Genomic DNA, 235,567 nt, shown 5'->3' with positions numbered 1-235,567 from the left:
ATGCCAATGCAGCTGAGGCCCCGTCCAAAGACCTGCCACTGCATGCCCGTTGTACGTGGCCCCCCATCCCGTGGCAGAGGCATCTGTGGAGACCACAGCGTGCCTGGACACTTGTTCCAGGGGTACTCCGGCCCGCAGGAACGAAGGGTCCGACCACCGGACAAGGGTGCGACGGCAGCTCGGTGTCACGGGGACACGGAGCGTGCCGCACTGCCACGCCCATCTCGGGACCCGGCCGCGGAGCCAGTGTTGAAGCGGTCTCATATGAAGCAATCCGAGCGGCGTGACCGCGGCTGCAGATGCCATATGCCCCAGGAGCCTCTGAAAATCTTTCAGTGGAACCGCTGTCCTGCGCTTGAGCGAACTCAGGCAGTTCAACACCGACTGGACGCGCGCCTCGGTGAGACGCGCAGTCCGTGCAACCGAGTCTAGCTCGAGACCGAGATAAGAGATCCTCTGCCCGGGGGCGAGTTTGCTCTTGTCCCAGTTGACCCGAAGACCCAACCGGCTGAGGTGAGCTAAAACCATGTCCCTGTGTTCGCACAACTGCTCTCGCGAGCTGGCCAGGATCAGCCAGTCGTCGAGATAGTTGAGAATACGAACGCCCTGTTCCTTGAGGGGAACAATGGCCGCCTCCGCAACCTTCGTAAAGACGCGGGGTGACAGGGCCAGCCCGAAGGGTAGGACTTTGTACTGATATGCCCGACCCTCGAACGCAAACCGGAGGAAGGGTCTGTGTCGAGGCAGAATCGAGACATGAAAGTACGCGTCCTTCAGGTCTATTGCTGCAAACCAATCCCGGGGACGGACGCATTCGAAAATGCGTTTCTGCGTGAGCATCTTGAACGGCATCTTGTGAAGATACCGGTTCAGGACGCGCAGATCCAGGATTAGCCGTAGCCCACCACCCTTCTTTGGTACAATGAAGTAGGGGCTGTAGAACCCCGACTTCATATCGGCTGGAGGGACCGGCTCGATTGCATCCTTCGCCAGGAGGACAGCAATCTCCGCCCGGAGAACAGGTGCACTGTCCAACGACACCTGAGTGAAGTGGACACCCCTGAAAACCGGGGGACGCCGGGCGAACTGAATCGCATAGCCGAGTCTGATAGTGCGAATGAGCCAGCGGGACGGGCTGGGAAGCGTGCTCCACGCCTCCAGACTCCGAGCCAGCGGGACCAAAGGCACCACAGACGCACCGGGGGTGGGGCAGCAAGGCAGAGAGGGACCCGACTCGGACGGCATGGGAGCGGCCCGGAGTGAGGTCGGACTCTGCGAGGCAGCAGTGCGAATGGGAGACGGCGCACGGGACGCGGTCTGCGCCACCACACTGTCGCCTACTGGCGAAATGGGAGGGGGTTGCGAGTGGCGAGGCGGGGCCTGGCACACTGGCAAACGCGCCCTCTTGTGACCTGGAGTTTGAGGAAACTGCTCTTTTTGTGGCAAAGTGGGTACCGCTGGACTCCGGAGAGCCAGTGGCGGTAGATGGACAGACGCCACAAAATCCCCCCGGCCCTCCTCCGGGGGTGGGAGAGCAGATGGAATACTCTCCCGAAGGGCAGGAACCTTCCGCTCCAGGTCGCCCGTCTCAGGGCCGAGTTTTCCCCGACCGCTTGCCACCTGGCTGGGCACCACGTCCGCGACCGGCACCCTGCTGTTTGGCTGGTGTAGGCTGCTGCTTTGCCGACTTAGCAGGGGCGGAGGAAGACGCAGGCGGGCGCCCTCGGCGACGAGCGGGCTGAGGCTGAGCCACGGGCGGCTGGGTGGAGGCAGCAGCGGACCGCCGTGGCATGACATGTCTGATAGCCTCAGCCTGCTTCTGTGCAGCGGAGAACTGTTGGGCACAGCTCTCCACCGCGTCGCCGAAAAGGCCGACCGGAGACACGGGGGAATCCAGGAACCGATGTTTGTCGGTCTCCCTCATGTCTGCCAAGGTCAGCCAGAGGTGGCGTTGCTGGACTACCAGAGTAGACATCGCCTGGCCAACAGAACGCGCTGTCACCCTCGTTGCCCGGAGGGCAAGGTCAGTGGCAGCGCGCAGCTCCCCAAGCAGCTGTTGGTCAGGACCTTCCTGGGGCATCTGCGACAGCGCTTTTGCCTGATAGACCTGCAAAAGGGCCATCGCGTGCAGGGCAGAGGCAGCCTGCCCACAGGCACTGTAAGCTTTCTCAGTCAGACCGGCTGAGAATTCACAGGCCTGGGACGGGAGACGCGGCTCACCGCGCCCGCCAGCGGCCGTTGGACACAACTGCATCGCAACAGACCGCTCGACTGGCGGGAGCTTCGCGTACCCCCTGGCTTCCCCGCCGTCCAGGGAGGTGAAGGCGGACGAGGGACCAGGCCCTGTACGAGCCCCATACGGAGCTTGCCAAGACCTGGTCACCTCATCGTGTACTTCCGGGAAGAAAGGCATTGGGGCGGGACGCTGGATTTGACCAGCGCGACCCCCCCCAAGTACCAATCGTCCAACCGAGATGGGCCGGGACAGGGTGGAGGGTTCCACTCAAGCCCGACGCACAAGGCGGCCCGGGAGAGCACAGCCGTGAGCTCGGGATCCGACTCGGGCCACGCTACCGTCCCGGGCGGCAGCGCGTCCGGATCTTCCTCCCCCGAGGACTCAGGCTCACCTTCCGATGCAGCAGTCGACATCCGATCCGCCGCCGGCACACCAAAGGTAACGGCTGGACAGTCCGTAGAGGGCCCAGCGGAAACCAACGGTGGCACGATGGGTTGCGGTGCTGATGAGGCGGCAGGGGCCCGAGGAGCGTTTCCGCTCGGCGGGGAAGCCCTGACCGTAAGCCTCAGGTCACCCTTCCTATACACCGCCGAACCGTCATTCCGGCCCGGGCCGGAAAAAACGGTCGAACGGGGCACAGGGGAGGGGGCCCCCGCTTCCTGAGACTTCAGGAAGGAGAGTCTCGACCTCAGCACCGCGATAGTCATGTTCCCGCAATGGGAACATGAACCATTCACAAAAGCTGCTTCAGCGTGCTGAATGCCCAAACACGAGATGCAACGATTGTGCCCATCAGCAGGGACCAGGGAACGACCGCACCCATTAACGCACAGACGAAATGACATACTGTCAGGGTTCGTCTGTAAAGCTCTTTTAGAAGGGGAAAACAGTCAACTCGCTCGTGCCGAAGCACACAGGGAGTGACGCGATGTGCCAGGTACACCACTCCCTGGACACACCGAGGAACCGGCCCAAATCGCAACACACACACTTTCACTCTAGGCGTGTGCTGTGAAAACAGCAGTTGAGAGCTATAGCTCGGATCCTCGGGAGCTCGCGACCTCGCTGTAGCACCGTTACACCGGCACACACGGCTTGCTGTGAATCCTCTTCGAGGCAGTTTAGTTCACACAAACAGTCTTCTTAAACAGGACACCACTGAATGGCTCCGAAGCGAAAGACAGAGTGCGATTGCATCTGCTTCCTATTTATATACATCTGTCGGGGGCGGTGCGCATTATGCAAATATCGCACGCCAATTCCATTGGCTTGTTTTAGTTTACACGAAGCTGATAGGGCTCTCTAAGCGATATCCCAATTCGTCGGTCACTACTGACGTACGTCGAACGTGACCGACTGAAAGGGAACTGAAGATAAATTTAATGATGGGATGAGAGAAATTTAGAGATTTAAAGAAATGCGGGCCCGTGCAACAGATTATGTATGCAAAGGCCAGGGCATCCCATAAAGGTATCCATAATGAGATTTTGAAGTCGACCAAAATAGAACATGATAATAATAGATTAAAATCACAGTAGATTAGGTTTATTTTTAAATTATTTATTTAACATTATAAACATTATTGTTCGAATAAAGCTTAATGCAGTTTTAGAGGATGCTACAAAATTCTTCACATGTAAAATAGTCTAAATAAAAAGTACACAAATGCTTAATGGACCTGTCCTTTAATTGAAACAAACCTAAAACAAGCAAGCTCAGCTTTTACATAGTCTGACTTCATCTCCTCCTGTATAATTAAATATGAGGAGATGTTATGTGGTGTGACAGCACTGGTGCTTGTGGCAGTCTCAAATCAGAAACCTCCTAACAAGTTTACCTAACCTACTTTACAATCCACACTCAACTTTATTTCTTATTTTACAACAGTCAGAATTAATCTTGAGTCCTTTCCGCTTTTAAGATCTAATTATCATTAAATGGTCTAGTTGTATTTGGCTGTGTTTGTAGGGTAAGATGTGGAAACAATGTGCAAAATTAAATTATAATTTAGCATGTGCAGGATGATGACGCAAGTGTTAAGGGACACAAATAGAAATGTTTGTTACTTCAGTTGTCATAGCACCACTAGCTAAACTTTTACGGAGTGTATATCATTTGTGTGTGCGTGTGTGTGTGTGTGTGTGTGTGTGTGTGTGTGTGTGTTATTAACAGTCATAAATATAACATAGGCCTACTAAATGAACTATTATATTTAAAATTGTGTTTTGACAATTAAGTTGAATAATTGAACAACTGATGATCGACAAAGCAGAAGCCCAGTAAAAGTGATTTATTTGAAAGGTAAATTTATTCTATAACTAATTCTATGATATGCAGGAATATATATGCATATTTATTTGCCCATATGTTAATTGAAGATATATCTTGAGCAGCACTGTGAATTCAAATTGATTCATTTCATACAGTTATCCTATATATTTTAATGAATAGTGAAGATGTCTGAAATGTACATCTAATTTAAAAATGACTTGTAAAATGGCATTTGGTGCCTTTTGTCCCAATTTCTTTCCCCCAACTTTTGAGGTTAATTGATCGAATTTTGTGTCTCTGGACAATAGTGATCTGTGAAATGACATTCAGATGAAATTACAAAATTGAGAAGAACAGCCATTCATTAAATGTGTTGAGTATCTCTGGTCAAACAGGGGGGGAAAGTAAGGCATTGCTTGCCAACAGATGGCAGCATATCCTACTGTAATGACATTGGATGGAAATGACGTTCATCTTTATGACCAATTTTACTTTTGAAAGAGCGTTGCTATAGGCTACCTAAAACATGGTAAAAATAAATTAAAAAAAGTTCACTGTGTTAAAACTACACTGCAACTCTCTCAGGAGTTAAAATTAATTTTCTGCTCTCATTCCTGTCCTTGATGTGTTCTGGTGTGGTTAATCACTTAATCTTAAATTAATGTTCATTTATAATGTAATGTCTACAAGATTGGCTTTAAGGGTCTCAGGTCTGCATTTATCAGGAAAACAACAACTAATTTATGTCCATTTATTCTGATTATTTATAAAAGTGTTTTTGGTGGTTAAACAATATTTTGTTGAAACTTCACATCATGTATAAATCAGCGTGTTACTTACTATTAATCGCCAAGGTAACATGATAGCTAAAAAGGACCCAGTGTTACCTGCTAAAAGTAGCATGCTCATTTAATCTGAAGGGACATCATGTCAGTTTGTATTAACACAGACACACTTTCAAAACAACTGTGCTTTGTCTTTATCTATATAAAATGTTCTGGGCTGCATTGTTCATTATGAAAAATGAAATGCTACAGTGCAACTTATTTAAAAAATGCATTTCATTTAAAGTGAAATCAAGAAAGCTACTCTTTTTTTTTTCTTTCTTCATCTCTTCTCTTTGAGTTGATAAAGGGTCAGAGTCACTAAAGCTCCTCTCTTTTTTCTCTGTTTTTTTCCCTTGCCTTCTGCCCTCCAATCTCTGGAGCTTCAACTCCAATTTTCTGGACACTAATATTCTTTCTCATATGATGAAAGGTGAAAGAGTGAAAGAGTAAAAGAGAGGGAGAAAGATATGGAAACCTTGATAGTGTGCCCAAGAGGGTCTTCTGATGGGTTAAGGGTAATTTAATATAAATCTGTGCCTGGAATACTTCCTATCACATCTGTCTCTCTATCTCTCTCTTATATGCTTAACTTCTGCTTTTTCTTTTTTGTAATATTACATTTACGTGGATATAATCTTTTGCAAACATTCCATATTAATAATTACATTTATAAAATGGTCTTCAAATACATAATCAAATTAACAATTAAATCTTATAATAGTCTATATAATAAAATGTTTTTGTGAGAGCAGGATTCTCAAGACTAGATTTAGCACAAATAAAAATCATTTGTATCCATGATGTGTAGAATGTGTAGAAACTTCATTTAATTGAACAGGTTCTAAAGGGTTCAAACGAAACCACATTTTCAAATCAAAGGAAATTATGATAATTTTTCAATATCTCCAGTGAGAACTTCCAATCACATCTATTTTGTAACCTCTAATGATGCATTTATGACCAAAGGCTATGTTTAAATAAATTATACTTCTATTCAGCCGAATGCAAGATTTCCATGTCTGTAGGCTATATGCCAGTAAGGAAAAGACTTCTTATTCCAAGAAGAAGAGGAGAAAACAATGTGTTTATTGTTTTGCTAAGTTAAAACGGTCTCATTTTCATACAATAAAAGTTAGTTTGTGTGCTCTTGAGTCAAACTGACAGTGCATGAGGCTTGTCTATTTTCCCCAACTGCTCTCTGCTTTCGTCTGATGCTGAGAGACAGTTGTGCAAAGCTTGTGGATGTCGTGAGAAGGAGAGAAGAGGGAGAGGTCACATACCGGTGTCTGCCACCGATGGGGTTTTGGGGACTGTCAGATTCAATGCCTTGCTCTCTCATTCATAGTCCTGTGTGAGAACAAACGTCTGCCGGGGCACCAGTGTGTGATGAATCTGTTTGCAATTCATGCGGCTGCAAAGCACAGTACACTGTAAAACCTTATGTGCTCCAAGGGCCAATTCAATTTTTTCAGCCTTTAACATCAAGCATAATAAAGTGTTCAAATGGATTTGAATGATAATCATTTTGTACTATTTATTGAATAGAGAATGCATTGGATGCCTTATATTGCAAATACACTCACACTCCAGAAAAATTTATCTATAAGCCATTGATAGGATTATGTGCCCCTGACAAAACAATACCATTTAGCATTAAAGTAAAACAACATACATTCTTAAGAAAATTTCATGGTGGGGTCAATGTATGCACGATATGGCCTCGAGCCCCATATCATGCCTACTGGCCCCAATACATAATATGTATTTTAACTGATGGACAGTTAAGCATTATAATTTAATGTATAATAGATGCTGTTTGTTAATTTTACTTGGCAAACTTGCTATGAATTGTTACCATAGCATTTCATTTGTTGACTAGTTCTCAATATAGATACAGAGTAGGTTTTAAATTATCATCTGTTTAAAAATAGCAGTTGAATTGAACACACACTGGCACACATTTAGGCACAATTCTATATGAAAGTAGATTTTAGCTGAAAAGTTTAAGTTTTTTTGTCATAAACTGATATCATAGTCAAAATCTTGTTTTATTTTTCATAATTTTATATAATTCATTTAATCGAATTTTTGTTTAGCCATCTTCTGTGTATTAAAGGGATAGTTCATCCAAAAATGAAAATTATCCCATGATTTACTTACCCTCAAGCCATTAGGTGTATATGACTATCTTCTTTCAGACGAACACAATTGGAGATATATTTAAAAATATATTTAGTCCTCCAAGGTTTATAATGTTTGTGAATGGGGGGGGGGGGGGGCGCATTTTGAAGCCAAAAATAATGCATCCATCCATAAAAAAGGTAATCCATACGATGCTAGGGGGCTAATAAAGGCCTTCTGAAGCAAAGCGATGTGTTTTTGTAAGAAAAATATATTTTAACTTTAAACTTTATATATTCGAATAACTAGCTTCCGGCGGATGACCGTATGCAGAATGCACAAGTCGACTTGCGCCAAATGATTAATTCTCTAAGCTTAGACGCCTTTGGCGGTTCAAACAAATAGGGCTGCAACTAATTTAAGCTCCTCTTATATCGAAATCCTCTGACATGTCGCTTTAAAAACGATCGTTTTAGACTTATAATCCATGACCGGTGATTTGTTTTGCTCTATCCTCTACGCCTCCGCGTTCGTCATTACGTTGGCGTCAGGTCAAAGTACTCTTCCGCTGCAAATTTACTTGCACATTCTGTGTACGGTCGTCCGCCGGAAGCTAGTTTTTTCAACTTATAAAGTTTTAAATATGGATATTTTTCTTACTAAAACGTTTCAGAAGACCTTTATTAACCCCCTGGAGCCCTATGGATTACTTTTTTAATGGATTGATACATTATTTTTGTCTTCAAAATACGGCACCCCATTCACAACCATTGTAAACCTTGGAGGACTAATGGTATTTTTTAAATATATCTCAGACTGTGTTCGTCTGAAAGAAGATAGTCATATACACCTAGGATGGCTTGAAAGTGAGTAAATCATGGGATAATTTTCATTTTGGGGTGAACTAACCCTTTAAAGGCCGTCAATTTACTTGCAATTTCACTATAAAAGCATAAATATCGTGGGATATTTATTTTATTTTTTTTACTTGAGATATTATTTTATATTCTAGAAAAGGTTTTCTTCTTAAATCAGTATCTAAACAACAGGTCCCCATGTGGCAACTCATTACAGATCGAGTCAGCGTGTTTTAACGCACTGTATCTTTTTCCCTGGGCAATAAGACTGAAAATATTTTGTAGTCAAGACTTCAATGAGTTTATACAGAACCTGACTTCCAAAAATGACCCTGAAAAATATTCACTGAAGTAGAAAGTGTGACAGCTAATCCCGATCTGCGCTTTCCTAATAGTAACAGCCTTTGACTTCAAGGACATTCCCTCGTGAATAACATGGATTTAAGTGCTTTGCTCATATGGCACATTAGCGACAGGAATCATGAATTAAACCACTAAAAACATCGACCTTCCGATTATTGGTTAACGTCTTTAACCTCTAAAATAAATTAAAGAGAGGAATATAATAGCTACTTTAGATTTAGTGCACCTATCAAACACTTGATGATGCGCTCGGGCTGCAAACTCATATTTATAAATCCTAACTGAACCAAATAATGATCCATGAAGAACATTTCCCAATAAGAGGTGTTTAAATCTCCCCTCGGATTCAATACTTTAAAAGCAGATTTTACAAGCATCATATCGTGCTTGCAGCATATTATCCACAGCAAGTGAAATTATTTCTGCGGATAGCACGTGTCCAGATGGCGTCTTTACGCATAATGTAGGAGCGCGCGCAATTCCGTAAATTGTTTATGTATTGTAATGCATAGTGATTACACTTGGCTGAGATTGATTAACCAAAGAGGGGAAAACAGTTAAAGAGTCACCGTTTATAAAGACAGCATGCTGGTTATAGACAGAATGATCTTGCATTGCGGTCAGTGAATGTGTTTGAGAAATTAAAAGCAAATGGGAGCGATAGAGAGAAAGAGAGAGAGAGTGAGAGGGGGCGCGCGCAAGTGTTACCCACCTAAGCACATAGCTCGGATGCCTGACAGACTAAAGTTTCGTCGGCTTGTGTGAATAAGGACAACTTCCCATTAAAGGAATGATGCAGAATCAAAGACATTTTGGAATTCTACACCTTGGATTTTTTATATGGACGTCGTTTTGTATTAAAGGTAGGTGCTTCTGTACTTCAAGCTTAAGTAATTCTCGTAACATAAAATTTACTTAAATTTGTAGTCGTAAAAGTGAACTCCGGCGAAGGTGAATCATAGCCAGATGAGTTGCTTTTACTTGTTTTAAAGTGTAACTTATAGCTTGAATGCGTAAAGTATGACAAAATAATGACTCGACTTAATGAATTAGAGCTAGGAGGGATAATTTCACTGTATAAAAATATGAGCATTTATGGTTGATTGTATGTACTGCTTGAGTGTCTGTGTGCGATTTGCCTTGCAGCACCTCGACCTCTTAATACCCCGTAACATCTGGCATGCTCGCACTGACGCATGAACACTGACAAAAATACAGCAAAACATCCTTAGATCCGCTCGCCAATACGCCGATGTGAGACGCGAGCAACCATAATGTAGCAAGGACAAAAAGGATTTATAACCTATAATTTCAGGGTAGGCGCGCGCATCAAGTGCATCTGTATGCTCGACTTCCTTTTGATACTTTTAATTAACGCTTTGCACAATAAATCTTTTATGCGCGAGTGATATTATGCCATAGTGGCATTTAATATTGATTAACTCACGTTTCAGACAAAAAAATGGCTAGTTGGTTCGTATATTCAATTGCTGACACAGAAAATTGTTCCTAAAGAAACCAAAGCATCAACTTTTGTGTGTAAACACAGAAAACCAAACTGATAATATCCCATTGCTGTTGGACTGTATATGAGCACTTTTGGAACACCATTCAGCCAAACAAATTGTAGGAACGGAACTGTATAATCCACCTTTCTCACACATTAGCACTGGAACTGCTCCTCTGAATAATAACCTGTCAAATAACATAGGCCTACAGAACTTGGTTTGTGTCATGATGACTTTTTGGGTAACACATTCCGTTCCTGAGACATGAAAGAGGCCTCTCGGTGCCCTTTATTTCCCTTAAAGCCAGAACGTGATTAAAACTCTTTGATTGATTTTGTCTGGACATTCAGTGTGTGTGTGGGTTTTACTTCTAACCATTTAAGGTCTGGGGCTCCCCCTAAAACTGTTTTCAGAGGTCACTCTCACCCAATGACCTAAGTATTTCAGCAAAATTACTTCAATTTATGACTCTAGTCAGCTCTGTGCCAATTATGGTAATATTGCAAGGCTGAGTTTGCAGATTTCTTTAAAAGGTATAACAGTTGCAGACAAGAGCTGCTGGATTCCTGTACCACTGATGTCTTTCCTTAAAATAATAATAAAATTGTGGGGAGGTGCCTTTGCGTGTATTTAATCTTCAAATTATTTTTAGAAAAACGGACCCCTAAGCTCAGTGGGGCTTAAGTAGTGTACAAATGCGAGAACCAATGCTTTAAAAGCAGGAATTAGTGACATTTTACTGTTTTGTTGTTAACGAAATTGGTATTTTCCTTGGAAAAAATTGGTATTTGGTATTTTCCTTGGTGAAATCATTTAACCAACATTTGGACAATACTCACTTCACACTCCCAGCTATCATGGAGGGTTAGACCTGTAAGACCTTAATATCCCATAGACCAGCAGCTTACACTATTTGGCTGAGAGAAAATGGTCAGCATGCAGATTAGAGAGAGATGGCAGTCACATGTTTTACAACTGCAACATGTAGTGGTGATGACTGGCCTGTGTGAGCCAGGCCTCATCATCATGTCAGTAACATACCCCACTGATTAAAATCATGGCAAAAATGCATTAAACCTTCCTTTTGCTATCATGCTTATGGGAAGCTCTTCCAATAGATGTTGGAACATAGACACAGTGGTTTGCTTTGATTCAAATGCAAGTGCTGTAAGTGTTCCAATTCATTGCAATGGGGTTCAGGTCTGAGCTTGAACACCAAACCCAGTACACTATTTCTACATTAACCTCACTTTGTTAACTGGGTCATTGTATATCACACTTTCATGTTTAATAGGTTTTTTAAACTTAAAGGGAGACGTCACCAAAAAAGTTGGAGAACAACTGCTTTAAAAACAGTTCACTAAAGGTTCTTTGAAGAACCTAAAATGAGTCATCATGCAATCATTTAAGATATTTCTCTTCATATAGAACCTTTCTGGCATAAAGAGTTCTTTAAAATTAATTAAAGAACCCTAAGGTTCCATATAGAACAAGAGCATCTGACATGGCATTAAGATTTGTCATCATAGAAATGACTGGAATACTGTAGCTAAACCTGTTAATTAGCTCGTTTTTAGCCATATACAGTAGTTCACACACCTAACCATAGGCTATTTAAGGTTGCCAGACAACATAACTTGGTACATTAATGTAGAATTAACTAACACGCAGTCACAGGTGTGCATATATCGGCAGTGGTTTCGTGCATGGTGTATCCAATCAGAATGTAGACTCAGATTAAAATTCTGTTATGTGAGTTACAATTAGCCTAAACAAAGCTGTGGTAAAGGTGCCTCTAAATTAGTTCTAAATTAAATTAGTTCTCCAGAGTATATACCACACACAATCTGGGCCTTCTAATGCACATTGCATCACGAAGAAAAAAAAACAAACAAACATGTAAAACCGGTTCTGTTGTATAAAAATTCCATTAGTCAGAATGCAAAGATTAGTATGCACTTATGCACTTATAGCACTTATGAGGAAGAACTAGTAGCTGGACTAACAAAGGTTTTCAAAAGTTATTCTGCTTTTTTTTTTTTTTCTTTTTTTTTTTGAGACAGTCAGTAGCAAGTACAAAACTGCGTATACTAGGACTGCCCAATTTTGTTCATCTAGATCTATAAAGATCCCCAGATGCAATCATTTAAGACATTTCTCTTTAGAACCTGTTTGGCATTCAACTATAGTGGTATATTAAAGGAAAAGATTTGGCAAAGGCATTTTGTACCTCTTTGTGCTTATATAGTGACATTTCTGTATGCAATCATCATTTAATGCAAGCAGAAATTGGCAGCCAGTAGAGTGAGACAAAGAGAACTTTTTCATGCTTAGATCTACCTAAAACATTTTAGAGTGAAATATGAGGGTTAAAAAACACATTTATTCTCTTTTCACATATACATATACTGTACTGTACACATACAGAAACTATACTTTCAGAAAGACATACTCCTCACTGCTTAATTTCCTTCTAAAAAAAAGTAACATCTAATATCTATTGCAAAATACTAATTACAGTTTATTACTTAAATTTACTATTTTAGAAATATATTTAGAATAAATCCAATCAATAGAGAAGTAATTTAATTATTACAAAATGTAACTTTGATATCATGGTGTTCATTTACAACAAACATGTTTACAACAAAATTGTGTTACTTGTCATATGATTATGTAACACACATTACTTTTTTAAATATTTTACAGATTAGGCCTGGGATTCAATTATACTATAATGATATATATAGCTATAATTACAATTATAAAAAAAATTATAATTAAAAAAAAAATCCATCCATTCAACAGAGGCATCAGTATCAGTATTTGGTATTAGTGATACTGGCCTTCATTCATAGTACTTAGTATAATGATAAACAAGCATTTAATATATCAGATGTTTTTTTTTTGTTTTTTCTTTTTTTTCACATTTAGAGATTCAATGTGAAAATAGATTTATATGATTAGCATAAAAACAATTGTTTTTTTTTATTTTTATTTTTTTTAGGTATTTGCAGATCAGAGATTATGTTAGGTAGCATTTGCCTTGTCTCAGTTTGATGAACTTTTAGGGCTTGGATATGGGGTCAGTCACTTGATATCTTTACTCATCTTTACTCAACTTAACTCATTATTATCCAAAACTTCACCTTCTACTCAAAATATATCTCAAAATATAAGATTACAATGGGAGCATGAAGTCGGGGAGGAGATCAGTGACGAACTCTGGGTCAATGCACTAGAGAACATTCATACATGCTCTGTTAACTCCAGGCACTGCCTTATTCAATTTAAGATTACTCTTCAACTTCATTACGCTAAAACAAAACTACACAGAATTTTTCCAGATGTTTCCCCAATATGTGATAAATGTCAGACTGAGGAAGCCACACTCTTAAATAGTTATGCTCTTTGTCGTAAGTTAATCCCATTTTGGACTAATAGATTTCAAATTCTCTCTGATATGTTACATGTTGATCCACTTACGGTGTTATTTGGAGCTTCAGATAAACTCATTCCAAAAATCTCAACAACAGTTGTTGTCTTATGGCCTTAATACTGCAAAGAAATGAATACTAAAGTTTTGGAAATCACTAAAGTCCCCTCTGTTAAATTATGGCTGGAAGAAATGGTAAAATTATTACTGGTTAAAAAAAGAAAAGAAAAAAAAAAAGCTTATTTTTGTTAAATAAACTGGATCAGTATGATAAGATTCGGTTTCCCCTTCTCCATTTTTTGATAGTGTGGTTTGAATGTGTATAAATGATTATCCCTTTAGTAGTGTGATTTAAGTCCCTATAGGGTGGGGAGGGTGGAGAGTGTGTGTTTTTATTCTTGTTCTTTTGTTTTATCAGTTGACAGCCCTACTTTTAACACATTACCCTAGATGTGACATGTAGATGTCCTCATAGATGATTAATAAAAACAATGATTTGTAGGAAAAGTGATATTTGTAGGAAAAGTTGATGTAAAGTTTATAAAGTTAATATTTTACACTAAATATTGTGTGACCTTATTTAGGCTCTAGAAAGCAGAGAACATTAGAATAAGGGATTAGTCACTTTCCAAGGTTAGTCCCTTCACCCCTATTCTCTCTCCCTCTGCCCCCTTTAGCCCACTGCCATTACTGAATGAATTTATTGGGAAAGTGTGCTTTGTTTAGCCCTGTCCCCCCTCTATATCTTGTTTTTCATCAGAGAAAGAGTGGTGTGATAGCCATTCAGCTTTTAAAGCCAGGCGTTCATCACTAATCTGGACTATATCACAATCCTACAGAGAGTGAGCTGACCCATTTATTCCACAGGGATTTTCTCTTTCTCTCTGTTTTCCTCACTCACTTTTTTTTCCAAACACATGAGGTGCAACTTGATGTGTTATTAGACCGGATGATTTGATGTTTGAGTCAAAGAATATCTTGTTCCTGATCAGGCTTCCATATAAAAGTATTTGCTCTTTATCAGCAGTGGAGAAGAAGTGTAATAAAATGGGTCATTTTTCACATACAAGTGTACCAGAAGATTAAGGCGAATTTACAGCATTTCTGATTCTGATCTAACTTGTGCTGCCATAATCATACTTACATTAATCCCCATAAAAGGCCTGGACTATGAGTAAGCAAACACTCATACATACATGCAAAGAACATCTGCATCTGATGCTTTCCAGCAGAAGATGTAATCAGAGAAAGAAGAGCTTGAGAAATTAAAAAAAGGGAAAACACCATCTGTCTTTTTCTATTTCTTCTCTCTTATAGTGTCCTTTCTGTCTCTCAGACTTACATGCATCCTTCTCTTTCCCTCTAATACAGTGGTTCATCTATAGTCTTTGCACATATCCAATTTTCACCGAGCTGTTTACGTTCACTTAAGCCATAACCGACTGTATTTACGTGAGATACTCCACATGATGTGCATTTTGACAACTGTGTCTGTATTTGACCATTCTATGACTATTCTCATATGACAGAAGTCTACTACTCACTTTTATAATCACCTAACAATAAAGACAATTTAGGAAAGAAGAAATATGGGACAAAACATGATTTTTTCATAATAAGTAGGGACACTCCCGGGAAAAACGGGACGTCTGGTCCCCCTAGCAAAGACAGTTGTTGAAGATAAGCTGAGACTGCATCAACCCTGAAGGACTTGAGACCGTTGGATTGAATCTGTATCCAGACTATAAAACCTGATGTATGTGTGTGGAGAGGACCATCCTGCTGCAGCACAAATATCTTGCAAGGGTCAGCCTTAGAGAGAGCTTTGGAAGATGCAACACTCCTAGAGGTGGGCCCTAGCCCCTAGAGGTAAAGCCATTCAGGGGCCAGACCCAACTACCTTGGTTGAGAGAACAAAACCTATGAGCCAGTACCCCTCAGGGGCCAGAACCAAAGTTTACAGATCCCAGGCTTGGGGTGATAGATCGTCTTTTGCACACTCTTTGATCTCTCTAAACTTAAATCTCCCATGAAATATTGTCTAGGAAAAATATCAGGTCCGAGAACCACACTCGGGCCAGCCAGAATTAAGCCACTAGGTGAAGATGGACTCTGTAACCCTTGCTAGAACTTTGAGGATCAGAGCTATCAGAGGAAAGGTGTACAGATGTAGCCTCTGCCATGTCTGTACCAAGGCATCCAGCCCCAGAGGAGCTGGATGTGTGAGGGCAAACCAGAGGGGACTTGTAGGTCATCTCCTCAGAGGCAAACAGGTTCACTTCTGCTCGGCCGTACCTCTGCTATGGACTCCACCATTTGTGGATGAAATCACCATTCTCTGGGCCTCAGCCCCTGCCTCGACAGGATATCTGCTCCCAAGTTTTCATGCCCTGGAATCTAAACTGCTCTCAACGACTTGAATCTCTCCTCTGCCCAGAGCAGGATCTGGTGTGCCTGCTTGAAAATTGGGTGGGAAAGCAGACCACCCTGATGATTTATGTAAGAGACTACTGATGCATTGTCTGTGCAGACCAATACATGATAGCCACTTAGGTGTGGGAGGAAGTGCTTCAAAGGTAGAAAGACTGCCCTCATTTCCAGGAAATTTATGTGCCAATGAAGATAAAGGTCTCCCCAAAGCACACTGGCTGGGCGGCCATCGAGAACCTCACCCCATACCATGAGGGAGGCGTCCATTGTTAAAGTCTTGGGGTTAAAGTCTTCCAGAAACATGGCTCCTTCCAAAGTCGTAGAGCATATAGCCTGTGGCACATGACTCTTACAGCCCTGGAGGGATGATTCAGAGGATGGAATTCTCTGCTTTTGAGCCAGAACTGGAAGTTCTGGTCTTATGTGGAGAAGGCCTATTGGAATGATGTTGGCCGCTGCCGCCATGAGACCTACAAGTCTCTGAACCTGTAAGACTGAAAGCTCTTGAGTGACCTAGCCAGATATCTTTCATAGCAGTTAGAATCTATTCTACACATGCAGGAGACAGACGTACCTGCACACAACTCCCAGAAAAGTGGTCCTCTGAACTGGAGAAAGCACGCCCCAGCTCGTCTCAAGCTCCTCTTTAACTCAAACTGCAATCCACATGCCCAAAACCTGCCGCGCTGCCTCAGCAAACATGGGATTCGAATAACAGGATGCAGATGTCTGACTGTCTTCATTCAATAATTTTGCTGATTTTCACAGATACATGCTCAACAAACATGCGGCTTCTGAAGACACAGAAGCTGATGACATGCAATTCAGGCGTGTATTTATGGTCTCTGTGACATGCTACGTTATGTCACAATGTCCAAATGTTCGGCCAATCAAAGATTGGCATGTATAGACAAGTGCTTCAGACATCAGCTCATGCGAAGCGTACCCATAGCGTCAAAATATGACACGGGTTTGAGTTCCACTCGAAAGTGAACTCTACAGTATTTTAGCACAAATTAATTTCTAAAGAGAGAGTCAAACATGTAAACATTACTTTACACCCCCTCATCCTCAAAAAACATTAAAAAACCTTTGCAAAGTAAAAAAAAAAAAACAATTAGAATATATTATTTACAAAACATCATCATACATGTGTGTGCCTCTTAAATATATAAGTAAACAAACACTGCTAATAAATCATTTATATTATATTTAATAATTGTTATTATTATTATTATTAAATAATATATTTTTGCTGTTGTTTCAGTAAGACTAATACATTATTGTTACAATAATAATGATTCAGTTTGATTTTTAAAGGGATAGTTCACTCAAAAATGAAAATTCTGTTATCATTTATTCACCCTCAAGTTGATCCAATCCTGTATACATTTCTTTGTTCTGCTGTACACAAAGTAATATATTTGGAAGAATGTTTGTAAGCAAGCAGAATTTTCATTTTTTGGTGAACTATCCCTTTAAGGACATTTTTGTTTAGTTGTGTACAATAAACAGTTGCCACATACTGTGTCACCACTTGAAGTCCCATGTTAAATCCTAAAGCAAAACCAGTCAAGACCACTGCACTAACACATTCTCTCACTATACTTAGTTCTCTTTTTTTCTTCCATTTCTTTTCACTTTATGTCCAGCTTTCTCTTTTTCCAGTCTCTATGTCACAAAGCGTCCATTGAGCTCCCTTCTCTATTATGTTTCAGCATTTGCATGAAGTTCAAAAAATCACCCATCACACCATCACTGCCAGGTTTAGACTCTCTGTAATCTTGCTGATCTCATAGCCACCCATCTCCCTCTGGAGTCTCCTTGATTGTTGTTAGGGGTTCAGCACTGTATGAGGTGTGAGGAAAAGTTCAGTGAGTACTTGTTTCCTAGGCAGGCTAAAGTGGCATATACTTGTTCCAGTCTGTTTAAATATATAATATCACTCTGGCCTACATTGTGTTTCACAGCATCTGTTTCTCAGCTTATTTATTTACCCACTTCCCTTGTGATTTGTGTTCGTAATTAATGGTCTTTTGTCTACTTCTTTTTTATACCTAATGGTCTTTTATGTAAGATTCATAATTATTTTCTAGGAACATTATTAGCATCTAATGCACACATTATGGAAGCAATGTGAAAATACAGATAGATAGATAGATAGATAGATAGATAGATAGATAGATAGATAGATAGATAGATAGATAGATAGATAGATAGATAGATAGATAGGCCTTCTTTTTTATCCATTTCATTGCCATATTTATCTTCTAAACATCATGTGCTTACAAAGTTAATAAAATGGGTTTGTTACCCCGGGGTAATAGGGAGTTAATCAATGACGACACATACATGGTAATGAGAGTGTGCTGACCAGTGGGGAAAAGGGTTTAAATAAGTAATGAAATTTAACGAACATGACTTAAAGACTTTTATGTGCCATAGATGTGACCAGGATAGAGTTGGTCTGAAACACAGCAGCCACAATATCTCTTTCTTGGAATCCATCATTAGACAGTCTTCCCCATGCCTGAAATATGCATTTGAATCACATTCACAGATACTGCATCTGCCCTTAGGCTGAGATGGGCCTGAGGTCCAAACACATTCCATTAGGATGAATTAGGGTAATCTGGAACACCTAAGCTCTGATGTGTACATTTCACAACCAAGTCTACAGTTTGTTAACACTAGACTCATTAGAGATGCCAAATGCCTCACATTCATTATAAATGAGAATAGACAGCTGCAGTCAGGGGAGGAGTGCAGGAAGAGCAGTCAAATCAAACAAATCTCACTTCTCATGTGGACCAGCAATCTACATAAACTAAGGCAAATATTGCTTTCATTTTATTTCTGGCCAATTAAGTGGATAGAACAAGTAGTCCAGCATATTTTCACCAGAATTTTTCTTTGTGCTAATAAAAACCTAGTTTCAGAAATATCATTTTAAATCATACATTCTATACAGAGATTAATCTCAGAGTGTTTGTTGTGTTCACTTATTTGCACAGATAAAAAAAAAATACATTACACACACAAACAGAGTTAACAAGATAATATTTTAGACCAAACAAAACATCACGGTGGTCTAAGCCAATGATTGCTGGGATGTGATGTCAGTACGTTTTTATTTGCTTTTAGTCATGCTTTTAGTTTGTGCAGTTGTAGAAAAGCAACTGGGACGTCTGGCTCTGAAAGAGTATTTTGGCACATGTCATATGAAGTCAGACAGCTTTTCTAACTGGCATACATTATGATGGTGATCACCAGTGGTCCATCTGTGCAGACTGTTAATTTCAAATCCTAGCAGGTTTTTCATGTGATCTCAATCATATTTTGGCTATTCTATTCCATTTTGTGAAAAAGAAGTGTGCTTCATTGTATATTGAATCACAAATTTTTGTCTTAGTTTCATTTTCATGGACTTTTAGTTTGTATTTCCTCTGTTGCCTGTTTCATGTGTTTCCTTTGTCCTAGTTTCCCACCATTATCTGTTGTCATGGTGATTCATTTAATGAGTAGTCAAGCACAGCTGTCTTCATTTAGTTCCTTATCTCTTTGTATTTAAGTCACTCAATTTGCTTCAGTTGTTGTCCAGTATTGTTCATGTTAAGTTTGATGCATGCTGTAAAGAAAAAAAGAAAAAAAAAGATGGAATATGCAGCCTTGTTTACTGCATCAGCCCGGGAAGGCTTTTGTTACGGGATTATTATTTGCATTTCAGCCAGCTTGCCCAACGAATGACTTTTAACCATTTCACACATAAGTTTAAAATATTCTGGCTGAGCCCCCGGTGTGAGTTTTTCAAGGCGACCGTTATTTAGAACATATCACATTATTGTTTCAATGGTGACGCGTCATTGCTTGTTACGTTACACACCGCAGCCAAAATAGCGTTGTATGACTGATGATCTGCTTTTATTAAATTTTTCCTTTTTTATTCGAAATATTCACAAATGTGTTAACTAAAGCATGAAAGATCTGATATTCCGACTTACAGATATGTGCAAGTGGATGTGTTTTGCTGTTTAAACACCTTAATAACGATCGCATTAGTTGAGCTATAGGCCTATGCGTGATGGGCGCCGCCATGTTAGTTTGCGCCATGCACAGAGAATCGGATCTGTTGGATTTACATCACGTGAATTCATCCACTTCTCCCGAAGTACATGAAAGTAAGTGAGCCGGTGAACTGGGAGAAGAATAGAGTAAACTTTAAGGTTACACAGTGTGTATCTGATATGAACAAAATGTGTTGTCTAATTATTATGGAATGGATTGTTATTGCCGCTTCCATAGACATCAGTGTATATTTTACAAACTCTAAATGAATTGATTTTTTTTTTTAGTACTTGTATGTATTTAAATGTCTGAAACCTAAAATAAACATTATGTGTTTGAAAACACTGCATATTTGTGATATATGAAAAGTGCTGCGCGCGTCTGTCTCTGGTTTAGCGCCAGCCAAAGCTCGCATGCACATTTGAATTTGACAGTTGATCACGTGATGCACTGAATGTTCTAATCACACCGGTATGATCGTATGCTCCAGGGACCAGCCAAGACTGATCGCACCAGTGTGATCATATGCGTCAAAGGGTTAATGATGAGATGCTGAAATCCCTGTACTGGATAGGAGCCCTCCCAGACATCAAAGAAGACACATGGAGGGAGGCCATCCTCAGATGTCTAGAGAGTGTCTATCCCCAGATAACAACACCCTCAATGCCACAGAGCCCAGCCAGCCTTCACCCCACACAACGGATATGACGCCAGAGCCCACCGCAGATGGGGAGTTTATGCCTGCCGCAATGAAAGAGTCTGTGAGGAGGACAGCGCAGACCATTGCCTCAGAGCCTGAACCCCAAAGTGAGTCTGACCAGGTGTGTGAGCCGGCAACAACCGTACCAGTGGGAGTTTTGGTGGGGCTGGACACTGAGGACTGGCTTATTGATTGGGAAACGGAGGTAGTGCTCCCCACCCAGCCCCGCCCTGTATCTCCTGTGCCTTCATTGCCGCTGGTCCTGCCCAGCATTAAGCCTTTTTCATCACCCTGTACTGTCTCTTCTTCTCCCCTGTGTGGGTAAGCCTTAGGTCTTATGGTTGCCAGCTTCACCCAAACATGTGGTTCCCCCAGCTCAGCCTCTGGCCACTGATCCCATCACTCCACCTCTGCCCGTCGACCTTTCGGCTCCGCATTGGCTCCTCCCTCCTTCGGCTCTACCAGAGACCCCTCAGCCATGCAGCTCCACTTTGGTCAGCCGTCACCCTACCTGCGCCATGGACCTATGAGCCATCCACTGTGCTCAGTCTCTCCACTGCTTCAGCTCCACCTCAGTCCTTGGGCACTCTGGCAACAGCTCGGACGCTCTTCGCTGCGGCTCCACCTCAGCCGTTGGTTAACCCCTGGATGTCGCCTGCCAAGTCACCATCATGACTCCTCCCTCCATTGACTCTGCTGTGGGCTATCGTCCTGGCTGCGCTCTGAGTCACCACCATCTGGCCACTCCTCCCATTATCTCCTCCATGGCTGTTGCCACCATCTTCTCTTCCTTGGTCCCTTCTACTTGTGCTATCACACATTTAGTTGTTTGGTCTTAGTTTAATTTTCATAGCTTTTAGTTTGTATTTCCTCAGTCACCAGTTTCCTTTGTTCAATAATATTGATAAAATAAAAGGCCACTCTCATAGAGAGCACACTTCCACAACTGTCTTATCACACTTAAATACATTTCTAAAGTGCACTTTGAAAAAATGTCAAATTTAAAGTTTTACTTTTAAAGGACTCATTAATCATTAAGTTGTAATGTTTTGTCATGCTTTAAATAAGTACATTTATTTTGATGTTTTGACTAACAAACTAAACATGCACATGCAAAGTACTTGATTAAGATATTAAAATATTAAAGGTGCCCTAGAATTAAAAATTTAAATATTAAAGGTGCCCTAGAATTAAAAAATTGAATTTATATTGGCATAGTTGAATAGCAAGAGTTCAGTACATGGAAATGACATACAGTGAGTCTCAAACTCCATTGTTTCCTCCTCCTTGTGTAAATCTCATTTGTTTAAAAGACCTCCGAAGAACAGGCGAATCTCAACATAACACCGACTGTTACGTAACAGTCAGGGTGTACGCCCCCAATATTTGCATATGCCAGCTCATGTTCAAAGCATTAAACAAGGGCAGGACGTCTGGATGTGCACAGCTGAATCATCAGACTAGGTAAGCAAGCAAGAACAATAGCGAAAAATGGCAGATGGAGCGATAATAACTGACATGATCCATGATAACATGATATTTTTAGTGATATTTGTAAACTGTCTTTCTAAATGTTTCGTTAGCATGTTGCTAGTACTGATAAATGTGGTTAAAGTTACCATCGTTTCTTACTGTATTCACGGAGATCAGAGTCATGTCACTATTTACATTATTAAACACTTGCAGTCTGTATAATTCATAAACACAACTTCATTCTTTATAAATCTCTCCAACAGTGCAGCCTCAAATTCATTCAGAATCAAATGTAAACATCCAAATAAATACAATACTCACATAATCTGACGCATGCATGTATGCATGACGAACACTTTGTAAAGATCCATTTTGAGGGTTATATTAGCTGTGTGAACTTTGTTTATGCACTGTTTAAGGCAAGCGCGAGCTCCGTGGGCGGGGGCTGCAACATGAATCGGCACATTTCTAATTATGCCCCAAAATAGGCAGTTAAAAAAATGAATTAAAAAAAATCTATGGGGTATTTTGAGCTGAAACTTCAGACATATTCAGGGGACACCTTAGACTTATATTACATCTTGTAAAAAAACGTTCGATGGCACCTTCAATATTTTTTTAATACAAAATATTTTACATGTACTAAATTGCAACTTCATTATTACAAATGAGTATTTACAAACATTTAAATGCATGACATACAAGTTTCAATACAGAAAAGTATTTTAGCTTACCATAAGTCCTTGTCATCAGTAAGCTTTAGCCGTATTTCAAAGACAATACAAGTAATTATGAAATTACATTCAAAGATGTACTTAAGTCAGTGAAAAAGCACTCTAAAGTTCAGCTAATTAAATATCAATTTTACATTACATTACATTAATTATTTTTGTTTAAATAATTGACAAATATCAATGGAATCTTTCTCTGTCTATGAGTTGGATGACAACATAGTAAATTGCAAAAATAACAAGTGCAAAAAAATGGCCCATATTACTCTGATTATGTAAGAGAACAAAGGGAATCTATCATTTTCTCTCTGTAGGGACCTCGTTAAGAGTGTCAGTCATTCTCGTCATGGGCTGTAATCCTTTAGTGTCATAGTGTTAAATCCTCTGTTGCTTCCTCTATTGTCGGTGCTCCATGCTGTGTTTGGTGTATGCGTGCGTGACACTATTGCCGAACCAGTCCTTTAGAAAGTAAACTTTCAAAGCAACTTTCAAATAGGATTTATAGGCAGACCGTTTTCAAGCCCAGCCTGTATCCTGCTGCTTGGTATGTCATGTATCCAGCAGCTATCACTGTTCTGTGTGGGTTAATTGAGACAAAAAAAGCAAGAGATTGAAGTCCCATTCTTTAAATGCCGATTCATTGTAATGCATGCCTGACATTTCCCTTAATGGAAAAGATTTCAATAAAACGCCAGTGTGTGCAGCAGAGGTATGGCTATGACTCCTGCAAAATAATTTCTGCTAGTATCAGCTGTTAGAAATGCCAGGGGAAAGGAACACCATATTGAATCAAGAAAAAAAAAATCTTAAATGGTATAGTGGTAATTAAGACCATGTGTGCTCTTATTGAAATTGAATTGTGTCCTAAAGTAGCAGATATCTATACCAACCAACTTCCTACAGTATGTTAAACTTATCTGCCCATTTAGTAAGTTTAACTTTCAGGTAGCTTTCAGTTTGAATTCCAAGAGCATTTGGGTAGTAGTAGTAGTAGTCAGCAATAAACTTACCATGCACACTGAAATTAAACATGAAGTGGACATTGACATTACTTTGCATTAGAAAAAATGCCACATACAATATAATAAAGACCAAGTGTTTAGAGAGGTGTCTTATCTAATTGATAACCCACATGGAAAGAACCTATATGTGGATATATGCGCATATATGAAACCTATATGCAGTGTATATGTACATATATGCTGCATATATGCACATATATGATAATATATATGCTGCATATATGCACATATATACTGCATATATGCTATATATATGCTGCATATATGCGCATATATACTGCATATATGCTATATATATGCTGCATATATGCGCATATATACTGCATATATGCTATATATATGCTGCATATATGCGTATATATACTGCATATATGTGTATATATGCCACATATAGGCAAAATTGAGGTGCATATATGTGCATATACAGGAAATATAGGTCTCCTGTATTGCTTCTTCATATCCATATATATGCCCTATACATACAAGATATGTCTTCTATATAGCTAATGGCAGGATCTGGTCATTTTGTAGCTCATATCTCATTTTTGACTGTCATACATGATGCCTAGCTCATATTTTCTATTATCAAGGCAAAAACTAAGAATTAACGAAAAAAATTATGCAAGAACTTATGTATGTGCGAATGTAGCAGTTATGTATTTAGACAATTATTTTGTGATTCCACTTGCCATGACCATATTTGGGGTTTCCTGCCGCCATGCTGACTTGGGGTGTTGACGCACTTTGCTGCTTCCCAGTCTGCATGAGACATCACAGCGGTAGGTCGCACAAAGTTTTTGCGGTGATTCAATTAAGGCCATGTTTCATGTAACAGCTGAATTCACATGATATATTTGTATGATTGTAATCCAAAACCCCTCTGTGATGTACATTCAGATGTTTCGTTGATTATTTTTCTTTACTTAAGTTACTTTTAATATCTCTCTTTCTCAGCGTTGTGCGTTGCTGCCGCATGCTGTTTGTATGCTGCACAAGTCCTCATATATTGCCATTTGTGTTATGCAGAATAAAGTGAGGACCTGATGGCAAGATTTTTCGCAGTCTGTCTTTGATTACGACACAACGCAGAAAACACACCGCTACACGAACACGTGAAATTGGTCCCACATGGAAAAAACCTATATAAACATATATGTTTCAATATAGGTTTGATATAGGTTTTTAATATATGTGACATATATAAAATTGGCCGTTTTCCTATATTATGTGTACATATATGTACATATATGTGTATATATATATATATATATATATATATATATATATATATATATATATGTGTGTGTACATATATGTGTGCATATATGTGTACATATATGTGTACATATATGTGTGCATATATGTACATATATGTACATATAATATAGGAAAACGGCCAATTTTATATATGTCACATATATGTGAAACCTATATCAAAACCTATATTGAAACATATATGTTTATATAGGTTTTTTCCATGTGGGAAGAGTCAGCTTTAAATACTATACTTTCTTAAATGAACTAGTCATTGATTTGACAGATTATCTTTTTGGACAAAATAGTACACATTTGTTTCAGTTGAATTAATAAAGAAAAGGAATACATTTTCAATAACAACAGTGATGTTTTAGGTCTACCCAGAGATCAAAGGCAACACATGCTTGTTGGTTTGACACTGATGTGATGCATATCTTGCATCTAAATCCTGAGTGTTTGCATCAGTGCATTCATTCAAAACTTGATTCATGTTGAACAGGTTTTATGTGAGCTGCATATAGTTTGCTCTGTCACTCTCCCTATCTGTCACAGTTACAATCTCACGCACAGATACACAGAACATACGCTCTTCTTAATTTCCTCATATGCATTATGAGTCAGGAGAGTGTGAATGATGCCTCTCGCTTAGAATGTGAATGGGTTCCTTTGATTTATGAAGGAATTTCTGCTTATATAACAGCATAACTACAGAATCTAAACATAGACATCATCACAGTTGTTCCAAGAAAATTCAATTACGCACATTGCATTATCCTGGACTGCTAATATTATGTCACTCATTAGTTTGTTGAAATTTTCCGTTTCATCTCTCCATCTCATCGTGTTTTTACATTTGAGCAAATCCCATTTGTACACATCAGGGGGCTTCTTTGGAAGCAGTGTGTCAGTTATGAATATTTTATACTGCTGATATGCTGCAGTTTTACATATTCTTTTCTTCTTTCAGACTGTCCCCTCCATGTGTTATCCACAGGACAACAGCAATGTCTATCAGGAGTTAGTCTCTGAGTTACTGAGTCACCTATCAGAGCATGTGGAAATCAAATCTGTCTGACGATTAATTAAAAATTTAACTCCAAACCATCTCTTGTGCATTCCATCTTGATGAAATCGTTCACAAAAGTCTGTCAATACCTACACTTGGTTCAAACCATTATGCAGCAAAAAGGGAGAATTGTAATGGCTGGAGCCCAGAATAACTGGAGCCCAAAATGTGTTGTTTGTCACTTTTGTTGATGGACTTTTCAACTGTATCTTCCATCTTTGTTTTACACCCAGGGTTGGATTCCACAGCATTAGACCTTTATTGCCATTTGCTGTTGTCTTGTCCTTTTCCTTTTGAGCTCAAAACCATTAGGAAGTAATCATTTAATCATGTGAAGCCAGACTACAGGATGCACCATGAGATAAAATTTAAAGCTTTTATTTTACCATGCCATTACCATCAAGTTTCGAGAAAGGATCATAAAAATGGTCCACAGGACTTGTGTGCAATATATACATTTTTTGCAGTCATGCGATAGCTTGGTGTGAAGAACAGTCCAAAGTTAATTTTATTATTCACTGATATTCTTGCTTTCCGTTGAGCAGTTAACCGCTGCAGATCCGCTTTTTGAACAAAGACCAGGTTCAGACCAGGTTTATGAATTGGATCAAATAATTTTTTGAAAAGAAATACCTTGCTACTCACAAACTCTCAGAAACACATATCATATGGACCATCTTTATTATACTTTAAAGTCACCATAAAATCAAAATGGACAATTCATTTTTTTTATTGCCGTATTTATTATGAAAGATTTATTTGTGCACATCATTCAAAGATCCAACGATCCAATCAATTAACGATGGGCAAAGTCAAGTCCCGCCCTACATTTTTTCTTGTTCAAGAAGCTGTTTCACAACTGTTTCATGTGTTCATGCTTTCTTTGCTTCCTTTTCAAAGTTGTAATTGCAACTGCATGGAAACACCAGTAAATTCCTCAAAATTTCTTTTGTGTTTATTGATTTTAAACTACATGAGGGCCAATAAAATATGACAGTATTCTAATACGTCTTTCTTTCTTTCTATAGACTCGTTACAAGGGGAATATCAGCGAAAGTTGTATAAGGAATTGATGGACAACTATAACAGACTGGAAAGGCCTGTGCTCAATGATTCCTCACCAATAGTGGTGGAGCTTGGACTCACGCTGCTTCAAATCATAGACGTGGTGAGTGTCTGCATCTGCTTCTCTTTTATGTGATCTTCCTTTCATGAGGCTGGTTTGCATCAAACTGCATATTCCACTTCCCACTGTTTTCAAAGGTGATTTGCAGTTGGATCTATCTTTTTACAACTGCATCCATTGATTTAAATTTGAAAGATAAGACTGTATATGGAGTATGATGAAGGTCACTGTGCTAGGTTTTGGCATCAACATCAAATTAAAAAGTGTGAGACTTTTTTTGAAAGCTTGAACTGAAATAGTGTAAAGGATGTACCTATGAAGAACAAACAAAAGGCTGTTTAAAAAGAAACTACTATAAAATCCCAGAATAAACAATATTCACTCTCATTAACAGTTTGTTTCAAATTCTTCTATTATAGTATCTGTAGGTCCACCTAAGTACATTTTTCCATTATACCATATACTGGGGTTGTCTTAGGTCAAAAATGGTCTTTGATGGTAACTTACATATGGTGGAACATACATGGTGCCTATGTGGTAACCATAGCAATTATGTTGATAATTTGTTAACTGACTTCATAGATCCACTAAAAATCACCTTAAGAACAGTTAGATCTTTATCATAATTTATGTGCATATGTCACTTGGTTTATCTAATGCAATGAAATGTATATATTTTTAATTTGTGGCTTAAATGTTTTTATCATCTACTGTAAACATCAAGAGACTACTGAATTTTTTGCTACAAAGTGCTATGGAAAGTCCAAACACCCTAACAATTAACACCCTTTTTATAGTGCTAGTTTTAATATTTTGACCTGCTTGGACCCATGAGTTGACCATTTCATTTGGGGACTGTGCTGTTAATGAAAATGTTTGTTTTCTGCTCCTTAGCAGATGTTGTTTTCCTTTCACCAGGCTGCTAATAATTTAAATAATTTCTTTGTATACCAAGTCCCAGTGCTCAGTACAGTACTAAACCCTTTAATTTAAGAAAATCCCTATTGTTATAAATGTAAGGGTATTAAAACTAGGGTTTTCTTAACTTAAGTGGTTTGTTGGAACCAACAACAGATTTTTTTCTTTCTAATTTTTAGAAAACAATACAGCTATTACACAGTAGGAAATAATAATAAAAATGAAAAACAAGATCCATAATTAACTTTTTTCTGTAGATTTGCGTCACATATAATCATGACTGATCATTATTAACATTTTCGATCCTGACACTTTGGGATACTAGTACATCCATAGTAGTAGTAATTTGTATGATACGTAGAGTAATTTACACTAATTAAATTGACACAAACCAAAACATTTATTAAATATCTTATGTTTGGCAATTTAAAACAAACTGGAGGCTATTCTAAGTCTGACACATTTTCCTTTTTCATTTTTTCCTTTTTCATTTTCACATGCCAGATGAATATATATGTTGATGTTTCATCACAGCGGGAGTCCCTGAGCATGAAAAGATCCACATTAAACATTAATAAGATAACTTTTTGGCTCAGTAGCTGTTGCACTTGACAGTGCATAAATATCAATCACATAAATATGTGGGCAATAAATAAGGTGGGCGAAATAAATGGATAATGTCTCAGGGTTATAACCCAATTCCCTGAGATGTGAACGAGATGCTGTCACTGAATTGACGCTTTGGGAACGCCTTTAGCGTGAGCCAGTTTCTGAATCACATGTAATACACGCCGATGTCATTGTCCACGGACAAAGTCAGGTGACACTACATAGAGCGTGACTAAGTCTATAAAAGACACATGCACAAGCCCGTCACAAGATTCATTTGTCTGAAGAAGCCTTGCAGGCGTACTTGAAGTATGGCAATGTGAGGCAACGTCTTGTTCCCATCTCAGGGAACTGGGTTACATACGTAACCATGAGATGTTGATGCTCATCACTGATGCTATTGGAACACAATACCCACACCACCATACTGAGAGGATGCCTGCACCACAGGTTGTGAAAAGTATACACAAGCACAAAACTATAAATGCAGGAGTGACTCAACCTGAAAGGACTAGAGAGTTGTGTGTAGGCTTTTTTTTTTTTTTTTTTTTTTTTTTTTACTTTTCAACTATTGGAATCTCTGAAGTGTGTAAAGCCCTTAAATCTTTAGGTGTTTCAAAATCGGCAGGTCCTGATGAATTGGAATCTTACTTTTTAAAGCTAGCAGCTGATTTTATTGCCCCACCTCTGACTCATATTTTTAACCTTTCTCTTGTCTTAAATGAAATTACACTTATATGGAAATCAGCCTTTGTTCTTCCCCAGTTTAAAGGTGGAGATCCTACACAGCCAAATAATTACCAGCCCAATTCCAAGCTGTCTGTCCAGGCCAAAGTTCTCAAGACATTTGTCAACAATCAGTTGAAGGACTTTCTTTCTGTTAATAATGCCTGATTTTCAATCTGGTTTTTAGAAAACAACATAGCACAACTACGGCAGCCTTAAAAGTACTAAATAATCTTATTGAATCTAATCTGTTGAGAACAATAAATAATGTGCAGCCTTATTCATTGATCTATCCAAAACATTTTATACTGTTGATCATACCTTACTGATATAACGACTCAATTGGTTGGTTTAATAACTATCTCTCAAACAGATCTCAATGCGTACAGGCAGAAGGTTTTAGCTCTTGCTCACTTAATGTATCTAGAGGTGAGTCACAGGGGTCAGTCCTAGGCCACTCCTATTTACTATATAAATAATATTGATCAAAATGTTCATAATACTAATTTTTACTACGCTGATGATACAGTTATATATAGTTCAGCATCCACACCCAATCTGGCTCTCGCTCAGTTTCAGCTTGCTTTTAATATTGTTCAGCATAACTTATTTGAACTAAAACTAAAACTAAAACTGAACTTTAAATGCTGATAAAACAAAATTTATGTTGTTTTCTAAATCAAAATCAATCCCTCATAATCTTCTTTCTATTACTACTTCTCAAGGTTTGGAGATTGAGCTTGTGTCTCAGTATAGGTATCTCGGGATTTTAATTGATGATGCTCTCTCCTTTGGCCCTCATGTTCAGCAACTGGTGGAAAGATTGAAAGTGAAATTGGGTTTCTATTTTAGAATTAAATCTTGCCTTTCCTTCGAGTCTAAAAAGAGACTTGTTGCCACCACTTTTATGTCTGTACTAGACTAGGTGATGTTATATATATGCACACATATATACAATGTTTGTTTACATGCTTTAGATACTGTTTATCATGGTGCACTGAGGTTCATAACAAATATTATAACCTTCACTCATCATTGTGAGTTGTATGGTAGAATGGGCCCTGATGCCTAGATGCAAAGTGACACTGTGCGCCTCTTAGCCGAGAGATACCATATCCAAAAACAGTGAGATGTGGTCTGCTTGGTAGCAACAGAACTTTGGTTGTGCTCCTCCAAAGCAGACAAAGAATTGATAGGATTTACGCCACTGGCCTGGTGGACATAAATCCTAAGGGCTTGGACAACAGCAGGATGAAATTATTATGAAGGCACCCTTGGGACGTAATCTGGCCAAGGGTGCAATATCACCTTGACCAGGCCAGGGGCAAAATCCAGACAGGAAGAGGCATCTGAGAGGGAAAATTAAGAGAACCTATTAAGAGAAGTAATTGCTACAAACAGAGCTACCTTAAGAGTCAGAAGCTTCTCTGAGGCTGACTATAAAAGTTCAAATGGAGCTTCTGACAACCCTTCTAACAGAATAGAGAGCTCTCATGGGGGAACCCGCAGTCTGTAGATAGGCCTAAGCCATCTAGCACCGAGCAAGAAACAGGGTTAAGATGGCACTGTTCACACCAAGATGAGAAGAGATGCCATTTAGGAGAATGACTTTGAGCAACTCCTCATTAGATTTCAGATACGAGGGCTTCCTATCAGCCGCACCAGACTTGTAACCCTCCTATGCATCTAGCTCCTCGAAGCTAGACACCCCAGATGGCAGGTTTTTGTCTAGACCGGAAGATATAATAGAGAGAGCTTCCAAGTCCAGTGCGGAACATTCAGAGTCTGGGCCTGTCTCAGGCTCTTCTAACAGCTCCATCTGCGAGCCCCATGATCTGAGTCGCTTTGGCCTGGCCCAAACCATGAGGTGCAGAGACAAACTCTCCTTTGTCATCAAAGATGGGGTGACGGGAGCAGAGCATCCTCACTGTACACCACATTCCAAATTATTATGCAAGTAACATATCAGTAAGATTTCAATACAATAAACATTCAGATTTTAGTTTTTCTAAGAAAATGTTTGTTTGTTTATTTACCCATGTCTACCCTACTTAGAGGTTGTTCCACATTATTAAGCAAGTCACAGTTCTCATGCAATATGGGGAGGAAGAAAGATCTTTCTGAAGATGAAAAGCATGAAATGGTGCAATGTTGTTCAAAAGGCATGAAAACAACTAATATTGTGTGAAAATCGAATTATCATAAGATTTGTGAGTGATTTAGAGCACAGCAGAACTCGATCAGATAAAGGCTTATTAAAGAAAGTTTCTGTCAAAAAAATTTATTGTATTAAAAGGGAAGCTATAAAAAAAACGCTCCATGCAGACTGGCAGTTGTGCGTAAAGATGCATTTCAGCCACTCCAAACCAACTCCAAGCTCACAAAGAGAAACATTTACAGTGGGTGTAGAAATACATTACTCATTTTTAAATAGTTTTAATCACTGACTAATGCCGTAATACAATCGATGGTCTAAATGGATGGATTTCTGGGTGGTTGGTGAATGGCCACCACGTTCCAATAAGACATGCAAGGAGCTAGCGGGTGATGATTTGGGCTGGAATATTGGGAAGTGAGATGGAAGGTCCCTTTAGGGTCTATGGGGGTATTAAAATGATTTTTGCAAGATATGTGGAGCTCATAACTGGCCATTTTCAGCTATGGTATAAAAAGGAGGATAGTGCCTTCTGAAATACAATGCACTATGCACTATCCCATGCTGCAAAAAACACCACAGCAATAAAACTGTTTGAAAATGTATTTCTACACCCACTGTAAATGTTTTTCTTTGTGAGGTTTGGTTAGTGGTGGCTAAAATGCATCTTTACACAAAACTGCCAACCTGCATGGAGAGCTTCTTGAGACTCCAGAGACACCAGATTCTTCACATACCTGTTTGCTGCTCAACACTGGCTTTTTTTATAGCTGCCCTTTTAATACAGTTAATTTTTTTTGACAGGAACTTTCATTAATAAGCCTTTATCTGACTGAGGTCTGCTGTGCTCTAAATCACTCACACCAATCCATATATTTATATATAAAAAAGACACGTATTATGGTGAAAAACAGCAATTGAATGGGAGTTGAGCATGCCCAGGCAGCTCTCGAGGGATCTGTCTGTGTGCACTGTAAAAAAAACTCACTCTCAGGACACTGTGTTCCAGTGTTCCCCACGGATCGGGTCCCGCTTCTGCTGAGGCAGAGCGGAGGCTCCATTCGTGGGGTTCACAAATGGATCTGACAGAGGGGTTAGAGACGGGCACCGCCCTTTCTCTGCCCTTACCTGCCAGGTTCAGTGCCGTCTCCCAGGTGGAAGCATGCTCTGCGGTTTCTCCCCCTGGGTTGAGGTACCGGTATTTCACATGTCCAGCTCTGAGGAGGTGGATATTGTGATATCGATCTGAGGACTCGCCACCTCACACACATATCGTGTTTCAAAATCACACGTTTATAACAAATCAATAGTGAACAGCAGTTTGAATCGCGTTTCCCCCTGTGCTACACTATAAAGCAAGTGGGGATACACACAGTTTATGTGTTGTTTGCTGGGAGTGGAGCATGCAGTTTTCATTAAAGAATATATTTAGCTCGGATCTCGCGTTGGCGTGGCAGCGCGTAGATTAAGTCTGCGCATAGATCACGTGTCCGTAGTTTTATATATATATATGTATTTATATTTGGATGGAACTGAGCAGACGGGAGTTTCCCTGTCTTTCTTTCCCTAAAATACCTTGCGAATTATTACGAGCTATAATTCTTTTTTGTATTCTAAATATATTCAGCCTGTTCAAAAAAAAAAAAATAATCTGGCTGCATTTAATTTGAGGATTAAATGAAATATTGAATACATTAAATTCTGAGGAATTTAAAAGAAAATAAAGGAGACCGTTCTGCCAACCCTGCCACCTCGTGTGCTTCAGGGCGCAGTGGTTTCCAGTGTTCCTCCAAGAAAGAGGAGGATTGTAGAGATTCAGATGTTCCCTACAGGCTCGCCGTTTCAGGGCACTGGTCTGACCGTTCATCCAAAGAAAGTGTCGTCACCCGTGCTCTCCCGCAGAAAGCTTCGGGACAGGGACAGGCGACACAGCTGAAGTCTTTGTGGGGTAACACAGATCTGCAGACTGTAATTATCACCAAGAAGGCTTCGAAGAGGTCCTGATGCCAATGGCGAGGGATATTGGAGGGCAGCCCCCTCCAGAGAGGGTCAGGTATTAAAAAATAGGTATAAAATTTTCTGGCAGAATGGAAACTTCTCCCAAATATTTCAAAATGGGTGCTGCTCACAATAGAAAAGGGTTACAAATTCGGGTCTCGCCCGCCCCAGTTTAATGGGGTCCTTCCCACAGTGGTGACCCCCGAGCAGTCTCTGGTAATGGAACAGGAGGTTATGACGCTCTTGCAAAAAGGAGCTATAGAAGGGGTTCTTCTCCCAGCAAGCTGTCAGGGTTTTACAACCAGTGCTTCTTTGTTCCAAAGAAGGATGGAGGGTTATCCCACAGATCAGGTCCGAGGACTGGTTTGTTGCGATAGACCTGAAAGATGCTTACTTTCATGTATCCATCCATCCTCAACACAGGAAGTTCCTCAGGTTTGCTTTCGGGGGCAAAGCTTACCTGTACAGGGTTCTTCCCTTTGGCCTTATCACCCCGCACATTTACGAAGTGCGTGGATGCAGCTCTGGCTCCACTGAGACTCCAGGGCATCCGCGTACTGAACTATATCGACAACTGGTTGATTATAGCTCAAACAGAACATCTGGCAGTTCAATATCGAGATGTTGTTCTGTCACACATGAAGAGGCTTGTGGCTCAATACCAAGAAAAGTGTGCTGGTTCCGGCTCAAATTACCAACTACTTTGGGAGTTTGGGACTCCACCACGATGCAGGCACATCTATCTCCTGCTTGTGTGAGTTCCATTCTCAATGCCGTGAATGGGGTGAAACTAGGCCAGTCATTCACTGTAAAACTGTTTCAAAGACTGTTGGGTCTCATAGCAGCTGCGTCCAACAGGATACCTTTTGGCCTGCTGCACATGAGACCCTTGCAGTGGTGGCTTAGGACCAAGGGGTTTTCTCCGAGGGGAAATCCTTTTCGCATGATCAAAGTCATGCGGCGATGCCTTCATGCTCTGGTCGTGTGGAAAAAGCCTTGGTTCCTGTCCCAAGTACCTGTGTTGGTGGTTCCTTGTCGTCGCGTAATGCTAACGAAGGATGCTTCCCTCACGGGCTGGGGGGCAATCATGAGTGGTCGCTCAGCTCAGGATCTCTGGGAGGACCATCAGAGTTCCTGGCACTTGTCACATCCGGGTCTTTATACACGCCCACTAGCGTCTGATTGGTTCTCGGGATGTCGCGTGGATACGATGACTGGCATAGACGTCATCCAATCAATCACAGGACCTGTAAATTAAGAGAGGGAGAAAACACTACGGGAAGTAACAATTGAACTGAAATCTTACTGATATGTCACTTGCATAATAATTTGGAACGTGTTGTAAATGCTTTGGAGAGAGGACAGTCAGCTCCTTCGAGAGCTGACCTAGTGTGCTCTGCTCCCAAACACAAAACACAAAACTTGGTCCTTTATCCCTGGGAATAGAGCGTGGACAAGGTGGAACACATCTCGTAAACTTCTTGTTCATTTTTATCCAAACTCCATGCTGAAGGCGCTCCCGTAGCATCAACACAATGACACAGCACTGATGTTCCCTCGAAAGGGAACAATAAATTGATATCAAAGGATTTTTTAGGACATGGGGTACATTTTGTCTTCAGAACTATTTTAGCCTTTGGCCAATGCGCTGCATTTCCAATATACAGTCCTGCATGATACTCCCTTTGATTTGGTAGGGCCCAAATACCCATATGGTGAATCCAGCTCTCTTGGCATATATAACCTAAACTGTGTACAACGTTACTAAAAATACATACTGTACTCTGCACTTTAGATTTTCCCCTAAAGGATTAATGATCTGCTGATTTGTAAGGCCATGGAAGGCATAAAACATCACCCTTACATTTACAAGAGTCTAAAACTTAACAGCATGCAATTTAGCTTTCTCATCCTGGAAGATGAGTGCAACATGTTTGCATGGCAGATTATCCTGTAAAATGGCTTATGACCATTAAATGTATATGTGCGGAGGAATTGTCAGATTTAAAGTGCATAATTTCTATGAACATACTGTAGAGGCACCAAAAAGAATTGCAAAAAGAATTGTTTTCAAACAGGTTTTGCTGACAGTATTTTACAAATTTTCTTTGAATTTTGATATTGCTTTTAATATTTAACCTCTTCCTTTATGCAAACAATAAAAACTTAAAAAAAAAAAAAAAAAAAAAAAAAAAAAAAAAAAATAAGAAACTAAAAGTATGCATGCCTGACTGTCCTATTTCCACTGTCCCAAAGGACCTGTCACCTGGCTGAAATCTATCTCCATTCACCCATCTCACAGTGTGAATTATGAAATATCTGTTTATCCTGTGTGTTAAATCATGGCTGCCGTGGCGTGGCTCTTGCACGGCCCCAGATGGCGAGAGGCCCAAAGGCTATGACTGGGATGCTGTGAAACCGTGAACGCATGAGTTGTTCGCAATCAGCTCAAGGGGGGCTGGGGGTGGCAGCTGCCACACCATTCTACATCACCGCAGTGCCGGGAGGGTTATGAGTGTGAGGATAGGTGGACTGTGAGAAACAAAAGCTGAAAAATACTTGGCATTGAAAAGGCCTCTGTTTGATTTGTAATGCAGTGTGTCCATTATATTACAGCATGGCATAGAATTTTGTGATTATGTGCAATAAAAACTTTACACAAACAGAATCAGAAGTGGCTTAAATAGAAACGGTTTGTAGTTTTAGGAGACAATATAGTAGTTTGGAATTAATGTTGCCTGATGGGAGATTGGAACTCTAGTTAATGATCTAGAATCTAGAGTTCAAATGCAGACAGTGTTGACCAGTGAACTACTGAGCTATTGTACCCTACAATTTTAATGCTGCAGTCTGTAACATTTTTGGTTAAAAATTATCCAAAATCAATATGAGCAAGTACATAACCAGCCAGTGTCCAAAACTATCTCCTTACCATAGCCTGATTCACAACAGTAAGCTTGTAATAATGTTTTATAATAAAATCGGTACTGTTGGGTTTCCGTGGGAAATTCGAGCATGCAGCCGTTCATCTTTGCGTCATTACATCACATCTGTTTACATGAAGGAGTCCCAGCTAGTAGGCTATATGGCATGTGAGGATGCTTCTGGAAGTGGAACATTTATAGCCTTTTCTCACAGCAGCTGGAATAATTTAACTTACCATTTTGATGGCGGATTGTCATCCAGAAAGTTTCAAGTGACAATCATCAGTGACAACTGGAGATTCTCTCGTAGTCAAAAGCAAAAGACTTCAGACTGCAGAGTGGCTACAGAAATTGAAATCTACAGGTAATGCTAACACACACTAAATACACATAGTCACGCAATGCTGATGTTGCTAACATTAACTATTTGAGAACAAAGTATAACAATAATAATAATTTGCAGGGTTTGATGTGATCCGAGCTAAGTGATCGTTACATTTAATCACCATTTTCAGCGCAATTGTAATGCTTTTTTTCTCAGTTGGTCAGAACAAAAGTGGCAGACATGTTACTTGTTCAGATGACATTTTCTGGGGTTTTGTTTTTTTTGGCATAAAATCGAAGTACAGTATCCACACTGATATGGTGACTGACAGCGAACATTAGATTCATCCGCAGCCGTGCCGATGCACAACCCAAGTAAAGATAATTCTGCAAATAACTGCAATTGCAGGTTTCAAACAGAGATGGTGACAAAGAGGCAAAACTTATGGACTGCAGCTTTAGGGTTGTATTTTTTACCACAGAAAATTATTTTGACTAGTCCTTAATCTTTTTAAAAAAGGAAAACTGTTTTTATGGTAAGACACTAACAATCAAAGTGCGTGGGGTCAAGCAATAAACTAAAAAAAAAAACAAAAAAACACATTTTTAACAATTAAAAATTATACATGTTAGCATGAGTCTGAGTGAATTGATAACTGCCTAATATCATGACCACATAATGCCACAATAATACACTCACCAGAAATAGGAAACCACTGTGTTGTTTACTTTACAAACGGGAGTCAGTAACACATATCCATAATCCTGCTAGAGTAGTGTTCCCACCTCCAAAATTATGATTTTAGGCAAATGTACAACTCAAATAATAAACAGCTTTTTACTGAATAATTAATGTAAGTGTTCGCATTTCTGCTTTTAAATCTCCTGGAGCACTGGCCCAGTTTACTTACGTTGTAAGAACATTACTGTTCAGCACTGTCTAAAAAAAAAAAAAAAAAGGACATATTTAGATAATTTTCTATGGTAATCAACACGCAACATGATAATGCTTTAGTTGTTTTTAACCTGAAACATTCCTTTAAAAGAGGTCTGGTGGAAGTCAAACACCATGTATTAGATTTGACCCCTTGAGTATGTGTATACATGTCCTCTTAATGGTTCAGCAAACACCTAAAGTGAATTCAGAAAATGCAAACAGCAGTGTTAGAGGGAAGGTTCATTTCAGGGTAGGAAACTCTCACACTCACCGCCTGGCCAAAGAACCAGTAACCCCTCTATGACCTCCTCCATCCTTCTGTCCTCCAGTCTCCATGCTGCACAGGCCTCTCTCACTCACCGTCTGCCGTCCTCAAACCACAAGACAGCCAGAACCACTCTTTCTGTCTCTCTCTCTCTCTCTCTCTTTTTTGCATGAGAACCTGCACTCATGGAAAGACCAAAGCATTCTGTAAACCCTCCACTCCAGTTTTTCCATTTACCACTCTAAGCTCGTTCCCTGAAAAATGGTGAAAGAAACCCTGCTCTGAGTTTGCTCTATCCACCATATATTTAACCTAAGTGTTACATTTTTATGTGCATGGATTCTGGTGTCAGCCACTTCCAGTTACTCTCTTTACAAAAACAGTCCAACAATGAATTTTTTGCCTGCGAAATTTCACTAAAATTCAGCTAATGTGATCGAACATTTAGTATATAAAAGTTTTTGTTTAATTTTGTGTGTTTTGTTTTCTTTGTGTGTGTTTTGTTTTCTTTTGTTACTTTTTGTAAAAGGGGGATAAAATGGTGGGATCAGGAAATTACCTAAGCAGAACAAGATTTCAGGGTCACCTGCACACAAGTGCTATCGCGTATGATGCCAGAGCATGTGCACAGCCCAGTAGGCTACACCTCTGACAAAAACACATGGGGAATTCTAGCTGACATCTAATTGTATCATGGACCGCTAACGCGTTAAGCTCATGATTGGTACAATCTTGGAATGAGCGAGAACACTCAAAAATGTCCAAAATGCTCCTCGCTCCAGGCAAAAATCATACACGCTTTACTCACATACTCTGGGTGTACAGAGAATGAGAGAGTCAGAGAAAGATAGACAGAGGGTGTAGAGAGATATGGCCTAGAATAGTAGCTTCAATTCTCCATAGTTCTGGCTCCATTGTTCACTTCCCGCTCATATTGTGTGCATATTGTTAGTCACATCCTCTTTTTATCAACTCAAAAGACACTCATTATTATATTCTCCATTTAAAGAGCCTCCAGATTTATGGATAATCTCCTGTCATCTGCAATGTATGTTCATTCCACAGCTTTTCCATATGAAAGATTCAATTTATCAGTTCACAGAGCGAAAACGCTCATGCACCTCCTTATCTTTACGATCACAATAGTCAGTCACTGCTCATTAGCACAGGCAGGTTTTCATGTGTTTCATTTCCTAAGTATTGTAGAAGTGTTCATTCACAGAATTGTGTTAGACAGTCGCATTATCCAAAACTCATAATTGGTTATTGACTGTGATGAAGTTTCATGAAGCCTGAACAGGTTGATAAGTGAGTCATGATGTTACTCTACAACTATTTACAAAATCAGCACTAAATAAGCAGCTTATGAACTCATGATGAACTCATCTTAAATATGCTGACTTTTTGGAGATGTAGACATAAAAGTAATTCAAACAATTTACAGTATGCTTACTGTAAACAGTGTTGGGGGTAACTCATTACAAGTAACTTGAGTTACGTAAACAGATTACTTTTTCAAGTAACTAGTAAAATAATGCATTACTTTTTCAATTTACAACAAAATATCTAAGTTACTTTTTCACATTTATTGACTGACAGCTCTCCTGTCCCCATGTTGAGAGAAATAAAGTGCAGAGATGTTATGTGCACTGTGTGAACATGATGGTTATTGTAGTTCTAGACTAAATGTGAACATGCATTTACTCATCTCACTTACACGAAAGCAATCAGTATTCCTCAAAATTAATAAAAACAGTAAAATGGAATTTTAGATTTTTACGCAAACATGTAATAATTAACTATATTAAATTACACAAATATAGGCCTACTTTATGTATTTAATCTCACTTTATTAACCAATGTCTTTGCTAATGACCTTCAATGATCTAATTCAACCATACTAATAAGCAAAAATTACTTTAGATTACATTTAGAAATAAAAGTGTTGAACTTCCTTTTACTGTATCCTATTCTTCTTTAATCCAGAATGGCGAAATCATAAAAATTTCCCATTTACCTTGAAGTACAAAATTGCACAAAAGTGCAAAAGTAATGATTACACATTTTTTTAATGGCGATCCACTCTTTAGGAGCATTGTTGCCACATACTGTACTGGATAGCAAACTATATTTCTCGCATGGGTGATGTGCCTTAAGTTTAAAATCTGTATGGATGTTTCATACTGTATAATGGCAGTGAATAGCGACCAGCATCAAGCTTGTTAAAAAAGACACAAAAGTATCACAGAATGATCCCATGCAACACATGCTTTATATTACAAGTGTTCTGGGGGAATAGGATAGGGTTTGGTATAAAACAAACTGAAATTCAGTCTGTTATATGAAAATCCTGACCTTGGCTTTCGCGAGACTCTATTAGCACTGTAGTTCACTCTGACTTGCCAAGAAAAAAAAAAAAAACACACAAGCTGTGAGAAATCAAGATTAAAATAATTTAGACAGTATTGTATTGCATTGTTTTAGACACAAGCAAAATTATGTGATGTTCATGCAGTATAGGCAGCTCCCTTATGCTGTGTTCATGCTTCAGTGAGATACTGGAATAGAACTGCAATTTTATGATTACTGCCATATCTATGCAGAAAAAAAGATGTTTGGAAAAACTTAGCTGTGAAGGTCTAATCCATAAATGCAGTAATATTGCATATGCTGTTCCTGTTTTTTGTTTGTTTGTTTGTTTGTTTTTTTTTGTTTTTTTTTTTGCTGCACATGTTCAGTGACCATCTAATATGTATATATGTATGCTTACAAAAATGGCAAGACTGGCTGAAAATTGGCAGTTAAAATCTGGTTGGCTACAGTCTAAAAGTCATTGTGTACAGGTTTACCAGTTTGCCAGGAAACACATTGCTATTTAAAATGTATTGGCAGCTACAATGAACTTTAAGTTTCAAATCCATTAATCATTGGATTTTAAGGTTTATGAGGATGGTGGAATCAATTTTTTGAAAGATATTGAGGGTTTTGTCTGAGGCACTTAATAGAAAGTAAATTAGATTTTCACAGCAGGACTGTTTTCCACTTTATGTCTGTGAAATTATGGATAACTATGAATTATCTGATCGAAACATCACACATTTTCAAGAACTTCCCTACGCCATTCTGATAGCATAGCACATCAAACTGCATTTTTTGTAAAACATTTATATAGAGAGAAATTACTTTAAGTCAGTTAACAGTTCCTCTGGACACTCATAATCATCCACAGCTCATTTCAAATTTGATGCCTGCTACAGGTCTCAAAATAGTTGGGATGGGGGGATGTTTACCATGGTGTAGTATCTCCTCTTCTTTTCAAAACAGTTTGAAGATGTCTGGGCATCGAAGTTATGAGTTTCTGGAGTTTTGGTGTTAGAATTTGGTCCCATTCTTGCCTGATATAGGTTTCCAGCTGCTGAAGAGTTGTTGTCTTTTGTTTAATGATGCACCAAATGTTCTCTATAGGTGAAAGATCTGGACTGCAGGCAGGCCAATTCAGACTCTTCTATGATGAAGCCATGCTGTTGTAATAGCTGCAGTATGTGGTTTTGCATTGTGCTGCTGAAATACACAAGGTCTTCCCTGAAATAGACGTCATCTGGAGCTGAGCATATGTTGCTCTAAATCCTTAATATACCTTTCAGCATTCATAGTGCCTTCCAAAACATGCAAGCTAGCCATACTGTATGCACTTATGCACCCCCATACCATCAGAGATGCTGGCTTTTGAACTGAACGCTGATAACACGCTGGAAGGTCTCCCTCCTCTTTAGCCCAGAGGACTCGGTGTCCGTGATTTCCAACAAGAATGTCAAATTTGGACTCGTTTGACCATAGAACACTTTTCGGTAACACTTTACTTGAAGGGGTGTGCATAAGACTGACATGACACCTTCATAATCTTGACATGACACGTGTCATGAATATGAAGGAGGTTTTATGCATGTTTATGACAACTGTCATTAAGTGTCATTCACTCAATTATGTCATTTTTAATGCAAAGATGACATTGTTTGAGATGTCTTTGTTACGACAACTTGACATATACCAACACATCATTATTTTGGTAACACTTCAGTATAGGGAACACATATATAAACGATTAACTATGACTTTTCCCTCAATAAACTCTTAATTTACTGCTTATTATAGTTAATTGTTAGGTTTAGGTATTGGGTAGGATTAAGAATGTAGAATAAGATCATGCAGAATAAGGCATTAATATGTGCTTAATAATTATTAATAAATAGTCAATATTCTAGTAATATGCATGCTAATAGTAATGAGAAACTAGTTAAAAGACCCTAAAATAAAGTGTTACCATTATTTTATAACAGTGTCATCTTTTTTACGAAATTTGAAATTGTCTATTATCTGACCTTCTGTTGGAGGAAACTAAAAAAAAACAACAACAACAAAAAACAAACATGAAATGAAAAATAGTCATGATGCTGTTACAATTTTTTTTGTCAGAGTATTGTCACTTAATGACATTTTAATGACAAGTTCAATTTGTACCACTGTACTTGAGCTCAAGATACATATTTATGACACTATTATAATGGCCTCATGACAGCCAATGTCAAAACCAACGACATGACAGTTTAATGTAATGTTAACCCATAAAGCTAAATAATGTCAAGTTGTCATGACAAAGACACTGACAGGTTATGATGTGTTGGTTTATGTCAAGTTGTCATAACTCGGACATCTCAAACAATGTCATCTTTGCATTAAAAATGACATAATTGAGTGAATGACACTTAATGACAGTTGTCATAAACATTCATAAAACCTCCTTCATATTCATGACGTGTCATGTCATGATTATGAAGGTGTCATGTCAGTCTTATGCACACCCCTTCAAGTAAAGTGTTACCCACTTTTCCACTTTGAAATAGTACATTTTAAATTAGCCTTGGCCCACAGGACACGAAGGGACCATGTTCACATGGCTTCCTTTTTGCATGATAGAGATTTAGTTGGCATCTGCAGATGGCATGGCGGATTGTGTTTACCAATAGTGGTTTCTGGAAGTATTCCTGGGCCTATTTAGTAATGTCATTGACACAATCATGCTGATGAGTGATGCAGTGTCGTCTGAGGGCCCGAAGACCACGGGCAACCAATAAAGGTCTTCGGCCTTGTCCCTTACGCACAGAGATTTCTCCAGTTTCTCTGAACCTTTTGATGATGTTATGCACTGTAGATGATGAGATTTGCAAAGCCTTTGCAATTTGATGTTTAGGAACATTGTTTTTAAAGTATTCCACAATCTTTTTACGCACTCTTTCACAGCTCTGCCCATCTTTACTTCTGAGAGACTCTGCCTCTCTAAGACATCCCTTTTATAGCTAATCATGTTACAGACCTGGGGCCGTATTCACAAAACATCTTGAGGCTAAAAGTAGCTCCTAACTTGCCGATTTAGGAGAAAATCTTAAAAATAATGGGCGTGTCAGTCCTAATTTTAGGAGTCCTAAATGTTTGCTCTAAGAATATTTCACAAAGGATTTTAGCGCTAAAACTAGCTCCTAAGTCTTTGAAAGTTTAGGAGTATGTTAAGAGGACTCCTGAGTCACTAAGACCAAATCACAAACAATCCTAATCCACCCAAAGACACTGTACACCATTGAGGCAATAGTGATAGATCCTTAGGTGCTGAACTTTTTCTTCATAAATGCAATACATTTTGATTTATAGATTAGAATCTACAATGAGATGCCAAAAATAAATCTTTAACAAATAAATATATATTGTCCGATTACCTGTGGCAGTGGTTTTCATGAGTTCACATTTACAAATGATTGAATAGAATAATAATATATATATATATAAGCATATTTGGTATACTGTCCAAAGGGACAGAGGGCTCCGAGCTTGAAATTTACCCCAAACCCAAAGTTCTCCCCATATCCCCAGCCGAGAGTGAGGGATGGCATGGCGAGGGATGCAGAAAACTGTCGAAGTAACTATAGGCGTCTGTGTATATATTCCTCCTCTTGAGCTGATTAGATAGACCGTTTGAATGTGTTCCTCCCAAACTTTGTTTATAAAGCATAATTTGTCGCTTTTGCATTCTCTTGAGATGCAGACATCCAAGAGGCGGTCCACAATTAACTGTATATACTAGTTTAATTAGTGACACTTAGCCTACATTTTAAAACCTTTATTTGAATATGACATTTTTATTAAAAAATATTTATTTTAATAGGGCAACATTTGTATTTTAAAAGTTTTATTTTAATATGGAAACATGACACCTCATTCTACAATATTTCTATGATTAAATCACTGACTCCTCCCTCATCAGCCAATCACTGTGTGTATACTCCATAGCAACGAGGTCAACCCCGCCCTTACTCTTAGCTTAAGACTTCTGTTTATTCCTTAGTAAAAGTTTGTGAATTGGTTTTAAGAAAAATCTTAGCTAAGAACTTTTACTGCTATTTAGGAGAACTCATAGTGGTAAGATAAAATGTTTTGTGAATACGGCCCCTGATATCAATTAACTTTAGTTGCTAGGTGTTCTCCCAGCTGAATCTTTTCAAAATTTCTTGCTTTTTCATCCATTTGTTGCCCCCGTGCCAACTTTTTTGAGACCTGTAGCAGGCTATTATATTGTGAATAAAATATTGGCTCATGTGATTTTAAGGTCTTTTAGTTTTCATTTTTAGTTTAGTTTAGTTTTTTATTTCCGGAATTCGGGTTGTATATTCAGTTATTATAACTGATATTCAAAACTTTTAAGGATTTAAAGGTAAACTTTAATTATAATAAGGATTAATTGTAACAAAAACAAAACCTTTGTTGTCAGTTTAATTTAATTTGAGAATCCTGTTAGTATTTATAGTGTGTCACTAGTTAAATGTCTGGCTCTGTGAGACAAGAGCCATACAGATAAAATTTTGGTCAGGATTGCGCTGGCACTCTTATTACTTTCTTCCCCCTGTCTGACATTGATTGCATGTCACAAGCCCTCAGTTTATCCTTTAGACAACACGTTACATTCACTTTCTTCTGCAGAAGCAGAAAACAACAGGGACTTTAATGTGACAAAGGAACAGACAGAAGGAAGGAAAAAAAGAAGAAACAGAAGAACAAGATAAAAAAAAGTAAATGATATATACTCAGCAGAGAAAAACAAAACAAAAGATCAAACAGGCAACTGATGTGTCATGTTAACGGTTTGAAATTTAAGGTTGTACCTCTCTCTCTCTCTCTCTCTCTCTCTCTCAATTTCAGGTTTTGACACATATGGAGAATATACTGTATAGAGAAATGACTAACCTTGTGGTGGGAACCTCATATCAAGATGGCTTAACAAAGAGACTTTTACTCGCTGAACCCAAGAGTGAGAGGCATTCTTTCAAGTGACAGAGTTTCAGCAGACAGGCCAAGAATAGTAATTTAATAATAAAGAAAAAGAAGGGCAAAACAACAAAGCGTTGTTCTCAAGAGTGAGAATTTGTCTCATACTCATTGACATCATGAACAAAAATAGTAGTAATTCATGACATTTAGTGGCCCTAAAATCAAGGCATTCTTAAAAATAATTAAAAAAAAATGCAACAAAGGGTAAATATATCAATATATCAAATATTTTTCTACTTTAAAGTGGGAATATACTGCTGACAAGATGGGCTTTTAATAAAACTTGTCTGTATATGTGGGAGAGACAAGTAGTACAAAACACTGAAATTTGTGCTACATGATGAAAGAAAACGTCTCCGGTTACGTATGTAACCATGGTTTCCTGAGAAGAGGGAACGAGACTCTGCGCTGACTGCGCTACGGGGAACGTCCTCCGTGACCCGTGCTCGAAATGCCAAAAATCACCACACTCCAATCCTATTGGCCGGCGACAGCCCATCACGTCAAACGGCGCGGACCGTGACGTATAAAGGGAGCGCCTGGGGAAACAGCCGACATCTTTTTGTCTTTGAGCGACTGTAGCAGGCATCCCGCAGCATGGCATGAAAGCGCAGAGTCTCGTTCCCTGTTCTCTGGGAACCATGGTTACATACGTAACCTGAGACGTTCCCTTTCGAAAGGGAACTTCTACTCTGCGCTGACTGCGCTACGGGGAACGATATACCCACGCCGCCATGCTAGAGGAGAATGCCAGTCCAAATGTCTGGACACACATCCGGCAGTTCCAGGGAAAAACCGGGGGCAGAACTCCAAGGCTGTCAGTGACAGCATTCCCTACGGCCAACAGCTCAAGCTGAGCCTAAAAGAGGCCTTCCGAAAAAATCCTACCAAGGCTGCTCGAGCATCTGGAACCAGCAGCCCGAGAGAAGGTGGTCCCTTTAAGGGAATGTGGCCAAGGAACCAAAGGAACCTCGGCCAGTCACTCGGGGGGAAAATCCAACCCGCTGCCACCAAGGAGGCCTAGCCAGATCCAGCGAAGCTAAATCTGGCCTAGCCAACCTTGTCTGATATACAGAATCTCCAAGCGCAAACTCCAAAGAGGAGAGCAGGAAAGAGCGACTGCAAAGGCAGTAATCAACTCAAACCCACATGCAGAGATGGGCATCCTGGAGAGCGGAACTCAGCTAAACGCTATGGACCCTCATATGAGGGGAGTACAACCACTCATCCAAGGATCTACTCAGCCGTTAACAAGGTGCTGAGGAGGCTGTGTGCTAAAGACCCCTGACCCAGGGGAGCACAAACCAGCCTGGGGGCCAGTCCAACGGGAGACTTCATAGAAGTCTACAACCAAACCAGCTTAGGGAGCTAAGCACAATTACGCAGTTAACCCCGAAGGGAAGTACAAAGCTCAACCTAACAGACAGACCGTAAAGCGGGCACATAGTCATGGAGGCCGGGAAAAGGGGCCTGCAACATAACCAGAGTTCACCAGAGAACTGAATGCAGACGGCGGTAGCCCAGGATGGCCTGTAGGGCCACACCCTATTGCATATCAAGGTGGAGCAAACACCAAGACATAACAGCTGCAAGTGCCCACGAGACAGCCCGTCCAACACAAACCAACGAGCAGTGCACTCGGTGAAGTACCTTTCTACTCTTTAAGCAAGAGGAGTACAACATACGCCATAATGCGCTAAGGAAAGGCCCCATGGGCCTATAATCCCAGCAGGCACGTGGCATCAGCTCGTGGCAGTGTTATCAGAGTTCAGGCTGAACAGACCGACTACACAGGAGGTCATAGTCAACCCGAGACCCGGCCAGCCGGCGAAACCATCCCCTTTTGCTGTCGAAGGTCAGCACGCTTCACAGGAGGCCTTTACGGCCTACCCGTCACACGCGACATCAGCCAGCGGCTACTAACGTTCTAGGAGCAAAAATAGAACCCGTTAATTAGACGGAAAATATTTTAGCTCGACTAGAGCTAAAGGGAATAAACGCACAAAATACTCAGTAAAAACATATTTTACTCTCAGCGAGAGGAGTATCAAACTAAACTCCGACATGCTAGCAAAGGAAGGCCTGAAAGCGGCCTGTAACCTTAAAAGCGCGCGGCGATAGCTAGTTATTCAATCATGGAATAATGCCCGTACACGACTAGCGTAGCTGGGCCAACAGGAAGCTATAAGAGAAGCCTAGTGAGGCCTGCTGCTTAAAGAACCATGTGGCACCAGCCCGTGGTCATGACAGGGCCCTAGCTACAAGGAAGGGCCAGTATAACCTAAAATGACAAATTTAAGGGAACTAGCTACACAACCTGAGCCTAGGCATACACATTCCAGCAGGCAATGTAAATCATGCTAAACAGCGTGAGCGTAACCAGCATCGTAGACCAACAGCGCTGTATCCAAACAAGCTGCATACAGAGAGGCTAAAAATAGCCAACAATCAATCAGCAATGAACCCCAGATGCTGTGGTGCAAACGACCGGGAGAGGTCGGGTAAACAAAAATTCCCTACACTCATCCTGAGTGTGCGATCCAACAGGTGATGCACTCAGTGAAACACAAACCCAAACCGGGGAGTACAAAAAAAACACTGTATTCAAAAATAGAGGCCGGATAAAGCCTGCTATCATAGAGAACAGGTGTAACCTGTGGCAGCACAAGCACGCTCACATAACATGCCTGCATAAACATATGAAAGGGAAATATGGGCAAAAAAAAAAAAACGGCCAGCAACTTCCTCAGAAGGAGGCCAGAACTAGGAACTATACAACCACAGGGGGATAGTTATGACAGGGGGGTGTAAACAAACATACACCTAACCTAGTTCTAGCCTAGCCGCTAGCTAAGGACTGTATGTAGACAAAGCTACACTCGGGCTACAAATTCCCAAACACACGGAGAAAGCAGCGCGAGCGACAGCATTAGGTGGCCGAAGAACCGGCCAACACATAACTGACAATAGCGAAAGCTAGTTCTAGCTATACATAGTATCAGCCAAGAAACTACACCAACGCTAAACAACAAAGCGGCCATAAAGGGCCTGCCTGTAACAGTCAGCCTAACATACAGTTATTCGCCCAAATAACCCCATAAAAACATGAACAGATGACAACTATATGCACGGAAAGCTATACAGGCAAAGCAAGGTCTATATTGAGAAAGAAAAATGGACCTGGCTTAGCTCCTGCGGCTTGTAGAACGCAGATTCTTCCCTGATTCGTCACACGGAGGGGAAAATCCAAAGTCCCAAAGCCCAAAAGCACTTTCAGTATCAAGCCAGATGGCGGGCCGTCAGAAATATATTCATCATAGGCCCACAACATCAGCCCGACTGTAAAGCCCGCAGCATATAGATGTCACAAAACGCTACCGGGAGGCGAAGGAAGAGCGAGGGCGAGAGAAAGCCCTCGCGAGAGAGGGGATCGATTACCGGCGCTGCTGGCGCCACTCCTCGATCACCTCCCTCAGATCTTGCTTCTTCCTTCTAGCGTCTCGCCGTCTCTGCGACTTACTCTGAGGAGGAGGAGGCGCACGAGTGGCGACACTTTCCCTCTGGGCCTGCCTCTGAGCCTCGGCTCGAGACGGCCCAGGACCTCCCGGCTGTCTGGGCCCAGAGCTGGATCTGAGCGGGATGCAAGATCTATACGCCGCGGAGCACATCTTCGCCTCCCTGAACTTCTCAACCACCGCCTGCACGGAGGTGCCAAAAAGTTCAGTGGGCGAAACCAGGGCATCGAGGAGAAACTGTTTCTCTTTCTCCCCGATGTCCGCACAGTTGAGCCACAGATGGCGCTCAGTGGCCACCATGCCGGCCATAGATCGACCGATCGAGGCGGCAGTCTGTTTGGTGGCCCTCAGAGCGAGATCCGTGGTCCGACGCAACTCTGCGACCGCCTCAGCGGAAAGACCTTGACCCTGATCAAAATCCATAAGCAGATCAGCCTGGTACGCCAGAAGCACTGACATAGTGTGCAACGCAGCACCAGCCTGACCTGCAGCGGCGTAAGCCCTGCCATTCAAACGTGACGTCACCTTCAACGCTTTGGATGGCAGGGCCGGAGCTTTTAGTGTCTGTGCACTCCCTGTAGCGAGTTCGCAAACGTCTCTTCTACAGGAGGCATCGACACGTACCCACGCTGGCCCAATCCCTCAACATCAGCGAAGTCAGCTCGCTGATGTTGATGCTGATGGATTCGGGCCGAGTACGGGTTCTTCCATGCCTTCTCGATCTCAGCATGAAGATCGGGAAGGAATGGAAGGCTCGCTGGAGTTGCCAGGTTATGGGCAGAGAGAAAATGATCGTCTAACCTGCTGCGAGCGGATTCCCTCCTCACGCGCTCCCAGGGCAGCTGCAGTCTGCTCGAGGCGCGTTCCATAACCTCCAACAACTCCGAAAACGCCGCGCAGGGAGGCCTAGCGGGAGCCACGGGCTCGCCCGCTTCTTCCACCACGGCCATCTCCTGCTCTCCGGGGCCTTGGGCCAAGAGAGCACTCGCTCCTGTGTCTGAGGATGTTAAGGATAAAACATCGTCGTCATCCGCCAGAAGCGCGTCCTCGTCAGTCGCTTCAGCCTGAGAAAGATTGACACCCCTCTCAAATTCTTCAGCGAGCTCCACCTGCGAGCCCCATGGTTTCAATCGCCGCTGAGCCTCAGCACGAGCGGGGCCGGAACCACCAGGCAGCGGTGGTGGCACCTCTCCCCTCGAGAAGAGGGCCAAACGAGAACGGAGCGTTCTCATAGGAAAACGCTCACAGTTAGCACAGGCAGCACCCTCGAGTACTGTCCGTTCGTGCTCCTCGCCCAGACAGAAAACGCACAAGTTGTGTGTGTCCTCCGGTGTCAGAAACCTGGGACAAGGATCAGCACACTTCCTGAGCGATTTAGCAGACATATTTCTCTTTTGGCAGAGTGATAAAGGCACGAGCAAAAGCAGTCGCGAAAAGACAAAAAGATGTCGGCTGATTCCCCAGGCGCTCCCTTTATACGTCACGGTTCGCGCCGTTTGACGTGATAGGCTGTCGCCGGCTAATAGGATTGGAGTGTGGTGATTTTTGGCATTTCGAGCACGGGTCACGTAGGACGTTCCCCGTAGCGCAGTCAGCGCAGAGTAGAAGTTCCCCTTTCGAAAGGGAACAGAGTGGCGTTCCCTTTTGCTAAAAATTTCAACTCCCATAATGCACTTATGATTGTGGCACCGATGCTCTATTGATCCGACTGTGTGTGGGCAGTAATACAAGTTCAATCTGTAGTTTTAACAAAAGCTTTAACAAAAGTATATGCCACTTTTTCTGACAAATAAACAGGGATATCCATGGAAGCTTTTATTTCCGCCACAGAAAATAAGGTAATTGCGAATTTTTATCTCACAATTCTGACTTTAATTCTCACATTGAGAGTTTATATCTCACAATTCAACCTTTTTTTTTTTTTTTTTTTTCTCAGAATTGCTAGTTTATATTGTGCAATTCTGACTTTATTTCTTGCAATTGCAAGTTTATTTTTCACAGTTCTGGCTTTATTTCTCGCAATATCACATTTATAACTCAATTCTGAGAAAAAAGTCCAAAAAGCAATCTTCCCTTTGTTATCTTCTGGGGTTCCTGAACCACAATTCCAACCACCTTTTTTAAAAACATCTTTGAGGTTTCAGTTATCCTATTTTAATAACCATCTCTGTTCATGCTGGAATGTCCTAGGAACTGAATGGCTAATGCACCCACTCTGTAGTTGCCAAAAGAGACATCTTTGCGCATTAAACAGGAAGCTCATTGACAGAGGCTGGAGACAAAAAGCAAAGACGGGTTCCTCTTCAGCATGAGCAATCATTGGTGCCTTAAGGGAAAGATTTGAACTGAAATTTAAGATCAACTGCAACAAAACTGTTTATGTCAACTCTAAACTGACCTCCTGAATGTAATAGTTAATAGTTGTGGAATACTGGCCCCATCAAGGCTATATATATATATATATATATATATATATATATATATATATATATATATATATAAATTATGCATATCAGCATGGGTCTTCACACTTAGAATATTTAATTTATTTTGTGACATTTGTAAAAATCATATAATGCAATTTTCTCTACATCACATTATAGAAAACAGAAAAATCAAATTCCTCATTCATACCATTAAGAGCAAGTGATTTCGGTTTATCGATCCAAAATGCTGCTCGTTTCAATAATTCTTTATTTATATCACCACCTCTTTATGATCCTAAATCGTCCTCTATCCCTATACATTCCAATTGTTTGATGTTATGTCACAGCTTGTTGAAATGTCTTGCGACTGACGAAGTAAAATTTTGATGTCTAATGCTTGATTTATGTTCATTAAGCCGTAATTTCAATTGTCGTGATGATTTTCCGATATATATCTTTTGACAAGTACACTTTAAATTAACATATAGATCACATTGCAAGTGGTACAGGTGATACAAGATTTAATTTTGAAGCATTTGCTTGTCATTGGACATATAAATCAATTACATTTTATCAAGTTCTGGCATGTGACACACCTTCTACACCTTCTACTTCTCTACTTCGAATGATTCTCATTATATGTTAATATTCAATTTACTGATAATTTTATTTGTTTATGTTTGGATTTACTTGTGCACAAGAGGTCACTTCTATCTAATTTGTTAATCTTTTCTAATGCACTATTTAACCAATTTTCTGGATACCCTCTGGATTGAAAACATTGGACAAGTAATTTGGTTTGTTCATCAAATTCATCTGTAGTACTACGGTTACGTTTTAGCCTACACAATCGACTAAATGGTAAATTATGTAAAAAATGTAATTGTGCGCACAATTTACTATTTTGTTCCCTCGATTTACTAAATCGTGCGCAAGTTTTAGTAAATTGAGGGAACGAATTGTGTGCACGATTTGGCCTACTATTTTTTTTCCTGCATGTCATGTCCTGGGCTCCGTATAAAAGAGATCTTTTTTTGTTTGTTTTCCAAATCTTATTTATTCTCTATCTTTGATGTTGTGTATAAACTGTGTTTACACTTCATTTGGAACTGTCTGAAGCTGATGCTCTCTGTGCTTATCGGTCAGTTACTTATAGCTGAAGCCAGGAACAAGAATATCTAAGGGTAAAAACATGACAAATTGATGACACTGTAGATCATCCCTGGTCCAAATTGAATGAAATGTGAGGAAATCAGAGCGGACACTTCTCTGAATGAAACAAACATCTTTGATCATTCAAAGCTGAATGTTCTTGAGCTAACATAAACACACAGATCGATGTATGTTGAAGTGAAGCTTTAAATCCCAAGAGGTTTACTATGAGATCTGTATTGTAATGGTGATTGTCATTGTGAAACTGCTTTAAGGTTTGATTGCTCCTATTCATTGAGTGTCATAGCTGGTCTCTTTTGGCCTTATCTCAAACGCTGCAAAAGGCTGCTTTTGTGTGTGAGAGAAAGAGAGAGCTAGAGAGCGAATAGTACACAGAGGCCAAAAAAGGAACAAAATCTTTGTTCATAAAAAGGGTTGGGATTATAGAAGCAGAAAGGAGATTTGTTAAATTTGAAGTAATCCTTCATTTATGTCCTCATTTGATACTGAATCTCTTTTTCTCTCCTTTTTCCCTGCCCCAGGATGAAAAAAATCAGGTATTAATAACCAACGCCTGGCTACAGCTGGTGAGTTTCTACTTAGTTTCCTTTTCTACTCATGCATTGTGAATGTATGTGTAAGTGTGTGTATTCGAAAGTCTATTTAAAGGGATAGTTCACCCAAAAATGAAAATTCTGTAATCATTTACTCCCCCTCAAGTTGTTCCAAACCTGTATAAATTTCTTTGTTCTGCTGTACACAAAAGAAGATTTTTGGAAGAATGATTGTACCCAAGCAGAACAAATTGAGGGTGAGTAAATGATGACAGAATTTTCATTTTTGGGTGAACTATCCCTTTAAGGAAATTAAGTTTATTTGGTGGCCATTTTGGTAATGTCCCAGGCAACCACCTCTGCCTACATTTTTGCAAAGAACTTATACATGCAATGCAGTTCATTGCAGTTTCCAGCTGAAATCAACACTACTGGCAGTAAAACAACAACAACAACATTTATTCCTTTTTACACAAATTATGATCATATGGGCACTTGTTTTCGCATGTTCCTTGCACAATAAGACTTCAAAAACATGCACTTTATCATATTGCATGACTACACATATTTGACACACACTGCATACATGTTGCCATTTGCATTAAATAATGAGCTCCATACGGTATGTACTTTTCTGACATAGTAAACTTGCTCAGTAGCTCACCTGGTACAGCATTGCACTTGGGTAAAGGCCCCGATATACTTCAAATGAAATCAAAGAACAAAATCAGGCCAAAACAAAGTTCGTTTTGTGTTCTTTTTTGAAGTTCGAAACGTTTTGTCAATGCGAACTTTCAGGAAAAGTTCGTTCCAGCTGCAAAATACCTTCGTACTACCATTGGTCCGTGACGATTATGTAATAGGAGGTGTGCGCCAAGGCTCCACCTTTATTCGTGTGGAACTAATCTCTGACTCATTTCGTCCGTAGTTTGTTGAGGTAAGATCTCTGCGGGTGAAAACATAGTACAAACGTTGAAGTTCATGAAGTTGTGCTTCTGATGAAATGAGGCACTGACACTATTTTGATACTGTAAAGCTGCTTGCTTTTAAGCAATCTGTTGAATAGAGTGCTATATAAATAAATGTGACTGGAGTGCTAATTTGCAGAGCTCATGCTAACATACCAATGTTGTTATGATTCAGACACTTTTCTTATGCTTTCTATAAAAATGCTTGCAGTTTTCTCATTTTTGTTGCATTTATTATGTTACTGAGAAGAAATCACGCAGCATCTATTTACATATTCATGTAACCGTTGCTCTCCGCAATGTGGGCGGCGTCAGATGTTCAATTACAGTATATTGCTGGTCACGCATTTCGAACTTAGTTTTACTCCTAAACGAAGAATGAAAAAGAACTTCGTTTGAAGTATATCGGGGCCTTAAGAGTCCTATAAAACGGTGGTTCCCAACCCTGGTTCTGGAGTACCCCAACTCTGCACATTTTGTATCTCTCTCTAATCAAACATACCTGATTCAACTCATCAGCTCATTAGTAGAGACATCAAGACCTGAAATGGTTGTGCCAAATTAGAGAGACATCCAAAATGTGTACTGTTGGGGGTACTCCAGAACAAAGGTTGAGAACCACAGTCTCTATACTCAATAAAGAGCTTAAAGACTTGTATAAACAAGCTAAAATGGCATGGTTGTTTCAACAAATGCATTTTTTTCTCACATTATTTACAAATGTGATTTAACATTCCCGAACTGCCAACATTCAGCAATCAAGTTGCCAGATTCATGTTTATCTGTTTCATGGAAATTTGTGCCATGAAACATGCAAGAAGCAATATCCTTTTGCAGAAATGTCACCACAGGCATGTTCTTTTCAACGAGTCTGGGTTGATACAAATCTGATCACATTATAATAAATATCATTGCTTTTATAGCTCAAATCATGCTAAAAAACTGTATTTTACTGTATTTTACTTTACAATTCACATGTGCCTTCTAGAGTAAGTTAACTCTATGAAAGGAAATCCTCTCATTCCTACAGCCATCATAAATTGAACGTTATGATTTCTCTCCTTCATTCACTTCAAAGTAGTTAATCTCCTCTTCCTTATACTGTCACGCCATCATTTTTGAAAGTCTAATAGCAATTTGGCTTGTTTTAAACATGACGGTCCCCGTACTCCTGTCCTGCTCAGTTATGCAGCTCAGTGGCACATCTTCCTCAAGTGCTCATTGTTCAGACATCACCCTGGAAAGCAAAAACAACAGCAGAATTATTTGAAATTTAAATAGGTTGTTCCAGTCACATGGCTCGCAGGTGATGCTAACAAAAGTTTCAGACCTCAGAGCAACAAGATAACGACATTTCAATGGCTTCTAGGTTTAATGTCTCATCCCTTGGTCACATTAGGCAGATTTACAACTAAAATAACAGCTTGGATTGGAGCAGGAGCAGGTCTATGTCTAGGAGCTTGACTTATAATGGCTTTTCTAACTTGATAACATTAAGCTGTTTGCATTTGAAACGATCTGTTCAAGGCTGCCATCCTCTGGTGAACTCCTTCAGACTTCATTTTTTTTATGTAGCATATATTTTGTGTCACTTTAAACAATACAATGGAATTCTAAGCAAAATTTAGAAGGAGAATGTATAAAATTATATATTTCATAGCCTATCATATTATAGCTTATAACATATTTTATTATATTGCAACAGCTGCATACACCAACTACATGTTTATTCATTTCACTGCAGGATTTAAATGAACATCATAAAAAGAATATGAACATTGCCATGAGGATGATAAACTGTTTTCAGCACCCAAGACTGCTTTAAGAGGAGCAATGATGTCAGAATTTGAATAGTGCAGGTCTGCATTCAAACCTCATCAGGATATTATTTACTTGAGTGAAAGCTTCCATGCTGATAAACATTACAAACCAAATTAATTGCAAAACTGCCCAGGCCCACTAAAACTGCAGAATGTAAGCATATTTAATATATTTGGTGAACACATAATCAGCTTAAGCAGGAAAGTGTGAAATTTCATGAAAGTCATGTTTGTAAATGTGTATATACTCACAAATGGCACCAATTGGCTGGTGCCAACAGTGAGTTTTAGTTGTTAAAAGGTGTTTCTATGTGTCTGAAACATTTCTCAGTTCTAATTCACCTTTATTGACCTCATCAGCCATAATGCATGAGTTTCGCCAACTGAGCACTTAACCATGAAATTAAGCTGGATAAGAAATTTTCCACAAAGGAGCTGCTCTGATTATGAACCCAACATTCAGACCAGTTGCTTTCCAAAGTACTAAGTTGGCTTAGAGACAGACCTTGCACAGATGATCACCCAGAGATTGACTTATGGGTTAGTTCACCCAAAACTGAAGAAAAAAAATGGTCATCAAATACTCATCCTCATGTCGTTACAAACCTGTAAAACCTTCATTCATCTTCAAAACACAAATGAAGATATTTTAAATGAAATCTGAGAGATTTCTGTCCCTCCATAGACAGCTACGCAACTGATATTTTGATGCTTCAAAATGTTCATAAAGAGATCATAAAAATCCATATGAATTGAGTGGTTTAGTCTAAATTTTGAGACACGATCACTTTATATGATGAACATATTGAATTAAGTTTTTTATTATATATAAACATTGATCATCGGAAATAAACAGAGGCTGAACCGTACTTGCTTATCGTGTCTCTTCAGAAAATTTGAACTAAACAGCTCAATTCATATGGATAAATTTTATGATCTTTTTGAATCGTCAAAGTGGTAGTTGCATGGAATGTCAATGGAGGGACAGAAATCTATTGAATTTCAGTAAAATAACTTAATTTGTGTTTCAAAGATGAACGAAAGCATTACAGGTTTGGAACGACATGAGGGTGAGTAAATGTCGACAGAATTTTCATTTTTGGGTGAACTAATAGCTTTAAAAAGATTCTTTGTCATTGTAATGTATACTGTAAAAAAAATCTGTAGTTTTTACAAAATAATTTTGGCAGCTGTGGTTGCCAGAATAATTTTGTAAAAAATACAGAAAAACTGTAAACACATTTACAGAACAAACTGTAAATTTTACAGCATAAAACTGTAATTTAAGAAAATTTGAATGTAAACCAACAAATTCAACAATGCACACTACTACTAAAATCTGTTTTGTACCTTTAACATATACTGACAGCCACCATAATAATGCAGGTTGTAAAAGAGAAAGCCACATGAAGAATCAGAGTTCATCACAAGTAGCTTTTCCACTAGCTGAAGTACATACTATTATAAAGAAGGTGCACACAAACGCAAAACACCATCATGGTAACCCACAATACTTAAATAATGCAATAAACATTCATTAAACAACAGAAGATGTAACATAAAACCCTAATGAACATAACTGATAACAAAAAACTATTAAGAAACATGATTATTTAAACAAAACACTTTCAAATGTGGAGTGTCACACAGGAAATTGTGTGAACATCAGTTTACAGATTTTGACTGTATATAACACATTGATTTTGTCTTTATTACTTATAAAATCCTAAAATTTACAGCATTTTACTGTGAAAATTGCATGAATGTCTGGTTAGAGCTTTTACAGTTTTTACCTGTATATAATACGGGAACTTACTGTTAACCTATTTACAATTTTTTTCTGTAGCATTTTTACAGTATTTTACCGTTAAAATCACATTCATTTTTTACAGTGTATGGCCTACAGATAGACATCACATATTAAATGTAGCATGAGATAAAGGCTGAAAGAGAGGTGAGAGACCAGGGATGGTTGTAATTGGGATGGTGGTTTTTGGTCCTAGATCAAGTGTGCCAAACTCAGCTCCTGCAGGCCACAGTCCTGCAGAGTTTAGTTTCAAACCTGTTCCAACATACCTACCTGTAGTTTTCAAATAATCCTGAAGGACTTGGTTAGTTTGATCAGGTGTGTTTAATTAGAGGTGAAGCTAAACTCTGCAGAACTGTGGCCCTCCAGGGAGTTTTGCACCCCTAAGATCTCTCCAATTTTAGCATAAAGTAGCTACATCTGTCTTCTACAAACCTCAGCTTTAATAATTCATATATTAAATCCCTGCTTTAATATGTCATTATAAAGCAGACTTCAAGAATTGATTTTAAATGAGATCAATTGTTACAACCTATTCTAACAAGCATTATTAACTCTCTGTTTATATATTATTCCTAATGTCTAGTCATAAAAAAAAAAAAAAAAAAAATTTTTTAAAGTAATTAAATCAAAAAGGGAAAATAATATATATTTGGGGTTGTCCAAAAATATAGTTTTTCTAGGAGTATTAAATCTCTTTCCATTCACTTAATATGTTACATTGTGGGCTGTTATTCTGTTCTGGTAGCATGATTAGAAATAGTAAATCATCAAAAGGAACTTAAAAGGCTTCTTCATAAGTACAGTATAAAATGAATTAAAAAAATAAAAGAATAAAAATATATGACATAATTTATAAATAATTATAATATAGAAAAATGTGTTCATTATTATATTTAAATATACAAATATTTTAAATTATTCAAACATTTTAAAACAGGACATTTAAAATAAAAATATCAGCACAAATCATACAAATATATAAATATAAAATTGGTTCAACATTTACTTTCTCATCTCATCTTTTTTGGTTCTAAATTCTTTAGTGCTGCTTAAAAAGCATGAAACTGCACGTGACATTGGGAACAAAGTGGATCTGTTCTTTTCTTGGACATGGAGAAATAGTATGTTAAAAGTATGTGTTCATATGTGCATGATCCTATCATGATGTCAGTGCCGAGCAAGCCATTGTGTCCGCAGAGAGAGACAGCGCCTCAGGGAATACGCTCACTAAAGCACACTGGGACATCTGAGCCACAGAGAGATGTGTGGGACAGAAACTCCTCTTTCCTCCTGACTGATCTGATGTGATCAGTGAGGATGAAACAAACATCATTTTCTCCGTTGTTTGAACTGAATTAATTGTGCATCAGTGAACACACACAAGTTATCCGAAATAGTTGAAAGGTTGTATTATAATGACGGCAATCTGTGAACCTAAAGAGTGGCAATACAAGAGGTAAAGAGGGACAAATAAAAAAGAGAGAGGGATAGTTCACCCAAAAATTATTGCATCATTTAGTCACCCTCATGTCGCTTCAAACCCATATATCTTTTATCTTCAGAACCCAAATGAAGACATTTTTAATATTCTTTCAGTATTCTGTTTTAAACATGCATGCTTGTCATGTCAGAACAAACCTGATTGGTTCTCACCAATTAAACACATTTGCCCTTCTGTTGATAATATTTGATGTGCTCTACAGTATGTTTATTGATCAGTGTTTAAATAGATAATCATATGGATTACTTTTATGATGTCTTCACTTTTTGAAGGTTGACATTGTTGATTTTGTAGACTTTCAATGGAGAATATTAAAAATATCTTCATTTGTGTTTCGAAGAAGAACAAAAGTCTTATGGGTTTGGAATGACATGAGGATGAGTAAATGATTTATTTTTTATTTTTGGGTGAACTGTTCCTTTAATGATAAAATCTATAGCCGCTTTTCCACTTTCGGGCCAGTTTGAGCCAGGGCTAACTACACACTGGGTGGGGCCAATAAGCTCGGACATCGAGCCAGCTGATTCTAAAGATTTCTTTGGACATGTCAATCACAGTGCTGATTTCCTACATAATGCTACAACAATACTAACCCCTAATGCCCGGTTCAGACTACAGAATTGTCGTAGGGTGTTGTGGGGATTCGTAAATGACATTGGGCATCGAGACGCAAGATTCAATCATTTCAGCTCACGTAGTGTGTCATAGTGGGCGACAGCCGATGCCGCGTCTGTAATGCTTCACGACGTCACGACAGAAAGACTAGCATGTTTAGTTTTTTCGGTCATCTATGACCGAACGTGTAGTCTGACATATTTCTTGTCCACCACATGACAAGATTTTAGGAGTCAAAATTATATAGTCTGACACAGTGACTATCGTAACCGACAAAAACATAATTTAGTCTGAACCCAGTATTACCCTACCCTACACCCCACATTACATTTGGCCATCCTTAACTCCCCAACTGGACCTCACCGGACAACAGAACCTTTTTAGTTGCACTGCCCCCTCCTACTCTGCGAATCGCGAGTTCTTGGATGCCCCTGTCATTTAGAACAAAATGATACAATCAAACATTCCCATACGCCGCGCTGAGACAGCTCGCAGAGGATTCCCGCTTATATTTCGTGAGGGGTGGGGACCCAGAGCTTCAAACTCAGGCGAATGAGAGGTTTCCTCTGCCCCATTCGTATGCCATCGACTGGCCACGAGCTCCGGGACTTAAGGAGCATTCGCCCCTAAAAGATGAAAGTTTGATCAGCTATATCTCGATAATAAATAAAAATGTATTCATACAAATATGTATTCATTTGCATACAGGCATATTTATTTATATGGCATGTTTTATAACTGTATTCAACATGTCTAAATTTTATGTAAGATCCGTTCATCTTTCAGCCAGAAACAGTGTTTAATTTTCAAACTTTTATTTTGAAATGTAAGTCAACATTTGGTGGAAGCGAAAGTCTTTGCACATGAAGACTTCACCTCCTTTTTGAGATACCGCCCATTTTTGGAGTTTACGCCCCATTTTGGAGTTCTCCAGTCTGCGGCTATATCTACTTGGTCGAAAGGCCAAAATCAAGCTGTGTTTCCACTAGTCTCGCATAGCCAGACCTTCAAACTGAAGGCAGAAGGCAGAAGGTCTGGACTCCATAGCAACTTTCATTGGCCAAAGACCACCCAAGAGGACGTCTGAATGACACATAAAGCAAACAAACACAGTTAGTTTTGTTCAGCATCATGTTTAGGTGCGTGAAAATGTCAATGTCCCCACAATAACAATTCATTCAAGAACCTTGTGCAAGTTTACTGCAACAATGGCACTTCACATACTTTTGAAAATCCAGCATTTAGTTGATGCTAATAAGCGCTAATTGTTACAGTTGTAAACATCACAGCTTTCTTCTTCCATAAGAGAAGGTTTGGCGTCATGACAACTTTGTTTCCAGGAGGACTGTTAAAGAATGGGACACACACATCTCCCGGAAATCAGATGATGACCTTGAAACCCCATTTTGTATGCCATACATGCATCACACATTCAGCCAACGGTCTGTGGGCGTGATGTCTGAGGCTGAGACTATGTTTCCTCAGTTCTACTATCCACACAGCGCTACCCTAAAACCCGCCCTTAACATGCCTACATAGAACAATGTTACACAACCCCATTCATAGCCTTTAAAATTTATTTGAAACTAACATATGCTTGCGATGCCCTTTCATTTCAATTTCAACCTTTTTGTTTTTATTTCCTTTAGTTATTGCAAAATGTAATTTTGAAAGTTCAATAAAAAAAAAAAGCATGGGTCTAGCTGACTGAAAGCTAGATCACAAAATGAACATGGCTGAAACGGACGTTTGGTCTTTACTTAAAGACTTAAGACTCCAAAATATTATAGTGACAGTAATTTATTGATTTATGTCAAAAGAGCATATCAATCTGAATCAAACATTTATCATTATCTCTCATAAAAAGAGTAAACACACAAAGTTATTCAGCCTGCTTCCATTTATTTGTGATCACAGGAATGCACAAAACAACTCCATTAAGGCTTTTAAGTCAAAAGGGTTACATATTTACAAAAATATCGATAAAATAGCATATGTTTACATCACATCTCTTTAGAAAAAATGAGCATTGGATGTTTGAGCGAATTCTCCCATCTCACTATACTGTTAATCCTTTCAACCAGAGCAACAGAAGGAGCTCATGGACAGAAAACAGGAGTTATGTGATTAATATGAGTTAACCAGTGTGTATGCAATTATGACATATGCCGATCCAGAAATCCGGTATCAACAAAGGCACAGGGAAAAAACAGATTAAGCATGACACCAAATTAAATACAATTAAAATCATACATGATTTGTCTAAGTTCTTCAAGCAGTCTCTGGTATTTTCTATAATTATATGTGTATTTATTATCACAATGGTTAGCATAAGTAGCCTTTAGCATCACATATAAATCTATTTCTGCCTCATATAGTGATCAGAATTGATCAAACCTAGTGGATCAAATCTTCAGCCTAGTTATTTAAATGTCTTGTGTGCCTTTTGCCTTTAAAGGTGCCCAAGAACGTTCTTTCACAAGATGTAATATAAGTCTAAGGTGTCTCCTGAATGTGTCTGTGAAGTTTCAGCTCAAAATACCCCATAGATTTTTTTTAATAAATTTTTTTAACTGCCTATTTTGGGGCATCATTAACAATGCACTGATTTACACTCGGCGCCGCCCCCTTAAATCGCGTGCTCCCTGCCACACCAGCTGTCGACTATATTACAGCGCATTTACAAAGTTCACACAGCTAATATAACCCTCAAATGGATCTTTACAAGATGTTCATCATGCATGCTGCATGCATGCTTCGAATTATGTGAGTAAAGTATTTATTTGGATATTAAAGTTTTATTCTGAGTGAATTTGAGGCTGTCCTCCGTGGCTAACGGCTAATGCTACACTGTTGGAGAGATTTATAAAGAATGAAGTTGTGTTTATGCATTATACAGACTGCAAGTGTTTAAAAAATGAAAATAGCGACGGCTCTTGTCTCCGTGAATACAGTAAGAAACGATGGTAACTTTAACCTCATTTAACAGTACATTAGCAACATGCTAACGAAACTTTTAGAAAGACAATTTACAAATATCACTAAAAATATCATGCTATCATGGATTATGTCAGTTATTATTGCTCCATCTGCCATTTTTCGCTGTTGTTCTTGCTTACCTAGTCTGATGATTCGGCTGTGTGCAGCTCCAGACGTTAACTGGCTGTCCTTGTCTAATGCCTTTTATAATGTTGGGAACATCATGGGCTGGCATTATGCAAATATTGGGGCGTACACCCCGACTGTTACGTAACAGTCGGTGTTATGTTGAGATTCGCCTGTTCTTCGGAGGTCGTTTAAACAAATGAGATTTATACAAGAAGGAGGAAACAATGGAGTTTGAGACTCACTGTATGTCTTTTCCATGTACTGAACTCTTGTTATTTAACTATGCCAAAGTAAATTCAATTTTTGAATCAAGGGCACCTTTAACAATAGTCTTTTCTTCTCTATATTAATGTATATACAAGTGAAATGGCTTCTTAAACAAGAAAAAATTAGGATGGGACTTTATTTTTCCCATCTGGAGTAAACGCATCAGAGAAGAAAAGAGATGTCGCTGCAAGTGGGAGGGGAATATTCCATATATTGCACTGAAATTTTCCATTTGATTTAATGGTGACTTTAATAACATAGTAGTGTGCTTTCTGTTGCTTTTAAGAAAGGCAGTGTGCTGCTTAATAAAGCTTTAAAAAAAATTATATTACTCTAAATCCACTGTGGCACCACATATTAACCTACCCTATAAAACAGCAGAGAGGCAACCTCATGCTAGAGAAAATATAGCCAAGGGTCTACACCTCCTGAAGAGGGATCAGGTGGAGTTTATGCACAAAGAAGTGAGATGCCAACGCACATTACTCATACTAAAAAAGTCGACGCACAATGACCTAATTTAACTTTAATTATTGGCATTTAAGTGTTTTTCAGAGACTGTTAAGCACATTATATCACATTCAACTTATAGTATATGTGCCTTTGTTCTGTGTTGTATGTTCTCTCTTCATTTCCCAGTGGTAAATGTACATGTGTGTACCCTTGGCAGACCTCAGCTGTGTGACTATGTTATCGTGTTTACTGGCTGTGTGTATAATTTGTTTGTCTCTTTTGCCATCAAGCATTTTAATGTTACTGAATCTGATGTATGTTTTGTGCATTCAGGCATGGACTGATATCTATTTGAGCTGGAACCCTGATAACTACCCTGGTGTTCAGACCCTGCGTTTCCCATCCAATCAGATATGGACACCAGATATTTTGCTTTATAACAGGTAATGTATACAGTCACATTTATATTTATATTATTGTGTTTGCTTTTAGCCTACAATACTGTGTTTCTTCTTAAACATGCTTCATAAGCTGCATTAGCCTAACAAAGAAATAAGCCACAAGAGGCTGTTGAGTGATTTTATCATCTACACACACATGCAGCGCATGCAAAAAGTGGCTTATTGCTTTTATAAGACAGCAGCAACAGCAATATGATCTTAGACACCAATCACTTAAGTGGTTAGAATAAAATCCAATAGGCCAGAATAAACTATTTTCATTGCCAAGAAACATACTGGATACATGTATATTGGATGTGATCAAAAATGTTCAAAAATAGTGGTGTAAGCATTTGGGGAGCAAAGACTTGGCTCATGAATATTCATTAGAGTATGCACAAACAATCTAACACCTTTTAGATCAAGTAGGCAAATCCAGTCAAATGCATTTTTGACTACTTCTGGAAGTGGTTGAAGGTGGACAAGCTCAAAACATTTTACACCCAGTTTTAATTCTTAATACCAGGGCCTTAGATTTCAGTTCGATCAATCAATACACATGAAGTGACTAAGAGTAAATTTGTACCTCTGCGTGTGTTGAATGATGGCCGACGGGGACAGAGACTGTTTAATAATACAGGAGCTCTGATCTAACTCCAACAGGAGAAAGCCAATAAAACAAATTTAGTGGAAACAGAAGTGTATCAAGCTTGTAGATACAACATTTTAATGTGCCTCATAACTATATGGATATGGTGCTGTTTTTTTATGGTAAGTAGTCATTAAGTAGCATAAACTTTCTTGATGCCATCTGTTCCATCTGAATGAAAGTCTGAACTGATCTGTGATGCACTTCTATAACATCATACTTCAGTCTTGATGCTCTTACAACTTAGACGGAATTGAAACCTCAGGCAAACACATCGTAAATAGGCATTAGGGGACACCAGAGGCAATTTGAAGGAAAAAAAAAAAAAAAAATATATATATATATATATATATATATATATATATATATATATATTTCCCTTCATAATGCACAAACTACTACAAATCCACCTGCCAACAACAGCAGACCCATTAAAATGTTTATACTGAGAAAGGCTTGATCATAATATTAAAATAATGAATAATTTAATACAAGAATAAAAGGATTCAATACTTAGAGATAAAATAGCTCTACGTAATAGCTACAAGTACATGCCTGACAAAGTGAAATAATCTGATTTCTCAGGCAGAGAGATAACTAAGCATGTGCTGAATAAGTGTTAGAAGCCTACATTTAATTTTACATGTCAGTAGTATAATAAATGAAAGTCATAGTGGCACACAAATTGTGTGGAGGACCATTCTAAAACATTTAGACAATTTCTAGCAATTGCTTTTGTTCACTAATTTTGTTTATTGCTACTTTCAACGACTGTGATGGTCTGGTCTGCCAAATATTCATTTAGAAGGGTGTTAACAGGTTCAAGTTTTAAACTCCAGAGGGGTTGATCTAACATTGCCTTCATTGTGCCATTGAGCAAGAATAAAAAGTGTCATTTAATTTAGAAAATGGTGCCAACTGTTTAATTTGGAGATGAAAGCAATGAAAACAATGATACTGATTAAATCTGAATAGAGAAGCAAATTATCAACAGGTTATGGCAAAAGAAAAGCCATCTACCTCTTGAACACTTAAATTCCCATTGTGCAATAATAATAATATTTTAACATATCCTACCTCTTTCTTATTAACATTACCCTACACACACACATGCACACACACTCTATATATAATAGCTTCTGTCACCAAGACAAGAAAAATCCTTGTGTGTTTAAGCATAATTGGCAATAAATCTCATTCTGAGTCTGACTGTTCAATCTTAACAATGTAAAAAAATAGCTTATTTGCTTTTATCATATCTCATCTTTAATCCAACATATGTGGCTTTTTCTAATAAATCCCACAATCTTCTCTTCTTGGAAAGCAGATGTTCAGAAGTTCACAGCAAACATACACCTCGAATTAAATACCACCAGTAAAAGAAAAGAGAAGAACACAGACAGAGAAGTTAGTGACTTGAGAATCGAATTACACACATCATTAAGCTGCTTATCCATAGATCATCAACTCCTGATGATGGCAATGTCATTCTTCTGAAAAGAAATGAACAGAGATTCGGAGATTCAGTTCAAACATTTTTTTTTACACAGTAAGTGCATTGTATCAAATTATTAATTTAAATGTTACTACATAGAAGCTAAAGTGGGACCCAGAACAGATGGCGACTCTACAATATGTGCAGATGTACACTATATACTACATACATAACATATTAATGTATTATGCCTAGTAGTCCAGTCTAAACACCCTCTCACTTCATACTTATTGCCCCCTCATCTGTAATGTAAAACACGCTGTGAGTTTGTGCATTGGCCGTGCTTGTGTGCACTGAGAGAGGACAGATGCAGTGTTATGTATTATTTAAACAGTGCTTGGAGGTCAGCTTCACTTTCCCTACCACCACCCTCTCTTCATATAATGGACTGCACTGATTACAAGACTTCCACCCCCCATTTCTTTCTTTTCTGTTCTTCGTTACAGTCCTTTGTGGTATTCAGCAGGAATGCATGTTTACTTCAAATTTATCATTGTTCAGTGTTGCCATTCATGTTCCCCCTAATGTCTCTATTGATGACCATTTTTTATTTGTATTAATACATTTATTTATTTAAATAATAAGTATTTCATTGTATTATAGTAGGTTTTTGTTTGTTTGTTTTTGTTTTTAACCAGGGCCTCATTTTGTTTTAATGAGTCTTTCACATCACAGGACAGTCAGTAAAGGGCTTGGGACTGTGTGGTAATGGCATTGGGTCTTAATAAAGAGATTTGCAATAGCCTTATATACATTGCTTTCCTTGAGATCATCTGTTTACATAGCTGTTTTATTAGAGTATGCCTGTGAAATAATCTGGGTTTATTATATTTGGATTGAGTGCAACAATAATTAAAATGAGCCTTCATTTTGTTGCAGAACTGCAACTACTATATTGTGTGCCAGATTTTTTTGTGCAACACTTATTTATAGAGCAGATTGCAGCTGGATGATTTTATTAGTGACACAATTACTGGGCTTGAAAGACAATGTAATAATAAAAAAAAAAAACTTGGTGCTTCACTAAAAACCTTTCTCTTGCTTGTATCCTTGAAAGTAGTTAAAGAAACAGGGTTAAATTCATTCAGAATTTTGCAGATTTTCAATCAAAACACCAAAAACTGATGAATGAGATGCATAATAAGCATCTTTTGTGTTAATTGGATATCCAACTAGATTAGTAAGTTAAATGGCAAGTTTACCAAAGCCTTTTGTTTGGATGAATGAAAAACTATATTTGACTCTGAACATCCTTAATAAATGTGTCACACAACAGCAGAAATACTGGAGAAATTGTGGCAAGGTGCTTTACAACATCTGCCGTTCACAAGAAAACATCTCAGGTTGAAAATGCAAACTGGTTCCCTGAGAAGGGGAACAAGATCTTGTTGACACTATGGGGAATGGCAGCGTGATCAATGTCTGAGCATGTGTAAACAAACAGCAATAATCACTGGTAGACAGCAGTCTATGATGTCATACACGGAGCGTCCAAGAAGTAAAAACGGGCACCTGAGTTACATCATCAATTCTTTTGTCTGAAGGAGACATGCAGGCATGTCCTGAAGCAACGAGATGGAGCATCTCATTTGTCTTCTCAGGGAACTGGGTTGCATTTTCAACTTGAGACCTTCTCTTTTAAAGTGGAACTTCAATGCTGCATCTTGGTGTTGACGCTATGGGGAACGCAATACCTACTACAGTCAGAAGAGCATGTCAACACCCAAGGGCAAAGCCTATGTGACTTGTGCAAGAGATGCACAGTGGTTCTGCTCCCCAAGCCAGTATCCACAAGTGTTTAGGGAATAACCCCTAAAACTTTTGACTTCAGATGAGGAAAGTCCAGGTTTAAACAGCCTAATCCTGGCACCAGACAGTTCTTAGGCTGAAACCCCGGAAGCAAGGCTATAAGGGGAATACACAACAAAGCCTCAGCTATGTTATGCTAAGCCTGAGACACTCATATGGAGCAGTCTACCAAGGGAGCATACTAGCAGCCAGTACCCCCAAGCTGAGGTTACTAAAAAAGGTGGCAGGCGAGGAGTGGACAGCAATAGCTATATAGCTTTGCCAATAGCTACAACCTTAGTATCGACACCATCAAAGTAAGAATATATATCCCAACCACAAACAAATCATAAAAGAGGGAGGCAACAAGTGGCGCATATGTAAAGGGAAGCGTATGTCCCTACTTCAAATGCAGCACTAGTTGGGGATAGAGGTAAATGGAATAACAGGATGCTGCACGGACTGCCCATAATAACTCCATCTACCTATATCGACCCTAAGGAGGTATGTGTGTAAAAGGGAAGCTTTTAGCACTACTTAAATTCTGAATAATCAGAGAGGGTGGAAGCCCAACAATGGTTGGGGAGGGAGATAAATGGAACAGAGAGACTGCAGACTGCCCAAAACAGTTTAATTTGACTAATTAATCTGACTGGAAGGAAGCCATTAGTCCTAATTGACACTCCAGTATACTGGAGAGGGCGGTAAAAGAGGTGCATGGAATACTAGCGGTCTGCCCATAACAACCCTCAACACCAGGCTTCATTAATAATAGCTCTCATCCCAAGGGGATAAAGTCCCTATTTTGAACCCCAACCATAGCTGGGGAGGGAGGTAAATGAAATAGAGGGATGCAATGCGGACTGCCCACCATAATTCCTTCAACCTATTATTGACCCTAAGTGGGTACTTATTTACAGGGGAGCTTTCAGCCTTGCTTAGAACTCTGATCCAAAACTTAGAGCACAGACCTACTTAAAACCCAACTACAGTTGGGGAGGGAGGCAAATGAAAAGAGGGATGCTGTGCAGAATCATTCATCTGCCTTGCCTCAACCATGAAGAAATAAATATGCAGAGGGAAGCTTTTAGCCCTTTTTAAACTCTGAGACAAATAGGAGAGGGCAATATAAGAGGAGCATGGGATGCGTACCATACTGCCCATAATGACTCTCATTACCAAGCAACCCTGACCAAAGGGTAACGTACACCCTACTTTAAACCTCAATACTGGTTGGGGACGGAGGTAAATGGAATAGAGGGACACTTGCAAACTGCCCAACAAAATTCCATTTACCCTGCATCAACCCTAAAGTGTCTTTGTCTAGAGGGAAGCTGGAGTGGACAGTAAAGAGAAGCATGGCATGCATGGCATTCCACGCAACACATAAAGGCGTTCCTTTACCATAGCTTGGTGCCCACTGTCGACTGATAGCAACCCATCCAGAGCATTATCCTACTTGACCCTTTCTCATAAGGGAGGATAAAGAGAGAGGATTACGATCATCCCCATTAGCTCTACCCTGGGAAAAGCCTCCAGAAATTTAAGCAAAATAGCTGACCTGGGCTATTCTGGGTTATGAAAAAGTCTCTGCATCGCATGAAGTAATATCAGTTCGCTATAAAAGAGACAGAGAAAGCAGTCAGCTATGATCCTCTCTTTTCCTTATTTTTTTCACCAAAAAAAGAAAGAACAACCTGCTTTGTTCCTTTTTCCACATTTTTTTTACTCCCAGTCGACTGTAGAAGTACTGAAGGGAGATATAAAAAAAAGGATATTCCTCCTATAATCTGAGATCAGTAATGATCAAGCCTCTAGTAAACATGAAGAACGCAATTGCAATCAAAGAGAACTCTTTCTACAAGCGCTAGTGTTAGAAGTATTCCCCGTGGACCACATTGGATCATGGGTCAGATTGCGACATACACCACTTGCATAATCAGTCCAAGACAGAGCCAGTGGGACAGAGGGTGATGTTATGATCGCTATTCAGTCATACTTTTCTGAACGCCTCCTAGCAATCACCATCCAGAAGTCTTGCCTCCTTCTTTTTGCAGTCTTTTGCTTCTGTCCCCTACTCTCAATGGAGGTGCTGAAGAGTCCAGTGGGCAAGATAGGAGCTTCAAGGAGGAAAGATTTCTTCTTCCTGATCCTCAACAGGTTTAGCCACAGGTGTCTCTCCATAACCGGCATCGAACAACCGATGGCCACAGTTGTCTTTTTGGTGGCCCAGAGAGCCAGATCTGTGGCCACGAGCGACCTTCAGTTTCTCATGTGACCCAGTCAGACTTAACCTTGGCATCCAACAATTTCCTGTGCAGGGCTGACAGAAGGAGTAAACTCAGTCATAACACTATAATTTTTTTCCAATTACATCTAGTTCCTCAGAGAGAAATGTTGTCTAGCTCCTCAGAACTAGACTGTGCCAGCAGCATGCTTTCTGCTGGATCAGAAAAATCAGCAGAGCAGGCTTCTAAATTCAACAGATCGCTCAAACTGGCTTGAGAAACCTGGGAATTTGACATGCCTTTCCCGAACTCCTCCGCCAGTTCAAACTGAATGGAGCCACCACACTCCCTCAGCAGCAGCAGGGCGCGATCCGCGGGGTGCAGACATTTGTCCCTCTCCCCTCATAAAAAGAGAGAAGCCTGAGCAGAGGTTTCTTAGAGTAAACTTATCAAGAGCTGAACTCGCATGCTACACTTCGAAGCAGATGACGTAGAGCTCACGTGAGTCCTCGGGTATGAGATAATGCCTACACGGAGGAACACACTGTCTGAAACTCTTGCTGCTCTCCATTGTTTACTTCATCTGCTTGCAAACAAATGGCTCCTGAATACAAAAAGCTAATGTTGTGTAACTCAGACGTCCTTTTAAACTCTTAGGTGTTTCACCAGTGATTATTGCCTTTTGGTTACACATGCTCAGGCATTGGTCATGCTAATGTGTCAACACCAAGACACAGCGTCAAAGGTCCACTCTGAAAAGGAACTGTTTGACTTGACTCAAGGGGCATGAAGTTTGTTGAAGAAAGGAAATGTATCGACTATTTAGACCTTCTTAGTACACTAATCCAAAGGTCTTCAACCCTGCTCCTGGGGATGCACTGTCCTTCAGAGTTTAACTCCAATCCTAAACAAACACCTCTGAACCATCTTATCAAGCTCTTCAAGAATGCTTGAAAATCACAAGCTGAAGCAGGTTGAATATAAACTTTGCAGGGCAATGGGCCTCCAGGAGTAGCATGTCTATTACTATGCTGGTCTAGGTTGGTCCCATGTGCTCTGAAAACAGTTTATTTCCACCATATTAATAATACCACTCTAACAATAATGCCATATTCTCTACAATAATTTGATTTTAATTTAGCACATTTGTCATGGATAATTAGAATTGCAACTAAATGTGCCTGTATGATACAGAGAAAGGGGAGCTGTGTTTTGTGTCAGTGACTGACAGCAGTAATTGCCTTCTCTATGGCCTGGCTTCATAAATCTGCATTATGCAAATTTCTTATGTCATGGCTTGACAGGTGTCACCTCTTCCCAAAACTGTATTTTAACAATTTACTTGCTGTTTAAGGAAATGATGTAAAGAGCTACATCATCCAAATTCTGCCAGATCACGCATACCTTAAAATATCGCTCATGGCCACTTATATCACTCAGCCAATTTACAATAATCCTCTTGGCAGAAGACGTTAGCTAAAACATCATGCCACTTTAAGATGAATATATTAAGAGAAAACGCAAAAAAAGATGCTGACTTTGCTGACTGACTCTGAGGAAGAGTCAAAAGAGGATAAACCTCTAAAGACAAGGCAGGATGCATTTAGATGATGTGGGGTGCATTAAACTGGAGAAATCTGTGCCAATTAAGCAATATAAAGTAAATGTGCAGCACAGAAGCTTATGCACACGTGTGATTGATTCTGCAATTTTTGTTTTAGAATAGATTGGAATACTTAAAGTAACTTGGATGAATCTGATTGTTTAATATGTGTCAGTATTATTTCACAGGAGAACAATGCAAAGTTTTAGCAGGAAGATTGATGGAGAATGCTTCTGTGCATAATGGAAAGTTGTCAACTTCACCTTATCACAGTGAGGCAAGAGGATATGGTCAAAGAGATGCTTTTTTTCTCAGCTTAACAATGAACCATCTGTTGTCTACTTCAACACTAAAACGGAATATATATGACGTCAGCTACTAACTCATCAAACAAAAGAGCAACGGAAGTCTCAATAGTCTATTCTTCCCTATCGTGACGTATATCCGAGTGTATCAGCTTCCAAACAAGAAAAAAAAATGAAGGGTGGGACTTGATTTTGTCCATTGAAAATTGATTGGATCGTTGTGGTTTGCTATTGCTGTGACAGGTTGTCCCGTCCTCACAACAATGAACACATCATTAGAGAACAGAAGAGGGGTAAGGGAAGTTATTTTGAAGTTATTAAGATTATGAGGGCAATTTTAAGAAATAATGATATGCATGGATAAATAATTTATAGTAAATACTGCATTCTATAAAAAAAAAAAAAAAAAAAATTGGCCATTTTGATTTCATTGTGACTTTAACACTGCTCTTAAATCAATAATTTAGGGATTTGTGGATTCTATTTCAGTTTTTAGACTACTATACTGTATATTGAATAAATGCAATACAAATTAATTGTTATATTAGCAATATCACACGAGTAATCTCACTGTGATTACCTCCGGCCGTGTTGATATACAGCCATATCGCACGGCTATGAGTGTGATATTGCTCATATAACTTGTACAGGTATGTAATGCATATTTTATGTTAAGCAAAAGCATCATTGTGAGCTTGACAGGTGATTTGTATGGCAAAGTGATATTTTACAGTCTAGTTCTCAAGCTAATTTCTGTCAAAATAGTTATTCTGTCATAATGTGAGTTTTTTTTTAACCATCTACTCCTGTCTCATGCTGTTAACTAGACAGCCTCCTTTCAGTTTGGCAATCTGCCAAACCACTATAAAAAAGGACAGCTTTCTGAGAAATGGAAAGGATTAGGGACATTATTACATTGGCAATGTTGTTGAAAGGTCATCCTTGATATCCGACAATCTCATGGGTATGGAACTTTGTATGGGATTTTGTCCTCTCTTAACTTTGAAAAGAAGACTTTTAAGACAAGTTTTAAGACTGAAAGGAATGTCATATAAGAGCATAATATCCCAAAAGGGCAAGTGTCTTGCATCTTGTTTTATGTTACATAATGGTATTTGTGTTTTAACTCAAAGCCAAATATTTAAAGAGTGTGCCGAATAAGTAAAAGACTGAAAAAAATGCCCCCCCCAAAAAATGACTGCTAATCTAAAACTAAAACTATGAAAAATCATTCATCGTTAATTGAAATGAAGCTTAAATAAAATGAGATAAATAAAAATTAGATAAAAAACTTAAGTTTAAGTTGAAGTAATAAAATTACTAAAACTGTAATAGATATAAATTAAAGCTAAACAGAAACATTAATATAAAAACTAATAAAAATGACAGAAGCACATAACAACATTATTAAAACTTTAACTAAAATTAAAATGAAAACTGAAAATATAACAATATTATATATTTCAATGCTGACTTTTCCATTTTCAGCCAGACCGATGCTGGCATATGCTGGCTTTAAAGTGGCTATATGATGTAATGGCACATAGTGCTCACATTTTCGGTAACACTTTATTTTGATGGTGCACTTTAGACATTCTGTTGACTATAAGTAATGTTGCAGCTACATGTCAATTAACTCTCATTAGAGTTTTAATAGAGTATTAGTAGAATGTCTGCTTACAATTTATTGTGATGATCCCCAACAAGCATTCTACTGACTATAAGTAACTTTGCAAGTACAAGTCAACTTATTCTACTTACCCTGTATTCTTACCCTAACCCTATCACTAACAGTCTAATACTCAAGTAATACTCTGAGAGTTAGTTGACATGTAGGTGCAATGTTACTTAGAGTCAACAGAATGTCTAAAGGGGACCATCAAAATAAAGTGTAACCACATTTTCATATAAATGTATAACATGCATAACACACGGCATGCATATTTTAGCATTTTTGCTTCAACGTGCATAGTACCTAAAGTCAGAGTACATACACACACATACACACACACACACACACACCATGCACATTTATGTGTTCACACATTACACCCCCACATCAATTAAAGGTCAGGACATGGTCTATAATTAACCTTGACATGTTTAGAGCCATATTTTGTACCTCCTACATACTAATAAGTCTTAAATGTCACTGAGGATTTATGACATTATTTTATAAAGGTATTATCAAATGCTTCTGTCCCTGCTGAGATTTTACCTGAATTTCATTTCTTAATCATATTGCTAATGGTGCTTTGGTATGTATGATTAATTATGAATAGGTTTTTGAATAATACAACTGTTGGATTGCCTCCTAGTAACCACAATGTCAATTGAATTGGACATTTTAATCTAAGGAATATTATTCTTCTGGGACTGGGAGGTAGGAGAAGCAGAAAAGGAAAAGGACACATATATTATTCTAGAGCTACTGGCATAGAAATTATTTTAAGCTGCATAATGACCCATCGCATAGTATGAAGACAATAACTGGCATTTGATTGTTTAACCTGTGTGTCAGTTTATGCAGATTACAGGGCAGCTAACATTTCAGAAGGAATTCCAATTCCAGGAATGCAGTTGCAAAATATTTTGATTGAAGTTTATTCTGTTTTTTTTTTCTTTTCTTGCACTCTTCTCTGCAGTGCTGATGAGAGGTTTGATGCCACCTTCCATACGAATGTCTTGGTCAATGCATCAGGTGCCTGTCAGTACATACCACCAGGTATGAATTATCCTTGCCACTTTTAATTATTCAACCATACAGATGAGGTCTTAGACATCTTAGACCTTGTTTTAGACTGACAGATTTTAGTAAGGGATGCACAGGCCGATATTAGATTTTTAAAAAATTATTATTTTTATAATATTATATTAATATGTATTCATATTTATATATACTATTAATATTTTTATAATTTATAATATATTTAAAATATTTGTATATTTTCTGTTTTCATTTTAATTTTAGTTAAAGTTTTAGCAATTTTGTTGTGTTTTTTTTTTTTTTTGGTGTTTTTTTTTTTTTAAATGTCTATACCATTTTTATTACATTTTAGTTTTTGGTTTTAGTTTATTTAGTTGTAGTTATATCAGTACTTCAACTTAAAACTTAATGAAAATGAGAAATTTTGCCTTGGCATCTAATTTAAAATATACATGTGTTTATTCAAACGAAGTAGTGTAGAAATTTTACTATATCTGTTTACTACATTTTTCGGCTAACATGAAAATAATTATTGGCTTATTGTATTGGCTAATTTTAATATCAGAATTTTAACCCTAATTTTGCTAAATTACTCAAAATATAAAGAAGAAAAATTGGTTCATCATTTTTGTTCTATGTGTGTTCTACGCTTGTTCTATATGTTTGGCTACAGTTAGTTTTGCAGGTTTAACAAGTGTAATATATAGTTAAGATAATTTCATAATGTATACAATTACACTCCAACATGACTTTCTTTATTGTTATAATTGATTTTGTTTATATGCAGCAGTGTGTATGTTTGTGTGTAACCACGCAGGTATTCTGAAGAGTACATGTTACATAGATGTGCGCTGGTTCCCATTCGATATACAGAAATGTGACCTCAAGTTTGGCTCCTGGACTCATAACGGATGGTTGCTGGACCTACAGATGCAGGCAGTGGACATCTCTACATACATCCCCAATGGAGAGTGGGATTTAGTGGGTAAGAGTCCCTGGAAATTTGTAAATTTCATATTTCAATATTTTAACAGGTTTTTTTCGAATAATACCTTTCATGCAGTGTGTAATATTGCTGTCTGAAGTTTTAAAGATCAAAGTGCACAGCAAATAAAGGTATTGTCTCCTGCTGAAGCAAGTTGTCAGCAATTCAAGTCTCTCTTCCTTTTTCATACATACATAACAATGTAACAAATTTGCATAATGGCAGCCTATGGTCTTCATGACTGTAGCCCTGTTCCAAATGTACAAACCTGATTCCAAAAAAGTTGGGACACTGTACAAATTGTGAATAAAAACAGAATGCAATGATGTGGAAGTTTCAAATTTCAATATTTTATTCAGAATACAACATAGATGACATATCAAATGTTTAAACTGAGAAAATGTATCATTTTAAGGGAAAAATAAGTTGATTTTAAATTTCATGGCATCAACACATCTCAAAAAAGTTGGGACAAGGCCATGTTTACCACTGTGTGGCATCCCCTCTTCTTTTTATAACAGTCTGCAAACGTCTGGGGACTGAGGAGACAAGTTGCTCAAGTTTAGGTATAGGAATGTTGTCCCATTCTTGTCTAATACAGGCTTCTAGTTGCTCAACTGACTTAGGTCTTCTTTGTCACATCTTCCTCTTTATGATGCACCAATTGTTTTCTATGGGTGAAAGATCTGGACTGCAGGCTGGCCATTTCAGTACCCGGATCCTTCTTCTACGCAGCCATGATGTTGTAATTGATGCAGTATGTGGTCTGGCATTGTCATGTTGGAAAATGCAAGGTCTTCCCTGAAAGAGACGACGTCTGGATGGGAGCATATGTTGTTCTAGAACTTGGATATACCGTTCAGCATTGATGGTGCCTTTCCAGATGTGTAAGCTGCCCATGCCACACGCACTCATGCAACCCCATACCATCAGAGATGCAGGCTTCTGAACTGAGCACTGATAACAACTTGGGTTGTCCTTGTCCTCTTTAGTCCGGATGACATGGCGTCCCAGTTTTCCAAAAAGAACTTCAAATTTTGATTCGTCTGACCACAGAACAGTTTTCCACTTTGCCACAGTCCATTTTAAATGAGCCTTGGCCCAGAGAAAATGCCTGCGCTTCTGGATCATGTTTAGGTATGGCTTCTTTTTTGACCTATAGAGTTTTAGCCGGCAACGGCGAATGGCACGGTGGATTGTGTTCACCGACAATGTTTTCTGGAAGTATTCCTGAGCCCATGTTGTGATTTCCATTACAGTAGCATTCCTGTATGTGATGCAGTGCCGTCTAAGGGCCCGAAGATCACGGGCATCCAGTATGGTTTTCCGGCCTTGACCCTTACGCACAGAGATTGTTCCAGATTCTCTGAATCTTTGGATGATATTATGCACTGTAAATGATGATAACTTCAAACTCTTTGCAATTTTTCTCTGAGAAACTCCTTTCTGATATTGCTCCATTATTTTTTGCCACAGCATTGGGGGAATTGGTGATCCTCTGCCCATCTTGACTTCTGAGAGACACTGCCACTCTGAGAGGCTCTTTTTATACCCAGTCATGTTGCCAATTCACCTAATACGTTGCAAATTGGTCCTCCAGCTGTTCCTTATATGTACATTTAACTTTTCCGGCCTCTTATTGCTACCTGTCCCAACTTTTTTGGAATGTGTAGCTCTCATGAAATCCAAAATGAGCCAATATTTGGCATGACATTTCAAAATGTCTCACTTTCAACATTTGATATGTTATCTATATTCTATTGTGAATATAATATAAGTATATGAGATTTGTAAATTATTGCATTCCTTTTTTATTCAGAATTTGTACAGTGTCCAAACTTTTTTGGAATCGGGTTTATAACTTCATGTGTTCTTACGATCTTGTGGATATACAATGGCTGTCACATGTTCGTGATCATGTCCACGAGTCCACGAGACTCTAGGCGTAGTAGGGTGTCCCATTTGTCATTTTATATTTCAGAAGGGTGATCACGAGTGCCCCCTTTGCAGCCAATAAATGGGCATAGAATGGGCATAGAAAATGGGCCTGTTTTGAAACAATTATACGTTTTGCAATTTGGACATGACACGCTAAGGGCTGACAGTTTTAAGGGAGCGAGAGAAATTATTTTGTGAGGATCTGAATCCATTTTTATGAAAGCACCAAGTACAAACACATCCTTTCTAACTTGTGACACACACATTCTCTCTTTAATGGTATAGATCTGTTTGCTTTTCACACATTTGTTGGTTTCAAGTGTCAGTAGCATCATATAGGTCAGGTGTGTTTTCTTTGCCTGGAGGGACACTATATCTTTCATAGAAAAGTGTGTAAAAGTGTTGTTGGCTCATCTGAATGCTGAGTGGAGAATTTCATCCTCTTGCTGGACTGTAGGGAAACTTAACACAGTACAGAAGGTCTTTGAAAGACATTCTTCTTTTTTATGTCCATATTCACTTGGAGAATAAAAGGAGAGAAATTTGGAGAATGTCTTGACTCTCATAACCTCATGAGAGCTTTTCTTCTGTTATTCTCATGAATTAAGACAGCACAGACAGAATTTCAACATCCTGTCGACCGAAACAAAGTAATTTACTTTTCTATGTGGTTTTATATTATAACAGGATTAAATAACATTGTTAACGTGTGAAATTCTTGTAATCGTGCAACACCATAGGATGTTTTGCACTAATATTAGAAATATTAATATTAGAAATGAATGTTTGCATGGCGCAGGTTTTCTAATCTCATAATCTGATCGTGTTTGGATGATTAATCTCTCGGTTTCTGTCTCAGTCTTTCATTTTTACGCTTTCATTGCCAATGTGACCCAGGGTCTGTTCAACAGATGGGGTCCTGATGGTAGTTGGCAGTGCTTTGGCACTGATTCTGCCAGGCACCAATGGCCAGTTGGGTGCCAAGGTTGTGCAGTGACACAGGCAGTCTGTGAATGGGCATCTTTAACACCTCAGGGAGCCACACATTTGCACACACACAGGTGCAACCTACTGATCCCTATGTTGCAGAGAAGTGTAAGCATATACGATACATAAGAATCTTTCTACATATTTATATATGCTATTAGGTGTTTTTTCCCGTTTTTCCATTCGTCTGACAAATTTGCATAACTATCATTGTAAATGGAAGTTCCCTCCCCCTTCAAACACACACACAAACCACATCACTCAGGTATGTCTTTTGTAATCAGTTAAATGACTCAAACCAGCCATTTGCTTTGATGTGATTGTCTCTGAGTGCCATAACAATTCTGACCGGCGTGAAATCCTGATGAAAGCTCTTCCTCCGCCTGCCTAGTTTGATTAATTACAATTTTGATTTAATTTTTAATCAATTGAAGAGGAGGGCTGTCTGACCCGGACAGATCAAGGCTGTCTCATTTGCAGCATGTCATGTCATTGTTTCCCTTTACTCTCGCAACTGGTAGAAATAAGGCTTATTTCATGCATTTTGGAGTTTGGATCGACTTTTAAGGTACTGTATATCATAGACGACATCAGTGTGTTTAAAATCTTTAAAACTTGGGTTGGGCTTGTTTGACTGTGAAACACAGAATTATTGAATTTGATCTGTACTTTGGAGAGCACTGTAGGATTAAGTGGACTGCATTGCAAAACTTAGGGAAAAGGAAAGCAAATATCAGTTTTGTGCACACCAAGATCAAAGAAACGAAACAGAATAAACAATGGCTGATTCTTGTGTTTTCTTTAGATTTAGCAAAAAAAAAAACAAGTTTTCTCGGTTATGCACTTTAAAGGTCATGAAGATCCTGTCTGTGATTTGGTCCTGTCACAATGCTTGTCTTGGCTGACAGCCTCTATTTTCAGAAAGGCCTTCATCTCAGTTCTGTTGGAGATGGGTCACTTTGAAGTCCTGCCTTAGCTTTTACCTAAAAACCACTCTGCTGGCTCTCTTACAAAGAAAGCATATATAAAACAGGGTCTGGTAAAAAAAAAAAAAAAAAAAAATTATATATATATATATTTATATAATATATATACCTTTAAAGGTGCCCTAGAATTAAAAGACTTCAGACTTGACTCAGACTCCAGATAAAAGACTCGTGAACATCTCTGGCTTTAGCCACAAAGGACAGCCTCAAGCTCATTCAGCATCAAATGTAAACATCCAAATAAATACTATACTCACATGATCCGATGCATGCAGCATGCATGATGAACATCTTGTAAAGATCCATTTGAGGGTTATTTTAGCTGTGTGAACTTTATAAATGCACTGTATTATAGTTGAGAGCTGGGGGGCACGGAGTGTGCGATTTAAAGGGGCCGCAGCCTGAATCGATGCATAGTTAATGATGCCCCAAAATAGGCAGTTAAAAAAAAAAAAAAAATATATATATATGGGGTATTTTGAGCTGAAACTTCACAGACACATTCAGGGGACACCTTAGACTTATAATACATATTGTAAAAACTGGTTCTAGGGCACCTTTAAACTACTTTGATTTGTTTGAATATATGCAGACCATGAATATGCAAATTAGCCCCGCCTCAACCAGTCAATAAAGCTCAGAATACCTGATACACTCTGTCAACTTTACTGTAGTAAATACTGCACAATGGCAAGTGGAAATACTGGTTTAATTCAGCCATATATGTTTGAACCAGAAACTGATTCAGAAGAAGAAGTGGAAGAGTGAATTATACAGTGTCATCTACAAGTTGATGTATCAGAATGGTAATGCGTTTTATGTATAGCTCTCTACAACATCGAACACATAATGGCAATTAATATGATTGATTAGCCTTTTGCTTGACTACGTTATCAAACAGCTAATAATGTGTTGCTAATGTTACACAAACCATTAAATGCTTAAAACTAACCATTTTTCATGTTAGACAATATCTAATAATTCTCAAAACAAAAAACATGGGATTTGTGCCTTTACTGCTTCATAAAAAGTAATGGGACACCAGAGTGTACTGTATTTGTGGAAAATGTCTGCTGTTGTACGACATAAACCTGAATGCGTTCCTTTGTGTTTTGTCAGGGGTCCCTGGGAAGCGTAATGAGCTGTATTATGAGTGCTGTAAGGAGCCTTACCCTGACGTGACATTTACAGTAACAATGCGCAGGCGAACATTGTACTATGGTCTGAATCTGCTCATTCCCTGTGTGCTCATTTCTGGCCTGGCTCTGCTTGTGTTCCTGCTGCCAGCTGATTCTGGAGAGAAGATATCACTGGGTAAAATAAACATGCAGTCAAGTTTTATTTTTGACCATATATGCAAAATTATGCATGAAGGAATGACATTATTTTAATTTATACTTACTTCTTCCACTTTTACTTGTCTGTCAGGTATCACTGTCCTCTTGTCATTAACGGTCTTCATGCTGCTGGTGGCTGAGATCATGCCGGCCACCTCCGACTCAGTTCCTCTCATAGGTAAGTTAAGGGCTACATCCAAATTGCTGAGTTTTCATATTATGTACTGAATCTCATGAAGAACTTCTTCGTTGATGTTGTTTTAGAAAGTACAGCATGCAGATTTAAACAGTTGTGTCTTCTTTGGCTCAATAGCTCAGTACTTCGCCAGCACCATGATGATTGTAGGCTTGTCGGTTGTTGTTACTGTCCTCGTTCTGCAGTTTCATCATCATGATCCACAAGGGGGAAAGATGCCAAGATGGGTGAGTTAAAACTCTTTAAATTGAGCAGTTCCCCTTTTGAAGTGGACCTCAACACTACCAAGCCCACACTTAATTGACGCTATGGGGATAGTTGACAGCGTGACTAGTGTCTGAAGCACGTGTATAAACACGACAATTTTATTGGCCGACGACAGTCCATGACATCATTACTAGAGTGCCTTTGAGTATAAAGAGGGCACGTGCAATGTACGTCATCAGTTTTTTTGGTCTTTAAGAGCCATTTGTTTGTAATAGCATGTGTTAAAAAAAGCGATCATCATGGATAAACACTCGAGCAAGTCCCAGGTTTTTGACACCTGAGGACACACATGACTTCTGTGTTATGTGTTTGGGTGTGGAGCATGTGCCTTCAGTTCTCACGGAATCTGAATGCGCCCATTGTGAGACATTCACAATGAATAAGCTCTGTTTGGGCTAGGCCCTATTCTCAAAGCATCTGCAATGGCCATGCTGCAGGCATACCAGACAGATCTGCTTAAAGATTTGGACCAGGGGCAGGGACTGTCTCCTGAAGCAGTCATACCCCCCTTCCCCCCAACTCTAACCCAAACAAGGGTTTGTATGGGGCACAAGAGGTTGTAACAAGCACTTACATCAGGCTCTGAGGCTGAACTGATGTAAATGCCGTGTTCGATTATTTTACGACCCGCCTTCTGACAGGTCTGGCACAGGGCTTGAGAGTAAAGCTGCTAAAATCCTTCCCCATTAGAATTGGGAAATTAAGTAAGGAAACACCTGGGGTTGGTAACAAGGTAATGAGAATCTGGGCTGACTCCTGTTTATGTTGCTCCATTACTATCTATAGTATATGGTTCTCGATACTTCCAGGCAGCGACCATAAGTGTGGCAGCCTTAAGTATCCTTGGCTCCCCTTTTTGGTTCTGCTATAATAGGATAGAGCAGACCTAGCCCCCTTAGCAGTTATATTGGTGGGCTGGAATTGCTCTCCTTTGGTGGGACGTATTCAACTCAGGTTTGAGCTTGGTTAGCTATAATAGTGAGACAGGGGTTGGGGGGGGGGGGGGGGGGGTGCATCCCTCCTTGTTTTCTGTCACTGACTATGGCTAATTTAATTAATTACAGGCTATAGCAGGTGCTAGAAGAGTGTTCTAGTAGGTTTGAGGTCTTTAAGTCGGATAGCTCCCCGTTGGCTCCCTTTTAAAAGCTAGCTAGCACATAGCAGGCTTCCTTTGGTAGGCTGTTCTTCAGGGTTAAGTGTAGAGTGGAACCATCCCCCACTGTCGGGGGGTTTAAAGTAGGGTCCTCCGCTCCCCATTGTAAACCCTTACCGATCCATTTAGAACCTAACAAGTAGAGGTAATTTGCTTATAGCATCTCTCATTGTTATTGGGCACCCTTGAAGTCTTTGGATCCTGGACGATTCCAGGCAGGGTGTGAATGCTTTTCCCCGACCACTCTGGGGTAGTACAGCTGAAACTCCCCTGTGGCTCCGTAGGGGTTTGAGTTTTTAGGACTAGGATAGTGGATAATTTTTCTTGCAGTTCCCCTATTATGCTCCCCCTTTTAGTAGTCTAAAATGATCTCCCTGGGCCAGACGTTCCCCATAACATCAAACCAAGATGCAGTGTCTCGTTCCACAATTACCACATGGAACCAATAGTTACCTTCGTAACATAAGACGATTTTAGAGTTTAATATTAAGGTGAAAAAGAAAGTGTGCAGGACTATGACCTCAGAACAGGGTTATTATTGCTAACTAAAACTAAAAATTAAACCCATAAAAAAAAAAAAAAAAAAATCATTACTTGAAATAAAATCAACATGAAGTGAAATAAAATATAAAAAATATTAAACTTATTTTTTTTCATGTAGTCACCAAAGCAACATATCGTTTTCTTTTAGGCCACGTTCACACTGTCAGTTTTTGGGATTGACAAACCCATTTACTTACAGGTGTGAGTCTTGAAATGTCCCGTTTACACAGCACACACATTGATGTCACACAGCACACACAGTGACGTCTCGTGCATGAAACGGCATTTGAATTTGGAAAAGAAACACAAAACTGGTGGGAGCCGCTCCGGTGGAGAACAGTGACTGGATCTAGCACCTTCAGATGACACACAGCCCATATCTCTGTCGCAGTAAGTTACCGAAAGCGAAACCACACACAAAACACCTTAGCAGAGCGGCTCTCTCGCACTGTATGACGTGACAGACAACTAGTTGTCAAGTGCGGTTCCGTTCATACAGCGCGAATATTCAGAGAATGCGGTTGTCTGAAAATTTACGGGTGTGAGTTTGGTTATAGAATGTGGTTGTCACTCCCGCAAAAAAACATAACCGTTTTAAGGACTCAAATACAGGACTGACAACCATATTCTGCTGCTGTGTGAACATGGCCTAAGTTAATAATAATTAAAATGTAATAAAAACTATAGAAATAAAAAATAAAAAAAATTATAAAAATGCACTACACTAAAACTTTAAGGAAAGTAAAAAAAAAAGTGAAATATAAAAAAATCTAATTAAAAATTTTAACAAAAACTAATAGTATATCAATGACACTAAAATAACACTGCCTGTCTATGATTTCTAGGTCAGGCTACTTCGAATTTAAACTTTAGAGCCGACTTTATTTTTCTATGTAAACATAGGCTAGATAGACATCTGAGTGTTGCGCTGCAACAGTGTTTTAAAGATGCTGTGTTAAGAGGTTCAACTTTTAAAATCACATATTGAGAGACTGCATTTTTTGCCATTCTGTTGCAGTGCGTCTTGCATTTTTAAACAAAAAAACTTTTTACAGTTGGAAAGTTGCAAAGAACTTCACTGCAAACATCACCGCTCAAAGTAACTGTCTTCTGCAAAGCATTTGTCATCTCATTTAAATAAAGTTTACTGAGTGTTACTCAACTTTTTGATGCTTTTTGTGTTTCTCAGCTCCCACAGAGAATGTATTGGCAACATCCGCTCATTGCACACCAGTGGATATCTAGAGTTAAGGCTGGAATACATTGCACAGCTTTTCAAAGATTTTACACTAGGCATCATACAATAGCAGACTTTGCAAATTGTTACAGAAGAAAAACTGGGCATCATACTGTGACTCAGGATAAACATTTATTGTATTCCTTTAGGCTTCCTCATCCACCCTAAAGTCATTAAATCTCTTCACATTTTCTTGCAGAGCATTACTCCAAAATATTTTTTTAAATAAAACATAAAACTTCTGGAACTTTACCAACTACCAGCACTTATGTAATGTTAACTATTGCTTTTCTGTTCAAGCAACTAACGCTGCATTCACAAAAATCCAGCTGAAAAAATTGCTTGTGACAAAAATCAGAGAAAACCTCCTGAATCCTGAATATATGCAATATGTTGGTGAGTTTTAGAATGACTTTAGTGCAGTTGGAATCCTGGTCTCCCACTGGAGAGGTAATGAGGTCTATTTGTATTAAACTTTAATGTATCCTCAGCTACTCTTATGAGAAGAAAAGCTGTCTGGTGTTTCTTATTTGGTTCATGTCCAGTGGGACGCACCTGCCTCTTGAAGAATGTTTGAATTTTTAAACACACAAACCTTTAGTGGACACTTTCTCCCATAATCTAATGAAATATACTGAGACTTCATACAGTATCATCATCATTATAAAGGGAGAAATGTCTTGTTCACCCATCTGAGTGCTCCATCTTTAGCAGATTCTCCCTGCTCTTCTTAGGTGCGCGTGATCCTGCTAAACTGGTGTGCCTGGTTCTTGCGCATGAAGAAGCCGGGCGAGGAACGCAAAGCCAACTCCAAATATGACCATTCTCCTACACACCATGCCAGTGCCAGCAGCATTCAGATGGGGGTAATGCCCGGTCAGCCGACCTCTACCAACTCAACCACCAACGGTCACATGAACCTGTACTTTGGCTACCACTCCATTGACAGTGCTTGCTGCCCACCCAGCAGTGACTCTGGCGTGTCTTGCAGCGGTGGTCGAGTCGGCGGGTCGCCAAATGAAGAACAGCGGGAGGCAGCGAGGATGTTTGCAGGAGAACAGGAGATTCATCGCATCCTGGCGGAAGTGATGTACATTGCTCAGCGATTCCGTGACCAGGATGAGGCTGAGGCAATCTGCAGCGAGTGGAAATTTGCTGCAGCAGTCGTGGATCGGCTCTGTCTGGTGGCGTTTTCACTTTTCTCCATCATCTGCACCTTTACCATTCTCATGTCCGCGCCAAACTTTATTGAGGCAGTCTCAAAAGACTTCACATAATTGCAATAGCATTGCATTTATTTTATTTTTTTGGGGGTTTTTAAAGATATACATATATATTAAAAAAAACACGTGATTGGGTGTGAGAAGTGTCTATCACTAAAGTCGAGTCCTTTCTCTTCTCATCGTTCTGAGATCAACGTGAACTGTTGTTAACATAATTAAGATAAAAAAAAAAAACTAAAAAAAAAAAAACTTGACAAAGTTGTGTATTTTTGAACTTTTTGAACAAACATACAGACACTTGGACAAGCTGTTTGGGTGATATTGTATGTCTTTATATACTGTATTTGGACTGAGCACTTGAAGGTTGGTTTATGTAAAGATGTGTTCTAAGTGTGCTAACACTTTTAGTCGCAACAGCTACATCTGTGAAGTTTATGTGCTGAAATACAACATAATCAATTCCATAATCCCTTTGGAAATCACAGTTTCAATCCCATAATCCCTTTGGAAATATCACAGTTTCTTTTCATTTCTCGGCTTTACTCATTTTTTTGGCATCATTTAATATTATGTTAGAATTAAAAGTTGTCACTGAACTGTAATACAATTCCGTAAAATTTATAGCAAATGTTTTCTCTACCAAAGCGACAATAACCTACGTTAACAGTAGAATTAATAAGCTCTGTAACTGTCATCATTTTGACATTTTTATATAAATATTGCAGTTATTAGTGTGTCCAAATCTCTCACTTGTGTCCAGTTTGTCCAAGTAATCAGAGTGTCATTATTTTGTGACTTCATTCTGACCCTGTGCTCTGTTGTATTATGTAAAAATACTATGTAAACACTGTGGATATAAGTAATTTTGTTAGAAAATATAGATAAAAAAAATAAATAAAACAATTTAAAGTTCCAGGTGAATCTATGTATTTTGCAGAAGTATTTGCTGGCATTTAATTCACACTTTCTGGATATTGCGCATGTGGATGCGTTATGTTTACCCAGTTTTGTTTCACTTACAACTAGTATTTCTACTTTTATACATGTATTGTAGATGCATTTATTCATTTTAGAGCTGCATTTAGGAAAAAAGCAACATTACAGTTGATTTATAATTCATTCTTAATGCTTAATGTTTTTTTTTTTTAATTCTTTAATTCTTTAATGTTACTTATGCTCAAAAACACTAAAAGCTGTCTTGAGAAAGGATCTAAAGTCAAGAAGTAAAGCTTTGCTTATTCATTGAGTTGGCAGAGTAGTGCAGAGGCTTTTGAGATCCAGTAGTCACTGGGCCGATTGGATGGCAACATCACAGTTACCACAAAATTTGTGGAGTGGCCTAACAGAGAACAAAAAATATACAATTTAATAAAAGAACAAAGTAAGGTATAAAAAAAAAGGTGGTTTAAACTGTTGATTAAAAAAAAAAAAAAAAAAAATATATATATATATATATATATATATATATATATATATATATATATATATATATATATATATATATATATATATATATATTTTTTTTTTTTTTTTTACAATGGCCTACTGGAGGTAAATGTATGGAAGAATGTTTCTGCCTTGTGAGCTCAAGTTTAAAGTCACAATTGTGAGATTTAAAGTTACAATTAATGGGTTAGTTTACCAAAAAATGAAAATTCTGTCATTTATTACTCACGCTCATGTCGTTCCAAACCCGTAAGACCTTCGTTTATCTTCGGAGCACGAATTAAGATATTATTTTTGATGAAATCCGTGAGCTTTTTGGTCTCCGATAGACTGCAACGTTATTACCAATTTCAAGGCCCAGAAAGGTAGTAAAGACATTGTTAAAATAGTCCATGTGACTACAGTGGTTCAAACTTCATGTTATGAAGCGAAGGTCTTACGGGTTTGGAACGTTATAAGGGTGAGTAATTTATGACATTTTTGGGTGAACTAACCCATTAACTTATTTCTATTTTACTCTGTGGCAGGAACAGGATAAACTTTTAAAGAACTTTTAAAAATAATTTTTTAGAACTGTATAACTTCACAAGACTGTAGTAAAATGACCTGTAGTAGACAGAGTTCCAGCACGAGCCGAGGTCTTGTACAGTGGTGCGTGGTAGAGAGTGGGCTCAGGAACATAGTTTTGCTGAGGTTCGAAATGCACCACAGGCAACATGGGGTTCATCACCCTTGACAGCGCATCTTCAATAACCATGTTCATGTCATCCCAGCGACAAGCATCCATGAACATCCCATGAACCAACACACCATCTTCCATGGTGGGAAGCTGCAGACCACAAAGTAAGATTGAGATTTAACCATGACAACTTTTTTTTCATTTTGAAATAAAATCCATTAAAAATGCATTATGAAAAACTGATGAAAGGCTGGGTTTATAGCTCAAATTTCTCTGTCCTTTAAAATACAGGACAACCCCTTTGCTGAGTTCAGCAACTTGGCCTACCCATTAATAGAGTCAGTAAGATTTTTTTAAAAACCATTAATACTTTTGTTTCGCAAGGATTCGTTAAATTGATCAAAAATGAAAGTAAAGACATTTATGATGTTGTAAAAGATTTCGGTAACACTTTATTTTAGTGTATTTTAACTAGGTACATATTAGCATGCATATTAATAGAATATTGGCTATTTATTAGTACTTATTAAGCACATATTAATGCCTTATTCAGCATGACCTTATTCTACATTCTTAATCCAATATGTAAACTTAAAGCTGCAGTCCACGATTTTTCCTCTTTGTCGGCATCGTTTGTTTGAAACCTACAATTGCAGTCATATGCGGAACAGTTATCTGTACGTGCGTTGTGCCTCGGCACAGTTCGTCAGCGCGGATGAATCTAATGTTTGCTGTCAGTCACCGCACCGGTGTGGATACTGAACTTCAGAATCACAGATTCAACGTCTTGAAAGTATGACCATTATAAGAATTTTCACTGGAAAATATCATCTGAACAAGTAAGTAACATGTCTGCCACTTTTGTTCTGACCAACTGAGGAAAAAAGTATTAACGTTAGGCCTACAAAAAATCGTGCTGCCAATGATGATTAAATCCAACGATCGCTTAGCTCGGATCATGCCAAACCATGCAAATTATTATTATTGTTATACTTTGTTCTCAAATTGTTAATGTTAACAACATCAGCATTACATGACTGTGTATTTAGTGTGTATTAGCGTTACCTGTAGATTTCAATTTCTGTAGCCACTCCACAGTCCATAGTCTTTTGCTTTTTGACTACGGGTGAATCTCTAGTTGTCACTGATGACTGTCATTTGGACCTTTCTGGATTACAATCCGCCATCAAAATGATAAGTTTAATTATTTTATTATCGGCCGATATGAGCTAATTGCATTTAAATCAGTTTCAATGACTAGAAGTTATGTACAGCGTGCCTCGAAAAAACAACAACTGTTACGTTATTCTAACGCTAACATAGCTTCCTTTTTAGCAGGCCCCTTAAATGCTTGCTATTAACTTGTTTGAAGGTGGTTCTTCTCAAAATTGACAGCGGTGTGTTCATGACACTAACGTTAACCATTCAACTTCGAATTGATTCTGTAATCTTCCGGTAACAGTAGGCTAACTTTACGTTCGCCAGCGCATGACGATGTTTTGATGTATAGCTCTTTTACTTTAACTTTAGTATTATAATTTATTTACAGTACACACACAGACTGTTAAAACCAGCTTCAACTGGAAGTAAGTAAAACTGTTAAATGTTTAAAACCTGACTGTTTTTTGATCATTAAAAAATATATACTTTTGATGTGCAATTGTTTAGTCATTAAGACTGTAATCTAAGGCTTTTTTTAACACAATCCCTTCTGGAAAATGGTTTATACAGCCCACATACATAGAACAGGCAGATATTTTGCTATTGAATGTTGTGTAAGTGTAGTTTATAGGAAATGGGTCTAATATCCAGTTTATTTTCAAAATCAAAATATCGGCTTATAAATCGGCTCTTTTCGAGTTAATATCGGCATCGGCATCGGCCCATATCGGTCGGGCTCTAGTTTTGAACACTGGCTGGTTATGTACTTGCTCAAAAATTGATTTTGGATAATTTTTAACCAAAAAAAGTTATGGACTGCAGCTTTAACAACTACCTTACTAAATATTAATAAGCAGTAAATTAAGAGTTTATTAAGGGAAAAGTCATAGTTTATAGTTTATATGTGTTCCCTAAGTGTTACCAAGATTTCTATTTTAAAGAAATAGTATTCTTTTAAATTTTCTATTCTTCAAAAAATCCTGAAAAAATGCTTCACTGTTTCTACAAATATATTAAAGCTGCTGTCCGTAATTTTTGGCCCTCTAGCGGTTAATAAACAGAACTGCATGCATCTTGCGGAGGAACATTCTAGCCGGAGCTACTTTTCTCCATGTATGTCTATGGCGAGTCACGCAGTTACTGTGATACTCTGCGGCGAGTCCTACCAGTCTGGTCTGAAATAGTCCGAATATAAACACTTATTATAAAGTGTACCATAATGATCCAGGATAAGACAAAAACACGGTTTGGAAAATGGATTCATGTTGTATATTCTCATTATATAATTTTTGTAAATTTTTAACACAAAAAAAGTTGCAGACTGCAGCTTTAAGCAGCACAACTGTTATCAACACTGATGATAAGAAATGTTACTTGGCAAACAAATCCCCATATCAGAATAATTTTGGAAGGATCACTGAATAATGCAGTATGGCTGCTGAAAATTCAGCTTTGCCATCACAGGAACAATTACATTTAAAATATATTAAAATAGAAAATAGTTATTTAAAATCATAACATTTTACAATATTACTGTATTTTTTTTTTATCAAATAAATGCAGCCTTGGTGAGCATAAGCCAAACCCTGTGAATGGCAGTGTAATTCAAAGAGGAAAATCATTAAAACTAAATTATGACTGTTATTGGAGCTTAAAAAAGTGGACCTCAGGGAAAAATAAAAATGATATCCCTTTATCATGGGCTCATGATGTTCATGTTTACAGTATCTATCTAAAGTATTGTTGTATTCATATTCAAAAATCTATGTTAAAATATATCCACATGTATCCCTGCTTGTTACCAGGCTGACCTCCTTGTCCATGTCAAGTTCCTTCCCTGGCTCAAGGCTTTTCAGAGCTTCAGTGACAAGGGTCTGGTCTCTGTACACTGGTACCATGTTGAAACGAAAATTCAGCTCATCAATGGGCAGGTTGTATTTACGTGCATGATTCTGCAGTGCACCTATGAGACACATGAACCAAATTCTTATTGAACAAAGGTGTTTCAAATGACATTTGAAAAATCTTGTATACATAAGTTTGGATTTCACGTATTTTCCAGGCAGGGCCTAATTCTGTTATTTTCCAGAGAAGTTATTAATGCAAACTTGTTTCTTACCTGTGAGGAATCCTTGTGGAAAAAAGAATCCAGAAATCCAAAAAGACTTGGGCTGACCTCTTGTGATCCAACTCTGCCCACACACACACACACACACACACACACACACACACACACACACACACACACACACACACACACACACACACACATCAATCAATGGGTACTTTACAATCTTGTGAATTTCATACGAAAAAAAAACAAACAAAACAAAGGTCATTTAAAAAAAAAAAAAAAAAGGTGAACAAAGTCAGCTCAAAGGTAAAGCTGATGATCTTGGATCATTTCTTCTTCAGATCATTAAAAAAAAAAAAAAAAACCAAAAAAAAACAGTAGGTTATAATTAATAGACACAACTACATATATAACCTTAACAAAGACCCTCAAATCATATTGCTTGGGGAGGATATTAGGATAGTTCTAAGCTGATAAATAATAAATGCTTTTATTAGTGTGTCACAGTCTTTGTAGAGAAATAGTTCACTTCATTTTCTCCCAAAAAAGATTTGTGTGAGGAAAAAACTGAAATTTTATTTATTCAGTGAAAATCTGGCCTTCTGGCTTAGCTCTTAAATCTCATTCACCCTCCAAACATTTAAACTTGCTGCTTCATAAGAAACAGGACAAGAATGTCAATGAGATGTGTGCGCAATGCGCATGCATGTTGTTCTTCACCTCCTTCTTCCCCTGTTTTCCATCATATAATTCTGAAAGGCATTTAGTATAGCACATAAGTTATATGTAGACTAGTTTACTTGTTGTCCTTTTTGACAGCCCCATGTACATACATTATGTGGAAAAGAGCAGCTTGGGCATTCTGTTAAATATCTCCTTTTATGTTTCACAAATAAAAAAAAAAAATCTACACAACCATTTTTTTTTAAATAAATGAATGTGTATTTAGCAAGAATGCATTAAATAGATCAAAAGACATTTCTAATGTTACAAAAGGTTTCTGTTTCAAATATTTTTTTTCTTTCATCTAAGGAGAATAACAGCAATGGATAATTCATTTTTCTTTCTCATTTATGATGGTGGGCTTATATTATGCAGTGTACCTCAGTCTATTCATGAAATTTCTCACTTCCCTGCTGAAATTTAAACCAGTCCAGTTACACATGCTGAGCCTGTTTGCTGAGTTCAGAAACATGAATACTTCTTCAATTCATCCATATTAACATGAGCTTATCGTGTGTGTCTGTGTGTTATATAACAGAGCACTCAGGCCAGCCACACGGAACAGCACATCCAGTCAGAGATAACAGTTTGAGTGTGCCCATCAACCCATGCAAGGGAGCTATCACCATATGCGTGTGTCAGACAGTGAAGTGAGGATATACAGTAAAAAAAATTGTAGTTGTTTATGTAGATTCTTTAAGTGTGGTTCGGAATGGCTGTGAGCCCCTCTGGCTCCATTCATGAACTATAATAACAACAGAACACAGCTCACATATCACTGGCCTTTACTGGAATCCCCAACCCTGAGGAAATTGTCCATGTACAATGAAAGTGAACCTCCTGAATACAGAGGAAAAAAGTGTGTCTGCGCACATGCTTGGAGTCTTAAACCTGAGACCATTTTTAATGCCTGTAGCTTCAAGCCTGTGAGCCATGTATCAAAATGCATGATGCATCAAGATGTATGAAAGTAGGAAAGCAAATTTGTTTAATATATGCAGGTCTTGCACCCTTTAAATTTTAAGTAAAATTTACTGTAAATTTTACAGTTAAACACATCAATCTGGTGTCTGTCTCTCAGACATCTTTCAGTAAAATGAACAGAGTTAAAAAATGCATTGCATAGACTTGTACCTGGACTTTAAAGTAAACAATTTGAATAATAATAATAATTCAGACATAATATATAATATAATATTAGTGTAATATAACTGCACAGTAAAAATAAATTTGAATAATTATAATTATATATATATTTTTTTCTTCTTTCGCAAGAGTTAAAACCTTTTTACCTTTTTATGCAGGGAGACCTTTAAGCTTCTGTGTTTAGTTTATAAACGCTTCCCATTACAAATCTAATAAAGTTCTGTGAATTTCTCCACAAAAATTTTTGTAAAATATGCAAATATAAAAATAAAGTCAACTTGGCACACCCTGCGTTCCCAAATTGCAGGCGCACACTTAAACTCACAGCACACACAGAGATGGATTTACTGTGAACCGAGCCACTCTGAGATGCAGAAAACAGATTATATACTAACATACTAACATAATAGCAGCCTTTTGTGATTTGATAATTGGACTAAGTCAAATGCAATTTTAGTTGACTGACAGATGCATTGCCAAAGCATTGGTGCAAAACACAGTGTTAGACATCTTTTATGTTATTATGAAAAGTGTCAAATATTTTTGGTTCTTTATGAAACTGTGGCCGGGTAAATGATTGGGCTGCCACATCTAGGTAATTAATGGGAAACGCTGGTGACATAGACATACCTCTATAAATGCAGTGCGCAGGGTGAGATCTCTAACCCAGCTGCCGAGAGGTTTGAGAGATGGGTAAGCGGCATTAGACCAGTGAACAGGAACTTGGTTATTCAGGAAACTGTTATAAATCTTCTCCATTTCTTCTGACATCACCACTAGACCTGCTATTGCCTTCTGCAGAGTACATAGCGAACTCTGCAGGAAATGCATGCACACACAAATACAAACAATCAAGAGTGTGTGATCAATAATTCATTCATTCTTGTTTGATTAGCTGCTGTAGTTTACAGTCAAAAATGGTCTCTTACCTTCAGCACACGCAACAGGAAGTTAAAGCGGTCTACTTCCTGTCCGAGCACAGTGGTTAGGGAGTTAACTCTACCATTCGAGTCTTGCAAGAACAGACTCTCCACTGCTGCATCCATATCTAATTTCTCTGCTCAGATGCACACACATCATGCACAGAAACACACACACACAGGCAGGTCCAAAGAACTCATTATAAAACCAATGAAGTGACAATAGACTTGTGTGCAGAGAGTTACAGGGGTTTGAGACTAACCAGGGATCTTTGCTAAGATGGAGTCAGCCAGCTCATGGACCACCTCATCATTGCTCTTCCCTCCACCAGCTGCTGAGGAGCGGGGCTGGACTTCCAGAATGGTGCAGATTAGTGTCATTGTCTCCTGCCTCTGTTTTCAAAGATGGAAAGGAGACCCATGTGTATGTTACAGTATATGTCAGGTAGCAGGAGCTCTTTATCTAATTTTTTGTGCAGCAAGAAAAGGTGAGAGTTACCTGGAAGGCTAGATTAGCGTTTTCATGCATGCCAAAGACCTCTGGATCATCAATAAGAGGCAGATCCTCAATATAAAGCTTATAGTCAGTCAAGCTGTCTGAATCAGGAGCAAAATAAATCCCTGCACAAAAGCAAAGAGAGCCTTTGTTATTTAAAGTTGAAGTGTGTAATGATCCAGTGGCACTAACATGAAGCCTGTAATAAAGTGTAGTGGCACTAAACAAAATATACAAAAAGGGTTCGCAAACATAACACTCCCCCTCCCCTCGTGCTCCTCCACTCTCAACCACTATACTTGCGATTATAGTTGTCTCTGCACATTAAAACTGGGACAGCAAAAAGTATTTCAGCATTGGAAAAATACACACTCCATCTTTAATTTATGTAATTTGCAAGTCTAAATACAAGATTTTGTATTTGATGATTGAAGCTGAATGCATGCCTGTATTATTTACCAATACAGGGTTTCTGCAGGTTTTATGAAGGTAAATTTAAGACTTTTTAAAGACCTTTTTAAGACCAAGTAAAGAAAATTTTATGAATAAATCAATGGGAAAACAATATGTCAATATGTTCTCTAAATCTTCACCTTGGAATTATAAGGTTTTATCTGCATTCTGAGCAGTTTTGATGTACTGAGCTTCAAAGTTTTTGCATTCCATATGCCTTTGTGGATAGACCTCACATAATGTAACAACATCACATAAAGTTGTCACGGAATAAGAATATGTGAATAACTCAGTTTTGACAAAAAATGTCAGATAGAACCTTATATAATTCTAAGAGGACAAAATGTAAATGTCTAGGAAGAAACACAATGAGTTGTATTAGCAACACTTTAGAGTTTGACAATACAACTTATAACAGATATCCATTACTTTTTTATTAATTTTGCAAAAAAAGTAGCTTGATTCACTACAGAATCACTAGAATATGGATTTTTTTTCTGTATCTTCTGATCACACTGCAAAAAAATCACGTTTTTCCTCTGCATTTTTGTCTAATGTCTAAAATTTTCTGAAATTTTCTAAATTTTAATGTCTTGTTTCTGTGAAATTGATCAAAATAAATTGAGTTTATGATTAAAACCAGATCAAATATCTGCCAATTATTTTAAGCATAAACTCTGATAATCTTGTTACATTTTTCAATACTTCATTTTACAATTGCATCTCAAGTAAATGTATCTTGATTTAAAGATATTTAAAGTTATTTTATATAGATATTTGTATTGGAAAAACAGGACAAAAATACTGGGCAAGATATTCAATTTTGCAATGTAACATTTAATGTCATGACTTCATGAATTTAAGACTTTGGTCTCTGATTTAGACCTTTTTAAGGCCTTAATTTGTGGGCAAAGTAAGAATTTTAGATTAGATAAGAGAGAGTGCCTCTGTGTGTGTACCTACTTATCCATTTTTTAAGGACAAATTTTTACCCAGAGATTTGTAACAAAGCTTTTTTTTTTTTTTTTTTTTTAAATTGTAAAAATTCAAAATGTTTTCTGTTGGGGTTAGGGTAAGATTATAGTATTTAGAACTAACTTTATATAAAAACAACAGAAGTCTATGAAATTTCCCCATTTATCAAAGTAAACCTGTGTCTGTGTATACCTGATTTAGAGAAAGTATAGCCATCCTCTAATGTGGCTGGAGAGAAGAAACTCTTGAGTATGGTGCGTAAGCATCGCTGATCCCAGGCATCCGTCACCCTGCCTCCATACGTAATCTCACCTACAGAGACAATAAAACACACATACACCAACACATTTCAATTCATTGCATGACTGACTGACACCTTGCCAAGAATTAATGAGACAGTTTGACATTGTGTGAAGCTTCCTTAATGAGTCTTTCCCAAAGCCTCTCATAACAAAATTACTGGAACATTCTCTCATAGTCCCCGCATGCCACCAGCTGCACCAAATTTAATAACATTTATTGTAACCAGCTGATGGTCTATAAAATTATGCCTACAAAAGAGCAATGCATTCGTAACAATTATAAAACATTTTGGAAATTTTAGTGAAAGAATCCAAAAGATTTTCTGAGAAATTACAATAATATTGCACAAATATTAATATTTATTTATTTAATTTACTTAAACAAACCCATACACACAACAATACTAGCAAGCTAAGAGGAACATGTGAAAGTGTGAATCAATAGCCCCTTTGACACATACAGTCTTTACTTTACTTCCTATAACACCAGATGTACTCGTTACATCAGAAAAAGAATGGCATCTACGCTAATACTAGCCTTTGTTTCTTAATCCCGAGGTTTACCGTAGTCAACCGGATCTGGGCCGTATCCAGCTGAGACCAAGGACCTGCGCCTTGACACGACCACAACGCAGCCCTGAAGTATCAGCAGAGATCGAGTCGACTAGATTATCCATTGTGAAGACATCATCAACACGACAGCCAGTGCCACAGTTCCTCAACAAACCGACCATACCGTCGTGATGAATACGATCCTCAATTGGACACGACCACAACGCAGCCCTGAAGTATCAGCAGAGATCGAGTCGACTAGATCATCCATTGTGAAGGCCTCATCGACACAACAGCCAGTAGCACAGTTCCTCGACAAACCATTCATACCGGCGTGATGAATACGATCCTCAACTGGATGGAACTGAAATAAATACTTTGATTGTTGCAATCCTATCAGACTTATGATAGCAACCTGATTTGTAACAAAGCACTGTTTGCCAGAGAAGAAATGGCCCCCCGACTAAGCCTGGTTTCTCCCAAGGTTTTTTTCTCCATTTTAACAACTATTTGCCACTTGTTTGCCACCTGATGTCACCTGTTGGAGTTTGGGTTCCTTGCCGCTGTCGCCTTTGGCTTGCTTAGTTGGGGACACTTGACATTTGACTTGACATTTGATATTCAACAATATTCTTGACATTTATTCAACAGTGCTTTGATCTGCCTGCATTGACACTATTCTTGAAGAGCTGCTGTGCAGCACAAATTATGTACCAGTTATCAATGTAAAGCTGCTTTGACACAATCTGCATTGTAAAAAGCACCATATAAATAAAGGTGACTTGACTTGACTACTGGTAAATTACCGGTAAATTACAGTAAAAGATCACGTGTGAACAGGACCTTTTAAAAAAATACAGGTAAATCCGTTCTGGCAGTTTACCAGTATGAGAAGTTGAAACATTACCAGTAAAATACCGGTATGATGAACAAAGAATGAAGATTGCCGGTATGAGCACGTACAAGGTCAGAACGCGCTGACATAAGAAGTTTACTTTGGGCCAATTATAAAGCTTTGTCGGAGCTGTTTACTGTAAGTTCCAGTGCTTTTAACTGTTTTTCTATGTAAACATGCGCTAGATGGATGTCTGACCATTGTGCCGAGTCTCGCACTCGAGACCCTGCCTAGTTTTTCACTCATTAGCGCTGTGGCTCTGCAGTTATTTCGTACTATAGTAACTGCAATACTATAGTAACTTTTAATGCGTCTCGTTATTAAGAGCAAAACTGCATTCTGAGTAATCATCCCCTTACACCTGTCACTCAGAGGTAAAAAAAGAAAGAAAAAAAAGTAACTAAAATGAAACTAAAGTGCTTTTAAATGTCATTTTTGATGACTGACATCAAAAAGTTTACCAGTATTTTGGTTCTGATGTGTGTATGGTATATTATCAGTCAAAAGACAGAACGCTATTGCTTGTGTGAAAAGCACATTTGTGTATTTACCAGAAAAGTCGTTCTAAATACCGGGATTGCTGTGTGAAAGGGGCTAATGACTGATGCTATAAATACTTCTGCAATAAACACACATACAGTATACCTGTGATGTATATAAGAGCATCCCAGGGTATGTGTCCTGTCTGGCAGTAGAGGTTTAGGTTGAGAAGAGCACACTCTCTGTCGCTGTCATTGAATTCATAACGGATGTTCCAGCCCAGAGGACCAAATTTCTTCCTCTCCTAGACACACATGAATGCATACACACACACACAAAGGAAATCACATATAAACACATAAAAGAAGGATTTAAGATGTGAATAAGTAAAGCCCTCCTGAACATCTATTCTACAAACCATTGCTTTTTTCCAAACACATTTTAACTAGATTCATGTAAAATTTAACAAATGATTTCTGCATCAAATAAATGCTGTTCTTTTGAATTTTCTATTCAGCAAACAATATTGAAAGAATGTTTCAGTTTACACAAAAATATTAAGCAGCACAACCATTTTCAGCATTGATAATAATAATAATACATGCTACTTAATAGAATTATATTAGAATGATTTATGAAGGACCATGTGACACTGAAGACGGGAGTAATGGATGCTGAAAATTCAGCTTTGCCATCACAAGAATAAATATAATGATATATAATTGTAATAATACTTCACAACATTACTGTTATTACTGTATGTTTGATCAAACAAATGTAGCCTTAATGAGAATAAAATACTTTAAATTTGTAGTATATATATATATATATTTCAATATATTCGCACACAGCTCATACTGTTTATTTTCTACCACCTAGGTATGTGGTTTTAAGCTGTACATAAAAATCATAGACACATAAAAAATGTAAACTTAACCTCACAAAGAGGAACAATTTAAAGTTACTCCAAAACAAATTTACCATATAAGCTGCACAAGAGCAAAGTTTCCATCTAATCGTTTTTATTGAATCATAAAAACTGCATTCATGCTTTTAAACCTTATAATCTCTAAAGGCTTCAAATTGAATAGAGACTGAATTTTGGGCCCTGACCTGAATGATGGCGTGGAAAAAACACACTCCAAAAATGATCTTCCTCCATTTCCTGCCAAGGATGTGTTCCTCAAAGAATGTACTGCCAATCTCAGCAAAGGCACGTCTCACATTGGCACGGAGACCCTTTGGGGGCTCGTTAGTAACCTACCATCACATTAACAAAGGCTCATTAGTTTTCTGGCAACACAGACATATTAGCAACAAAACAAAAATTAAAGCCAAAGACAAAATAGAACTGCTAAAATTAATAAAACTAAGTTACAAACTCTAAACATTCTGACCACTTAAAGACATCCATGTCACTTCACTTTCATTATAATGAAACATTGTTTAAGGTCTTATACACTACTATTGGTTCCAGTGATTTAGGTAAAGCTGGGGTTTAATTGATAGGGACGTGAGCACAGGGATGTTAATGTATTAGGTAGAGAGTGAATAAAATATGAAAGCGCTCCTCCTTGTGAAGTGTTATCTTCTTCTTGCAGGAGTGTGTGACTGCGTTAGTGTGACTAAAATTTTAATTTGATATACATGCAGACATATCCAAGAGCTGGAAGGATGAATGACGTGTAAAGGTAAAAATATGTGCATGTCATCAGCATATGGATGTCATTGACACATAAAACTTCGCTCTACATTGATGCATGTTTTCATCTCCGAAAGATAAAAAATGAGATAAAGGAATCTGCATACTTTCCTGAAAAATTAGTACTCATGCATGAGCACTCATAGAACTTTATAACTATCATTTGTTTATAAAGCTTTTATGTACATATGTACTTAAGCAAGTTTGTGTCCTTGTGTTACCTTGACAGAGTTTTGTAATACAGTGACAGGAAACACATTGGTAGGCATGGAACTAAGGAACAGTCTGAAGTCCTCATGAATAACAGTATCTGCAAAGGTCATACAAGAACAGGACAATATTAAGAACAGGCCAAAAAATAGCTTTATAATGGATACACATGTGCAACACACAATCTGTAATATAAGGTAGAAGAAGCAGGTTCAAAACAGGTGAGTATGTCTTAAAACAGAACAATAATATATTCACTGAACAATACAAACATGGACACAGACACAAATATATAAAAATAAAAAAATAGTTGCTGAATAAATCGAGTCATTCATTTGAAGTTTATTTGGAAGATCATACTAATCTAACAGTTTCAGCTTCAGTGGTTCTAGAGAAATTATACCGACCACATGTCAAGTGAGTATATTACATATAAAACCGATTTCAAAAAAGTTGGGACACTGTACAGATTGTGAATAAAAACAGAATGAAATGATGTGGAAGTTTCAAATTTCAATATTTTATTCAGAATACAACATAGATGACATATCAAATGTTTAAACTAAGAAAATGTATCATTTTAAGGGAAAAATAAGTTGATTTTAAATTTCATGGCATCAACACATCTCAAAAAAGTTGGGACAAGGCCATGTTTACCACTGTGTGGCATCCCCTCTTCTTTTTATAACAGTCTGCAAATGTCTGGGGACTGAGGAGACAAGTTGCTCAAGTTTAGGAATAGGAATGTTGTCCCATTCTTGTCTAATACAGGCTTCTAGTTGCTCAACTGTCTTAGGACTTCTTTGTCGCATCTTCCTTTTTATTATGCGCCAAATGTTTTCTATGGGTGAAAGATCGGGACTGCAGTCTGACCATTTCAGTACCCGGATCCTTATTCTACGCAGCCATGATGTTGTAATTGATTCAGTATGTGTTCTGGCATTGTCATGTTGGAAAATGCAAGGTCTTCCCTGAAAGAGACAACGTCTGGATGGGAGCATATGTTGTTCTAGAACTTGGATATACCTTTCAGCATTGATGGTGCCTTTCCAGATGTGTAAGATGCCCATGCCACACGCACTCATGCAACCCCATACCATCAGAGATGCAGGCTTCTGAACTGAGCGCTGATATGACATGGCGTCCGGATGACATGGCGTCCCAGTTTTCCAAAAAGAACTTCAAATTTTGATTCGTCTGACCACAGAACAGTTTTTCACTTTGCCACAGTCCATTTTAAATGAGCCTTGGCCCAGAGAAAATGCCTGCGCTTCTGGATCATGTTTAGATATGGCTTCTTTTTTGACCTATAGAGTTTTAGCCGGCAATGGCAAATGGGACGGTGGATTGTGTTCACCGACAATGTTTTCTGGAAGTATTCCTGAGCCCATGTTGTGATTTCCATTACAGTACCATTCCTGTATGTGATGCAGTGCCGTCTAAGGACCCGAAGATCACGGGCATCCAGTATGGTTTTCTGGTCTTGACCCTTATGCACAGAGATTGTTCCAGATTCTCTGAATCTTTGGATGATATTATGCACTGTAGATGATGATAACTTCAAACTCTTTGCAATTTTTCTCTGAGAAACTCCTTTCTGATATTGCTCCACTATTTTTCGCCACAGCATTGGGGGAATTGGTGATCCTCTGCCCATCTTGACTTCTGAGAGACACTGCCACTCTGAGAGGCTCTTTTTATACCCAATCATGTTGCCAATTGACTTAATAAGTTGCAAATTGGTCCTCCAGCTGTTCCTTATATGTACAATTAACTTTTCCGGCCTCTTATTGCTACCTGTCCCAACTTTTTTGGAAAAAAAGTGTAGCTCTCATGAAATCCAAAATGAGCCAATATTTGGCATGACATTTCAAAATGTCTCACTTTCAACATTTGATATGTTATCTATATTCTATTGTGAATATAATATAAGTATATGAGATTTGTAAGTTATTGCATTCCTTTTTTATTCACAATTTGTACAGAGTCCCAACTTTTTTGGAATCGGGTTTATAAATAAAGTATTATAAATATTCAAAAATATTAAGGAGCAGAACTGTGTTAAACACTGATAATAATAATAATAATAATAATAATAATAATAATAGTAATAATAGTAATAAATGATTCTTGAGCACCAAATTAGGATTTAGAATGATTTCTAAAGGATCATGTGGCACTGAAGACTGAAGTAATGGCTAGAAATAGAGCTTTGCCATCACAGGAATAAATTGCAAAATATATTCAAATAAAAAATATATATAAATATTAATTTAATTTGTAATACTTTCTCACTTGTAATACTTTTTTTGCTGTATTTTGATCAAATAAACGCAGCCTTGGTAAGCATACAATACGTCTATCAAAACATTTCGTCTTACATACATTCAGCTTTTAAACTTAAGCTTTGGTTGATTTTTTGTTTTTTTTTTACACAAATTTTGATATTACACAATAAATGACCCCTAGGGATTGCAGGAATCCCTGCACACATACAAACTAACCAGGTTCATTGAAGGTTTTGATGAGTTCCTCCATTGCCAGCATCCAAGACACAGCAAGGTGGCAGTTTTGCAGGAAGATCCAGTTACCAATCTTCATAGCTTCCATAATCAACTTCTCTGCTATAGGACCCTGACCCTGACCCAGCGAGATAGATTTCACCCTGCAATTCAAGAAAACCACAATAACTGCAAAAGTTGTGATTTGTCATGTTTATCATAGTTGCTGGATTTGTCAAATTTTGTCTGGTCGATTATTGTCACTACAACTATTTCAAATACACCTATGCCTACAGTAAATGTCACATTAACACAAAAATAAATAAAACGGTACTTGGCGGCTTTACATGCCAGTCTGAAGACCCCGACATACTTCAAGCGGAAACAACAAACTGAATTTTGAACAAAATCAGGCCAAAACAAAGTTCAATTGGAGTTGCATTGTTCACAACAAGGATGTTCACTAATAGTGTATTGCTGAAAAGGTATTTTGAACTTGTTTTTACCCCTTAGTGAAGAATGAAAAAGAACTTGTGAGTATATCAGGGCCTTAAGGGTCTCTTCCTACTTAAATGGGTAGTTCTTGGCCAGAATAAGCTACAAAGTATAACATGCTGTTATTTAAAGTATGGCTGTCCAAAACTAGTACAAGTCCTTGACAGAAGGTGAACCTTTTGAAAATGTGTTTCTTATGGCTTTGTTGGAATATGACTAATGAATCTATTGCTCTCTTAGTTGGCAAGCAGAAGTAACATCCAGGCTCAGGTTTAAGATTTATTGCAAGACTGAAATAATGGGAGGACAGGAAATTGGCAGCACTGTGGGCTAGAAACAGTGTCTAGAATTTAATTCTATCATATTCTGGCAACTGGTAAAATGATCTGAGCAGAGGCGTGACATGAAAAAATTACAGAGGGTTAAAAACCATTTGAGAGATAAGATTTTGGACCCACTCTAGAAATATAGCAGATGTATAGTAGATGCTGGTTGGCAAACAAGAAAGGAATTACAGACATCTAGCTATAAAATTGACAGAACCTGGACAAGAAGCTAAGTAAACCTGTGGTCAAGAAAGATTGCTGCTATCATAAGAGCATGTCACCCAGGATGACACAATGAGATGTGATGATACATACCAGGAGGCAATGACTATGTGACCTCTGAATGAGACAGAGAGGAATTTGGTGAGGGATGTCATGGCTGAGAGGAAGAGGAACTCATCACAATTAAAGCTGATATGTCGACAAGGCACACACACACACAAGGAGGAAATGATGTGTACTGCTGAATGTCATTGGTACAGCAGTGCTAAAAGAAGCATTGGTTTTGAAGAAGTAGTATAGGTGAAGAAGAATAAAGGTCCAAACACTGATATCTGTGGTACCTCAGTTTTGAGCGCAATGTGAATAGTGCAAGCGTGTAAATGTGTAATAGTGTGAGTGTAAGCCTTTCTTTAAGGAAAACCAGAACAGCAAAGAAATTATCTTCATAAATATCACATACTGAAGTGTTTTTGTTTTTTGTTTTTTTTAGGAGATCTGTTTGTAAGCCACCTGGAACATGCATCACACATTCTGTATGGGTGGATATAATCAACACATATATACAACACCCTGAGTATTAATTAATTCATGCAAGTATGTACTTACATATGTCACTTTACTAGGAAGTGATTGAGCAAACAGGGTGTATACAGTAAATGTCAATAGTGCATGTATAAGTACCGATCCTGGTATCCTCTCTCATTGGCAAACCGCTGAAATGCTCTCATTGGATCTGAACCCGTGCTTAGAATGAAGACCAGGGGAATGGAAGGGGACATGTCTGTGTATAGGGTTGCAAGATCCACTGGGGGATTCTCCACAAATTGTTGTCCCAAACCGATAATAACAAACTCAGTCACTGCAAAAACAACCTGGAACACACAGAGTTAGAGACTTGAAATACATTTCAATGACCATCAGAAGCGTGATGGATGGAGATACGCTTCTGACTATCAGTCCATGTGTGGAAAATTACTAATTTTGTCTATTTTTCTTAGCCAATCAGAATCAGTTAACCTGAAGTAATGACGTAGTTAGTTCTGTTAGAGTATAATTGCTGTGGAAATGTGAATGTACGCAGAGCAGCCTACGACCTCCTTGTAAGACTTAGCTGGCTTCTGCTGATGAAACTGCAAACTATTCTTCAGTAAAAATTTCTTCAATATATTTTTTTAAACTCTGAATTAAATATCATGAAAATGTTTAAACTGTCTTGGTGATTTATTGGTGAGGCCACAAAGCTCTAATTAGGAGCTAAATTTAAAAACTAATTCAAAATGACAGCACTTAAATTGGTTGTATCATTCTCTGGTTTGGTATGGCTATACATTATCACAGTCCATGTAAAAAGAGTGTTTTTCACAATGTGCTGCAGAAATCATCATCTGACAGCTCCCTTGTCACACAGACCTGATGCTCTGATTAATGAGAAACAGGACTGCTCACACCCTGGATGCATATACTGCATGTTTCTGGATATATCTATTATAAATGGCAACAATTCTGTCATCTTTCAATGATATTTCTCATCTCATTTGCTCTCATATGCTCATGTCATCATCATCTTAAAAACTGTAAATATGCACAGTATTAACAAACCTATTAGTAGTAGTATTGTTGCTGTTGCACATTTAATAGTTGCTCTGCTTACTATATTAAGACTGTGATTAATGTATGTTGTATATAATGTGGGCTTGGAAATAAATTATGCCTTAGTTTCATTATTTTAATCTGTCAGAATTAGTTATATGCTTGAATGCGGGATAAAATGTTGTTGTATTAATTCATGCTGTATGTATATATATATATATACATACATACATACATACATACATACAGGTGCATCTTAATAAATTAGAATATCATGAAAAAGTTATTTTTTTTCTTCTGTAATTTAATTCAAAAAGTAAAACTTAAATATATTCTAGGTTTATTAGACATAAAGTAAAATATTTCCAGACTTTGTTTTCATTTTGATGATTACAGCTTGCTGCTCATCAAAATCAAAATATCAGTATCTCAAATTATTAGAATATTTCATTTCAAGTTCTATTAAATTACCATTCTCAGTATATATATACTGGGTTTAGGTCAGTAATCCCAACAAAAGTCATGGGGAAATCTGCTGACTTGACAGTTGTCCAGAAGATGATCATCAAGACCCTCTACAATGAGGGTAAGCCACAGAGGGTCATTGCTGAAAGAGCTGGCTGTTCGCAGAGTGCTGTGCCAAAGCATATTCATGGAAAGTTGACTGGAAGGAAAAAGTGTGGTAGGAAAAGGTGTACAAGTGAAAGGAATGACCGCAGGCTTGAGAAGATTGTCAGGCGAAGCCGATTTAAGAACTTAGGAGAGCTTCAAAAGGATGGAGTCAGCTGGAGTCAGTGCATCAAGAGCCACCACACACAGACGTCTTCAGGAAATGGGCTACAACTGTCACATTCCACATACCAAGCCACTTCTGAACCAAAGACAACGTCAGAAGCGTCTTACCTGGGCTAAGGAGAAAAAGAACTGGACTGTTGCTCAGTGGTCCAAAGTCCTCTTTTCAGGTGAAAGTAAATTTTGCATTTCATTTGGAAATCAAGGTCCCAGAGTCTGGAAGAAGGGTGGAGAGGCAGAGAAACCATGTTGCTTGAAGTCAAGTGTGAAGTTTCCACAGTCAGTGATGATTTGGGCTGCCATGTCATCTGCTGGTGTTGGTCCACCGTGTTTTCTGAAGTCAACAGTCAACGCAGCCATCTACCAGGAAATTTTAGAGCACTTTATGCTTCCTTCTGCTGACAAGCTTTATGGAGATGCTGATTTCATTTTGCAGCAGGATTTGGCACCTTCCCACACTGCCAAAGGTACCAAAAGCTGGTTCAGTGACAATGGTGTTACTGTGCTTGTTTGGCCAGCAAACTCGCCTGACCTGAACCCCATAGAGAATCTATGGGGTATTGTCAAGAGGAAGATGAGAGACACCAGATCCAACAATGCAGATGACCTGAAGGCCGCTATCAAAGCAACCTGGGCTGATCAGTGCCACAGGCTGATTGCCTCCATGCCACGCCGCATTGACGCAGTAATTCATGCAAAAGGAGGCCCAGCCAAGTATTGAGTGCATAGAAATGAACATACTTTTCAGAAGCCTGACATTTCTGTTTAAAATTTCCTTTTTTTTATTGATCTTATGAAGTATTAACATTTTTTAAGATAGTGAATTGGTGGAATTTTGCTAAATGTGAGCCAAAATCATCACACTTAAAAGAACCAAAGATTTAAAGTACTTCAGTCTGTGTGCACTGAATTTATTTCACAATTTAGTTCCACAATTTGAGTTGAATTACTTTAATAAAAGAACTTTTCCACGACATTCTAATTTATTGAGATGCACCTGTATATATATATATATATATATATATATATATATATATATATATATATATATATATTATATAATCCTATATAATAAGAAATTAATTTCTTTGTAGATTATATAACAGCAACTTGGAAAATAGACAAAACAGAAAAAATAAGAAGCAATATTAGTGCATATTAATGTAATAGCCGCAGACCCATAGCGGAACTAACTTTACACAGTGTGACGTAATTTCCAATTCTTGTGAATTTGGCCTATTATGAGGACATTCCATTGGTGTAATGTTTTTTATACTGCGCTAATTACATTTTCTAGCTCCTAACCCTAAACCTACCCTTCAAGGAAAACTTTGAAAAACATTATTTAGTATGATTTATAATCTGTTTTCTTCATGGGGACCAAAACATGTCAAATGTCAACATTTGGTCCCGATATCATAGGGTTTACCAGGTACACAGTGTCTAGAATTTAATTCTATCATATTCTTGCAACCGGTAAAATGATCTGAGCAGAGGCGTGACATGAAAAAATTACAGAGGGTTAAAAACCATTTGAAAACCACACACACACACACACACACACACACACACACACACACACACACACACACACACGTACACACGCACATACATATAGGGTTTTACTATCCTTGTGGGGACATTTGTGGTTACATTCATATTATCCTTTTGGGGACATCCTTTCCTTTCATCCTTCCTATCCTTTTTTGCAAACAAATCACAGATTTATTATCAAAGGAAATAAATCCCTTGTGGTATTATGTATGATACTATGTATTTTTATTTCTGAAAAATGAATACTTTTATTCAGAAGAACAAATCTAAGAAAAATTCTGACAAAAGTCAAACTCAGAATTGCAAGAAATAAAGTCAGTACTGTGTGTTGTGAAAAAAATTCTGAGAAAGTATGTCCGAATTGTGAGATTTTTTATTCAAAATTTTAACCTTGAATAATCTCAGAATTGCTAGAAAATCCCATAGTAACTAAACTTTCTGCTCTGTTACTAAAAAATTAATGCAACTGTTTGTACATTACAGTACATTAATTACATTTTCAAATTCCAAATTTATTTTAATATATTTTTTTTTTACCTTCTCCTCCATAAAACTCTTGATGAGGATGAGTTTCTGGAAAGCCCCAAGCCGCTGGTTCCAGTGACCTCTGACCTGTGGCTGTTTCTCAGAGGGTATGTCTTCTGAGAAAGAAGGAAGGTCAGTAACATACCCGTCCCATTGCTTCGGGTTTACCGTTTCCTCCAGTTGCCCTACAGAGAGGGAAAAATAGTGTTAAGAAAAGAATTACTGTATGATTTCTATTTTGTGATTGATGATGAGCCTGTGATGTTTTAATGAAAATTAAAAAATATACCCAGTTTGACAGAGATAGGTGTGGATATCATCTCTTCTTTAATGCCTTTAAAGCAGGGCAGACGGTCTTCTAAATTACAACAAGTCTCCCAGGAAAAATCAGACAACCAGGGCACTTCTGGCTTCTCTGGCAATTCCTGCATTGAGAAAGGGGAGTGTTACGAACAGAAAGTGTCTGTGTGTTTGTGCATAAAGCTGTGAGTAATATTTCATCATACTGATACGTGTCAAAAACCATCAAACAGCATGAATTAAGGTTTGAGATTCTGATCAAGCAACAAGTCATTACTGATTTGAGCATGAGAACATTGACAAACATTGGAGTAGACTGAAATATAAAATCAGCCAAAGAAAATGAACTAGAAACAGTATATGGATGATTACACTTGGAATCTCGTTTCTCTTATTTTTCTCCCCAAATAACTTTTTTCACTTTTTCTAAATTTCGAAACACTATTAACATCCTATACTGACAGGTTCATAAATAAAGAGAACACAAAAAGATTAATATGTAATATGTAAACAGTGATTTGTATTTTGCGTGGTGGACACACTTCAGTGAACGTGTAAATGCAAACCAAACAATTTCCAGATACAAAACACATGTAAATGTCAGGAGTAAAAGGAGGTGTGGTTCGAGTTTGCCTGTGTAAGTGTTGCTGCCACAATGCTAGAGTAGTGGTGGTTGCCAGGATGTTGTAATGAGGTTGCTAAAGTGTTAAGTGGTTTTTAGCTTTCTCTGTGGTTACTAGTGTCTTCTTTGTGGTTTCTAGATGTTAAATTGGGTATTCTGGGTGGTTGCTTATTGGCCGAATTCAAAAGAGCCCACTCCCAAATAGGAATGTTGAATTTTTTTTTCTTTGCCTGTTTGATTGCCTGAAAGGCAGATTGTCTGATCACTGTAACAGCACATCTCTCCTCAAGTGGACTCTGTTTACTTGAATGTATGCAAAAACATACTGCATCAACACACTAAAACAATAAAACAGCGTGGGGTGTGAGAGAAATGCCTTTTTGATGGGGACATATAGCACAGGCCCTGAGGAAAGGGAAAAAATAGAAATAGAAAAAAAAATAGGCTCTCCAATTTAACAATTAACACAATTAAATCCCATTCATGGCTTGTAAAAGGATAATTGCCGACTACAGAATTAGAATAAGAACACACATACATAAGCACTCACACACACACACACACACACACACACACACACACACACACACACACACACACACACACAGACTCACACAAAGACACACAGACACACACACACACATAGGTGTTCTTTCTTTCTCTTTGTCATCACATATATGCCCTTTCCACATCTTCTGACCTTCTCCATGCCTCCAGCCCCTCGCAGGAAGAACTGCCACTCCTGCTGGGAGATCTCTCCCCTCTGCATCATGATCTCCACACACAGCATGAAGCTGTAGATGGCCTTGTGCTGCTCAAAAAGACCACGGGACACGTTTGTGTAGGCACTTAGCAGAGTCTGATCCAACAGGATTTGTAGTCTCACGCTCAAATCTCTGTGTTTCTCTGCTGACTCAATAGTGTTGTTGAACAACTGTGAAGAAATTTCCAGGGAATGCGTGAAATGTCAAAATGTATGCCTTAAATGCACTGTAAGTCACTTTTGGATAATATATATATATATATATATATATATATATATATATATATTATTTGAATCTAATTAATTACATACTCTTTGATTAATCTAAATTAATCGCATACATAATTTTTGCTGTGAAAGTATTAAATATTTCAATTCAAATGAATCAATGAATAATCAGCATTAGTGACATTAAAGTTCAAAAACTCTTTTATTATTATTTTCACTTTTCAAATAATAGCCATAACAATCAACAATATGACCAAATATGCTAAGGAAATAAATTCAAAAGTGCTTCAGGAAGATTTGATGATGTGTGCCGTAACACCAAGGTAATTGTGAATGCTAACTGACGTCCAGTGATTTACATGTTAAGTCAATGCAAAGACTCGAACAGACATCCTGCAGCGCGAATTGAGCGTTTCAGGCGTTTGACGCGTGTATATATATAATCATTTTGATATATATATATATATATATATATATAAGGATCTCAACACTACGCCTTGGATCTACGCTATGGGGAACGTCATCAGAGTGAAAGGTGACTATAGCACGTGTATACACATGGCTCTACTACTTTCATGTCAGTTTCTAATCTAAGCCTCCCTGTTGGAGCCTCAACCGGTCCTGTAGAACCTAACAAGTAGAGGTTAAATTGCCTTTTAGCAGCTCTTCTTGTTATCAGGCACATTTGTCAGGTTTGGGAGTCTTGGGACCCTTAAGAGGTCCAGACAGTCCTTCTGGGTTGATTGTAGAATAGGACCCTCCCCTACTGTCCTAGTGTTAGGCCAGGGTAGCATATAAAATGAACGTCCAAATGCTCAAGCTAAAGAAGCTGATATAGCTAAACCTTAGAGCTCTACTCCTGGACCACAGGTGGCTAAGGCTGGGCCCACAAGGAAGGGAAGAAGGTTGAAAAATGCCAGGGCTTTCCTTGTCACGGGTATATGTGCTTGGGTAATGGTCGAGGGGAATATTACCACTTGACGGTCTATGAGTCTTAGGATGCGCCCTGTATGACTGATACTTCTGACTCTGGCTAAACAAGTCTGTAGAGTCAATAATGCTATAGGCACATGCTATATTCACAGCTAATGAGGCTGGCATTCCCTCAGCATGGCGGAGTGTGTATTTGTTCACCATAGAATCAAACCAAGATGCAGTGTTGAGTTCCACTTCGAAAGGGAATGTCTTAGGTTACGAACGTAACCATGGTTTCCTGAGAAGGGGAACGAGACACTGCGTCTCATTGCCATGCCTTGGGTTTGCCTGCACATCTCTTTCAAACAAAAAAGTTGATGACGTCTCCGGTAGTGATGTCATGGACTGTCGTCAGCAAATTAAATTGTTGTGTGTATACACGTGCTTCAGACACCGGTCACACCGATTCTGTTCCCCATATCTTCAATCTAATACACACAGTGTCACGTTCCCCTTCTCAGAGAACCATGGTTACATTCATAACCTGAGACATTTTCAACAGTATAAGAAATCAGCAAATTAGAATGATTTCTGAAGGATCATGTGACACAGAAGACTTAAGTAATGGCTGCTAAAAAATACATTTTGACATAAAATGTAATAAATTACATTTTAAAATAATGATATTAAAATAAAAAATATAATATAATAAAAAATATTTCACAATATTACTAGTTTGGTTTTTACTGTATTTCTGATCAAATAAATGCAGCCTTGGTGAGCATAAGAGAATTAAAGAGAGAATTTAAAAATCTTACTGACCCCAAACCTTTAAACGGTAGTAAAATATAAAAAATAATGTAGCTGGGTTTTATTTTGATATATAACATCCTGAAAAAATATTATAGATTGACTGCTCTAGATTGAAATTACCTGTTTAAAGTACTTTAGGGAGAATTGGTACATGGGGTCAATCTCAGACAGGCTGGCAATGACAAAGTACATGATGGAGCCACGTGTGGCAACAGGGCGATACTTCTCTCTGGCTGCATTGATCATCTCCTCTGTCGTCTCCGCCTCCACCAGCCGAGACTTAATGGCCTGAGATGTCACCTGTGCAAGAGAAAAGAGGATAAATTGTGAGCAGATCTGCTTTACGTCAAGTGTTACATTCCAAACAGAGACAAATTTAATGACTTGACAGTTTGATGTGTTTATAAAGAGCTCTTAAAATGCAAACGGAGCTGTAAAGCCATCCACACTGACAGCAGTATAAGTGCCGCATAAATACATGAGACTGTAGCAAAGGTGTCAGAGGGAGACAGGATTTTTATCTTTAAGACAGATATTTTGTTCATTGCCGGCCCAACATTTCATTCATCTATCTATCTATCTATCTATTCGTTCCTCCCATTCAGGCTTTCATTACTCTCTGTGGGTGGTAGAAGGCAGGCAGTGACATGCAATCTGTGCCACTGATCTTCCTGTTTGTTCAAATTTGGTACAAACATACTATGTCGAGGGAATTTGCTAAAAATTAATTGTGCTAAAACAAATCCACAGAAGAAAAGCTATAGAGTATGTGTCAGCACTCATTCTCAAATAAACATGTAATCACTATCAAACGAGGCTACATTCTTTTTAGTTGACTGTGACATTTGCAATGATTTTTTTTTTTTTTATATGAAGCATTCATTAGCATAGTAAAAAAAAAAAAAAACACTTTTAATGACAATTATTAAATAAAGAGCGGCAATCGAAAGAGTTTAGACACTAAAAATAAATGTCATTGCATTACATGAATTAGTAGTTTCTGCAAACAAATTATGTGAGAGCTTTTCTCAGAACATAATATTTAAAACATATTACAGTTTTTACTTTATTTTTAATCCGATAAATCTAGCCTTGGTAAGCATAAGACACTTCATTCAAAATCATACAAAAAAATCCAACCTCAAACTTCTGAACTGCTTTTATACATAATTATTATTACCTGCTTATCTACTACTCTGCTCAAATGTCATTCCCACTCTTTAAACTTCTGACCCCAAACCACTAACCTTTGACTCTTGTAAAGTTTGTATAAGCTCCACATTGTCAAGGATGTTGCCCTCAGAAGTGAAAAGCAGTTTGAGGATTCGGTCCTCAATGGCTTTCAGCTGGTTCCGGTCTGTATTGATGCGAACTATCAGCTGGCTTCTCTGTTCTTCCAAGTCAGGACGCTCCAGACGGACTACATCACTGGGCATAGACAGAAATAAATGATCACAACAAAAAGTCAACCAATATTTTACACAGTGAGCATTGGCAGGAGAATAATCAGTTAATCAACATCAAATGATATTTATTGTTAGACAACATCTTATGTCATGAAATCCAAATGCATCCAATGCAGTTGTAAATGGTAATGTGTCTTGGTTGACCAGTTTTGACTGGAACACTTACAGTAAGATGGATGTTAGTAAAAAGTGAAAAGAGGCCAAAGTGAATTTAACTCTCTTAATACAGTGAGCTAGTTAGCCTCTTATGCTACTACATTATTCTATCACTTCTAGCTTTTAGAAAACTCTAGTTCCAGACTAAAATGCATGTTTGAGCTGTTTTAACTGAAAGCAACTTGCACTAAAATATCTAAAAATATGTCAGTGCAGTGTTCATGTCTCATGATGCACATCAGTAAGGCATGTTTATAAAAGCTATTTAAATGTCCTAATTGAACTAAGGCCTAATCCTGACTTAATCTAATCCCTGTCTGTGAAACCGGGCCCATGTGTCTCAGGTGTTCATATTGAATCTGAATAATAAAAGCAGGGAATTACCTGAGGATTTGATCTTCCAGTCCAGACTTGGTAACAGTAAAGTTAATGATAGTCACTTTGATGCACACCTGACAGAGAAAATTAGTCACAAAAACGATTATGGATGTGTAACTTAAAGGGGTCATATCCTAACTTGTACAGTATCAACATTAATTGAAAGCAAGCAACATAAACAACTTGTTCTAATTTTCTCCAACTTGACATTATTTAGATGTTAATGAGGCAATCGTGATGGCTGAGAGAAAGGTGGAAATGGTCATGAATAATTGAATTATGAATAAATAGCACAAACTAAAAAATGTATTCTTTAGGGGCATGTAAATAATGATTGACATTATCTGCTAAATGTATCCCCCAAGAGATGCTGCTGTTGTCCCTTCAGTCTCTAAAAATCCTCTAGAGGCACACTTTGATTGGCTCTGTGTGCTTTGTATTTGCTGTCTGTCTGTGAGAATGTTTCTTTAGTTCAGACTGATCTGTCAGCATAGCTCATCTCCCTTATTTAAGCTGAAATGACAGGTCTGTCCTGTCTCTAATGCTGGAGCTTACAACGGCACAGCCCCATTTGACAGGCAACCATATCTGGCTGTGTGCTCTCTGCCTGCTGCAAGCGCTATTGCCCGTGGCCCTGTCTGTTATGATTGCTAGGGCATTGTCTCTTGGCAGGTGGGCGCTGATCCGCATCCACCCCAGAATTTTGCAGCAAGAGTTGATATGGCATGGAGCCAGAGAGGGATTGGTGCACAAGGTGGTGGCAGAACAGATATGTGAAGGGCTGGTGCCAGCCGTGTCCACTTTGCTACAGTGCCAAATCCAGTTGACCTTAAACAGGTGTCAACCTCAACCCCTGAATCCCTTTTCTAAACCCTAATTTGCACAATAGTCTGAGAGGATAAAATAAACAATGAGCTGCTAAATAACAGACAATAATTACATGGAAAAAAAACTGTAGGGGTTAGGCATTTGCATGGAAGAATGAATTATCATTGTCTCTTCCAGTAACTAAAAAATCCATGTGACTGAGGGGTCCACCATACAACAAATATTTACATTTTAAATTTAAAAAAAAAAAAAAAAATTGTTTCTTGTAAATATAATTGTATGCATTTCCTCACACACACACCTCAGGAAGATAGTGGGGATTGGCCATTTTGGTAGTCATGTAGAAACGGAAGTTTTTATCATAGTCAATGTCAGAATCTCCCAGTCGGATCAATGTTCTGCCACCTGACACAAACGTCTGCTTCAGAAGAATGGGCTCCAGAGCAGGGTCTAGAGTTTCTTTTAGCTGTAAACACACACAAAGATATGAGTGAAATGCGTGATATTTATTCATTTTGCAATTAATAACATTCAGCATTCATTTTTATTTTCATGTTAGATCTCTTTCTGGTACAAATTGACCTAAAAATAGGGGAAAACTATACGTCTCAGTTGTCAGAAGTGAAAACAAACATGACTGAAACTAGATTCACCAGAAAAATAACATTTGGCAAGAGTCAGAACTAATAAACACACTACAGAATCACTCATTTAAGACTGAATTAAACCATTCAAAGCCAATCAGGGGTGCGTTTCCTGTACAACGACATAGATAGACCCTTTATTGTCCCCAAGGGAAATTTGCTTTCACATACTCTGTCAATACACAAAAATAAGGACAATAATAACAATATACAAAAAGACAACGCATGCAGGATCTGTTCAGGTTACAAATTGTTTAAAGCAGCAATGGCAGAAGGGACAAAGCTTTTACTGAAGCGTGCCCGCCTCCACCTTATAGTTCTGTATCTGTGGCCTGAGGGCAGCAGAGAAAAGTAAATGTGGAGAGGGTGGTCCGAGTCTCTACTGACTGTCCGAGCCATGCGTGTAACAGCTTTGCTGTTAAGAAGAGAGAGATCCGTAATGGGTAAACTGATAATTTTGGATGCTGTGCATGTGACCTTAATGAGCTTATTTCTATTAGTGATGGAAAGCATGTTGAAGTAACAAGGGGAACAGTAGAGGAGGATGGGTTGAATGATGCTAGTGTACAACAATAACAGAAGATGTGGGTTAACAGAAAGGGCATGAAGCTTGCGAAGAATATGGAGTCTCTGTTGGGAACGTTTATATATATCTCTGACATGTTGTTCAAAGTTGAGTTTATTATCTAATGTGAGTCTGAGATATTTAAAATGATTCACATGTTCCACTTTTTTGTCATGTATGATGATGGGGGCCGGATCCGGTATATGTGGGTGAGTGTAAATTAATAACTCCTTGGTCTTATCCACATTCAGCTCCAAACTATTTTCGGAGCACCACTTGGTAAAGTGAGTGACCCACTGATGGTAAGTAGTAATGGAGTTATTGTCTGTGACATAACTCGCTGTTTCACTACCATAGTACGATGCATCGTTGAGCAAATCAACTAGCTAGTCACGACTGTTTCCAGAAACCGTATTGTCGTTCAGCCACGTTGGTTAATGATGTCACGCAGGTGATGGAGTAATAACTTCTTTAAATGAATCAGTTTGAGATCAAATTAATGCTAGATTTTTTGCTATAAATCCGTACATGGCATCTGAGGACTACTTGTTTTTCTCAGTTATTTTGCTTTATTTCCAGATTCAATCATAGGCTTGTTCTTACAAAGTAGAGCACGTCCATACATGCACACTCTTCAAAAACAGTACTTAAAGGTGCACAAGAGGATGTTTTGTTTTATATATTTTTGCAATATTACTTGAAACTGTCTTTACTAACTGATAAAAGACAATTTATTAGGTGCACTGAAGTGAATAATATTAATATACATCATCTGTGCACGAGGTAGGGCCTTAAAAACATCAGGCTTGTCAATCACTGCCGTGACGTTCCTTGTGAAAGACGTGCGCGGATTGGCCCTCTGGCTTGTCAATCACTGCCACGACGTTCATTGTGAGAGACGTGCGCGGCTGCGCGCTCCAGTAACTTTCCACACTCCACAGGCGCCGCATGCAGTGTTTTTGTCAGGAGACAGGAGTAACAACTGCAGATTATGAGTTACCTGCGGTGAGTCCGACATAATGAATCACACAGCGAATGCCGGTGGTAAACAAACACTCGTGTTCCAATACTCGTGCACGAGTTTTGGGAGGCGTTCCCTCGAAATGAGCTGTGAAGGAGGGGGGTTGTTCTTACGCATGCGCTCATTTCAAAAACTCACTAACAGTCTTTGGTTTCTCAGCCAACGAAAAGATCCTCTTTAGCACCTTTAAAATCTCTTTACAAACTAAAATACGTAAATGACATTTGTATGTATTCAAAATAATAGATATACATTGTAATGTCAGCTTGCTTATTTTGTTCAAGATAACGATTTATTAAATCCACATCATAAAAACAAGGAACTACGCTTCTAACCACAGCTTGAGAGCTGTCCTTCCAACCACACAAGTTTGCGATGCAGTTTGCGAATGTTCTTTTGAACAATGGTTACGGGAAACACCAAATCGTTGAACTATGTTAGTAACGACGGAACTTGTGAGGTTAGCTGGCTAATGATGCTTTTGGGAAACGCATCCCAGATCAGTTTGACAGTGTTATCAGTTCCTCACAACAGTAATTCATAATTCATCATTAAAATGTTTATTAAAATTTTTTAGTAGTGAATTTGTATTTAAATATGTCTAAAAAGTGTCAAAGGTGAAAGAAGAGACAGTGGTTACCTCCTCCAGAAGTACAGGCATGCCCAGCCGGATGGCGTTCTCAAGTGTTCTGAGGAAGCCTGCGTCGGTTAGCTTGATCACCTTTAGACCGTTCTTTGCCTCTTTAGATCGTATCCAGCGGTTTGCCTAGATACAAAATGGAAAATTGGAAAATGGAAAAGCTTTCTTTTCAAGATTAGTTCAGCTTGTAAAACTACCAAAAAACTTTATGAATTTATGCCAGATCATACTAATATACTGACAATAAAGACAAATTTTCTTTTAATGAGACTTTTTTTTCTTCATTATGACATTAGTACAGTTGTATGCCACAAAATATTAAATATCAATATCAAAATCAGAAAATAACAACATGCTCATTCAAGAATAGGTGTATGCATTGTATGTATTAATTGCATTGTTAATGTATTTTAATAATTTTAAATAAATTAATAGATCATTAAAATAATAAATAATCTATTAATTTAAATAATTGAATGGATAGCATCACATGACTGACCATAATATAAAGATGAAGACATGCCCTCAAAGATGCTCTTAAAAACGATATGACGAAAAAGACGTGTGTGTGTGTGTGTATGTGTGTGCATGGGTATATTTGTGTGTATTTATGAAAGAAAGACACAGAGAGAAAGTGAGATAGCTAAAGAGAAACATCTTTATCAGATGGAAAGGATGTGACAGTTGATCCTTCGTAAAAAGTCTGTGCTGAAGTAGATTCTGCTGAAATGAAGAAAGTAATGTACTACTGTATATAGAAGTGTGTGTGGGAGATGTGCATGTGGAATCTAAGCATCATTCCATCAGTGCCACTAAGCAGAGCTGAGTTGAGTGTAGAGTGTTTGTGGCATGGTATTTGTGTATATGTAAATGCAAGACAGACTGATGTTTGAATGTCTGTTTCAGTCTCTCTAGAAGACAGATACTCCCAAGAGAGACAGCCAGATGGAGAGAGAGCAAAACACATATGACAAGAAAGAGCAGAGAAAAAAAGGAGAACGACAGCCAAATGTGCTGAAACTGGAGGATAGTAATGAAAATGGAAAGGCTGGAATGGGAGAAAGATATTTGTATGGTAATGCAGGGAGGCTGGTTGTTTTCCTATTTGGATCTTGAAGGCTGTTCTTCATACCAGTTTGACAACATCTCCAACCAACTAAACAACACTCAGCTATTAAAGATGTCCTTTACCTGACGTGTTCATTTACGTCCTAATGTCACAGAGGGTATGAAATACAAAATGGGAACCCAATGGGAATTGATCAATTGAGGTGTCAAGAATTATTCAGCAAGCATCTTTCAACAAGTCAGTGTAAGTTTAGCTCCATATTACTTCCATTTGTTCCTAAAACTAAGACTTTCATGGAATAGAGTGTGAATATGAATGCAGCTAAAGATAAAACTCAAATTACCTTGCTACACTGATCCTATTATCAATGTCTTTTATTTATCTCATAATGCATGAGACAAATGCATTTTAAATTAGATAAAAATTGCATTTTAAAATAGATGAAAATAGAAAACCATTATTTTAAATGAATTACATTTCACAATATTACTGTTTTACTGTATTTTGATCAAATAAATGCCGACTTCTTTCGAATCATCATGAAAATCTAATCGACCCCAAACTTTTGAACAGTTGTGTGTAAATTTTCCAATGTTAAAGGCTTAGTTCACCCAAAAATGAAATTTCTGTCATGAAGTACTCACCCTCATGTTGTTCCAAACCTGTAAGTGTTCATCTTTGAAAAACAAATTAAGATATTTTTGATGAAATCCAAGAGCTTTTTAATCTCCCATTGAAAGCAACAAAATTACCGTCATTTAAGGTCCAGAAAAGTATTAAATACATCATTAAAATAGTCAATGAGACTGCAGTGGTTCAACCTTAAAGGGTTAATTTACCCAAAAATGAAATTTCTGTCATTAATTACTCACCCTCATGTCGTTCCAAACCCGTAAGGCCTTCGTTCATCTTCGGAACACAAATTAAGATATTTTGATGAAATCCTAGAGGTTTTTTTATCCTCCATTGAAAGCAACGTGACTACAACGGTTCAACCTTAAAGACCCCCTGTGGTGAAAATCAAGTTTTTAATGTTGTTTATATGTCTATGTAGTGTTCTTAATATGCTTTAGACAAACCATGTGCAAATTCATAAGTCAGCACCATTGCTGAGTATTTCATGTTTAAATCTGCAGTAAACCAAAAACCCGCGGTTTGAAATCGGTGGTGTTTTTGACGTCACAGACTACCTTGTAACCAGTCACAACAACGTGCCGGCAGGCTTTAGCATATCATTAACTATGACTGCTCTGAAGCAGGAAAGTCTTGAGAGAAGGCAGGTTATCCCGGTAAATTTTCTGTTGATATGAAAAATTGTGTCGATTTAGCAATATAGCGAGTCTATAACGATGTTATGATGAACTATATGCCTTTCTCCAATGACATTCTGAGTTGCATAAAGCCTTTGTAAGGACACTGATTGTTAGAAGGCAGCTGTCTGACTCTGAGATAAAGAACAGGAACGCTAATTATATTAATTCATATTAATTAATGACAGAACTGTCGCAAGGGCTGTGCCAAGTGTGAGAGTGCATAGGGGCTCGCGCCAAAGTAAAGTGACAGCCATAGACTGTCCATATAGGCTAAAGCCAATAAAGTTCATGTTTTTGTCCTTTGAAATATTTTAATAATTAAAATATAATTTGCATATTTTGCATATTATAATTTGCATATTGCATAATGGATAATTTGCATATTCATTGATCCGTGTATGTTAAATGAGGCAAGGGTGTAGAGTTACATTCAAGCTATTTTAAGGCATGAAGACATTTTTTTCACTTGAATTTTTTTTTTAAATATGTAATTTGGTGATCAAAGATGAGTTTTAAGGGATAAAATAACTGACTACAGGGGGACTTTAATGTTATGAAGCGATGAGAATACTTTTTTTGCGAAAAACAAAACAAAAATAAGAACTTTATTCAACAAATTCATCTCTCCCTGTCTCTCCTCCGCTACACTATTTTAGTCACGTTGACTATTTTAACAATGTTTTTACTACTTTTCTGGACATTGAATGTTGGTAATTTTGTTGCTTTCAATGGAGGATAAAAAAAACTCTCGGATTTCATCAAAATATCTTAATTTGTGTTCTGAAGATGAATGAAGGTCTTACAGGTGTGGAACGACATGAGGGTGAGTAGTTAATGACAGAAATTTCATTTTTGGGTGAACTAACCCTTTAAAATACTTTATCTGTCCAATCTATTCCAGCTTAATATGCAGAGATGACTATACACAAGCCATTTATGGGTTCATTTCCCAAAAAAATGTAAACAGTGTGAGTTTAGGGTGGATCTATTTGATAACAGACAGAAGGAGAGTTCTGAAAAAAATTTTTGCAAAACCATTTGATGATGCTAATGCTGCTGAAGTTACATACTTCAGCTGTAAGAATAAATTAATATGAAACAAAATAAGCGTGAATATTAAATAAGACAGAAAAAGAACATTATGTGTACATGCACAAATATAAACAGACAAATAAAGTATATACACTGTATACTGCACATCTACTGTATAGGATGTCTATAGTGAAATAATGCAAATTACCAATGTGAGAAGCATTTTCAATTACATTTCAAAAACGTGGTAGTGTTTGATGTAGGATGGTCAAATGCGCATAAGATATGCATAGTCATTGTCGTATAGTAATGGAATGTACTGTAGCGTATGGTGTCATGTGGAAGTTTATGGTATCAAGCAGTCTCTTGACAGTGTCCTCATTAAGAATTCAGAATGCTTGAGGAAAATAGCTCCTCCTGAGCCTATCCATGCTGGTCAAGAAACCGCAGTAGCATTGACTTGGCCTCAGCAGAGGAGAAAGTCTGTGGTTGGGCTATCATAAATGTTGATGCCACCATCAAGTTCGCATGGGGTAAACTATAATGATCATCCTGAAACAGTGTGTGGCAGCTGTTTTGCCTGCCAGAAAAATAACTTATCTTCCTTTCATAAGCTGCTTTTGAATACAATGATCCTTCTTAAAACTTTCATGAAGTTTTAATGCTTATGTGAGGTACTGTGGACTGGAAACTATACTGTTTAGTACCATTTAAAAGGATTATACATTTTATTATTAAATTAGAATTTGTTGTTGTTACTTGCCTTGCTAAAAATTAACAAGGCATTGGAACACAGAGCACTGATGGAAGGTTTGGAAATGTTAGCGGTCACCTGATCTTGAGGGTCAATCATGAGTGGCCAGCGCCGTCCCCGCATCACAAGGATTCCATTCTCTGTGGAGACATTATCCCGTGGCAACCCTTCGGCATTCCACTGTCGGATCTCGTAGGGATCTCCTAGAATGCTGATAAGACTAAAGTTGTCACTGATTGGAATCCCCAAGTTTTGACAGCGTGTGATCCAGTGATCTATAAGCTACAGGACACAGAAAAAAACACATTCACATTTCCTAGAAATAAGTGTTAGTGTTCATTTTGCTGAACGGGAAATCCTGTTTCGATGTGTCATAGTTTGGTAAGGTGGGCGACTGACAGGTAAGGAGAAAGAAGATACGACATGCTAGATAATCTTATATACTAAGTGGCATTACATAATTATAATATGTTATGGAGTGAGAAAAGGTTGTGATATACTACCAGTTGTCTGTAATGGGAGGTGAAGGCTCCATAATAAGCCACACAAGCTGCAGCGATGAATACATTTCCAATGACGTTGTGGATCTCCTGCTCAAACAGAGTAATGCATTCCTGCCATCGCACCTGCTCGTCTCCCAGAGCAGATGTTAACTTCCCCGACCGACCCAGACGTGCTTCAGTCAGAGCCCTGGTTTTAGCTACAACCCATACACAAACATAAACACAGACACAGATTCATATAGACACAAAAAAAAATCCTGTGTGGCACCTTAAAACATAATTCACTATATACATTTTAAAAATGTGTCTGGAGACCCCTGCAATCTGCTGTACCATGTGTTTTTGAAAACAAGAATGCTTGTTATGTTAACGGTCCCTTAAGAAATCCATCTGAACTGGTCAAGGCTTCCATAAGACTAGTCAACTAGTAATGTTGACAGCCTGACTAGTCGACATGAAAATATGTAGGTTTTGTACAAAAAAAAAATAAAAAATACTTATTACACATGCACAAATTTCCACTATTACTGGATTCACAGAATATAAAGAGAACTGCAGTGATGATGTATTTTTGTAGGCCAACTCAGAAGTTAAAATCACCCTATTTCCCTCGACAAAAACCCAATAGGATTAGCTTTTGGATTATTGCAGAAAATAAAAACTTGTGAATTTTGAAGCCTAAATACAATCAGCAAAAGTAAAAAGCTAAATATACGCTATAAATGAACTACACCATAGTCACATGACTTTACCATCACTTCCAACATCTCTTTTAATTTTTACTTAAAAAAAACTCTTGAAAGTTCGAGTAAGATTAGTTATAAACACAAGGCTGTGAAAGCGGACTAGTGAGTAGGCCTACATGAGTTTTCCTGTTTGTTGTGATAATGCTTTATGTCTTTGACAACCGACTCTGTAGTCCCATTTAGCCACTTGTTATCAACTGTCTTTTTCAAGACAAGTAAAAGCTATAAAAAAAAATTACAAGGAGTTATTACTGATGTATTTTATGTGACAGAATAAAATGTGAAAATATCTTAAAGGGTTAGTTTACCCAAAAATGAAAATAATGTCATTTATTACTCACCCTCATGTCGTTCTACACCCGTAAGGCCTTCATTCATCTTCGGAACACAAATTAAGATATTTTTGATTAAATCCGATGGCTCAGTGAGGCGTGCATTCACAGCAATGACACTTCCTCTCTCAAGATCCTTAAAGGTACTAAAAACATATTTAAAACAGTTCATGCAAGTTCAGTAGTTCTACCTTAATACTATAAAGCATCGAGAATGCTTTTTGTGTGCCAAAAAACAAAATAATGACTTTTCAACAATATAGTGATGGCCGATTTCAAAACACTGCTTTGGAGCATTACAAATCGAATCAGTGACTCGGAACTCCTATCAAATGGCTAAACTGCTGAAATCACATGACTTTGGCGCTCTGAGTCACTGATTCGATTCGCAAAGCTCCAAAACAATGTTTTGAAATCAGCCCATCACTATATTGTTGAAAAGTCGTTATTTTGTTTTTTTGGCGCACAAAAAATATTCTCGTTGCTTTATAATATTAAGGTAGAACCACTGTACTCACATGAACTGATTTATATATGTTTTTAGCACCTTTATTGATCTTGAGAGAGGAAGTGTCATTGCTGTGAATGCAGGCCTCACTGAGCCATCGGATTTAATCAAAATATCTTCACTTGTGTTCCGAAGATGAATGAAGATTTTACAGTTGTAGAATGACATGAGGGTGAATAATTAATGACATTATTTTCATTTTTGGATGAACCAACCCTTTAAGCTTTGTGTTAACTACAGACTGTATTTCAGGCATTTAACCAAAAACCCATTAAAAAAAAAAACATTGATGGAACCAGAAGTGCTGAAATGGTAGCTAGTTTTTGGGTTTTGGCCAACAAAAATATGTCATCCCTGAAGCATAATGATAATGATATAATGATGCCCATATTTGTTATAAATATAAATCTAACTGCCAAATAGGCTTTCTTTCTTCAATCTTCTACTTGATTCTATTATCCTTTTTTTTTCTAAATCCCTTTATTTGGGCCCCAACACAATTTCTTGCTTTCTATGATTGCAGTATTATCATTTAGTGCCCTCAGTGACACATTTCACTAAATTCAATAATTATAAAGTCGTGAAAGCTTATACACTATCTGTCTCTTAATCTCTCTCTTTCTTTTTCTCACCTAGCGTCTCTTTTTCAGCCACACTGGACTCAAACTGCTCCTGCAAAACTTTGATTTGGTTCTCCACCTCTTGTAGTTTATCTTGCTTTTCTTTCAAGGTGGACATTGTTACGTCCAACTCGGCCTGATAAAAACAAATCAGATTAATAATAACAGCAAACAATACACAGTGACAATAATGGAATAATGTAAATGATACTCATAATGCAATATTAATTAACCCTGTATCTTTATTATGTCACTCACACACACACACAAACTAGACTCACCTGAGCAGCAGCCAGTTTTTCACGTTTGGGCCCAACCTCCTTCAGAACCCTCGAGTACAGATCCATGGCTCTCACCCACATACACATGGACTTGCAGGCCTTGGACACTTTTTCCACCTTATCAGGCACAAAGTCTGGATTATTAATGTATTTCTGTAGTTTCTGAAGAATCTGAGGTTTGATATTGTCCTTGTCGTAGTCCATCAGCTTTTTCAGAAAGTTGCCGTCACCCAGGAGCTGCTTTGCACTGGCCCAGTCTGTCCTAGTTGGAGGGAAACAAGGGAATGATGGGACATTTAGACTACAGCTACTGTAGCAACTAAATAAATAGGTTTCTTTGACTCAAAGCATGGATAGCCAGTTTGTCACTATGAAATGTAAAATTAGGTAGCTAGGAAATGGTATCTATATTACCAAAAAATATTTAAATACTGTGATTCAGACAAATGCCTTATTTGTAATAACTGAATAAAATGATGAATGTCCTGTTTCATGAAAAAGGTCAAGTGTATGTAGAGTAAAGTGTTCAAATCCTACAAGACTCAAGATGTGTTTTCAAGTGTTTTTTTTTTCTTTTTCTTTTGACAAATGATTATGACCGGTATATCTGAATGTTCAACATATTACAACACCCCCACATCCGTTCCACCAACCCTAAATTACGTTATTAGATTTAACACCAGCTGGATGAGTAAGCAGCTGGAAATATAAAACAAAGGCGATTAGAATAACAGATGAGTTATTGCATGTGATTTCCAGCCACACCAAAGCAAATCACATGAAATTAATTCATAAATATTTAACACCTGAAAAAAAAAAAAAAAAAAAAAAAAACAGGCAATATAGAGAGAGTAAGGGTGTCTAATTATGTACCGGAGTTAATATTTTAAACTCATAATGTACATATAAAATGTTAATATAGAGCAATTAACAGTCTCACATTAAACAGCATATTAAGAGCACATTGTTTTGTAAGTAATACTACAAGTCATTACGAAATGCTGTTCTCAACACATTTTAGTCCCATAATGTTAAATGTTTCCCAGTGAAACAGGATATTTAATGCGACTCGAGTCAAGTATGGCTTGATTTTATCTATTGTAAATGAACTGGATCATGGAAAGTGGTCTATATGATAGGTGGTTGAAAGAGAGGGGTTGAAAAATACCAGGAGCATGTATTAAGAAAGTAAATGGGGTCAATTTTGATTTCATGTCAAGTTTAAACTCCACTAATCAGGCACTTTGATACAGCAGAGGTTTAATATCATGAGCAAATTGAACAATTAGAAGGATGAAAGAACTGAGGAGAGAGAGGGATGTGGAGGGACAGAAACACAGATTGTTCAGTCTGTGTTATAACATTTTAAACACCCATTAAATTGCTGTCTTATAAAGTTAACAATGAGTGGCTCAGCTGCAGATGATGATGATGCTGAAAGTAAGGAGATGGAGATGGATGAGATTGATGATTGAGTGAAAAGAGCACAGATGCAGAATCAGATGTTAATATGGCCAGCACATACTGTAGAGCCACACTGTAGAGGGTCGCAGAGCCAGAGGGGGTTTATAATGTGTGAGGACATGTTTTTCTGCAGCTAGATTAGATACCTAAAAAGATTTAATACCAAAACTTCATGAACCTGCTGTGCCATTACACCTAATGAAATGAAATACCAGAAATAGTGGACTACTGTAAAGGTAAATGTCCAAATAATCATCCGGATTCCTGCTTAATTTAAGTTTCTTGTCTGTTATCTATCACATGCTCAATGGCAATGGCTTTTTCTTTTCTCTGCAAGCCTGGCAGGACAGGTGTCTTATCACTACCACATTATCTCGGATTAAATGTGATTCTGCACAGTGCCATTGGAGAAACATGGGGTTAAATGTGAATGTAGTATTTTTTTTATAATTTAATTTTTACCCCTGCAGAAATGCTAGTACTATAAATAAATATGTTTAAAATCCTATACACAAGACCTAGACTATATCAAAAGAAAAATGTTCTATAAATCTGCAGGAAATACATTTTTGAAGGCCAATCTGGAGGTTGCTGGCTCCCTGAACAAAAATTCAATAAAATTGTTCTCTAACTTCATGATCGCATGACTTCAACACCACCATCACTAAGTTTCCAACAATACTTTCAACCTTAGTTTAAGATACAAGTTGAAAAGTTTGAGTGAGAATAGTTTGCAAGAGCACGAGTATAAACACAACAAGTATAAACACCAGGCATCCACCTCGAAATACAAGATAACATGACCGCATTTATTGGTTTCATCTGCTTGCTCTGTGGCTCCATCAATTTAAGATGTGGGGGAAAAAAGAGCAATGGCTTCCCCGATTGCAGCAACTTCCATTTTTATTACAGATATTTTGCGGCAATTTCCAGGAAGTTATGATTTTGTTCTCTTGAACCAGTGTTAATTTTGACAGCAAATTTTAATTTAGTTTTAGTCATATTTTAGTCTTCGGAACTGTTTTCGTTTTAGTCTAGATTTAGTTGACTAAAATCTAACAGTTGGTAAATTAGACAAAAATAAGAATAAATAAATACAATAGAACAAAGATACAAATGAAATAAACAGTGCTTTAAGTCCGTCAGATAGGTCTAACTTCTGTAAGTAATACTACCACCAGAAACTGAATAAAGTAATCAAATGTAAAATTCCTTGTATAAATCCTTATTAAAAGTTACTTTGTCAAGAGCAGTGAGTGACTTCTTTTTTTGTTGTTGTTGTTTGAATTAGCATTATGCATTCACTTCAAGAACAAATGCAAGGATCGAATGATACACATCAGATTTTCTCCTAACTGTCTACTTTCACTTAAGACATAATCGGCTGTTTAAATGAATACTTTCCAAACAGGCAGTTTGATATATGTTTGTGCGTATTTGTCCTTTCAAGCGCGATAAGAAGTGAAAGAGAACTCAATTCAGCACTTGTATGCTGTCAGAGCAGCGGCCTTCTGTGTGCGCATTTCGGATGTGAGCACAGAAATCCATTCCGAATTGAGTCTTCTTGTGCTTGAATAGTGTAAAATCGCTCTGTTTAAATTGGCAAAACAAGTACAAAAGCATGATAAACTTTTCATCAGTTCCTTCAACTGTCCCGGGCCATTGTGCATTTCCTGGAAAACCCACACTACCGAATGTTTTGAATGCGAATTACCCCTTAGCAGATTTTGACTCTTATAGTTTTCGAGATGATAATTAAATAAATAAAAAATGTTGTTGAAGAAAACTATGACAAAAATTTTGGTGCATTATTTGCAAACGTTTTATGCGATATTCCAATTTTGTGCAAAAGATAAACTTTGGATTGAAACATAGCTACTGTTAACTCGTGTCTGGGTCTAAGGACTCCTTCATGCAAAACTAAATATAATACAATATAATATAAAGATAAAACTCACTTGTTGCTGAGCAGGATGCACACCGCCTCCATCACAGTCATGACGAGGTCTGGTGGTTTGGTGAAGACACGGATCTCTGATATGTCAGCTTTATCCAGGGCATTCAGGGCCTTGTTGGCACTGTCGAGTGCAGGCAGAGCCTCATCCAGATCACGTTGTGCATCGTCCGCGATGGCCTGAGTCTCTTCTGCCTTTACCTTAGCTAAAGCTTCATCCTCTTTCACAACCCTACGCACCTACGGGTAAAGAGGTCAATAAAAGCAAATGTTAACTGTTATACCCTTAAGATCATTATTGAGTACATTTTATGGAAAATAAAAAAGTAATAATTTGTTTTGGGACTTTCAAATTGGACATAACATTTAAAAGTGGAAAAAATAGAATTATATACAGGTATATATACAGGTTGTATTATTATTAATACACACACCTGGTCAGCGTTTTCTTGGTCCACAGCGAGCTTCTCCATCAGAGCATTGACATCGATCGATTTCTGTTCAAGCACAGGTTCCAGTGCAGAGAGGTCTTGCTTCATCTTCTCAACTACTTCATTTGTCTCCAGCAATTTAGTAAGACCATTTTTCACACGATCTCGAGCCTATGCAAACAAATCCATGTTACATTCTAAACATTTCTTTCTTTGTCTAGCTCAGATGAGTCCTTCACTCTAATAAATTATCAAGTTGCAAAATCCATTAATTCAATATTTAAAAAGGTAACAACCTTTTGTCTTGAAATTAATTGGAAAAGAGTGTTATGAGTTCATAATCTTAAGTAATAATGTAACAACATCAAAGAGTTATGTATCTTGCATCACTCATCCATAGCTCCGCCTCCTCACCGCCTGCAGCTGTTGTCTCTTTTCTCCCAGCATGCTTAGGTACAGGTTAATGAGCTCTAAATAGGAGGTGGGTGTGGTGTAGTAGTGTCTGCGCAGTTCAGAGTAAAAACGTTCTGCCATGTCAGTCACGCTAACATGGATCTCCACACACATCTCTGAAAAGCACTGCTTCATCTCCTCACTGCCAAACTCCACATTCTGGAAGAAGGTCTGGGACACAGAAAGCAGAGCTTCACGAGGCCACTGAAAAATAAACATGAAAAGAAATAGAAAATTTGCCACATAATTTTTTTAAACATTTCACAGAGCGAATTGCACATAGCAGTTGTTTACAATTGCCATTGGACTGGAAAGATTAGCTTTGGATTTGGATTGGTGGTATGGTCCCGTTCTGAGCAAGAACTAGCATGGATAAGAGCAGGGAGAGCAGCGATAACCCCCCTCAGGGTACACAGAACAGAACCAACATAAATGTATTGCAGATGTTACGCACGCTGCGTGTGCATCATGTTTATGTATGTGTGGTAGTCTTGTCTTGTGTGTTCAGCAGATATCATTAATGTCAATATTTTGAAGGTGGACTCAGTAGTATTTCAAATACATTGTTTGGAAGTTAGTCGGGCCGATACCAACAATAAACGTGTAACCAATCAGCATTATGTTATCTAGGACCCACGTTTATATTAGAAAAGATTTCCAGTGCTGGAGAGAGCTAAGTGGGAAGGCCTGAAAACAGATGCGGAGGCTGCTTTGATCCCGCTACTCACGTGAGCACACTGGGTTTTGATGGTCTAGAGCTACTGTGCTGTTTGCAACTAACAACAAACACTTTGTATTTACTCTTGTGTACTGTGCGTTCATTTTTTGTGCTTCCTTGTCATTTGTTCATTATCTGTGCTTTATTTTTCGAGAAGCATTTTGTTGCGCGTCAGCTGTGATAAACAGACATCCATTTGCATTGTGTGTATAACAGTGGCCAGCTAGTGAGAGTTTTGCTGTTAAACTACTGCACACTGACGACCGCTAGAGAATGCAGTGTTTAGAATCATTGTTACTGCACTCGCCTCGCATGCCAGCAGCGATCGGGCCGGGGTTCGAGACTGACTCGGAGCAGGCTGGTTAGGATTGGAGTGTGAGTTTTGGAGGCCGAGCAATGAAGAGAGGGGTTTGTTTGGGTTGATTTCAAATATCAACAATGTCCAACAGCATTGTTCAAATTCTACTTAGAGCACCTTTAATGTCCAACATAATACAAGAAATTAGTCTGATTCAAAGGGGAATCAGATGCCAAATCCTGACCGGATGAGGAGGAGGAGCTGGGGATGGAGGAAGGTAATTAGCTGCTGAGAAACGCGATAGCTTCTGATAATGCTGAAAGAGCTTAAATATATGGATGCTGTGATAGGCGTCGTATCCCTATAGGTAGACGTGAGTCACCTGAGAGTCAGCTGATGCAGGCTTGACTGAAGTGACCTGCCAGAACTAACACTACGCTTGATAATTCACATTAGGGTCTGTAAATATGGACATACTTTTAATTTTCTAGATGCGCTATTCCTTTAAATGTTCATTTAGTTTTCCTGACATTTTATATGATATATTGGCTTCCACACACCAAATATAGAACAAAAATAGCATGCAGATTGCACTTAAGACAATATAATAAACTATTCTTTCATTTCATTCAGCAAGAACCAAACCGGTCACCTTGAAATATGTGGAGCTTGTGTGAGCATGTGTGTGTATACACAAGTAAACAAACACGAGGTGATGTAAACAAATAAGCAAATAAAGGCAGGGTGAACAGCCGTATGGGCTCACTGCTTAACGCTAATGAGCAGCTGCAGTTGGCCAGCACAGAGCCATACATCACAGCCACAAACACAACACTAGAACTGACAACACAACAAATAAAATCAACAATCTACATGCAAATGCACTACACACACTTTATAGTAATTAGCAGAACACCTCATTCTACCTAACAGCCCACAGAGGTCAGTCAAAATGTTCCTCATAAGATAATAGAATGGAAAAAAAAGAATAAAGGCAAAAAGAGATTAAAGGGATAGTTCACTGTAGTGTCTGGACCAATCAGACACACAATTATTCATTACATTTAATGAATTATCCAGAAACTTCTGTGAACCCATCCCCCTAAAACTGCAACTAGCATCCCAAACGTAGCTAACACAGAGGCAGAACTTTGTGTCCTGTTACAGGACACAGAAAAATTGATGAGAACTTTTATGATCAGAAAGAATTTTGCAGAGACTAGTGACTCTGACTTCATTCTTTCTGAGAAGGACAAATAAACCCTCTTAATCCTATATATTCTATATATAACCACTTGAGAAATGTATAAACATGTAGCCAATTTTCCCATCTCATGACTTTCCTTTTATAGGCTTTATTCTATGTATTAATTCTCTCTTTTGAACTATTTTGGTATTAATGTTCCAGAGTTGCAAATTTATAGTTAACTGAAATCACATGGGTAGCATGTTTGGTATCTACGGACTCCAACTTTCGTGGAAAAGTATTGTCCATGAAATTGCTTGCATTTAATCTTCACAACCCCATTGTGCACCAAGACTTGTCAGACCATTTGAAGGCATATTCGTAGAATTTCTTGCAACACATATTTTGAGTTCATTTGAGTTAATTAATTATTCAGTTTGGTCTCATTTCATAACTAACAGTGTGACAAATATCTGAAAATAGGTTTCTATGATTTTTTTAAGAACAATCATTTTAAAAATGTCTGAACAGTAGTTGAGGAGATACATAACCATTCATCATGGTTTCAACAAAAATATTAAGCAGAACAATCATTTTCAACATTGATAATAATAAGTAATGTTCCTACACACCAAGTTAGCAATTTAGAATGATTTATGAAGGATCATGTGACTCTGAAGCCTGGAGTAATGCTGAAAATTCAGCTTTGCCATTAAAGGAATATATTACAATTTAAAATGTCTTAAAATAGAAAGAGAGTTATTTTAAATTGTAATAATATTTCACAATATTATTGTTTTTACTATATTTTTGAACAAATAAATTGAGTCCTGGTGAGCATAAGAAGCGATACAAATCTTTCCGACCCCAAACAACATACATCACATGTCTATAACAACATACCTAATGCACAAAAACAGAAACAAAACAAAACAAAAAAAAAGGGGACCATATGACATAACACTGCAATAACACAAACCAACATTGGGTTAATACAATATGTACAGTACTTTGGAGTGCAAGTTAGCAATAGAATACAATCAATATTAACCACATATACGTTCAGTAAAAGTAGGGTTAATGTAGTGCACATTATAATATATACTCTGAAGCATTCTGATCCTCCTCTATATTGTTAATATCCCCATGTTCAATAAACATTAAACAAGTTTATGCAAACATACAAACAGCAAAAATCAGTGCCGAACGCTATTTGCATGACGTATCTGTGACCCGTTTAAAACTCTGCTTACCATATAATGTTAATTTACCAACCAACAGTATAGCACTAATTTTTGTGAATAAGGCACTATCTGCACCCATAGTGATTTTCACCCAAAAGTATTTCAAAGAGAGGAAATGTGTGCGTCAAAAAGAATAACAATTACTTAACTTAAATATGCACAGTGAATCACTATTCCAGCACATATGTCTGGTTAAGTGTGGTTGTACAGCATAGAGCAAGGTTTCGCAGGTGCAGCGTTTTAGTGGTGAAGTTGTTTAATGAATTCAATTCTCAGTGATTTTGGTTTGAAGAAGCAGAAGTAAGATTCTGTCTGAAAGGAAGAGGGAGTGTTAAAAGAGAGGAGGTGGATTCTCACCTGTACAAACCAGTCGATGGTGCAGCAGTTAACTAGTGAGGGGAACATGCGGCAACGTGAGCGGAACGAGTCGCCCACAGGGCTCATACACAGCACTATATGCAGCTTCTCACGCACACGAGAGATAAAGAATTGGAAGACCTAAAGACACAAAGACACAAACAAATTAGGCAACTGACCTCTAAACAGAATAGTAGAGCAGCTAAGAATACATAGTGAGGATCTGCACATTGTTTTGGTTAAGGTCATATTGCAAGATTGGATAGTTATTGGTTGTATCATGTACCTCATCCCTGTTTCCATCAGAAATGCCGGCCTCTTTGGCCTTGGGGCTAATGGCAGCCAGCACCTGTTTTAGTTCATCCTTCTCAAAGAGGTTTGGTACTTCCCCAGAGTTCAGCATGTTATTAATGTCCTCAAGGAACTCTTCCACCACAATCTGAAGCAGATGAGAAAAACAAATCGCATGGTCAAACAACATCATTCGGCCAACTAAGGGTTAAATGTTCTGGAGCATCACTATCAAGAACTAATGCCATTTGGCATCATTGATTTCAAATCTGGTATGTCTTTAAACACTGAGTTTGAATATGTTAATTTTCAAATGAGATATTGAAGCAGAGAGGACTTAATTTTCATTCTGTTCCTCACTCAAGCCAATCACACACTCGTGGGTATTTATGGTATAAAATTTAAACGAAAATGTCACACACCCTCTAAGGGCAAATTTGAAAAACAATGTTTTGACAGTGAGTGACTCTCTATCAAAAACACTGAGGAGTATATACTCCCTTAAGTCTATCCAAACACTCAAATAAATGACATTTAAAAAGGCTTATGCAATCAAACAGCCATACAGATGGGCACACATGCACACCTCACAACATATATCTTATGTCTACAGCACCAGCCTGTCTCTGCCCATGAAATAATTTAGGGGTCATTACTGCTGCCAAGCCTGTATGCTGAATCACAAAGCAGTAGCATTCTCTGCTTTCATGAGACAGTATTACAGCACTGGCAGAGGGCCTGGAGTCATAACAGAGATGACCTACTGTCTAATCCACAGCTCAGAGAAAACCTCTGTGCATTCAGATTCATATCAGGATATCAAAAAATCATAACTTGTGAATTGGATACAGGAGGCTTTGGGAGAGGTGTGGTTTTGGGTTACACTGGGGCAAACATTCCAATTTATAAAACCTTATTTTAATTCACATCAATCAAATCTTAAAACCAAAAAAAAAAATCGTATTAAAAAAAAAAATGTGTAAACTGGCATCGAAATGACATTGAAGACATAAGGACAATGGCTGTTGCCTCTGCCGAAAGGACAGAATGGAGCAGAAATGTCATGGATGCAGATCCTTTTGTGGGACACAAATTCAAAATGAGCCAACATTTATATCTCATCTTTTCTTCTACATAATATATTCTATGTACAGTCAGTGTTTGGGACTGAAAATACGTATGCATGTATGTATGATTTTACATAAATTTTCAAAGTAAACTGGACAATAATGAACACAATATTGGATATTTAATGTGAATGTACTTAAAGGGTTAGTTCACCCAAAAATGAAAATTATTTCAATAATGACTCACCCTCATGTTGTTCCAAACCCGTAAGACCTCCGTTCATCTTCGGAACACAGTTTAAGATATTTTAGATTTAGTCCGAGAGCTTTCTGTCCCTCCATTGAAAGTGTTTGTACGGTAGACTGTCCATGTCCAGAAAGGTAATAAAAACATCATCAAAGTAGTCCATGTGTAAGTGGGTTAATTAGAAGTTTTTGAAGCATCGAAAATACATTTTGGTAGACTGGGTAAACTCAGCCTGATCTGCCGGCGATTTGATTTCCCCCGGCAACTCAGTCTGGAAACCCGTACATTCATTTCTGCTGCTTCTGTTACACTTTTGCGGGAACCAATCACAGACTGGCTTATCCACCTTGCTCGCTATTGGCGGGTACAGAGCTCTTTCTATGGCTCTGGGTGGGTATAACACGATGACGTCTCTCGCACGACCGTCAATCCAATTCCTTTTAACCTCTCAACGATGCTAAATGACTTTTTTAGTTTAGCAAACAAATCGCTCGACTGGGTGTAAATACCACTCACTTTCATGTTTTTTGCACAACCTGCAAAAATCGCTCGATGCCACTGCTGCTTCTGCAAAAAGCTGATCAATGCTACAAACCAATACAAATTAAACCTGTCTGGAGTTTTCGCATCGTTCTACAAAAGTACATCACCCGGATCGTTGATCTGATTGGTTGAAGGACTATCCAATTGCGTGAATAATGCTCGTTGATGACGCCTCTTGTGCAGTAGAAAATACATACAGACTCCCCAGACCAATGTTCAATTTTAAATTGAGCTTGGTCTGGTGATAGCCAGACAAACATTTTGGTCCAAAAATAACAAAAACTACGACTTTATTCAGCACTGTATTCTCTTCCGGGTCTGTTGTCAATCCGGGTTCACGACTCCGCAGTGACGCTGCTGACGTAAGACGCTGCTGACGTGTTATCCGGTGCGCCCGAGCTTCGTTTACAGTCTGAGGGAGACGCACGCTGTATTCAAGCTATTCTACATTGTTTGTATTTTGGTATTGCTATATTTTTTAAAATGGTGCGTAAGTGTGCATGTCGCGGATGTCCTAATCGCCAAAAACAACGACGTAAAAGTGCATTACCAACGCCGACAGATGAAAGGATTCAATGGAATCAATTCAATGGAAAGGATTCCGGAAGAGAATACAATGCTGAATAAAGTCGTAGTTTTTGTTATTTTTGGACCAAAATGTATTTTCGATGCTTCAAAAACTTCTAAATAACCCACTGATGTCACATGGACTACTTTGATGATGTTTTTATTACCTTTCTGGACATGGACAGTCTACCGTACATACACTTTCAATGGAGGGACAGAAAGCTCCCGGACTAAATCTAAAATATCTTAAACTGTGTTCCGAAGATGAACGGAGGTCTTACGGGTTTGGAACGACATGAGGGTGAGTCATTAATGACATAATTTTCATTTTTGGGTGAACTAACCCTTTAATCATTTCCCATTTTTATATTCAGAATTATTTTGCAGTCATTCAAGTTAATATATAATAAAAACACTAATAATTTAAAAGTTATTTAAATGTAATCTTTAACAAATCTCAAAATGAATATTCATACTGTACATTATTATATTGTGAGGAACAAGTTCACTTGTTACATTTAAAATGACTGATTTTAGTTTTTATTTAGACAAAATTATATTGAATTGTAATCGACCATTTATTGGCAGATCTCTCTTTGGTTGTACCTGAGTGTCTGTAAAGAGGAAGACCATGTCCTGGCCTTCCACACCTGCCATTTTGTAAAGTTTACGCAGGTCATCGTGGAAGCTCTCATAATTATAACCACGGCTCAACTCAATCTGAAAGCAGCGGTAACCACACATGTGAGCAGCCAGACGTGTTAGAGATTGCTTTCCTGTGCCGCCCACACCAACCAATAGGGCATTGCCACGTTCTTGCCGAATCATGCGGGCGATTCTGTTGGGGAAAAAAAGAAGGTCAACTGGGTGGATGAAAAAACATTCCATTAGTAAACTAATCCTGATGTCCTCGCTAAATGGAGAGGTCATCTGAACACCTGCTTTTGTGATCACCAGATGAAAAGACAAGCTGCTTGCTTACCGAGACACGTGTTCAATGGCATCTTGGAAGAACACAAGCTTGGTTTCCTTGGCAAAGGTCATGTTGTAGTCATCCAGGTAGTCCTGCAACACCTGGCGAATCTTTTCCATGTCTGTTAGATCCTCATAGACACGGTCAGCCTTGTCTGCTCCAACCTGCACAAAATGCATTCAATAATTTAAGAAAAAATACTATCTAAACATAATTAAATCAAAATGGACCCTATTCAAAAAGATGACGATTGCTCTAACTAGCTAAATGCTGCTTTAAAACAGTAAAATGTAAACACAGAGAAGCAATCTACAAAGAAAATATAAAACAGTGACAGACTGACAGATGCAAAACAGTCAGAACAATCCCCAAATTACTTTTACCTTGATGAAATCTCCAAAAATGATGGGCTGATTCACAAAGTACATTGGCTCTATGTTTATGCTGAAATATTTACCTGTTGGAAAAAAGGAGCAGTTCAGGGCACTGAAGTTTACTGTAGCAAAAGGGTGACAGATTGGGAGCAAAACAAGAATAAATAGATAATTCTGATAAGTCACTGCAAAATGAGAAGGATTATAATCTTGCTTTAATCTGACCTATTTGCCTCTATCTAGGAAGTTAAATTTCATAAACTAATGTTTGAAAAATTATTTTAAGGCTGCAATTATGAGTTGAACTATAAGTATGAATTACAATTATCATTTTACAATATCAGCATATGCAATAAAACAGCTTTTATACATCATGACGCAGCTTTGAAAAATAAAAATATAATAATAATAATAATAAATAAATAAATAAACCTGTTTATTGACTTTGAGGCCAAATTTTCCCTCTATTCACCTACTGAAAGACATTTCAGCATATACTGTATTGAGATATTCCATTAAGAATATATGCTTTAACATTTATCTGGACTAAGCTCCCCGAGATTAACAGTGAAAATGATTCAAGGGTCAGATGCTTACTGGCCATCTCAGAGATCATGGTATTGAAATAGCTCTTGTCCTCATTGTTGATGAGTCGATCGTGGAAGACACGTTGACACTCGTGACAGAACAAACGGAAGATCTGGGTTTGATCTCTCACTGTAGTTGGCTCACACTGCAACATACCTATACAGAAGCACACACATGCATAGGCAGAGAATTAATATGATTTTCTTTACCGTTAATACAGATTCTTCATTATATCTTTAATTTTATAACAAGAATGGCTGCTGGTAAAGAATCAATTCTGTGTCTACAGATCAATGAACAGTAAGAGATGAACTTGTCTGTGACATTTTGTTAATAAAAAACATAATCAGATGGGGTTTGTGCTGACTGGTTTTAGTTTACATTGACAGTATTCCTATTGTGAGTCTCCAATTTAGCCCCTGGACAGGTCCTGAACAATAATAATAATAAAAAAAACATTTTTACAGCCCACAAGTCTCCTTTCAAATTATGAGAGAGCATTTTTATTGGTCATTCGGGAGCTCCAAAACAAAAGAAGCTCTTTACAAGCCCTTGGTGTATTTAAGCACAAGAGATGCCAAATACTCTGGGTAAAAAACAAAGTCCCTTTCAGGCAAGTCATTTCACTCAGCGGCGATCTTTGAAACGCCTCTCGGGCAGCTATATCAGTCATGCAAATGCAGCTCCAATCTGTTTGAATGTGGAAACATCAACTTCTCCAGAGCTGTTCACCAAGGTTACAATTAAATTTCATATTTGAAATGAAATCTGACAACAACTGTCTCATAGTTTTGCTCAAAAAATTGCATTTTCTGGCTAGACCAGCAAATGCGCAAGCGCAGTCCTAAGTACGCATCTTGGCAACCCTGTCTGTTTCTACCCACCCTTTTCCTGAGTAAACTATTCCAACTTCCATTTGGATGCTGTCCTGTTCCAGTCTCCACAGGAACACATTATCAAAATGGGGTAAAAAAAGCATCTGAATAAACTAAACAGAAACTTGTTGAACATTACTAAAAATAAAAAAGTATGCAGAGTTAATCTGTCCTGTTGTCTGCCACATAAAATAAATAAACTGAAGAAATTCTTGGAAAGTACATATTTTAAACACCAGCAAATCTGAACAGAATGTCTGTATACTGCGCCGTATGCCTTGCATTTTATGCTAGACTGGAGAAAATGAAAATAGAGTTAAAATACTCCCCAAAGAGGGTATATGTGCACTCTAATCATTTTGGGAACAAAATCCCACGAACTTCATCCCGATCAGGAGCTGCATGTAGGATATGAGCGCTCATGTTTTCAGTAACTTCGGACAGCTTTGTGTCATCTATTCACTTGTTTAACTTTAATGAGTGAGGAGCTGACAAAAGACAGTCTTTCCTACACAATAAAGTGATGGCACTGTGGAGCCATGTGCTTTTTAAACCATTTTCATTGGTTTAACATCTCGGAAAATACAGATACATTTGACTAGAAAGACCGTAAATGTAAAGCATCATTCCAGTACGAGTTGGAAGAGACTTGCGCGTTCAGAAAAAGGTGGATAGCAACTGGAGCTTCTAACGGCAGATGCAGTAATGCAATGACTTTACTAATTGTTGATTGGCTCTTTTCCTTTGAAGGCGGGACTTATTCCACCATACTGCGCGTTGCACTTTCTCCCATTCATTGTAACATGAGTACACAGTCTTTCTATAAATAAAGTCTTTGGTAAAAAGGCTATGAGTTGTATTGTTTTGGATGCATTGTGATTTTAAAGGTTTTAAATTATGTGTGATACATGTAAATGGCAGCCCTTGTAAGTTCTTTGCAAATGTAGGTGTGTGTTCGTACACTTGTCTGTGTCTCTTACCTTGCACACATTTAGAGAGGTCTCTAAGGTTGAAAACGTAGTGAGATTTTGCTGGCGTAGGCAACAGGTCTATACTCATTCGATGGTAGATCTCAACAGCAGCATCCACAATGTTGTCAGCTGACTGCTTCACTGCTATGGGAAATTCATTCAGGAAACCCCCTAAAATTGCCTATAAACATGCATAAATAAGAACAGAATCAGAGTGCACAGCAAGTGTAGAGTTTAGGACAGTAATATTTCTATAAAGTTTGTAAAGACCTTTACCACTATGGACAGCTCTAGCATTGACCAGTTTATGCTCTCAGACTGTCAGTTTAAAACCATGGACAACTCCAGCTCACAGACTGTGGCTTCAGAACCTTGGACAGCTACGTTGCCTAATGAGCTACTCTGCTGTCAACTTTCTATATAGGAAGATAATAGAGATATGGAGAACTGCATATTTTAAAACTCAACTAGTCAGGGGGTTGTCTTAATGAGGAAGCCCAATTACACATGTTAAGGGTCATGTCTACTGAACACAATTCAGATGCTTGAAGGATTCTTAAGGGATGTTCACATAATACGAATTCAGCTAGACAGACATGCAAAATCATGGAACAGAACAGAACCTGACATGTGTTCTTAAAAATAAAAGGCTCAGAACTGTCTTGAATTTATTGTTGAAAGGTAGTTACAAACCCGGGATGCAAAAGCTGTGCTTTGATTGTTGTAGTGACTGGGCTTTAAATGCAATGAGTTTAGAGATAGAACTTATCTGAAAGAATTTTAGCATTAGTCCTGGCAGTCCGACAGATGTCAACAGACTTTGACATCAGCATGTTGCTAAAGCTAATGCGACACTCTAGTAAGCAAAAACTGCATAACACAATGAATATTTGGCAAAATAGTCCAATTGAATTGAAATATTTTTTCATTGAGTTTGTCACAATGCACTCTGGTATTGACTTATCTAAGAAGGATATGAAATGCTGCCTTAAATTTTGGCCAACACATGGTATCGGCATCTTAGAACACTAATTATGTTGCCAACTGGTGGATCCAAAATGGCCAGTATTCATATTCATGCATTTTATTCATATTTCATGTTAATCATTTAATTATTTATGGTTTATTATTTATAATCTTTGATTTCATATATTCATGTAATCCTACTTCATATAATAATCCTACTCATTTATGGTTATTTTTCATTCTATTTTCATCTTCTCAAGGTATTATTGTTTGAGAGTATGTTTGCTATATTCAGTAATACAATGGTTACGTCAGTTTGACTTTTTCTTATTAGACCAAAACATAAGTTTTGGGTGTAAGTTTAATTTTTTGCTCTATTCCTTCTACTCTTTCTACTTCTACTTCATCTCTTCTACCTCTCCTTTAACTCCCTTGGGTCGGCGGTCATGCCGGCATGATCACCGCGTTTTTTTTCTAACCGGTGTGAAAGAGACTCAAAATACTCTGTCAATGTTGCACATACAATTAAGAGTTATAGACCATTTTAATCTGTGGAATATCTTCTTTTATTTGTGTACACTCAGAGTAACAACAAAATGTTGTGCTTTTTGTAAAATAAAGAAAACTAACATGATGCGTGATCTCTCGTCTCCCTCTGAACGAACTCCAATTTGATAGTTCTCAGAAAATTAACTGTAACTTAGTGAATACTAATCACAAAAAAATTAGACTTATGTCTAAAAAAACATTGAAATGTCAGGTTTTAAATCGTGTAAGTCAAATCGAAAACAAATATTCTGTGTTTATGTAATCTGTATGAAAAGAGAGCCATGTCAGAAATCCGTGATTCAGCTCATTATCCGCTAATGCGGCCACGCCCATGGAGGGAGCGCTATTCAGACGCAAATTCAGTCAATACATGCATTCATCGTCTCAATCGTGTATTTATTGTCTTGAAAAGTGTTTTGAATAGCCATAGTTAGCGATCTCTGGCCTCTGTTAGTTCGGTTAGTTCCTGGATTGCCTATTCTTCTTTAGTGCTCAGGCATTTGTGGACAAAAGGGGCAGAGCGCCCTCCGGCTGCAAGTATGAATTGAAAACACAGTATCCAGCACTCATAGTAATGACAATAAATCCTGAATAAATATTACTCCTCTGTATAGAAAATTGACAAACATATGAGAATCCATCAATATTTCTCCAAATGTGCATGCTTTTAAGCTAAAAGCCTATATGAAATGCCATAGAGGAAACATAACTGTTCAGACACTTTGCATCACAGAAATACATTATATTTTAAAGAATATAATAGAATACCATTATTTTAAATTGTAATAATATTTCACAGTATTGCTGTTTTTTCTGTATATTTGATTTACAACATGATGAGATTTGAGACATGCTCAACGGAGGGTTTTTTCACAGCCTACCTGTCTGAAAGAGCTCATTATTTAAGCAGGTCATTAGAGATCTTTATGCGATTCTTTTGTCTTCTCAGGTGAGAATCACCCATTATCCATGATTATTCACGCCTCCATGCATACTGTGTTTCTCGACCAAAGATGTTTTAGAAAATTTAAATCTCTCTATTGTTTTATATGAACAAGCAGGCAGCATAATTTTTACCTCAGTTTGATGCAAAAACTCTAGTCTACAACCTCAAATACCCAGAAGTCTTGTGAACAAAGATTTAATATATATTTTTTGGCTTTATTTCAGTGACTTAAGTTTTTTGTTTTTTCAATAACCACGCATAAACGTTATTCCTTCAAAAACACAAACATGTACATACATCAGGGGTACTCAACAGGCGGCCCGCGGGCCGCATCCGGCCCGTCAGCATTAAATTTGTGGCCCGCATCATGCTACATATAAATGTATTTTTATTATAATTTGCGTTCAAAATTAGCGTGAATATTACTTCGTTTTTTTACACGTACTACACAAGGGTAGGCGTACAGTGCGCGTGACGCTGTAATCATCAGCAGAGAACGCTTATAGTGTACGCGCGCAGCACAGTTTTTCTAACCGCAAAGAACAATAAACTGAAGGCACTTTGCAAGCGCGCATTGAATAGTTTTTGCTCTAATTTAGTTTGTCCACAAGGTGTCAGCACTGAAACGGGCTGTTGTTTCAGTCTGAAAAGAAACGAAGACAGAACAAGAGTAACAACAAACACAATAGCCGACCGTGTTGAAGAGCGCTCGTTTGAGGGGATTAAAAGACCAGCAACTCTAATTTTTAGCAAGTACAAAGACATTTTATTGTAACTATTTGAGCGAAAAAGACTAGACAAGCATGAATCTCTCTAGTGCGCATGTGTCAAGCACATAGACGGTCGAGCACTTGTATTCGTGAACGCCATCAAAGGCTCGAGACTGTGCGCGCAAGTAAAAAACAAAGTAACCTTATTTTTCCATGATGAAATGCAGTTGACATTCCTCAAACTTTGCAGTGTGTAAGTTGCCGAGCAGCATGAAAAACAAACCTTTTATTCTTAATGTTAATGTGTTATAAACAGAAAGCAAGCAGAGAGTTCTCCCATTACAGATCTGTCATCACATCATTGAGCTCACGGAAAATATCTTATTTATCATGTTTACAACGTTGGTTATAGTTAGATAATTCATAAAATTGTGATTGAACATTAAAAAAAAGAAAAAAAATATTTTTTTGATTCTGACCAAATTAAAAGGTAGGTAATAATAATACAAATAATAAAACATTTATTCTCTGAGTATAAATAGGTGCTGTAAAAAGTGTTAAAAAGGTGCAATGGAGTATAAAAAGACTATAAAAAAGTGCAATGTTTTCATCTTATGGACAAACCCTCATCAGCCAGTGAACAGCCAGACCTTAAAAACTGAACTTTTAGTAAATAAACAGTAAAACTACAAATATTGTCTTAAGTAGGCCTAAATAAAAGTCTTACGATCCAAGTTATAATTTGTGGCCCTTCGCGTTTCATTTGGTTAAAATGCGGCCCTCTTGGCCTCTGAACTTGAGTACCCCTGACATACATGTTCCTCACATATTATTGTAGCCTAGTTTGTGCTGAATACAGTGTAATGACACTTTTTCCATTAATATGTTTATGAACAACTGAAAAAAGCACAAATGTCAGGGCATGTCAAAACTTCTCCAGGGTCCCAAAAATCCTCAGACCCCTGAGGGTTAATTCTGCAAATATCTTACTGCTTTTCTTTTTTCTTTCTCTACACTCTGATCTTCGCAAACTTCATCTGTTAGATACTATACTCTGGATTTTATTATAAACTATTATTTACTTGATTAATTTGTTTATCTCTATAATTTTACACTTTTACTTAATAAATGTATTATTCCGTATTCAAATTTGATCTCTGACATAATCATTGCTGGATTGCTTGGATCTCATTGCATCACCTTCCTTTTCAAAGAGCTGTAAATACTAGTGAAGTATAGGTAGGCAGCTCACCAGGTTTTGCTTAAGTTGGCTCAAGATCATTGCCTTTTCTAAGTCAACTGACAGATTCAGATTTTGATGTCTCCACAGTCATCAGGCACAGCATGCAACAAGCTTTAAAGTCAACATGAAACAGTGTTGGCTATCCACTGACTATCATGCATATATATGACATTTTTCCGAATGAAACAGATTATTCAATGAGTAAAAAAAGTAGAGCATGACTTGATTTTATCCAGAGGGACAAGACTGGATGTTACATACAGAATGGAGCCAGGTGGTTGGAGGGGAAATCATAATGTCAAATAAAAAGGAAAATTGTTTCAGATGCAGAGCAAGTTATTCATTTTTGATTCGTTTATTTGGAATAATGTGCACCAGTGACTTAAGCACAATAACACCAAGAACAAAGTAAATAGGTCAATTTTGATTTCATGTTGACTTTAAAAGTAAAATGTTCATTCAAAATGAGTGCTACCATATGTCTGACCTTAAAAATCTGTTTGAGGCTGTGCTCAGAGGGCGTTGGGAGGCACAGCATGCTGAAGTGGCGGATGAAACGAGGGGTCACAGGGTTACGACCTCCACCAGGAGGCGCACAGGCTGCGGCTATAGTCATATCCTTTAGGGAGGAGAAGGAGATAGGAGAAGGTGAATAAGTGCATATGAAAAAATATCCAAGGGACATCATTTAACTTTTTTGACACTTCCACTAATCTCATCAAATCTTTCCTAGAAGAAATTAATGTAATATTGATTACAACCCAAATTAAAATGAGAGCGTTCATGACAGCTTGAAACTTAATGACCAATTACTCTTCAAATGACAGAAAAATCATTCAGGAAATGTTGCTGTGTCAAAGTCAAAGCAGTGTCATATTCAACAACCAAAGAGCTACACTAACCCATATCAGTTTCTCCAAGGGCAAGGCTCACTTGAGTACCACAAATCATCCTTTTAAACCGCAACAGGTTCTCTTGTCATATTTCTGTCTTTTATTTTATCGTAACTCATATTTGAGATTGATGAGTATTGAGGTCGACTGCAACGTCTCAGATCACCATATTTCTCTGTAACCTTGCCAAATCGCATAAATGTCCTTGTTTATATTATGCACTTTTATCTTTGTTTGTACATGTGTATGAGTGTGTGTGTGTTTAACAAGCAAAGGGTTTACTTGATGCTGGTGTGTGAAAAATACATAATTAAGCATCTTTCCCGAGGTGAGACAACAATAAAATCAGAGCAGCTACTTCAAACATCAAGCATTAGTCCCGCTCATTATATGATAAACATTACAACATACAATATTTTCCAACCCGACAGAGAGAAAGAGAGGCAGAGAGTGAGAAAATGTTTAACGATTAAAACGCTTGATAAAATTGGATTGTGGTCCCTAAGGTTTCAATGCAAGCTACTGGTTTGTTGCCCAGGATTAGGGATGGGAATCTTAATGAAGGCAACAATTCTATATATATATAAATAACTCCAATATCTCCACCAATTAGTAATTAGACAGATTTAAGTCTCATTAAATACACATAACAGAGACTTGAATACACATAAAAACAATTTATTTTTACATGACAAAAACTCCAAGTGAGTCACGAGACTATGATAGATTTGTGAGCCAGATTAATTCAAAAAGTGGCTCATAAGAGTCATTAGTTCACAAATTAGACTGGAGTGGTTGTGCTGTATGTTTGTCACGTGATAACACTGTGGGAGCTTTTTAGTGTTCTGTTCGGCTTTCTCATGAAGAATGCTGACCTTCAAGAATCGAACAGAACTTCATAAAAACCACTCTGTTTATTTTTATTTATTTTTCCTTTAAAAAAAACAGTTATGAATAATAAATGGTTTTCAATTCCCAACCCTGGTCAGTAAAGTCAAACAAGGACAAATCTGTTAATATTTCTCAAGGAAACATGACACATGATTCTATTTTTTATGTGCAAGTATCTGTGTTGCTTACGTGTATCTCCTTCCAGAAGAACTTTTCTCTGTCATAGAAGCCGTGGAAGTCCTGAAACTGTCTGAGCAGCTCTATAGGGGGCTGAGAGCCATAACTGTCCAACTTTGGCATGTTCAGATCATCCACAAACACCACAATCTTTTTATTAGCAGGAGCACCTGAGATACATAAACACACAGAGATGATGATTTTGAGTATGGCAGTTTACACACCCACCATAATCGTATATAAATACCCCTCACCAAGTATATTCTTTCTCTTCTTCTCCAGTTTTGACTCAATGATTTCTTGGGTTCTGGCTGATGAAGTTTGGGCTGAGAAGTTGATGTAGACGGAGACATAACCTGCCTTTTCCTGGACACTGTTCAACAATGCCCGTGCCACAACAGACTAAAACACATGATAAGCCTAGTAAACAATTTTTTAGAGACGGAACATATAAACGGAAAATATAAAACTTTACTGCTTCACACAAACTTACATCACATTAAACACATGCCCGCCTTACCTTTCCCACTCCAGTGATGCCAGTAAAGAGGACAGAGTGATTGACAGACAGCAGTTTTTCCATCAGGTATCCATACCTCACCGTGTCTGTGGTGGGTACCAGCATCTCAAAGAAGGGCAGCTCACTGTTATAGCTAAAGGAAGGAATGATCCTCTCCCATGGCTCCAGACATTTAGTATCCAAGTTCATATACACGCTCCATAAATCACCTACACTGGGCAACTGTTATTGAGAGAGAGAGTTTACTCAAATATGTATTCCATTTAGAATGTCCTTAGAACACAAAAGGAGATGTTTAACAGAATATCCTGGCTGTTCTTTTTCATGAAATGAGGACAGGTATGTCAAGTTCCTAAAATAACAACGTAAAACACAATAAAAGTAGTCCATATGGCTATATTTCAGGTTTTCTCAATAGTTGTGTGTGAGAAACAATTTTGAGGATGCAAGAACCACTCACATTTTTTTCCTGACAATCTTCGCATAGTAGATAGAAGATATAGAAGATAGAAGATAAAACAAAGAAGATAGAACATAGAAGATAAAACAAAGAAGATAGAAGATAGAAAATAGAACATAGAAGATAAAACAGAAGATAGAACTTAGAACAGAACATAGAAGATAAAACAAAGAAGATAGATGATAGAACGTAGAAGATAGAACATAGAAGATAAAACAGAAGATAGAATGTAGAAGATAGAACATAGAACAGAACATAGAAGATAGAACATAAGATAGAACATAAGACAGACAGACAGACAGACAGACAGATAGATAGATAGATAGATAGATAGATAGATAGATAGATAGATAGATAGATAGATAGATAGATTCTGGTCTGTAAATTTGTCTTGGATGCTTTAACTGAATAATCATAAGGGGGTTTGTTCAAATAAGAATATTCAACAGTAATAGCAAGAGTCTGAGAACATAAAAGAAATGAATTGTTTTTCGTGAGCCTGTATTATAAGGTCACGTTCTAACACCCTTGTTCATCTCAAATTCACCACTTCCTTTTCTTCTGCTCTCTCCTCCTCCCCTCCTCCCTGGATCTTTCTGTCTTGCTCTGTGGAATACTAATAATGACACTCTCCACTGCATTCCGACCTTCTGAAATAAATACCACACCTTCCCTTAATCCTTATACAAATGTCTAGGGCATACTGTTTTTCTTCAATCTATTTCTCATTAAATATTCCTGAGGTCACATTTATGAATGTCACAAACACATGAGACGAGACATAGCTGTCTATATAAAAAGAATTGAACTAGTCAGGTGCTATATATAATTTACAATGACCTCTCAGTCAGGTTAATGTGCTCTTTTCAGGGTCAAAGCCCAGAGGAGGTTTGCAGTGTCTTCAATGTTATTGAAGTTATTTAACAGGAACAGCTACTGTAAGGCCATTGATAATTATCTTTTGAATTAAGTAAAATTATTAAAACATTATGGCTGCAGACCTGTAAAGAACTAAACATGTTCCTCCAAATCTTGTAGCACATAATGGTGTCTTTTCCTGGACAAAATGCTATTAGAAAACATATATGATTGTCATAAATTAAAGCAATAAAATAGAAATTCCCAGTTATGCTCATTGATAAATATCTGAGATTATTTCATGAAAGTGATATAATTAAATGTACCTATGCATTACATTTTACATTTTGTCCCTTTGGAATTATAAAGTTCTGGCATTTTTTTCTCAAAATTGAGTTATTCTGTGGCAAATTATTTACATTATGTGATTTTTCTTGAAGTTGTGTACATTTTGGGACTTTTTATTTAGAAAACAAAAAGGATCTGTCTACAAAGTCGAATGGAATGCAAAAACTGAAGCTCAATATCTCAAAACTGCTCAGAATGCAGATACAACCTTATAATTCCAAGGGGACGATTATTGATTTACTTTTGCATCACTGTTGTCCTCAAACTGCTGCCTGACGAAGGTGTCGAATGTGTCCCAGTGGCTGTCAATCAAATTCCCTCCCACTGCCCACAGGTAGCAAAACACAAACGTCTGACACAACATACTGCTCAGCTTGCTGGACTCCTGCAAACACATACAATAAATTAATAATAAATTGATACATTTGAATAAATTAAGAAGAAACCGGTCAAAGCAAAATGTTAGGTTTCCACCATACTGCAATTACTAGCAACTTGAAATTGTTACTCCTAGCTTATACTGCAGCACTACTGTACATCGATATGAGTGTGTTATGAGTGTGCAGCAGTTTTTGGGTCTGAATGTTCTGAACTGTGCTGGTCCAGGGTTTTGATTTGTGGTCCTCAACTTGCAACTCAAGTTCCTACTCCTCTCTAAATATTTAGATATTTCCACTTTTCTCTAGCAAAGGCGAGAATCAAACATTCAGATTGAAGTGGAAATGTGAATTTATTTTAATGCGTAATGGAGTAGGAAAGAATATATCTCTGCTACAAATAAATCAGAATTTCTCTTCAGGTTTATTAAGTTAACATTACTTTACTAGTGGGTAAAAAAGATCAAATTCATGCAAGTAAATATTTTCCAAATTAATTTTAATCATTTGCTTTGGCTTCAGTACAATAAAAGTATAAAAGACATTTAATTTAGTACATAACATGTTGTCTTTATATTATAATACGTTTTCTCACACAAAATAAATGGTAAATATTTGTACATGAGAACATATAGCCTTTATATTTTAGGTAGGGGTCTCTGTAATATTTTAAAAAGTACCATGGATCACAGCTTCAAAAATTTGGGGTCGGTAAGATTTTTTTTAATAATGTTTTTGAAAGACGTCTCTTATGCTCACCAAGAGTGTATTAATTTGATCATACATACAGTAAAAACATTAATACTGTGAGACTTTATAACAATTTAAAGTAACTGTTTTCTATTTTAATATTTTTAAATGCTATTTATTCCTATGATGACAAAGCTGAATTTTCAGCATCATTACTCCAGACTTCAGTGTCACATGATCCTTCAAAAATCATGCAAATATGGTTATTTGGTGCTTATTATGTATGTTAAAGTGTTTGCACTGTTTTTTTGTTTGTTTGTTTGGAAACTGTAATACTTTTTTCAGGGTTATTTGATCAATTAAAGGTTAAAAACAGCATTTATTTGAAATAAAAATCTTTTGTACCATTATAACATATTTTTACTATCTCTTGATCAATTTAATGCATCCCAGCTAAATAAAAATATTAATTTCTTTCTTTCCTTGAACTACCTTGAACAGTAGTGTAGATCTACTGGCTTTTCTTTTGTGCCATTAACCACATTATCAATCAAAAATCCTGTAGAAGCTTTCTAAAATATGTTAGAATGCTGTGTTTGATTAATTTTGGTGATAGCTAAGATGCATTATACCATTTTGAGGTTAGGGGCTCCATCGCTGAACAGTAACGCTTCCAATAGGCAGCAGAGGGTTGTGAGTTTACTGATGTCCACCTGTCCAATGGCCTGCACACAGTGCTTTGATACAAACTGCAGGCCCTTCTCCACATATTTTTGAAACAGTTCCATCAGATATCCACGTACAGGCTCTGTGATCTAAAAAAAAAAAAAAAAAAACACATTTCCCAGATGGTAATAGGTCTACAGGTCTAAAAACCAAACTAAAAGACATTCCAAATCCAACTTGTTTAATGTTTGCCTGTAAAACTATTAATTAAGACTCTTTCTAATGATTCAGTGACTGTAAAACAATGTGAACACTCCTGAGAGAGTTTTAAAGGCTTCACCTTCTCAGCTAAACCTGTGAGCCACGTCTGAACGTATGGCATCCACTTAAGCTCCTCTGGGTCAATGTACACCATCCCACAACGGCTTACCGTGGCAGGAGACGCCACTGCCAGGTCTTGAACCTGATTGAAAAAAGCGTGGCATGTAAGTGTGCGTGACTAGCCTCTAATTAAAAGCAGAAAGTGCATGTGGAATTTAACCGACAGGGAGCATGTGCACATTTGTGCATCTCACCTCAAACATCATGTGTATGGAAGGTGTGAGCTTAATCCTTTCACTGTTGGCCAAGCAGAGCATCTTATTATCATCCAGCACTGTGTTCATATTCTCAATCCACAGTGCATCCACCGGACCATCACTGATCACCCATTTGTGGTCATCACTGAAGTCCTGAACTGCTGCCCGAACACAAAGCGCCATCAGACCATCCCGCCATTCCAGTGTCAGTGGGTTCACCTCCCCGTAAAGCTCACCCATGCTCACTGACTTTGGGTTGAGCACATAGGTCTTAACAAGGCGATAGAAGGGATTTTGGTGGCCAGCATGATACAGGGTTTCCAAGGTGTCTGCCAGCACACGGTAGACAGTTGTCTTGCCACTTCCGGTGGGCCCCACGAGCATTACCCCATGGCGGACCAACATGGTCTCATAGAGCTGGATGACCTTGCTTATGATGCTTGGGAGGGGCTGGAGGGAGCGTTGGCACAGAGATGAGTAAATGGTAGAATGCAGGACACCATAGTCATGCTCTGGGATGGTGACGCCAGGGAAGAGGTCTGACAGGATGCCACTAAGGAGAAAAAGAGTGGGAGTTAGGTGTACGCAAACATGTATAGTGGCCTCAAGAATTCCTTGGACTTTTAAGCTTCACTTAATTTTACTAAATTACTAAATAATTAATAAGTAAAAAAAAAAAAAAAAAAAAACACTGTGCGGAATATAATGTACACTCACATGAAATGGAAAAAGCTATTTTATTCTACTACATAATGGTGGCTCCCCCTCATGGTGGGTGCTATGGTCAATAACTCTCTCTCTCTCACACACACACTGTATGTACGTTTTTTGTGCGTTTTATGATTTTTATAACGTACAAACATTCTGCATTTTACATTTTCAAAAAAAAACAGGGGGCATGTGACTCATGAAATGTCCTCATAAAACATGTCTCAACAACTCTCTCTCTCATTTATAATGTTACAAAAGATTTCTACATCAGATAAATGCAGATCTTTTGAACTTTCTATCCATCAAAGAATCCTGAAAATGATACACACAAAAATATTAAGCAGCACAGTGTTTTTCAACATTGATTATAAAAATGAACACTACTTGAGCCCCAAATCAGTACATTAGAATGATTTTTGAGAGATCATGTTAGTCTGAAGTCTGAAGTAATGGCTACTGAAAATTCAGCTTTGCCATCACAGGAATTAATACCATTTTCACAGTACTGTTTCACAATATTAAAGGTGCCCTAGAATCAAAAACTGAATTTACCTTGGCATAGTTGAATAACAAGAGTTCAGTACATGGAAAAGACATACAGTGAATCTCAAACTCCATTGTTTCCTCCTTCTTATGTAAATCTCATTTGTTTAAAAGACCTCCGAAAAACAAGTGAATCTCAACATAACACCAACTGTTATGTAACAGTCAGGATCATTAATATGTACGCCCCCAATATTTGCATATGCCAGCCCATGTTCAAGGCATTATACAAGCCAGTATTAACGTCTGGATCTGTGCACAGCTGAATCATCAGACTAGGTAAGCAAGCAAGGACAATAGCGAAAAATGACAGATTGAGCAATAATAACTGACATGATCCATGATAACATGATATTTTTTGTGATATTTGTAAATTGTCTTTATACATGTTTTGTTAGCATGTTGCTAATATACTGTTAAATGTGGTTAAAGTTACCATCGTTTCTTACTGTATTCACGGAGACAATTTTAATTTTTAAACACTTGCAGTCTGTATAATGCATAAACACATCTTCATTCTTTATAAATCTCTCCAACAGTGTGTAATGTTAGCTTTAGCCACAAAGCACAGCCTCAAACTCATTCAGAATCAAATGTAAACATCCAAACAAATACTGTACTCACATGATCCGGTGCATGCATGCACCATGCATGACGAACATCTTGTAAAGATCCATTTGAGGGTTATATTAGCTGTGTTAACTTTGTAAATGCACTGTATTATAGTCGAGAGCTCGGGGGGCAGGGAACGCGCGATTTAAAGGGGCTGCATGCTGAATTGGTGCATAGTTAATGATGCCCCAAAAGAGGCAGTTAAAAAAATTTATTTAAAAAAATCTATGGTGTATTTTGAGCTGAAACTTCACAGACACATTCAGGGGACACCTTAGACTTATATTACATCTTGTAAAAACTGGTTCTAGGGCACCTTTAATGTTTTTTTACATGCTTAGTGTGTAATATTGTAAAAACAACAAGTGGTCACCTGAAAAGCACTGCATCATCTTTGAGGAACTTGGGCAGGTTTGAATCTCGCAGAGCTCTAATCAGCACAACGTCCTCGCTCAAGTGAGGGTTTTCTCTTTTTAATGACCTGAACACCACATACAGACACACACATAATATATAATATATTAACGGTTGTTCAGAAAATGTGAGCAGGAATACACAACTTGCAGCATAAAAACATTGGATTCTCTACACTGCATACACACAGGACATCACACAATAGATCTTATTATAGATGGCATTCACAAATTAAACAAGATTTTTACATTTTCTAAAGAAAATGGGAGCAATGCTCTGTGGGTGCTCTGTGTGAGTGCTTTTAGTACATTGCTATGTAGTTGCTAGGGTGGAAAATATGAGGTAAGTGGTGCTTGCCTGCCACAGTATTAGGATGTTGTAGGTGGTTTTACTAGGATGGTTTCTAGATGGTCGCTATGTGGCTGCTTCCTGGTTTAGGAAATTTTTTCACACATTTTAATGTTTTAATGACTTTCACTTCACACCTCTACTCAACAAGCCACATGATTAGCGATGTCATTCATGCCTTGATAAGCACCACTAATTAGTACTGTGGGAATCATGACAGACATTCAAGCTATTAAACAGCCTGTATTAATTCCATATCAGTAATTTACACAGAATATGGTGCTCTACTTTACTCTCACTTTTTAAACACACTCGCCTACATTTGTTCATATATTCTTATAAATAATTTAGTAGCCTAAATCACATTGATTTAAAGACAGACCTTTTGAACCACTGAAGAACACAATGGAATTTATATGAATTTATACTGCATATAAAACCTGAGTGCTAATAAAATGTGCCAGTGACATGATGTCAACACACACACACACTGAAGACTTTGCTGTTGGCCATGATCTGCTCAGAGGTTTCTTGCATAGCTGTATTTTATTGACCTTACCCCAAACACATGATCACAAGCTGTGACTGAGCACATGCAAATGAATTCTCAATCAAAGGCCGACTTGTTTATAAAGCAAAGACAATAAAAGTGTGAGAAGATAAAAGCCTAAAAATTGACTAAACAAACACTTTCAAAGACCGATTTACATTATTTATGCACCGTTCATCATTGAAAGGTCATTAAATTAATCAAAAGTGACAGAAAAGACGTAACAAATAATGTTGTTTTTTAATCTTACTATTCATCAAAAAATGGTTTCCACAAAAATATTAAGCAGCACAACTATTTTCAATATTGATAAAAAAAATACTTCCAAACCATCATAGAATAATTTCTGAAGGATCATGTGACATTGAAGACTTGAGCAATGGCTTTGCCATCACAGGAATAAATTACATTTTAAATTATATGAAAATAGAAAACAGTTAAATTACGTTGTAATAATATTACACAATAAAAAAATACATTTTTTTTTAACTGAGTGTTTGATTAAATAAATGCAGCCTTGGACATTTTTCTTAAAAAAGTTGTACCAACCCCAAACCTTTGAACAGTACTGTACAGTATGTGAGATTGACTCACTGACTAATGTGAAAATGTGTTTGTGCTGTAGAAAAAGAGCAGAGATCAACCCTGAGTGCCTCACCCTGCCATGACCAGCACAGATTTGACAGCTCTCATGCCAAAGTCATAGTGATCCTGCTGAGAGAGCTGCTCACTGCAGAGCTTGTACATCTGAGTCATCTTCCTCGCAAGAGTCTTACTGGACTCAAAGCCCTCAGAGTACAGGATCACCTACAGGGAGAGAGAGGTTTTAAGGTTAGAGATACTGTAGAACTGTTTGGGTTGTCAGATAAGACATGCTAATATTGAGAGACTTTTATATAGGACTCTATGTAAACAGATATCCTCTAAGGCTGTGGTTTATGTGGAGATTTCTCATAGTTCCCAAAAATTGTTGGTTCCTTTACTAAAAGAGTAAAAAATCTAATATTTATTATTATTATTATTATTATTACTATTATAAAAAATAATATATTAAAGGGGACCTTTTATGCAAAATTCACTTTTGCATGGTGTTTGGACATAAATGTGTGTTGGCAGTATGTGTACACAACCAACCTATAGTGATAAAAATCTACCCACTCCTTTTTTTTTAATCCCCATAAGCAGTATCTCAAAACAAGCCATTTGCAGGTTCCTGGCAGTGTGACGTCACAAAAGCCACAGGTCCCGCCCACGAATGTTGACAGACACTGCCGTTTTAACATAGAACCGCCCTGAGCGAGTTCACAGCGAGTTTACACAGTCCGCCATTGCTGCACTGACGAGAACGTCTCCCAAGCGTTTTAGGTTTTCTATAGCTGTATAGATTAATCCACATTTCTCTCTCCATTTACTCCTGAAATCAGAGCCGCTGAAGACAACGTGGATTAATTTTGTTTTTGAAGAAAATGCTCCCTCAACTCTAATGAAATTTGTTTATGTTTGCGCAAATCATTGCACCGGTGTCAATACAAAGGGACAAACAGAGATTAATCAGTACTATTAGTGATCCAGCTTACAGTCTCCAGAGTGATACTGGATATGGCAGTAATGAAGGTGAGAGCACTTTATTACAGTTCATCGGAGTTGATTTACAAAAATAAAGTTTACCAGTTTATTAAGCACCACCCGAAAAGGCATAAAGTCTCTATATATTTGTTTACTGTTAGTTGTAAGTGTTTCTGTGTACTTCGCTATGTATGTTGATGATAATGCAAGGGAGAGAGAGAGTTTATGGATAATATTTTAATGCACACTTGCATTGTGTTTTAAGCTCTTACAGTGATTTTCTAGAGTGAAAACAGGCGCTTCATATTTTGTGTTAAGTAAAATAAACGTCATAAAAATCATTGGTAAAGTTTTGGCCATCATTCGGACGGGGTCTGGTACAACAGGCTTGTACTAATATAGCAGATAAAAACAAGAAGACAATATAAGTTATAACCGTAATTAAACTAAACTATTCCTGTTCTATCTCCATGCAGCATATAATCGCAGTTTCTGACATTATAGTTCGTCCTGACTGACTCCTGACTGCCCAGCAGCTCATTTGCATTTAAAGGGCACACACTGAAACAGCACGTTTTTGCTCACCCCAAATTATCTGTGAGGTATTTTGAGCTGAAACTTTACACACATACTCTGGGGATATCAGAAACTTATTTTACATCTTGTAAAACGTGGCATAATAGGGCGCTTTTATGTTAAGTTTTTTAGTTTGTGAGCTAATGTTGGCCCGTGGCCGTTTTTGATATGGCCCACCAAGCTATATCACAAGAGTCACAAAAATAAGGGAGAAAAATGCTATTGATCTCTTCAGTCCTAATTCATCTTTTTGTTATAACATTTTTTGTTTTATTTTTCAATTGAAATGTAGAGAATATAAGTGATCTTAAGTCAGATATAATAAAACATTTACTTTCAGCCCAAAGCACTTGATCAAGTTAGATTTGTGGCAGTTTGCAGTAAAAGGTTTAGGCACCTTTGCTCTGAATGCTCCAAATTATTCAATCATTTCATCATTTTACAGAGGAAATAAATTGTGTATTGAAGTTAAAAGTAAATTTTCTAACCAATCAATTGTGGAAATTTACAAACAGGTAAAATCACAGTGATAGGACACCAGTTTCCTCTCAGTAAAGGCTAATTCTCACTGCACCGACAGACATCAACCAAAGCCGACAATCACCAGATTACAGCACGTCACTTCTCGAACATTCCACGAACAGACAATGTTTAATCTGCAAAAACAAGCGCTGAACAATGGCAACAGACGCAGACTGATGACACACTGAGCCCGACGAATGTGTCTGTTGCCGCTGGTCTGTCAGTGCAGAGTGAATTAGTCTTAACACACACACATGAACAGACAAAAGCTTTTAATGAGTACACACATCAGGGGAGCAGCGCCATCTCTGACCCCTCCACCTAGTGTGGTTTATCATTATTACTGGGATCAGATCAGGTGGTTTAATCACACACCTCAGCGATAAGAGCATAGTTGGGCACCATCATGGCTATGGGTCGGAAAAGGGCTTTCAGGTTGTCAGGGAGTTCAGTTCTGCCAGCGTAACCGGGGTTCATAGTGATGAAGGCAGCACATGTCATCACCAATTTTATCTCTCTTCCCTCAAACATGAACCGAGGTAGCTGCAGAACACAAACACAATCCAGACACATGCAGTTGCACAAAATTCCAGTATAAGTACAGTACGTGTTCGTGAGCATATGATACTGTACATGCATATGTGAGTGCGTCTGTGCTTTACCTTGGCTGCCTTGGCATTTCTGATAGTGATGAGTTGTTGAGCGATAACTGACAGTACCTCGATGTTAATGCGATTGAACTCATCAAAGCAGCACCAGGCACCTGACTGAGCCAATCCACTGAAGAACGTCCCCATCATCTACCACACAAATGCCATATAACACTTGTAACAAGCTGTAAAATTTACAGCTGTACAATTTTCATTGTAAAAATTAAATACAGATTAATGCATACAATTAAAGTAACAAAAGTTATTCAGTCAAGAGCATTGAGTGATTTTCTCTTTGTCTTTTGTTCTTTGATTAATATGACAAGCAGCAGCAGGTTTATTAGGCTGCTGTCACTTTAAGAGCTTATGCACAGATCCAATGTACTGTTACACAACATGCGTTTTCTCTCAACTATTTACGTTCCAAAACTCACTGTATTTACCTGAATACTTGGCAAGATGGGCATTTTGACATAATTTTGTATGTATTCGACTGTTTAAGTGCAATAAACCACAAAGTCAATTTGGTATTTGGTTGGTGTTTGAGAGGCGGCTTTATGAAAGCCCCACTTACATAGATTAGTGGTGCACGCGCTTTTGGCGTGACCGCTAAACCTGTGGGAATGAGTAAAATTATGCATAATACAAACACTATTCAACCGGAGTGAATGAGACGAGTGAGTGAGAGGAGGCAGGTGTATGTCAATTCGCCATCAGAGAGACGAGAGATTGAGAACGCGCAGCTGGTATCAGTGTATCAACACTGCAGAAACTAGTACATAGCATACAATATGACATAGCTAAAGTAGTTAATAAAAAATAGTTGAAAACTCCTACTATTTGTACCAAAACATTGCTACAGAGTGAATATTTTTACATGTACAACTTAAAGGTAATGTATAAGAGTTAAAGATACTAAGGGTTGTACTTGGGAGCCAAACTGTTACTTCAGAAAAGGCCAATGAGAATTGGCGAGTGGAATTTGCATGCGCCACTCCCCCGGACATACAGGTATAAAAAGAGCTGACATGCACCCACTCATCAAGGTTCGTGCTGAGGAGCTGAGAGTGTGTCCCAGCCATCCAGTGGGTAGCCTGTGGCAGGAGGGACACCATGTTTCATTCCCTCCATCAAGGAAAGGAGGTTACCGATATGTTCCCTATCTGTCAGTCATTTCAAGGTGGTGTCGAAGACTAAAGGTGATGATATACGGGGCAACTTTTTGAGCAATATTGCTGGGCAATGTTGCCGTCAACGGCACCTGATGAGACACAGGGCAACTAATTAGGGCAACAGACAGTTAGCAGCAACTAATCAGAAAGGAGCAAATCTATTGCCAACCCAATAAATACCTTACTATAAACACTTATAGGCACTTTATTTCAACTTTTCAAATATTTTCTTCATTTTTATTAAAAATAAATGCCTTTCCAATCTGATTTGTGATAGAAAAAGGGAGAAGAGCGAGTTCAGCAAAAGGCGGATTCGAACCTGCGTCGATCGCATCAAAAGTTACATTCATGTGCCATACGCCCTACAGCCTACGCTACTACAGACGTTAAACTAACTCCGTCTTTTTAGTATTTAACTGAAAACATTCAATGGCTTAATTACAGCTTACATGCATCACTTTGGACAGTTGTTGGTATTTTAAGCAATATATGAGGTAAATTCCCTGTTTTGGGTTGACGCATGACAACTTACTAGCGTAAAAAGATATAAGTTCACACTCTTTTTCTCCGCTCCACTGCCGGTGAGAGGCCGCCATCTTGTTTGAATTTTTTCTGAAATCTCCGAACCGGTCACGTGATCGGCTACTAACATTCTGATTGGAGGATCTCAAAAAATTGCACACAACTGATCTAACGTATCCAGATATAAATTTGTTGCTCATTCTCAATGGGAAAGTGCCCAAGCAACATTGCTCGGCTACATTGCCCGGCAACATTGCTCAAAAAGTTGCCCCGTGTATCATCACCTTGACACTTGGGGTCCCTATGGAAAGCGTCACAACAACTGAACCGAGATATGAGGTTCTGGCAATGCAGATGTCGGCAAATTACTGCTTGCCGGGTAACAAGTGTAACATTGTAACCTACCCAACAGTCCACGTAAGTCGTGTAGTCCTTCACGCCTTTCAGGGACTGACAGGAAAGTACTTAACAATGGGAAAAGGTCACTCCAGCCGAAATTCCTTGACTTTTTCTGTTCTTCTCTTCTTTCTTTATTTAGAAAAACAATCACAGCTGTTTACAGACCAGGCTTGTCAGTTGAACCAACCCCAAATCAGCAACAGCACTGGCTCTGAACTAGCACCCGGTTTATGCTGGTGGAAAAGGGGTATGGGTGTCGAAAGACAAAAAACAGATTTGAAACTAGGCTCTGGCTCTGAACCAGCACTCAAACTGCCTTGGTGGAAAAGGGGTATAAATGACTTTAGGCAATTCAGCACAGACTAGGCACCCTCGTTCATGAGATGCGCCATCATCAACTATAACTCCATCCTGAGAAAAGTGATGCTGTGCACTGGAGACAGCTTGCTCTTTTCTCGGTTGACCTGAAGCCCCAATCACCTGAGGTGTCTGAGCACCAGGTCAATGTGTGCACACAATAAATTTCGAGAGTGAGCTACAATCACCCAGTGGTCGAGATAGTTGAGAATACAGATGCCCACTTCCCTTGGCAGGGCAAGGGCAGCTTCAGCAACTTTTGAGAAGACGCGAGGTGACAGTGACAGCCCGAAAGGGAGGACCTTGTACTGATATGCCTGACCCTCGAAGGCAAATGTGGTATGTCAAGGCAAGTTTGAGATATTAAAGTACGCATCCTTCAGGTCAAAATTAATCCTGTTGGCAAACGTATATCAGAATGGGCTTTCACATCTTGAATGGAAGCCTGTGAAGTAGGAATGCAAAATATATCGAAATTTTGCAAATGCACATATTGCGATTGTAATGGCTTGCGATATCTGAATGATTTTAATAGGCTACTTCAAAAAGTTTCAAAAAGTCAAAGTTCTCTTTCACGGCTTATTGCACACAAACAGTTAAATACACACACAGTTATGTCAAAATGCCTCTCTTAGCGAGTATTCATGTAAACAAAGTCGGTTATGTCTTAAGTAAATGTAAACAGTTGGGAAAGAAATCAGATGTTTATCAATAGGATCCGTGCATTAGGTCTTAAAGTGACAACAGCCTAATACAGTAAACCTGCTGCTGTTTGTCAAACAACAAAAGAAAAAGAAAAAACACTTTGCTCTTGACTGAATAACTTTTATAGCTTTAATACAAATCAATGTATATTTAATTACACGAGGAGGTGAGGAGCTCATGTCCAGGAACTTGTGTGACCCAGGGTGTGCAGAGGCTGTTCTTTCTTTGAAAATTTGGGTAACAAAACAAAAGGGAACCAAATATTCTCCACCTGCCCTGGAGGTTCACCACCTCCTGGGAAAGAGCAGCTCCTGCCATCCCTGGGTCACCCATCTCACGGACACTTCTTTGGGTTCTTGGCAGTTGCCTGACAAGCAGGCTTCATCACTTTCCTGTGGGCACTCGCTAGTTCTCAAATGGCCTTTTCTGAAGTATCTGAGGTGAGTGGGGCTCCCAAGTATGACCCCTAGTGTCAGTCTTCGACACCACTTTGAAGTGACTGACACATAGGGAACTACATTACCCATTATCCTGTACAGAAAATTCAACTAATCAAAGAGTAGCGGTGAACAAATTGTGCCAAAAGTGTTTGCAAGGAACATCCAGTCCTATAATGCACTGGAAATTACGTAATTTAATCTGTTTTACTATGCTGTCAAAATCCTTAAATATTTGTATATATGTATTTGTATATACTTGTTGGCTTGATTAATGGTTTATAATGCTATGGGGGAAAAAACGATTAAAAAAAAGACTTTGTGAATCAATGCTGCTGAAAAAGTGAGCGGGCACTAATGCATTCTATACTGATCCACAGGATGTCCTTCTCACATGCCACCCATGTACTGAACTAAAGCATTAACAATCCCCAGACCAGCAAACACCAGGGAAAGGAATGATCTACAGAAAGAACTATACTGTAAAATAATGCTCCAGTGACAGAATAAAAAAGACAAACAGTGAACAATGACTATGACTGTTTTTAAGGCCTAGTCAGAATCTTACACGTCTTTATGATATATGACTTCCCCAGCAAACACTAAACACTGGACATAAATAAGGACAGCCTGCTGGGTAAAGCTCTCAGAAAGAGTTGTGTTTATGTACTGTACAGAGAACTTCAGTTGGAGCTCTGCTGCCTCCTAGTGACAAATGTAGTGAATTCACTCTAATGTAACAGGAAAGCATCTCTAGGTCATACTGGTTGTCTTGTCAACAAATTGATGAGGGAAAAACAAAAATAGAAGTTGGACTGTAAGAGAGACACATCAGCACCTTATAGTCGAGTCCATCTGAGCAGTTAAAGACGACACACTGGATTGCCAGAGCTTTCGCAAGGTCTTTAGTGGTCTCAGTTTTGCCTGTGCCAGCTGGACCTGCAGGAGCTCCTCCCAGATCTAGCTGCAGCGCCCCCATCAGGCAGAGGTAACATCGATCCTAGTATGAAAAAAGTAAATAGTTATGCAGTTCACACACATTTTTAGTACAATCATTCTCCTGATAAATCAGACACACCACAATGACATAGATCTGAACTGTCCATGCATGCCTAAAATGATCAATTTATTTGTTAGCACTTTAGTATAAGTAGTTAAACTATATTTCATGTATGACATCTGAAAACATACAAACTGATATTGGGCAGAAATGACATAAGAGTAGAAATGCCACCAAAACTGATTAAATGCTCAATATTTAAAATGTAAGGGCAAAAAAGGCCCCTGCATCAAAATTGATGATGACTTAGCCTAAAAATGAATTCCAACAGAGCTTTATTTGTTTTCCGATAATGTGCATTTGTTTTTTGTTTTTTTGATAATGTGCAGTATTTACATTTACATTGTGCATCTACTGTATAATATGTGCATTTTTACAGCTACTCTTTCATGTTGATTTGATTTAATAAATTAAAGCTATCATTGTTCAAAATGCTAATGTATTTACATTATTTGATATAATTGGACAAAACTCAAAACTCATATACATCATATGTATAAAATTCACCATCATAAATGAGGCGAGAGATGAAAATAATTGTTCCCCTTAATAAAAAAAAGTGAATATTTGTACCGTCAGTGGAGTGATCACCAGACGAGGACACGCTCCCAAATATTCATATCCATAGACATATTGAGAGAGAGCCATCCGAGCCACACAGTCGTCCAAGTCTACATCCCAATAATACCGCAACTGCCTCTGCCACTCGAAATTATCGCTCGAGTCCACCTACAAACACATATACACATAAACACATATGCCATAACCTCTTGAACTATCAGACATAATAGGTAATAATTGCCATTTATATAATGTATGCCAGCAGTTCTCAACTGCTTGGTCGCAGGTCTATTCTGATACAACTACAGGTCTATTCTGAAGGTCACGGACAACAGGGTTAAAATTAATAAAATGATAAAATAAATTAACTTATCGACTTCTAAAACAGAGCAGAAAATGCTGTTGTTGATTCTGTCACTTAGTAGAAGCTAGGCAGTTGAGAACTACTGATATATTGCAAACAGGCCACATTTTCTCCATTCCTGTGACATGACAAAAACAAATACACAACCTTCTCTTTGACAAGCTCTGTGACAATGTCTCTGGCGTGCACATCTATGGTGATGAGAGCTGTGATGATGTTTCGATGAAGACTAGGCAAATTCCCACGGACCAGAGCAGCAAGAGCATTCAGTCTCTGTTTATATACACACCCAAAGATAAATACAGACAGACACACACACACATGCAAAAACCACATGAATGAACAACAAATATATTGACCTAAACTGTAAATGACTTGCAAAGGAACTTCAAAGGAACTTACACATATAAAGATAAATAATTTAGTCAATGAAAGCTATATGTTGTCACCTCAAAGTTGGTGAGCTCAAATTCTTGTAACGCCTGATAGTGGTCATGATCTCCCTCTAGACAGTTGTCCATGTCTCTGCACCACATGAGCTGGGAGATGGTCAACACCACCTGCAGAAAAGCACAAGTGAGAATCGTTCATACACTCAGAGACACACATAAATAAATCTCACCTAGACAAGCACAAACCTGTGAGGGATGCCCAGCCACAACCCACTCCACTCTGGCTTTGCTCTGGTAGTCAGCAATTGCAGCCTTACTGAGTCTCCTAAGAGAAGAGAACATGGCCTCCTCCACCTTTCCCAACCAGTCCTCTACATTTCCACGAGCCTTTAGCCCTTTCCCCAGTACCACCTACAGCACAGACACACACATAAATTTTTTTTTATTATCCTGTTTCATTTTATAAATCACTGAAAACAAAAAACAAAACAAAAAGAAAATGAAAAAAAAAAAAAAAAACTTGACCTTTTCTCCCTCAGGTGACACCATGGCTAAGATGTCATTAGTGTACTGTATTTTTTCGCCAGTCTCGCCCTCTCCATGTGTTGTAGAGGTAAGCAGGCCGAACTCCAGCTGTGATATAGCATCAAAACACTTCCTGAGATGAGGCTGCACAGCCTGAGGGTTCCGCGTCTGAGCCAAAATCTCCAACAGTTCATCATTAGACAGGAAGTAGAACCTGAGCCACCCGGAGAAGTGAATAAAGTCATTGCACAGCATCAAGAGAAATCAGCATTCTGATGAGAAACTGCTGTGCATGCGTGAGTATGCATAGACACCTTGGAAAGATAACTCTCTTGGACTCCAAGTAAGCCTCCAGGCATTTCTGTATCCGCTCCAGGAGTGCGTTATTATTCTGGAAAATATCCAAAAGCCCTGGAGAGACAGAGTAGAGGGCAACACTGGTGAAAGCCATTTTTCATGTTGCATTTTATCTACAGCTTTCATTTAGACAGTGCACCATTTTACAGATACAAACTTTTTGACACTGGACAAAAATGTGTTCATCTAATGCTTGAGTAGATATTTAATTGCCTATGCTGTATGTGTGTTTCCTGAGCTATATTCTGTCAGACCTGTTTGTGTGGCAGCACGAAGGGCATTGGGTATGCGGTTGACCTTCCTCATAATCTCTTTCCAGGACTTGTCCACTTGCAGGAACATCTTAGACTCAGCAGGCAACTGCCTCTGGATGTCAGGAGCACTGAAAATACTCTCAAGATAAAGCCAGCTTCTCTGACATGCCAACCACTCATCCTAGAAACACAGTAGAAGAGAGTCAGATAAAGAATGTTTGATTTAACAAAACTCTGCAAAAAAAAAAAAAATAAATGATCACCACTCTGTTTACCAAGGTCTGGCTGAAAAGAGAGAGCTGTCTCTGCCACTTGTCTACTCTGGCCTTGATGGAGCCTGCGTAACGGGATGAAGCAACTGTGGCCACATTGACTATACTGTCATCGAGAAGCACCTACAAAATTTACATTCACACAGAAAGAATAATAAGAATAGAAGAATAATAAGAATTAAAGAATAAGAAAAAATACAAATTGCAAATGATTCTTTTGGTTTAACAATCAGAAAACTCTGCGAACAATGGTCCATTCTTACCTGAATATCATCAGTTCCTCCGAGGATAAACACATCCTTGGAGTCCCGATGAGACAGTACCACAAACTCTGTCGTCTTCCAGGATTCCTCAATCTATCAATAGTATGTGTGTGTCAAGCTCAATATAAAGATGTATAAATGTTGTTAAAAGAGAATTATAAACATAAGCATCACCTTTCTCAGAATGTTCTCGAGAGATGCTTCTCCTGAGGCTTGTGCGGACACCTGAGAGTTTGAGAAGATTCATGAGGTTAAAAGAAGAATCTTTAGCAACTATACAGTGATTTACCCTGCCTTCTTGTCAGGTTGCACCTCAAAACCTAGTGACAGTATGTTATGGAAATATGGAATGTGTCTATGATGCCCAAAAATGTTGTCCAGGAAAGATCAGTAGATCAGTAGGTTTTGAGAGCCTCAGTGTTTCTCTCACCTCCTGTATTTGTGGTCCAAAGTTAAAGATGTTGAGTTCTTCCAGGAAGGCGAGAGTCAGTGGCTCTTCCAGTAGTTTGGCTTCCACAATTTCCTCCAGAATTTCCCAATGACGAGCTTTCAGACATGGGTTACGCAGGTCTGTGATCACTGGCAACTGCGCAAACACAGAATGTTAAATAGACAGATGCATACACTACCATTTAAAAGTTTTCACTATTTTTTCTCCTATTCAAAAGGATGCTTCTATTCAGAAAGGGTGCATTAAATTAATCAAAAGTGACAGTAAAGACATATATAATGTTACGCTTTCTTTTTCAAATAAATGCTGTTCTTTAGAACTATGTTCATCAAAGAATACTGAAAAAAGTATCACAGTTTACACAAACATATTGAGCAGAACAACCGTTTTCAACATTGATAATAATATGAAACACTACAACAACAAATCAGCGTATAAAAATGATTTATGAAGGATCATGTGACACTGAAGACTGGAGTAATGGCTGCTGAAAATTTAGCTTTGCCATCACAGGAATAAATTACATTTTAAAATATATTGAAATAGAAAAGTTATTTTAAATGGTAATCTCATTTGACAGTACAAAGAGACAGTTGAAGAGAAATGACACACTGGCATTTAGTGACAACCTGACTCACCTTTTCTCGCATGCTCTCCACAATCTCTTTGAGGCAGGGCACCACATTGTTTGGTGCCAGTCCTTTTTCCAGCTGGCTGACATATTTGGCAAACTTGTTCACCTGCCTGCTCAGCAATTCTGGGTCCAGCTCATCAAACTTATTCTGTGTCAAAGAGATAATTGACATTTAGAGGACACTTTCATTCAAAATGGCTTCCAGCACACCATTTGCAGGGACACTTCATCTGAAGCCATCTAGTATAAAGTGCCTTGTTTAAGGCCGTAATTATCACAAGTATGACTGTGTATCTCAGTAACTCTTTAGTTGCTGTATCCATGCTCCACATTACTGCGGAACTGGCCTTCAACCTTTGGGTTTTTTGTAGTTTAATTCTAATTTTGGTGTCTTGACAACCCTTAAGTGGATTTCAGTGAAAGGGAAAAAATCAAATACTTCAAAAGTATAAAATGACCCCCTTAAAATGACCTGCAACCAGCTGTTCTCTAGATTTTCCCACTCTTCCAGAGAGTCCCAGAGTAGCTGCTTCAGCTTCACTTCAGCAGTCAGTCCCTCTAGAGCCTCATATTTAGTCACCTCCACCTGCACAAACAAGCACAGATTAAAAAATATATAACCCATGATGATCAGACAAAGTCAAAACAATCAGTATAGAGAATAAATACAGAATATGCACCCTCTGGTGGACAGAGAGACACACTGACCTTAAAGTTCTTCTGGTAGGTTTTATATTTGAAGGCTTGAGTCTGCAACTCATCAATAGAAATCTGAATATCTCCCAGCAGTCGGCGTATGTTAGAGCGATCTGCATCAATTTCAAGGAGCTGATGATTCTGGAGAGACAAAAACCATACAATATACACAAAAACAGGCTGTGAGAGATTCAGCAGGGTTTCAGTATTTCACATGATAAGTTCAATACCACGTTAAAGTTCTGGGTGTACACTACTGTTCAAAGGGTCAGTAGGATTTTTTTTTCTTTTTTCATGTTTATGCTCAACCAGGCTGTATTTATTCAATCAAAAATACAGTAAAAATGGTTATATTGTGAAATATAATATTATAATTTAAAATAACTGTTTTCTAGTTTATTATGTTTTAATATGTAATTTATTCCTGTGATTGCAAAACCGAATTCAGCATCATTACTCCAGTCTTCAGTGTCACATTATACTTCAAAAATCATTCTAATATGCTGATTTGGTGTTCAAGAAACATGATTATCAATGTTGTGCTGTGCTGCTTTATATTTTTAAATTGTTTTAACAAAAAACAGTTTAACATTTTTTTCAGGATTTTTTGATGCATAGAAAGTTCAAAAGAACAGAATTTATTTAAAATAGAAACATTTTGTAACAATCTGAAAGTCTTTACTGTCACTATTGATCAAGTTTATCTTTTTTGCATAAAAGTATTAATTTCTTTCTTTCAAAAAAAAAAAAAAAAATCTTACTGACCCCAAACTTTTAAACACTAGTGTATCTGTAAACATTTATTTATTACAAATGACTTCAGCACATTATTCTGTTTTAATATTACAATTTCTTTCCTTTCTTTCACCTCTGCTTGCTCTTTCACTGCCTGCACATTCTTGTTAAGGTGGTTGATATCTTGCTGGATGTGCTGGCAAAATTTTTCCACATAAGAGTCCCGCTCTCCCACCGCCTTTTCGATGGTGTTTTTTAAGGCAGTTACACATGGCGGCAATGTGGCATACACTGCAATATCCTCAGGAGGGGTGGGGACAGAGTAACACTCGATCAACTTGTACATCTCACAGACAGTCATGGTCTCCTTTTCCAGCACCTCAATCTAACAGAAATATAAGATTAAAACATCTGAGCAAACAGCCGTCTAATATCTGATACTCAATAGATTGGAAGAATGATTGTTTAAAGAAACAATATGTAATTTTTCGCCGCTAGAGGTCCAAACAAAGACAAAGCTTGATGATGCCTTGATTTTGCTGAATCATGGGAGGTGTTGTCTTCACGTCTAAGAATCCTACGGGACTTGGGCAGAAATCATATTTATGAATGAACTAATGTATTAAAGAGTTATTAACATTACTATAGTATGAAGCAGGGTGTGGCTGAAAGCTGCTGGAGTGGAACGAGGCCGCTGGAGAGACTGCTAATGAGAGACAAGCGCGACACACAGCTTGAGAGCAGTGGAGCTTTTCTTATGCTGCAGACGACCACTTCTGCTTCTTCCAGTCATGCGTATGTGAAGTAACACAGCGCTGTTTTATCATTAAAGATACATTTGTGTTTTGAAAGTTGTTATAATGCTACTATGTGTGTTCACTCGGAGGCTGCTATGAGACACTTGTTGCACACTGCAGTAAGCTAGATTGATATTAGGCATGGTAAAACATGATAGTTGCAGTAAATCAAGAAAACGAGATTTAAACAACAAGACTTAATTACTTTGTTGAGCTATATAACAATGATTCATTTTCTGTCGATTAATGTATCCAAACAGTTGCTCACCTGTCTAATATAACACATGATATTTTAAAAAGTCTTTTGTGTTTCCAATTTTTTACAAAATAAAAACGGAAATCGAGGGTAGCGTGGGTATGATGTCATTGATAGGAGACGCATGGACACAGTCTGTGTCCTGGTTAAAATTGCTTATTTCTCTGGATTTAAACATTCTTGAAAACATTTTGGATAATGTAAGTACACAAGTTAACAAAATATATAACATTGTTCTAGTGGTTTTTGGATACTTAATCCAAAACTCTTACATATTGTGCCTTTAAATCACCACAAAACACAGAACATGGTTCACTTTTGATTCTTACCCTCTTCTGAATTTCCTCTAGGAAGGTGAGGGAGTTGACGTATTCGTTGGTTCCTGTTGGAACAAAGTCCAGTTTGAACTGGGCATCCTGAGCTTCTGCAATGATGGCATCCATCTTTTTCTTTGCTAGCCGAGGTAGGATGTCATTAATGACCTGGAGAAAGAGATTCAAAATGAGGAGGGCTATCTTTGCATTTATGCGTCTTGTTGCCAACTGTGTTGGGGTAAATGTTGTATACAACTAGGAGAAACAGTGGGAATGCAAATATTACAGGAGAAATCCATTTCTATTTCTGCATTTTCTATTTGTGTGTTCTATTTCTATATGTGTGTTTCTGACCTCTATGCAGCGCAGAGGGGATGGTATAAGTTTGTGCTTCAGTTGTGTAGTATCCACCAGCAGAATTCCCAGGGGTCTTTTCTGTTTGATGGCTAAAGCCTCTTTATGCTCTCGATGATATTTATTCAGACTGTTCCCAAAAAATGCAACCTCTGCATTAGACACACATACACAACATAAGAAGAGTGTGACAATCGTGATTTTGACAATCAGGAATTGATTATTGATTATTGATTATTGATTATGATGATGATGATGATGATGTACCATGGTCTTGCTCTTTGAGAGCCTCCAGGTCCAGGTCTTCATTCTCTTTGTAAAACAGTCTGAACGGCTCAAATGTACGAGCATACACATTAGCGGTATCAAATGCCATCTGAATCGATTGCTGACAGGGGAAGAAACATGAACATTTACACAATTAAAGACAGTTATGAACACATTCCTTTATACACACACATTACTAGCTCACGAAAAGCTCACAAAAGCTCAATTGGTTTTTCTTGGTTTTTCCTCATGCATTAAGCATTAAGCAAGCATGATGGAGCTTCTGTTTACCATATTTGACGCGCTCTATGTATGTGTATTCATCAATGTTTATATGTGAATAAAAACCTAAATTAAATCTGTTTATCATATAAAGTGATTGTGTCTCTTCAAAAGACTTGGATTAAACTGCTCGATTCATATAGATTACTTTTACAATGTCATTTTGTACTTTTAGAAAAAGAAGTGAAAAGTATACACATCCAAATTATCTTCAGCAGGTGAAGGATTAAAATGAAAAACATGAAAATAAACAAGAGAAATGTGTAATTATGCACACTGCTGAATTATTCCCTTTTATTTCCAAAATAAAACAGCAATGTTTCGATCAATAAAGGCCTGATGAAGATATTTATTGATCGCAATGTTGGAGTTTTTTGTTTGTTTTTGCAAATAAAGGGAAAAGTTAAACAGTGAGCAGATTTCCATTGTTTGTTTTCTTTTTGTACTTTTAGAAACATGAACATTTTGGTTGCATAAACCTTCAATATATGTACAAAAATTATGAGGGAATAGTATCAAAATATCTTCATTTGTGTTCCAACGGAAGTCTTGTGTGTTTGGAACAACATGAGGGTGAGTAAATGATGACAGAATTTTCATTTTTCAGTGAACTATTCCTTTAACTCTAATACAGTATAATTCTCATTTGAGAATAACGGCTATTACATAGTTCGGTCATGAAACCCTAGACGGCACAGACTGATAGGTCTTTTGCATGCAGTCTGCTTGCAATCACTGTCATTAGCATCCATCAACATGCTATCTTGAGAGTTTTCATGGCTGAAAGTTACATTACCTGAGAACAGTAATGTTTACAGTAATGGCATTTTTGGGTGATATTCTATAGAGAACCACTAAATGGTGACACTTCCCGATATTAAATTAAAACCAATAAATGATTTCTATAACTTGTATAGAAATGTTTAAATACAAAAAGTTTTGTTTTTGTTTTTTTGGGTTTTTTTTTTTTACTGCATTTAGATCATAACCATGTTAGAATCAAATAAAAACCTTAATATTGAGTATGATGTCCTGCAGATAAGTGTCATCTTCCAGGATTTCCGCAAGACTAGGGCCATCCCCACATGTCTTCTCCTCAACCTGAAACACCACGCATACACATGTGCAGACACACATCAGCCAAGGTCAGATAAAAGAGCGTGTGCTATACAATGAAGAGGTAAATGTTGGTCTCGTTCAACCTTTTTGTTGATAATGGGTTGAGTAAAAGCATCAAAGTAGCTGTCTTGCACCAGAGTATCCAAAGACAAAACTGTGTTCTCAAACCGCCCAGTAATCTCTGCTACACACTCCTGATGTATACACAAAAACATGGAACGCGTAACGATATGCAGTGTACACAAACTGGGCATGCTGAAGAAAATGTTTGAAACACACAGAAACTCATAGTGTGCACAGAAACACAGACCAGGAAGTCATCCATGGAGGGCTGGTATGATAAGGATTGTGTGTCCAGCATCAGTTCAGTTATAAACATTGGCTGGTGGGAAACACTGCCATTCTGCTCTGCTGTGACCTGTAACACACACACACACACACACACACACACATAGTATTTATATTCGTTTACTTTTTTTATATTATTAAATAATTAATAATAATAATAATTAAAGCTTGATTGAAAATAGTGATATTTATTTTGTGTAAAAAATAAATAAATATTGAAATAGTTTGAAATCAAGAATTTTAAATCAAGTTTTAATCTGTTTGATCTATTAGTTTTAATTTTTTGATATGATATAAAAGTGACAATAATTTAAAGTGCCCCAATTATGAATTTTAGAAAATTACCATTCATGTAGTGTGAAACATAAGTGAATGAAAACATCCTGCGAAGTTTTAAATCTGAAAGTGCACCGTATATAAAGTTATTGTCTCTCAAAAGTAAGAGTTGACTCTTAGTCAATTAAATGAGTCGTTTGTAAAACGAATCCCAAGCCGTTTTGTTGTGATGTCACAACAAAACATTAGCATAACGCCCGCCCACTTATTGCATGCACAGACGCCAGGGAAATTCATTTTTTCAACAATACTACAGCAGTACAATCTTTTGTTGTGTTCCCGTCATTTTATTGACGACTGCTTCTCAAACCTTGGGGAGTTCAACCATGCAGTCTTTGGTTCAACGCAGGATTCACAAAACACTTGGTCTTAAAATATGGATCAATGAAGTTTATTTGGACCAGCTTGCTCCTCTGAATCTCAACCTGCAAGAATGATTAATAATTGATGTTTATATTTTCTAGCGATCATTCAAAATTCGTAGTTTTGTATGTTATGTTGTGTAACGTACACCCTAGTCTGTATGTCTCCTGCTAACCGGCTAACTCACGTTTCAGTAGTTCTGCTATTCAGATGTGGGTCCAATATTGTCTAAAAATCTGTTGATTAATGCAGCTTGCCTATCTTATTACTTGGAGTAATGATCAAGAATGGAGCACGACTTTACAAAGTGTAATGCATTATCAGCTATTCACATTTTTGCTCGGCTACCGTGGAAGTTTACAACATAGTTGTGGGCCAGGTTCCCTTACATAACTGTAAAACAAACTGTTTTTCCTCTGTGTTTTTATTATTACAGTAGAGTGGAGCTCTATGTGTATTGTAATAGGATGTTAAGATGCTAGTCCGTGCTCTCTGTAAACTTTAAACACCCATTGTAATGTCAAACAATGATATAGCCATTTTTCTCTATTAATAGTTATGGTGAAAAACTCTGTACACATCTGGCCTAAATGTTTATCTTATGTTAGAGGTTTTCAGCTTCTCTTGGCATTCTGATACAGTTCCCACAGGTGTACCTACATAAAGTATAACAGTGACGCTGCTATCATGTCTTATACATAGAGCAAACTAAAGTGACACTTTCCATAGAGAATCGTCCTATCACGTCTTATAAATAATGCAAATTAAGGTTACGCTTACCATAGAGAAACGTCCTACTCCAGTCGTGATTACAAATCAGTTTCTGGTTGATCGACTACTTCAGACGTTTCATCGTCGGACTCGGGCTCAAATTGATACGGTAAAATCAATATTTTCTGTCCATACATTGTATATAATGTCTTGTGAATTGATAGCTGTCATTCAGTTGTGGCAATGGGCACACGTTGCGCACAGTAAACCAATCACAAAGGATTGGGCCATCTGACCAATCAGGGCAGCGTTTCCCAAAAGCATCGTAAGCTTAAGTTGATCGTAGCTCCATTGAAACCAATGGAGCTACGATCAACTTAGGCTTACGATGCTTTTGGGAAACGCTGCCCAGGGCAGTGTAGGCTCACAGAAAGGAGGGGTTTCGAGCAACTGATTTTTTTTAACTGCTTCTAATGAACCGTTTGAGAACTGAGGTGAAATTAAATGTATATTATGAGAAAAGGAAAGTGTTTTTTGACCTTGCATGCATGTAAACCTGTTGTAGGAGACTCCCAAAACAATATTAGGAACCTTAAAAAAAGGCATAATAGGGGCGCTTTAAGAATCACAGAGATACAGACAACAAACATATCATACTTTTTCACGAAAAAAACATAATATTACCCTGCATCACATAAACACACAAGCATACAAACCTTTTTGTCAGGATCATAGCTGGTCTCGCTGCCTGCCCAGCTCTGGATGAGGGCGAGTGAAGGGGTGTGTGTGATATGCTCCTGAAACACACTCAGTAGCTTACTGACCGAGTTGACCACAAGCATGTGTGTGGTGTTCACAATCAGATAATCAGTCATTCTGATGAAACTATGGAGACCAAGAAAAATATTTGACAGTTAGCTTTTTGTACTGTGCCAGAATTCACCTCCACCTGCACACCTGTACATCCTTTTAAAGGATTAGTTCACTTTCAAATGAAAATTACCCTAAGCTTTATTCACCCTCAAGCCATATTAGGTGTATATGACTTTCTTTATTCTGATGAACACAATCGGAGATATGTTAATAAATATGCTGACGCATCCGAGCTTTATAATTGCAATGAGCGATACCAATGAGTATGAGCTGAAGAAAGTGCCTCCATCCACATCCATCCATCCATCCAAACATACTTCACACGGCTCCGGGGGGTTAATAAAGTCCTTCTGAAGCGAAGCGATGCGTTTGTGTAAAAAAAATATCCATATTTAACAAGTTATGAAGTAAAATATCTAGCTTTCGCCAGACCGCTTTCGTCTATTAAATTCAATTCAACTTACAATTCAACTTAAACTTACTTTAAAGTAAATTCAACTTACGAAGAAAGTGTAAACTGGCATCGCGTCAGTTAAGCTTTTTCCAAAAGTTGAATAGGGAAGGCGTAGGACGTAGCGTAAGCTTTTTGAACTGCACGAGTTTTACGCTTTTTTCGTAAGCTGAATACAGAAGGCAGTCTGGTGGAAGCTAGATATTTTACTTCATAACTTGTTAAATATGGATTTTTTTTTTTTTACACGAATGCATCGCTTCGCTTCAGGAAGGACTTCATTAACCCCCCGGAGCCGTGTGAAGTGCGTTTATGTTGGATGGATGTGGATGGAAGCACTTTCTTCAGGATGGGTCAGGATATTTATTAATATAACTCAGATTGTGTTCATCAGAAAGAAGTAAGTCACATACACTTAGGATGGCTTGAGGGTGAGCAAAGCTTGGGGTAATTTTCGATTGAAAGTGAATTAATCCTTTAATGTTACACATCAAAAATAAAAGCAAATGATTTTGGAATGAGATGAGGGTGAATAAATAATGACAGCATTTTCATATTTGAGTAAACTATTCACTCCAGCCACATAGTGTATTTAAAAAGTAGACTGATATGAGTTATTTACAGCTAGATTATTTTATAGATTATTAAATATCTTGGGCTTAGGTGATCATGCTTTCAGCTGCCAATAGCTTCGTTAAACACATTTTATCATGTTAAAATTCACGCTACAGAATACTTAATCGGGAGCACTGTTACATTGTCAACAATCAACAAATGACTAAATACCTGCCAATTATTAATCAGTCTGGCATATCTGCTGTGTTGCGAGCTAGTATTGTTAGTAAAGTTAACTAACCAAGTAAGACGTTCGCAGTAGTATCTCTTGTTTGCTTGTTGTGTGTAACTCATCTTCTCAGGTGTGTCCTCAAAGAACAATCCAAAAGCAGGTGATGCTAACTCTTCATCACCATCTGATGCATGGATGTAAGAATAAAAACACTCAAATTAACAATATACCAGCTATTTGACACATGATTGCTTTTGTATATGGATAAAGGTGTCACCAGTCTCCAAGTCGCCATAGTCAGGTGTGTGTCCAAACTCCTTCAAAGCATTTCGACAGGCACTTCTTGCCACTTCCATTACAAGCTTTCTGAACTTTTCAAGACGGCAGGACACCTAGAACACAGATACACAAAACGAACCAGTCATAAATGACAATGACAAACTCTTCCCTCTGCACAGCTTACGCAGAATACACTCTTTAAAAATAAAGGTACTTTATTGGAATCTATGGTTCTAGGAAAATCCTTGAAACCTTTCCACTGCACAAAAGATTCTTTGTAGTGGAAAAGGGTTCTTTAGATTTTTAAAATGTTCTTCACACTAAGAAAAAAATGGTTCTTTTAAGAACTGTCCATTGAAAGGTTCATTGGGGAGCCAGAAATTTTTCTTCTATCATGACACTGTTGCAAAACCACACAAACTCAAATCTCTCTCACCTCCTCCAGCTGTTTGTATTGTGCGCTCTGAAACTCCTCAAGTCTGTAAGTGCGGTCTTTCTCTAGCCGACACAGAGGCATGTCACTGATGTGGTAACACATTTCCCTGATGTCAATCAGTGCTGGTCGCAGAGTCTGAAATACAGAAATACAATTTTTTCATAAAGAAGGTGGTGCATTCTGCAAGGAACCTCATTGTAACTATATACAGTCTCTCTCTTTGATAGATCATGATATATATATATTTTTTTTCAAATATCAACTTTTATTAAAGCCATATCTATATAAATTCACATACAATAAACTTTGGCAAACCTCATTGAGAATGAAGAGATGCTCTTGCAATGAGCGTATGCATTTGCTGATTTTTTTATTGCGCACATTGGCACGCCACACACGGAAAGCCTTCCACTTGCGGAAGAGGAAAAACACAGGGATGCGCAGAAGCTTCCTGTGAAATTGGTATTCCTGCTCCCAGCGTTCTAAGGGCAAATAGTCCACCTCAGACCCACAGTAGTGCATCACTGCATGGGTACTGACCGTATAGTAGTCTGACTTGTTGACATTGTCAAACATTGCAATTCTGTTGAAAGAAAATTTGGAGTATTTATGGACAGAGATCTGGTTTAACACACCATTAACAGTTTCTGTGTATTTTACTTTTTCATACTTCATGTGATGTCACACATTATTTTTAATACAAATTAAAAGTTACTTAATATTAACCTTTATTTGAAGAAATATGTGAAATGGTTTGAACTGAACTTAAATTATGAATTTAAGCTAAATACATTTGAATACATTTTAAAATGTAATTTATTCCTGTGATGGCAAAGCTGAATTTTCAGCATCATTACTCCAGTCTTCAGTGTCACATGATCCTTCAGAAATCATTCTAATATGCTGATTTGATGCTATTGTTATCAATGTTAAAAACATTTGCTGCTAAATATCTTTGTAAAAACCATGGTACATTTTTCCAGGATTCCTTGATGAATACAAAGTTCAAAAGAACAGCATTTATTTAAAATAGAAATCTTGTAAAAAAATCTTTTCTGTAATTTCTGATCAATTTAAAAGTATTAATTTCTGTAAATAAATCTTACTGACCCCAAACCTTTGAATAATAGTGCATTTCTTACTTGAGGTTGTATGTGTCAAATTTAATGGATGATTTAGGAGCTGCAGACGTCACATAAAGGAATCCCAAGTGAGGGTTATTCCGGATGGTTTGGACAATGTCGGGTGGGGAGCGAATTTTGGCACGAATAACTTCCTCTACTGAGTTGAAAAGCAGTGAACTAGAGAATGGTGGAGAGGGGGTGTAGCTCAGAGGTGAAACTGTAACAGGACAACCTCTAGAGGAGCTCTTTGTTCTTTTAGGAGGGGATGGAATCCTGAGCGAGCCCTGAGTCAACTGCGCCTGAAATCATCACAAAAAATGCATATCAGTTTTTACTAATGTTACAAGAGACATCTGCCTGAGATGTTTATAAGAAGAGTGGCCAGACCTGTCTATCTTTGACATGGTCAGGAATTCTGGGCAGCTGTAGTGGAGAAGGTTCTCTCTCCAGGGCAGCATCAATGGACTGGAACTCATCAGAGGAAAAAGGCTTCTTAGGGCTCAAGTTGAACCTTTGGATGTTCTCAGGTTTCATATATTCACTGCGTCTCTTCAGAATCGGCTAGGGTAAAATACAGATAATGTAGTTAAATTGTTAACAGGAATGAGTATGCATATAATTATGATTTTGGGGAGTCACACCACATTTTACAACCTGAACTAGTCTTATATTGTCATAAAAATGTCATTATTTAATATTTCAAGATAATTATTCAGGGTCTGCAGGGATCTTCTCTATGTTCTCTCTCTCTCTCTCTCTCTCTCTCTCTCTCTTTCTCTGCATGTTTCTGCATGTTGGATGGACCAAATGGCACATAATTTAGCAAACAAAAGTTTTTCAAATAGTTGTATAAAGATATAATTTTTTTTTTTTCCTAAATAATAATAATATTAATAATAATAAAAGGTTATACTAAACTACTTAAAGGGATAGTTCACTCAAATATGAAAATTCTGTCATTTAATCATTCTCAAGTTGTTCCAAACCTGTATGAATTTCTTTATTCCGCTGAACATAATATAAGATATTTTGAAGAACATGGGTAACCAAACTGTTGATGGAGCCCATATGGAGAAAAAAATAAAATAAAATACTATGGAAGTCAGTGGGGACCATCAACTGTTTGGTTACCAACATTCTTCAAAATATCATCATCTGTGTTCAGCAGAAGAAAGAAATTCAACTTGAGGTTGAGTAAATGATGACAGAATTTTTTTTTTGGGGTGATCTATCCCTTTAATAAGAATTTTATGATTTTATGATATCAGGGCTGTATCACCCTCACATTTTTTACTTTACACCCCCCAAAACAATATAAAAATTAATTTTGATTCAAATATTAAAAAACATGCCCATCATAGCAGGTGTATATGTATGAACTTCATTTTAACATTCATTTTAGATTTGTCACATTATTAACCCAATTTTGGCAGCCAAAAGGAATAAAAAGAATGAATGACAAATAAACGATTTAAACACTATCCTCATTTGATGGTACTGCTCTTACCAACATCTCAACTTGTGCTGGTCTTTGTGTGGTCAACTGTCTCTCCTGAGCCTTGGTTCTGTGTGGGAATACCAGAGCATCAGCGTTCGGCTGTGGATGTCTGGGCACTGCTGAGATAAGTCTAGCCCTCAGCTGCTCCACATCAACAGGTGCCAGAGATCCAGGTACATTAGACACAGGTAAAGACTTAGCCGTCCCAAATAGCTTCTGTTTGCCATGATCTTGCTCTGGCCCTGCCTGGCCCCTGGAAGTGCCTTTCTGAAAAGAGTGCATGGCCAGACTTTCCTTCTGTTTTGTGTTCTTCCCAAAAAGTTTCAAATCCGTCTCCTCTGAGTTTTGCCTGGACAGTAAACTCTTTTAAATAGAGTCAAGACAACATCATGTTAGTTACATAATACAACTGTTGCCAACAATAAAATGATTAAATTGTTGCTAAGTAACGTGCGGGAAGTGTTGTTTTGCTTTTAAATATCGTGCCAAATTATATAGCGACATTAACAAAAATATTGTACCTAATTTCATCATATGTATGTATGTATAAGCATATCTTCGGGTGTTTTAACAAAGGCGTTATAGTAGCATATATCTGTTAGCAAACTATAAACGGCGCACCGGCTTTCCTGCTACAGAAAGCCGCCAGCAATACTTACAAAATGTGTTTGGTCCCAGAGTGTGACATGCAAGTCAATTAAAAACTAAATTAGCTGCTGCCAAGGATTTATGAAAAGCGACGGCTGTTTATAATTTTTATGTCTTCTAAACGGGACAGTTGAGTGGCGGTTATTATCTCCTACTGGGCTGTTTATAGTTACTTAGCAACGAAGTGTACTTTTCACCACTTCCGCCTCAGATGACTACGGATGGAAAGCCCAACACGCTGCTGCAAATAGGAACAAATTCCAAACGATTCAGTGATTCTTTTAAGACAAGACTGGACGCAAAAATGTGCAATATATTACAGTATATTTCCAATAAAACTATATGTAAACACATAGCTGCTGTTCATTACGTTTTTTCATGCGTCCCAGATCAGTTTGTATCAGCATGACCCAGCTCATATAAAACAGTTATTCATAATAGCATAATATACAGCATAATATAGTTTACATTATATTTTAATTAGTTTACATTATAATGCATATATATTTACATTAAAAACATAAAAACATCTCTTTAATAAAAAAACAACTCTTTTTCGCACGCACGTTAAAAACATTCGTAACATAATTTACTGTTCACCGCTTAATTCAGTGCATCGTTTAATTGCGGTATCACTCGGTGGAAAGAATTTCTATTCCCGGCTTAATGATTCAGCAAATTGTTGATTCGAAAACCGTTCGGACCAAATGGATTTGTGCACCTGTTCAACCGAGTCATTTAAAAGATCCGACTCAAAAGAACGATTGATTCACTGATCAGAGCTTGGGCGGCTGATATGCACGCCGACCTGCGGCCATCACGGGGTCCAATGTACCACTTTGCAAGAAAGAATTTGTTTTGAGCCAACGAGAATCAAATTTTATACCAAAAGCTGATTTAAAGTTTATATGAAGTTCACTAAGTAGCCTAGTCAGATCAGATCGTGATTGTTTCATTTAATGAGGAAAATGTGACAACGTTAAAGCTGCAGTAGGTAACTTTTGTAAAAATATATTTTTTACATATTTGTTAAACCTGTCATTATGTCCTGACAGTAGAATATGAGACAGATAATCTGTGTAAAAATCAAGCTCCTCTGGCTCCTCCCAGTGGTCCTATTGCCATTTGCAGAAATACCCAAGTATAGGTCTCTGCGGAACAAAAGAGGGGCGTCTCCCAATTTTGGGGTGTTTTCTAACTGAGAGAGGTGTTTATAACGATCCAACCAAAAAAGTACGGAAGCCGGGATATGCGTTTTTTTTTTAAGTACGAAAGGCCATTCATTATTATTATTTTTTTTCTTGTTTTCTTATGATTACAACTACTTTTTTTAATGTTTAGAGATGATGAAAAATAAATAAAATATTGCTGCATGCTTGACTTCCGTAACAGGGAAACTATGCGTTTTTCCCGAGTGCCTGCCTAGATATATGGAAACATTTTACTATAATACATTCATTTATTTTGAAGAGTATGAACTATTTTACAGGACCTGTAGCTTATAGCTCGAGAGGGCGAAATATATAATTTATGCAAATATTTATTAACCTACTCCGTTTTTTTAGTGCTAGTTATTTATTTATTTTATTATTATTATTTTGCATAAACTAGCCTACGAATTATAATGACACGGGATGTAATTTTGTCACATTGGCTATATATTTTACATAGACAAATAGTCATTTGTCTGAACTTATCCAATCGGCGTCATTTGGTTGGACATGGGGTGTAAAAATACTATAGTAATTGAAAGTAAATAGTGTTTTTGAACCAGTAAATTGTAGTATACTGTATATTATAGTATTTGTAACACTTTGTTAATGAATGCTACAGCATAGGCTGTAGACAGTACTTTAGTTTTTACTACAGTTAACTGTGTGTATTGTAGTATAATATAGTTTAAAGAAGACTTAGTACAGTAACGTAATTTGTTTATATTACGTTATATTACCACAGCAATAGCCTATAGAATTACCACAACAAATTAATTCAAGTATGGTTCAAAAACACTATAGTATTTACTATAAATTACTACGGTATTTTTTCACCTCAAATAGTTTCTTAGGCTAGATCCTTCTTGTGCTACAAGTCTTGTTTAATAATTGATAATAATTGGCCTCTTCAATATGAATAACGCAGAAGAGCAGGCACGCGATCAACAGCCTATTTTATTTAATCTCTCGCATGCCAAATTTCACGTGCATAGTGTAAACCTTCGTCATAAAAGCTATATAGTATTATATATATTATATATATAATACTAAAATGACATAACCACTGCACTATATCAACAGACAAGCAGAGAGAATACGTTGGCTAGACAGTGCTTGTGATATAATTAACTTTAATTTTAAGTGTTTGTTTTTTATAGGCTATCAACCACAGAAACTCATGACTGCCTCAGCGTATATTGTATAAATTAGCTTTATGCATTAATAAGACTACTGACTTACTGACCTTGTGTAAACTTTAAAAAAACAAAATTGTTAACCTGAAATGATGATTCTGAAGACTTTAAACTTTATAATCATTTTATTGACCACAGACACTGTAGCCACAACCTAATGGCAAAACTAAAACAAATCAAGTGACTAACATACATCAAATAGAATAGCGAATGTTAGCTAATAATAGTTATCGCTAGAAGTGAGTGGAAGATTGCTTGGAGCTTTTTACAACGAGCTAGCAAGTATATTCACATAAAAGAAATGTTAAACAACTGTTAAACAACTTAAACAATACACTTACATTCATATACAATACATATCTCTTATTGTTTTTCCGGAAATATCCCACTCGATTTGAGCAAATCAGGTAAAGAGGTTGAAAAACACCTATTCCCGTGTGACAACACCCCAAAGTTGGGAACCGCCCCTTTTTGTTCCGCAGAGACCTCCTTCTCCGCTCCCGGTAAGAAACAACCAATCAGAGCCAGGAGGAGTGTCTTAGCAGTGTCAATCAAGCTCGCATGCGCGCTGATCACACTCCTGTCATGCACAGCCATAGTGCACAGCGCGTACAGGCGTTCAAGATTACCGGAGTGTCGCAGCTTTGCTTATGGAGGACAAACAATCCAGTTTCGTACGTATAATACGCCATAAAGTGCGTATCATATGCACGCGAAAAACTGCGTACCATACGCACGCCAAAACTCATCGGGCTCGACATATGCAGTTTTAAGATTTTTTCAGGCAAGAATGTGCTGGTTTAAAGCCCAAATTTGTGGTTTATTTATAAAGATAGCGCCTTTCTGAAAATTTGATCTGACGTTGTCGGAGTTTTGAGATCCAGGCGATCACCGGACTCTCAGCGCTCATGTACCCAGCCGAGAGCAGCCTTACCTCGGCTAATCCTACTGACGTTTGCCGCAGGCTCCGTTTTGGCTGAGGGCAACGTGACGTTTCATAAATTTATATATGGCTATTTAACTTTTGTATCCTAGTAAAGCGCTGATTTTGTACGCTTGACTGAATTGTTTGCTTTGTTTCTTATTGTATATTTTTATACCTTTTATAATGGCTATTATTGAACATTAAAACTGATATTTAACAAAAAGAGAAGGTTGTGTTTTATGTTAAAGCCTATTTCTTTTCATTACAGTGAAGATAAACAGAGTATGCACAAATAGTATATTTTTGAAATGTAAACGAAAAGAGACAGGGTTGTTTAATATTTCGTTTTGTTAAATATAAACAGACATTGCAGATAATTATTCACTCGTTGCCTGAGGCTATTAATATGTTTTTGTTTGTTTCTTTAAATAAAACGAAAAGAGGCAGAGTGGTGTTTAATAACAAATTTTTGTTTTATTCTTGGCTAAAATATACATACAGAGATAACCGGAGAAGCCAGCGCGAGCTGAGTGACGTTATCAAATACGCTGCTGTTCCATTTGCAGAATCACCGGACTTGTGTTCTCCCGTCCACGGGAGTTCGTTCTCCGGAGTCGAACTTGCCAAGTCATAACTACCAAGGACGCGAGTCCGAACTTAGTGAACTTGGTTTTGAGAAATGCCTAACGTTAGTGTCAAAACTCTAGCCGCATAACATACAGATAAAATGTCACGCACTGTGGAAAGCAACTATTGAAACCTACTAATTCACTGGCTTGTCATGTTGCTGAAATAATGTAGTAGCAAACCTTATTTAAGCATTACATATCGATAGAAAAATTACTTGCATACTAAAACGTTAGTTACCGTTATATTATCTTACTAGCTATTTATTAGAAATAGTCCAACGTCATATAGTTACATTACATGTATTGCAAAATACGTAATGTTTTGAGGACCAAGTTTGTAGTCAAAGTATAGGCAGGCCATAGTCAATGTAAATCATGTTGATGTTTCGTCCGTTTCATCGGTGCCCTGCATGCTTACTAGCCTGCGCGTTCACGGCAGGCTCCGTTGTGATGGGGGAGGAGCTGTGGAAGGAGGGCTGTAGCGCAGCAGAGAGCAAGGGGGAGTGACCTGTGAGTTGTGCTTGTTCAAATTTTCAGGCTAAGTCAACGTTTTCTAAAAACTCCCTACAGCAGCTTTAAGAGTAACGGACATGAATTACTTCACATTATATCAAAAAAGAAAAAAAAAAAAAAGAAACCAAATACAATTCTATGTTGTATTTTTACATTAACAATGTATTTAATGTTCTATTTATTGAAACCAAGTCAATCTAGTCAGTCAAGTTAGTGTTCTAAGCATTTTTATTTATTCCAAAAAAATACGGCAGTGAAGGCAGTAACAATTTAACCTATATATTTTATATTGTGTATTGATTTTTAGCTGTTCTTTTTAATACTTATTTCAGATCATCAGTCATGCTCGGTAAACACAGACATGAAGATGTATCTTTAATTTCACCAAGCTGATATCTAAGTGGGCTCGCTGTTTACTTACTATTTTAGTCTTCCCATTAATGCCATCATTTTGTTCATTCAGACTGATGAGTGGAACGCGCACGTAAAAAAGAGGCAGGATTTTTCGCACAAACCAATCATAATCGATCATACCTAATCATAGCGCGATGGAGGCATTGCCTCCTCTCACGTGACTTTCCCCCATTCATTCTCTATTACCCCCCACTAAACCCACCACACACTTTAGGGGCTCTGTTGATTCTCTATGAGCTCCAAGGGAGGCACGAGAGACGCGGACTCCTGTTGTAACTTTACCTGCGGGTGTCGCTGTTGGACAGTGTTCCTTTAGAAAAATGAGTGACTTGTACACTTTTGTCACATTTTATAATATTTGTGTTGGGTTTTTTTTTTTTTTTTTTTTTTGTAATATGGATTATTTTCTCATCCTAATTTTTGAGGAGGCACTGCCTTCCTTGCCTCCTCGGAGGAAAACCCCACTTAAATGGCAACGTGTGAAGCATTTCAACAACTGAGGTCAAGGCACAGATCACAAAGCAAACATCTTTAATTTTTGTCAACAGCTGTAAGCACCACATAGAAAAGAAAGAATAAACCCCCAAATAAATAAAGAAATCATGATTTTAAGTAAAAGGTGACATGTGCTTTGCTGGACATCAGTAGCAACTTTTTTTATTTGGCATTTATACCATTTTAAGCTCAACGCTAATAGTGTCAGTGACTAGGAATGGTGCATGATACAAGACAAATCATTTACAAAACAAGCATGCGGGTGAGATTAGTCTCAGCAGTGTTGGGGAGGAAATTACAAGATAACGATGCTACAGAATACCATTTGAGGCAAGAAAAACCTCTGAAATATAACAGGAAAAACTTCTAATTTAGAAAAACATTCTTGTCCCTGACTTATGAGACCACAGTATTTCTGCCACTTTTAAAAATCATGATCTCACTGATGTACAATCTTCAAACACCATTGAAAACAGCCCCTCTTGTTATTCAAGGGCTCTTTTAACTCCATTCATCCATTAGTTGGCTTTACTGCGTGTTTCTGAGATCCTGGCGAAGGTTCGAGGACTGATATGGGCGATATAATCCGTCTGGAACCGAGAATTTGGAGTGCGTCGCCTTTTCCTTTCACCTTGTGTGGTGAAGAACGCATCTTGGAAACGCATGCTGGATGCCGTGGACTGCAAAGCACGCATAAACAAACACATCAAAACAACATTCATGAAGAAAACCACTGAAGGTCAAGCACTCACCACCAAGCACAGATTCACATTCAACCAACACATAAACATAATTCAAAATATGTAAATCAAACAGTATTTCCAGTGCAAGGTAAGCTCCTTGTTATTCAAAGGAATATGGATCTTTTTCTCAACCGCATGTCATTGCAAACATTTTTAGTTCATCTTCAAAACAAAATTGAAAATATTTTTAATATTTTCTCATTATTTTGTCCACCCAACTTTCAAGCTTCAAAAAGGGCAAAAAGCCATCATAAAAGTAATACAAACGAATCAAATGGTTTAATCCAGGTCTTTCGAAAAGATTTAAAAATATCTTGATGTGTTCTGAAGATGAACAGAAGACTTGAAGGTTTGAAACAACATGAGGGCGAGTAAATGTTGATAGAATTTTAATTTCTGGGTGAACTGACCCTTTAAATAAAGAGTTTAGTAAGTGACACTCACCAAACGTCCTTTGACTTTTTTGGGCAGATCTTCATCCAGTGTATAAATGTCCTCTCTCTTCGCCAATACTTGGGATCCATCTTCAAATTCCACCTACAAGAACACAGGACATACCATAAATGATTAGAGGAGCAGTAGAGCAGCAGTACTTGAGAGAATATGACTTTGAGTGTGTGTACCTGGTACATATATGAAGTGTTAGAGCCAAGGTACTTGGCTCCATAAAAAAGTCCATCGGGCCACTTCACCTGAACAGCCTCCCCCACTTCAGGGGGTCCAAGCCGGGCACAATCTCTGCTCTGTGGGGTGAAAGAGAATAGATTCCACTCAGATTAATAGCTAGAAACACTGTGCTCATACTTACCAATGCATGAGAACTTTCTGTGAAAAATAAGAGGCTGACAACTTTGTAAGATTATATTTTGTATGTTTAAGTTTATTTGCATGCATCAGTTCAATGAAAACATCCCACAGATTATTCATTTGAACAAATAATGGCTAGCAGTGATAAAAAAAAAAAAAAAAACTCACTACAATGTCTTCAGGGAATGTATCATTGCTGAATGAGCCATCATCGAACATGACTTCATAGAATGTTTGGGCCGTGACCTGGGTAACACGTGAGCTGTAGTAACGAAGATTCTTGTGTTTGGAGATCACTGTCTGGCCCACTTCTAATTCACTTCTGCTAACTTTCACTTTCTGAGGGGACAAAAAAATCTTGATGTTAAAGGGTCAATTATGTGACAGTTCTTTTCTGTATGAATTGATTTATTTATAAAAATATTTATAAATGGAAGCTCAACCATACTTGGTTGGCATGTGGGAACAAATCTTACTGGTTCTTGCAGAAGCTTGAACATTCATGCATTACACGCGAGAACAAACTTCATTGGTTCTCATGTGTCAAGCAAGCACATTTTAGCTTTATTTATCATATTTGATGTGCTCTATGTATGTGTGTTGATCAATGTTTATATGTGAGTAAAAGCCTAAATAAAATCTGTTCATCAAATAAAGTGATCATGCCTTCAGAAAAGTTGGATTAAATCGCTCAAGTCGTGTAGATTCCGTTTACATGTCTTTATGAACTTTTTAAAGCATCAAAGTTTTGGTTATGTGGGCTTTTAATGGAGGGACAGATTTTTCTCAGGTTTCTTTAAAAATATCTTATTTGTATTTCGAACATGAACAAAAGTCTAATGGGTTCGGAATGACATGAGGGTGAGCAATTGATAACAGAATTTTCTTTTTTGGGTAAACTAAATCTTAAACTTAAACCTATGAAACAAACTAAATCAAAATCAATTTGAAAATCAAAAATTCACATTTAAAAAATAAATAAATAAATATATATATATATATATATATATATATATATATATATATATATATATATACACACACAGGTGCTGGTCAGATAATTAGAATATCGTGAAAAGTTCATTTTATTATAATTTTTTATTGTAAATTATTTTTAAAAAAATGAAACTTTCATTTATACTAGATTCCCTACATGTAAAGTAAAACATTTCAAAAGTTTTTTTTTTTTTTTTTTTTTTTTTATTTGTTGATTAGAGCGTACAGCTCATGAAAGTCCAAAATCCATTATCTTAAAATATTAGAATATTTACATTTGAGTTTCATTAAATGACCATCCCTACAGTATAAATTCCGGGTATCTCTTGTTCTTTGAAACCACACTAATGGGGAAGACTTCTGACTTGGCAATGGTCCAGGAGACAATCATTGACACCCTCCAAAAAGAGAGTAAGTCACAGATGGTCATTACTGAATGTGGTGGCTGTTTACAGAGTGATGTATCAAAGCATATTAAATGCAAAGTTGACTAGAAGGAAGAAATTGGGTAGGCAAAGGTGCACAAGCAACAGGGACGACCACAAGCTTGAGAATACTGTCAAGTAAAGCCGATTCAAACACTTGGGAGAGCTTCACAATGAGTCAAATGAAGCTGGAGTCAGCACATCAAGAGTCACCACACTCAGACATCTTCAGGAAAAGGACTACCAAGCCACTCCTGAAACAGAAACAACGTCAGAAGAATCTTACCTGGGCTAAGGAGAAAAAGAACTGGACAGTGAACAGTGGTCGAGAGTCCTCTTTTCAGATAAAAGTAAATTTTGCATTTCATGTTGAAATCATGGTCCCAGAGTCTGAAGGAAGACTGGAAAGGCACAGAATCCAAGCTGCTTGAAGTCTAGTGGGAAGTTTCTGAAGTTAGTAATGATTTGGGGGGCCGTGACGTCTGCTGGTGTTGGTCCATTGTGTTTTATCAAGTGCAAAGTCAATGCAGCAATCTTCCAGGAGATTTTGGAGCACTTTATGCTTCCATCTGCTGACAAGCTTTATGGAGATGCTGATTTCCTTTTCCAGTAGGACTTTAGCACCTGCCCACAGTGCAAAAAACACTTCCAAGTGGTTTGCTGACCATGATATTACTGTGTTTTATTGGCCAGCCAACATGCCTGACCCCTGAATCTATGGGATATGTGACCCGTCACGGAAACCAGGGACACAAGTTGGCAGCACAACTATTGAGCAAACTGAGAAAGAAGCGTTTTTTTTTTTCAAAATTGGTGATTTTTGTTTTTTTGCAGAATCTGTTAGTTGAGATCATGAAGAAGCATCTCCGTGTTTTAGATAGCAGTATTGGTTTATTTAAAAGCGTACATTTTGAGGTTGAAATCGGCTTGTTTTTCAGAGATTCTATCTCGCAGTAGGGGCGTGTCATTGTCTGTTTGTATTTCCATACTGGAATCGGATACGCCGGCTTTTGTTTCTTTTGTTATTGCCGCCGCCCTCCAAGGGAAGCGTGGCTACTTAGTATGCAGCACTCTGGCCGGCTCTAGCTGATATCAAAATTTAATGAAGATGGACGGCGCAAAGAATATCGCAGACGAGCTGAACCGTGGCCGTTACACCGAAAATGTTTTAAAGTACAACATACGGCTGGATTCTTTAGCTGCGGAAAAAGAGTGGCAGGACATGCAAATTATTGGACATTTAGAGGCAAACAGATGCATAGTGCAAACTTCGGAGATGGTTACATATACAAAGAAGACCCCGACAAAGAGAAAGTGTGCCCGAAAAACTTATTTCATTGGAGGCAACAAGATCTTTTCTGTTTCTTATGGGGTGAGTTTCCATAAACATCAAAGTTTGTTGTTTTGTGTTTATTCTAAGAACATGTAGGCTACACGTTATCTCATGTGTCTATTGTTATTAGCTAGCTCAGGACTGTCGTTTTAATTATAATCGTTAGCATCGTATCACTTGCCAAAAACCCCCATTACTATAATGGGCTTTTAGATGGTAATGTTAGCATGTTAATTTGAATAACGCTTCAACTGCTTGAATTGACTGGTGTGAATGACTTAGCTCATGGTAAACCTTACTATTATTGAATTGAATGTGACGCTAATAATTTTAGCCAGTTACTACTTCTTAACAAGGATTTACTAATGTAATAGTAAATGTATCAGATTAAATTCCTACATAAGTAAAAGTATAAAGTATCCGTAGCCGTAAAATGTGCGTTATAAGTCAAAAGTAAAAGTATTGAAGAGTTTAATGTACAGGATTTTTTTAATCCTTTGACTCAAACCAGGTCTAACCGCTAACTGAGGTCTAAATCAGGACTATACGGTTATCACAGAATCCTGTTCAAAAAGTTCTAATGTCAAAAAAGATAAATTACTGACATTTACAATGCACATTATCCTTTATTATTAATAGTATGCGGTCCGATTTTTCCCGTTGCGTCTGTCGTTGCTATGCAACCATGCAGCTTTACAGGGGGCATGGCTTATCTAAATGAGATGTAAATGAGCCCTATTGTCACTCCCAGCAGGTGAGAACAGGCGAGAACTGCAAAATCTTTAGGTCATTTTCTGCCCTTTGAGCTTTTTTGAGTGCCTACCTTCAAATGGCCACAACTTCTCCAAATATTATCAGATTTCCATGTGTTACACATCGTTGGAAAGCTTGGAGACTACACTTTCAGAATCTGTGAATAACTCAAAATGCCCCAGAACCGACTTGTGTCCCTACTTTCCGTGACTGGTCACATATTTTCAAGAGAAAGATGAGAAACAGTCGATCCAACAATATACAGCTGATCTGAAGGCTCAATAGTGCCTCAGCAGTGCCACAGGCTGATCACTTCCATGCCACACTTCACTGATGCTGTAATTTGTGCTAGAGCAAGTCATTTGCTGTAATATGTGCTGCTGACCAAGTTTTGAGTGTACAAATGAACATACTTTAAAGAACTTGAACTTTTCTGTTTTGAAAATCCATTTTTTGATTGATCTTAGGAAATATTCTAATATTTTGACATACTGGATTTTGGACTTTCATGAGCTGTACGCTCTAATCATCAAAATTAAAAAAAAAAAAAACTTTTGAAATGTTTTACTTTACATGTAGGGAATCTAGAATATATGAAAGTTTCATTTTTAAAAATAATTTACAATAAAAAAATTAACTTTTTCACGATATTCTAATTATATGACCAGCACCTGTGTGTGTGTATATATATATATATATATATATATATATATATATATATATATATATATATATATAAAAAATCTATTAAATAGAGATATAGTAGAAAAATAAAGAAAATATATATATTTCAAGTATTCGAGGTGTATGGTGTTATGAAATTTTAGAGATATTCTCTGAATTGTCTGGAAGTACTGTGGCAGTAGTGTACTCACAGCACTGGAGCTTCGTGACTGGTGTCTGTGACAGGTGATAAAAACCACATATGGCCAATCATCAGGCTCCATGGGCACTCCAGCAGCGTGTGCACAGGTGACATGGAAAGAGGTGGGGCAACGGCCACATGAGCACTGAATACATGCTCCAGACAGCTTTTGTATCCTGTTACGGCAATATATACACTTCTACAAAAAGAGAGAAAGAGAGAAAATGAGAGAGTACACAGATGATATGATAACACATTAAAGAATGCAAGGACTTTGTTGATACATTGAAAGAGCAATGTAAGAAACATTCAGGTAACAGTTTCAATAAGGATTTTATTGGTTAATATTAGACTACATTAGTTATCAGTAATGTTAATATCAACATTTAACAATTTATTATTAAAATCAAAAGTTGGACCTAAGCTAACATGGACTACCAATGAACAGTTGTATTTTTATTAACTAACGTTAAGAAAATTAATAAATACTGTAACAAATGTATTGTTCATTGTTAGTTAAATGTTAAAGCTAGGGCTGTCAGGTGATTAAAATTTTTTATCTAAGTAATCACACAATGTGCTGATTAATTAATCTAATCATTCAGAAAATAATCTCACATCATATTTGGCTGAGAAAATACCCCCAAAAGATCATTTAAAGTCATTATTGTGTTAAATGCATCAATCCGACATTACAAAAAGTAGCTTTAGAAAAAAAAAATCATATTTGATTCAACATAGAATTTAACCTTTTAGGCTACAACAGCCATGAGGGTGAGTAAATGATGACAGAATTTTCATTTTTTGGGTGAACTATAACTTTTAATGGGTTTTTGTTTATTAATATTGAATATATATGTATATGTATGTACGGATAGATAGATAGATAGATAGATAGATAGATAGATAGATAGATAGATAGATAGATAGATAGATAGATAGATAGATAGATAGAGCATTAACTAATGCTAACTAATGGGATTTTACACCATGCACACATGCACTTTTAAGTAGCTGTGTCCAGATAAATAATGAATCATACTAAATTAACATGTTAAATTGACAGCCCTGGAGTAAATATTTGTGTGTGTCTCGGAAACTGTAGAGGAAAGTGAAAATGAATGAGAGAGTAAAAGTGTTCTCTTTCAAACTTTCATTCGGTATCTCACTATACGAAATGTCTGGGCATGACCAATCCTGGAAGCACCGATTACACCACGTTTGTCAGGTAACAGACAAATCACGCCTCCCTAGGGAATTGGACCTCTACATACCATTTGAGGCAAGAAAAACCTCAGAAATATAACAGGAAAAACTTCTAATTTATAAAAACATTCTTGTCCCTGACATGTGTAGAAGAAACAGCTGCTAAACACGCTATCGACTGGCCATCTCAGCAGGAAGGCCAGGGCACGGAGACGGGTTAATATGATGGGTAGAGGCTGTCATCGTGAACTTCCCCAGTCAGAGTGCAGTCAAGCAGCTGATTCCAGCCATCCCAGCATGTGTCGCAGAGATGTGACATTTCTGGGACAAACCCAAGTTACCTATTGGATTCTTTACGTTGAGTTGTTATTCTCTGAAGTATCTTCATTAAAGTCTTGTTTATTCTATCCTTGTGTCTGCATTCTTCTGTTATGACAGAAGACCAGACCAATGAGGTGTAGATGGATTCCAGGGCTGCCACTTCCGATTCCACTGATCCCTTCACCGACCAAGTTCACAGTTGAGTCAAGTGCTACTTACTCAATCCATCTCTTCCTCGGCAATACCACCAGCCAGTCCCATGGCCCATCCACTGACCTTTGCTGGTGCGGCAGAGGATTGCAGTGGCAACTTCAATGCTCACTCCTCTCCGAAATGCAGCAGTAGTGGACAGATAGTACAAAAAATTGCATACATTCTCTCCTCATCAGTCACGCTTTACAATGAGCGAAGACCATCTGGGAACAAGCCAGCCCCATCGATCCTTTAAAGCTTTCACCAAAGATTTTAAGGAGGTTTTTGGTCAATCTGCTAATGAAATCTCAGTCCATGATTAACTGTGTAAGTTAACCTCATCCAGCACTCCATCCACATTAATCAGTACATAGTGGCATGCCATCAGGAATTACTTACCCTGCAATACCCACCTGAGCCGATACAAGTGGACTCATTTCACATCTCATCCACAGAACACCATCTCAGCTTACATGAGTATCCAGTCTGGACTGAAGTGCAGTCCAAATGCAACCTTTCCTTACCTCATTAATGTATACCACTGTATTAGTCACCTCTGCCACATTGTCTATTACAGCCAAGGCTCTCATTGACTTAGGCTTTGTGGGTAACTTCATATCAGCAAACAGATCCTAAACATCCATTCCATCATAGGTAAGCCACTAAAAAAAGGAATAATCACACACTGCTCAACCACCTTACTCTCCATATTGGCTGCACTCACCATGAGGAGATTTCATTGCTGGTGCAGGAGGGGTCGACCTCTGACATCATCCTGGGGTGCCCGTGGCTTCAATTTCATTCTCCACACATCTCATGGAGTATGGAAGAAATCCTGTCCTTGGAAAACAGATGTGTTGACAAGTAGATTATCGAGCCCTCAACAAACAAACAGTCAAGTACTGGTCCCCAGTGGAAGTCCCCACTGGTCCCATCTGCCTTGAAGATGCTTCGGGGCGCCACCATCTTCACAAAATTGGTCGTGCACAGCACGTTCAACCTCATTCAGATCCAGAGGGGAGATGAGTGCAACACCACCTTCATTACACCCACAGGCCACTATGAATACTGGGTCATGCCGTATGGCCTGTCCGTATTCCAAGGATTTATGAATGAGTATGTTCCGGGAGTATCTCCATCACTTCCTGATCAATGACATCTTGATCTATTCCCAGAACGAGATCTCCAGCACCCGCGAGAAAACCATGTCTATCTCAAGTTAAAGAAATGTAAGTTTCATCAATCCTCTATCTAGTTTCTGAGCTACATAATCAACATGGGTCTGCAGGAGACAAGATAGATGAGCAGACCGAATGGAAAACACTAACACTATTGTCTGGTCTCATCGCTCATACTTACAGTGACTCACCTGACTACTTACCTGCCAACCTGACACACCTGCAATCCTCGTCCTCTTCAACTGCCTGGCAGCATCGGGATCCTCTTCTGTCCTGGGACTTGCAAAATAGAAACAAAGACTGATTACCAATCTAAGTTACCTGTGTTGATTCTTTACGTTGCTTGACGTTCCTGAGTTGTTCTTCTTTGAACTATCTTCATTAATGTCTGGTTGAACTATCTTCATTAATGTCTGGTTGATTCCATCCTTGTGTCTGCCTACTTCTGTTGCGAAAGAAGCATGAGCTTGGCCATGGTGGGTGAAAGAGCCCTGTGGTTGGGTCAGTCAGGTTTGTCGGAGAGGGAGTTCCTTGATGTCCCTGTGGAGCTAAAAGCCCTTTTCAGTGCAACAGTGACAAATATGCATCAACAGTGGGACTTATGCAAAAAGGATGCATGCATCTTGGGTTTTCCTCTGCTTCTAGACGGGCACAGTCAGGGTACAGAAACATAGGCCCCTCACCGCAGCAGTCAATGTAGGCGGAGGATCACCAGACCAGTGGTCTGTTTTTGAATCAAAAGAAGGGAAAAAAGTTCTCTTGTTGGCACCCAATGCCCCCATGTTGTTTCTCCCTTCTCCACCCAAGGAGTTATGCAAGAGAAAGGAGGAGAGTTTACTCAAATGCTCTTATATAAAAGGAATAAAAATATTCCCTGTGCATCCAGGCAGTGGGCCAAGAACAGAAGTGTGTGAGAATAAAAACAAAAATACACACACAAATATCCGATTAAGAGCTGCAACCCCTAGCTCCGCCGCTACTAAGCAAGAGCTGCAGTGGTCCGCAGCTGGGGATCTCCGTCCCATTCTGGATTTGTGAAACCTCAACAAACACTTAAGAAAGTTCAAAATGTTGATGTTAAGGGTGTTATCTCACTTTATTCATCCCAGAGACCTGCTTATGTCTAAAGGATCTAAAGGATGCATATTTTCACATAAGCATCTACCCGGCACACAGAAAATCCCTCAGGTTTTCCTATCAAGGCACAGCCTACAAAGTTTTGGCAGTTCCTTTCAGGCTCTCATTAGCCCAGAAAGTGTTGAACAATTGTGTCGAAGCAGCTTTGATTTAATTAAAAACAGTGGGTCTCAGAGTGTCAGCTTATTTGGGCAACTGCTCATCTGTGCTTGTGTCTCATTTAAAAAAAACTTAGGTTTCAAAATAAATGAGATAAAAAGCTGCTTATTGCCCACACAAGAGATAATCAACCTAGGTCTCAGACTGAACTCAGACTTATATCAAGCATTTCTGTTGGAGGAGAGCATAAGGTCAATTCGTGGCTGTTTATCCCTTTTTTAGAAATGGAAGGTGGTCCCATTCAGACTATGTTTAAGTCTTCTGGGACTGAAGGCCTTGGCGGTCTCGGTTAATCCACTGGGACTGTTGCAAGCATTGTAGAGTTTCAGCACTGGACAGCGGTGCAGCGTTAGTATCTAAAATGCCACCTCAACCGCAAAGTGATAGAATCAGGGACTGTGCTGGGGGCAGTTTCTCTGAGAAAGGTGGTGACAATGTATGCATCACTCTCAGGTTGGGGTGCAGTGTGCAAGGGCAAAAAAGCTAAAGGGAAATGGCCCATCTTGCTACAGAACGCACACATAAACTTCTTAGAACTGTAAACAATACGAAACAATTAAAAATTTTTGCAGTTCCTAAGGAACCACCACATTTTTATCAGATCAGACAACACAAAGGTGGTGGCATACGTAAATTACCAGGGAGACACACATTCTCTTCAGCTTCACAGTCCGGCATGAAAAGTGATTGTGCGGGGCATGAAGCATTTTCATTCACTATGGGCAACACATGTCCTGGGAATAATGAATGTGGGGCAGATCTCCTGTCCAGAGGAATCCTCTGTACAGAGAATGGACTCTCCACCCTCAGGTAGTGAGCCATTCAGCTGAGCTGCCGAAGATCTCTTCGCCTTTCTTGAAAACAATCATTGCCCTCTATTCTTTTCTCTGGTGAGAGAAAGTGCACATGTGTTGAATAATCCAGCTCCTGTGTGACCAGTCTTGGCCTCTCCCGCTGTGCAGGGACCTCCTCTCACAAGAACGAGGGGAGACCTTTCACCCAGCCCCGGACAAAGTGGCTCTCTGGGCCTAACCCATGAGAGGTTAAATGCGAGTGTTACAGGTTTGCCTTCAAGGGTGACTGACACTATTCAGAATGTGAGAGTGGCTTCAACACACTCTGCATATGATCGGAAATGGAATGTGTTTAAATGTGATGTTGCACACACAGACACATTGATCATTTTCTCTGCTCTGTTCTCAGATGTGTTATGTGTTCAAGAACTTTTGGATAAGGGCAGAGCCTTTTCAACTGTTAAGGTTTATCTTGCAGCAATTTCTGTGTGCCATGTGGGGATTGACAGGAATATCAAAGGTCAACACCTGGTCTGGTCGTATGCAGGGTTTTTTTTTGTGTGTTTTTTGTTTTTTTATGCAGGTTCATTAGAGGTAAACACCGCTTGAACAGGGTTTCAAGGTTTCACTAATTCAGCTGCGGGATCTGTCTGTGATTCTTAATGCACTATCTCTGCCCCCTTTTGAGCCTAAAGTATTGATTTAAAGCTCCTACTTAAACCCGGTTCTCTGATAACAGAAGTGAGGTATCTTACTACACTTCCCTCCTTGCAGTTGCACGTAGAAGAGATACACTGAGAATGAAGTGGGGACCGCTAACAGCAATATATACTAGGGAGGTTGGACTACAGCATCACTGTCATGATAGGTTTTCCAACTGACAGAGGTGGCGTAATTGGTGTTTCCAGAATTGGTCACACCCGAGGCGTTTCCCCTAGTGAGATACCTCACTTCTATTATCAGAGAACTGGGGTTACGCAAGTAACCTAAAATTACCATCATTCATTTTAGCTTTAGTTCTACACTGGTGCCCCAAGAGACATTAAATTTCTCAGCTTTGATCATAATGACACAAATGAGAATAATAGGTATTACAACGACGTAAACATGGTTTATGAGGACACTTTCTGTGTCCCCGTGACACAAATGGCTTGAAAAACATACTCAACAGTGTTTTGTTTTTTTTAAATAAAAAAAAATGCTGAAAGTTTTTCTGTGATGGGTAGGTTTAGGGGTAGGTTAAGTTAAGGGGCATAGAATATACAGAATAAAATGTATAAAAACATTACGCCTATGGAGAGTCTCCATAATTCAAGTGTGTGTGTGTGTGTTTATTACTCACCAGTTTATATCTCTGTACAGGTATGGCACTGATGTCAATAGGAGCTCTCTTCACCACATCTATGAACTTCACCTCCGGAAGACCCACAGCACACATCACATGGGCCCATCTACAGCATGTATAATTCATGAGCCGCTTGTCTTATTCACTAATATCTAAGAACACTGGCTTTGCTGAAATCCTATTTGCATATAATGTCTATATAAAATACTGGAGATTGTGTATACAATCATACTCAGTCGTCTGCTCTGTTTTGATTTAATACAACTATATTATTATTAAGAGATCTGAATAAGGGAGCTTACCTGTCATCTGATGTTCTCTTTAGTGCACCTCCCCTCAGGTTACACAAACAGCATCCCTGGAATAAAACACACACAGAACAGAGACAGATATCAGCCATAAATTAACAAAGGTAAGCAAACATATAATAGTCCATAAATGATGATGTTACAGTAAATGTCAACTGACTGAATGATTACATACAGCTGCAAAGTCTCCGCTCACACATCGGTCACATGTCCACACTGGGCCAACATCATGAACAGCAACACCGTAGCAACCTGTGGACCAATCAAACTTTTACATTCTCTACTATGCCAAGCTATATATTTTTTAACAACATGTATTTTTTAGGATTGTCAAAGTTAATGTTCATGCTTAGGATATTAATTATTACATTTAACACATACTAAAAGTTTACTTATGCCTTTGCTGAATATGGAAAAATGTTAATTATTTTAACAAAATAAGAGGGATCATACAAAATGTATTTTTTATTTAGTACTCTCCTGAATAAGATATTTCACATAACAGATGTTTACATATAGTACACAAGACAAAAAATAGCTGAATTTATAAAAATGACCCAGTTCAAAAGTTTACATGCCCTTGATTCTTAATACTGTGTGTTGTTTCCTGGATGATCCACAGCAGTTTTTGTTTGTTTGTTTGTTTTGTGATGATGAAGTCCCTTGTTTGTCCTGAGCAGTTAAACTGGTCGCTGTTCTTCAGAAAAATCCTTCAAGTCCTGCAAATATTTCAGTTTTCCAGCATCTTTTGCATATTTGAACCCTTTCCAGCAGTGACTATGATTTTGAGATCCATCTTTTCATACTGAGGACAACTGGGGGACTCAAACACAACTATTAAAAAAAGGTTCAAGCGTTCTCTGGTGCTCAAGAAGGAAACACGGTGCATTAAGAGCCAGGGGGTGAAAACTTTTTGAATCTGAAGATCAAGGTAAATTGTAAATTGTTTAATTTGTCTTCCAGGAAACATGTAAGTATCTTCTGTTGCTTCCGAAGGGCAGTACTAAACAAAAAAATTTGATATTTGAACAAAACATTTTAAAAAGAAAAAAAGTCATCCTGTTCAAAAGTTTTCACGCCCCAGCTCTTAATGCATCGTGTTTCCTTCTGGAGCATCAGTGAATGTTTGGACCTTTTTTAATAGTTGTGTTTGAGTCCCCCAGTTGTCTCAATATCATACAGTCACTGCTGGAAAGGGTTCAAATATGCAAAAGATGCTGGGAAACTGAAGAATTTGCAGGACCTGAAGGATTTTTATGAAGAACAGCGACCAGTTTAACTGCTCAGGACAAATAAGGGACTCATGAAAAACCATCACAAAACAAAAACAAACAAAACAAAAACAGTTGTGGATCATCCAGGTAACGACACACAGTATTAAGAATAAAGGGTATGGAAACTTTTGAACGGGGTCATTTTTATAAATTTTGCTTTTTTTGTCCTGTGGACTATTATGTAAACATTGTTTATGTAAAATATCTTATTCAGGACAGTACTAAATAAAAAATAACATGCATTTCATAATGATCCCTCTTATTTTGTTAAAATAATTAACATTTTGCAGATTCTGCAAGGGGTATGTACATTTTTGAGCACGACTGTATACAGAATTTTACTTTCTAAAAGGTCAGAAATCATGAGATTAATTAAATTATTTTATTCTATTAACAGCCCTAAAGCATCGTACAAAAAATGGAAATGAAGTAAAAATGTTTCTCTTTCAGTATATATATCATTATAATAACATTAAAATATAGCTGTTAATTTAATACAAAGTAATGATTATCAGATTTTATAATAAATTGCTTTAGGACAATGGTAATATAAAAACCAGTTACTTATTTGAATAAATAATATTTTGTTGTTCTAATCATGATTAAAATCAAATAATAAGGATTAATATAAAACACATATTATAAATGGGTCTTTACGTATGAATTTAATATTTTATAACTTAATATTTGTCATTTTATTTAGTAAATTATAAAAACTACCATTTGAAATTGTTTTGAAAGAAATTAATACTTTTATTCAGCAAGGATTGAGTAAACCGATCAGAAATTGGCAGTAAAAATTACATTACAGAACATTGCTATTTCAAATACATGCAGTTTTTTTTTACTTTCTTTCATCAAAGAATCCTGAAAATATATATATCATCACAAAAATATTAAACAGGACAGCTGTTTTCAACACTGATAATAATAAGAAATAATACGAAGAAGAAGAAGAAGAATATTAGAATGATTTCTGAAGCATCATGTGACACTGAAGACTGATGTAAAAGCTGCTGAAAATTCAGCTTTGCATCATAGGAATAAATTACATTTTAATATATATTAAAATAGACAACAGATATTTTAAATTGTAATATTTCACAATATTACTGTTTTTACTGTATTTTAAGCATAAGAGAATTATATAAATAGTTAAAAAAAATTACAGACCCCAAACTTTTGAATGGTTTTATATTATTTAATTAGATTTTATAATGGGGTTCCCTTGCCAGAGGATCATGATCTTTGGGGCTTTTCATTTATTAACTGTGTTGTTGAGTGATCTCAGTGACGTACTGGCATGAACTTGAACACAGCAACTGTTGCAGGCCACAAGAGGACTGGATCCATCCTCCTCCAGTAGTGTGTTCAAGGGGCATGGGCCCTCCTGGTATGCAAAGCAAATTTCAGGGATCAAAGGTCGCGATCTCAAGCCTGCCTCCTGTGAACATGACCCCTGAGACTCTGTGGCAGCACTCATCAAGACATCATGCCTTCTCTCTTCTAAATTCTCAGGCTGTGAGATAAAAAAAACAACAACAAGAGTTTGGAATAAATGTTTTTGCATCACATAGCACAAATACACAACCCGACTAGTATCCGTCTACATGAGTTACCTGATAGTATGGCATGAAAAGGGTGCAGACAGCACAGTGTGGAGCAGTTTGAGCTGCAGTTGTGTTGTACTCTCGTTCATATTGAAGATGAGCTTTTCTGTGTTGCCACAGATGAACTAAAGGCTTTGCCCATTCCTCAGTTTCTGGCTCTTCTTCTTTAGTTTCACACTCCTCTACAGTCTCTGAGACACACACACACACAAATAAATATTTACTCTAGGACTGTCAATTTAACATGTTAATTTACTAAGATTAATTATTTAACTTGACACAGCTTCTTAAAAGTGCTTGCGTGCAAGGTGTGAGATGCTGAAAAATGCATGCATGGTCTGTGATGCTGAAAAACAGCGGGACTTGTGAACATAGATGAATCATTAAAAATACCACAAACAGAACGCAACAACACATTATTAGTGTAATTCTGTCCTATGACAACATGCAGTAAAGATACATATTCAGGACAGAGTTATAGTTTAATAAATAGTACATACATAACATTACAAATAAGTTCCAAATTAGAGTATTAAATGTTACAAATAAGTGTAACATATTTGTGTATCTTTTCTTATTTTTCTCATCCATAATTTAAAGCTATTTTTTTTGCTCATAATAAAAGAAAAACAGTTAAACATCCACCATCATCGCTGGCAGCCTGCTGTTTCACAGCACTGGGTACTGCTCTTGCTGTGGGCTTTCTAAGGGGGTGACGCCAACTCTTGGTAGTCTTCTTAACAGTTTGCATGTGATACTATGAAAGCAAAAAAGACAGACAAAGAGGAGGTCAGTGAAAGAGACAGTACACTTTCCAAAAATATTGTTGCTATCTTTATTGTACATGTGTATATACATTATGTGAACATTTATTAATTCTTTGGCACTGTTAAGCTTTGTTTACAATTTGTGAATGTGTGAACAGTGAGTAAGTGTTCTGATTTATGTGTACAGAAAAGGTTCTCACAAATCAAATTCACTGGATTAACAGCAAATTAATATACATTACCATTCAAATGTTTGGGGTCAATAAAATTAATATTTAATAAATACTATACACACACACACACTACCGTTCAAAAGTTTGGGATCGGTAAGATTTTTAATGTTTTTATAAGAAGTTTTCGTCTGATCACCAAGGCTGCATTTATTTAATTAAAAATACAGTAAAAACAGTAATATTGTGAAATATTATTACAATTTAAAATAACTATTTTCTATTTGAAAATATTTTAAAATGCAATTTATTCTTGTGTTGGCAAAGCTGAATTTTCAGCATCATTACTCCAGTCTTCAGTGTCACATGATCCTTCAGAAATCATTCTAATATGCTGATCTGCTGCTCAAGAAACATTTAATGTGTACAATTGTACAAAATATTTGTGTAGGATTCTTTGATGAACAGAAAGTTCAAAAGAACAGAGTTTATTTGAAATATAATCTTTTGTAACATTATAAATGTCTTTACTGTCACGTTTGATCATTTTAATGCAACCTTGCTGAATAAAAGTATTAATTTCTTTTCAAAAAAATAAAAATAAAAATTCTTACTGGCCCCAAACTTTTGAACGGTAGTGTATAATGTTACAAAAGCTTTGTATTTCAGATAAATGCTGTTCTTTTGAACTTTCTATTTGTCAAGGAATCCTGAAAAAAAAGTACACAACTGTTTTCAACATTGATAATATAAGAAATGTTTCTTGAGCAGCAAATCAGCATATTAGAATGATTTCTGAAGGATCATGTGACACTGAAGACTGGACTAATGATGCTGAACATTCAGCTCACAGGAATAAATTATTTTGTACAATATATTCAAATAGAAAACAGTTATTTTAAATTGTAATAATATTTCACAATATTACTGTTTTTAATTTTTAATTTAATAAATGCAGCCTTGGTGAGCAGACAAAACTTCTTTTAAAAACATTAAAAATCTTACTGATCCCAAACTTTTGAACGGTAGTGTATATTTACACTATATTGCCAAAAGTATTGGGACACCATAATAAAATCAAGCACTAGGCATGCAGACTGCTTCTACAAACATTTGTGAAAGAATGGGTCGCTCTCAGGAGCTCAGTGAATTCAAGCATGGTACCGTGATAGGTTGCCACCTGTGCAATAAGTCCATTCGTGAAATTTCCTCACTACTAAATATTCCACGGTCAACTGTTAGTGGTATCATAACAAAGTGGAAGCAATTGGGAACAACAGCAACTCAGCCATAAGTGGTAGGCCACGTAAAATCACAGAGCGGGGTCAGCGCATGCTGAGGCGCACAGTGCGCAGAAGTCACCAACTTTCTGCAGAGTCAATAGCTACAGACCTCCAAACTTCATGTGGCCTTCAGATTAGCTCAAGAACTGTGTGTAGAGAGCTTCATGGAATGGGCAGCTGCATCCAAGCCTTACATCACCAAGTGCAATGCAAAGCGTCAGATGCAGTGGTGTAAAGCACGCCACCACTGGACTCTAAAGCAGTGGAGACGTGTTCTCTGAAGTGATGAATTACGCTTCTCTGTCTGGCAATCCGATGGACGAGTCTGGGTTTGGTGGTTGCCAGGAGAACAGTACTTGCCTGACTGCATTGTGCCAAGTGTACAGTTTGGTGGAGGGGAGATTATGGTGTGGGGTTGTTTTTCAGCGGTTGGGCTTGGCCCCTTAGTTCCAGTGAAAGGAACTCTTAATGCTTCAGCACACCAAGACATTTTGGACAATTTCATGCTCCCAACTTTGTGGGAACATTTTGGGGATGGCCCTTCCTGTTCCAACATGACTGCGCACCAGTGCACAAAGTTTGTGAGTTTGGTGTGGAGGAACTTGACTGGCCTGCACCTCAACCCAATAGAACACCTTTGGGATGAATTAGAGCGGAGACTGCGAGCCAGGCCTTCTCGCAAACAACATTGCCTGACCTCACAAATGCGCTTCTAGAAGAATGGTCAAAAATTCCCATAAAAACACTTCTAAACCTTGTGGAAAGCCTTCCCAGAAGAGTTAAGGCTGTTATAGCTGCAAAGGGTGGGACAACTCCATATTAAACCCTACGGATTAAGAATGGTATGTCATTAAAGTTCATGTGCACATAAAGGCAGGCGTCCCAAAACTTTTGGCAATATAGTGTATATATTAAAAATAACATTACATAAATAATAAAATATACATAAATAACAATGACAAAAAAACATCAACCAAAAAAAAACTAAAATATAAAATATAAACAATCCAGAATGACCAAGCGTCTGGCAAAATGTCTTGTCACTGCAGTTGATTTAATTGCTTGTCATGGTGTAGCACCAGAACTCACTGTACAGACTTCCCCTGGCTCCAGGCCCGGTTCCACATACTCTGGGTCACTCATGGCGTTCTCCTCACTGGATTCACTGCTGCTGTCAGCACCTTTATCTACCGATTCACACGAATCAGAGTCGCTCACAGACCCATCATGCTCTGACTTCACACCTTCGTAATACTCCTGCCCTTTAAAATCTTCCCCGAGAGGCTCCTGAGAGCCCGTCTGCTCACTGAGCACACAAGCTTCAGCTGATTCCACCTCGACGTTCTGCTGCTTGAGATCTAAGGGAGTGTTTAGAGAAACGTCTGCACTAGAACACTGCATGGGAATGGGCTCCAGGTTGGTCCAGGTCTGGGTGCATGGTGAAGAGTTTGGAGAATCTGGAAACTTTTCTTGTTGGCACCCTGATTCGGACCACATGGTGTAGGGCAGAGAGTCATGGGCATATTCTGTGAGACTGCTTACACCTGTGGTAAGACCCATTACCAGCTCAGGCTGCAAGCTCTCAATTAGCACTGCGGGATTCTGGGAGCTGAGGTTTTTCCAAATGGTGAAAGGTTTGGACTCCACGAAGGGACCTTGGGAGGACGTGAGAGAGCTGGTCTGCTCTTCAAGAGTCAGAGAAGTTTGTTTGTCCCCTCTTTCTGCTGAGTTATCTGTCATTTCAGAGTTGTGGGCATCTATAAAATCCATGTCTGCTACTGTAGAACATTGTAAAATACTGTGAGTAGTGATTTTAAACTGCGAAATGGATTCATGTTGAGTGTTCTGGTCTGTGGATGGGCATGTGTGTTCATGTCCTTCCTGTTTGGACTCCTCTGGTGGCTCCCAGTGTGTCACCAAAGAAGGAGATGCTGGTTTTGCTATAAAGGTGTCTGAGGTTGAGTTATGTGATTGCCTTACACCTTCTTGGGGTACAACGAAGGGCCAGTTGGGACAAGCTTTTTCAGAACAAGTCCCCACATCACCTGTTATAACAGGAGGCGAGTGTGATTTTTCCAGATGGAGAACAGGTGCAGTACTGCTCGGACTGTGAGGTCGGTGACTCGTGGATTCGGGTCGTACAGCAAGAGTCAGCGAGGGCATTTCAGGTGCAAGAGAGTGGGGATTGACTCTCTCTTCTGTGAGCTCAGGCATTAGAAGAGGCATTTCACAAAACGAAGAAGTCTGGATTTCAAAGTTTGTTCTGTTCTCCAAAGTTTCTGAACCCTGAAGAGCAGAGTGCAGACGGATCGAGCTTTGCTCCTTGTAAAGTGCTGATGTGCCGTAATCGATGCTGCTCTCAGTCAAGATATCAGCGACCGTCACTTCCGTTTCAATTTTAGCCTGATGGGAATCACTTTCCGAAAATAAAACTGCAGCACCAGTGGAGCTACGTCTCTGTGAATGGGTCACAGGAACAGAAGGTGCAATTATTTCTGAGACAGATTCACAGTCTGTTTGATTAGGACTTTCAGCAGTTCTTTCTGAGTCCAGAGTCACATCCACAGTGATGTCACTCTCTGAGGTTGGTTCAGGCCCAGGCTGTGCGGTGGAAACTGTGTTTGTGGATACTCGACCTTCATCCAAATTTACAGATGTCTGGGAGCTTGCGTGACCTGGATCAGGGTCACTCTGACTGGATGTGGAGGTGAGTGGAGGGGTCGAGAGTCGCTCAGGTGAAGCATCTTTGACTTGTGTGGTAGAGTGGGCCAGCAAGTCACTCTCCACTCTTGTTACTTTAACAACACACATTTGTCGACATGGACCAGTGAGCCCTAAAAAGACAAAACAAGTGTCATGGAACAATAAAACATGTTTTCTGAGATATATACAGCCACGTAGGTGTTGAACATACACTACTGTTCCAAAGTTGGGGGAATTGTTTTAACGTTTTTGAAAGAAGTCTTTTATGTTCACCAAGGCTGTATTCATTTGATCACAAATACAGTAAAAACAGTAATAGTGTGGAATATTTAAAGGTCCCGTTCTTCGTGATCCCATGTTTCAAACTTTAGTTAGTGTGTAATGTTGTTGTTAGAGTATAAATAAAATCTGTAAAATTTTAAAGCTCAAAGTTCAATGCCAAGCGAGATATTTTATTTAACAGAAGTCGCCTACATCGAACGGCCAGTTTGGACTACATCCCTCTACTTCCTTCTTTAATGACGTCACTAAAACAGTTTTTTGACTAACCTCCGCCCACAGGAATACACAAGAGTTGCGTTTGTAGAGTGTGTTTGTCGCCATGTCGTCGAAACGCTGTTATTTTCATCCGCAGTCCAATCACCGGGTCTGATTCCGGCTCAAATTGATAGGGTAAAATTAAAGACATGTTTACAATAACACTGAGCGCGTGCATCTCCACGTTATGGTAAGAGGCGTGACCGTTCCGGGCAAGATGCGCTAAAATGCTGTCGAATCACAACACAGGAACCGCTGGCACAATCAGAACTCGTTACGTATTTCTGAAGGAGGGACTTCATAGAACAAGGAAGTCATCAGCCCGTTTTTATGACAGTGGAAACAGCGGTATACAGATAAGTAAATTATGTGAAAAATACTGTGTTTTTTTACACGTGAAACATGAACACATGTTATATTGCACACTATAAACACAATCAAAGCTTCAAAAAACCACGAAAAACGGGACCTTTAAAGTTTTCTATGTCAATAAACTTTAAAATGTAATTTATTCCTGTGATGGCAAAGCTGAAATTTCAGCAGCCATTTCTCCAATCTTCAGTGTCTTAGATGGATAGAAAGTTCAAAAGAACAGCATTTATTTGAAATATAAATCTTTTGTAATATCATAAATATCGTTACTGTCACTTTTGATCAATTTAATGCATACTTGCTATATAAAATGTTTTCCAAAAAAAAAAAAATCTTACTGACCACAAACTTTTGAACGGTAGTGTACATTTAATTTTAAGAAGAAAACAATTTATTTAGAGAATTTTGGATTATTTTTGTTATTTTTCCTGACAGGCCTGACAAAAATTTAAAAACTAGGTCAATTGTGTATATAGTGAACATAGTGTTAATTTACATTCTGTAAAAATACTGATGTTATGAACTAGGACTTGTATGAAACAAAATGCTGTCTGAGATACTGATTCTGGCGAACACAAACTGTATCTTAATGTGTGTTAACAGATCACAGATTATATTCAAGAATCAATAAAAATGCAAATGTATTTACATGAATTTCTGAATCAGAGATCAAATGCAAACAGCGCAGCTTTGTGTATTTGTGGAATGTATTATGAACTTACAAAAATAATAGAGATACTAGCCTTTTAATTCGGTTGAGTACTGTGATTCTTTTTGGTGTTTCACTGGGTCTTCGTCTTCCTTGTCTTTTGATGTTAAAGCTGCCCCTCTACTCCTCCGACTACCTCCCTTCACTGGTGCGGTGTCCACAGTCTTCAATCGTTTGGAGCATGTGCGTGAATAATGGAGACTGTTGACAAAAAAAAAAAAAGATGAATCACCCACTGTCCACTGTTTTTTTATAATTATCATTCAAAAAATTCTCATAGAGAAGACATGTGGGTATTTGGCATCATATGGCTCTATGTGTTTATAACTATAATAGGTCTGAGAGTTTTTAAGTACTTTGTTCAAGTACTTAGACTTGAATGTTAGGCAAAAACAACAGGTATGCAGGCCTGTTGTAGGCTACTTATTGTGGCTTCTTAAAATAACATGACAATAACAAATGTCAGTACCAGTGTTATTTTAGTACTATTTATATAATATTGTAGTATTAATATTTTGAAATGGCTCTTATTTTTATATTTTCAGTTTTCATTTTAATGTTAGTCATTTTGTTGTTCTTTTGTCATTCTTCTAAATATTTCTATTTAGATTTAATTTATTTTATTTCAGTTTTAGCAAAATAAGTTGAAGTATTAAAATTATTTCAGTTTGTTGCCAAAGAAACATTTCTAATTTTTGTTTCTAAGTTTTTTTTTAAGTTTAAGTTTTCCATCTAATATTTATATTTTATTTAAACTTTATTCCAATAAATAAAAATTACTTTTAACAATTTTAATTAACAATAAAACACTGGTCAGAACCTCAAGTGGAGATACCCTCCAAATATCTGTTCTATCTGTCTCTGCTCCATGCTAAACAGAGGAGGTGAAGGGTCTTAAAGTCACCATGAAATCAAAAATGACAATTCTTATTTTTTTACAGAATGTTGCAGTGTTTATTATAACGGAGTGTCTATTTACACCAAGTTCAAACAGCCCGCTTTGTTGGCAGATGCTATTTACCCTAAATCCATCCACCATTGTCTGATTGAGCCAGACAAAATTACATAAGAAATCCCACTGATAACAGGATCAGTGGTATGGAGTGTAAGGCGGCTGGCGGCAAGTTCAAATCTGGCTTTTTCCAAACTCATTCTTCTCCCTTTTCCCATTGCATATCAGCTCGAAGAGGAGTTTATTTTGAATAAGAATTAAGAAAATATTTGAAAAGTGGAAATAAAGTGCCTAACAGTATTTAACAGTGGGAATAAAGTGTTTAACAGGCAAGGTAAGTGGTAAGCACTTTATGGATAGGGATAAGTAATGTCCCAATAAAGCAGCGTCCATTTATGATTTTAATAAACAATCATATACACTGAATATGTTGTTATAGTTGCATACTGTTTAATATTATACTACAATAAACTGAGGTGCAAATAGTATCTGCCACTATTTGCACTAAGTAGCCTATAAATAGTATCTGACTATTATTTACACTTTGTGTGAAGAAAATACTTCTATTTTTACTTAGTGTAAATAGCATCTATCGCTATTTGCACTTATGTAAATAGCCGCTTCCTTATTATAAATGATTTACCCATGCACATCATAATCTTTAATCAAAAACATTAAAGGGAGAGTAAGCAATTTGTTCCAGAAACATTTTTTGTTATGCTAATTGAAAGTTTCTTCACGCCCTGATAGCAATCACTAAGTAAAAGGTGCTAAAGAGGATGTTTTGTTTTATACATTTTTGCAATATTACTTGAAACTGTCTTTACTAACTGATAAAAGACTGTTTATTAGGTGCACTGAAAGGAATAATATTAATATACATCATCCATGCAAGAGGTAGGGCCTTAAAAACATCAGCCAATGGCCCTCTAGCTTGTCAATCACTGCTGTGACGTTCCTTGTGAAAGACGTGCGCGGATTGGCCCTCTGGCTTGTCAATCACTGCCATGACGTTCCTTGTGCTAGACGTGCGCGACTGCGCGCTCCAGTAACTTTCCACACTCTACAGGCGCCGCATGCAATGTTTTTGTCAGGAGACAGGAGTATCAACTGCAGATTACGAGTTACCTGCGGTGAGTCCGACATAATGAATCCACCAACACGACACAGCGAATGCCAGTGGTAAACACTCGTGTTTCAATATTCGCGCACGAGTTTTGGGAGGCATTCCCTCGAAATGAGTTGTGAAGGAGCATGGGTTGTTCTTACGCATGCGCTCATTTCAAAAACTCACTAACAGTCTTTGGTTTCTCAGTCGACGAAAAGATCCTCTTTAGCACCTTTAAGTGGTCTAAATGTATTTAAATGTATATATCGTCTGTGGAAAGTGTAGGACCATAAAATGTTTGTCCAATCATTGCCCTCATTCCGAGAGCAACGATACAACATCCTACCTGCCTGTCAACGTATGTATTTCGATATCCCTGTGCACCCTGCTCACGCAGACATCATACGTCATCAGCGCGTTTCATGCTATGCAAAGTTAGACAGACGTCAGTCATTGAGCACGCATACAAAACAGCAGCCACCTTTTACAGTTCTTCCAGAACCAGAACATTTAGCTTATGCTGCGTTCAAGCCATAACTACTGTCATTTGTAAGAGATGGAAACCTGTGACGTTATACTCGGAGCAGTTTTATGCACTTCAATGACAACACTATCAATGCCAAAATGAATCTGCGGCAGTCAGGTGGTACAGGTCAGCTTTCTTATGCTTTTTCTATTGCTAGCCTCTCTGAAAATTACCTTTAACCTCCCCTCCCCCTCTAAACGGCATCTCATCTCTTCATGACGTATGTATCAGCGGAGGGTGGGACTAAATATCCACAACTGACTGCAAACTGGCATTCAGATTTAGTTAGCAACACCCAACTTTTACTACGATCTAATCATTTCCCATCCCAAGGACGAAATAAAGCCCCGACCTTAATTTTTTTTCTCATTCAGAAGCCGTTTCACTCGGATATACATCACAATAGGGAAGAAAGACCTTCACAACCTCAGTTTCATGCTGATTATTAATAGACTTATTTGTTGCTCAAACTATTGTAGTTGACCTGAAAACTTACCATAGAAGACAACAGTATTTACTAATACCTACTATAGCGATGCTTGTTGAAACCCTGATAATACCTTGTGGTGGAGGGTGCTTTCCTGCGACGTCTCTGAAGCCAGCTCTGCAGCTCTGGTGTGGTGCTGGGTGTGGCCAGGGTGTGATCCAATGGACATGAGTCTTTGCCTTGTGTCCAAGCCTGATAGCGATCTGGCTGGAATCGTCTGACAAACGGATCCATGGAGATCTTCACCATGTCCTTACTGCATGTACACTGCAAGAAAACAGATTTTCCACAGATGTAAAGTATGAAATGTTCACCAGCTGTAGATGAAGGAACAGTAACATAAAGTTGCCAGATTTACATCAGCAACAGCTGTTATTAAAGGGTTAGTTCACCCAAAAATGAAAATTCTGTCATTTTTTACTTACCCTCATGCTGTTCCACACCCGTAATACCTTCATTAATCTTCAGAGCAAAAATTAAGATATTTTAGTTGTACTAAAAGCTGTACTAAAACATATTTAAATCGGTTCATGTGAGTACAGTGGTTCAATATTAATATTATAAAGTGACGAGAATATTTTTGGAGCGCCAAAAAAACTAAATAACGACTTATTTAGTGATGGCCGATTTCAAAACACTGCTTCAGGAAGCATCAGAGCATAATGAATCAGTGTGTCGAATCTGCTGTTCGGAGCGCCAGAGTCACGTGATTTCAGCCGTTGGCAGTTTGACACGCGATCTGAATCATGATTCGACACACTGATTCATTTTGCTCCGATGCTTCATGAAGCAGTGTTTTGAAATCGGCCATCACTAAATAAGTGGTTATTTTGGTTTTTTGGCGCTCCAAAAATATTCTCGTCGCTTTATAATATTAATATTGAACCACTGTACTCACATGAACCGATATAAATATGTTTTTAGTACCTTTATGGATCTTGAGAGAGGAAGTGTCCATTGCTCCCTATGGAGGCCTCATGGAGCCATCGGATTTCAACTAAAATATCTTCATTTTTGTTCTGAAGATTAACGAAGGTTTTATGGGTGTGGAACGGCATGAGGGTGAGTAATAAATGACAGAATTTTCATTTTTGGGTGAACTAACCCTTTAAGTGCTTCTTAGTACCTGCGTGGCAACTTTTCCATAATCAATCCACCGGATACTGGCAAAATTGGTGGATTCAGCACAGTTAAAGCCGTGGTTGAAGCCAGCATGGTAACCATACGGAAATGTGATCATAAACTCCCCAGCTTCCTGTGTTATCTGTAATAATATACCAGTTTATTGTGAAAACATACATGGAGAACTGAGACACAGCAACATTATTCTTAAAACAAAAATAGTGAACTATAATTAAATAATAAATTAGACTGTGGATTGCCTTATCAAATGGTATGCTGTATTTCTTTAGTACAGAGGGGGATATCAGTGTCATCTTATGTCTCAGGAACGCCTCACAGCTTTTAAAACTGTTAGGAAAGAAACCTAAGGACAAAGACACATTTATCATACCCAGTACAATGCAGTATATATATGCTGCACATTCCTTTAAAAGACATCTTTATAGTTCTTCTTTAAAGTTTTTACCTGTAGCGAGACGCTCCAATCTCTTCCCATGTTCTGGAGGGATGGCATACCTGTGAAATCAGAATATTTATTTATAAAGAAGTGTAGAAATTCCTGGTCCTCAGGAGAGGTACAAGAAGAAAGAAGTCCAAATAGAGCTATGCATCCAGAGGAAACACAGAAAACCACAGCAAGCCCTACCAGGATTTGGGCTCGCCAAAGTGCAGGTAGTTGATGCTGTAGAGGTCCATGTCCTCCGTGTGCCAGGAGAAGCTGGTCTTCCACATTCCAAAGTACAGATAGGGTGTGTTTACTCCCTGAATGGACACACCACAGTCCTCCTCGATCACGTCCAAGATTGAGTTCAAGTGCCCGATGTTCCATTCTTCAATATCCTGAGATAAGAGGGGTAAACAACATCTATCAAAGCTATCACCTCCTTACCAGTATACAGCACAAATAAGAAAGTACCATGGCACTACCCAGACTGCAATAATTATTTCTTTTTTTTTTAATGCATTTTCATATTTTTATTTGTATACTCAGATTATCTTAAAAATACCATGTAAATATCCAAGTAATTCATTATGGTAATCATTCATGGTATATTTCAAAGCAGTGAAATTTCACAATACTCAATAATAATTTAAATCACAGCTAAAGAATAACTGAATGGCTGGAATTAATAGCAAATAATATTCTACTGAACACACTCCCATTTTAAATACTCATAATAATAGTAGCACATTAAATTAACACAATGGCATGAGGTCTTCAAGTATTTCTCAATTAAATAAACTATTGCTATAATTTTTTTTCGGAGTGTCTAAGTTTACACTAAGTTTTAAAAAAGACGTGTGGAATTCAACGTCTTCAATGTTTAGGCTTGCAAACCTAGATTTTAACGTGATCGATGCGGGTTTGAATCCGCCTTTTGCCAAGCTCACATTTATTTTCAATAAAAATGTTCTAAAAGTGGAAATAAACTGCGAGTGAGTGTTTAATAATATTAAAAGTGTGATTTTGGTAATTAGGGGAAGGTGTAGGGAGGGTTTTTATTCTCCCAATAAGGCAGCATCCATTTAATAATGTTAATAAATATAATAATTTACACACTATTTATTATCATTACACACTATGAAATTATTGCATCCTGTTAATGTACAAAAATATTGAGGTGCACACAGTATCTGCCAATATAAAGTATAGATAGCATCTAATTACTATTTACTCTTATTGCAAAAAACTGATATTTTTACATGGTGTAAATTACACTATTTTCACCTTGAGTAAGTAGCATATCACTAAGAAAATGCTGCCATTGTCACTTAGTGTAAATAGAATATATTGCTATTTTCACTTAGTGTAAATAGCATCTATCACTAAGAAAATATGCTATTTTCACTTAATGCAGATAGCCGCTGCCAAGTTTTTTCAAAGTAATCATCCAAGCAGTAAACAGTCAGTAATAAAAAAAAACCTGAAAAAAAATAAAAACAGTAATTTTCTATTTTGCTTGTTAATAATGCTGTTGAATTAATATTATAAAAATAACAGTAGTAAGAAGAGTATAATAGACTATTGTAGTGATTTTGCAATAATGGTGATTGTAGCGATTTAGTAACAAAGTACCAGTATTTATTTTATAACACACATGCCATTCACAGTCCATTTGAGGTACATTACTCTGAATGTTCAGAGGACAAGAGATGTGCTCCACCTGCATCCTCACCTCATCGTAGAGTGTGCCGCTCACGTCAGCACCATAGATGGGCGAGACAAATGTGAGATTCTTCCAGTACTTCCTCTCCAGGTCTTCATAGTTCAGGTAGCGAGGTGTGCAGTACCTGAGTAGGTAAATCACACATCTCCAGATGGCCTTAACGAATATAGGTCAATCCATCATTTAAAAGAAAACTCATTACAGAGTGCATTAGAAGTCCAGCACATTACAATAAATAAAACAACTAGGTAAAGGAACCAAATCAGAGGTGTTTGTAAATTGCATGCCATTTTATGAAATTGAAATTTATGGAATTTGTGTCACAATACAAAACTGGTACAACCTGCCTTATCTCTAAATGTAGGTTATGGCTGATTGCTTGAAAAAGTAACCAACAGAGGTACATACTCTGCACAGAATATACACTGCCTGCACCTACTGTGTTTAAATGTAGTTAGAGTAGAAAAACAGTATGCTACTTTAAAGCAGATGTGTGCACTTTTGCGTTTGTCACTTACATGTCACTGTTGGCCAGTCTTCGGAATTCTTGCACAGTGAGCGGTTTCTTCTGGATGTTATACTGGGTAAAGAGTCCTGATTGGCCAGCTACCATCTGCTGAATAGGTGCTTGGATGACGAAATCATCAATATCATCGTAATTGCGACGTGGCTTCCAGCCCTTGGGTGGAATTACCTGTGAATATAATTAAGATCTAATGTAAGAAATGGGCATGCATACACACACACACACACACACACACACACACACGTGTATTTGTGGTTTACGGGGACTCTCCATAGATGTAGTGGTTTTTATACTGTACAAACTGTATATTCTATCCCCCTACACTAAACCTACCCAGAAAACCGTCTGCATTTTATGAATTTAAAAAAAAAAAAACACCATTTAAAGCCATTTGGTTTATGAGGACACAGGAAGTGCATTACATTGTAATATCCATGTCATTATACATATTTGTGTCATCATAAACCATGTATACAGGAACACACACACAGTCCAGACCTTAAATTCATTAAAATTCTTTGGGATGTGCTGAAGTAGACTTTACAGAGTGCTCAACTTACATCACAAATAGCATCACAACATTTATTTCCATCAAGAGGTGCATCAATTTTTGGTCAAGATCTTTTATTGACAATGCAAGAGTCGAGCACTCTGTAAAGTCTAGTCCAGCACATCCCAAAAACTTTCAATGAATTTAAGATCTGGACTTCAATGAGATGTCAATTTATGTGTGAAAATGATTCTTCATGCTCCCTCCCAACCATTCTTTCACAATTTGAGCCAAATGAATCTTGGCTTTGTCATCCTGGAATATGGCCATTATACGTCTTCCTACATGGTTGTTTAAGAAATGACTAGACATTATTGTAACTATTTTTACTATATTAATAATAATAATAATAATATTTATTTATTTGAGTTGTGAGCTTTTACTATCAGTCAAATGCATAGACATACAAACATACCAACCTTGGCCAGGCCAGCACGCTGTGCTCCCTGAGACTCCATATAAACAAGGTATTGGTTGAAGTCCTTAAACTCCTCCATGGTAGGTCTGAAGGTCATTATCTTACAGGCAGGGTTAGCCGGGGCACTTTCCCCAACACCTGCCATCCTGACCTCACCCTCCTGCCTCCCAGAGGATCTACCTGCAGAGCACACTGTATTGCAAATAGACATCCCCTTCACAATATTGACCATACAATAAAACATGCAAAAATATTGTGTTCAATAGCTTACATGCATATGACTGACTGTATAGCCATTCTAATTATTTTCATACAGTGATCTGGGTCCTGATACGAACTATATGCAGACAAATCACCTGACTAGGATTTCATCACTGCAATCACTGACTAAATTAATTTTTGAAGAAATTTGATATTAAAGCATACTTGTGCCGTTAAATAAACCAAATTTATCACTTAATTCAATGTGAATGCACAATGCAGCAAGCCTGAGACTGTCATTTACAAACGACTAGTTGCATGAGTTTTTAATGCAGGCCCACTCCCATAATCTGCTGATAAAATATAAACCAGAAAAGACGGGCTAAATAAAGGTGAAATATACATATACAATCTCGTCGCACAAGTGTAAACTCCCAGCGTTATGATTTTTATCGTACAAGCTATAATGTTTACTGTACTCAGATATGTTTATTTACAGTTAGCTCATTAGCTGCTAGAGTGACCATATTAAATGTCAACTAGTGTCGCTGTCAAAGTTCTTCTCTGAGCCCATAATAGCAAGATGAAGCTAGTTCTGTGCGCATAACACATCTGTGATCTGTCACGTGCATTGATTAGAAATACCTCAGTGAAGTGTGATCGTGGGCACGCAGTCCAGTCCCTTTAAATACCCCAGCTGTTCTACTTCATGACAGCTCTCTCTTCTCACACGATTTCATGTCTGCCTCTCTTCATCTCGCTCTGGGCTTAAAAGAGACCAGCGCCATCTGGTGGGCCGTATGTATGTCATGCAAATACAGTACAAAACAATGCAATACACTACAGCACAATGCAACTTTACTTTATTAATGCGAGAGGTGAAGTTTAGTTTTTGGCATAGAAAATTATGGAATCAGAAACAGCACAGGTATAGTCAAGTCTGTTTGTCTAAAAAATTTAAATAAAATAATTAAAAAATAATGTATTTATTAGGCTATATAGGTCTATAGCAGGGGTGTCCAATCCTGCTCCTGGAGGGCCAGAGTTTAGCTCCAACCCCAATTAAACATGCCTGAATCAGCTAATCAAGGTCTAATTAGGCATAACTTCCAGGGCAGGTGTGTTAAGGCAAGTTGGAGCTAAAATCTGCAGGACAGTGGCCCTCCGGGACTGAGTCTGGACACCCCTGGCTGGTTGCATAAACCACTTAGACTAGTCTTAAAAGTTAAGACGCTAATGTTTTTCTTGATGAGTGGTCCTAATTTTTTTAATTCCGTTACATAAAAAGGTAGATTGGTGTAATTTGAATTAGAAAAATAACATTGATTACCCCTTGGTTAACTGCAACTTGGTCAAACTAGTCTTAAGACACAGTCTTAATAGTGACTAAGTTTATGCAACTGGCCCCTGGTCTAGTTGTGAGCTTGTGAATTTTGAGGGGAAAAGCCATAACTCTGTTGTGGTGTCTTCAGTAGCCAAAAAACAAACATACAATGGACTTATATTGTGCATTTCTATATTAAATTTTAATTATATAAATGAATTGTATTCTGATAAATGCCCCTTTTTACTTTTGAGCCCCTGCCTCTGATGAACTAGAATTGTTGCATTATTAAATGGACTGAGATTCATAAATAAATGTAAAGAGAGTTACAAAAATTAATACAATTCACACACAAAAATAAATAAAATGAGAATTGCAAATAAAAAATGTATTTACAATTGTATCTCATGTCATAAACACAACTCTGTCAGGCATTTGTGACTCACCTCCATTTGTGACTCGCTTCCTGTGCATTTGTGACTCACTTCTAGACTGGGTAAACCCAGCCTGATCTGCCGGCGATTTGATTTCGCCCGGCAACTCAGTATGGAAACCCGTACATTCATTTCTACTGCTTCTGTTACACTTTTGCGGGAACCAATCACAGACTGGCTTATCCACCTTGCTCGCTATTGGCGGGTATAACGATGACGATAGAGAAGCGACGGCAAGCACGACCATCAATCCAATTCCTTTTAACCTCTCCACGATGCTGAATGACTTCTTTAGTTTAGCAAACAAATTGCTCGAGTGGGTGTAAATACCACTCACTTTCATGTTTTTTTTTTTTTTTTGCACAACCTGCAAAAATCGCTTGATGCCATTGCTGCTTCTGCAAACTGCTGATCAATGCTACAAACCAATACAAACTAAACCTGTCTGGAGTTTTCGCTTCGCTCTGCAAGGTACGTCACCCGGATCGTTGATCTGATTGGTTGAAGGACTATCCAATTGCGTGAATAATGCTCGTTGATCACGCCTCTTGTGCAGTAGAAAATACATACAGACTCCCCAGACCAATGTTCAATTTTAAATTGAGCTTGGTCTGGTGATAGCCAGACAAACTCACTTCCTGTGCATTTGTGAATCGATTCCTGCGTATTTGTAGATCCATTGTGGATTTTGAAACATTCCAAATCCACAAATAAGTGGACTCCACCCACCGTCTACTTAAGCCAGTCAGATAACAGCCATCCAATCACAGCTCCACTCCCGATTTGCTTTACAAAACGTTGCAAATCGCTTTTTAAACGGAAACAGTGGTGCGTTGAACTCCCTGTTCTGATGACGCAAGAGTTGCAACTATGGCAGCTGAGAAGGCCATTCTTTGTGTTCTTTTTGAAGAATTTATATGCTATATTTTTACTATAAAACAAACACGTCTTCTAATATTAGGACAAACTCGTCTTCTAATATCTTCAATTGTTGCGTATACCGAGCTGCAGCGAACACATTTGTAAACGACTTTATTTGGACCCATTGTGCGAGCTGTTTATATACATGTTGCTGCTGATTGAGCTGACATTTTTGACACACCCACCAAACAAGAGAAAACGTACTGTATCTCAAACCCCGTTGCACACCGTTTCCAGGAAACATGTCGTTCAACCCGCAAACCGTAGCAAAATGTTGTACACCAGTTTGAGCTTGAACATGCCCCAGTACTGCCTTGCCCTGAAACAGTGTTGCCAAGTCCGCGGTTTTCCCGCAGAATTGGGCTCCTTGTTGCCACAGGTTGTTTTTCATGTCTGCGGGTTGAAGCGACCCCAATAACATGATATTTAGACCCTGGAATGCTAATTTTACCAGGGGAACCCTGCCAAAAAAACACAGATTTTACCCCACGGGATGTGTTTTTTACCGGGGGACCGTTACTGACCGGGGGGTGTTACTGATCATGATGCTTGGGATCTGTGAATGATCATAATTTGTGTGTAATCCTGAGTTTATCCTGACTCATTGATTCTGATGGAAATATAAAGAAGCCTTAAACTCCAATAATCTTTTGTAAACAGGGTGTTTTAACCACACATACAGCATTTTAGCTCGATTTGAACTAATAGAATACAGTTCAGCACTGTCCCAAATGGCAACACTCACGGTCTTCCTACGAGTCCACACTTTCATGACATAATGGCACTTTGACTGACCTGGCATAGTCGTGTACCTTACATCATACCCTTCACTATACCCTGACACACATCTCCCTAAAAATGTAATTACACATCACAACGACGCAGACCGCAAGATCTGTGATTGTTCGGCTTGGTAGCATCGCATTTCCTGTTACGCATTTCCAGCGTGTGACTCAAACTCAAAACAAAGAACAAATAAACCAACTTAGGCAGTGTAATTGCAGAGCAACGCGGGCAGAAATGACTTTGACTATGGCGTTCACCTGACGCATTTGTATAAATGGCCTTAAGTCCACAAGACCGTAAATGCATATGAAATGTGTCATTTGGGACAGGGCCTTGCTTTCAGGAGTGTCCCACCCTGAGTGTAAAGCCAAACGAGTGGTCAGTGCAATGTGGCCGTTATCTGATTGGCTTGAGTAAATGGTGGTTGGAGTCCACTTATTTGTGGATTTGTCTGCATGTCTTGACGCTAGAAGTGTTTCAAAATCTACAAATGCTTACGGGGATGTTCAAATGCACAAGAATAATTCATAAATATGTGCAGCGATTCACAAATGCACAGGAAGCTAGTCACAAATTAATGCTATACAGAGTTGTGTTTGTGACATAAAACACATTTGCAAATATATTTTTTTTAATTTGCAAATCTCATTTTATTTATTTGTGAATTTTATTATTTATTGTGAAACTCTTTACATTTATTTGTGGATCTTAATCTACACTGCTAAAAAAAAATTAAAGGAACACTTGTTAATCAGTTTCAGCTGCTTTGGTGTTAATGAAATTAACAACGGGTGCACTAGATGGGCAACAATGAGACAACCCCCAAAACAGGAATGGTTTTACAGGTGGAGGCCAATGACATTTTTTCCCTACTCATCTTTTCTGACTGTTTTTCACTAGTTTTGCATTTGGCTAGGGTCAGTGTCACTACTGCATAAGGCGATACCTGTACCCTACAGAGGTTGCACAGGCAGTCCAACTCCTCCAGGATGACACATCAATTTGTGCCATTGCCAGAAGGTTTGCTGTGTCTCCCAGCACAGTCTCAAGAGCATGGAGGAGATTCCTGGAGACAGGCAGCTACTCTAGGAGAGCTAGACATGGTAGAAGGTCCTTAACCCATCAGCAGGACTGGTATCTGCTCCTTTGTGCAAGGAGGAACAGGACAAGCACTGCCAGAGCCCTACAAAATGACCTCCAGCAGGCCACTGGTGTGACTCTCTGACCAAACAGTCAGAAACAGACTTGTTTGAGGGCCTGACATCCTCTAGTGGGCCCTGTGCTCACTGCCCGGCATCGTGGAGCTCGATTGGCATTTGCCATTGAACACCAGAATTGGCAGGTCCGCCAGTGGCGCCCTGTGTTTTTCACAGATGAGAGCAGGTTCACCCTGAGCACGTGACAGATGTGAAAGGGTCTGGGGAAGCTGTGGAGAGTGTTATGCTGCCTGTAACCTCATTCAGTATGACCGGTTTGGTGGTGGGTCAGTGATGGTCTGGGGAGGCATATCCATGGAGGGACGCACAGACCTCTACAGGCTAGACAATGGCACCATGGCTGCAATTAGGTATCGGGATGAAATCCTTGGACCCATTATCAGACCCTACGCTGGTGCAGCGGGTCCTGGGTTCCTCCTGGTGCACGACAATGCCCGGCCTCATGTGGCGAGAGTATGCAGGCAGTTCCTGGAAGATGAAGGAATTGATACCATTGAATGGCCCCCACGCTCGCCTGACCTAAATCCAATAGAACATCTCTGGAACATTATGTTCCGGTCCATCCGACGCCGCCAGGTTGCACCACAGACTGTCCAGGAGCTCAGTGATGCCCTGGTCCAGATCTAAGAGGAAATACCCCAGGACATCATCCGTTAGGAGCATGCCCCGATGTTGTCAGGCATGCATTAAAAGCATGTGGGGGCCATACAAACTACTGACTACCATTTTGAGTTGCTTTTCAGCAAAATGGACTAATCTGCTGCATTTTTTCACTTTGATTTTTGTCTTTGAATTCAGTCCTCTGTAGGTTGATAATTTTAATTTCCATCAAATTAAGTGGCATCCTTTCGTTCATAACACATTACACAGTCCATCTCAGTATAGATATCCAGCATGATATTTTTCCCCATTGAGATCTGGTGTGTTTTCAGTGTTCCTTTAATTTTGTTGAGCAGTGTATTTTTTGTAAACTTGATTATTTTTTGTGAATCTCTTTACATTAATTTGTGAATCTCAATCGATTTATTTGGAATAATGCAACAATTCTAACCCCATTACTCTGATATCTTCGTTTGTTTTGTATCTTTATTTCTTCTGAAGATAGAATAAAATAATAGAATAAAAAATCCTGTTACTGTTTATCGTGTGCACTGATGCTCCGACAATATCCTATAATGCCAAGCTTTAAAACTGAGAGAGCGAGAGCGCGCACGAGCTTAGCACTGACTTGTTTATAAACCTTCACAAGGTGAATATCGTATTTATTAACGCTTTTCCAATTTTAAGGTTTTAACGGTGCAATCTTAGAGGAATAGAGGGAGGGGAGACGAGAGAGAGAGAGAGAGAGAGAGAGAGAGAGAGAGAGGGATGGGGGCGGATGGGGGTCGGACTGATCAAGCGCTGAAAGCAGATTAAACGGTTAAACTGAAGTGCGTCTCTGTGAAACTCCATCGGACTAACCCGCCTTCAATTTACTTATTTACCGGCCCAATGACTCTTCTTTCGGCGCAAGGCGATGGATAATTCATGAAAATTTTACTCTTCATGTAAGGTGAGTGATAGCACATCATATAAATATTGTCCGCAAATGTTGTGATGTAAAGATGAAGGCGCGTCTCTGACTGGACGAGGTGAATTTGACAGATTAAAGGGAATTAAGTGAATGACACTTTCAATCGTATCGCATTTAAATACGTTTATAGAGAAACTTGTATTTTTGATTGTACTTAAGAGACAGAGAGTAATAGAGCCACACAACTGAATAGAAATATGTTTTTGTTTTTTTGTTTTTTACAGATGCCGTTTTATAGGCGCTTATTTATTGCTCATGTCTGACCAAGAAAATATGTTTTATTACTTTAATAATAGAGTAATAGCATTACTATTTGTCTTTGCTAGTCGTCTGATACAGAGATTCTGCGCCACAGGCAATATTATTACATTATCTCCTCAAAGCATTTCAGGGAATGTCAGGTAACCTTGTTTATTTGAGTGATAAATGAATTCAGTACTTCCTTTAAGACATATATACACACACACACACACATTTCATTGGATGATTCAGGGAAGTTGGCAGTTGCATCATGTACAATTAGTTTTGTGCAAGATCCGCAGCACATTTTCTCAAACTTCATTCATTTGATTGATGTACTTGATTTATTTTTACCATTTAGTTGCGAGCATTACACAACACGGTTATAATAATAAAAATTATAGTGAAAACAAGGGCATAAATCAGGCAGGAGATCCGGCAGGCTTCAGAAAGGGCCATAATTCATTTATGCTGTTATTTTTAGGAGCAGCTGAATACTGTGAATTCTTGATGCTTTGTAATTGTAAACTTACCAAAACAGACCATGCTTAGATGTCTGTCACTTGTTTAAAACATAATCTAGTGATGATATGCTCAGTATGACTAAATAATAGGCACGAGCACATAAAATAATGCTTAAAACATCTGATGCTACTGTGATCTTACATGTCCTACAATAACACACACTTCAGCACATCTGTCTTTCAGACATGAAGCAGCAGCTAACAGTTGAAATTGGGCAATTTGTGCCAATATTCATTTAAGTGGCTCTTGGAGCGGGAGATCTCCAACAGGAACTGATCTGATTACGCTCTCCATATAAATGTGCCTGAAGCCCCCAGGGCAAATGACAGCTCCGATTACAGACACCAAATGTAGCACACACATTTGTGCATGAAAACAAAAATCACACATCCATCCAAAGACACTGACTTTGTTCACAATTATTTAGCCTTAAATTGCTATGTTTGTGGATAGACGCATTATCTGTGTATTTATAGCCTATTCAATACTGATTTCACAATACTGAAGAGGTTTTGTGTATGCAAAAATATCCAATGATAACCAAATAACCAAATAAGCTAAAGTTAAGAAACTAAATTTCAGCTAAATGTTCCATTGTCCCTCATAATAAAAAATAAAAACAAGTATATATATATATATATATATATATATATATATATATATATATATATATATATATATATATATATACACACACAGTCAAACCAAAAATTATTCAGACATTTTTTATATTTTTGGTATATTTTTACTAGTGGGTGCAGGACACTATAATTAATTTATATAAGTGACATATTATACCCCAGCACATTATTTTTGTTCCCATAACTCTGAGATCTTGTTATATTTTATTACCATTATTTGAAACTATAGTGAATAAACTGTATTAATGAATGAAATGTTCAAGGTGTCTGAATAAATTTTGGTGTGACTGTATATATATAAGTCATAAATTTACTGTTAAAAAATTACTGTTTGAAAGAAATTGTACTTCTATTCAGCAAGGAAATGTCTTTTTATAGTCTTTGATAGTCTTTTTCATTTTTAGATTTCCCTTTCAAATAAATGCTGTTCTTTCTATTCAAAGAATCCTGAAAATATTATCATGGTTTCCACAAAAATATTAAGCATTGATATAATAATAAATGACTCTTGAGCATAAAATCAGCTTGTCAGAATGATTTGTGAAGGATCATGTGGCACTGAAGACTAACATTTGGCTGCTGAAAATTTAGCTTTGTCATCATCACATACGTTACATTGTAATATTTCATAATATTACTGTTTTAATAGAATGTGATTCATAATTTTTTACTCATCAAACCATTCAGTACTGTATGGATATAGCCATTGTCATCCTGGAAGAGACCACTCCCATCAGGATGTGTTTCATCACAGGATAAAGGTGATCGCTCAGAACAGCTTTGTATTGATTTGCAGTGACCCTTCCCTCTTTGGGTTAAGTCAGTTCTAATGCCAGCAAAATGCATAACAGAGCCACTGGATCCTATGAATTTTCTTTTAATTTGTCTCTCGTCTATATCTGAGTGTGCTTATGTATATTATATGACTCTAATGGACTTGCAATCAAAGTATATAAATACATTGGAGTGATACTGACACATTTGATTATAGAGGCTTTAAATGCAACATTTCGTTTTATACATTATGTATGCTGTGTCTCTCTATCCACCAAAGGGGTCCTTGGCCTGAACAAGGTTGAAGACCCCTGACATAGAGTTTAGTTATCCCTTTATGCAAATGTCAATATAGTGATCTTAGATTGTAGTATGTTTTTCTAACAATTTCTCTCAATTTTTCATTGATATTTACAAAATAGGAAATGCTTCAGGAAATGCTTATATGCTAATTTAATGCACAGAGTCCTATAGACAAGTTTAGTCCACACATACACAATCTCACTTACATATACTATTTTAAATCTCTAAATACATCATAATTAAGAAAAAGGCCTCATGATTACAAGGTAAATATTGAAAACAAAACCCTATGAAGTAGTTTGGCATAATATTTTATTATTAATCATTAAATTATTAATAAAACATTATTATTCCAACAAACAAGTAGAAAAAAAATAAAACAAGAAATGATATCATAGAAAGGACCCCTGCAAACCCTTATAACTGTCTGTCAAGGTCAACAAATCTCTTAGATTATTAAATAATTTGTCTTTTTATGACAAGGCAATGTCATCTGGTGCAACTCCCCAAAAAACCTAATGATTTGTACATGCACATGTATTCAAAGAAAATATGTTATTGTTTTTTATTTGATGGTTTGACCACATGACATTTTTATGTCATTAAAGTGAAACTTTTCTTAAAACTGGTATAAAAGTTTATCAAAACCATATAAAACCAAAATAAATATGAAGAGAGTACATAAAAACTTGGTTAAATGTTGGTGAACTTGGTACGTTTTAAAAAAGGGTTTGTCCTTTATCGTTAACACTCTTATATCATTAACCATAATATAATTGGCCCTAAAATAATTTTTACTTGAAAATAATTGCATTGTAAAGGACCACATTTATCCAATTGTTAGTGAGTGTATATCATTTATGTCACTTAAATCACAGTAAAAAAAATTCCGTATACAAAGCACAAGTGGAATGTATGTATAAAACAATAATCCTAATCAAACATCGAGATGACACATAAATCATGCTCTTTATAGGGAGAAGAAAAGATGATGCATTTCCTGTTCTATGCCACACCTCTCTCCTCATGCCATGACTCCCAGAAGCCATGATCCAATAATGCACACACACAATCACATGCAACTTCCCCGGTTCGTCTTCCTACATCCTTATTTAGCATCTCTTTCTCTTCCTTCATCCTTATCATCTTCCCAGCTTTCTCTGTCTCATTCTTTCCCCTCCTATCTATACATCTTTTTCTCATTTTCTCAACCCCTCTTCCATTCACCCTTTACTTATAACCCCCGATAACCATTCAGCTCTCTCTGAAGACATGCAGTGCTCAGATCATGCTGCTTTGCCACTCTTTCACTGTTTTTCTGTTTTGTTGTGCTTGTGTGTGTGAGTGGTGAGGCAGCATTATCTAGATACATTATTAAAGCCTGTGCACTCTCTCTCTCTCTCTCTCTCTCTCTGTAAGTCTGAAAGAAGAGTTTAAGGGCAATGATAGGATTACCAAAGTCTTTAAGGAGAGCTTGAAGGATGCATATATGTGCTGGGAGCTTCATAAATATACATCTGCTCAAACAATGCATATAGCAAACAAATCAATCAAAACCATTACCATTCTACCGTGCTATCGATTTTTATAGGATTTTTCATGAAGAAAAAAATATAAACATTTCATGGGTTTAATCTTTCATTCATTCATTGTAAGTGTACTTCCATTGTTCAATGTCCTTTTATTTTGCATTGTTTAAAGTCTTTCATTAGACTAAATGAGAAAGACAGAAGTAACAAAAATGAAATAATGCGCTGAGAGAAGGATAAACTAAGGAAAGCAGAGAACAAGCGAGTGAGAGGGAGAAAGAGAGCTGTGTTCTCTGTTTTTGCACTGGGTACATTAATTATTCAATAGCTAGGAGCTGAAAATGTTCAGAGGGGACTCCGAGAAGCCTGATGGTTCTGTCTCTCTTTCTCTCTCTTAATTTCCTCCTCAGACTTCCATTGTCAATTTATCAGTGTTAGGGAAGCTACTTTGTAACTGCTTCTCTATAAGCTTCCCATAACTCAAAATAGAACATTATAGTCAAACTAGCCTTCAACTAGCTATTCAAGAGTGAAGTATCTTTTTAATAATATCAGATTATATCATTTATTTTTACAAGCAGAATAAATTGCACACTAAATAGAAATATTAAACTGGAAAAGAAGTAGAACTATTCCTAAACAGAAATATATATAAAAAATTAATTCTCATCTAAAAAAATAAAAATAAAACAGTAATGAACAATATAGCATTTAAAATTGCAGTAAGTGATTTCGGAGAAACAATGTTAATATTTGAAATCAATCCCCCCTCCTTTCATTTGCTCCACCCCCAAAATGCACAAACGTGCAATGCAAGAGTGGATATCTCTTTAGCTGAAGTGAAGCAAAATTATGCTTTGAGAAAAATCAAACAAAGATGATGAACAACGACAAGGAAGAACAAAAACTGAACATACTGTACAGTGCACAAGAGTATACAAGCAAGAGTTGTTAGTCGCCAGCAGCACACCAGCTCCAGACAAACAATAACACTCAAAACTGTGCTGTTATAGCTAACACAACAATAGCATATCTTGGTTTTGTGAAACATAGCAAAACCAATGCTCATATATGGAGCAGAAATAACGCATCCTCTGCATCCATTTTCAGGCCTTCCTGTTTAGGTCTTTGCATGCTGGAAAGCTTTTCTAATATTAAAGGTGCCATCGAATGTAAAATTGAATTTACCTTGGCATAGTTGAATAGCAAGAGATGAGTACATGGAAATGACTTACAGTGAGTCTCAAACTCCATTGTTTCCTCCTTCTTATATAAATCTCATTTGTTTAAAAGACCTCCGAAGAACAGGCAAATCTCAACATAACACCGATTGTTACGTAACAGTCGGGGTGTACGCCCCCAATATTTGCATATGCCAGCCCATGATTGAGGCATTACGCAAGGGCAGCCAGTATTAACACCTGGATGTGCACAGCCGAATCATCAGACTAGGTAAGCAAGCAAGGACAATAGCGAAAAATGGCAGATGGAGCAATAATAACTGACATGATCCATGATATTTTTAGTGATATTTGTAAATTGTCTTTCTAAATGTTTCGTTAGCAAGTTGCTAATGTATTGTTAAATGTGGTTAAAGTTATCATCGTTTCTTACTGTATTCACAGAGACAAGACTGTCGATATTTTCAATTTTTTAAACACTTGCAGTCTGTATAATTCATAAACACATGTTCATTCTTTATAAATCTCTCCAAGAGTGTGTAATGTTAGCTTTAGCCACGGAGCACTATCAAACTCATTCAGAATCAAATGTAAACATCCAAATAAACACTGTACTTACGCGATTAGACATGCTGCATGACGGACACTTTGTAAAGATCCATTTTGAGGGTTATATTAGCTGTGTGAACTGTGTTTATGCTGTTCAAGGCAAGCGCGAGCTCAGTGGGCGGGGAGCACGAAAATTTAAAGGGGCCGCAGCATAAATCGGCTCATATTAAATGATGCCCCAAAATAGGCAGTTAAAAAAATTAATAAAAAAAAATCTATGGGGTATTTTGAGCTGAAACTTCACAGACACATTCAGGGGACACCTTAGACTTATATTACATCTTGTAAAAAAATGTTCGATGGCACCTTTAAGGGGGGTCCTAAAGCTCTTGCCTGATCATATTCTTTTCCCAGTGATATTCCTCAGACCTATTCTCTTTTGTAATGTCTCAGTCATCTCTGTTTTTCTAGTCTTTCTTCAAATCTCCCTCTTGCTCACTCTCTCTCCTCCTCCTTCATGAGTGTATACGCCCCCTACTGCTGATTAGCTACAAGTGTGTTGTGGTGCTCAGTTCGATCCACTTTCTTCAGCATTTCTCAGAAATTGCCTACCTCACCTTTGACTAAATATTTTGCTACATAAAAGATGTAAAATGCTATTAAGTAAGATTTATGCATACAGGTCTTCAAATGAATTAGATTAATTTTAATGAATCACTTTGGTCGGATGGCTACATTTACATTTATGATTATATTTGGCAGATGCTTTTATTAAAAGCGACTTACATTGCATTTATCAGTTCCAGGGAATACATGAACTAAAAACAATATGAATGTAATGCAAATGCTTAAAAGGTAAAATGTGATGCAAAGTCTGTGGGCAGGCCATTTGAGGCTGAGACTACTTAATGGCCAGACTGAGTTTTATGGTTTGATAAGGGTAGACAAGATGTGTCTTGCAGTGTGACCTGGAAAGAGGCATGAGACAACTTCCAGAGGTTAAAAACAAGTTGAGTAACAGCATTTTTAATGTGTCCAGGGGATACAGCAGGTGTATGGCATATGGCCTGAAAGGATGGAGTTGCATTCTGGCTATTAAACAACAACAACCTGGATAAGCAAGAAAGCAGGAAAAGACCTTATTTTCCTTTTAAACAAGAAGAGAAAGCCTTTATTAGCATCATTTTGGATCAGCACATTAGATGATTGCAGTATTGGCAAAACATTAATGCACTTATATAATACCGTTGTGGGAAATAAATAGAATGGAGTAAAAGAAAGTACAATCTCTCTTTTGTCTATTGCCCAAAGAAATTATGTTGTTCCTACACTATATCGTTCCTCATTTAAAAATGAAAAAATGTTTTGTTTTTTTTTATTGAAAGAGCTCTTTCAATTAAACAAACCAAACCAAAAGAGCTGTATCCTTTGTGTTACATCAGCTTTGAACATCAAACAAACATTTTGCAACCTAATGTGACTATTCAATTGGTACCTCTTTACCAGATCTTTAGTAAGGCCCATTTGGTCATGTCTAATTTCCCTTGTAGCATTTGATGTTAAGGCAAGACACTCAATGTGAATAGGGTAAAAAGAATTTTAACTAATAGATATAATCACACTTCCCCAGTCTGATTAAGAATTGCAAACATTTTTGTATTACAGGTTTTCTGAAATGTTGTTTAAATATGCAAATAAGTGATAATGTAATTAAATAAGCACTAATTTACATACATTTCCAGAACAGAAATCTGAATACTAAAGTCAGGTTCAAAATTCTAATTTTCATGACAAAACATTAGGTTACTTGTTTAGCTTAACCACTATTCTCTGCTAACAGACTGAGGTACATGCTAGTAATGTTGGGAGTAACATATTACAAGTAACGCAAGTTATGTAATCAGATGACTTTTTTCAAGTAACACATTACTTTTAAATTTATATCAAAATATCTGAGTTACTTTTTCAAATAAGTAATGCTAATAAGTTAACAAGTCAAATACTTTGTTTCCCCATGTTGAGCAAAATGGGGAGTAAGGTGTAGATGCATTATGTGCGCTGATGTGTAAACATGATGGTTATTGTAGTTCTAGACCAGGGGTGGGGAACGTTGATCCTGGAAGACCATTGTCCTGCAGAGTTTAGCTCCAACCCTGAAAAAAAACACTCACCTTCCTGTAACTTTATTAATCCTGAAGACCTTGATTAGCTTCAGGTGTGTTTAATTAGGGTTGGAGCTAAACTATGCAGGACAATGGCCCTCCAGGATCAATGTTCCCTACACATGTTCTAAACTAATGTGAACATGCATTTACTCACTTGCACAAAAACATTCAGTATTTCTCAAAATGAACAAAAACAGTGAAATGCAAACTCAGAATATTATGCAAACCTGCAATAAGTAATATCATCCCCTTGGAATTATAAGGTTCTATCTGACATTTTTGTCAAAATTGAGTTATTCACATATGTGACCCTGGACCACAAAACCAGTCATAAGTAGCACAGGTATATTTGTAGCAATAGCCAACAATACATTGTATGGGTCAAAATTATGGATTTTTCTTTTATGCCAAAAATCATTAGGATATTAAGTAAAGATCATGTTCCATGAAGATATTTTGTGAATTTCCTACCATAAATATATCAAAAATGTATTTTTGTAAGTGGATATGCATTGCTAATGACTTCCTTTGGACAACTATACATTTTTTGCACCCTCAGATTCCATATTTTCAAATAATTGTATCTCGGCCAAATATTGTCCTATCCTAGTCTCACGTAGCCAGACCTTAAGTCTGACGACAGAAGGTCTGGCTGCGTTCAGCCTTGACAAAACGTTTTTTAAATGGAAACAGTGGTGCGTTGAACACCCTGTTCTGATGATGCAAGAGTTGCAGCTATGGCAACTGAGAAGGCCATTCTTTGTGTTCTTTTTGAAGAATTTATATGCTATATTTGTTCTATAAAACTCTTGAAACAAACATGTTTTCTAATATTTTCAATTGTTGCGTATACCGAGCTGCAGCGAACACATTTGTAAACGACTTTACTTGGACCCATTGTGTGAGCTGTCTCTTTAATACTGCGTGGTTTATATACATGTTGCTGCTGATTGAGCTGATATTTTTGACACACCCACCAAACAAGAGAAACGTATCTCTAACCCTGTTGCACACCGTTTCCAGGAAACATGTCATTCAACCTGGAAACCATAGCAAAACGTTGCGCACCGGTTTGAGCTTGAACGTGCCCCTGGACTCTATCACAGCTTTCATTGGCCAAGGACTGCCCAAGAGGACGTTTGACTGACATGTAATGCAACCAATAACAGTTCGTTTTGTTCTGATTCATGTATAGGGGCATGAAAATGTAAAGTCGATGTCCCTGCAATAACAGATCGGTGTGCAACTATAAATTATTAATTCAAGAGCATTGTGCAAGTTTACTGCAACAATGGAGCCACAAACTTCACATATTCTTGAAAATCCAGCGTTTAGTTGATCCTGGTAAGCGCTTGTAAACACGACACCGTTCTTCTTCTGGGAGGGGGTTTGGCGTCACAGCATTTGTTTCCAGGCGGACCGTTAAAGAACGTGACACATGCGTCTCCTGGACATCCTGTATAATTCAACCAACCAGATGATGACTTCGAAACTCCTGAAGTGTTTCCAGTTAAGTGTGCCATATATTATGCATCAGACGTTCAGCCAACAGTCCGTGGACGTGACATCTGAGGCTGAGACTAGTCTTATCCTAACAAACCATACATCAATGGAAAATTTATTTATTCAGCTTTCATATGATGTTTAAATCTCAATTTTCTTTAAAAAAAAATTGACCCTTATGACTGGTTTTGTGGTCAAGGCTCACATATTCATATTCTCTGACAACTTATTTACATTATGTGATGTTTGTTTTTTTTAATGTTGTGTACATTTTGGGACTTTTTATTTCGAAAACAAAAAGGTTCTGTCTACACAGTCGAATGGAATGCAAAAACTTTGAAGATCAATATCTCAAAACTACTGTGAATTTAGAGAGAACCTTATAATTCCAAGGGAACGTTATGTTAAATCACACAAATATACTTTATGTATTTAATCTCACTATATTAACCAATGTCTTTGCTTACCTTCAATGATTCAATTTAACAATACTAATAAGCAAAAATGACTTTAGATAAATATCACATCTGTGTTTTTTTATTGCTGAAGTAAGAGTGTAGATAATGAAAATTAATGAAGAGTAATGAAATTAGTTACTTCTTTAGGGAGTAACACAATATTGTAAGGCATTACTTTTAAAAGTAACTTTCCACAACACTTCATACTACAGGGAATGTCTCGGGTGTAACTGACCACAGAAACACCAAATTTCCCTTCCCAACTCCCCAACAATTTTTTTTTGTAGTAATCACTCCACTCCAGATTTTCAATTTCCCACTCCTTGCTCACTGATAAGAGAAACCCTTCTCTAAACAAACAAAAATACAGAGAATACACTTCTTACTCCATGCAAATTCGACTCTTCTCGTGACACAGACAAAAAATGTGTAGTGAAGTTATCATGACAGTTCTACAAACTGTTCATTTATCTTCAAGTTGAGAAGGAACGAGAATGATGGTGCGATAGTGCCAGTGTATTATAGTACTACTGTCATCTGACTTCTGTGGTCAGTTACGCGAGAGCCGTTTCTCATAGTGAGATAAGGAATGAATGTAAGAAACAACATCAGATAACATATGTGTCTTTTTGACAGAGCTGAGGATCCCTTGGAGCTCCCACCATGGCAACAAAGAAGAGTCCATGTCTGATGCAGAGGACCACTGGATTAAGAGGAAAGCAATGTGCCTGCACAATCTGGAATTCATTACTGATGAAAAAAGACTTCTGAATCTTTCTCGAATATTAGCCTGCGAATATTCAGGTCCAAAACATCCACATAGATGCAGTGCAAATGGATAGGACAAAAACTTCAAAATCCCTTACACTGCATATATTTATATCCTGAGCTATAGCCAATGAAATAAAGGTTATTTAATGTTAGCTGTCAATTTAACAGACTGAGGCACTGGAAAAATGAATAGACTCAAATGAATGCTTTGAAGAATTGGTGATGCAGTCCAAGGAAAAGTTCCTCTTCAATGGGGCGACATATTATCTGACTTTAAGGTAAGTGTGGGGTGTGTATTTGTGTCTTTGTGTACTAGTGTGTCCACAGTGTTGGGTGTTTACATATGTGTATATGGCTCAGTGATCGGCTCAGTGTGTGACGCAATTACACTGTGTCCCAGCCTTTACAAACCTAATCCAATTAGAATACTTGTCAGTAAACCTAGGGTCAACTGTCTGTAACTCTCTGTGCATGTACACTTTAAAATAAAGTCTGTAAAAAAAATAGGGTCCTAAGTTAATATGAAGGAATTTTCTGTATTGATTTTTCACAGGTGTTTTCCCTTGTATTTTGAATTTTGCATTGCACAGTGTGTTGTGTTTTAGGGTTAAAAAATCAGCACGAAATGGAAGTTGTGATAGTCTTTTCATCCTTATTGTGACGTATATCCAAGTGAAATGTAGGTCAGGACTTAATTTTGTCCTCTGGAAGTTGTAAGTTTCCATATTAGTCATTTTAGGATATTTAGTCCCACCCTCCGCCAATATGTCATTTCGAGGGGGAAGGGAGGTAAACATATTTGATTAAAGATTACAAAAGCATATGAATAAGAAATGAATAAATAATGATCTGCATGGATAAATGGATAAGAATTGTCAAATTTGATTTCATGGTGAATTTAAAGGAAATATACTTAATGGAAAATGTCCTTGCAGAAAATTACCAGTACCTTTTACATTTTCTGTTAAGTTCTTGCTTAACGTAACAACAGAGGCTTAGTAACTACTAGTTAGTTTGTAACTAATTTTACTTTATTTAGTTGCACCAAAGGCTGTAAACAGCCTTCGAACTTCAGTTTATACTTGATTCTAACTTATTTTGCCTCACGTAACTAATGGTAAAATTCCAGTATAATACAATAAATCATGACTAACAATAGGTACTGGGGCAGTACCCTAAATGGACATCTTTGTACCTTATTTAACTGTAAAAGTTTATACCTTAAGGTACATATTACTATTCTAAGGTACTAAAATGCGCTTTTTACGGTTAGATAAGGTACAAAGGTTCTTTTTATTTGACATGCACTACAGGTACTGATGCACACAGCAGTGCGCTGTTTATGTTAGGTTTGTGTTGAAGAGCCGCTAAGTAACAAAGTAATTTATTGACTTAATGTTCTCTCTCTCTCTTAAAATGTCAACATTTTCATATCTACAGGAAAAAGTTTGTCAGGTAAAACAAGAGCTTATTGATGCAATTCAATCAATCTACCATTTTATCCCAATTGTTACTCCTGATCGGAGGCTTCCATAAGTAGTGCCTAAGTTGTAACTTAGTACCTCTTTATGTCAAAACTAGGCTAAGTTGTAACTTGAGCACAGCTGGTACAACTGGCCCCTGATTCTTACAGTGTAGCAACAACGATACTTACCATCAGCACTGCCTGTAAGTGATTTTTGTGAAAAAAAATTGTAGCCTGCTGAAAGATCTATTACATACTAGGATCCTATAACTGATAGACTAAGTGTACATTTTTAAGCTATTTAGCAGTGCTAAGTGCTAACGTTACATAGTATGTCTTGACTGGTCCACTGCCTGTAATCCTCCCATATGAATGTGAATGAAATGTAGACAATTCTTACTTTAAGTAGTTTAACCTAGCCATTAGCGTTAGCTGGCCATGCTAATGATGGAGTACAGCCATTATCTCTCAGAGAGAGCATGAGCAGACCTCTTTTTATGAGGGAACATGGGCGTGAGGGGGAATTAAACCCCACTCTACAGGCCACTAATCTAATTGAGAGAGAGAGAGAGAGAGAGAGAGAGCAGTCAACTGAAATGTTTCATTGTGAAATTCATTGAATATGGGGCCTCATCTCAATGCCACAACACAGATTTAATTCCTGGATCCATTTTAGTGATCTAGCTGTTCACAGACTCCTAACCGTAATTGAATCCCTCTATCTTTAGTATATAATGTAATCTTAAAGTCTTCCACTGGCTCCTGATTTTGCAGTGAAAAGAGGGATATGTACAGAAGATCCCTATTGATCAAGAAGTCGCTGAAGCATATGATGAATAAAATATATAAAATAGTGCTGAAAAAGTAATGAGATTTGTATAGGAAAACCTCAACAATATTTGGTGCTTAATCCTCTTGAAGACAGAGTGAGAGGTGATTTTTATCCTTAAGTAACTAAGCTTTAAAAAGAGAATTAATGCAAAGGATCTATGGATGGCTACCTGGCACACCTTTGTTAAAAAAATAAATAGAGAGTTGTTTTTTAGTGAACAACGTACTTTGGCAGAATAGCTGCTTATATGTTATTATCATTTATTATTAAACTTATCAATATTTAATCAGGAAACAATAATGCAATTTCTAGAATAGTTGATTATAACAGAAACTGATTTGTTGCAGTACAGTGGAAAAAAAGGCAGGTGCATAATGGTCAGTTGGTGTTTTTCTTAATTCATAATGCAAACCGCCTGAGGCACAAACTGCTTTGTAAACTCTTCAGGGGGCGAATTGTTATTTTTGCTATTGGGAACTTCCCTTTTACATTATTCTCTCTCTCTCTCTCTCACTTGTGATGCTCCATTGTGGCATCAGTTGAGCTGAATTCAAACCTTTTGGTCACTGTACAATTAAATAAACTAAAAACTGTAACCTTATTAAACTAATGGTGTGAAAATTGGCACCTGACAATAATGAAAATCTAACCCAATAATCTTTTGTTAAATAAAATACCTTAGCCTAGAACAAAGCAGTCGAGCTGTGCTATATGGAGGTAGAAATGTCAATCATTTTCACAATACATACAGTAAATTAATTTTTAGTGCTTTAGTAGTTATAAACCATTCAAAACACACCTAGCATAAGCTCTGAAGTTGTTATGCACTGATTCTGTGGAAGCTACATGTTTCACACACTATGGGCAAGATTTACTAACAGCTTGCGTCAGCGCAAATCCTCTTTTGCCGTTAAAAAACTACGGTCAGGATTCATCAAAGGCACGCAGTGAAAAATTAGCACTGAAAAGGTGTGGACAGGGTTATTTTTGTGGCTGACCCTTTTGCATATGCATTTGTAGGAGTTTCCCTTTATGGGAGGAGAGTATTTAAATTAATAATGCAAGATGATTTACTAAGGCTTGCGCTAGTCAATTTACTGGTATTTGCACCATTATTTAATGCCCCAAAAAAAGTGTGTCTTAAACCAGACAGTAATTTGTACTGCTCTTGGCAGATTGCGTTTGTCATTATGGAAATTATCTGTGTTCTTTAATTTGCGTGCAGAACTTTCCACTCCTATCTGCGGTTTTTTGGAACTGTGCTTTCACGCTAATTTGTCCTGTTTAGTAAATCTGGCCCAGCTGCATTTTTGCCCCAGCTGGGCAATTTTGCCTAGCGATGTTGCTTGGGCACTTTCCCATTGAGAATAGGCAACAAATTTCTCTCTGGATACTTTAGATCGAATTTATTGCCTATTCTCAAAGGGGAAAGTGCCCAAGCAACATTGCCCAAAAAGATACAGGCATATATATAAACACAGTCAACTCACCCATGAATCCTCGACAATTTTTAGCATCCCTCCACCACCCCGTCTCCTCACACTCACTTGGTTACTTACTAGGCGGGTGGGGGTACTGGGGGGAGGGTACTCTGTGTTCGGGCCAAATACAGAGCCCTCTCCCCAGACAGCATGCCAAATACGTATACCATTTATTTTATCTGAGTTATTTGTAAGTGTGAACTCGTGAATTGTCTTGTTTAGTTTCTAGTCATGTTTGTTTTTGTCTCTGTTCTGCTTGTGTACGAGTTCATCATTAGTTTTAAATTAGTCCATACTTGTTCCCTGTTCTGTTGATTATCATCCTCAGTTAATTTTAGCCCTCGGTTCCTGCAGTTCATTGTCTTGTTTATGGATTGTGTTTTGTAGTATTGTTCTCTGTGTTTATTAAATACTTTGTTTCTCGTCTTTGGATTTTAACTAAACGCACCCCTGACAACTTATAAATCTACTATAAATCTGTGTTTTATACCCCTAAATAATGACAATAATTAAATTTAAATTTAAAGTTTACTGTTGTTTTAGATACAGTTACATAATTTACAATGATAGTGGATGCAAAGTTATTTGCTTCAGATGTTAAGTACTGTATATATGTCAGCAGTTGCTTGTATAGTGAAATCCAAAGACGATGCATGATGTAGAAAGAATGACATCAAAACTTTAATAGACACAAGAAACGAGAACTCTACACAAGGGAACATAACATTAACACAAGACGAAGAACAACTGAGGGAATTAAATATACAGTAGGATGATGATCAAAAGAACAGGGAACAGATGAGACACTAATCAGGGAAAATGGTAACCAATGAATGACTAAATGGTGCCAAAGATTAAGGAGCCATTTACACAACACAGTTTTCAACTAAAAGCTTTTTATGTGTTTTGGCCGTCCATTTACATGACAATGGCATTTTGGGGGCCTGAAAATGCAAACCTTTGAAAACGGGATATTGATATTGTCTCTGTGTAAACTACAAAAATGCAAATTTATGAAAACAGTGATATCATGCTCATGCATATTACATCAGTCTATAGGTGTGTAGTTTTTCTTTACAAAGTGATCTCACCAGCTACTGGCCTGGCATGCATAATACAGCGTTTTTAGTTGTTTTCGTGGATCCGTTTGAACGGTGATCCTTTTGATAATGTTGTCGTCTGTACGCAAAAAAAAAAAAAAAAAAAAGCAAAGGAAAAACTTTTCTGTTTTTAGTACATTATTGTCATGTAAACATACCCTAAAACTAAACAAGACAGAGAAACTGAACATAACTGTGACAATATAGTCTTGTAACTTTTCAGATATGTTTTTGCTTCAAATTAATGGTTGTAATGTTGCTGGTTGGTTTGGTTGAACCTTTTATTGAGGATTTTTTTTTATTTTTTGAAAA

At 37.8% G+C, this 235,567-nt stretch overlaps 4 protein-coding genes across 6 annotated transcripts in view; 2 read left to right on the top strand and 2 right to left on the bottom strand.

Annotated features, from left to right (window-relative positions):
- Positions 1-8,963: 8,963 nt before the first annotated feature.
- On the top strand, positions 8,964-86,888 carry chrna8 (cholinergic receptor, nicotinic, alpha 8). The gene is made up of 10 exons (XM_048197641.1): positions 8,964-9,538; positions 27,392-27,531; positions 53,355-53,399; positions 64,242-64,351; positions 75,062-75,141; positions 75,941-76,108; positions 81,139-81,333; positions 81,448-81,534; positions 81,670-81,779; positions 85,487-86,888. Exons 1-10 carry the CDS (start codon positions 9,466-9,468, stop codon positions 86,027-86,029), a joined length of 1,551 nt encoding a protein of 516 aa, XP_048053598.1. The 5' UTR covers positions 8,964-9,465; the 3' UTR covers positions 86,030-86,888.
- A 133-nt stretch (positions 86,889-87,021) lies between these two features.
- On the bottom strand, positions 87,022-178,243 carry dnah6 (dynein, axonemal, heavy chain 6). The gene is made up of 79 exons (XM_048197639.1): positions 178,067-178,243; positions 177,417-177,770; positions 176,297-176,470; positions 175,928-176,208; positions 175,101-175,368; positions 174,786-174,920; positions 174,348-174,462; positions 174,140-174,254; positions 172,676-172,844; positions 170,512-170,619; positions 170,285-170,395; positions 170,094-170,183; positions 168,801-168,921; positions 168,534-168,685; positions 168,195-168,347; positions 166,946-167,197; positions 166,090-166,218; positions 165,854-165,967; positions 165,386-165,529; positions 164,727-164,882; positions 164,471-164,521; positions 164,297-164,389; positions 164,037-164,156; positions 163,762-163,942; positions 163,465-163,561; positions 163,151-163,364; positions 162,872-163,036; positions 162,683-162,793; positions 162,381-162,506; positions 161,882-162,037; positions 161,087-161,248; positions 156,669-156,806; positions 156,382-156,549; positions 154,001-154,149; positions 152,404-152,511; positions 150,162-150,717; positions 149,927-150,049; positions 149,553-149,735; positions 148,095-148,238; positions 146,188-146,409; positions 145,922-146,069; positions 145,680-145,837; positions 144,194-144,325; positions 139,302-139,473; positions 137,456-137,602; positions 136,868-136,941; positions 136,494-136,648; positions 136,118-136,349; positions 133,083-133,235; positions 132,797-132,937; positions 128,955-129,197; positions 128,544-128,711; positions 128,114-128,349; positions 124,692-124,953; positions 124,423-124,546; positions 122,205-122,401; positions 121,780-121,983; positions 117,534-117,659; positions 114,965-115,129; positions 113,842-113,909; positions 113,083-113,263; positions 111,956-112,135; positions 109,817-110,050; positions 108,484-108,619; positions 108,207-108,379; positions 104,415-104,605; positions 102,694-102,854; positions 100,201-100,289; positions 99,391-99,537; positions 98,443-98,581; positions 96,241-96,360; positions 94,624-94,745; positions 94,388-94,517; positions 94,134-94,261; positions 93,835-94,020; positions 91,381-91,453; positions 91,073-91,224; positions 88,028-88,250; positions 87,022-87,314 (listed from the first exon to the last, which is right to left on the bottom strand). Exons 2-79 carry the CDS (start codon positions 177,687-177,689, stop codon positions 87,211-87,213), a joined length of 12,501 nt encoding a protein of 4,166 aa, XP_048053596.1. The 5' UTR covers positions 177,690-177,770; positions 178,067-178,243; the 3' UTR covers positions 87,022-87,210.
- Positions 178,244-183,457: 5,214 nt separating this feature from the next.
- Positions 183,458-214,267, bottom strand: kdm4c (lysine (K)-specific demethylase 4C). Of its 3 annotated transcripts, none has more exons than XM_048197637.1 (22): positions 214,129-214,267; positions 213,284-213,462; positions 212,307-212,482; positions 211,798-211,912; positions 210,267-210,460; positions 210,087-210,136; positions 209,881-209,984; positions 209,625-209,762; positions 208,572-208,765; positions 205,460-205,626; positions 202,194-203,938; positions 199,530-199,641; positions 198,894-199,075; positions 198,574-198,793; positions 196,176-196,252; positions 195,995-196,050; positions 195,690-195,798; positions 189,371-189,559; positions 185,157-185,327; positions 184,805-184,924; positions 184,626-184,718; positions 183,458-184,118 (listed from the first exon to the last, which is right to left on the bottom strand). In XM_048197637.1, the coding sequence occupies exons 2-22, from the start codon at positions 213,425-213,427 to the stop codon at positions 183,957-183,959; spliced, it is 4,518 nt and encodes a 1,505-aa protein (XP_048053594.1). In that variant the 5' UTR covers positions 213,428-213,462; positions 214,129-214,267; the 3' UTR covers positions 183,458-183,956. The 3 variants fall into 3 exon arrangements, with proteins under 3 accessions (XP_048053594.1, XP_048053593.1, XP_048053595.1); XM_048197636.1 differs by having other exon boundaries at positions 213,284-213,474; positions 214,129-214,251; XM_048197638.1 differs by lacking the exons at positions 213,284-213,462; positions 214,129-214,267 and having other exon boundaries at positions 211,798-211,944; positions 212,307-212,448.
- A 5,232-nt stretch (positions 214,268-219,499) lies between these two features.
- LOC125272633 (FERM and PDZ domain-containing protein 1) overlaps positions 219,500-235,567 on the top strand; it is a 51,286-nt gene continuing 35,218 nt past the window's right edge. The window contains exons 1-2 of the mRNA XM_048197633.1: positions 219,500-219,717; positions 230,243-230,655. The gene's annotated coding sequence lies outside the window, so the exon portion shown is untranslated. The remainder of the gene's footprint in view (positions 219,718-230,242; positions 230,656-235,567) is intronic.

The sequence above is a fragment of the Megalobrama amblycephala genome, linkage group LG7 (assembly GCF_018812025.1).
Source record: "Megalobrama amblycephala isolate DHTTF-2021 linkage group LG7, ASM1881202v1, whole genome shotgun sequence".
NCBI classification, from domain to species: Eukaryota; Metazoa; Chordata; class Actinopteri; order Cypriniformes; family Xenocyprididae; genus Megalobrama; species Megalobrama amblycephala.
This window is presented reverse-complemented; position numbering and strand designations above follow the sequence as displayed.

Coding starts and splice junctions, on each gene's coding strand:
- chrna8 (XM_048197641.1), top strand. CDS start 9,466: ATGATGCAGAATCAAAGACATTTTGGAATTCTACACCTTGGATTTTTT. Junction 76,109..81,138: donor TGGAGAGTGGGATTTAGTGG/GTAAGAGTCCCT, acceptor GTGTTTTGTCAG/GGGTCCCTGGGAAGCGTAAT. Junction 81,535..81,669: donor CGACTCAGTTCCTCTCATAG/GTAAGTTAAGGG, acceptor TTGGCTCAATAG/CTCAGTACTTCGCCAGCACC.
- dnah6 (XM_048197639.1), bottom strand. CDS start 177,689: ATGCACTCTTTTCAGAAAGGCACTTCCAGGGGCCAGGCAGGGCCAGAG. Junction 166,219..166,945: donor CAGTGAAAGAGCAAGCAGAG/GTGAAAGAAAGG, acceptor TTGTCTCTCCAG/AATCATCAGCTCCTTGAAAT. Junction 150,718..152,403: donor GATGATGCAGTGCTTTTCAG/GTGACCACTTGT, acceptor TTTTCTCCTTAG/TGGCATCCTGTCAGACCTCT.
- kdm4c (XM_048197637.1), bottom strand. CDS start 213,427: ATGGCAGGTGTTGGGGAAAGTGCCCCGGCTAACCCTGCCTGTAAGATA. Junction 199,642..202,193: donor AGCCAGGGGAAGTCTGTACA/GTGAGTTCTGGT, acceptor TTGCTTTCATAG/TATCACATGCAAACTGTTAA. Junction 196,051..196,175: donor TGAGCGGAGACTTTGCAGCT/GTATGTAATCAT, acceptor GTTTTATTCCAG/GGATGCTGTTTGTGTAACCT.